This window comes from Canis lupus, chromosome 2 (assembly GCF_003254725.2).
Source record: "Canis lupus dingo isolate Sandy chromosome 2, ASM325472v2, whole genome shotgun sequence".
NCBI classification, from domain to species: Eukaryota; Metazoa; Chordata; class Mammalia; order Carnivora; family Canidae; genus Canis; species Canis lupus.
This window is the reverse complement of record NC_064244.1, coordinates 36,718,981-37,007,338: the sequence shown is the minus strand read 5'-3', so window position 1 is coordinate 37,007,338 and position 288,358 is coordinate 36,718,981. Positions and strand designations below refer to the sequence as shown.

The 288,358-nt window shown below is 40.2% G+C and overlaps 1 protein-coding gene and 1 long non-coding RNA gene across 9 annotated transcripts; one reads left to right on the top strand and one right to left on the bottom strand.

Moving 5' to 3' along the window:
• Positions 1 to 81,394: 81,394 nt before the first annotated feature.
• LOC112659052 (uncharacterized) lies at positions 81,395 to 141,690 on the bottom strand. The gene is made up of 2 exons (XR_003136142.3): positions 141,609 to 141,690; positions 81,395 to 82,181 (listed from the first exon to the last, which is right to left on the bottom strand). It is a non-coding gene; the product is annotated as an uncharacterized LOC112659052 (long non-coding RNA).
• A 12,869-nt stretch (positions 141,691 to 154,559) lies between these two features.
• Positions 154,560 to 274,295, top strand: NR3C1 (nuclear receptor subfamily 3 group C member 1). Of its 8 annotated transcripts, none has more exons than XM_025445537.3 (9): positions 154,560 to 154,706; positions 159,636 to 160,847; positions 245,788 to 245,954; positions 251,715 to 251,831; positions 256,790 to 257,068; positions 258,009 to 258,153; positions 261,041 to 261,171; positions 269,407 to 269,564; positions 270,119 to 274,295. In XM_025445537.3, exons 2-9 carry the CDS (start codon positions 159,652 to 159,654, stop codon positions 270,269 to 270,271), a joined length of 2,346 nt encoding a protein of 781 aa, XP_025301322.1. In that variant the 5' UTR covers positions 154,560 to 154,706; positions 159,636 to 159,651; the 3' UTR covers positions 270,272 to 274,295. The 8 variants fall into 8 exon arrangements, with proteins under 8 accessions (XP_025301322.1, XP_025301321.1, XP_048958192.1 ...); XM_025445536.3 differs by lacking the exon at positions 154,560 to 154,706 and adding an exon at positions 155,034 to 155,181; XM_049102235.1 differs by lacking the exon at positions 154,560 to 154,706 and adding an exon at positions 155,035 to 155,181 and having other exon boundaries at positions 245,788 to 245,951.
• Positions 274,296 to 288,358: the final 14,063 nt, after the last annotated feature.

Sequence of the window (288,358 nt, the reverse complement as noted above, 5' to 3'; positions counted from 1 at the left end):
TCCAGCCCTTGAGCTGGAAAGGAAGGGAAGGCAGGCGTGTTCCGGAGCACAGTGAAAGCTGGAGACGGGGACAGAGCTGCCTGGTGGGAGATGGGGTCGCAGACCCGTGTGGCTAGATGGCAGTGAGGAAACAAAGAAGGGGAAGGCATGAAATAGTCCAGCCTCTCTCCCTTTCTGCCTCTCGTTTCCTGCTTCTATTGGCCCAACCCAACCAGCAATGCTGGCCAGCTAGGGAGCCAGTGGTGGGTTGTCCGTCGATCAGGCTCCTGGGACAGAGAAGGTGGAGGAATGGATGGCATGAAAGAGATGTCTTCAAGTGAGCAGATGGAAAATAACCAGTCCTGGGGTTAAGAGTGAGCAGGTTTGAAATCTGCTCAAAACTGTCTTTTGTAAGGACAATCTGATTCAGTCTAGGAGACTTGGGTTGCAGATGGCTTAATTTATTGTGAAGAAACACTGCAGTCTTCTGAGTGATCTGGCCCTGCTGAGACATAGGAGCTAAGAATCAGCCATCAGAATTCTACTGACCTGCCAGAGTGATAGCGTTTGAGCTAGAAGGGACCCTTCAGAAAGCATCTAAGTCAACCACTGCTCTTTAGAAATAGAAATAAAAATGAAGTTTTAATGTTCCTCCCTTCATTCTTTCCTTCCTTCTTAACAAGACAAATATTTATTTGATCACCTGCTGTATACCGAGTACCGTTCACATGATAAGAATTCAACTGTGAACCGAACAAAATCTTGTTCTCATGGAGCTTATATTCTAATAGAGGGAGAGACACAATAAACAACAATAAGCAGAAAATATAAGATGGGTCAAAAGGGGTATGTGCCATGAAGAAAAATAAGGCCAGATAAAGGGTAGGAGAGCCAAGGAGGACAAGAGAGGGGGTTTCTCCTTTGTGATGTGGAAGACCTTGTAGGTTGGCATTATTTGAGCTGGGATCTGAAGAAGGTGGTGGTGGTGGTGGGGGGTGTTGGCGAGCCATGTGGACATCCAGGGCAAGAGCATTCCAGGCAGGCAGGAGGAACAAGAAGTGTCAGGGCCCTGAGTGGGGCCTGGTTGTCGCAGAGCTCAGCCGGAGCAGGGAGCTGATGGGTGAGCCAGCCCTGAGCCAGGGCTAAGGAGCCATGCAGGCTGTGTGGAACTCGATTTCATTCCCAGGGTGATGTGAAGCCATTGGAGGGTATCAAACAGAGCAGTGATGTGCCTTATGTTTTACTAAGCTCCCTCTGGCTACTGGGTGGACCCTGGCGGGCAAGGACAGAAGCAGGGCGGCCAGGGAGGAGGCCATAGGAGTCCTCTGTGGGGGAGGGAAGGATGGCTGGGAGTAGAGTCGATGTGGGGGAGGTGGTGAAAAGTGGTGGGACTCTGAATGTGTTTGAACAGAGAGTCAACAGGATTTGCTGCTGGAGGAGCCAGAGGGTAGTGGGACACAGTCATCAGGGATGACTCCAAGCATTCTGGCTTGAGCATCGGGAAAGGCAGAGCTGACATTGCTGAGCTGGGAGACGAGAAGCTTCGGTGGAGCGCCCGGAAGAGACGAGTCAGGTGAGGGGCTTGTTTAGATGTCTGTGGGAAAACAATATGTATACTCATATAGATGTATATGTGTGTGTGTGTGAATATGAAGCTCAGGACACGGGTGAGGCTTGTATAAATTTGGAGACAGTATTTATTTTTTTAAAAAGATTTTATTTAGGGCAGCCTGGGTGGCTCAGCGGTTTAGCGCCGCCTTCAGCCCAGGGCCTGATGCTGGAGACCCGGGATCGAGTCCCACGTCGGGCTCCCTGCATGGAGCCTGCTTCTCCCTCTGCCTGTGTCTCTGCCTCTCTCTCTGTGTGTGACTATCATAAATTAAAAAAAAAAAAAAAGATTTTTAAAAAATAAATAAATAAATAAATAAATAAATAAAATCTTTTTTAAAAAAAGATTTTATTTATTTCTTTGGGACAGAGAAAGCGTGAGAGAGTAAGCACAAGGGAGGAGGAGGTTCCGAGGGAAGGGAGAAGCAGACTCCTTGCTGAGCAGGGAGCCGATGGGGGGCTCGATCACAGGACCCCAGGATCATGGCCTGAACCAAAGTAGACACTTAACTGACTGAGCCACCCGGGTGCCCCTGGAGATAGTATTTATAGTCACGAGAAGCTGAGGTCATCTACAGAGTAACAGCCCTGAGCCTGGAACACACTAATAATAATATTAATTATTATGATGATGATTAAATAGCACTAGGTGCCAGGCAGGGCATCAAGCATCCCACACATACTATTTTATTTAATTCTCGTAACGACTCTGAGAGATTTACTATCATCCCCATTTTCCGAATAAGGGAAGCGAGGCGCCAGGCCTTCGTGAGTCCGCCGAAGTCGCGCAGCCGCGGGGGCAAAGCTGGGACGCGGGCAGACGGGCGGACTCCAGGGAGCGAGCCGGCGCCGACGCGGCCCGACAAGCTGCTCTCCGGGCCCGCGGCCTCTGCTCACGAGGTTCTTTCGTTTCCGGGCATTTACTCAAAATGCAGACTTCCTCCGGCGCAAGAGCAGCCGGACGGCAAGCACCCCGGCAAGCACCCCGGGCCGCCACGGCTACGGTTCCGGTTCCGGTTCACGGTCACGGTTCTGGTCATGGTTCCGGTTACGGTTCCGGTCACGGTTACGGTCACGGTCACGGTTCCGGTTCCGGTCACGGTTCCGGTCACGGTCAGGGTTCCGGTTCCGGTTCCGGTTACGGCGCTGACGCCGTCGCTCCCTCCTGTGAGGAAGCGCCCGGCTTCGCTCGGAGGCCGAGGTTCACAACCCCGGACGCTCAGCGCGTGGCGGCTGCACCCTGGCCGCGCAGCTGCTCTGGCACCGCAAGTGCCCCGGATCCCGGGGCTTGTCCCGGCGGCGAGGCGGAGAAGGAGGAAGGAAGCCCCAGCCTCGGGGCCGGGGCCGTGAGGTAGGGCCCAGGGGAAACCCACACTTTAGAAGGCGCGCAAGACACAGGACTTCCCAGGTGTGTCTGCGGCACAGTGGCTTGTCGAGGAGAATTCACCACCAATGAGGACGTGAGCTGGCAGGTGGTCGGCATCTTTGCTAGAGGCTCTGGTGTCGGCCTCCCCTGGGGCCCCAGGGGCTCTCGCTGCCCCTGTCAGGGCTCCTCTCAGAGGACGGGGTTTGCTGTGTTCTGTACCTAGGTGGGCAGCAGGGATAGCATCACTTTGATCCTCTACCTTCTCTAGCCTTCAGGATGTAGTGGAACCATAACTGGACCCTTTCAAAGATATATTTGGGTGAAAAGACGGCCGGTGCCTGGTTGCAAGTTAGCCACCATGAGCCATCTGAGAAAGACCAAATGATCGGCAGTCTACCACAATGCAGAGATGCGCACCTCAGACTCCGGTTCGTCTAACTCCAGTTGTATAATCTGTAACTTCCTCGACCTGCATTTCCTCAGTAATCAGGAGCATGGTGCAGGGGCAACAGCTCAGACTCCAGAACCAGGCAGGTTCAGGACCAACCAGTCTGAATTTAGCCCTGATGTTCCCCGGTGGTGACCTTGGACTAGGTCTTTAATTCCTTAGCGCCTTGTCATTCTCCTTCATAAAGAAGAGAAAGAGGGAGAATAATTCTTAGTTCTTAGAGTTGCTGTGAGAACAGAAACAGAACCGAGCAGACATGGAAAGCGCCGTTACAGAGACTGGGCCATCTTGGTAGCTCTAGTGATGACAGAGACGACGTTGATGGTAGTAGTTATGGTGATGATGGTGAGGTTGGTGGCAGGGGTGGTGGTAAACATCATCCAGCACAGGAGAGGCCTGGCTGGCCCCACGGCTCTGTGGGATATAAATTGGAAGCCTGTGAGAGAAAGTCTTCTCTAAAGCACAAAGTTTAGTGAGGTTTCACTAGAATCCTTGAAAACCCACCACTCAATAAACTACTGTTTATTCTTAAGAATGAGAATATGTAACATTTGTTCAATGTCCACTTCTGTGCCAGGCACGGCATCAAGTCATTTATATGTATTTCATGTAATGCTCATGCTAGCCCTTGGAAGAACAAAGTACACTTAGCCCCCTGATAGAAGAGAAGCCCGAGGCTCCAATGTTAAGTGTCTCATCCGAGGTCACACAGAAGAGCTAAAGGTCTGGGAAGGGCTAAAGCAGGAATGAATTCCAGCCCAGGGCTATCTAATTCCATTTCCCCAGCTCCTAACCCCTGCGCCGTATTTCCTGGGTTCTCACCAGATCTACAGTAGCTATTCTAAGAGGTCAGGGCGCTCTGAAATAGTAGAGGGCACGTAGAGCTTGTGCTGAGGGTTCTTATGAGGAATTTCACACACATCAACAGAACTGTGTTTGAGGTACCCATGAGGGTTTAAGCTAGAGATTGCAAACAAGCAGATTGGAGAGATCCCTTGTTGGCCATGCCTAATATTTCTGCATTTAAGAGCAGGAGATTTCCCTTTGAAAATCCAGATGTTTTGCTTCTCTATGAAAATGGGATGGCCTGGAAAAACTGGATCATTTTTCAGAATGCCTTCAATTAACTGGATGGCTCCTACCTATATTTTCTTCCATTTGCCCAGCGCCCAGAGCTCCTTATTTCTTTCGCCTGTGGATTGTGTTTGTTTGTACACTTGGCCTGACCCTGCAGCTGTTTGAAGAGTGCCCTGTTGTTGAAGCTCACATGTGGACCAGGGCACAGTTCAGGCTGCTTAACAGAGCAGAGATCCTTGCCCAGTAGATGCCAACAGTGGGGAGAGTTTGGGGCACCCAGCCTTCCTGTGGATCACCTCCTTCAGGAGGCCATCTCCACCCAAGGAAGATCATTCTATTTGCTCTGACCAGTTCCACCACCAGCCTGGGCATCCTGTTCCCCCAGTCCTGGTTCTACCTGCCCTCCTTCTGCCTATTGACCATTAGTTCCTTCCCTACCCTTTTACAATAGTCCTAATATTTTTTTTTTTTTTTTTTTTTTACTGTAGGCTTCATCCTAAAACTATTTGGGAAGGCCATTTGTTTCTTGTTTAAGATATCTTGTTTTCAACTTTCCACAGTTAGTTTCCAAGTTCATAAGTGAGCAGGACCCTAGGAAGCCAACAAGATACTATAAAATCTCTTTTTGAACCTTTCATTGAAAAGAGGCAGGTGCAAATAGAAGTAGAAATAAGACCTCATCAGGTCTTTGTGATTTTCAAGACTCAGTCACATCGCTCTTATTTGATCCTCAAAATAGTCCAGTGAGGTGAGTAGAGTGAGAGTCATGTGTGCATTTTTCAGAGACTACACCTCAGAAGTGATGTGCTCTGAAAGCTTAGTGGTTAGTAGGAGAGAGAATGTGGACTGGTGCCCAGGCCTGACCTGGGGTGAATCTCCATGACATAACTCAGCTCTTGTCTCACCAGCTAGTTGACCACCTTATCATGGACCTTTGCTCTGAGGCAGCTAAAGCTGAAATGCGGAGGCCAAGGATCTACTCATTCTGCCCTTCCTCCTATCTTTCCTTCTTCCCCTCCTTCTACAAACCGCTCTGGAGCATCCACTCTGTGCCAGGCATTGTGTTCATCCCAGGCCATGCAATGAAGTTTGTGTGAATAATGCCAAGGGAAGATGGCTCCAATGCTACAAGGATGCTATTTTGTAATTTTATGGCTTTTTATGATTTTCAAAGCCATTTCACAGCAACCCTATGTGCTGGATGTGTTTATTTTACAGATGGGACTTGAGCTCTGGAAAGCCACTTGACATAAAGCAAGTCAGCCACAGAGCAGAAACTCATACCAAGGTCTTAATACTTTGGGCTCAATGGTCTTTCCACAACCAATTCTACTAATACCTAATAGGCCCTGGCACATAGTAGGTATTTTAAAAATATTTGCAAAACATAAATTAACACCACAGTGTTTCTCAAAATGACTAAGATCATCTAATGCTGGCATTTCTCCTTTAATGCCAAGAAAACAAAGCCTCTCAGGAATCTTAGAAACCTACTGCTTAATAAAAGCCAACAATGCCTGAAATTAATCACTACTATTTTCACCTAAAGCAACATATGAAGCTAGAGAGATAGAAAAACAAACACCTCAGCTGTGGCAGATAACTGCAGATAAAGCTTTTTCTTAGGTTTGTTGACATTCTTCTTTGCCCAAGGACAATCTGTTAAGAAGAAAATATTTTTCCCTATCTACTTCAAACTACATTCCAGACTCGAAGTCCAATATTGGATAGCAAGTAGTAAAGCAAATTGCTTAAACTTCTCAGGCTCCTTTTCCCTACGCGAGTTTCTATGGGGAGAGTCCCAAGAGTCTTCTCTCTGGGTTTTGTTCTCTTTCACAACATGGTGGGATACACATGGAGAGCAGTTTGATAGGAAAACTTGGGCTTGGCTTGGTTCATACATCAGTACAGAAGCTTGAGTGAGAAATTCAAGAGCCAGTTCTGTGATGTGAACCTTTCCTGTTGTAAGCTTGGCTGTCCACACGCTTCATCTGGGATGATCCAAGCAGCTCTGGGGGCCCAGCACCAATCTCTAAACTGGTCTACCTTTCCTTGCAGAGGATGAGGCCAAAGTCAGTTGCCCTCTGGAAAGGGCAACCTAGATGCTGGCAGGTAATAGAGCTGCTATCTCATTCGCCAAGCTAACAGCCTCCTTTTCCTTCTCCATCAGTTGGCCCATCTTGCTTTTATTGCATTCAGCCATCTCTCCCCCACTCCCAGAATTAATAGCTACCACATTGGACTGCCCACTGGAAATGACAGCAAGATGTGGACCCTGGAAAACAAAGGATATGGGGCTGTAGGGAATAAAAGTCTTACTTTATACTTAGCCCTTTGGCCTAGTGTCTTTTCCATTCTCATTTAAATTAGCCTGTGTGTCTCAAAGTGAAATCACTAAAACAGAGGCAGCAACATCACCTGCGAATTCATCAGAAATGCAAATTCTCAGGTCCTACACCAGACCCCCTGAATCTCTCTGAGTGGGGCCAACAACTTATATTTCGTCCAGTCCTTCGGTGAGTCTGATGCACTCAAGTCAGAGAATCACTAGTTTAAGTCATTTCTTCCTCCCACCGAGGATCAGCCTCCCACATGGTGTGATTCATCCTCACAGCTCTATCTTCTAATATTTATATAAATGGACAGAAATTTTGTGATCACACCAACTGATATGGAGTCTTTAGACTGTAACATTGTAACTTTGATGTCAGAAGAAATGTCAACTTCTGAAAATCCAGCAAAAAGTAGTCAGTAAGATGTGGTGGAAAGAGCATGGACTATGATATCAAACAGCTATAAGTTTAAGTCCACCAGATGTTCAAATGCACCTGCTGGCCCTGGAGTTTTAGTGTAATTATTCACACCTTCTGTACATTGTACATAAAATGTGGATAAAAGACTGAAGATTAAGCACATGTGAAGTGACTGTAATATACACCAATGACTCAGGAAACATTCCCTTCTTCCTCTCCCCCCACCTCCAGGATAATCACAGTAGAAATGCACACACCTGCACATTGATGTTCATCTTTGTCTCTCCCAAGACTTTATCAAGGAGGGCAAGGCATCTCCTAAAGCCAGGCAAAAACCAAAACATGCCTCAGCCTATTGTCTAATCGAGATGGCCAGCCTCTTTCCTCAGAGTTAAAATGTGACCAACAGAAAAAAATTATAACCTAGTCTTTTTATCTGATCTAATCTTATGGTGACTGCCATCAGAAGAGGGTATAAGTAGGCATGAAATCTAGAGAATGAAGATTCAATGTTTAAGCATTTATCAGTATTGGGGCACCTGGGTGGCTCAGTCAGTTAAGCATGCGACTCTTGATTTCGGCTGAGGTCATGATCTCAGGCTTGTGAGATCCAGCCCAGTGTCGGCTTCCACGCTCAGTGGGGAGTCGGCTTGGGATTCTCTCTCTCCCTCTCCCTCTGCCCTTCCCTCCCTAAAGGAAAAAAGAAGAAGAAGAAGAAGAAGAAGAAGAAGGAGAAGAAGGAGAAGAAGGAGAAAGGATTTATTAGTGTTCATTCTAAAGTATCTAATAAAAAAGTAACAGATACTTTACCAGAGGAATCCTAAAAATTTGGGCTCCTTATAAGGAGAAAGGGCAGTTCAAAACTTTTCCACAGTCTGGGCATAACAGTCCTTAAAAATATCTACTTCCCTTTGTGCTAATTCTGCATTAATAATTCATTGTGTATTGAGTTTTTTCTATGTGACCTATTCTAAACTATGAAATGATACATGTGCATCAGTGCATTGAACCCTCAGAAGTAATTACTATTACTTCCCCCACCCCCAATAACCAGATAAGAAAACTGAGATTTAGAAATTAAACCTAGTTTTTCTGACATCACCAAGACCTCACTTCAAACTTGGAATCCACCCCCTCCCCCGCCCCCAGAAACTGAGTTCTTAACCACTAAACCTCAAATTCCTAATATAATTTTCCAGGTAGCTCAATATAAAGGAGTGAATCTCTCCAAGTAAGCATTCAACTCATTGGAAAGTTTTGCACTTCTACTCTGAATCAGTCAGCCAACATTCTCATTTATAAATCTGTCTCCACTTAGTATCCTTCTGAGTCAGTGCCTGGGAGCTTGATAAACTCAGGGACAGCTGATTGAATAAGGTTTCTAAAAATACAAAGGTGAGGGTTAGGGCCTGTCCTGAGATTACCCCTCCAAGAATTGCCTACCTGAGCAGACCTGCTAGAGGCAGCTAGCCAGCCAGCCAGTTATCTTCTTTCATACCACCTTAAATGCAGTACAATTCAATCATAGCTATGTAATATTAGACAATTAAGAGAAAAGTTTAGGATGATTATGTTTGAAGGAGTAAGCTTCTAGGAGCTTTAAGGCTATAGAGTTAAGTGCTGCCAGAAATTCTAAAGATGGCAAATGGCTTTTATTTTAAGTAACAGATCCAGTCAACTGGTGATAGTAATTGCCTGGAACCCTGCATCAAGAAGGATTCCGAGACCACTTCTGAATTAAATGGTAGAGAATGTCATGTTTGATTAGCAATGTCTGTCATGATCACAGAAGGTTGATGTGGGAGACCATGTGTCTTATATTTCATCATCCCTTCCCTAAGTGCTAGAGTCTCAGTTGATATCGACAATTATATTGAATTCAGTGTCCACTTACAGGTAGGTAGAAAATGGTATATCTTGAAAAATATTTAGATTGTATGACATCATACAGGAGGACACTTACCTGTGTACATGCAAACTTGAATTTACTTTTCAGTATTTTTTGTCCCCAGAAATTAAGTTCCACCTTAGCATGGAAAGTACAAAAGGAAAACTTTATTTCATTGTGAGAAATGTGGGGGTTTATTTAGGTGCTGAATTTTCTTGTGGACTGAAGTAGATGTTGCTTTTAAAACATGGGTTTGTTTATCTCACATAATCGCAAAATTGTAAGTTAAACATTTTAAGGGTATAAAAAGCAGTTAATATTTTATTTTAAATGTGTCTGCTCTGTAGATTGGAAACACAAGTAATTTAAGGCCTCCCAAAATGCACTTTAGCTGTCATTATTTACAGATGATAAGATTGTGCACGCAGAATTTTTTTAATTTACAGATTGATTCAATCATTTATAGGTTTACAGATTTGACTTGATAATGGATTTAGCAAAATTGGTGAATACAAAGTGTAGCAAAAAACCAATTGTATTTCTATATATATATATCCCAGCAATTATTAGGAAATGAAATTTTTAAAATACCACATATAATAGCATCAAACAAGTATGCTATAAGTTAGGAAAAATCTAATGAACGTTGTATAAGACTTCTACACTGAAAACAAGACATTATTGAAAGAAATGAAAGAAAATCTAAATAAATCAAGGGTTCTTCCCTGTTCACTGACTGAAGAAATCAATAAACATAAACATATCCCCAAATTGGTCTATATATTTAATGTAATTTAAAACAAAATTACAGATTTGTCTCTCAGTGTGTGTGTGATGCATGTGCACACACACACACAAACATCAGCAAATTGTTTTAAGCTTTAAGAAGAAGAAAACAGGAAGACTGGTATTATCAGATCTTAAGATTTATTAGAAAGCTAGAGTAATTAAGAAAGTGCAATAATGACATAAGAGCAGACAAATCAATGGAATAAAATCCAGATATGTCCACACAGAAGGTTATATCTGACAATAGTGTCATTACTCTGCAATGAGGAAAGGATAGCTTTTACAACAAATGAGGCTGAGTCACTTCAGTTTCTAGATGAGGCAGAGGGGGATAAATGAAACATGATCCCTACCTCACACTATTCACAAAAATCACCTCCAGATACAAAGGGAAAAACACTCATCTTCTAGAAGATAACAAAGGAAAAGATTTTCATCATATTAGGATGAGCAATGATTTCTTTTTTTTTTTTCTTTTTTTAAGTGAGAGAGAAGAGAGAGCACAAGTGATGGGGAAGGAACAGAGGGAGGGGGAGAGAGAGAGAATCTTGCACAGCTCCACACCCAGAGTGTCAGACACTTAACAGATGGAGCCACCCGGGCATCCCAAGCGATGATTTCTTAAACAGGACATGAAATGTACCAACTATGAGGAAATAATTGATAAGTTGGACTACAGTAAAATAAAAACTCCTGGGCAGCCCAGGTGGCTCAACGGTTTAGCACCGCCTTCAGCGCAGGGCGTGATCCTGGAGACCCGGGATCGAGTCCCATGTCAGGCACCCTACATGGAGCCTGCTTCTCCCTCTGTCTGTGTCTCTACCTCTCTGTATGTGTGTGTGTGTGTGTCCCTCATGAATAAATAAATAAAATCTTTTAAAAAATAAAATAAAATAAAATAAATAAAAACTTCTGCTCATCAAAAGGCATTGTCAAGAAAATGAAAAGGCAAGCTGCAGAATGGGAATAGATATTTGCATAATCAACAAAGGATTATGTGTTTATAATGTGTTTTTTAACTCTCATAAATCAGAAAAAGATAATACAAGAGAAAAATGGACAAAAAGATTTAAGTAGGTAGTTCATAAAAGAGGATATGAAAATGGCTAATATAAGGACTCAACATCTTATTTATCAGGGAAATGCAAATTAAAACCTTAGTGAGATAATACTATAGACCCACCAGAATCACTAATTAAAAAAAAAAAAAAAAAAAAAAAAAACAACCTGTAATTACAAGTGTTGGTGAGAATATAGAGCAACCAGAGCTTTCCTGTACTGCTGGCATGTAAATTGATACAACATTGAAAATTGTTTGGCATTGTCTACTAAAAACACATTAGCACTCTATGACGTTGCCAATTTCCTTCTTGGATATATAAAAAACAGAAATGGGTGTATATAAGAGCACTGAAAGACATGTACAAGAACAGCAGCATTATTTGTAATAGCAAAAAACTGGGACCCACACAAATACTCATCAACATAAAATGGACAATTACATTATGGAATATTCATATAATGCAGTACAATAGAGCAATGAAAAGAAATGAATGTCTGCTCCATGAGCCAACATGGGCAAATCTCACAAGTAAGCATGTGGTCGAGTATAAGCAGCCAGATACAGAACAGCACACACTGCAAAATCTGTCTAATTCCATTCACATAAAGCCAAAATAAAATTTATTGTAATAGAAATCAAAAGAGTAGTTCTCTTTTGGTGGAATAGAGATACATTGGGCTTGTTGAAAACGTTCTGTATCTTTATTTGGGTGGTGGGAAGGACAATGATTTCACTTTAAAAACTAATCTCTTGGGGATCCCTGGGTGGCACAGCGGTTTAGCGCCTGCCTCCGGCACAGGGTGTGATCCTGGAATCCCGGGATCAAGTCCCACATCAGGCTCCCTGCATGGAGCCTGCTTCTCCCTCTGCCTGTGTCTCTACCTCTGTGTGTGTGTGTGTGTGTGTGTGTGTGTGTGTGTGTGTGTCTCATAAATAAATAAAATCTAAAAAAAAAAAAACTAATTCTAGTGCTAAAAGTCTGGAATAGCGGGAATAGTGAGTTTGAAAGGGCACACGGATAATTCTGAGAGCTAATGATGATAAAAGAAGCTATGTATCTTGATAGGTAATGGTTACCTGGGTGCCTTCATTTTGCAAACATTCATCAAGCCCCTTGCAGTGTGAATTTTTTACCTCAGTAAATCTTAGCTTTAAAAAAAGAATTCTGTATTTGAGGGAGAGAAGACAGTAAAAACCCTACATCCTCACTGGTGTTACTGAGCATGTAACACACACCAGACACTGTGCTAAGTGCATTACGTGGAGGCTCTCATTTATTCTCACACTTCCTATGAGTATTGGTCCTATTATTATCCTCCCCATTTCACAGATGAAGAGTCTGGGTTTAGCAAGATCAGGGGACGTGCCCAAGGTCTTACAGTTAGTAAGCAGCAGAGCTTACTAACTTAGCTTACTCCAGCCCTCGGAGTCTGTCAAATGGAGAGACGGAATACAAATAATGTTTCTTTAAAAGGAAAGAAAGAGAAAGACAAGACTATTGTCACTGACGTCTGGTCGTATGGGCCCTCAGAAAACTACGCACCATCCACCTGCCCAGCGAATTCACCCTCCGCCTCTCAGGTCCCAACAGAAGGGTGTTGTGAATTGGCTTTTCCTTCACATGTCGTCAGCCTCCAGGACTGAGGAGGGGCAGCGTGTTTGAGTTGGATCTCAGGGAATTGCTGTGGCAGGCACTTGCTGGATTTCCTGGAACTGGAGAGCTGATGTAATGGTATTTGACCAGGCTGGAAAACAGGCCTCACCAGGAGCGGTGTGTGAACCACCCCTCATCATGCCAGGTCTCAGACGGGCCCTCAGCCCATGCCACCATGCATCTCTGGCACTCATACCCTTCACACGCCTCTCCTAGCACCCCCCTTCTCTTCTTAGAACCCCATGACTGAAAATATTAATGTGTAGGCCATCTCCAGCACTGCCTTTTGCTGAGAACTTGGAGTTGTTCATCAGCTGCAAGCATCTCCCTGGTCTGAGTTGGAAGGTAAGATGGGGCACTTGGCTTAAAGAAATTCTGTAGAAGTTTTTCACAGACCAAGTGGTGAGTGACCAATGCCTATCATTTCTTCAAGACTATAAATAAATCCAAGTAGCAGAAGGCAATGCAGTGCCTAGTGTTTGCAGATCAGAAGCCAGACCTTCCACTCCTCTCAGAACAATGAGCATGATATTTGAGCAGCAGGAGATCCCAATGGCCACTGGAAGTTACTGACCTGGTTAAACTGATCCCTCTTCCTCCCCCTGCCACCTTCCAGGCTGATTCCATGAGATTCTACTTTTCCCAAGGCTTTAAGTGCCTACTGTAAGTTTTATCAATATTCCTAGAAAAATCACCAGCATCCAAAGGTTCTCCTCAACCAGTGATTTTCATTGAGTTCCATTCACCCTGACCCATTCTCATTGTTTATCCACTCGTTTTTGTTTGTTTTTTTTTTTTGCTAACATTTCAATTCATTGCAACTCTTCTTATTTTTTTTTATTTGAGTATAATTGACACACACAACGTTACCTTTGTTCCAGGCATATCCACTCATGTATTTCTTATTAATTCATGAACTGGCTTAATCCATCATTCATTTAACAAATGTTTATTGACCACCTACTACATGTTCTGGGATATCGGCTATGAGCAAGGGACGTGGTTCTTCTCTTCTTCAAGTTACACAGTTATACATTCCCAATTCAATTTTTATATGTAATTATACATCTAAATAGCATGTATTGAGCACCTACTATGTGCCAGGCACTATTCTAACCATTTTTGCATTTATGATCTCACTAATCCTCACAGTACCCCAGGCTAAATTTCTCTTTTGTAGATGAGGAAATGGACACAGAGGAGCTAAAAGTACTTGCCCTGAGGCTCCGAGCTAAGAACAGACACAGCCGGAATCTAAGTCAGGCAGTCTTATTCCATAATCCATGTACTCACCCAAGTATTTACAGATGAATAGAGAACTTTTGGCTATAACCAAAGTCAGTCGAAGCCATATGTTCTTTGGAGAGGGGGGAGAATAGAATGCCTGGTGATTTGTTTGTTATTCTTGACTATAGTCTCTATCATCATGCGTGTGCGCCCTCACTCTTCTCTCTCTCCCTCTCCCTCATTCTCCCACCTCTCCCTCCCCTGATCTTGTTTTACTTGTACAATGAGAAAGAGCTACTAGGGTTATAAAAGCATCTGAAGAGTGGGTCTGTAGGAATGAGGTGGTGGAGGAAGCAAGTGGGGGGCAGGAGCTTGCCTTAGGTTGAGGTTCCAGCACATGAAGACACCTTTCCCTCACGAAGTAGTACACAGGAAGAAGACATGGGTTCACCTGACAATCCTTTCAGCTCCCCTGCCGGGGCTAGAAGCTTTTTTTGGTGACATTGCCTGGGATTTGCAAATAGGAATATTCTAAAGTAGGTAGGATTTTTAGTGACCATGCCAGCCACCTGAGAACAATGTGTTCTCAGGGAACAAACACATTGCATAATCACCGGCCTAGAGAAGGTTAACTGCACAAAAATACCTGCTCTGGAGTATGGCTTGGTGTCAGCTCAGTCACTATGACAAGCCACCAGTGACCCAGGCTGCAGATGCTCCTGGCCCCAACCGCTGCCCTGCTGGAGTAAACAATTACGTGATCCTTGTTTCAGAGACATTCTCTTATTGCCATATCAGTTTTTCTCTCTTCAACAACAAAGGATGCATGCTGCTTCATTTGCTCACAGGGAGAAAGACAGAATGCAGTGTTCATATGCTGGCAGGTATTTTCCCCTTTTTTGGTCACTTAATCTCCAAAGCAAATGTATAAAATAGAATAGAGACATCCCCATTTGACAGATGAGGAACTGACATTTGGGGAGGCAAAATCGCTCATCATATAGCAGTTTTCCAGGAGAAAATCTGATAATCAAAAGAAAACCAATCTAAGAAAGAAAAAAAAGAAAGAAAGAAAGAAAGAAAGAAAGAAAGAAAGAAAGAAAGAAAAGAAAGAAAGAAAAAAAGAAAGAAAAAAAGAAAAAAGAAAAGAAAAGAAAAGAAAGAAAAGAAAAGAAAAAAGAAAAGAAACTAAGAAAACTTGGTACAAAACAAAAAGCATCGCCAGCTCATTCATGTGGATGTTGAAAATAAAGGGCTTAGTGGGGCGGGGGGGGGGGGGGGGGGGGGGGGAGGGAGACCCATTCTTCTAAGAACTCATTTGCTTTTCATAAAGTAGCCCTGAAACCCTATTGGCTCACCTAATGATATATTCAGACCAAAATGCTATGTTCTGTGGCTCAACATAGGTTATATTGGGAAGTTGTGTTTTATTCTAGGTGCCACCAAAAGCCATGGAAAGGATTTTGTGATGGAACTGACCTAGTCCGATCTGTGTTTAATGCTCATGCTGGGACAATGGATATGGAAGTCTGTCTTCCCAACTGGACAGGAGGCACCATTCTGATTCACTTTCTATTCCCTTATATCTGTCTGTACCCACTCGGGTGTCAGCTCCATGAAGAGTAGAGACCGTGTCTGTTTTTTCACAACTGTGTCACTGGTGGTTGGTACAGTATCTGATCCAGATTAGGCTCCTGATAAATACTGGTTGAGTGAATGAATGAATACAAGAATAAGAAAATGAACAAAGTGCCACATGAGTGATCATCAAGTTGGTTGAGCGCTATGAAAGAAAAGCATAGGGACGCCTGGGTGGCTCAGTGGTTGAGCGCCTGCCCTATGCCTGGGGGTGATCCTGGGGACCCGGGATCAAGTCCCACATCGGGCTCCCTGCATGGAGCCTGCTTCTCCCTCTGCCTGTGTCTCTGCCTCTCTCTGTGTGTCTCTCATGAATAAATAAATTAAATATTTTTTTTAAAAAGAAAAGCATAGAGTGGGAGGAAAGCACATAAAAGGGGAATTTGGGGATGGGAGGGTGATGATATAGTCTGTTGCTCTATTAACTTGGCAGTGAGAGTGAAGACAGGTGGATTCAAGGCATATTGGTGACCAAAAAAAATAACAGGACTTACTGGAGTAGCTGAAGTGAAGGCTGGGGGAGCGCCCCAGGCACGGAGGTGAGCTTCGTGGGCTCAGCCCTACCAACTGGACATCCAGCTCAATTCGAGAAGAGTGACTATTTTCCAAGTTGTTCATTAGCTATTTGTACAGAAAAGCTGTGGAATAACAAGCTTGATTTTCCCAATGGTGAGATTCTGTCCCTGGAAATAGGATGATAAGAGTAGTTACTTCTATAGTATTTACAGGAATCAGCTGGCAGCCGTCTGTCTCTGATGCTTTCTTCAATTCTCCCTCCCTTAATCCCCTGATATTTCTATAAGGTTTCCATGGCTAGGTTTCCATGACACCACAAGAGTCAGTTTCATCCATTCTGTCAAAAGCAAATAAATAAATAACCAGTCAAGAGAAAAAGAGAAAAGCCTTTCCGCGCACCTGAATGTATGCACGCACTCTCCATCCCACAAAACACAGGCACACGCACACACACACCGTTGCTCCTAGCACACAGCTAGGTACACAGATATTTACAACAATCAATTGCCTTGCCTACTTAGGTTAAAATAGCTTTCGTATCTTAAAGACTTTTGTAAGCCATCTGATTAATATTTATAAAGAGCAATTTCCAAGTTAAGTGTTCTTCCGCTTTGAACTAGGAAAGCAATTCTCTTGAGATTAGTTGCTAAAGGCAGATGCTATTGTTTTACAAATTACAAATATAATTCCCTCATCTTAGCAACTTCCAAGACTTGCTGTTATTTTATCTTGATTTCAAGAGCTAGGAGCACAGGAGATTATTTTCATAGATGTATATGAAGCGTAGATTTTCCTTTACCTCTCAACTTCCTCGTTCAGAACTTGTTGGCTGGACAGCCCTCCTGAGCTTGCCCTGTGCTGGGTTTTAAGATTTCCTTTTTTTTTTTTTTTAACTTTGACTCCCTTCACCCATTTCTCCCACCCCTACTTCTACCTTCACCCCTCCTCACACCTCTGGCAACCACCAATCTCTGTTTCTCTCTGCCTGTTTTTGTTTTTGTTTTTTAAGATTTTATTTATTTATTCATGGGAGACACAAAGAAAGAGAGGCAGAGACATAGGCAGAGGGAGAAGCAGGCTCCTTCCCGGGACCCCGGGATCACACCCTGAGACCCCAGGCATCCTATTGCTTTAGATTCCATACAGAAGTGAGATCATATTGTCCTGACTTATTTCATTTAGCATACTGCCCTTTAGGATGATTCATGTTGTCACAAATGACAAAATTTCCTTCTTTTTATGACTGAATAATATTCCACTGTGGGATGTGTGTGTGTGTGTGTGTGTGTGTGTACATATATCCAACAATTCCTTTATCCATTTGTCCATTGGTCTATTTCTCTGATGTGAATATTTTGGCTGAGCTTACAGAGAGTTCTTTCACAAGTTTCAGATTGACTTTCCAGATTTGAGATGTGTCCTTCTGCAACACAGTGGGTTTTTGAATCCGTGCCATGGTGATTGGTGGGTGCATGTCTATGTCGCTATTTCCAGGTTATAAAGCTTGGATGACTAAACAAACAGCATGTAAACTCAATCACTTCCCACTTCCTCCTTTGACTGTAGCATGTTGGTTTTTCTTGGGTGGGTGCATCTGTAGATGGTGCACAATTCTTGAGGAAACAGTTGAGAGGCTGTGCTATCTTCTCGGGCCAAATGCTCTCCAAGGCAGTAGCCACATAAAATACCTCTTAACCATCAAATTTTGGGGGATTTAAATAACAGAGTGAGAGTGCAGCAGCCTCTCTAATACCAAAGGTGTTGTTCAGAAGTCTCAGAAATGTCCACGCTTATTGCCATTGTTCTCAGTTTGCGAAGCAGCCAATTTCTATTGGTTTTTCTCATCTGTTTTCTTAAGCGTGAAGTTCTATTAGCTCTATACACGATGAAAGCCCAAACCAGGCACTTCACTAGGAGAGCCTTATGGGTCCAGCTGGGAATTTGGTAGCTTCTTGATGTCTACAGAGGGGCCATATACTTTTATGTGTCTAAGTTTCTCTCTCTTTTTTTTTTAAGATTCTATTTATTTATTCATGAGAGACACAGAGACATAGGTAGAGGAAGAAGCAAGCTCCTTGCGGGAAGCGCGATGCAGGCCTTGATCCCACGACCTGAGCCAAAGGCAGATGCCCAACCACTGAGCTACTCAGGTGTCCCATGTGTCTTGGTTTCAGAAAGGTCTTGACAAAGGAGTTCTGTGATGGACAGATCACAAAAGTAAACAAACAAGTAATTTTTAAAGACCTCTGGGAATTGTTCCACCATGGTTATGCTCAGATCCCTGAACAAAGATGCAAGACAATTTTAATAGGTATGTAAAACATAACACATCGCCCCAATGGCTTTTGGACATATGTTTCCTTTTTGGTTTCTTTGTGTATAATGTGTATTGGGTAAGGGGAACATGTTTGATCTTCCTGAGACCTCTCCCAAGTTTGCCCCTTGCATATCTACCTCTTGCCATAGCTTACATATGTGTGCCATAGCTTGCCACACATATTATGTGCCCTGCTTTTCCTTATTTCATGCTCAGTTACTTGACCTTGTCCCTTTGTGGTTTGGCCACCTATCATCCTTATACTTCCTCGACACCTTTGTCTTCCCTCCCACTCCGAAGCCTTTATACATTCAGTTGCAGTGCTGGACAACTCACCTCACAAACACACACACGCACACACATAAACACTCACCAACCACACTCACTCATCAATCACACACCCTCTTCTACCCAGTTAACACCTAGTCATCCTTCATATCTTCATTCAAGCACTACTTTTGCAGCAAAGTCAACCCTGACCCTCCCAGGTTAGATTAGGTTCTTATCTTACACATTGTCATAGAACCTATTCTTCCTTCAGAGCACTTGACTCAGCTGGCAATTATATAACCATTTGGGTAATTCATTATCAATGGCATTCTCCACCCTAGATTTTATAAATCCTGTGCAAACATAGACTGGATCTTTTTGTTGTTGTTGTTCACCATTGTATCCTCAGCCTTGTGCATAGAGCCTGGTGCATAGTTGACTTACAGTAAATATCAGATGGATGGAAGGATGGATGGATATGCGTGATTGCATTTGTGTGTCTGTCAGGTAATGGGGATATTGCTACTGTAACTTATGTAGGTTTTCAGTTTTCTTTAGACTATTCTGATCAACAAAAAGTACAAGTGACACTATTCTTCATATGAATCAGCTTCTTTGCTAATTCTCCTTATGGAATCAGCATTCATTTGGTCACATAAACACCACGAATGATTCTGGTTAGCATTCAAGGAAGAAAAATCTATTTACAGGACTTATGAAAATGATATAAATACCATGTCTTATTAACTATGCATCTTTGTTCATTTCAACTTAATTACAAAACAGCAATCACTTCTCTTTAACACCATTAACAGACTGTAATGTGCCAGATAAATCACTCAATAAACACATGTTTAAGTACATTAGCAGTGACCAACTGAGTGTTCTGTTACACACCCTGTACACTCAGCAGCAGTGCCTTACCTCTCCACCTCCCTGGTGGAACAGCCTGTGGAATTTGGGTTAGTTCCAAACAGGGTGAAGAGTACAAATACGTATGCTGATGCTTACGGAGAAATGATATGGGAAGGTCCCGTCACCCACTACTGACTGGTACAATACAGCTGGGAATGCATTTTTTATTGTGTACCAGATAATTCAAATAGTTGCAGAATGGAGAAAGGTTGATAAAAAGCACATAGGGAATCAGAGAGCTTAAAATAGTCAAGATTGCATACCAAGGCCGGGTTGAATTCTGGCTACTAACTAACTGCTCATGCTCATCCAAAAGCTGGCTTAAGGAGAAATGGTCATGGTAGCATTCTGCTAGTAAAATTACATTTAAATACAGAAACCACGGCATTTTAGAATTATCTTACACTTTGGTTTCCAAGTATGTAGTCTAGTCTTGCCTATAGGATCTAACGGTCCATGGAATCATGGAAAATTTGTTGTGTGATTCATGATAAATGTTCTTTATAGGATATATTCCATGAAGACTGTAGTGATGAATTCTAGTGCAATAGGCATTAAGCATCCATAATGCAAGTCTGGAGTATAGTTTCCATTTCTTTTGAAATTTTCAAACTTAGAAAACCTAATATCTTAAAACTTAAAGTAATCTGCATGGATTTGCCATTATAGAAATCATTCACCTAAATGCATTGGTTTGGGTGTTTTTAAAAATAAAAGCAAATACATGTTCATTGAAATATGTATCTATATTTACATATAGATGTGGGGACATCTATAATGATATATAGATATAGGTATCTACAATAAGTAGTACAGATATTTATAAATTAAAAGTACCCTTCATTCACTCCTTCTCCTACTGCGTATCATATCCCGTTCCCCAGAGAAACCCACACTAACAATCTGACGTTTATTTTTATTTTTATACAAATAGAATCCTACTCTGTATGTGATTCTGCAATGTACTTTGTTTACCTTGAGAATGCATTTTTTTTTAAGATTTTATTTATTTATTCATGAGAGACAGAGAAAGAGAGGCAGAGACATAGGCAGAGGGAGAAGCAGGCTCCCTGCGGGGAGCCCAATGTGGGACTCGATCCCTGGACTCTGGGATCATGACCTGAGCAGAAGGCAGACACTCAATCACTAAGCCACCCAGGCTCCCAAGGACGCATTTTAAATTTCCTATTGAAGGAAGCTGACTGAAGGGTACACAAGACTTTTTGTACCTATTGTACTATTTTGCAACTTCTTGTGAGCCCACTAATATTTCAGAATAAAATGTTTTTTTTAAAAAAACTTTCATTTTTAAAAAAATGTACCTTAGTTTTGGTGCCACTTTGGTACATTATAACTCCCTCACTCTGTTGACTGGGTTAGTAATATTTTATTGTTCCAATATATGATAATTCAACTAGTCTCCTCTTGATGGGTATGTATTTTGTTATCCAGTTCTCTGTTGTTATAATAATGATGCTAGTGGACTGTAATACACTTTGACAGGCTGAGCACCTCCCTTGTTTGAATTGTTCTTCTGTATGAGACATGTGTCTAAACTTCACAAATTCAGATAATCACGTCTAGGAAAGTTTTGTGTTAACATATTCACATTTTTATAAGAAACGCCTAGTCAGAGCGGACATAAACAAATTATGGAAAGGTTTGTGTATATGCTAGCCTAAAGGTGTCTTTGTTTTTTGGCTGGGGCTTCTCCTGGAGGGAGTACACATTCACCAGATCTTTCCTCTGTGTTCAGAGGACAATCTTTAGGAAGCCTGTGTGACTGAGCAGCCTTCAACCTTGACACACTCAAACAAACATCTACAAGTTCAACAAAGAGAGAAGGAGTTTCCCCAAGTTGGTTGAAAACACAAGCAAAGAAATAATGAACTTCTCAAAACCAGCTGCTTAAAACTGTGCATTTGCCAGGCCTTCTAAATTTGGCACCAATTCCTGTTTGACAGCCAGTGACAGACTTCATCAAAATTCAATACTTCATCCCTAGCATGAAGTCAGTATTATTTTGAATGTTAATATTTGCCACCACAACACTTCATCCATTTTGACATGCACTAATGTAACCAGTTTAGGAACCCATACTATTACTGGGCATTGTAACATAGGGATTGGAATGTAAAGATAACTAAGGGACCTTCTGCACCCTCAAAAAACACTCCATCCAGACCAGCAGTTCTTAACCATTTTTGTGGCCATGGTCCCCTTTGAGGAACTGATAAGACCATGGAATTAGGACAATGTGCATGTGCATATATACCCAATATGCTACAAATGGAATGCTCTAGCATTCCAAGCTAGGGAGCTAACCATTAACCTTTGGACCTAAGTTAAGCTCTCTTGGTCCACTGGAAGTGCAAGATGGACAACTAGAAAAATTATAAATCATTCAGCTGGATGGATGTCCTGTAGTAATGAATATAGTCACCACCTTATCATACTTCTCAGTTGCAAAGTGCTTTCTCCTACCAGTGTTCTCCTGTAGGAAGCTGACTCCATTTCTAGCAAATAAGGCAATACGCTCAGAGAAATGATGGAACTAGCCCAAGGACACTCAGCTATAAGTTGGAAGAATTCCAACCAGAATCCAGGTCTATAACAAAACATAAACCTATTTTGCCAAATAGAATATATTACTAATAGAAAATGCCACGAGCATAATTTTAAAAAAATCCTAGTGTCCATCATGATAAGTTGAAAAGTTCTGATTAGTCATCAGGATTACCTCTGCATATGGACATTATTAAGCTTTGAATAGTATTTCTCCACACACCCTCAATCTCTTTCAATCTCTCTTTCTTACTTAGTGCTTATTCATTATACAATTAGCTCCCCCCCCCCATTAAATTATGTATTCCTTGAAGACAGGGGCTATAGTTGGTTTATTTCCATTTCCTCAGCACTTAGTGAAGTGCCTGCCATAGTGAGGACTCATTGTCTGTTGAGTTAATGAAATTTCACTACACAGAGATTAAAGAGACTAGTTTCTACCAAATGTGTTCCTTGGTTCATGTAGCACTGTCAAAGATTATCTCTAGGAAATAAAATGTGTCATCAGTTCATTGACATATTACACCATTTTTCCAGCATTTTTTATTCTCTTTCCTCCTCACACCCCTTTTCTTAGCTATCTGTGATATTTGATAAGTGGAACCAAGCTGGGTTGAGTCTAATTTAAACATTCAACACTAAGCAGCCTTTCACTTCACATAATCAAAAACTTTCCATACTCTATGCCAAAATACAAGAAACCTTAAGCAATAATTTAATTATTTAAATTAGTTGCAGGGTTTGGAATATTTTTTTTTTTTTTTTTTTTTTTTTTTTCTGAAAGCATACTGGAAAAAAAAAAAAAGGAAAAAGCCAACTGTGACTTACCACCCGACCCAAGCCAAATGACAACTTTGGAAGCATTGTGGTTGCTGAAACAATGAGTGAATGGTTTAACCCCTCTTGGGTCTTAGAAACGATACCCAGCTTTGCCAGGAAGGAATGAGGGAATAAGTCTATGTTAGTTAACCACCCTGAACTCCTTGAGGGCAGAGTCTATTTTTTATCTATCTTTGTATTCTAAAACAATTGTTTGGCAAATAGTGAGCACTCAGTAACTTTTTGGTAAATTAGATCGGATTTTCTCAAAACCTATATGTATCTACAATACATGTTTACATGTGTCTACACATTGTGTAAATATCCTATGTGGATGGATATCCTAAAAGGGCAGGCTGTGCCCCATATCTTTCCATACACAAACTATGTAAAGCCCATAGTATCTTCTTGTGTGTGATGATAGCTGAAGTCAGTTATGTTACAGAATTCTGTATAGCATATGCATACTCTGGTTAAAACCACTCTGTATAGAATCAATTCTTTTTAATAATGTCCCTGATACAGTTTTCTGAGTGAATAGATGAAATGACCCTTTATGGCCTGTAGTTTATATATACTTTTAAACTCAAGCCAAGATTGGAGGCAGTACCACCCAGCTTCAGCCCCTCATGCTATACCAGGCAGACCAGGTGCTCAGACCCAGGGGACCCCACAGCACCATCCTGAGCTGAGTGTGGATCAACCTAGTGGGTTGTGACCCTGCATGACTGGCCTCTTCCTGTCATTCATTTTGGCCTTGCCGTACAGTCCTGATCACAGTGGCTGGTGAAAGTGGACTGGTAGTGGAGCTGGACTCACAGCCAAGAAGCTAAGGAAGGGTAAAAAATAAATTAAAATAAAATAATTTTTAAAAGTGTTGCAAAAATGGCAGTTCTATGAAGGCTCAATGCATTCTTTAGGAGATGATTGACAAAACAGAGGGCTAAAATCAGCAGGTAACCAGGGACTTGGGGGAGCTGGGCAACAGGATCAAGAGTCTGGGAAACACTACTGTAGACTAGTAGGGTCACCTGCAGCTGGAAACATGGAGAGCCCAAGATGAGTCCCGAATCAGAGGAGCAGAAGGAACCGGGAAAGCGCAGCCCCAGGAACACAACTTCGACAAGTCCCATTTTCAGAAATACCTACATTCTCATGCTATGACGTTGCTGAGGTTCCTGCTACTTGGAAGCACCTAGTCATTCCAGGAACAACAAGGTGGCCCAGGAGAAGGGCTCAACCCACCTTCCTGTCTAAGTGACTTCTGCAACAAGAAACACCAATCCGGTGGGAAACATTGGAGATCACTAATACTCAGCACACAATGATTCCACTTTCTCTACAACTACCTCTCCCCTTCCAGGGAGTGAAACCTGAAGTCCAAGGCCAGCTTCACACCCCTCTTCTGTGTGCTCTCCCAACCCACACTGGTTGGATTTCGATGTGGTCACTCTCCACCATCACCTAATTTAGCACCCTGGCACTTAATAAATATTTAACACTATCACACGTGCTTGCAGGAAACAGCTTGGAAATGAATTGCCCCGTTTTTAAGCAGCTGCTTGGGAATTGTGCATTTTACAAAAACCAAATTGACTTGTTAATAAAAACAAATGAATCCATGTGTTACTCGATATTTTTTTTGAGTGTTAGTTTCAAAGCCACATGCCCCAGAAAATATCTCCCTTACTAAGAAGGAATGACTCAATTTTTTTATTAAGATGATGGTGTTATTCATCTGTTCATTCGGTAAATATTTGAGCATCTATTATGTGTCCAGTTCTATTCTTGGCACTGAGAATGCAGTGGTGAACAAGGCAGACCAACTTTCATGGTGATTACATTTTAAGAAACAAAAGTAAATACAAATAGATGACTTTATGATGTAATGTACTGAGGGAAAAAAAAAAGAAAGTAGGGAAAGGGGATAAAGTGATAAGAGAGGCCATTTTACAGAGTAAAAGGCATCTCAGAAGAGGTGACACTCAAGTCGGAGACTGAAATGGAATGAGAGTCCAGGGCATACGAATATCTGGAGAGAGTTTCAGGGAGATAGGAGAGTGAGGGTGAAGGCCATGTGATAGGGACATTCTTGGCAATTCTCAAGGAATAGTAAGAAACCCAGGATGTTTGGATGAGTGAGGAGGAAATGAAAGATGAGGTTGAAGAGATAGCAGGAAGTCACATTTTGCCAGAGTTTACAGGCTATGCTGAGGACTCTGGCTATCATTCCAAGTGTGATGGAAAGTTACTGGAAGACTTTGGGTAAGGCATGATCAGATGAAACTCTAGATTAATCCCCCCAAACAACATTCAAACCATCCAAGTAAAATTTTCTATTTCCAGTCAAGGTGGACTAGATATTTAGGGAATTCCTCTTATAATAGCACATCAAAAAGTGTTGGACATACACTCCAAATGTACGTTGACCTGTCCTAACTGTAAGGCAGTTCATTGGAAGCTAAAAATATAAGTGAAGAAAGTTAAGTGAGTACTGGAGGTGGCATTGCCACTGGTTTGTCAGCTAATTCCTGTGACTTACTATCTGTATTTTAAAAGGCTTTTCATGGGGGATCCCTGGGTGGCTCAGTGGTTTGGTGCCTGCCTTTGGCCCAGGGCATGATCCTGGAGTCCCAGAATCAAGTCCCACATCAGGCTTCCTGCATGGAGCCTGCTTCTCCTTCTGTCTGTATCTCTGCCTCTCTCTCTCTCTCTCTCTCTCTCTCTCTCTGGGTATTTCATGAATAAATAAATAAAATATTTTTTTAAAAAATTAAGTAAAAGGATTTTCATGTAGAGAATGAAGGCAAATCTTGAGATACAAGCAGAGCAGTACACTAGATCATGAAACTCATAGTTGACACCTCAGTGGTTAAAAAAGAAAAGAACCAGGGCACCTGATTGGCTCAGTTGGTTAAGCATCTGCCTTCGACTTAGGTCATGATCCTGAGGTTCTGGGTTTCGAGCCCTGCAGGAGGCTCCCTGCTCAGCACCAGGATTTGCTTCTCCCTATCCCTCTGCCTACGGCTCCCCCTGCTTGTGCTCACACTCTCTCAAATAAATAAATAAAATCTTTTAAAAGAAAAAAGAACCATCCTACAATAGGAGATGGTGGTGATAGATGCCTTTGATTTTTAAGGCCTTAGGTGGCATGTAAAAAAAATTTAATAAGTCCCTCTGAAAGTTCCTAAATATAATGCTTCAGTCACATAGATTTGGGACTATAATTTATAAAACTTTTGTGGCAAAAAAAAAAAAGAAAAGAAAAGAAAAAGAAAATTTAAATTGGTATGAGGTTAGGAGTTTCCCCAGAACCCTGCTTCCTTCCACCAACACACATCCTTTTGGGAATAAGACACACAAATAAGGTTTGCAAAAAATATGAGATCATCATCAAAAATCAAAAGAATGCATGAGGAAATAAGACACAATGAATGAGAGATGATAAAACTACAAAGCATAGAATCAGACAAACGAAAGTCTGGTTATAAACAATGTATCAGCTACAAAACAGAAAGATGCTTGAATAAATGTCTAAATGGTACTGAAGTTGTAAGAAAGAAATAAGAAACTATCAAAACTGATGAAGCAGATATGAAAAAAAAACAAACATATTTCCCAGAAATGAAAACATAAAAATTAAAATTAGAAATTCAGTGGAGTGGAGCGCCTGAGTGGCTCAGTCCGCGAAGCATCCAATTCTTGGTTTCAGCTCAGGTCATGATCTCATGGGTCATGAGATCCAGCCCCAAGTCTGTTCAGAGATTCTCTCCTCTGCCCACCCCCCCTACATATGCAAGTGTGAAGGCTCTCTCTCTCTCTCTCTCAAATAAATAAATCTTCAAAAAAAAGAAAGAAATTTAGTGGGGTGATTAAAAAGCAAATTAGACATACATAAGGAGAAAATTAATAAACTGGGAGATAGAAGAAAATATCCAGAAAAAAAAGCACAAAGAGAAAAAAGAGGATATAAAAATAAAAGGAGAAAAATAAGATAGCATAAGTGACAGAGAAAAGAGTGATAAAGCCTAGATATACACTCATTAGAGTTACAGAAAGCATAAGATAGAAATATTTGAAGAGGAAAGTAACTTAGAATTTTCCAGAATTGATTAAATAAACACTCAAATTCAAAGATCTCAAGCAAGGAGGAAAAAGAAGAAGGTGAGGGAAGAGAAAGGTCTGAACAAACGAAAAGAGATAACACATGCTTAGACATGTAATGGATTCCACATAACTGAAAGTGAAAGGAAAAGGTCTAATTGTACAGTTTTTAAAAGTCAAGATGAACTAAAATCCTTTATAATAATAATAAAAGTGCCACTACTTCTAAAGCAGCAGTTAAAGGAAAATGTAATGCTTATATTAGGAAATATGAAATACTATAAATTACTTAGCTAATTATCTACTTTAAACATCAGGGAAATTTTTTAAAGGATAGAAGAAGGAAATAAATAATAAATACAGAGTAGAAGTTAATAAAATAAAAAAACATACACTAGAAATGATAAAAAAAAAAAAAAGCAAAATTTGGCTCTTTGGAAGAACTAACAAAATTTAAAATACAGCCGATAATTGGCAAGACAGAACAATGTAAGAATGAAAGAAGGCACACATAATATTATAGATGCAAACCAGAACATAAACAACATATGGTGTAGGTACTAAAAATGTAAGAGAGTCTGACAAAGGATTTGTGTCCTAAATATATAAAGAATTCTTACAACTCAATAATAAAAAAAACCACACTCCACAAAAATTAAAATGGGCATATGCATAAAATACAGAAAAATGATTTTAAGACACTTTGTCAGGGCAGCCCAGTGGCTCAGCGGTTTAGCGCCGCCTTCAGCCCAGGGCGTGATCCTGGAGACCCAGAATCGAATCCCATGTCAGGCTCCCTGCATGGAGCCTGCTTCTCCCTCTGCCTGTGTCTCTGCCTCTCTCTCTCCCTCTGTGTGTGTGTGTGTGTGTGTCTCATGAATAAATAGAATCTTTAAAAAAAAAAGAACACTTTGTCAAAGAAAAAATATAGGATATGATATCCAATATCATTGATCATGAAAACCACAGTAAGATACATATATATTAGAATGGCTAAAATTCTTTAAATGGGGGATGAATGAATGAATGGAAGGAAGGAAGACAGAAAGGAAGAAAAAAAGAAATCTGAGGATCTCAAGTGTGCCAAGTATGTGCAGCAACTGGAATTTCATATATCACTAATGGGGATACAAAATGGTACAGCTACTTTGAAGAACACTTTATTAGTTTCTCAAAAAGGGTAAGCATATACTTCCTATGTGACCTCTGAGTTTCACTCCTCAGTATCTACCCAAGGAAAATGAAATAATATTTTCACACAAAGATTTGTACACAATGTTCAGAGTAGCCATTATACAAAATAACCAAAAAGTAGAAACAACTCAAATGTGCCTCAACAGGAGAATGGATTTAATAAGATGTAGTATAGCCATGCAATGGAATATTACTCAATAATAAAGAGAAAGAAACTACCAACACAACAGCATGGATCAATTTCAAAAACATCATGCTAAATGAAAGAAGCAGTGTACGAATGACTAAATACCATCTGATTCAATTTATATTAAATCCTGGAAAACATAAAACCATAGGAAGCAGAAAAGAAATATATGGTTGCCTAGGGGCAGGGATTGAACAAAAAAAAATTATTTTTGAGGTGACTAGAATATTCTAAAGCATACCTAGTGTTATTTACATGACTAAACACACCTACCAAAACCCTTTGGAACTTATACTTAAAATGGATTAATTTATTGCACTTCAATTACACATAAAAGCTTGAAAGATGCTAAAAATAAAACAAGATGAAAAGATATTATAAATAACACTACGTCAAAAAATTTGAAAATGCATATAAAATGGACTGAAAATTACCAAAACCTCCTAGAAAAAATAGAATATTGGATTGGTACTATGACCTTTAATAAAAATCACACAGTAGTTACAAATCTTCCTTGAATATTACATAGGCTCCAGACAGTTTTACAGGTGAGTTTTATCAAATATTCAAAAAACAGATCATTTTGGTCTTAAACTATCTAGAAAATGGGGGGGGGGGGGCAGAAAGGGTGGAAAGAGAAACACTTTCCAATTACTTTTAAAAACTTATATAACCTTGATAGAGAAACCAACAAGAAAAATTGGAGAAAGGAAAATTAACCTCCAATTTCATTCATGAACATAGACACAAAAAACTCTAAGCAAACCAAATAAAGCAATGTATAAGAAGCATAACTCATAACTCAGGTTTTGGGCTTATTCCCAAAATGCAAATTTAGTTCAAATTCATAAAAATCTATTAATGTAGTTCACCATATCATCTAGTAAAAAGGGAAAAAATATGATCATCACAATAGATTAGAAAAGGGAGTCAACAAAATTTAACAACCATCATGCTCAAACCTCTTAGTAAACTAGAAATGGAAAGGAGCAGTCTTCACCTGATAAATGGTAACTGCAGAAAACCTGGAGCCACCATCGTATTCAGTGGAGAAACATTGCAAGCACCCCTATTAAAATCAAGATCAAAGCAATGATGGCCACCATCATCACTTGTATTCAATGATTTCTTGGAGATTCTAGGCAGAATAGCAAGCAGAGAAAAAAATATATATATAAGCATTGGAAAATAAATAAAACACACAATTGATATGATTTTATATATATAGCACAAAAATATTGACAGACAGGGGTGCCTGGTTGGCTCAATCACTTAAGTGTCCAACTCTTGATTTTGGCTTATGATCTCAGGATGATAGAATCGAGCCCTGGGTCAGGCTCCATGCTCAGTGGGAAGTCTGCTTGGGATTCTCTCCCTTCTCTCTGTCCCTTTGTCCTCCCACCCCACTTGCACACATACACCCTCTCTCTTTCTCTCTCTCTCTCTGAGATAAATACAATCTTTTTAAAAAATTTACAAATTCTTAAAGTTAACCATAGGGTTTAGCAATATTACTAGATATAAGATCAATATACCAAAATCAGTTGCAAATCTCCTTACCAGCCATAAGCAGGTAGAAATCTATATTTTTAAAAGATGCCACTATAATAGCTAACAAAATACAAGTTATTGAAGAACAAATCATACAAAAGAGGTGTAAAACTTTGTGTAGGAAATTATAAGCCTATTTAGAGGACATTTATTAAGTACTGGCAGTGTGCCAGGCACTGCTAGGTAGTAGAAACACAAAGTAAGATGTATTGTTCCAAAAAAAAAAAAAAAAAAAAAAGATGTATTGTTCCCACTCTCCAGTGCCAACAGGCTGGTGAGAGAAACTGCGCCCAAGCAAATGGATGCCACACCTAGGAACCAGTGCAATGGATGTGTGTTTAGATAAGATAACAGGGATGAGTCACATTTAGGAGGGTGAGAAAAAGGACATTCAAAGTTGGAGACATTTATGCTTACTCTTGAAGATGAGTAGGGATTTTCCAGGAGAGCAAGGAGAGACGAGTAAGCAATGCTTGCAAAATAGAGGAAACAGGATGGGAATAGAAAAAGGTAGGGGACAAAGAACTCTGTTCTCCACAACCTTTCCAGCTCAACAGAGACTTGCTGAAAATGGTACCAGTTGCCCCACCTTTGACCTCTTAAGCTGTCATTCCCATCTTATCCTGTCTCTTCCTTCTATCTCTGCCTATTAAACCATTTCCTGGATCCAAAGACCCGATTCACATTGCTTTTCCTTCTCTCCACCCCACCCCAGTGCAATCCATCTCCCCCTCTATTCTGATAGTAGCTTGTATCTCCAGTTTTAATGGAACACCAGCTGTGTTCTTCTGTTTACCAAATAGCAATGGTTGTATTTCTACTGCCTCTGCAAAATATTAAGGTGATAATTGGGTGGGCACCCAACTTACGTGTTTTAAATAGACTGTCATTGCTCACTTCTATAGAGTTGCTTTTTGCAGAAGATTGTGATCTGAAGGAAATCTTTGTTGTTGATGGTTTTCTTTTATTATCTGACATCACAGTGAATGACCTCTGTCTCACAGGGAGACCAAAACACAAAATATGTAACATCTTGGCTTCTCAGATAAACTCCACCCTCTGTGCTTTAAAGCAGTATGGATTTCCTACCCTCTCACTGCTCATTCCTCCCTCACTAAAATCTCAGGTGGGAATGCAGACAAGGTATTGACTTGAGCTGCATTCTGCTGCTTAAAATGGTGATTTGCATATCAGCTCGCTTACACCTGTTCACCACAAAGCAAACTCATCTAGACACACACAGAAATCATTTGATATTTCCTGCTGCTATGCAATCTCCAAATCATTTTTTTTAGGTTCATAATTTTGCACGATTCATAAGTAATGCTGTTCTCTTTTAGGGTCAGAGGAGATATGGAGGTATGCAGCAGTAGGAAGAGCATCAGATTTACAGTTCCAGGAAAACACTACTGTGAACCTGGGGAAATCTCTCAAATCTTTAAATCTCTTAAATCTCTTAAATTTTTAGGGCTTACAGTTTCCTCATCTTCAAAGAGGTGGCACTGTCACTCCCTGACCTATCTCATTTGGCCGCTGTGAGGATCAAATGGGCCAGGTGCCTGTGCTGGTAGTTTGAGAAGTGTAAAGCTCCTTCCCAATGCCATGTGCTATGATGATTATGAAGAGTAACCAACACAAGCTGATAAACATTCCCCTTCTCATGAACTTAAACCCTTTGGAGCTAGTGTCACCTACTTGAGAAGAATCAGCTCCGATGAGGCTTGCCCGGCAAGTTCATTGAGGATATCACCGTTTTTAAGACTGCTAAAATTGTAATACACTTGAGTGAAGTTTATCATCTACCTTCAGCATCTTTCAGCATCACCCAGAGTCTACTTTTTTTTATTAAGATATAACTGGCATATAACATGGTATAAGTTTAAGGCATATAACATACTGATTTGACACATATATATTGCAACATGATTAACACAGTAGCATTAGCTACTTCCATCACTTCACATAGTTATCACTTCTTTTTGGAATGAGAACATTTAAGATGGAGTCTCTTAGTAACTTTGAAGTATATAATACAGGATTATTAACTATAATCACAATGTTGTGCATTATATCTCCAGAACTTCTTCGTCTTCTAGCTGCAAGTTTATACCCTTTGACATTTCCTTCCATCACCTCCAAGCCTCTGGCAACCATCTCTGTTGCTATAAGTTCAGCTTTTGTAGATTGCACATGTAAGTGATATCATACAGCATTTGTCTTTCTCTGTCCGACTTCTCTCACTTAGCATAATGCCCTCAAGTTCCTTCCATGTTGTCACAAATGGCCGGATTTCCTTCTTTCTTGTGATTGAATAATATTCCATTTTGTGTGTGTGTGTGTGTGTGTGCATGTCTACATATATACCACATCATCTTTATTCATTTATCCATTGATGGACATGCAGGTAATTTTCATATCTTGGCTATTATGAATAATGCTTCAATGTACATGAGAGTTCTATACCCTATTTTCATTTCATTTGGATATATAGTCAGAGTTAGAATTGCTGGATCATATTGTATTTTACTTTGTTGAGGAATCTCCGTATTATTTTCCATAGTGACTACATCAGCTTACATTCCTCCCAAGAGCGCACAAGGATTCCTTTTTCTCCACACCTTCACCAACACTGTAATTGCTTGTCTTTTTGATGACAACCATTCTAACAGGTATGAGGTGATATCTCATTGTGGTTTTGATTTTCATTTCCTGGGGATGAGTGATGTTAGGCACTTTTCATGCACCTGCTGGCCATCTGTATATCTTCTCTGGAATAATGCCTTTTTGGTTCCTCTGCCCATTTCTTTAATCAAGTTGTTTATTTTTCTGTTACTTATTGTATGAATTCTTTCTATATTTTGCATATCAATCCCTGTATCAAATACATGGCTTGCAGGTATTTTCTCCCATTCTTTAAGTTGCCTATTCATTTTGTTGATTTTTTCTCTTGCTGTGCAGAAGCATTTTGGTTTGATGTAGTCCTTCTTATTGACTTTTGCTTTTGTTGCCTGTGCTTTTCATATCATATCCAAAAAATCATTGCCAAATTCAATGTCAAGGAGTTTTTACCCTGTGTTTTCTTCAAGAAGTTTTACAGTTTCTGGTCTTATGTTTAAGACTTTAATCCATTTTAAGTTAATTTTTGTGAGTATGTGGGATAGGGGTCCAATTTCCTTTTTTTTTTTTTTTTTTTTTTTTTTTTTTTGCATGTGGTTATCCAGTTAGTTTCCCAACACCATTTATTGAGGAGACTCTCCTTTCCCCATTGAGTGTTCTTGGCTCCGTTGTCAAATATATGTGAGGATTTATTTCTGGGCTCTCTAGTCTGTTCTTTTGGTCTGTGTATCTATTTTTCTGCCAGTACCATACTGTTTTGATTACTATAGATTTGTAATATGTTTTGAAATCAGGAAGTGTGATGCATCCAGCTTTGTTCTCTTCCACAAATTTAGCATTGGAGGAACACACCTCAACATCATAAAGGCTATATACTGCAAACCCACAGCTAACATTATACTCAATGATGAAAGGTTGAAGCTTTTCCTCTGAGATCAAGAACAAGATGAGGGTGACTACTATTAACACTCTTATTCAACATATTACTGGAAGTCCTGCCAGAGCAATAAGTAAAAAAAAAAAAAGAAAGAAAGAAAGAAAGAAAGAAAGAAAGAAAGAAAGAAAGAAAGAAAAAGTATTCAAATCAGAGAAGAAGGTAAAGTGTCTTTATTTGCAGATGATATGACCTTAAATGTAGAAAATCCTAAAGACTCAACAACAACAACAACAACAACAAAAACCCTGTTGTAACTATAAACAAATTCAGTAAGGTTGTGGGACATAAAACCAACATGTAGAAATCAGTTACATTGCTGTACAGTAACAATGAAATACCTGAAAAAGAAATAAAGAAAATAATCCCATTCGCAATAGCATCAAAATCAATAAAAGACTTAAGAATAAATTTAACCAAGGGAGTGGAGTGAAAGATTTATACAATTAAAACCACAAGATTTTGATGAAAGAAACTGAAGAAGAGACAAATGGGAAAATAGTCCATGTCCATGGATCAGAAGAATTAATATTGTTAAAATGCCTATACTACCCAAAGTCACTTATAGACTCAGTGCAATCCCTATCTAAATTCCAATAACATTTTTCACAGAAATAGAAAAAACAATCTCAAAACTGGAACCACAAAAGACTCCTAAATAGCCAAACCAATCTTGAGAAAGAAGAAATAAAGTCTATTTTTTAAAAGATAACCTTCGCCTTAAATTTTTTTTAAATTATATTACTACTAGTTCCATTACTTGGTGTCATTATTTTCAGTGTAACAAACCACCAGAATTACATCTTATTCATATTTCCAGGGTTCAATTACACTGAAAGATTATATAGTAGTAGCTCTAGATTTCCTATCTCCTAATTGTTGTCAAGAATCCCTCCTCAATCGACACATGTCTGACATAGTGGAGTCTTTCATTGCCTGTTAAATATGTAGCATCTGAAGCTAGAAATCATCCCTCTCTCCCTACTATTATGTTCCTCCATCATGCATTCAGACAGTGAAATACTAAGATTTAAGATCTATATTTATTTAGGTGAGGAGATTCAATATACAGTTAAATACTAAATGAAAAAATAACATGTGATGAAGCAATACTACAGCATGATCTCATTCTTGTAATAGAAGATGTGAACTTGTATTATCACTTACCTAAAGGGCTGGATGGAAGCACACTCAGGTCACAATTAAGTACCTAGACTTTAGAGTCAGATTGACATGAGTTCAAATCCATTCTCTGCTTGACTGCATGACCTTGGGCAGATTGTTTATACTTTCTCAGTCTCGTTTTTTTTTTTTTTCTTCTTTAAAGGAAAAATAGTGAAATTTACTTCCTGAGGTTATTAGAAAGATTAAGTGCACGATGTGTGTAAAACATTTAGCATAGTGTCTGGCCCACAATTAGTAGTCTATAATTGATACCCATGATTACAGTGAAGTAAAAAGATACAAAGATGTCAACAGCTACTATCTCTGGATATAGACTTAGGAATGATTTTTATGTATTCTTTAGATCCCATCCCTACTTTAGTCAGCCATTCTAATGTGTTAATATGTACTTTTTATATATGATTACAAAATTGGCAGTTTTTTAATGTGATTTTTAATTATGTGAAACCATAATGTGTCTCACTGATAGCAATTTTTTCACTAAGCACTATGTCTTTAAGATCTGTCCATGCTTCTATGCACACCTCTAATTCATTCTTTCTAAATGCTGTTTAGTACTGCAGAGTGGGTGTCCTCAACATTTTATCCAACAGCTCTGAGCAGTTGGACTCAGCTCGCTTCTGACTCTTCACCACTACAAATAACATGGCAATAAATCTCCTCGAGCACATCCCCTTAAGGATCCATGTGAGATGTTCTTTGACATACATACCTAGGGATAGAATTGCTGGGATTGGCATACGTGTATTCTTAGTTAGACTAAGTGGTGCCAGATGCTCTCCAGAAATTCTGCAGTAGTCCTTCTGGAATGATGATGTACCTTGTATCCCCAACTTCTCCACCGACACTCGACCCTATCCATCTTTATAAACCTCACCAGTCTAATAAAGAGTTAACTCATTGTTTTAATTTCTTTTTCTTAGATTACTAATGATTTGAGGGAAATAACTTCATGTGTTGAGTTAGTCACCGAAGTTTGCTCTTCTATAAATTGCCAGTTTATATCCTTCGCCTGCTTTTCTGTTGCTGCCTTTCTCTTGTTGATTTATAGAAGGTCCTTGTGTGATTCATTTAATGAGGTCTAGACATTTTAAATATTTTTCCAATAATGCCTTCTGTGTGGTGAATGTGTGCAGGGGGTCTTATGTGAACCGAAAGGCTTAATGTGGACAGACTCGAAATCACCAGTACTTTGCTTTATGATTTGTGGCTTTGAAATCTTGTTTGAAAAGGATTTCCTTGCCCTTGGGTCACTGAGATATTTTCTTACATGATGCTCCATTAACCTTTATGGTGGCACCTTTCCCCCTTAGGTTTTTAATCCATGTGGAGTCCACATTTGTGTGGTATGTGAGGCAAGGCTCCAGTTTTATTTCCGTCTCATGGTGAGTCAGTTTTCCCAATGTAAGCTGCTAGGTACTAACTCATGATATTTTTTTCATCATATTTAAATTCCCACGTATACATACAGGTCAGTGCTTGAGCTCTATCCTTTTTTATCGGCCCAATCATGTGCTTTTTGTACCAGTGCGCCATTATTTTTGCTACTGTGGCTTTGTGTGTTTTCATAGAGATGACAAGCTCCCTCTCTATTCGTGCTTTTTAAGCTTGACTTAGCTATTCACAAACTGTGAACTTTTCTCTGTTGGTCTGATAACATACTAACAGATTTATCCAAATAAATGTTAAAGTAAGTTGCTACCAGGTTCCTCAAAAAACACCTAAGTAGAATTTCTGTTAGGGTTATATTAAATATATAAATTAAAGAATTGGTGCCTTTATCGTATAATATGAAGTAGTGTCATCAAAAACCATAGGATTTTCTTTATTTATTCAGATCATCTGTTACATCCATTATTCATATTTTGAAGTTTTCTGTTTTCTCTGAGGATACCTTGTATACTATTTTATTAATATAATTAATTCTTAGATATTTAATACATTTCTTGAGAGTGGAAATGATGTATTATTCTTTATCCCATTTTCTGATTGGCTGTTGCTAATGCTAAACAAAAAAGATTTACCTTCTATTCAGTGATCTTACTTACTTCTCTCACTGGTTCTAAGAGGCTGTCTCTGGAATCTGTTGGTTTTTCTAGATAAAAGATTCTATCGTATGTGAACAAATACAGCGCTATCTCTTACCATCTCTGTTAGTCAGTTCTTACTCAGTTATGCTACAATAATAAATAATCCCCAAATCTCAGTGATTTATAACAACAACAACAACAAAAACCTTATTTCTCACTCACGTAACACATTGAATACATGTTGGCTGCAACTCTGTTCTATACGTTTTTTAATCCGGGATCCAACCTGAAGACGCAGCTCTAATCAGGACCATCTCATTCTTGTAGCAGGGGAAAAGCTCAAGGGTGTCAATCCACACAATGCTTGTTAAGCTTCTGCTCAAAACTGGCACACTGTCAAATCCAATCCACTTATCATCACTGGACAAAACAAGTCTCATGGTCAAACCTGATGATGAGAGGGCTAAAAGTTTCCTCCTCCCAGAAGAGGGCCTGGCATATTACACAGCACTGGGCAATCAGTGGGCTTTCTTTTGTAGGGGAAGGGAGTAATAAATAATTGGGAACAAGAATATAATCTACCCCCCCTCCAACTCTCATTCTTATTTCTTTGTCTATTCTTTAGCCTCAGCCAAGACCTCTAGTGGTAAGAGTGAGCATCCTTGTCTTACTTTCATCTTGAAGAGGATCAATCTTAAATTCTTCTATCAAGTGTAACACTTAATATAAAGAAACTTCATCAATTTAAGGAAATTCCCTGCTACTCCTAGTGCTAGGAGTTTTGATCATAAATTCATGTTGAGTCTTATCAAATGTATTTTTCTTGATTGATTTCATCACACATTTTTTCCCTCATTAGTTTGCTAGTACACTAGCATATGTAATAAATTTTCTCCATTGAGCCATCCTATACGTCTGAGATAAACTCTGAATCCTTATGTCTTATTTCCAAATCTACAGTTAGGTTAGCTAATATATTATTTACAATGTTTTAATCCGTGTTAACAAGTGAAAATGGCCAATTACTTTCTTTTGTGTATTGTCCTCACCTAACTTTGAATTAGGCAATGCTAGCCTTGCAAAATGATGTGCATAGATTTTGCCCTTTTTCTATTTTCAAAAAAAAAAAAATGTGTGTGAGATAGAGATTAATATTCCTTAAAAAATTGGTAGAATTTTCCAAAAAACCATCTGGGTCTGGAATTCATTGAGAAAAATAGATCTTTATCACTTCAGGTTTCTTAATATACACTGATATAGTCAAATTCTATATTTCTTCTCTATCAGTGTAGCATTTCAGCTTTTTTTTCTAGGAATTTCTTCATTTTAACTAGGTCTTCAAGTATACTAAGCTATTACTGATCATAAAAATTCTCTATTATGATAAATAGAAATATACCAGAATGTTAGGGAGTATCATGAAGAGTAGGATTAAAAATAATTTCTGTTTTAATATGTTCTATGTTCTTTTTGTTATAGTCTGAATGCTTTACACTGAGATTTTGCTTTTATATAATCAAAAACAACTCAAGTTGTTTCTCTTGAGTTGAAATTAATCCATAAAACTTACCTAATTTCAGGAATTATTTTCTAACACCCATGCCCCATGAGAAGGAGGTATTTGGTGAATCCTTGGGCAGACTTCTTTCTCAGGCACTGAATTCATCTTTAAACAAGGAGAAAGCAGTTCCAGGGGGAAATCATAACCTGTACATGGCCCTGAATCTCCCTGTGCACTCCCAATGTTTTCTAAGTAATAATAATTAATAGGCACTATCTGGCCCTTTTGGGTTTATACCAATTTGTTTTATATAAAAAGGACATTTTAACATAGCCAGCCATGGGTACATTTTTTTTTTCTTGTTTGCAACTGACCTCTTAGAACATCAGTTGTTTGTTCTGCTTGCCTTTTTACAGCCTTTACTCTCTACTCAAGTATGGGTTTTATTAAGCAGTGTAGATTTCACTAAAGGCTTCAAAAATGTACTTTTTGAGGAAAAAGCTTTTCTTGGTATTTTGCGGTGAGTGGTGACTTATTTCTGTTTGGTCTTTAATATGTGTTGTGTGTGGGTCCTGAGGATTCAATGAAGCTATTTTCTTTTGATAAGCTGTCAGAAAACACAAATTAAATCCAGTAATTGAACAGACACAGCCAAACAGTTTCAGCAGGTTCACATACATTTTAAAACAAATGAAAAAGAGGTAGAGAGAGTATGTGTAGGGAAGGATTTTTACTATCCTCTCCTTTCAGTTAAATGTCTTCAGTTCTCTAGGGAAATGTCTAAGATATATATATATATTATATATATAGATTATATATATATATATACACACACAGGATGATATATTTTTCATCCTGTCTTTGTCTTTCAATCATACTGAAATAATTCTAGGGGCAACAGTACTTTTGCTTGACATCAATAAAGGAGACCACAGGATCCTACAGTGAATTAATTTGAGAGAGACTAGAAATCACACACAAAAACAATGTTTTCATTCACACAATTCTCTGCCCTCATCTTCAAAAAGAGGAGAACATAGTTTGAGAACATGGCACATGGCACATAGGCCCCTCTCATCATTAGATGGATGCATAAAAATATTAAGGGAGAAAGAGACTGAAGACATAGACCTTGGCTCTGCCAACTTTAAGTGGGGTGATCTTGGGTAAGGTTCTCCACCTCTCCAGCTTGGGTTTCCTAATATAAAAAGTGGGACTGATAACAGCACTTAATTTATGCAGTTGCCATAAGGATTAAGGGAGATGACACAGTAAATCACCGTATTTTATATAGTTATGTATGTAACTTTTATGTTTACCCACTAAGCTGTTAGCTTCATCAGGGCAAGGAGCTTTGTTGGCTCTGTTTACCATAATAATGTCCAGCAGCTACAATAGTGCTAATATTTTAGTAGGTCCTCAAAAAAAGTAACATTTGTTGGTTGAATGTCGATTAAAAAGAAATTTTTAATTTTTTTTTAGCAATTAGAACTAGGTATGTTCTAGTTATATTCTAGATATGTCCTAGTAGGTGTTTAATGAATAGTACTACTATAATGACAGTGGTTATAGGCAGTAGAAATGGTGGTGGTGATGTGGCTGTGGTGGTGGTGATGATAGAAGACTGGTAGTAAAGTGCAATGGTTAATTGTAAAGGCTCTGAGAAATGGGCTGCATGCGTTTACTTCTGGAACATTAGTACGGACTAGGACTTGGATCTCACTTCCCTCATCTGTAATGGGTATAATATTAGTATTTACTTTGTAGGGTTATTGGAGGAGTAAATTAGTTAATTTTTTAAGCACATTTAGAAGAGTGCTAGCTATTACTCTCACATCGACTACTTACATAATTAGTCAGTAACTGCTGTTAGAGACTTAATTTTAAAGGCAAGTATTTAAGGAAACTGCCTCATCAGTAAGGTACTGTGTGAGGAAAGAAAAACCATCAAAAGAATGGAGGATACAATTTTAAATGACCTATAAGTAAATATAAGAAATTGTTGGGGATCCCTGGGTGGCTCAGCGGTTTGGCACCTGCCTTCAGCCCAGGGCGTCATCCTGCAGTCCCGGGATTGGGTCCCACGTCGGGCTCCCTACATGGAGCCTGCTTCTCCCTCTGCCTGTGTCTCTGCCTCTCTCTCTCTCTCTCTCTCTCTGTCTTTCATGAATAAATAAAATCTTTAAAAAAAAAAAAAAAGAAATTGTCTATAACAAGTAATCAAAGAATGGTGACAAAAACAATGAAATACACATATGACCCATTAGTTTGGCAAAAATGAAAACACTGATAACATCCAGTATTACCAAGGGGTTGGAGCAACAGGCACCTTTGTACATAACTAGAAAGAGTATATATTGGGTCAATTCTGGGGGCCAATTTAGCAATATGTGTCAATATTCCTTAAAGCCCCTTGTCTAACAAACACCAGTTTTAATAATTTAGACTACAGAAGTAATCAGACTGGTATTTTCTATAATACATGTACTTGAATTTAAATCATATGTTGTAATATTAAGCATTAGAATCTGTATGGTAACTAATTAAATGTAATATTTTTATCCAAATAATGGAGTATTCTTGTGGTCTTCACAAATGATCCCTATTTGTTGGCACGGAAAGATGATTGTTGGCATGTTGTGCTGTAATGTGAAAAAAAATCCTATTATAGAATAATGTGTGATTATATTTTATTTTAAAAGTGTGTGTGTGTGTGTGTGTGTGTGTGTGTGTATGCATTGATAAAAGCCTATGAAGATATATCTCCAATGCTTAGAGTTTTTAACAGTGGTTACTTCTGGATTATAAAACTACAGATGACTTTCATTTTCTTCTTTATATTGTAGCTTCTAAAATTTTTACACTAAGCCTCTACTAGTTCCATATTGGGAGAGAGAAAGTAGTCAAAAGGCTATACCCACATGGGAGAAAAAAGAAACTGATCAAGTGTCGGATTAATTTGATCACCGAGGTAAACCAAATTTAAAAATTTTAACTCCAGAGTCAGTTCTATGATCTAAAAGCAGCATCAGCTAACAACTGGTAACCACTTAGTTACCATCTTTGTGACCATTATTTAATGGCCACTAGTCTTTACTCTGACCCAGTTAGGGCTGTGGTGAAATATCCCAGGGCATTTGGTGGCACGAGTCACCTAACACAATGGTGGAACCATGCACGGTTAAAGGCTGGACTGAGCCAAAATGATTTGCGCATCTTCAGAGAGGATCCCACAAAAAATCAAATACATCCTTCTATGGGGATGAACTATCAATAAGGTGCACTGTCTTTTCTGCAGGCTCCACTTTCATTAACATTTCCTCTCCCTTGGAACGTTTGTTCATTTGTTTATTTAATCCAGTGGTTTCCAAACTTTGGTGCATCAGAATCACCTGGAAGGCTTGTTAAAACAGATTGCTGGGCCCCTCCTGAAGTTTCTGATAGATCTGGGGTGAATCTGCATTTCCAACAAGTTTCCAGTTGCTGCTGATGCTGACATCCAGATGCTACACTTTGAGAACAGCGGGAATGACCAGTCTGCATATCACTAATACAACCATATGGATTATTCCCTTTTATAAAAATCACTTCAGGGCAGCCCTGGTGGCTCAGCGGTTTAGCACCGCCTTCAGCTCAGGGCATGATCCTGGAGACCTGGCATCCAGTCGCACGTCGGGCTCCCTGCATGGAGCCTGCTTCTCCCTCTGCCTGTGCCTATGCCTCTCTCTCTCTCTCTCTCTCATAAAGTCTTAAAAAAATTTTTTTTAAATCACTTTATTGCTAGATCAAAACTAAAATCATTAATGAAAGTCATGGTTGATATTGACCAGACTCTCATTTCCTGTCAAATCAAAGTGTTCATTTTTTTCATTCCATTCTGAACTTTGTCCATCTACACATTCATTTTTTGTGTTGCAGCAGTAACAGATAAACATATGGAAAATCATAGTTTTCCCATATAATTGGAAGCTGTTCTCCTTATCTCCTCCAGCTAACCACTGACAACCAGGTTCTGATATAAATCTTACTACAGCTTTCTCTGTGCTTTTACAAACATATATGAGAAATGGTATAGAGAAGTGGTCAGGAGCGCAGGTTATGATCCAGATGAAAATTCTGGCTCAAGTCTTAGCAACAATATGTCCACATGCACCTCCAGGCCTTAGAATCTTCCTTCTGTAGGATCAGAATAATAATAATACCTACAATCAGGTTATGTGAGATTTAAATTATTTAACATAGAAACTCTGAGCACAGTCCTTGGCATACAATAATAATAAACATAAGCCAAAATTGAGCTCGTACTGAGTTTATTTTTACCTACATTTCTCTGAACCCTGTTGTCCTCACAGCACTGAATTCCTCCAGGTCAGATAGAGCTCTAGCTCTCAAAAAGCTAGAGACTTTTTTATGATAGCATGGATGCACCCCTCCTACTTAGTGAGCCATTACCTCTAGTGATGGGCATTCCCGTGGGTTCGAGAGTTCTACTACTACAAATGCTGCAAAAGCAGCAAGGACAAGCAGTCTTTGTCGCCGTCAGCCCTTCAGAGCAACCAGTTCTCCCTTCCCTTTTGTGCAGAAACCACCCCTTGCCCCTGATCCCTCCTCAGATAGGGATTTCCACCATGGGCCACCTTGACTGTTTAGTCTCGCTCCCAATCTTTCCTTTGTCAGTCTGGCCAAGCTGGAGTAGAAGCCCCTCTGAAAGCCAAAGAGGGCTGGCAAGCCGCTGAGACGCTCAAGCCAGAGTGCCTGAGGCACTGTCAACCCAAAGTCCTGCTGCTGCCATGATTCCCACAGTAGGAATTCAGGCAAGATTAGCAGGGGCATGCCAGGAAGCCATTTTGACTGTGATGTGGGAACAAAAAAACACCCAGGCCATTAAGTATGTGGATAGACCCTAGATGGTTTAATCCATGGCCCGAAGAACAACTCTGGCAGCCACAGATTTAGCCTGTTTTAGGAATTAGCCTCTAATAAAGACACCTTGTATTGGCAGAGTGACTTACATGTTCTCAAAAGATTCTCTTGGCTCTGTTCTCTTGTTAAGGGTTTTTCTGCTGAGTTAAGTGTCCCTCATGGCTCAGATCACCTTGGCTGTGATTTAGCTATGCTCTTGATGTTTGCTGAAACCCTAGACTGAGCCACCTGTGAGCCAGGTGTTTTGTATTCTGAGGCAGTTTAAAATGCTCCCTTGGAAGACCCATGAGCTCATCCAGTTACCCCCAGGCACGGGAAATAATAGTTACTGAGTCTGTATGTGCCTGGCACTGTTCAAATGTTATCTGACACTTAATCCTCCCTTAAATCCAGGAATGGTTATCCCCATTTTGCAGATAAGGCCACCAAGACTCAGAGAGATGGAGCACATTGCCTGCAGTCACTTACCTGGTCAATAGAGTTGGACTTCAAGCCCAAATCCACGTGACTAAAAAACCGTCTCCTCCCCACCACACACATGACTAAACCACCAAAGCCTAAGCTTTACCAAAACAAACAAAAAACTATTTCTAAAATTTAGTAAGGAAAAAGCCACTTTCCCGTAGTTGACAGGGATCGAATAGATGCATCTAACCTATTTAACAGTCCTCTCAGATCAGAAGCCAAATTATGTTTTACACTCCTATCCAAGCCATGAGTTGTAAATGAGATGATGACGTGAGGGTGGTGGTGGTGGTGATGCCTTCCATTTGTTGAGTGCTCAGCATGTGCCAAGCACTTTGCATTCTTGCGCTGACTCTTTCCATTCTTACTACAAGCCAGGTGTGTTGTGTTGTAAGGCACACAAAAATCCAGCCCAAGTGTATACAGCTAGGACACGGCAGGCCTGAGATTTGGCCTCAGGCCCCCGACTCCAAAGCCTGTGCTTGCAATCACGTCTCTGCACTTTGTCTTGACATGGGGCACTGGGACAAGAAAACAGGCCCTGGAATGACTCCATGAGCTTCCACTGTACTGATGGCCATTCTTAGATTTACATATTTCGTTCTGCAAGGCTCAGATGTGTTTAGACACTTGAAGTGAATCATTACCTGTCACCATTTATCTGAGCTGTTCAGTGTCAGCAAACACATGTAGACTTTAAGACCCATTCGCCCTCTGCTCTCCATCACCGTTTTTTATACACGGCCATAATGTGAATAGATGAGCTCTATTGCTAGCAGAAGGCCATTTTTGTGGACTTGAAGATAATAGAGGTAGGTGCTCAACCTAAATTAACAGGATAATTGCCTTCAGTCTTTTCAGCAATTTGTCATCATAGGCCCCCACACAATTCAGACTAAAGTCAGTTGTGGCTGAGATGCCTCTGTGTCCTGCAAGAAATTGAAAAAGAACAGAACTGAATTCTGCCCGAGGCCCACAGATTCCCAGAACCTGAATTTTAGATCTCCGCCCCTTCATCACCTCCCCTGACAGGAGCAGAGCTGCCCACTTGGTTACCCTACTCCTCACCTCACTCTCAAAGGTCATTGTTACAGCCATTTGTGCCTGCCGTGTGCCAGCCAACTTGGCGGCAGTAGCACATACCAATGGCATGGTGTTTCTGCTTGACTTGACAGCAAGCTTTTATGCAAGTGGAATTGTGAGTTCTTATTAGCAAAGTTACACACAGTCTCAACTCTTTTCCTGCTAGAATCAGTGGGAGAGCCAACTATTGAGTCTAGTAAAGCATCACTTTCATTTGGCAGTTTGTGGACTATACCTTCACCGAGGTGAGGTAGTTCTTCCTAATTCTGCCTTTTATCATCCTGTGCTCTGGAGGTGCTGTCTGCGGCAGGGGTAGGCAAGGCGAGGGAAGAAAAAGGTCAAGTATATGTAGATACTCACTGCATTTGCTACTCCCCTCTTGGAGAGACATGGCAGGGATTAGCCTTTATTAGAGGCTCTGATGGTCCTGCTGTATAGGCACATACTGACTTCCTTTTACCCAGTGCATCCCGGTGTCATTTGAGTACCCAACTCTTGGAGGATGAGAGTTCATATGGCCATAAAAAACACATTCTCCCAAGTGCCCATGGCCTCTGGATTCTGGGGTAATGAAAATGAAGAAGACAGCACGCAGAGATCAGTGGAATCGTAGGAATTCCGTTGACTTCATGGCACCTGACCGCCTTCTTGAGAGTCGTGGAACATCCTGACCCAGAATAGTTTTCACAAAGCTCCAAAATGAAAACTGCCCCAAATCTCTTCCACCAGTTCCAACCTATTCGTAATGTACCCCATGGCTTCCTGCACCATGATGAAGCTGGGGAGAAGGAAGAAGAGTTTATGCAGAGAGACTGCAACTACTAGCTTCTTGAGTCCCATCTCATTTGTTAATATTGCATATGGGCCATGGCCAGACTTCTCTGGATCTTCACTAGCTTTCAGAATCCTGAATTTACATAAAGATGGTATCATATATCCTCTATCTCCCTCACTCTTACAGGAACCTAAAAACAAAGTTCTGAAGTCTAAAGACATATTTGTGTCACAGAAGTAGCCTAACACAACTAAAAGAGAAGAAACCACTGGGATCATCCTGGAAGCAATTAAAGATGAAAAGAAAGATTCGGAGCTGTAGGCTTCTTCTAAGTTCACTACTAATTCTCTTTCCTTCTCTGACCTCTGCATGATTAATAACATTAGAACTCAACAAATACCCATTGATTCTCGATAGAGCACTAGTGTTCCACAGAACCCAGTTTGGGGTTAATGTTCTTACATGACTCAATTCTCCTTTTAAAAAATTAGGACATTGCAAATAAATCTAAGGTCCCCTTCATCCAATATCCTCAATTCCAGTCCCTTCCCCCTGTTCTCAGAAGTAATGAGAGTGATTTTGCCCCCTACTTGTACATATATGCTACAGCTCCACAAGTGGGCACACACACACACATTCATAACTTATATAAAATATATACTATGAGTTTTTTTACATTAATGGTGTACTATTTGCAACTTGTTTTTCTTTCGTTGCAAAATGTGTTTGGGATATCTACCATATTGATATATATATAGTCATTTTTTTTAAGTGCTGTATGGCATCTCCTTTTATGATTCCACCATAATTTACTTATTTCTATTCTATTGGACTTGTAGAGGTCACTTTCACTGTAGGGCTATTCTAAGCAATACAATGCTAAATGAACATCCTGGTCAATGGTCCCCTGAGCACAAGCAAGGAATCACTAGGGGAGATACATAGCAATGTTCCTGCTGCTTTCCAGGGCTCATTTTCATTTTCAAATGTGCTGCCAAGCCATAAGCAAAGAACACTCATCTGTAAGAGCACATAGGGAGGGTATCCCCCAATGACTCAAGAAAGTCAAAAAGGAAATGAAGGAGGTGGGTGCATTAACTGCTTTTAAAAAGCCTCTGATATTTGTGTACATGCCAACAGCCCCTAAGTCCCATCCACTGTCAAGATTAAAACTACGGAGGCTTTTTCTTAATCCAAAGGCTGCCTTCTGCCTTCCTGAGCTTTCTTTTTCCCTTTGTATTCTGCTGAAGTTACTATTCTAACTGTTCTAGAATGTGAGTGTGCCCACACGTGGGTGAGGAAGACAGACATATTATCATTGAATGTTTACCATTGAATGTTTTATCACCAAATTCTCTTTAATAGGAAAACCAAAGAACTCTTTTATTTAATAAGAAAGAAGTCAGTAAATGACAGCCAGTTGACAGACTGTTAAATAGAGTGTACATATCACAATGATGCATTTTCACAAAAGGTGACAGATTTGCACTAAACAGCAATAGGATATTCATAAGCAAGATAGTGACCAATTTTTAACCATTTAGTCCAAGCTCAAGAACATTTGAAACCTCAGACTTAGATGTAGACATAAAAATTATAAACACACTACTTCAGATGCATGTTTCCTTCAAAATCTAAGCTCAGGGGTCTTGTGATGATGTATTAAGTGGTGTAACTTTAAAGAATGGGAAGGCAAAAGACAGACATCTACAAGTGTTGAAAACCCAAGTAGACCCCAAAAGACTACTGTCTTCTTAAATAAAATGATGCTTCAGTCCACCCAATACCAGCCCTTAATGCCTCCAACACCCCCACATCTCTGATACCAAACTAAAATGAGAGAGTAGGATTAAGAGGTAAAAGTCCACCACTGAAATTAGAACAGAGAACTTTTGCAATTGCAGCCTGGAGTATAATTTCCTTGAGGGTGGAAACTTTAAGATTTGGTAATAGCAGTCAAAGAGACAGGAACAATGGTTTATGACTCACATCCAGCCAACAAGGAGGGCAAACAGTATAATTTGAGGGGCACCAAAGGGCCTAAAATATGACAACATATCAGCTTCTGAAATTCCCACCATTAACATTACTTCCTAAGGGCCTTCTAGACACACTCATAATGTTTTAGGTATTACCCTTTAATTTTAAAATTAATACATGCACAGGATTTTAAAGAGAAAACTGACCTTAAAGAAAGCATACAATGAAAACTAAACTCCACTTCCTTGAGACTAGAATTTCAGACTTCAAAACTACCATTAAAGTTTCATAAGCTATACATCCTTCCAGAAATTGAGAGTAATATATATTAGATAGATAGATAGATAGATAGATAGATAGATAGATAGATAGATAGATGATAGATAGATAGAAAGACATATATACTTAGATGATTGTGCATAAAAGTTCTTCAAATAATATCATCTTATATCTTTACTTACTTTTTTACTTAAAGCATTATTTTGGGCAACTTTCTAAATTAGTACTTTTTATCTTCCACATTCTTCTAAATAGCTGTATGGTAGATATTTCAAGGGTCCTTCCTCATCTAAATATGCTATAGTTTATAAATACAGTCGCTTAATGATGGGCATCTGAATAATTTTAACTTTTTGCTATTATAAATAATACAGAATTCAACATCCTCAAACATATCTCATTGCATATAGAAGTATATCCATAAGATTATTTTCAAACAGTGAAATTGCTAAAGCAAAGAAAATAAACATTTTAAACTCTGAAAATATTGCCAAATTCCTACTGCAGAAGTTTATGTCAATGGTGTACAAGAATGCCACTAATCTCCCACATCCTCACCAGCACTGAGTTTTATCAAAGTTTGTGATGTTAATTTCATTAAAAATGGTTTATTTTTACATTACTTTTTGTCATTTTAGTGATTTATATTGTTTTGCTTTGGGTTTCTTGTATTATGACGTGGTTGAGCATCTTTTCAGGATTATTAGTCACTTGGATTTTTTTCTACAAGTGTCCTCTTTGTAATCTTTGCTAATTTCTTTATTTTTCTCTTTTGCACAGTGAATGGTACAGTCTCTACAGATAGCCTTTGTCACATGTACAGCATGTACTTTTTCCTAGTTTATCATTTATCCTTTTACTTTGCCTTTGGCATTTCTTATAGAAGTTTTTGATTTATGTAGATAAATGTACAACGCTTTAATACGTGCAAGAATATATTCACTCTCGTAGACGTTTGATGATCTCTTCTTTTTCTAACTTCTGGAACACATGTGATTCTTACCATGTAACTGACACTTAAATTTTACTGAGTTGTATGTTAGCTAACATGTGTGTGTGGGGTGTGTGTGTGTATATATATATTAATCCCACCAACTAGATTAAAAGCATCTTGAAAGCCTGGAGGAATGAAACCCCACCCCACAGTGCCCAGTATCTAGAAATGAGAAACTTAGACCGAGAAGCGATTTCACATTAGAGCACCACTAAGAAGAGAACTATGAGAAGCTAGAGAGATCGAGGGCAAAAGTGACACAATGACACAAAGAAGGAGTAAGAGATTTCCCAAAGAAGGTATGAATGAGTCCCAAAACCAACCCAGTTTTCTTCCACCCTCTACCTGGAGTGAAGATAGCTCTTAGTTTTTCATGCTCTTGCCCCCACCCACATTCCCACCTTTATCTTGTCCCACTATTCTCCTTGTTCTCTGTATTTTGCACCCCAGCTTTCTTTCTGTGATTCAAACACGTACCAAGTTACCTTTTACGTATGGCCTTTGCCTGGAATGTTCTTTCCCTTGATTTTCACATTCTTAACTTCTCTTGTCATTCAGACCTATGGCAGACTGGATTTTCCAGACTTGGCCACATCAGTATGTATCCTACCACGTGCGTCTACAGGAGGCTGCACCTCCATCAAGAGGTGGGGTCTGTTTCTCCCGGTTGAAACTAAGCAAGGCTTTGTAATTATCTTCGCCAACAGAATACAGCAGAAGTGACACTATGTGACTTTAAGGCTACGTCCTAAAAAATAATACTGCCTCCTCTTGGCTTACTCTCACTGAGGACACCTGCCCTGGGAACCCAGCCACCACACAGTTAGACCAGGATACTTGGAGAGACCCCATGTAGGTGGGCCAGGAGCAGTCCCAGTTAGTACTCAGCCGACAGTGAGCATCAACCACCAGACATGTGCTTGAACAAACCATGAAATGCTTCTAAGCCCCACCTTTTGAATCTTCCAGCTAAGCTCCAGACATCGTGAGGCAGAGATAAGCTGTCTCCACTATGCCTTCTCAGAATTCCTGACCCAGATAATCCCAGGAGCATAACAAACTGCTTTAAGCCACTGAGTTCATGGGTAATTCATTATACAGCCATAGTAACTGGAATAAGACATCAGCTTCAGTGACCTCAGAGAGGTGTTCCCTAACCTCCCAACCTAAAGCTGTGATCTACTTATTGCGTCACCTTACTTAATTTTAGTCCTCTGTAGAGCACTCTTTTCTGGTTTCCTTATGTCTTTGGTTGATTGCTCATTGTCTGCCTCCCTCCACTAGAAAGCAAGCTCCAAGTACACAAAGGCCCTAACTCTCTTGTCTACCTTGGGTCTTCAGCACCTACAACAGGTAGGTGCTACAGCAGGTGCCTGGCACATATTAGGTGATCAACAATATTTGCTTAACTAATAAATGAATTAATCAAGTCTTCCTGGTCAGATTCTTTCATTAGACCTTATATTTGCTATTTAATTTAAGAAACTTTTACTGAGAATTTCCTCTGTTCTTAGGGCATGTGTTATAGTTTCCTTTCCTGTGGCTTTATGTGTACTTCAAAGAGTGGTTTAAGGCAAATAGAAATAAAAATAAATAATAACCAGGACATAACATAGATGGGATTTTTTAATTGGGCTTATAAATGACAGACAGGGGAAAAATAAAAGGGAAGTAAGGCAAACGCTTTGAAAATTAAAATAGAAAAAAGAAGAAAAAGAGCTTGGCAAAGAAAGTGATGGTTATCAGCCACAGACACAATGGAATTCTACCGTTCTGATATGGTAATTTCTGAAAAACAGTATTCTTTGTTTACTCAAAGAATACCAGCATGTTGGTCAGAGAATTCATTAGATGATGTGGGAAAACCCAGCTCTTTGAAATCTGATGTTTTTATGGCTGGATAGAATGTTAAACCAAAAACTCTCCTGTTTCCCCTCCTTATTTATCACTCTTTGCCCAAAAGGGGTGGGAATCAGTGACCAAACTAATGAAAGTACTAAAGAACCCATAGTGTATAAATAGAATTCACACTTTAACAAAAGCTTGAATCTAATTGCTTTTAGCAATTGATCATGAAGTAAGTCTGATTTAGCCAGTTATCTAGGAAGTTTCTTCCTGAGACAGTTGAGTTTTAGGGCATCTAAAAACGTCTGGTCTCCTCTCTTGGACAGCACACTTATATTTTTGTTTCAAAGTCAAAACCACTCTTGCTATTTTATAAAATGTGGAAGCCAATTTAACAGTTCCATTGGCCTTTAAAGAAAGTACTGGGATCTCAGAAAGGAGCACAGAACTAGAATATTATAAAGAGTTGCTAGGGTAATATGTATTTTTTATGACATCCTTGGGAAAATGAACACCTTAACAGCCATGAACTTGCAACTTGCTTATGCCTATTATAACTTACAGCTTACAGTGATGACTTCTTGTCACTAAAAAATGTTCAAAGCTTCTTGGCTAAAAAAAGCATAGGAGATGAGGCATGACCTGTTTGAAGCTAACTCTTCCTCTGGAATAATAATATAATAGATAACAAATAAGGCTTTCCAGAGGATGCAGGATTAAAATGAAAGATGTAAAATCCCCTCCTCTTCCCTACCATCCAATACTTAAATATTACTCTGTGGCCCTTCATTATGTACCCACTTAGAATGCCCAAGTTGATATTATTTTGCAACTGCCTACACCTTTTCTTCTTATTTGGCACCTATTCTGTAATTTTTATCATGAATCTCAATTTAGCTAAGATTCTTCATGGCCCTTTACTTAAATATAAGTTGAAAGAAATGAATTCAAAGACTATAAAGTAAAATTATTTACCCCTCTCAAGTCATCACCTATTAAGTCAAAAGAAAGCCAGGATACTGATTTGAAAAAAACAAGACTTGACCAGTCATTAAAGCATATCTTAATTAGACCTAAATAGTAGATTCAAGTCTGCCCATGAGTTAATTTACTTAACTACGCAGAATGCCTGAGAATGCTCCTCCAGCCTTTCTTCATGCCCTTGATGGGAAGGTAATTAAATGAGAAGAATATGAAAATTAGTCAAAAAACAGCAATATTCATTACACAGCCATTGGGAACTTCTGCTCCAACCTGCATTTAACTATATTAGTTTAGGCCAGGTCTCCATGTCCTCTTGGGAGTTGGATGTCAAATAGATGGCCACTGGATAGGAGCTACCAAACCACCTGTTGATTTCCTAACCCTGGAACTTGGCTTTCTACAGGTAGACTAAGTGGGAGCTAATTAGATGTCTTTTACTAAGACATCTAGCCACAAACTAAATTTTCTGCCTTCAAAGTTAATGTTCTTTAAATGATCCAATGCTTTTAGCACAACACTCCCTGACTATGTTCTAACTTTCTCTTCCAGTTCTTTGCCTGCTCTATTTTTTTTTAGATTATTTATTTATTTATTTATTTAAGAGAGAGAGAGAGAGAGAGAGAGAGAGAGAGTGAGAGGCAGAGACACAGGCAGAGGGAGAAGCAGGCTCCATGCAGGGAGCCTGACTTGGGACTCGATCCCAGACCTCTAGGATCACACCTCTGGCCAAAGGCAGTACTAAACCGTTGGGCCACCAGGGTTTCCCTGCCTGCTCTATTTTTATGCAATATTTATTAGGAAAAAGTTTGTTCCAGGAACAATCAGAAAATAACTCAAACCCAATCAGCCCGATAATGACAATCATCATCATCATCATCATCATCTTTCTAAGATGGTGGCAAAGGCCAGACTGGTTTTAAAAGAACAGATTCCAGCAAGCTGAAGATTCTTGAAAGTTCCCTCTGTGTTAAATTGAAACTGAAAAATGTACACTCTCCTTATTTCTTTTACCAAAGTCCATATCCCAGCTCAAGAAAATCAGCTTTCACGAGTTTTTTGGAACAACTTAAATGGCAAGTCGAAAATCAAATAGTTCTGACACAACAGTGATCTTGATGAGTTAACTGCCAATGTATATACCATATGGATGAAATTCCTCCTGAAGTGCATGTGGGTATGTTTTAAGGGTAGAGCAGTTGGGACAAAATGCATTTCAAGCTTTTCAAAAACCCATATATTTGCAAAAATCATTTGATGTACTTTTTTTTTTCAACTGATTCCAAATCTGGCCTATTTCAAAGGTAAAGAGTTCCTGCTCTAGGCCCCTTCCCTCTTTGTTTCTATATAAGCATATTCCTTCCTATTCTCAGAAGGAGAAAATGTTCAAGTCCAAAAACCCGGACTATATCCACACCCTCAAGTCTACAAGCAAAGCAGTAGACTTGAAAAAAGAGACACTGACATTCTGTCCCAGTGGAGTGGGTAATGATGAACAACTCTATCAGCCCACCATTGCTCTAGGATGTTCTGTAGGTACATCATCCTGTCGATTCATATGGAGCTTAGGATCCAGCCTTCTTTCATGGACTTCTGTTAAGCCAAGTTTGCTCAATCCCAAAATGTAACCCATTACCAAATTCTGAATTTAAGTGCACGAATATGTAGTTATCCTCACAAGCCTTCATCTTGTTGACTTTGATTTATGCTTTAGTATTGTAAGATTATTCTGAATCCTAATTCAGTCGAACACTCTAGTGGAGTTACATTATACAAGGGGATTTGGGTCTAACATCAGTGTATTTAGCGTTTAGCCTAAATGCTAAATGCTATCCATGGCATTCTAGATAAAGTTCAGAATCCTTCTCAAATAGTGTTTCAACTCCTGCTACCAATCAATCTAGTTGGCATTTGAGATTAAATCTATTCACTGTGCCTGCTTTAGATGTTCCCTTTTCTCTTCATTAGAATTATTCACAGTGGGCAGTCAGAATCACAGTCTTTAATATCTATGCGTCTCTTGAACTAGATCTATTTTAGAATTTCTGCCCATGACAAGCCTGCCCAAGTCATTTGAAAGCTATCTTCCCAAACCCTGAAACACATATATGAGTGCCTAGAATCCCCCACTTAATGGCAGGGTCACTTTTGTCAGGTTCTCATCCTTCCCACAACAACAATCCGTGGCCTGTTGCTTACAGGAAAAACAATGGAAGCCTCTTGTGGGGTTTTTCCCCCATATTTTGACTGGTAAAATCAAAATAAATCAATAATTTATCAAATTATACAGGGGAAAAGGGCAATAGAACATTAACTATGGCTGCTGTTGATACCAAACCAGATGGAAAATACTTTCCTAATGACAGATTATATAGACCAAAGGCAAAAGAGTACTGCTTCTACCGTTTCACATTCCAGCTAAGGGTCTCAACCAACCATGTATCAATAGTACCTGTGAAATAGTTCTGGCTTTCTTATGTTCCAATGTTAAATCAATTTCATTCATCACCCCTAAGTATTTGTATTCAGACCATAAACTTAGCAAAGGCAGGCGTTTTGACTTATTTACCTCTACAACCCCAGGACTGAGCATGGTGCCTAGCATATAGTAAGTATTTGAAGAATGAATGAATCTGAGATTTAAACAATTACTCCCTATTGTTTGTTCCTGAAAAGTATTAGTTCTTCCTCTACCATAGTTTTTACATAAAAGCAATTTGAGTAAGAACGAACAAGTTGCTGTATTTATTTAACTTGATTTTCTGAATTTGGTAAATCAAAAGAATTTACTTTGAAAGCAAAAAGTGCGAGTTACTGATTTACTATCTCCTTCGCTCCTCTCCCCCACTCTTTTTTCCAAGATTTTTTTTATTGAGAGAGTGAGAGCACAAGCCTCTACCCCTGAAGTAGACTCCCCACTGAGCAGGGAGCCCATTACAGGGCTTGATCCCAGGACCCTGGGTGAGCCGAAGGTAGACACTTAGCTGGGCCCCCCAGGCACCCTTCTCTCCCCACTCTTAATCTCAAAACACAGTCTACACACACACACACACACACACACACACACAGGGATGACGGAGGCAATATAGAGATCATACGAGCATATTTTTTTCAATAATAGAAGTGGGTTTACACACAGAACTTCACTGCCCCTTCCATTCCTCTTGTATCCAAGAATACTTTCTGCTAACTGGCTGGTGTGTGTTAGGCCTGCCAGTCAGCTCTGAAATCAAAGAGGAGCAAAGTGGCTCTCATAAAAACACAATCATCAGATTAATCTTGCTTGGCCAGGTACCAGTCCAGCTAACCATCCACTGACAATCTCATAACCTTCTGCATTCATCCAAAACAAACAAAATAGTGCCTGATTCCAAAAGGAAGAAGACAAGAAAAATGAAATATGTCTGTCCCATTTACTTTTCAAACAAAGACAAAATGCAAGCTAGGGTGTAATATGAAAAGCATGGGTTTAGTAAGATCACAGTAGCTAAGTCACTTTGGGTACAAAGTGTATATTTTTGAGTGTACCTGGTGCTTTCAAATCAGGACATCATAATAACTGAAAATTATAGGGCAGTGATGGAGCTTCGTGGCTAAGAGCACAGCCTTTGAAGTTATGCAGACCTGAGTTTCAGTTCCTGTTTGGTCACTTTCTTTCTGTGTGCCTTGAACTCATTATTTAATCTCTCTGTGCCTCAATTTCCTCAGCTGCAAAGGGAATGCTAAGTTTCTATTTCATGGGGTTGCTGTAAAAATTAAATGAGATAACCCATGTAAAGCACTCACCAAATGCCTGGCACAGAGAAACACTTAAAAAATGTTTATTATTAGACTATGATTCTTACATTAATCCAAGAGGAATTAATTTGGCAGGAAGGTTGATGGATAGAATAGAAATAGCACAGAAGTGTCTTATCACTGAGAACGTAGCCTTTCTGAGAAATAAGCTACCCAGCAAACCCAATCACTAATTATAATTCATTGGAATGAAAGGGGAGACAAATGTGCCATTGTGAGAACCAGGATCAAGAATTGCTAATAAGGATTGAGACAGGGGTTTGAGGAAGAGAAAAGGCAAATCAGTCCAGTGTGCTGTGGACAGAGCTTCTGGCCACAGCTCCCAGACAAGAGCCTACTGTGAAAATCCTCACCACTCCACCCAAATGCTGAATCAGAGTCCTGAGAAGTTACATGGGTCCCATCATACCGGTGCCTGCTCTCTGGTAGCCAACAACACGATACATGCGTAGGTAGACGTTTTACCTGGGAACTGACTAAACCCCTTTCCAGGACTAAGAGGGAGGATCACGAGGTATGGGGTGCTAGGGGGGTCTCCACTGTGCATGAGGTTGAGGCGTCCACATCAGAGGTCCCTGCGGTGCAAGCTCATGCCACGTACAGGTCCACATTTGATCGTCTTTCACTTGGGCTCCTGTAGAGACAAGGTGGATGGGCCTGGAGCTCGTGGAGCTCACAGCTTAATAAGAGGGTGAGGGATCCCTGGGTGGCGCAGCGGTTTGGCGCCTGCCTTTGGCCCAGGGCGCGATCCTGGAGACCCGGGATCGAATCCCACGTCGGGCTTCCGGTGCATGGAGCCTGCTTCTCTCTCTGCCTGTGTCTCTGCCCGCCCCCCGCCTCTCTCTCTCTATCATGAATAAATAAATAAAATCTTAAAAAAAAAAAAAAATAAGAGGGTGAGCCATCGGCGGGACAGCGCAGGGGGTTAGGTGCCTGCCCGGGATCCATGCATGGTATTCGTGGAGCTCCAGAAAGAAACAAGCAACTAGCCTTGGGATGATGAGTCTGCTTAGAGAAAATATCTAAGATGGGGTGTGAAGAATGAATAGGGTTAGAAAGGCAAGTAGGGGCCAGGGTAGGAGCGAGGGAGAGAGGGATGAGCATGGGCAGAGGTCCAGCAGAAAAGTGAGAGTGTGGCATATTTGAGGGATTAAAAATGGTCTGTGCAGCTGCAGGCAGGGAGCATGGCACACATTCATTTTCGTGATGGATATCCAACATTAATTTGCACTTATTCTGTGCCAGGCCCTGTGACAAGCGGACCCATTATGAGTATTAGCTCATTAAATCTGCACAGCAATCCTATGAGCTGGGGACTGTGGTTCACCTCATCTTACTAATGGGGAAATTGCAAATGAGAGAGGTTAGGATTCAGATATTAAGATCTGAGTCCAAGGCCTCACATCCTCTAAGTGACCTGGGTTTTCAACCCGGGCCAACCCGGCTTGAGCACTCACAGGCCAACCCCTGCTCCTCCCCAGAGCTTAAGGCTGTGCCACTGCTGGGCCGCTCACCGCAGAAGGTTTAAGACACTGGGCATTGGAAGGTGCTCTTGTGTAGAAGTTTATGTGTGTGGTTTGCCTAAAGTTAAATCAAAATAACCTATGTCCCCTCCTTCCCCCAAAAAGGTCCAAATAACGTTTCTCAGTGACAAAAAGTATGGCCACAGGTTTTTACTTCTATACAATTTTTAACAGGTTTGACCTCAATAGACTCCCAGTTTTTGCAAAGTCTTGATTGAGACTGTTTTAGAATCCTCTGGGTAGAAAAACTGCCTCATCTGAGAGGGCTGTTCAGTCTGGGACTCCAGCAAAGTTTCTGAGCATGCATGAGGCTGGATTGTATCTAAATACCAGAGAAGCTCCCAGGTCACCTTTTGAGAAAGAATAAAAGGCATGTAACTTTTCTACACACAATAGCAGATGGAATATTGGTCCCTGTCAAAGCCGGACAGCACCTGACCTAATGCCTTGCACATGGTAGATAGCTGAAGAAATATTGGGAATTAGTGAATAGATAAGGCATGGATAAATAAATGAAAGATGTTTCTGTTGCTTATTTGTTTCTTAGCTCTCTCCTTAACATGGGGTAGGATAGTATAAGGAGAAATATTTCTGACTAGGGCCAGAAGTTGTGAGAACATATACAGCTCTATGACCTCAGATGTAATAGCATCTTGAAGAGACTTTTGCACACCCACGGCCACAGAAGCATTATCCACAATGACCAAAAGGGGGAAACACCCCAAATGTCCATCCACATAGGAATGGATAAACAAAATGTGGTGTGTACATACAATAGGATATATTCAGCCTTAAAAATGAAGGAAATTCTGACACATGCTACAACATGGTTGAACCTTGAGGACATCATGCTAATTGGCATCCATCAGTCACCAAAAGACAAATACTCTGTGATTCCACTTATATGATGTACCTGCAGTAGACACACTCAGAGAGATAAAAGGAAGAATGGTGGTTGCCAGGCACTGGGGGAAGGAGAGAATGTGGAGATACTGATTAAAGTACACAGCGTTTTGGGGCACTTGGGTGGCTCAATAGAATAAGCAAATGACTCTTGGTTTTGGCTCAGGTTGTGATCTCAGGGTCATGAGATCCATCCCTGCATTGGGCTCAGTTTGGAATCTGCTTGAAATTCACTATCTCCCTCTCCTATCGTGTGTGTGTGTGTGTGTGTGTGTGTGCTCTTTCTCTCTCTCTCTCAAATAAAACTTTTTAAAATTTTTAAAATAAAAATAAGGAGTACAGAGTTTCAGTTTTGCAAGTGGAAAAGGGTTATGGAGGTGGATGGTAGTGATGCTGGCACAACAGTGTGAATGTACTTAGTACCACTGAACCATACCTGTAGAAATGGTTACAATGCAGGGCGCATCGGGGGCTCAGTTGGTTAAGCAGCTATCTGCCTTTGGCTCAGGTCATGATCCCAGAGTCCTGGGATGGAGCCCCGTGTTAGACTGCTTGCTCAGTGGGGAGCCTGCTTCTCCATCTCCCCCCTGCTCATGCTCTCTCTCACTATCTCTCAATCTCTCTCTCTCCCAAATAAATAATAAATAAAATAAATCTTTAATAAATGGTTACAATGCTAAATTTTATGCTATGTGCATTTATCACAGTTTTTAAATGTATAAAGGCATTTTCAGGGTAGCCCCGGTGGCGCAGCAGTTTAGCGCCGCCTACAGCCCAGGGTGTGATCCTGGGGACCCGAGGTCAAGTCCCACATCGGGCTCCTTGCATGGAGCCTGCTTCTCCCTCTGCCTGTGTCTCTGCCTCTCTCTCTCTCTCTGTGTCTCTCATGAATAAATAAAATCTTTTAAAAAAATAATAATAAAGGCATTTTCAGGCAAAAAAAGCATAATTACAAGCACTAGCATATGATATTAATTATTATATAACATGCATTTTATATAATATATAACTGCATCATAATACAGTGATTATCATAGCTGATGCCTGCTTTACATACCATATTGTAATGTAATGATAATCCAACAGTGATAGTAATTGCTATTATAACTAACATCCACTGAGCACTTACCACGTGCCAAACTTTGTTTTAATTATTCTTTGCCTTGTATGCTTACCATAATGCAGTGAGGCAGCTGCTATTATCTTCTTCTACTTACAGATTAGGAAACTGAGGTCCACAGATGGTAAATTTTTCTCCAAAGGCACACAGCTAATAAATGCCACTGTGATTATTCCAGAGGAATAGCTGAAGGGGGGTAGCTGCTTTGACATTTTATGGCTAGTCAAAGACATTTGATGCACCTGACCAACAGTTTGAATTAGCCAGGCCGGAGGTCCCAGGAATTCACAACCTCACACCCAAAATCTTCAACTACAGGTGATCAATAATAATAACATGAAAGGGGCTCACAGATGCCTGGTACCTGCGTGAGGAGTCTGGATGCATTATCTTGGCCAGTCTTCCCAGCACAGGAGGCAGGTGCCACTATTATGACCATTTCAGATGAGCAAACTGTGGCCCAGAGAGGTTAAGAAGTTTTCCCAAGGTCATGCAATTAATAAGTGGTGGTGCCAGGATGTGAACACATGCAGTGTCATGCTGGACTCTGTCCACTGACCATAATACCAAATGAAATGCCAATTTTCTGGCATAAGAAACAATGCCAATTTCTTAAATTATTACCTGAGATTTAAGTTCTTGGAATTACTCATAACAATTATAAGAAGAGTTCATTGTAATAGAAGACACACCATAAACGGCCAGGTTCTTCCCATGTGCCTTCTAAGTGCCCCCAAAGAACCCTCTGAGGAAGATCTTCTCATGTTTTGTAGGAAAAAAAGACCGCCTAGATCTCCCCACTAGCAACAGGTGGAAGCAGGATTCAAATTCAAGTGATCTGACCCCAGTTGCACTCAGAGATTCCACCTTGCCTCCCCAAAGTGCAACCTCCAGCACTGCCCTGGAGATAGGTATGCAGACTCTTGGACCATGCTCCAGACTGAATGAATGACAGTGGGCCTTTTAACAGGCTCAGCTGACTGGTGTACATATTGAAGCTTGAGAGGTGCTGGATTCAGTTCACTCCCTTTTCAAAAGCAGTCCACAAGGATATAGCAGTAAGCAGTGTAGACAAGGTCCTGCCTTCCAACAGCCTCCTCCCTGCTGGAGGGAGATCAAACAGACTACGAGCCAGGAAAGGATCACAGAAGTGCTAAACCCGAGGGGCTCCTCCAAGATCCAGTCTCTTGGTCTCCCCTCCGGCCTATTGAGTCTGAGTCTTGGGGGCAGGTCTTGGAACTCTGTATCTAACAAGGCCATTCATAATTCATATGCTCTCTGTAGTTTTAGGGGCCACTGTTCTCCCTGGTGAGGCTCGGGGCTGGAATCAGAAAAGGGAACATCTTTCCTACAGTTCCTATCACCCTCATCCTGAGGGACAGAGAGGCAGACAGCGAGAACCCTCTCCAGTAGGCTACACAACTGACGGGTGAGGAATTGAATTTGGCCTTTCCACGTGCATCAATTTAGAACATTGAACCTGAGAACCATGCAATGTTAGTTAATGTGATGCACAAAGCTGCAGGCACTCGCAATTGACCCCGGGGGTATTGACCCATCCCTATGGAAACATTTCTCCCTTCTGTGCCTGCCTTTGCCTGTCTGCGGCATGGTGAAGGCCATTGCCCCAGCACCCTTGGGACAGTTCTAACATGACAGTGGCAGCCAGGCCCCAAGCAGACACTAACCAATGCCTGGAGCACATCCCAGCTGGGAACCAATTCTAGTCTGAGATGCTGGCCTGATGCCTGACTCCCAAGGAGTTCATACACAAATCACTTATTAGCAATTCACTTCCATTGCCGAAAGCTGCTAGCCTCCCCTCATTGGAAAGAACTAAGGGAAGAAATACAGGCACGTTGTTCCCAAGGCATGGAGTCTGCAAAACAAAACTGGGAGAATCAAGAGGAAAGGAACAAGATAGGTAACTTGCTTTTTTCCCAATGGTAATAGGAATCAAGTCACACAGAGAGACACTTGTACACGCTGCACTAAGGAAGCCACGTGTCTCGTTGAGTTCTCCCGACAGCCCTATGAAGTCAATGTTGTCTCAGTTATCCCCATTTGACACTGAGAAGTAGTGCTGTCACTTTACAGAAATCAGAGAGAGAAGGAAGGAAAGGGGGGAAGAGAAGGAGGGAGGGAGAGAGAAGGATTGAGGGCAGGGCTCTTAGCTTCCTTCTGGGATAGCAAGAAAAATGACTGAGGAAGGCCTCATGCCCAAAGAAATTTCTCTGAGGATCAGAAATAGTATAAATGGAAACTGACTTTTTACCTTAATCTGGAACAATTGAAATCCTCCAGAGATTGACTTTTTTCATGTTCTGTAAACTCAGACAAAAAGAAGTTGGCTGAATTTAACCACCCCCAAGTAATACACACACACACACACACACACACAGTATTTGTTTTCCTAATTATGACTTCTTGGGAATGAATGGAAAATTTGGCAATCCGATTAACTGTCACTTACAATAAAATAGCACTAAATGGGTGTTTTATATGCTGTTTGTTTCTCATTTTCCTTGGAAGATTGTCAAGAGCTTAATGAAACTAATACTTTGGGATTTAGATCTCTCATAACCAGAAACCAGAGCCTTTCCAATGCTAACAACTGGAAGGAACTCAAGTTCTGGGAGCCTGTGGGATATGCCAGGCACTGAGCTAAGTACACCATCCTACTGAATCCTCTCAACAACCCTACAATCAAGGTATGATTAATGATTCCATTTTACAGATAGAGTAACTGAGGCTCAGTGGGGTTGTATAACTTGCCTAAATGCCAAGTGGAGGAGCTAGGGCGGGTACCCAGGCAATTGGACTCCAGAGCCTCCCTTCCTAAGCCATGTGTTGAACACTAAGCTATAATAATGTTGGCACAGAAAAAATCTTTCTTTAAATTAGCCAAATTGGTTGCTTGGTGTTCTGTGGAAATATAAAAAATATAGTTTGTCTGATTGCTTTTAATGATTCTACAGACGATGCCTCTGAAAGACATCATACCTTTCTTATCAGAGTGATTTGACCTCTACCCAGGACACTGAGGGAACGTGTGTTCCTCCAGAATATTAAGGAGTCATTGTGCCACTCAATCATTAAGCCTTCTCTCCCAACCTCCATTGAAGTGCTCATTTCCCACCCGGGTCCATCAAGGGTGACAGATTGCCCCACAGGGCTGTTGTATTCATTCACTCAATAGATTCCAAGCATCTGACTGCCATGTGCCAAGCACCGTGCCGGAAGCTCCATGAGTTATTCATTAATTCTCCCAAAGGCCCTGTGAGGTAGGTGCCATTATTACCTCCATGTTATAGACAGGGAAATAAAGATTCACAGTTTTTAACTATAGCTGAGCTTTTCACCACGTCTATCTGTTGACTCCGGAGCTTGCTCTCTCAAGCTCTATGTAACAGTAAGCATGAAAAGATAGACATAGTACCCACCCTGAATAAGCAATCACAACAATCGAGGAGATGGACATTAAGCCACTAAATACCTGACTAATTATTTCATTACCAATATGGAAAGTACTACACAGTTGAGGTAGAGAGCCCTGTGTTTGTGTTGAACAGGAGCAATAGACCTGGGGAATCAGGACATCTTTCCTGAGAAAATGATGATTCCCTTTAGAGCTGAAGTGAGTAGTTGCTAACCAGGAAAGGAGAAAAGGGAAAAGCATTTCAGGTAGAGTGAAACAGCCTTTTTGAAGGCCTTGATGTACCAATATTGGCATGTTGGAGAAGCATAGTAACAGGAGATACAAGAATCTATTAAAACAACCATCCACTGTACTCGTCTTTTCTCGCATACCTCTTTGTGTCATTCTCCCTACCCAAAGAGGAGCTAGCCTCAGGTTAAACCCACCCACTATCAAATTCCTCACTGTATTGCCCAATAGACATTCAATACATGACTGATAAATGAATAAAACAAGTGGACAAAGGCATGAAAACTGCTTGGTCCAAAGTCAAACAGTATACTAGGGAGGGGGGAAAAAAACCTATCAAATCTATTTTTCTTCCAGATATAATATGAACAGATAGGTTTTATAGCTGTTTTTCTAATATTTGGCTATAATTTTTTAAAGTATATGAACTAATGAGGAAAGACTAGTCTTTTCAACAAATTATGCTAGAAAAACTGGATATCCACATGCAGAAGAATGAAGTTGGACCCCTCCTTGACATTATACACAAAATTAACTCAAAATGGATCATAGACTTAAATGTGAGAGCTAAAACTATAAAACTCTTAGAAGAAAATCTAAGGGTGAATCTTTGTGATGTTATAATAGACAACAGTCTCTTACAGCTGGTGCCTGAAGCACAAGCAGTCAAGAAGATAAACAAATGGAACCTCAGCAAATTTAAAAACAGTTATTAAAAAGAGTTTATTAAAAATGATTTGAGTTACCTCAAGGGATACTTTTGAGAAATTGAAAAGCCATCTCTCAGAATGGAAGAAAATATTATAAATCATATATATCTGATGAGGGACATCCGGGATATAAAAAGAACTCTTACAATTCAGTGGTAGACAAATAGCCAAATTTTTAAATGAGAAAAGATTTTTTTAACACTTTTTTTAAGATTTATTTATTTTGTTTTTTTAAAATATTTTATTTATTTATTCATGAGAGACACAGAGCGAGAGAGAGGCAGAGACACAGGCAGATGGAGAAGCAGGCTCCATGCTGGGAGCCTGATGTGGGACTCGATCCTGGGTCCCCAGGGTCACGCCCTTGGCTGAAGGCGGCACCAAACCACTGAGCCACCCGGGCTGCCCATATTTATTTATTTTGGAAAAAGAGAGCATATGCAGGAGGAGCAGAAGGAGAGGGATCGAGAGGACCTGAAGCAGACTCCATACTGATCACTGAGCCTGACATGGAGCTCGATCTCAGGACCCTGAGATCAGGACCTGAGCTGAAACCAAGAGTTGAAAGCTTAACCAACTACACTACCCAGGCACCCCGGGGAAAGGATTTAAATAGATCTATCTCCAAAGAAGGTATACAAATGGCCAAAAAGCACAGGAAAAAATGCTTAGTCAATATCATCAATCATTAGGGACTAGAAAATCAAAATCCCCATTAGATACCATTTCCCTCTCATTCAGTGGCCATAATAATAAATATTGGACAAAGATGTGGAGATCGAAATGTACATTGCTGATGGAAATGTAAAAATGGTGCAAGTACTTTGGAAAATGGTTTGGTGGCTCCTCAAAATGGTACACAGAGAGCTACCAGATGACCCAGCAATTCTACTGGGTACAGATTCTAAGGTATCTATCTATGAGAAATAAAAGCATGTCTACATAAAAACTCATACACAAATGTTCACATATGTGTTATCAGTAATAACTGAGGAGTGGAAACAATCTAAATGTTCATCAACTGATGAACTGATAAATAAAATATATCATATCTATATGAAGACATATTATACATCAGCAGAAGTAGTAAAGTACTGACACGTCCTTTAATAATATCCATGAATCTTAAAAACATTATGCCAAGTGAGAAAGGCAAATCACTGATAACCACATTTTGTATGATTCTATTTATGTGAACAGTCCAGAATAGGCAAGTGTATAGAGATAGAAAGTGGATTAGTGGTTTCCTGAGGTTGGGAGAGGGATGGGGTATAGGGATGGGAAGTGGCTGCTAATAAGTATGGGGTTTCTTTTTGGAGTGATGAGAATGTTCTAAAATTGATTGTGGTAATGGTTGTGAGTATATTAAACTGTGAGTATATTAAAAAATTGAATTGTATGATTTAAATAGGGAAATTTATGGTATATGTTATATTTCAGATATATTTTTTAAAATTTAGGGGCACCTGAGTGGCTCAGTCAGTTAAGCATCAGGCTCCTGATTTCAGCTCAGGTCAGGATCTCAGGGTCCTGGGATTGAGCTCTGTAGGCCAGCTCTGCGCTCAGCAGGAAGTCTGCTTAGGATTCACTTTCTCTCCCTCTCATAAAAAAAAAAAAAAATCATATGAACTAGAAGTAGTGTCACAACCCTCAAGTTTACTGGAACAGCGTTTTTTCTTTTCCCTTTTTACTCTCAGCTCCAAGGAAAGGCTCTGATACTGTCTTTCCACTCCTCCCCCTCCCATAAAATGCACTACTTCCAAGATTGCCGAGTCCCAAGGAAGGTTAGGTCAGGTCTTCACAACTCTCTGCATCTACAGGCCTGCCCGGTCATAATCATCTTCCTCCTAAGGAACCCTAAAGCCTGTAGATTCCTGAATTCTTCAGAGAAGGTTGAGACCAAGGCTTCTACCTACCCCGCCCTCCAGAAGTCTAGGAGCAGAAAGCTTGAAATAAATTTTCTTCATAGGCCACGCTAAGCAGAACAGCAAAAACAGCAACAATAAACCCAACCCATTCCGAAGAATTCTAGTTATGTGAGGTCTTTTTTTTTTCTATAGTCACAGCAGCAACTTTAAGGCAGACTTTGGCTGCCGTGTGAGGAATTCAGGTTACACAAAAGTCATTTTCTTAGAAGCATTTCTGAACAATGTGCTATTGAGCAAATGTGTAAATTCTCCATCTCTGACCGTTTGTTTGTTTGTTTGTTTGTTTGTTTCTCTGAAGATTGCTGTCTGTGAATCCAGGCTACAATCTTTCCTTGAAGTAAGCAGGCAACTGTGATTTCTTAAAATCCCCCTCCATCCCCTATCACCTGCATTTAATGGTTTCCCTTCAACTCTTTCAGGGCTTTCGATCTGTCCTCTGTTTTACTGTTGTTCATTTTTAGCTTAATAACCACCTCATTCCATGCATCATCTCTCTGAAATTTTCGGGGAATAGCCATGTAAGAGAAATGCACTTTTTGAATTTAGAACAGTACATTATGTGTACACTTTTATATTACATTCCATTTGTGCTGCTCCAACGGCATTGGCCGAGCTCAGTGGCAAAATGAAATGACTGATGTTTTCCATTTGGAAAGGATGGCTTATTTAGCAAATACATAATAGCATTTATTTTCTTTACCATTAAACATAGTTTGGTGTCTGCCTCCCAGAGCAGTTCTAGGCTTCAGCCTTCCAAGCGTGAGGGGCTTGCCATGGCCAAGAAGATTATAACTTCAGTGATTTTGTTTTATTTTAAAAAAGGAAAGAAAGAAAAGCCTCTTCTTAACCCTGAAGAACTGATGAGCTCATCAGAAAAGCTCTGTCTTTAAATTTTACAAGGACGATTATTTTTAATACCAATGCAGTCTCTAGCAGAGAATAATAATAACAGATGATACTTGTTGAATGCTTGCAATGGCCCAGCTACCGTTGAAAGATACAGAGATAGATATAGAGAAAATTAATTTACTTAACCCCAGTGGTTGACCCTATGAAACAAGTACTGCTATTATCCCTATTTTACAGATAAGCCCATTGAGATACGGAGAAGTTAAAACTTTGCCTTAGATCACACACCTGCTCAGTGGCAGAACTGGGATTTAAACCCAGGAGTCTGGCTCCCAAGGCCCTATGCCCGATAGCAGGAGCTTAATGAACCTCTTCGAGTGAACAAGTGAAGGATACAGAGCAACAAAAGCAATCTCTGACAGCAGCATTCCATGGGCTCACCCCACCCATCTTTTCCAGGCATATGCCCTCCAGGAAGCCTCCCCAGATGATGAGAATAGAAAGGACATTGTTCTGTCCTCCCTCCTCCCTGCTCTTTCACCTCCTCCTTAGTCATGGAGAGACCTTTACAGATGTGTTTATAGGGAGAAAAGTGTGCTCGCAAAGCCAGCCAGTTCCCAGGAACCCAGACATCAGTGTGCGATGGACAAAGCAAATCTATTCTTTGACTCATTATGACCATAAGAATAGAACAGAAGGATTTCTGGTGAAGCAGATATGGAGAGCAAGAATTCTGTAGGAACCCAGAGTTCTGATACTGGGTTTTAATTTTATCTGTTCCTAGCATTTGCAGGAGACTAAGATTGCCTGACTAACATTGGACTTTAGGAAGTCATGCGAAACCCTCTCTTTGGTGCCTTGCTAAAGTAATTAGACAAAGGAACAAGGCTGCTCTTTCTCAGTTTCCAAACCAGAAGGCTACTTGCAGGTCAAAAGAATTCAGGACCTTTAAAACTTCATGATAGTGGCAGCATTCTTTGCTTCTCTGAACAAACCTTAGTCATTTTGGAGAAAGTGTCAGTAGATATTATGAGAGCTGAAGGTCCTGACAGAAATCCTGCACTCACACTTGAAAAAACAAAAAAAAATGAAAGGGAGTTAAATTGAGATAGCTTGAGATCATGTGAGTGGAACAAAAGCCCAGCAACCTTGCCTCACCTATTGGGAAATATCCACAAAGCCTGGTTTTGAGCCACTCACTGAAGAGCTGAGTGCACTGCTTTACATACGTAAGCCCATTTCATCTCCTCTGCAGTCCTACAAGATTATGTATCCTCCTGATTAAAGAAAAATAGAGTCAATATTTGAACCCATGTCTTTTGCATTCTAAAACCCATATTTTAACCATTCCACCTCTCTAACTTCAACATACACGTGTACTGGGAATCCCTGGGTGGCTCAGCAGTCTAGCACCTGACATCAGCCCAGGCCGTGATCCTGGAGTCCCGGGATCGAGTCCCACATCAGGCTCCCTGCAAGGAGCCTGCTTCTCCCTCTGCCTGTGTCTCTGCCTCTGTGTGTGGGGGGGGGGGGCGGTGGGGGGAGGTCTCTCTCTGTCTCTCATGAATAAAGAAATAAAATCTTAAAAAAAAAAAATACCCGTGTACCTGAGCATGAAGACACGATCTTTGCAACAAATATCTTTCTGGAACCACCTTGACTTGGTAAGATGTTATGGACAGTGGAAACCCACAGATCCAAACAGATATCTCTACAGATCCAAACAGATATCTCTCAAGAGTCTGATTTTCCCCCAGTCTGTTTCTTTGGAGTAAGATATTTCTAGAATACCCCACTCAATGTAGATAGAGGATGATAAATTGTAGAGGATAACAAATTTAAGTATAGGAAATAATAAATTATTTCATATTCTTGTAATGTTTTATTTTAACTCTTTTTTTAAAGATTTTATTTATTTATTCATGAGAGACAGAAAGAGAGAGAGAGAGAGGCAGAGACACAGGCAGAGGGAGAAGCAGACTCCATGCAGGGAGCCCGATGTGGGACTAGATCCCCATCCCAGGATCATGCCCTGCACCGAAGGCAGACACTCAACCGCTGAGTCACCCAGGCATCCCTTATTTTAACTCCTTTGCCATATTTCACCTAATGAAACTTGGTTGCTGATATTCCAATGTCGTCTAATACATCAGGCTTCCAAAATCTTTTCAGCAACATTATTTCATTTGATCACTGTAACCACCTTATGAGATAGGTAGATGGGAGGGAGACTCTTATTCCATTTCTACAGAATGAAAGCTGAGGCTTTGTATTTCCGGTGCAACCTAGCTGCCAGCCAGTTGAGTGGGTGATGGAATCTACCTCAGCTTGACTTGTTCTTGTCACTATTCCACGTGGCTTCTCTGAGGAGAAGCCTATCAGTCTGTCATGGATAGACATTTCACACAGACATTCACTGGGTCATCCAGGTCCCTGCCTCTTGTACAGCTTTCGGAGACCAAGTACAGGGTAGTTTCAACAGATGAACAACGAAAACTCCCACTGTACTGGAGACCACAGTGTTATCCAAGAGAAAACAAAAAACAAAAAAACAAAACACTGCAAGTACAAGGACATTTGTGGCATTTTGTAATAGCAAAAATTTAGAAAATACTCCATGCACGAGTGAACAGATTATTAGCAGGGTAGTCATGCGATGGAGTAGTACACAGTAGCAAAAATAAATGACCTCCAGCCAAATGCAATGGTAGAAATGAATCACAAAAAGTTGAAAAAAAGTGCCATTTCCAGAACGATAAGTAGACTGCAATAAAGTATGAAAACGCAAAATAATAAAGTTTGTATATATGTCTAGGGAAAGTATTAAGAAATGTTCAAGAATAGTAGCCACCGAATCCACAATTCATCGCCTCTAGAGAGCGGAGTGTGGTCAGGGAGCGCTAAGCAGGGATTTCAACTTGTATCTTCAGTCAGGACCTGGGGGTTGTGATATTTTTTTATGCGTTGAGGCATGTCTTAAATATCTTATAATATCTTTTTCAAAATGAAAATGAAGAAAGCCACTGTTCACCAGGCACTGTGCCACTGCTGGAATATGGTGGGGACGGGGTGGGCACGGCACCTGCCCTCAGACCCTCCAGTCCCGCGGGGGAGATGGAAGCGTGGGCACTGCTGGGAAGCGCACGAGCCATGGGAGCTTGTGAGTAGGAGACGAACAGAGTTCAGATGACCTGGGAAAGCTTCCCAGAGAAAATGAAGCTTAAACTGAAAATGAAGAATGAAAAGTTTGGGGTATTAGGGAAGGGAAGAACAGCTCAGATAAATTCTACTCAAAATGCCCATGTCTAAAGCGAAGTGTCAGGTCAAGCAAGGGAGGAGGAGGCATGAGCTAAGGCCAAACCAGAAGTAGAAGCCAGACCAGACAGGACCTCACCTTCACTCCTTACTAACATTTTTTTTTATTATTATCACTATTTTAGTATGTGCTGAATATCTTATGAATTCACAAGTCTTTTCCAGTGCTACCTAGAGGGTCTTTTTTGGCACAGTTGACACACCATGACACACATACATTGGTTTCAGGTGTACACAGTGATTTGGCAACTCTGTATGTTATTCTGTGCTCACCTCCAGCATAGCTGCCATCTGTCACCATCCAATGCTATTACAGCCCCCCTGACCATATTCCCTGTATTGTGCCTTTCATTCCTGTGAATCGTTCATTCCGTGATGGAATGAAAGCCTGTCTCTCCCACGCCCCTTCCCCATTTTGCCCACCCCCACCCCATTCCCCTCTGGAGACCATCAGTGTGCTCTCTGTGCACATAGGTCTATCCTCACTAACATTGCATCTTGTTGGAGCACCAGTGATGATGTGCCGGGTCCGGGGCTACATGTTAGCCCCGGAGCAAAAAGCAGGGAAGCAGAGCATCCTAAAATGTTTCAGTGACTTCACTCTCTGTCTAGATCTAGAACTGTTCCCATGTTCCAGCCTATCACAGAAGCAATTACAGCAAGTGAGGGCCGGAAGCAAGGGACATGGAGGCAGCAGGTGCATGTGAGCCACCAAGGGCTTCCCCTCCCATTCCTATGAAGGATTGCTCTGGCAGGTTTCCACATTGTAGGTATTTTACCATTTTGTCATAGGCAAGTTACACAACTCGGTTAGTGATTAAATAGCCAACAGAGCTGTTATTTGAGGAAGGGAGGTTCAAGGTTGCTTTTTTGCTCCTGCGCTTTGGTTTAAAGGGAACTGAATTAATTCTTCCTTAATCTCCTTGGTTAGAGAAAGGAAACACAAAAATCAGGTCTGGTCTTCAGTAGACAGTCCAAAAGGCAGCATCCAAGCTCATTCATCAACCACTAGGTCTCTGTGTCTAACCTTGGTCCCATGTTTAAATTTATAAAGTGTGAGATCATTGCCAGTTTCATTTATTTCCTTAAATTTACTGGGCCTCCTTCAAATGACACTATATCTTCTTATCTAATTCAAATAAATGTCTTACTCATGGCTAGAATGCAGATGGTGAAATCTCATTGTTAACTCAGTATTCGAGATAATCTCATTGTTTTGCTTTCCCAATGGAATCTTGAATTCATTGCTCATGCCTGGGATTCCACTCATTTTCACTGATCTTTTCTTAAAATTACTTCTCCTAAGCATTCTCTGTGTCTCAGTGTTTCAACAAGGATGGAGCATTCTTGCTCTGATCTCTAGCATTTATCTTGATCTGTTTGCCTTATTTAAAATAATCTTTCAATTTGACATTTGTGTTTATGTTCATTAATTATGATTAAACATGCTGGTGGTGCTAAAAGCACAGGCTTTGGAATAAATCCTAGGTTTGAATCCAAAGCTCTGTGACTCTATGGTGGCTCAACCTCACTTTCCTCATCTGTAAAAGGGGGATAATCATAGCTGCCTCTTAAGAGTGTTGTAAAAATTAGATGAGATTATTTTCAATGCATTGCCTGGGCTGGGTGGCTCACAATAACCATTGAGATTTTAGCCAAATAGAATAAGAAAGATACTGTATTCTGCATTTATCTTGACTAGATATGTAGTTTGTCATTTAAAGGTTTCAACCAACCTGCTGAATTCTGATTTGTGAAAGGGATTTTCTTTCTGCTTTACATCATCCTGTACTTAGAGCATTTGCTTCTGAATTATTGGTGTTTGCTGTATCATGTATACAAACCAGTATCTAAAGTCATCTTGTTTGGTCTGGTTCCATTTTCCTGGTGACTTTTTCAGCTGCCACAGGTGGGCCTCTCCATGTGGAGAAGGCAGCAGAGTGCCCTGGTATGACTGTCCCAAAACAGAGCGTCTGAGGTTTCTCACCCACAGCAGCCTGTGCTGACTGGTAACCAAGAGCAACAACCTGCGGGGGTGAGGACAGCCAAGGCATGGACTGGGGTTACCTCCCACAATCCACCTGAAACAACCACAGCTGCCAACCCACACCCCCAACGCTGTCTTACTTGGGAGGCTTTATACATATTCTAACCTCTGCCTGGAACAATCTTCCCTACACTCTTCCATCATTAGACCAATTCCTATTCGTTTATCAAGTCTCAGCTTGCATATCACCTTCTTCAAGAAGGCTTCTTGACTCCACAGACTGGGAGGGAATCTCCAAGACATTCTCTTGTTCTCCCCATTATGTGGGGCAGTCCTTATTTTGCAGAGCGCCAGTAAACATGAACTTCGCTTACTACCATATTTAGTTATATAACACCAGTCCACCAAAGACACGGTTTAAACTTTAGTTTCCACAGTATGTAAACTGTAACTGCATAAAATATACATTTCACTGCTTGCTTTTGGTTTATCATGTCACTTCATTAAAAAAAAAACAGATTTTACATCACGATCCATGACATTTTATGTCACTCCTTCCCCAGGGCCTTGGTGATGGGTCACTACACGTTTGTTACTGAGTTCATGTGAAGACATTAAAGACAGTAGTCGTGTTGCCTCCTTGTCTCCCAGTGATGAACCCATGTGACATTTTACAAATATGGGTAATCAAAAGGGAGAATTAGCCAAAAAAGATAAAAGTGTAGCAAAGAACTGAAAAGTGATTACACTGGAAATCAAATTCAAATCAGACGTCAATCGGGTTACAAAAGACATAGCTGACCGTGGAATGTTAACATCACTCTCATTGGATATAATCTATGTATGCGGCCAGAGGGACATAGTGAAGACAAATTTTCAACATAAATAAGCACAGTGGTGATGACCAAAAACATGATGATGTCCCAGAAGAAGTGGTGCTAGCAAACCAATTCACATTAAAGGAACTTTTGGCAACGCTTCACATTGACATACAAAGAATGAAGGATAAAATGGTAGAAACTGATCAAAATTGAGAAAAAGTTTGATACTTTGCCCAGACATAGAAAGGATGTCTGCTCTGTATTGTTATATGATGAGAAGACAAGCCCTTGACTCTTGATATGAGTTTTTTACGTTAATTCTCAATGTTTCTAACATCTTAAATTTACAGCATACTAGACAAATATCAGTTTTACTATCTTTTTCATTTCCCTGTACATTTATAACTGGTAGATTTCTTAAAGGTCATGGAACAACCATAATTTTCCCCTTCAATAGTGGTGATCACTTTGCACCCTTTCAGCTTGCATGATAGTTTTCATGGTCCTGCAATACTGGGCAAAGTGAGAAGTGCTACACTGCAGTTAGTTACCACACACATTCACAGTTACAGTTTTGAGTTGGGATGAATGAGTGAATGAGTGAGTGAATGACTGAATGAATGAATTCTAATTGGGCTTCGCTTATATAAAAACTACGATGAAAGAGAATATTCTTTTCCTCCCTTGCCAGTGTGATTTGCCATAGTTTCTCCCCTATATGGATGCTTGGCCATATTCCAAGGAGTAGATTTGCTTTCTGTGCTCAAATTATTCTGTAGCCCTAATAATAGCCCTGAAGCTTAGGGTAAGGTCCCCAGCCAGCAGGTCAGTGAAGCAACTTGCAATGGACTCCACCAGGTCCAGGCCTCATCCCAGCCAATCATAGCTACAAGTACCATTGTGTCAATCTGGAGCTGAGTTTTCTGATTCAGATATTCTATGGTTGTGGGGCATAGGGATATCTTAAATAAATGAAATTTAGTGTTGTAAAATAAATCCTAGTCTGGCCAATAACTTTTTTTTTATTGAGGTAAAATTGGTATGTAACATTGGCCAATAACTTTTACAACCTCTCCTCTCACATCTTTACTAGAATGGTTAATAAATAACCAGATTTTTTACTCTTTTTTTTTTCCTCATGCTGAGAAGTAGCAAAGTGGCCAAGATGTGAACATTGCCATGACAGTCCTTCCAAAGCCATAAATGTAATTTCAGGATAATTGAAAACCAAACTCTTCTGATATTTTAGTACTTTTGTCATTATAATCCTGTTGGAAATGGAGATCATAAGAGACAGCATATAAAAGACACAGCATTCCCACAGCTCTTGTATGTCAGATGGATGCTCTCATTAAGATATTTCCAGGAAATTCCACAAACCAACTTATTTATGTTTCTTTTTCTCCTGGGATTCTTCTACCAGAATGTTTTAAAAATCGAATTAACCTCTTTCAAAAGGCTTTTAATAATTCTTTGCTCCATGGGTATATTGAAATTTTCTTCCAAATCTGTTGCCCAAGGGGTGGCTGGGCATTTCATTCCTTCCTTTATTTATTTGGCAAACATGTATTGAACACCTACTCTGTTCTCAGCTCTGTGCTTGGCCCTGGAATCAGCACTTGAATGGTCAGACATGCCCTTCTGGAATTTACAGACTGATGGCAGAAACAGGCACCAAACAGATGAACAAATAAAAGGAGTTGGAATTAAGCTCACACCATGCACTATTAAGGGAACAAAGAGTGAAGGAGGGATATCAGGAAAGCTTTCCCTCAGCCAAGGTGGTCAGGGAAAAGGTCTAGAGAGTTCCAGAAATAGGAGCTGAGGGAAGAAATTTCCTTACAGGGAAATCAATAGGTCATGAGTTCTGACACAGGAAGCTTGTGAGGGTGCTCAAGGAAATGTAAGAGAGGAACTGGAAGTTATGTACAAAGCTGTTCATGATGGAAGCCCATTTAAGGCCAGAATAACGGGCACCACAGTGAGCCAGCCTAGCACCCTCTCCGCAGCCTGGTGCTCTCAGGCGGAAGAAGGGTTCCCAGCAGAGACTTCCTCAGGGAGCCTCAGCTTCACGCCTTCTGTTTCCTATTTGCTGCCGGGCTGTCCCAATGTAAGAGTCACACTCGAGGCTCCATCCACACCCACTTCTGTGAAACTTGCTGACCCTGACTTGGGGATCACACTAAGCTTCTTCATTTCAAGCCAATCTTCCCCTAAGTTTTTCTCTTTTAACAACTTCGACAAAGCCTTTTTCCTCATCATTACAGCAGGAGGGGAGGGCAAGGGAGCCCTCCTGAAAGAGTCTCCATCAGGTTGTGGGAGGGGAGGATGGCCTTGGGCCAACCCTGCAACGTAGGGAACCTCCTCGGTAGGGGTCCAGGAAGTCAGGAAATCTATTTTCCCCATCCTTTTTCCTCAGGATTTCAAAAATAAGCATGGCACTACATTTTTGAAGCTCATTATAGCACATAATTGAGAAAGTCTGTGATTTGAACTAGGCCAGGAAACTACTTACCACATGTCATCATGTCATACAATAAAACTATATGTAGAGCGATTTTTAAATAATCCATTACAGAAGTTTTTTTGGCTGTGTAGTCCAGCTAGTCACAGGAACTTCCCAATACTCATACCCCTTTTTAACAAGGTTTGGGGGAAGACAGATAACAAAGAAGGTGATAAGTCCAACAAGTCACTTCTCCCTGAGATTCTTAGTTTCTTTTTTAATTAAAAGGAGATAAATATATCTGTGGACCTCAGAGGACCACTGTGAGGACTGGCCATGCTGATACGTATCAGCCTCGTGGCCCAGGCTAAGTCACAGTTGGAGCTGATAAGCAGTGACAATTATCATTATATTATGATGAAAGACCATTTCTCTTTTAAAAAAAAAAAAGTCTGTACCTGACTTTTTACCATTAAGACAAGTTCTTCTATCAATTAAGACCAAGCAAGGGTTTATTCTTTATGCTAGGGTGACTATTTTATGAATTTCCCTTAGATTTCTCAGTCTTGTTAATAATTTACAGATTACAGCTGGATCCTGACTCCATGGATGGCATAGTTGAGTCCCACAGAGGGCAAGTCTGAAGCCACATGGAGTCTGGCAAGTTGCTGGTAAAAATAATCCATAACAGGAGTCTTGGCTTCATTAGAAGTCTTGACATATGGTCTACACTGTATTTATTCCACTTTTAAGCAAGACAAACTTTGATACTCTAGGAAATAGTTACAATCTAGATATAAAGGGCCTAATTTTAAACAATGTGATTTTTGACAGTAGTAAAATAATAACAATAAATCTGGATTTCTTGATTCCTTTTTAATGTTTTTTAAGATCTTATTTATTTGACAGAGAGAAGGAGAGAGAGAGAGAGAAAGAGCACAAGCAGGGAGAGTGGCAGGCAGAGGGAGAAGCAGGGAGCCCGACACAAAGCTAAATCCCAGGACCCTAGGATCGTGGCCTGAGCTGAAGGCAGATGCTTAATTGACTGAGCCACTCAGGTGCCCTTCTTGACTCTTTTTTAAAGAATTATTTTATTTATTTATTTTTTTAATTCCAATATAATTAACATGCAGTGTTAAATTAGTTTCAGATGTACAAGACCATGATTCAATAATTCTATACATTACTCAGTGTTCATGTCCTGATTCTTAATGTAGTTCTCATTAAGTGGCTGGCATGGGCCAGCCACTCTGCTCAGTGTTCTATATGAATTGCCCCATCTACTCCACCATCTGTAAGTGAGAACACAGAGATTTGGAGTTACCAAATATGCTGTTCAAGGTCACTCACCTAGTTAGTGGCAGACACAGGACACAAACCATGATCTCTGCCATCTTGACTGTGCTCTGTGGGAGGAATTTCTACATTCTCTTCAAGCTAACTGTGAGGGATAAAAGCACAGACTCCTAGGGAAGTCATATCACCCCTTTGTGTTTCAGCTTCTTTATTGGTCAGACAAGAACAACCATCCTGCTTATCTCAGACAGCTACTATGAGGCCTAAATGAGATGATGCATGAAAAGCACTTAACCAGGGACAACTGACCTTATCCTTTGGGAACCCCATCGAACCCTCTGTAATATCGCAGTTTACCAGACTGGAAAAAAATTTGCCAAATGGTCTGGCCTGACAGACAATTGTTCTGTGCCAGGGTCACACTCCTAACTAGCTTCATCCCCTTGTTTTAGCTTGTGCAGATGAAAAGCTAATTTTTCATAGTTATTACAACTTTCTTAATGCCATTTGATTCTCAGTCTAAGAAATATTCAGGGGATCCCTGGGTGGCGCAGCGGTTTAGCGCCTGCCTTTGGCCCAGGGTGCGATCCTGGAGACTCGGGATCGAATCCCACTTCGGGCTCCCTGCATGGAGCCTGCTTCTCCCTCTGCCTGTGTCTCTGCCTCTCTCTCTCTCTGTGTGTGACTATCGTGAATAAATAAATAAAATCTTTAAAAAAAATGAAAAGAAATATTCATATTCCCATGGTTCTGTTGATTTCTGGGCTAAAAGATTTAACTCTAAAAGTTCTCAGAATCACACGATTCTTGGTTCCCACCCCTCCTCTTCATAGAAATGAAATCTTAAAGAAATCTGTCAGGCCAGCTTGTCCATTCTTTGAGGATGTGCCTTGCACAATGAAGGATTAGTATTGTATCTCTGCTGTAGCCAAGCCACATGAATTCACTGAAGGCCACACACCATGCTAAATTCATTCTCTGTCTCTCTCTCTCTCTCTCTCTCTCTCTCCCTTCTTCCTTTCCTACCTCCCTCCCCCTGCTCTCTCCATTGCCTATCCACACACTTACATCTACCTGTCTTTTCATAATCAGTTCTCATTATCATGTGGAAGTCCCTTATGAAAAAGTGTTTAAAAGATGGGCTCTATAGCCAGACTTCCTGGGAATAAATCCTGGCCCCACTACTTACTACCTGTGTGACCTTGGGTAAAATATGTAACCTCTCTGTTCCTAGTTTCCTCAGCTCTAAAAGGAGATACTAATGGTATCTGTCTTATAAGGTTGTCTGAGAAGTAAATGAGTCTAGTGCTTAAAACATTACCTGGCATATAGGTACTTTAATATGTCACCATTTATTGCTCCATTTCACAGGTGGTAAACTCTGGTTTTGAAAGATCAAGTAACTTACTCAAGGTCACACAAGCTGCAAGTTGCAGAGCTGGGCTTGGCTGATTGCAGAGCTAGTACCTCAGCCCTGAAGCTATACCGCCTTTTGTTTGGCATATACCATGTGTTCATTACTCAGTGAGCATGGTTGGGCACCATGAGATACTCAAAAGAAACAAAAGCAGGAAAAAAAAAAAAAAAAAAAAAAAAGCAGGGGCACCTGGGTGGCTCAATGGTTGAGCATCTGCCTTCAGCTCAGGTCATGATCCTGGTCCTGGGATCAAGTCCCGAATCGGGCTCCTCACAGGGAGCCTGCTTCTCCCTCTGCTTCTCTCTGTGTGTCTCTCATGAATAAATAAAATCTTTAAAAAGGGATCCCTGGGTGGCGCAGCGGTTTGGCGCCTGCCTTTGGCCCAGGGCGCGATCCTGGAGACCCGGGATCGAGTCCCACGTCGGGCTCCCGATGCATGGAGCCTGCTTCTCCCTCTGCCTGTGTCTCTGCCTCTCTCTCTCTCTGTGACTATCATGAATAAATAAATAAAATCTTTAAAAAAATAAAATAAAATAAAATAAAATCTTTAAAAAAAAAGAAAAAGAAAGAAAGAAAAAGAAAGAAACCAATTAAAATACCACTTGACAGCAGTTGCACTTCTAAGAACTTGACCAAAACTGGAACAAATATATGAAGGCATAGGTAGAAGGATCCTCATTGCAACATTATTTGTGTTATATTTCAGCGAACAAACTAGAATATAAAAAGGCTGTGAAATTGCACTGCTGGGGATTTACCCCAAAGATACAGATGCAGTGAAACGCCGCGACACCTGCACCCTGATGTTTCTAGCAGCAATGTCCAGAATAGCCAAACTGCGGAAGGAGCCTCAGTGTCCATCGAAAGATGACTGGATAAAGAAGCTGTGGTTTATGTATACAATGGAATATTACTCAGCCATTAGAAACGACAAATACCCACCATTTGCTTCAACGTGGATGGAACTGGAGGGTATTATGCTGAGTGAAATAAGTCAGTCGGAGAAGGACAAACATTATATGGTCTCATTCATTTGGGAAATATAAATAATAGTGAAAGGGAATAAAGGAGAAAAGAGAGAAAATGAGTGGGAAGTATCGGTGAGGGTGACAGCACATGAGAGACTCCTAACTCTGGGAAATGAACAAGGGGTGGTGGAAAGGGAGGTGGGCGGGGGGGCACGGGGTGACTGGGTGATGGGCACTGAGGGGGGCACTTGATGAGATGAGCACTGGGCGTTACGCTATATGTTGGCAAATCAAACTCCAATAAATATACAAACATTTAAATAAATAAATAAATAAATAAATAAATAAATAAATAAATAAATAGGCTGTGACATTTGGGGTCTCCCATCCAAGTACTAACCAGGCCCGACCCTGCTTAGCTTCCGAGATCAGACGAGATCGGGCGCGTTCAGGGTGGTATGGCCGTAGACATTTGGTACAAAATAAGTAAATGAATGTTTTTCCATATATGATCTTTTGAGCACAGATTTTCATGGAAAATGTCAAATAGACTTTTGAAATATTGCTGGGGAAGAAGCAGGCTGTGGGAATAGTTGCAGACTGGCAGAGGGAGAACTGGGTGTCATGTATCCTGTGGCGCTCACTTTCTTGCACTCTCTGCCTCACTATGGAGATTTGCAACTCAAACCACAGAAATGCCCCTCTGGTCAGGGTCCACCAGATCTAGAAACTCAACACTGTTTCCAAGAGGACAGAGTTTTTCACTCTGAGGCTCAGACGACCAAGTCCTGGGGGTGGTCTCTAGCCCAGCCTAGAAGGAAGGGTGGTGGATGTGGAGCTGGGTAGCACCTTCAAGACTTAGGGAAGAAATGGCTCTCATTCCAATTTGGATCCACCACCTGGAAAACAAGTACCTGGATAGTCAGGCAAAGGTTTAACTCCTTTTTTTTTTTTTCTTTAATTAAAAAAAAAAATTGTTGAACTGCTTAAATTAATGCAGCGCACTGTGCACTTCCCTTCGCATGTATGGACAAAACCCTTTTTAAATCTGTATTAAAAAATAGAATTGGCAGTGGTTTTTGCTCCCACTCAAGCTTGCCAAAAAGGTTGGAAATGAACATGCTTCTTCCTGCCTTTCTTGGCTGGAGTCCCTTTCAGAAGTTGGTGGAGACGGGAATCCTTCTCTTCCTCTACTTTCCCTTGAGCAGTGAGCAGACTAAGGGGTGGGATCCAGGCAAAGGGCCCCTGCCTTTCACAATCAAGGAGGAGGTGATATACAAATATCAGATGCTGCCAACAGGATTTTGGAGCTTCTGATCAAGTTCCCGTGTTGTTGTTTAATCCTTAATCATCTCTCTTGGCATATTTCCCATTGCTACTGGTTGCATAAAATTGGAAAGGACTAATTGCCTCAATCTGTATTTTCGATAAAGCTATGCTTCATGCAAAACCCACAGGGACTCCCTGTATGATCGTTTTGACCTAATAGGCTGTTTTATTTGCTTCCAAGGAGTGTCTTCTATCTTCCCCTCAGATTCTAAAATTTTCTTAGTCCCAAGTGACAGTCGGCAATATGGTAGATATTTAAACATTTCCTGCAGAGGAACAATTTGTTAGTTGAATTTCATACCCATCTCTCTGAATGGGTTCAATTATCAATGGGGGTTGTGACCCTGAGCAGCGGTCTTTATAGAAATTACCTTAACTGTTTTATTCTCCCTGAAGACTACTCATCAGGAGTAATCATTATTCTTCAAAGCTTCTATACCAAAAGAAAAGAGAGAAGGAGGGAGGAAGGGAGGGAAGAAGAGAGGGAGGAAGGAAAGAAGGAAAGAAGAAAATAGATTGTTTCAGCTAATTAAAGTTGAGATTTGAGGGCTCTTGTGTGATCTAAAACACGTCACTCAACTGTAAACTTTCTCAGCAGAAAAAGCTTGCTGCACTCTTAAGGAATGAAAATACAAGATCCATCCAAGTTATTGCATAAACCAAAAATGCTCAAGGACAATCCTGTGCATGTGAAGAAGGCCAAACCCTAGGTGCTGTCCCTTAGATGCATAAGAGGCCTTTGCACTAACAGTACTTTCCTTCTAATCTTTGAATTTTGACTTTCATGAAAACTGCCTTAAAACCCTCAGTAAGCACAGGAAGAAGATCATCAATTCCTAATAGCTTGTAGTCCATTCGTTCTTTAAATCTTTCTGTACATTGGAATGAAGAGTGTTTTTGTAGATCTTGCTATAGATAGATACATAGACAGGATGAATGACGACAAGAAAATGTTCACTTCCTAGTCTGTGATAAGAGACGTGATAGCACATAATTCTTTCAAGGGAAGAAGGAAGAACATTAGGTTGCATGTGGAGAGAGAAATAAGCCTAAGAATCTAAGCCACGGTGGTATTGGGGCTGGATGCCAGGGCTCATTAGGGCTGGGCCAGGGAAGGGGTGAGCACAGTATCAGGGGAACACCAGTCCCTGCAGAAGGCATTTTTCACTCTCATCTCTGATAACCTCTGCATGGCCGCTCTGTCGGATTAGCAGTTTCCTGAAATACTGGAGCTTCGAGTTCCTCACCACATCCATTGCACTGAATTCTTAGAAATTAGAGCAGTTTCTAATCCTGAAAGCATCGCAAAGAGATAATTCAATTGGTCCAGATTCATCCAGGTACCTACCCTTGAGCCAACCACCTAGGACCAAGATTGCTTTATTTGCCCATTTTCTCACAGATTTATTATCTTTTTTTTAGCTATGTCAATGACTATAAGCCTCTCAAACTAGACTGTGAACATTTCTAGTTAAGAGTCATGACTTCCACCATTCATTCAGTTAATATCCACTGAATGCTGGAGCAGACTGAGAAGTACTCAGAGGAAGGAAGGATCACGGCAATTCTGTGACTCGTGTGGCTTTGGGGAAAGTGAGTGGGCCCCTGTGATCCTCTGCTTATCAGTGAAATGAGTTCTACCTCCTACTGTAAGGATCACTGCTCTGTAAACCTTAAACTAACTAGTAGTCAAAGATTCTGGAACCTGAGTTGACTGTGAGTTTAGGATGAATCTCCAGTGTTATGAGGCTACCAAAAAAGTGAGCTTGGTCTTAGAGAATAATAATATAAATAGATATACATTAAAATGAGACAGGTGACAGTCTTCCTTTATTGGAAAAAAAAAAAGTGACTCCCCTGGAATATAGCCTTCAGTTTGAGCTGCCTCACTTAAAGAGATATTAGCCAAGTGGAACAAGATATGATGGGACTTAATAATATTTTGCTATAGCATAGCATCATAACAATTAGAAAGGATTTAAAACACACCGATCTCTAGGGTCTATAGAATCTTGAACAGCCTTCGTTGGTTTGTTGGTTGCTTGGTTGGTCTTTACATAGCAAGATGTGGAGAGACAGGTAATTTTTGGCATTGGATCAGTGGTTCAATGATGTTAAAGCTAGTGTCTCTGTGATTCTCTTGAACTTTCCTCGTGGTTGCAAGATGGCCATCAGAGCTCCAGACATCTTATCCATGTTCGAAACAGGAGAAAGGAGAGGATAAGTGCTGCTAGCTAGATTTGACCATAGTATCAGAAAAGTAAAAGCTTTCCAAGAAGAGTCCAAGAAGTTTTGTCTATGTCTCATTCATTAGAACTCTGTCTTGTGGCCATCTTTACTGCGAGAGAGACTGGGAAGGTATTTGGCAAAAGACAGCAAGGGAAAAGGAAATTGATCAGTAGGTATAGCTCAGCCAAACACCACTATCTGTTACCATTGCCACTGTTTCCTTTTCCTTTTTTGAAAAAAAGAAATATTTCAAGTATATGTAAAATATCAAATATCGGATTAGTCCAGGGAAGTTAGGTATCCATCAGATCCAACCAGCTATGGCGAGGATTCAAACATGGCTGTAATGTGTTCATCTACAAAACAATAAAAATAAAAAATTAATGTTTACCCACACAACCACACCCAGCTAAACACACACACACAAGCACACATGCACAAATCCAGCTGAAAACTCATGTATACTCAGTTCCATTTCCTTACCCTGACCTCATAACCAAGTACTACACTGAATGTATTATCTATCACTCCCACACTGACTTCCAGCATATATGGTTATTTTTATAATATTGCTTTGTCTGTTTTAAAATTTTGTGCAAGGATACCTGGTTGGCTCAGTAGGTTGAGCATTCAGCTCCTAATATCAGCTCAGGTCATGATCTCAGAGTTGGGCAATCAAGCCCTACACCCAGCTCTTTGCTCAGTGGGAAGTCTGCCTGTGATTCTTGCTCTCTCCCTCTGTCTCTCTCGCTTGTGCTCTCCATCTCTTCCTCAAATAAATAAATAAATACATATTTTTAAAAATTGAAGTTCACTTTGCCTACATATAGTATAACACCCAGTGCTCATCCTGTCAAGTGCCCCCCTCACTGCCCGTCACCCAGTCACCCTAAACCCCTGCCCACCTCCTTTTCCACTACCCCTTATTTGTTTCCCAGAGTTAGGTGTCTCTCATGTTCTGTCACCCTCGTTGATATTTCCCACTCATTTTCTCTCCTTTCCCTTATAAACCCTTTCATTATTTCTTATATTCCCCATATGAGTGAAACCATATGATTGTCCTTCTCCAATTGACTTACTTCACTCAGCATAATATCCTCCAGTTCCATCCACATTGAAGCAAATGGTGGGTATTCGTCTTTTCTGAGGGCTGAGTAATATCCCATTGTCTATATAGACCACATCTTCTTTATCCATTCATCTGTCAAAGGACATTGTGGCTCCTTCCACAGTTTGGCTACTGGGGACATTTCTGCTATGAACATTGGGGTGCAGGCGTCCTATTGTTTCATGACATCTGTATCTTTGGGGTAAATCCCCAGCAGTGCAATTGCTAGGTCATAGGGTAGCTCTATTTTTAACTCTTTGAGGAACCTCCACACAGTTTTCCAGAGTGGCTGCACCAGTTCACATTCCCACCAACAGTGCAAAAGGGTTCCCCTTTCTCCACATCCTCTCCAACATTTGTTGTTTCCTGTCTTGTTAATTTTCACCATTCTCACTGGTGTGAGGTGGTATCTCATTGTGGTTTTGATTTGTAATTCCCTGATGGCCAGTGATGCGGAGCATTTTCTCACATGCTTGTTGTCCATGTGTAGGTCTTCTTTGGAGAAATGTCTGTTCATGCTTTTTTGCCCATTTCATGATTGGATTGTTTGTTTCTTGGGTGTTGAGTTTGATAAGTTCTTTATAGATCTTGGATACTAGCCCTTTATCTGATACGTTATCTGCAAATATCTTCTCCCATTCTATGGGTTATATTTTAGTTTTGTTGACTGTTTCTTTTGCTGTGCAGAAGCTTTTTATCTTAAGTCCCAATAGTTCATTTTTGCTTTTGTTTCCCTTGCCTTCATAGATATATCTTGCAAAAAGTTGCTGTGGCCAAGTTCAAAAATGGTGTTGCCTGTGTTCTCCTCCAGGATTTTGATGGATTCTTGTCTCACATTTAGATCTTTCATCCATTTTGAGTTTATCTTTGTGTATGGTGTAAGAGAGTGGTCTAGTTTCATTCTTCTGCACGTGGCTGTCCAATTTTCCCAGTACCATTTATTGAAGAGACTGTCCTTTTTCCAGTGGATATTCTTTCCTGCTTTGTCAAATATTAGTTGACCATAAAGTTCAGGGTCCACGTATGGGTTTTCTATTCTGTTCCATTGATCTATGTGTCTGTTTTTGTGCCAGTACCACACTGTCTTGATGATTACAGCTTTGCGATACATCTTGAAATCCGGCATTGTGATGCCCCCGGCATTGGTTTTCTTTTTCAATATTCCCCTGGCTATTCAGGGTCTTTTCTGGTTCCATACAAATCCTAAGATTATTTGCTCCAACTCTGTGAAGAAAGTCCATGGTATTTTTATAGGGATTGCAATGAACATGTAAATTGCTCTGGGTAGTATAGACATTTAAATCAATCTTTTTTAAAAAATTAACAATTAAAAATGATAAAATTTTGTGTGAATACTGTAACCCAGCCCTTTTCAACTTGCTTTTTTAGCTAATTGCAATATTTGAAAACTACTCATGTTTATACATTTAATCTAGTTTATTCAAGTTTACTGCTATCTGATAAGTAGTGCTTTGGTGGATACAGCACAATTTGTTTACCCATTCTGTCACTGATACACATTTCGATGATTTACAGTTCTCTGCTACTACAACAAAACTATAATGAACTTCTTATGCATGCCTCCTTCTGAATCCACGAAATCATTTCTCTAAGGAATATACCAGGTGATAAAATTTCTGTGTCAAAGTTCTGCACTTTTGATTTTACAAGAGAGTCTCAACTGGCTCTACAAGCTGGTTTATCCATTATGCAACCAACATAGGGTATTATTGTTCTAATTGCTCCACATTCTCACCAACACTTGGTGTTGTCAGACTTTTCCATTTGTGCCAGTCTCATGAGTTTTAAATGGTATGTTGTCACTTCAATTTACATTTTCCTGATTACTAGTGAGATTGAGCTTTATTATGTCAAATGTTTATTGGCCATTTGGCTTTCATCTCCCATTAATTTCCTGTTGATATCATTTGCCCATTTTCTCACAGATTTATTATCTTTTCTTTAGCTATGTCTATGACTATAAGCCTCTCAAACTAGACTGTGAACATTTCTAGTTAAGAGTCATGACTTCCACCATTCATTCAGTTAATATCCACTGAATGCCTAGCATGTGCTGGACACTGTGGAAGCAGTGGAGATACAGATCCTGGCCCTGGAGATAGTTCTGTGTCTTACAATTCTTCAGCTAGGTGTGGAACATGAAGAAATTTGTTGAATGAATGAACAACAAATAAGTAGAATTCTAAGGAATCTGGGAACTGTCCTCTGCTTCATGTAGACAAGTCCTCAAATTTACCCTGTACAGCTCTAAAGGGAAGACTGAGTAGAAACACATAAAAGCTACATGGAAATACTTTGGCCCAAACCAAACAAAAACGTTCTAATAGTCAGATGTATTCAAAGATAGGGTAGTGAACCCACCATCACTGGAGACATTCAAGTACAGCCTGATTAACTACTTAGCAAATCTATTGTATAAGGAGTTGAGCATTAATTAAGGAGTTGGACTAGATGGGTCCTCTTCTAGTTCTTGAAGTTTTAGAAAATTCAGTGTATCACTGTAGTTAACTCAAGATCCCACTTTAAAAATAATCTCTCAATTTTCATATTAAAACACCTATAATTGGGATGCCTGGATACCTCGGTGTGTTGGGATGCCTGGATAGCTCAGTGGTTGAGCGTCTGCTCAGGGTGTGGTCCCAGAGTCCCAGGATCAAGTCCCACATCAGGCTCCCTGCGAGGAGCCTGCTTCTCCCTCTGCCTATGTCTCTACCTCTCTGTGTCTCTCATGAATAAATAATAAAATCTTTAAAAATAAACTATAATTGGGGCATGTAGGTGGCTCAGTAGGTTAAGCATCTGCCTTGGGCTCAGGTCATGACTGACCTCAAGGTCATGGGATGGAGCCCATCTGTGTTGGGCTCCATTCTGAGTGCCGAGTCTGATTGTCCTCTCCCTCTGCCCCTCCCCCATTCTCATGCTGTCTCATGCTCTCTCTCCCTCTCTCAAATAAATAAATATTTTTAGTAAAATAAAATGCCTGTAATTTCTTACCAAATGCCATAAATCTGGCCCTTTCTTATGTCTGTGGTGAGTTTCATAAATCACTTCCCTTCTAGCCCTTTTACCTTACATAACCCTTCACATTATGACAGAATGGACTCAACCTTTCATTTCATGCCGATGACCTGATGCATTGCACCACAGAACTTGAAAAAACAAGGAAGAAACATTTGCTTCCTATCCCAACACTGCACTGTAAGGAACAAAACTATTGTTCGGAACACAGCCGTTCCATGGCCATGTGTGCATCTGAAAATTTAGAAGTTTAATGCTTGGAATTAGGCTCTCTATCAGTTTAAACACACACACTCAAGTGTTAACTAACTCAAATTCCAATAAAAATTTAGAAAACACACACACACTTCCCTGGAATCACAGATTTAGAAGCACGAAGAGACCTTAAAATCCTTTATGTTTTCTCAGATCAGACATCTGGTATTAGGCAGCACGGAAGAATCACCCAACAGTCCCCTTTTAGCCTCTGCATATCTATCTTGGTTGTGCATCATAGATTGCTCTATGGCTGCTTAAACAATTGGTAAACATTTACTGAGTGCCTGCTAGGAATATAGCAGTATGCTAAAGTTAGGGCCTGGCATGATGCATAAGAGAATCTCTTCTCTCCAGGAACTTGCAGTCTTAGTACAGAGAGAGGTCACATGTTCACAAAGAACGAAGACAGTATGACACACAGGAGCAAAAGCCAGGGTCCGACATAAATAAGTGTGTGTGTAACAAGAGGGCCCAGGATGACTCCCGGAGCTCTGACTTGCATGCCTGGATGGATGGTGATGCCACTTCCTGAGAAAGGGAACCCTAAAAAGGACAAGATTGAAGGCAGAGGAAATAGGGAGCAGATCCTGAGCTTGTCTTAGGCACCCTTAGTGGGAGATGCTGTGGAGAATCTGAGTTGGATAGAAGCGTTTAGAACCCAGAGGAAATATCTAAGATGGAGACAGAAATTTGTGAGTCAGTCGCACGTAGGTGGGAAATGAGAGGAGAGAGTCTGGAGCCATGGTTGGAGAAATGCCACCTTTAGTGTCTGGGTGGAAAAGCATGTATCCAGAGCAAAGGCAGACAAGGACGGGTGGGTATCACAGAGGCGAAGGGGACAGGCCAGCAGCAGAGGTGAATGCTGCCGAGAGTGAAGTGGATGAGGGCACAGGGGCCTGCTGGCTTTGGTTCGAGGGAGCTGGAAAAGACTTGGAGGGAGGAGAAGGCAAGGTTTGTGCTGATCCTGAAGGAACTGGTGGGGGTGGGGTCAGACGTGGGCAGGAGGAGGACAGGCATTCCGGGCAAGGAGCCGCAGGTGGGGAGCCATGTGTGTCCAAACAGAACTTGCCTGCACAGCAACTTTCCAGAAGGGTCAGAAGGGCCCTGCATGTGTGGCAGAGAACTTGGATTTTCCTGCCTAAGCAAAAAGAGCCATTGGTGGCTTCTGAGCCCAGAAGTAACTGCACACCTACCTCAGAAAGAGGCTCAGCAGTTGTGGGAGACACTCTCCTTCTTGGTCACGGGGTGGGGATGCACTTCAGAAATTCAAATTCAGGCTGAGATTCAGCAGCAAAGGACAAAAATGCACATTCAAGTGAGCAGATTCGTTGCACTGTCCTGGGGGCTCCGGGATGGGAAGGGTGTGATTATCACAGCAGTGGTCACCACCTCTCCAAAGGGGAGCAGAGCTCCAGACCAAAAACAGGAAAATAGTAACTATGATCCCCTCCAGTTTCTGACCTGACTGAGTTATGCAAGGATGGCCTGTGCTGGATTCGAGGCGTTGAGAGGACCTGGTTCCCACTGCAGAGCCTCCATCAATTCTGCCTCATGACCTTGGCTCATTTGACAAGTATGAGGTCTCTGCTTGCTCCAGGACACTCAGGGTTCTCTAGACAGTTTGGGGCCTCTCCATGTTGTAGAAACAAAACCCCATGGTCCCGACCCCTCTCCCTCCTGCTTCCTGTTTCTGGCAGGGAACTAGAGAAGGGAAGCAAGGTCAAGGGGTTTGGAGTCCTTCTGGGGGTTTTGCAGAGGAAAAGGGGTTGCTGGAAAAATCAACAGAGTTGGCAGGAGAAGAGAGGTGAGAAGAAAGAGGGGCGGCAACAAAGCCCATCTCTGGCTGTGTGCCTCCCTGCCTCTCCTCCCACCCCAATGACAATAATGACATCATTCCTTCCTTCCTCCACTGATTTCTTGAGACCTTACTGTATGCTCAGTGCTGACCCAGGCACTAAGGATGAGTCGGTGAGCAGCACAGACACCATCCTTGCAGACCAGCAGGAGACACAGAGATTCAAGCAAGCAAGCACATAGGTTGATATGCACTTGCAAGTGCAAGTGCAGTGAATGCAGTGAGTGCAGTGAAGGGCAGATGCACAGAACCAAATCAGGACACCCATCCTAAGGGCACCTTTCCTGAAGGAATGTTGCTGGAGCTGGGGCTGATGGTTACATAGGAATTTAGTCATCCAGGATTAGGAAGAGAGAGAGGCAGAGAAGAGCCCCTTAGGCCTGCAAGCAACTCACAGTGCTAGGAAAGAGGAATAAAGTCCAGGTCACCAGGGCAGACAGAGGAGATGGTGCCAGGGAGGTCCCCAGGGGCCAGGCCACTCAGGGTCCCCCAGTGGTAAGGATTTAGGTAGCTGTCCTAAAAACGATGGGCAGCCACAGAGCATTTTTAAGCAGGCAGCAGAGAGTGAGATCAGATCTGCATTTGAATCTTCATCAACAATGATATGAATGGTACCGCTACTAGCTCTCCATACATGTTTGGACTTAGCAAGGCACTTCCTTGTCCTCCTGTCCCTAGGGCTTGTCCCTGATCCTGGCCCAGGGCTTTTTCTTGGGGTCAATAAAACACTTGGCTGCTGCAGAAGGAGGAGAAAGAGGCAGCTGGCAGATGTTCCCCTGAAATAGTGGCCAAGAGAAAACTGCTTTCGGGCAGCTGGCACATACTTAGAAACGTGGGAGTCAGATAAGGGCATCTTGGAACTGTTTGGAGGTTAATCCAGCAGGCTTAAGAATACTTTGCTTATGAGGGAAATGCCCAGGATACCCTGTGCAGCAGGAAAAGCCAGGGATAAGGCAGCAGAAGCAGTACCCAGCGACCTGTGTGTCTCTGTGTATTCAGGCACTTACAGGTGCACCTGAGTGTATTTACATGGGAAGGAAACCTAGAAGTCAATACACACAAAATTGTTAACAAACATTAGCTCTGCATAGTGGGACTCTGGCAACGTTTCTATTCTTCCTTAGGTCTTCCCAAGTTTTCCAAATGTTTCTTTAGTGGAAGTTAGCGAATGGTTCCAATGGTTCACAGTTTCCAGTGCCATCCTGGAGGTCTCAGCTGGTACTGGCTCCTATCCCACCCTCCCCTTGTCTTCACATCCCCAACCCCCTTGCTCAGCATCACCACTGCCCTGGGTAATCTGAGAAGGAAAGCTCAGCCTCTCCTGACCCATTTTCTCTCAGGACAACCACTCTGCTCCTTAAGAACTCAAACAGCAATATAGACGGAACAAGGACAGGGCTCGCTCAGTCATTCTCCACTCAACCAGTAATCACTTGAGTGGCATTCTCAGTACCAAGGACTGCGATTCAGATAAGAAGAGAGAAATGGGTCACCATCCACAGGAGACCCCCCCCAAGCCTCACCCTTATATGTTTTACCACCCATCCCACCCGACAAGGAAGCCAGTAATTTCACAAGACTAATCTTTTAATAAGTTTATGTTGCCATGGTCAGTTGGTTCTAGAGGTCAGAGCTCGCTTTCAGGATTGGCCAGAATAGACCATAGCCATCCATGAGATCTAAGCTCCCAAATGTCCTGGTCTATGCCCGTCCCATAGCATTTGGAATCTGCATGTAATTTCTATCCTAAAACAATGCCTGTGACATAGAAAGCTTTCAGAGATGATGTGCTGGTTAGGAACCTCCCAAGAGCTGATGAAAGAGTCTCAAGCCAAAAAAAAGATTCACAAAACTGAAAAAACTGAATCCATGGTAGAACTAAGTCTCATTGGCCTGACCTGGTTCATATGCACATTGCTGAGCTGGTCGCTTTCCTAGGAGGAAATGTATTGATCAGCTAGATGATTGAGAATGATTGAGAAATGTATTGATCAGCTAGAGCCAGGTCAGGGACTAACCCCTGAAATCCTGGGGCAGGGGTCAGCGTCCCTTGAAAACTTGAATGGAGAGGGGGATAGAGAAGGCTCCTCAAAAAAGAAACTGAAGTGTTGTTATCATCAGGAATGGATACCCATCAGGTAACAATAGAAGATGTCCACAAAATCAAGGAAATCACTTAGGACCTTCTCCAGGCATTTGCTTCCAGTGAGTCCATGGAGGCAATGTGGGGTGGTCAGTGGTCAACATTGAACTGTGTGAGCTATATGATTCCTTCCAGCTCTGGAAGATCATGGATCAAACTAGCTTGTCACTAGAGAGCAAAATCAGGAGAGAATGAGACCTAGGGAAGGTCAGTTTTTATTTGGGGGATAGAAATTCAGAATAAATCCTAAACAAGAGGACATATGCCTGCCCCAGTTGGGCAGCCCATGAATTTTATATCCTGAAAAGGAAACAAGGTTAGTGTGTATGTCCAAAAAAAAAAAAAAAAGGAAGAAAAAGTGATGTGAAATAGAGCTATTGGATCTCCAGATTGTAAGCTCACCATGTAGAACATGTGGGCACTCATAGACACAGCATCTGGCATGGCTGGTCACAGAGTAAGCCCTCAACATTTTTGTTGAACTGAATGCCAAAAATCAACTTTATCTACTTCTCCACCCAGAGAATGGACTGGTATTTACCTAGTAAGGGAAGAGCCATGGAACCATCTGTCTGTATCATACAAACAGCCATAGATGATCCTGAATGATCTCACCATGCCAGCAATTCAGCCTGAACAAACTCTACAAAGGTTTCTGCCAACCAAGAGGGAAGGCGAAGGATGTAAAGAATAAAAGCTTAAGTCCCTTAAATGCCAAAAGCTTAATAGCAATGAAATGGTCCCACCAGACCGTGAGCTACTTCAATATCTGCGGGGAACACTCACAGAAGTGTTATCACCGCCTTCCTCAGATTCCTTGCTGTTCTTTCAACATCTGGTAGAGATTGAATTAGAGGCAGATTGAATTTATGGTTAGTGGAAAACCCACTCTGAAAGTAGGACGAGAAAGTTAGTATTTCATCATTGTTGGGCAGAATGATGTTCCCAAGAGCTTTTCCATTTTTCAAAAATTGTATATCAGTTACTTGAGAAGAGGGAATAGAAGCCACATTTTTATGAAAATCTCATATTCTCGGATGAACTCTAATTAAAAGCTTTAAGGATACATTTGCATCAAAATAAAATTAATTCTGTTTGATCTCGTGCTGATCCTCTAATACTCAAGAGAGAGTTTATTTTCAGGGGCATTACCTCATCATTTGTGTTGATGGTTTGTTTTTTAAGCCCCTAGGAGTTTGTGCCAAAAGATGTGTTTTGTCTCATGACCAGAGTTTTGGTAATATAAATGTACTTTGCTTCATTTAATTTATTCATTTAATTTCTGCCTGGGTGATAGTCATCTGTCTTTTCCCCTCTTCTAACCCAGACTTCCTGACAATTTTATGTAGAAAATTAAAGTAATATTCTTTCTGAAGCCGAATTGATTTCGCCCAGGTCTTGTTTCAGAAATAATAGCAAAGAGAAATAATAGACTCAAGGACCTTGAATTTCACAGATTCCTTCTTTGCAGTCTGGCCTGAAGCCATAATATGAAGTCAGAGCTTTTTTTTTTTTCCCCCTTTCTCTCTCCTTTTCAACTCTCACATTTAAACAATAATCACTTGACTTGTGTCACTGGTTTGTAGGACTTTGCTGTTGCTGCTGAAAATAAATTGGGTCAAGAGTTGGTAATTAAATCATCTGCTTCTAGTTTTCCCTTTAAAAATCGCTCAGAACCCAATATCTTCCCTCCTGCCCCTAGTTCTGGGAGGCAGTGTCAAACAGATCTTAGATTCCTGGGCTCTTGAGGTTCAAGGAACTCCTCAAGGTCGTGAATTCCAGCAAAATGGGTGGGTGGGAAGGGCAGCCATGAGGCTGTCAGCCCCAGCCTTCACGTGACAGTTTTATTTGGCCTCCTTTACCCAAAGATTGGCCATTACTCCTTCTTTTGCTTTCTCTGTGTATCTCTCTCTCTCTCTCTCTCTCTCTCTCTCTCTTTCCTCCATAGCGCAGAGCAAAGTAACTGTTGCGTGGTAGATTGACCAGGATAAAAATAAACACATTTGAGGAAGAAAACCATTACCTACCTCCACCCCACCCTCCAAAAAAAAAAAAAAAAAAAATTATGGTAAGAATGTATTTGTTCCCAGAGATAAGGTTGGCCACGTGACATCCAAGTCTCCACTCACTCTCTAAGGATACAGCCGTAAAATTAGTTGTATATTCCTCCGATGTTGTTGCATTCCTAATGCTGTGTCACTGCATGATAAAGGACCAAGGCATCACTATTAGGGTCAGGATTTGGGAGAACCACAGCTCACCTCCTCCCTTCATCTCGTCTCCTCGTCCTTAGAGCAGTTGCGTTTTCTTAGTTTGATACCCCTGTGTCTGTGTGCGTGTGGCGAGGGGGGGTGGGGGGCAGCCGGAAGACTGCGGGGAGGGGAGGGGGGGTGGACAGGGAGGCAGCTTGTGAATTTTTGTTTTATTGTTTAACTTTATTAAAAAAGAAAAAAAAAAAAAAAAAGCCAGGTCTTAAACCTGGCATTGCCTCTACCCGGCTGCTGGCTGGTAAAGCCCATGAAATTCTGCAGGTCTTAATTTCCAAACATGTAAACATGGCCTTCCTCAAAATTTCATCCGGTTCTGATATTCTGGAATCTTTGATTTCTTCTAAAAGCTTCTCTAAGTGCCAGTATTCTGTTCAGAGCACGCTTGTGATCTCCAACTTTATTCTTTTTTTTAAGATTTTTTTTTAATTTTTTATTTATTTATGATAGTCACAGAGAGAGAGAGAGAGAGAGAGGCAGAGACACAGGCAGAGGGAGAAGCAGGCTCCATGCACCGGGAGCCCGATGTGGGATTCGATCCCGGGTCTCCAGGATCGCGCCCTGGGCCAAAGGCAGGCGCCAAACCTCTGCGCCACCCAGGGATCCCTCCAACTTTATTCTTAAAGCAAGAGCTGCATTAAAAGAATGTTTTTCACTCCGATCATAATGCTCATAAGAAATGTGTGATAATTTTTATTGGTTCTGTCAATTGCCAACTGACAAACATTGCCACTTTGTAAAGGCAATTCTTGCTGCCCAAGGACATGCTCTATAGGAACCAGCCTAAAAATGGGCTTTCTCTAATCTCTCTCTGACTCAGCCCCCTCTAGCACCTAAGGAGTTTGGCCATCAAAGGGAGAAAAATATTTCTGGGCCATGGGGTAAAGTCTAGAACCAGGCTGTCTGATACAGTAGCTACTGTCACCATGTGGCTCCTAAACACTTGAAATGTGCAAAATAAGATGTGCTTTAAGTATAAAACTGCACACCAGTTTTAGAAGACTTACTATGAAAATATGAATATAAAATACCTTATTAATGTTTTCATAGTGCTTCCCTTCTGAAATGATAGTATTTTGGAATATTTCTGGTTAGGTAAAATATATTATTAATTTCCCCTACCCCTTTTTACTTTTTTAGTGCACATACTGGAAAATTCTAAATTATATTTGAGGGCTCACATTCAGACACAAGTAGCACACAGGTTGCTGCTCCTACTGATATGTAATGGCTGCCAAGATCCTTCCAGGAGCTTATCTGGACACACTGAGAAAGAGTCCCACTAGCAGTGAGAAAAATCGACTGACATAGGTGTGAGGCCCATTCTGGGCTGGATTCAGATAGGCACATTTCTTTGGGCAGAGAGGAGAGGTATAATACCCGCCCACACACACACACACACACACACACACACACAAAAGCAGGAAAAAATGATTCTCAAAGCCAAGTTACATAATTTCTGATGTTTTTAAATTTCTTTGCAAAAAGTTCAACAAATTTACACCAATTTCAGCACCAGGAAAGCTGCCAGTTTGGCAGCCCCACACTGGATTTTTTTCTCTGATCTGAGGTACAAAGTTGCTGGACTCTGTAAGTTTTCCTTCCTGCTATAGTACTTCTGACCCGCTTGGAGAGGTTACAGTGAAGAACAGAAAACTATAGCAGTGAGATTGCATTATGATGGAGGAGAAAGTCTGTCCAAGTGCAAGCAAAATAGAACCCAAACAGCCTGATACTGATACAAAGAGGAAAAAAAAATCAATTGGCTTTCATAAACTTCCTCCTCTCTGAGAGTCCTTTTAGACAACAGATAGCAAAACTCTTTAATCAGCTGTGTGCTGGAGGGCCCTCCGGACTTGCTACCCTCAGGAGATGATCTTACTCAGTGGTGTGTTCCTCTCTGGCTCCCCACCACCACTAATCTCCCCTCATCCACACTGTGCAGCGACCACCTAAGCCACTGTTTCTCAAGCACACCCTGCTATTTTCTCTGTCTAAAATGCTTTTCCTCGGGGCACCTGGGTGGCTCAGTCAGTTGGGCATCTGTCTTCTGCTCAGGTCATGATCTCAGGGTTCTGGGATCAAGTCCCACATCAGGCTCCCTGCTCAGCAGAGAGCCTGCTTCTCCCACTCCCTCTGTCCCTCCATTGCTCATGTTCAATCTCTCTCTCTCTCTCTCAAATAAATAAATATAATATTTAAATAAAATAACATAAAATGCTCTTCCTCAATGCCTCTCCCTCCACCTGGAAAAAAATCTACCAGTCTTTCAAAACTTGGTTACAACCCAGTTTTCTTTCCGAGGCCTGGCCCAAACCCCAGGGCCCTGCCCCACCTTCAGGTCCCATCCCCAGGGGGCCTGAGTTCCACACTCCCTCCACTTATGTGTCTGTCTCCCTCTCCAGTTTGCAAGATGCTTCAAACTGTGGACAAAATATCATCTGTGTCTCTGTCAGCCGTGCCTGCAGAGCTTGTGGCAGGTAAAAAAGGCTTATGGAAAGAACAAGTGAGTGAATGAATGAATGAATGAACAAATGGATCTTCAGTTCTATTGTTTTAGTATGAAAGACTGGAATTATTTTCATGACCAAATGACAATGTTCTATTATTCTCCATTGCTAAAGTAGAGTGTCTTTCTTTTTGAAATTTGAAGCCTCTTCATGAAACTTGTTTGACTCCAAAGGACGTACAGAGATTATCTATTTCTCTATGTTTAATTTGTGCTTAATTCTATCTTATTAGCAAGGGTTCAAGAGGCATGAAGAAGACAATTCAGGGGCTGCAGAAAATGCTATCTGATGCATTATGCCCTTTCACTTCTTGGCTTAGAATTAGGATTAGTGCCGATTCATCCATCCATCCTGTTAAGCAGGCCCTTTGTGATCAATAAAATGTATTTTGCAAAAGATTTGGTGGATGAGAGATCTTTTTCTCTGACCATGGCATAACAGTACAGTTAGCCCAAACTGAAATGGAGGCCATTCCATTCATGTAAAAGCCCAAAACAAAAACATCCATTCCCTTATTTCTTTAATTTTGGGCATATCATATGTCAGTAAAGAAAATCGAGTAACATTATTCTTCTCTTTTCATACCTTTTGTGGTAAACAGTGATCCTCATGCGGGTGAAGATCTAGTCTAGTTTATTTACCAAACAGTGACTACTACCTCAAGGAAGTACTCTGCAAACATTGTTGAACACCTGGATGAAAGAATGGCAGTTGCATGTGAGGCAGAAAGGGGTAAATTATCAAATTACTTCCATAACCACTTGATGTTGAGAACAGCATGGTTTTGGTAAACATGTTCGCTCTTCTGTAAAAAGAAGTTTTGTGCATTGATATTGTCAGACTATAGCTTTCTCCCCACATCCCCACATCATTCTTGAATGTGAAATTAAGAGACATGCTTTATGTCAAGAGGAAGCCAAATGAATGATGGAAACTATTTTCATTCCAGAAGCAATAATAAAACATGGGAAAACACGTTTCTGCAAAGTGACCCCAGGGAGTCTTCCAAGAGTTCATTAGATGAGAAAGGAGATGCTGGTACCAGGAGGGAGACAGCAATGAGTGGGTGCTTATATGTGACATGTTTCCTCTCTCTTCCCACTGAATCAACACACACTGGGAAAACTTTGTGCTAAATTTCTGAGTTTCTGAGTTATTTGAACCTTTCAAAAGCATGTTGAAACCAGTTCTTGTGTGTGGGGGGGGGGGGAATGCTTCACAGAATGAAAAGTTAAAATCCTAAAGGGACTTGGTGCCAGAATTATGAGTTAAAAATAGTGGGTTTGCAAAGAGCAGTTCTTGTCAAAATTAACTATACCCTATAACTATTACTCTACAGTTAGCCTAGTATGGAAGGAAAAAAATGGGTGAAATATGTTTTACTGAAGTATGAGTCCCCAAGCTAAAGTTTTTTTAGATTCCCTAAAGCAGCTTTGAAAGTTTGAAAACAACTTTATTTTTTAAGGTGTACACAGTGATGTCTTGATATACATATACATCGTGTAATGATTACCAGTGACAAACTAATTAACATACCCATCACCTCACATAGTTATCATTTGTGTGTGTGTGCATACACATGCCCTCAAGCACACACATTCATGTGCATGTGCATGGCTAGAACACTCTGCACCCACTCTCTTGGCAAATTTCAAGTATACAATAAGTTATTATTAACTATATTAACTATATCACCATCCTTGTATGTTAGATCTCCAGAACTTACCCATTTTATAACTGCAAGTTTATATCCCCTGACCTACATCTCCCCATTTCTCCCAATTCCCGCCTCCTCAGTCCCTGCTAACCACCAATAACTCTATGTCTTTGAGTTTGACATTTTTAGGTTCCATATACATGTGAGATCACGAGTATTTGTCTTCCTGCATCTGGCTTGCTTTACTTAGCCTAATGTCCTCCAGGTTTATCCATGTTGCTCCAAATGACAAGATTGACCATATTTGACTGAATAATACTCCATTGTGTATGCGGGTGTGAGTGTGTGTGTGTGTGTGTGTGTATATATATATATATACACACACTATTTTTATATATAATGTATATATACACACACAGAATATTCCATGATATATAATATTCCATTTTTATATTATGAAATATAAGATATAATCTATAAATAAAACATATACATATACCTAAAATAATACATACAGATTATAATAATAAAAATATATAAATTATGTGTGTATATATCAACATACAACTCATATTTTCTTTCTCCATTCATACATCAATAGACACAGACACAGATTGTTTCCATATCTTAGCTACTGTGAATAATGCCGCAATGAACATGGGGGTTCTGATATCTCTTCAAGGTAATGATTTTATTTCTCTTGGGTATATATATCTAGATGTGAGAGTGGTAGATCACATGGGAGTTGTTTTTTATTTTTTTTTTTGAGGAACTTCCATTGTGTTTTCTATCATAGCCATTCCAATTCTACTCCCATCATAGTGCACAAGCATTCCTCTTTCTCCATATATTCATTAATACTTGATTTCGATATCTTTTGACTTTTTGATAATAGCCTTTCTGATAAGTGTGAGGTGATAGTTCATGGTGCTTTTGATTTGCATCTCCCTTATTGTTAGTGATGCTGAGCATCTTTTCACATATCTGTTGACTATTTGTATATTTTCTTTTCTATTCAAGTTCTTTGCCCATTTTATAATTAGGTTAATTGCTTTTTTTTCTTTTTGCTATTGAGTTGTAGGAGTTCCTTATATATTTTGGATACTAACCTCTTATCAGATGTATGATTTGCAAGTATTTTCTCTCTTTGCACAGATTGCCTTTTCATTATTGATGAAAATAATGCTGTGCAGAACCTTTTTAGTTTTTATTGTAACTCCACTTTTTTTGTAATTTGGTGTCTTATTTTGTTTTGCTGCTTTTGTTGCCTTTGCTTTTGGTGTCATACCCAAAAAATCATTGCCAAGACCCATGCCAGGAGTCTCCCCTGTTTCTCCTAGCGTAGTGTCCTAATACGCTTAAATTGGTTTGCCCTCTCCCAGCCCCAGTGTTGAGCTGGCTTTCTGCATGTGGTTATGAGCTGTCTAGAAGCTTGCACTCACTACCAATGGGGGAGTCTGCACGTAGCCAGCCATTGCGCAGAGGAGGCAGAGAATTAGAGCTGTGTATGGGCCACTTAGGATACCCGCAAGCAAGACATCCCAAGTGCTGACCTCCCAATGGCATCTTTGAAGCAGTTAATAAGATTCATATCCCCTTGTTGATTTTGAATCCTGGTTCCCGTGAGTTCCCACCTCTCTTCCCACCTCCCAGCTCTTCAGACTCTGCCATACTGATCCCCCCCACACCACAGTATTCTGGATGAAAGAGAAGGAAGTGGGCTTTGGGGGTGGCATCTTTGGAAGCTGAGTACTTAATCACTACACTCTTGCTTTCCCCTATGAAAGAAATCAGGGCGTGGAGGTCTTCTCTGGCATCAAGCCCTGCCCCCTCAGGAGGGGGTTATGTGAATAAAGTGAAACTGCTGTCCTTTACCTCTTCAGTGTGTCTATCCCTGGGGTTTTTTTGCTGCATTGGTATGCTGGAACTTTCCCAATGAACTCCTGGATGCCTACTTTCGTCCTGGAGGTTGTCAAATCTATGTTCTATGGGGAGATGACAGCTGGAAATTCCTGAATAAGAATCATCATCCATCTTGATGATGCTACTCTTCAGTGAAAGTCTGGGAAAACTTTGGACATTTGGTGTATAGGATGCTTCTCCTACCTCCCTCTCATCAGCATGACTGTCATGCACCCATGTGTATAACTCTAGCACCTGTGAGGCACTGGAGATACTATGGTGTAATGGTCAAAAGCATACTGTGTCATGCTATATAGTCAAGCTAAATCTTTTTTGTTGGTTTGACTTTAGGCAGGTTGTTTGGCCTCTCTGGAATTGGGAATAATAACACCTACCTACCTCAGAGAGTTGATCTGAGGGCTGGATGAAATAATGCATGTGACGTGACTGGTATATTGAAAGCACTCAAAATCAGTGACTATCTTTATTGACATCATCGATTGATGATTACCATCATCATCATCACAAAAATTAGTATGATGTATGCTCATTTGGGGCAGCACTAAAATGTCTGCCTTTCCTGAGTATGAAAAAGAAATCATCCTATTAAGGAAAATAATACAATAAACAAGATTATGAGAGGAGGTACATATGTCCATAATTTTAAAAAATGTTAAGACATCAGCAACATTAATTTTTGTAGAAACAATTAACCAGAGACCATGCGTTCAAATTATTTACAAGCTTGCTGTTCTCTAATCCTTAACTTTGGAAAACCTCATTGTATCAATATTTCTGTCCATATGCTTTCAGCGTCGTTTGTGTCACTAAATAGACAGTAGTCGAAAGCTATAAACTACAATTCTTTTTAATACATTCTGAAACTCAGATTTTACCTTATTCAGTCAATACAGTTAGTTCAAGCAAATTAGTTTTGCAACTGTAGAAGGAGGGGAGGAGGAAAGGAAGGGAGAGGAGGGGAGAGAAGGAGAAGAAAGAGGAGGGGTAAGGAAGGGGTAAGGAAAAAGAGGAAGAAAAGGTCTCCATAAATTTATGTGAAAAGAAGACATTTGCTAGAAAACAGGTTTACTATAAAACAATCTCTGCTTATGGAAAATGAGCCAGACTTCATTAGTAAGCAACTTTGGAAAAGCTGTAATGACTGGCAGGTTATATACCCTGTTAACTCAGTTTTTTATTCTCGGTAGTCTCTTTCTCAGAATCACAGCACAAGATCAGGGAGCTTCAAATAAATCATAAGCAGTAAGACCAAACAGGCTGCCCCATTAGCAAACTGTAAACTGTCACTTTTAAACTTGGTTTGGCCCAGTTTAACCTTGTAAAGAGAATTTTAATGTTACAATACTGGGAAGTCGCCAAGAGGCTCCTCTGAAGCAATATCTTTCGCCTCACTTACGTGTAGATATTTTAGTTACCCCGTATGTCCACTGTGGGAGAAGATACAGATTCTGGTATAATTTTTTTTAACATTTCCAATATTACAGATTGGGTTGAAGAGGCTGTATGTCACAGGAGCGCCAAAATTATTAGATTGCAGACTGCCCGCTTTGGTTTTACTGACTTTCTCTTTTCAGAGGAAGGATGTTAAATACAGATCTCTGATCCCCGTTCCAGACTTTCTGAAATCACATTTCTGGAATGGAGGCTGCGGGGGTGGGGGGTGGGGGTGTCATAGAGTCACAGTCTACCAGGTGATTATAACGTGCAGTCACATTTAGGATCAACTGCTCTAAGACTAAGACCAAGAAAGCCTTCAGAGACCCTTATGACTCTGGCTTCTGCACATGATGCCATAAATCTTAACCAAGAGGAAAAACTCTAAACGGGAAGTGGGGAGGGCAGAGGTAAGGAGAGTTCAGGCATCCTCTTGCTATCTCTGCTCATTGTTTCTCTTCCAGTTCCAACACTGTCCATGTGTATAAAAACAGTTGAGGCAATATTTACTGAGCAGCTACAGATGCACTAGCTGGGTGACACAGGGCAGCAGAACAGGCACATGTTAACTAACTTTGACAGATGCTGTGCTGAGCCCCTCCTGATGGTGTTAACGAAGTGCAGTGGGAGCAGAGGAAGGTTAAGGCTGATGAGAGGAGGATAGAGCACTTGAAACTCACAAGATGGAGCACAGAAGCTACTTCTCTAGGCAGAGAAGCCAGGAAGAGGTGTTCAAAGGCAGCGGAGACTGTAGGAAGTCTCTGGCATCTTCAAGAAATGAGGAGAGGGACACCCGGATGCCTCAGCAGTTGAGCATCTGCCTTTGGCTCTGGGCATAATCCAAGATCATAGGATCGAGTGCCTCATCAGGCTCTCCTTGGGGAGCCTGCTGCTCCCTCTCCCTCTGTCTATGTCTCTCTCTCATGAATAAATAAATAAAATATTTAAAAAAAAAAAAAGGAAAGGAGGAGAATCTCCTGTTCTCCGTCACAAAGTAGGGGTAATTGGTTATGTCAACTGAGAGGGCCCAGGAGCCATTGTATCTCAATGCCTAGAACTTGGTTTCTAATATCTTTCTCCAAAAAAGGGAAGCAGGACTGCTTCAAGAAATGACAAATCCTAGAACTGGGGCAGGGAAGATACCAGATGAGCCTGTCAAACAGGAAGAGGAGCCAATTGAAAGAGCTCCCAGCCGCCAAAGCTGGCAACCTTTGAGGAACAAAATGAGTAAAGTAGTATTGAATTAGAACCCAAAGTATAAAATCAATATTCATGAAGTCCATACTGATATAGTAATGGAGTGAATAAATGAATGGAGAGAAAGAACCAAATCAAGTCCCCCATGCAGAAGCACCCCAGAATTTATGCAGATGTTCTCCAGAAGGAGGAGCCCACCTCCCCACCCCTTAAGTGGAAGCTGTGTGTAGTGACTACCTTCCAAAGAATACAGTATGGAAAGAAAGAAAAAGGGAATGAGAAACTCAGGATAATCATAAGAAAAACATTAGAAAAATCCGAATTGAGTGACATTCTACAAAATACCTCACCAGTACTCACCAAAACTGTAAAGGACAAAAAAATAAGGAAAAGTCTGAAAAACTGTCACCACCAAGAAAAGCCCAACAAGATGTGACAACTAATGTAATGTGGCTTCCTGGATGGGTTCATGGAACAGAAAAAGGACAAAAGTGGGTAAAAACTGAGGCGTTCCAGGGACAATATGGACTTGAGTGAATACTAATATATCAACAGTGGTTCATAAAGGTGTGAAATGCCCCCATACGAACACAGAACATAAGTAAGGGAGGAAACTGGATTTGGCACTTTGGGAACTCCCAAAATGAAGAACATTTTGAACATTTCAGCATATCTAAATCTATTCTAAAATCAAAAGTAGATTTTAAAAACTAAGGATGCTCAGGTGATTATGCTCACACCTACTTTCCTGCCTGGCTTGGGTGTTACAAACAGCAAGTGACATGAAGAATGTGAGTGTACTTTCTAAACTCTGATGTGCACCACAAATATAAATATTTAAGCATTATTTTATTTAAATTAAATTTCTTTCATTTTTAAAGTTCTTTGTAACTGAAATTATTATTTTAAAATATTTAAAATTATTCTTGGCAAGAGGTTTGGATAAAGGCTGATTATACAGGCTGTGACCAGACAAGAGAGCCTCAGAAGCTGCATGAAGGAGTTTGGATTTAATTCTGAAGATGGTGAAATGTTAAAGGTTTCTTAGCCGAATAGGAGTGTGATTATGTCTGAATGTCAGGACCAGGCAATGGAAAGAGGCTGGACTCATCTGGGCAGAGATGCTCAAGCAGGTGCAGAGCTGGTACCAGGAGAAGTCAAGGGGCAGGATCTGACCCCTGTGATAGGAATAATTGCCCCCTCTGTGCCTCAAGCCAGTAATCCTTCAAAGTGGACTTTCCAAGAATGTGTTGATTTGATACTATTTTAATATTTTCAATAAAAGGGATTCATTATTGAATAAGCGTGCGTGAATTCATATCTTCGATAAAATGCTTACAAATGCATAAATCACACAGAACTCTTTTGTCATCCCGTGTGTCTGATTTGGGTTTGAGAAGATTTTATCACCATCACGGCAGCATAGTCCATGCTAGTGCTTACATACTCGGCCTCAGTTTCCTCTATAGTGTGGCTAGATAAGCATTCTAATAGCATGTAGCTCCTTGTGTGGCACACTATAGGCATGTGGCCCGTGGTGGTTATTGTTAATGGTGGCAATAGAAGAGGTAACCTGCCTCCCTAACATGCACAGGAGACTTATTAAATAGAGTGAAATAAATAAATTCCTGCTGATATTCATCCTGGAGCAGTTCATCTATTTGTCTTCATGAGAAGCAACTGGATCATTGCTAATGAGTGTTGACAATTGGGAGCATCTACCCTCAGTGACTTTCCTCTTGAGGCTCATATATAAAACCACTGTTTTGTTCTCTGTCCATTTCATCTTAATATATACTAAGCACTTAACAAATATTAGCCTTTGTTAATAGTGTTATTATGCCATGCATTATGCTCCCATTTGCAGGCCTGTTCAGTTTCAAGCGCACCAGAGGGCAATTGCTCATCTGCTTGAAATGCCCTCCTAAGCCTCCTTCAAAGTTCATTGTTGTGCACTCTGTAGAGCCTACTTTTGATGTCAGACTCTCTCAGACATACCCTCCAGATTTCATAAAAATTCATCCAGCTGTTTCCTGGGGTGTGATGACAGGCAAGCTAACAGACATTTAATTTTATGAGAAATGTGACCTGGTACTGAGCTGTCAGCAGCTTGAGGGCAGGATCCTGTCTGTGCCACCTATCCACATGCAAGGCTTGGCCTCTAGCCAGTCTTCACTAAAAGGTGGGGTTATGGTGATACATCCAGGAGCAATCCTGAGAAAGTTCCAGCGCTCTTCCTAGGAGTGTCCAGGCAGAGAGGCAGAGAACCACCAAAGCAAACTTCCTGACAACACGGTCTTACCTGGGGTTAGCTCTCCCTGTGAAATTTGAATGTATTAGTCACCTCTAACAGTCCCATTTATTTAGTTTTAAATTAGGCTATTTTCTTCCCTACACCATCATTCCAAGAATCTAGCTGCATATTTTTAAGGCAAGAACTATCTACTAATGAGATTTTTCACTGGTCTATATTTAGCAGCAAGAAAGAGGTTTTTTGTTTGTTTTTGTTTTTTTGTTTGGTCATCACAGGGAACTCCCAGAAACTATGCAAGTTGGGAAGAGCCAACAGAAGGTAAAGGTCATCAATTCTTTTTCCTTTTCAGGACAGAGGGATTCACTACCAGGAACCATGTCTCAGAGAGTAGACAGACAGTAGGGACTCAGTTTCCTCATCAACAAGACGGGCATTATAGGACTAATCCTTCAGGGCCTCGGGGAGGAATAAAAAAGATGGGTGGAGTCTAACTCCAGCAGAGACAATGAAGCCAACACACAGAAGGACATCATGATCCATCTCCACCCATCCACCTCTCAGCCACCACTCTACTGCCCTCTCTGCTGTGGGACAGCCTCCAATGGCTATCTCCCATTAGGCTCCTCCCTCTGACCTCCCAATTTTCTCTTGCCTTCCAAAACCCCAGCTCTGAAGTGTCTCTTTCTACCCTGAAGTCTTCCTAGACTTCCTTCTGCCTTGGGCTAGTATTCTGGCCTCCATTAATCCACTACATCCCATAGTTCTGGAGCTGGTTCCCACTGGTTGCCTGTGCAGTGATGCCAAGTTCCCCAGTCATGCTGTGCGCCGTCCAATAGATAACTCACACATAGATTGAATGAGTTGGTTTATGTAAAGTCATTAGCTGAGTACCTAGGACACGGTAATAGTGCTGTATCAACAGGTATCATTGTTATGATCTTGAAATATTTTAACGATATAGGGAAGTTTAGTGTATAAAGTAACAAATACCCATGCCCCTGCCACAAAACCTCATCAAATATAATGAGGTGCCATACCTTTTTTGTACCTTTTTAAGGAGCAAAACAGGGCATCCCTGGTGGAGCAGCGGTTTAGCGCCGCCTGCAGCCCAGGGTATGATCCTGAAGACCCGGGATCGAATCCCGCATTGGGTTCCCTGCATGGGGCCTGCTTCTCCCTCTGCCTGTGTCTCTGCCTCTCTATAAATAAATAAATAAATAAATAAATAAATAAATAAATAAATAAATACATTACAGGTATTACAGAGTTGAAGCCCTCCTGTACTCTTCCCACCTCCTGTGCCCATCCCTCCCTTCACAGCAGTAGCTACCGTTCCAAACTGTGGGTGACTCATTCTCTTGTATTTTTAATCTGTGTCCTAAAATTTTATTTAAATGTATAACACTGGGCATAGTCTTTTTCAAGTTACTCTTTTGGTTAACCTTCTTTTTTTTTTTTTCCGATGTATTCATGTTGAAATAGGTAACTTTGGTTAATTCATTTTTGTGACTGTATTTCATTATATGCATATTCTTTAATTTATTCATTCCACTTTTGAAGGACAGATATACCACTTCTAATGTTAGAAATGGAAGATATCTAAGAGATCATTCTTAGTATGAGGAAATGAGCTAAATGAGGAAATGTAGCTAAACAAGGGAAATGATTTGGCTAAAGTCATACAGAAAATCCTGGAGACAGGACTCTAAAAGACATTCTAGTAACCTGCAGTAGACAGGATTTTTCTGGCCCATGAACTTTTTCATTTGTATTCTCCAGATTCTTTTGAGTATCTCATCCCTCGTTCCATGAGACCCTGTCAGGAATATCAATTATTCCCTGACCAACTATCAACAGAGCCCATGACTCAGTCTTTGTCAATCATAATACCACATTCCTTGGTATACAATGATTGGTTCAGGACAGATCCTGTGATTTAAGCTGAGCCAGTAAGAATCTTGTAACTTTGCTGAGCTGAAAAAAATACAGCCTGGGTTTCCAGAAATTATCTGTCCTGCTGAATGGGTGGAGTCTAACTCCAGCAGAGACAGTGAAGCCAACACACAGAAGGGAAGCAGAGGCAAACCGAGGTCAGAGAGCAGAGAGAGACATATAGGTAGGCTTAAGAATGTGTTGAGCCCCTGGATGCAGCATTCCTAAACTCAAATTTGAAAGCTGGTAAAAACCTGTTCTCGTTTTGTTTTTAGGTTAGCCACTTTGACTTGGGTTTCTGTCACTTGAAACAAAGAGCACTGACTGTAAGTTTACTGTTCTTTCTACTCTGTCACAACTGTACCTGCTAGATATTTAGTAGGCAATTAACTGAGAATGATGATCTCAGTGAATCCATAAAAGTACCACCAACCTTGGTCTCTAGAAACACAGCAAGACTAACTGTAGTCAAAGTTACAATGTGCCAAAAAAAAGTTACAATGTGCCACTTCCCTTCCCTTAGATATTTTATTCTGACCTGCAACCCGTGCATTCAGTGTATATTTCTCATGATTCTACTAGGTGCTAAATGGAAGACATATGACAAGAATAGTACAAAGGACATAGAGATAATGGAACACTTTTCTAAGTATTTTATATAAAGGGATACATATAGACTGCCTACTGTAATCCCTAGAGAAAAGACCGAAAAATCAATAAAGGAATTAAGTGAAAATTTTTTTTCATATTTGATTAGCCTAACAGGAAACAGGAAAGAACAAAGAGAGGCATGAAAGAACATAGACAAATTGAAAACAAATAGCAAGATAGTAAACTTAAAACCAACTTTACCAACAGTTACATTAGAAATAAATCGACTAAGACCACAGCTAAAAAGGAAGAGATTTTTACACTGGATACAAAGGCAAGACCAAACTATTTGTGGTCTGTAAGACATACACTTTATTTTTATTTTTTTTTTAAAGGAATTCTTTTTTTTTTTTAATTTTTATTTATTTATGATAGTCACAGAGAGAGAAAGAGAGAGAGGCGGAGACATAGGCAGAGGGAGAAGCAGGCTCCATGCACTGGGAGCCCGATGTGGGATTCGATCCCAGGTCTCCAGGATCGCGCCCTGGGCCAAAGGCAGGCGCCAAACCGCTGCACCACCCAGGAACATACACTTTAAATATGAAGTTAGGTTTAAAACAAAAGGATGGGAAAAAAGAGACCTGCAACTGTGAGCCTAAGAAAGCTAATGGGGCTATATAGTATCAAGGATGACTTAATAAGAACCACCAACACTTCATAATAACAGAAGGGCCATTTCATCAGGAAGACATAGCAGTTATAAGTGTGTATTAACTTAGACACAGAGATTCCAGGTATACACAGCAAAAGCCAACAGAAGTAAAGAGGGAATTAGATTTATAATTATAGTTGATCTTAACCTCCCTCTTCCAGTAATTGACAGGACAAGGAAACAAGTAGACAGTAGCAAGTGACGTGTATAGGATATCCAAACACTACTGATCACCTTAACCTAAGTGATATTTATAAACCATGTGAAATCACTGCAGAATATACATTATTTTTAAGTGCTTGGGAAACATTCACCAGGATACATCTTATCCGGGGCTCTATAAGACTCTGTCAATTTTAAAGGATTGAAATGAAGGTAGATTCTCTAACCACAATGAAATTAAGTTAGACCTTAATAATTACAAGATACCTAGAAAATCTCCAAATATTTTAGAACTAAACAATGCATTTTTAAATAACATGTGCATCAAGAATGAAATTACAAGAGAAGTTAGAAAATATTTCAAAGCGGTGCTAAAGAAAATACAGCCTGGCAAAATGTGTGTGATGTCGCTAGAGCAGCATATAGAAAGAAATGCATAAATTCACATGTTTATATTAGTAAAGAAAAAAGGGCAAAAATCAGTAGTCTCTGTTTCTACTTTAAGAAACTAGAAAGAGAAGAGCAAATTGCAAAGTAAATGGAAATAAATAATAAAGAGCAAAATTCAATGAAATGAAATCTGTAGAAAAACTTATCAAAAGCTTATACTTTGAAAATATTAATAAAATTGAGAAGCCCCTAGCAAGACTGATTAAGGAAGAAAGAATGAGAACACAAATTATGAGTATCAGGAACGGAAGAGGGCATGGTCATTACAGACCTCACAGACATTAAAAGGGTAATAAGGAAATATTATAAACAACTTTATGCCAATAAAACTTGACACCTTAGATTAATTAGACAAATTTCTTGAAAGTCATTTGTTTTTCCTTAAAAGGCATTCAAAACATTCTAGTAAGAAGCAAGTAGGATTATTTTGAGGAAAGTGATGTGATGATCTCAAAATATATAGAGAGAAATGCAAAGAACCTAGAACAGCTGAAACAATTTTGAACTGGAAGAGCAAATTGAGAAGACTCGACTACCTGATTGCAAGACTTACTGTGAAGCTACAGGAATCAAGATAGAGTGGCACTGGCAGGAGGATTAAACAAATAGATCTTTGAATCAGAATGCAGAGTCCAGAAACAGACCTATAGATATTTTTATATTTTTCAGATTGAAAAATAGATGTATTTCAATTGATTTATAACAAATCCAAGGCAATGTATTGGGACAAATAAAATCTTTTCAATGACTTGTCCTGGAAAACTAGATAAGCATATAGGAAAAAAGAAAGAACCTCAATATTTACCTCATCCCGTACACAGAAATTAATTCTAAATGGATCCTAGGACTAAGCACAAAAACCTAAACTATAGATATCAACATGAGAACCCATAAGGGAAAAAAGGATAATATATTCATGAGCTTGGGATATACAAAGACTTTTGTATAGGACACAAAAAACAGTAATCATGAATGATAAATTAGACTTTGTGAAAATTTGAAAGTTCTGATCATCCGAAGATAGGGATAAAATACTTGTAATACCTATATGTAATAAAAGATTTGTACCAAATATATAAAGAACTCTTGCAAATCAATAAAACAACAACAAAGAACCAATAAAAATGGGCAGAGTGGGGAACCCTGGGTGGCACAGCGGTTTGGCACCTGCCTTTGGCCCAGGGCGCGATCCTGGAGACCTGGGATCGAGTCCCACGTCGGGCTCCCGGTGCATGGAGCCTGCTTCTCCCTCTCCCTCTCCCTCTGCCTGTGTCTCTGCCTCTCTCTCTCTCTCTCTGTGTGACTGTCATAAATAAATAAAAAATTAAAAAAAAAATGGGCAGAGTGTTTGAATGTCCACTTTACAGAGAGGATGTCTGAGTGGCTAATAAAACATGAAAAAGTGTTTAATAAGAAATCTAAATCTGGCAATTCCTTTTTAAGGTTAAAGATATACTTCTATAATCTAGCAATTTTACTTCTGGGTCCTTACTCAAGAGACATAAAAACATACATCCGCACAAAGACTTGTACAAAGATATTCATACCAGCTGTATTCCTAATATCCAAATGTGGCCACAACTCAAATCTCCATCAGCAGAAGTGGATAAGCAAATTGTGGAATGTCATACAGTAGATTATATGGAATACTTAGCAATAAAAATGAACACAGTATTAATACGTTCAACAACATGAACAGAACTAATCTACTGTGATAGAAACCAGAGGAGGGGTTTTCTACAGCAGCTCGAAGATTGACTGGAAGGAGGCACCACAGAACTTGCTAGTGTGATGACCATGTTCTGCGTCTTGATTGGGGTATTGGTTGCAAAAGTACGCACATATGTCGGAATTCGCCAAAATGAACACATATTTGGGATTTTTGCCTTTCTCCGTATGTAAATTTTACCTCCGTAAAAACAATATTCTCTTTTTCAAAAAGAGGGTATGCAGTCAAAGGAAAATGTGGATGTGAATCCCAGCTCCACTACCTGCAAGCTAAGCACTCCCACCTCTGCAATGCTCATTTCCCATTAAGGGACGGAGATGATAATGCTTGTGGGGAAAATTAAAGAACGTGGCCCCCTGGAAAGGACTGGGCGGTGCCTGACTTGACCTATGTTTTCTCAAACCAGCTCAGTCTTCAAGACCTCATTCCTTTCTCTTCCTTGATCTCAGCGTCTTAAAACAGCCCTCCTGGCTTTGTTGTTAATCCTTCCCTGGCTCACCGCTTGGTTCCTTCACCTCACATTTGGATCGTCATTATCTTTCTGGTCCTCTCCCCAGTGTCCTGAGTTTCAATATAATCTCTGCCATAGGTTGCAAGTTCTTTGAGACAAGAGCTATCTTTGCTATCTCCGGCCCTGGCAGGGTGTGAGGTGCTTCTCTGTGGTATTATTTCATTTGTGAATACATAGTACCAATGTTTCACAAGGGAATATTCAGTGGTAAGTCTTAAATGGCTCAAAGTTAAAAATAATAAAAGAAATTCAGTGATGAAGCCCTCCCAAACTCTCTTCTACCAAATTCCCACCACCCCTCGCCACCATCAAAGAGGAAAAAAACTTCCTATTACTTCCATATTTCTCTAAGAAAATATGATCTACATTCTTATTTCTCCTGGTGTTACATACAAGGTAACTACCATAATACTTGTGCATTTTGTGGGTTGTTTTTTTTTTTTTAATACATCTTGCATCTCTTGACAGATCACCACTTAGAACTCAGTCCCACTGATTGATGTGCTATAGGTGACTTCTAATCTTTTGCTGTTACAAACACTGCTATAATGAGAACTGTTTACATAGACCCTTAGCATATGTACTGGTACAATTATAGGGAAAATTGCCAAAAGTGGAATTTCTGGGATGAAGGATATGTGCATTGCTAATTGATATTGCCAAATCAGCCTCCCTAGGAGTTTACCAATTTACACATCCGTGAGCAAGGAATGATGGCGCTTGCTTCCCAAACCCTTGCCAATGAATCAGCGATCACACACTTGGGGTTTTGCTAATGTCTTTAGTAGAAAATGGTGCCTCTTGTAGTGAAACAGAATCTTATTACATGTTTGGATGCCATTCGTTTTGCCTTCTTGGTGAATTATGTGTACTATCCCTTGCCCATTCTTCTACACAGTTGCTGGTCTTTTTCTTATCAGCTTCAAGTCATTCTGTATATATCAGAGAGATAAATGCTTTCTGATGTGAAGTGCAGTTACCTTTTATCAGTGTGACATTTGTACTGGTCTCTGCTTTATGAGCTTCCTGTCATGCAAAATGGTTTCAATGTTTATATACTTTATTAATCTTTTATTTTGTGGTTTCTAGAGGTTGAGTCATAGTTTAAAGGGCCTTCATATGTTCTTTGTTTTTAAGTTGGCTGTTTCACTGTAGCTCAGATCACATTCCGAAAAGATTAACAATTACAATATAAAAATGGAAACTTCAAGAACATTGAGAGAAAAGACAACGCTTCTTGACTTGAATTGAGTCTCACTTAATTGGCACACTACACATGTTTGGGGATGCACTTAAGTCCACAGTGGACACAGAAAAGGAATTTTGTTCCTCTCTCCCAAGGTTATGATGCTCTCATTACCCCATTGGCTGAAATGTTCACGAATCAACCTCAGCTGACTGCTGCCGTGACCAGGAGCTTGTGCTTCCCATTCTGGATGTGGTCCAGAGACTCTTTCTGTTTAAGATGCTGCTTTTGTTTCTCGTGTTGTTATTGCTTTGTTTTGTTTTATTTTGTTTTGTTTTCTCATGAGTAGGAAAAACGAGCTGTTGTCAGCCACAATTATTCAGAGGCCCCCATTCCTGCCTCTTTCTGCCTATCACACAGGGACAAGACAGCAGAATTAAATCGTTCCGTCATTCACTCATCCACCGAATCAATGCAGGAAGCATCCGTTGAATGAATGACAGTCTGCTCAGTACTAAATAGCAACGGTGAAAAAGCAGACAGAATCACTACCCTCCTGAAGCTTATATTCCGGCAGGAAAGCTAGCTTTCAAACACGTGTTAAGTGCTAAGTGCCAGGAAAACATACAGGGTGTTGTGGGAATTTATAAGCAGGATCCCTGCCATGGTCTGATGGATCAGAGATGAATTCCCTGAGGAAGTCCCTTTTGAACTGAACTATAAAGGGTTAAGTGGGAACTAAGCAGGTAAAGAGCAGAGAGGTATTTCCAGACAGGAGGAACACACAAGAAGAGCGAGGGCGCTGAGGCCAGGAGGATCAATGGGGCAGCATGGGAAATGGAAGAAATGGGAGATAACTGGGTTGGCGGAGGACCATGCCATGCAAGTTACATAGGGGCTACTGTCCATTGGGTTCCCTGGCCTCTTGCGATCACTGCCTAGGGGGAGAAGAGGAGGAAGGACGACTGGGCATAGGGGGCAGTTGGCCTGTGGTGCTGTCCCAAGAAAGTTCAGTCAACCCTGCAGGGAGCTCTGAACTGGATGGCCCTCCAGGGTTGGGAGAATGGGGACAGTCCTTCATGTCCCACTGTGAGCAGTCAGTGGACATGGGCTAGTCTCTGATGGCCAGGGCCAAGACATGAGGGCTGTCAGGCAGCTGCACTCCCGCCAGCTGAGAGGGTAAGTCCCTCTGCCCTGGAAGGGAACCTGGACATAAAGCACAGCCCCCACAATAAGATCACATCATTCTGGGCCTTTGAGTTTGTGGGAAGAAATTGGCATTTTATTCCAAGGCAGGAGGAAGCCAAAAGAGAGTTTCAAGCAAGCAAATGATCTGATGGACATTTTTTAAAAGACTGGTCTAGCTGCTTTATGCACATAGGTTAGATGGACAAGTGTGGAAGAAGAGAAGGCATATAAGGGGTGAGTGCCACGGTGGCTCGGGCTCCAGGGCCGCAGAGGAGGCGAGTAGAAGGTGGGAAGCAAGGTGGCTGGTTTGGCCGTAGGGTCAGCAGCATTTACTGTTGGATTGAATGTGGGCTGGTGGAGAGAAAGAGAGGAATCGTAAATGATGCCTAGGTTCTAGACTGAGCAATTCATAGATGGTGGCACCATCTATTAAGATGAGGAGGACCAGGAAAGGAGCGCCGTTCAAGGGTCTCTCATCACGGATCCCAGGAAGTCAGCTTTGTAATGCAGTGGTCAGCCATTCACTGTCTCTCTGCTATTCCCAAACCCACGGGCACAACACCTTGGGTACAGGCTATGGTTTCCACTTGAACCACAAGGCAAAATCCTTCCCTTCCTTCGTTGTCTAGGTGCAGTGCTATCTGTGAAGCTGTCCTTGGTCAGTAAGATGCAGGTGTACGTACAGATCCTAATATTTTATAATTGGGGAAACTAGAAACTAGGGAAATGAATTGACCTGCTCATGACTGTACCAGATACTAACTGGTACTATCTGTACCAGATACTATTAGTGCAGATACTAACAGAGCTGTGGCTAGACATCCAGTCTCCTGATTCACTGGCTGAACACTGCATTAAAACAAAGGAAGATGGGCAGCCTGGGTAGCTCAGTGGTTTAGCGGCACCTTCAGCCCAGGGCATGATCCTGGAGACCGGGGATCAAGTCCTGCATCAGGCTCCCTGCATGGAGCCTGCTTCTCCCTCTGCCTGTGTCTCTCTGCCATTCTCTTTCCCATTCTCTCTCTCTCTCTCTCTCTCTCTCTCTCTCTGTGTGTGTGTGTGTGTGTGTCTCATGAATAAAGAAATAACATATTTTTTAAAAAAATAAAACAAAGGAAGATAGTCAACAAGGGTGGGCATTGGATGCCAGATCAGTTTGGAATTTATTACAGAAAGCAAGAGATGATGGCAGCAAAGCCTAGGATGGGAGGGAGGGGTGAAGAAGTGAACATAGCTAAGAGATTTCTAGAGAGTGAAATGGTCAGGACATGGAGTTGGTTTGAGATAGAGGGAGTGAGGGTGATGGAGGTGTCAGGGATCACTCCTTGGATAACCTGATGTCATTCACTAAGCTTGAAAGCACTGGGAGATGACATAGTTTGGGAGAACAGATTATGACTTAGGTTATTATCTCATGAGGGGGACTGCATTGCCTGAACTCATATCTCTGGAGTCTCGGGTGAGTTCGCCAGTAGTCAGTACTTGAACCTCTCAACGGATACCACAAGGCTGGTGCTCTAATGCATGTTTGTCACTGACTTAGAATACTACAGGAAAACAGTGGGCTTGGAGCGGCGTGCTGCACCCTTTTCCTGCCTCCTGCCTTCCTTCTAGTTTTCCGCTGCTACCTCCCATCAACAGAACCAAATTTGAAGCTCAAGTGTCTGGGAAATGCAGCACCATAGAGCAGAACATGGAGCACTGGGGCTGAAAGACATGAGATGACAATCAGAAAAACAGGTTTAGGTAATGAGCTCTGGGTTAGGAATCAGAACATTGGGTTTTATTTCCAGCCCTGCCATCAGGCAACCTGACGTGACCAGTGTGATCAGTGTGACCTTGGACATGTCACTTCCCATCTCTGAGTCTCTTACCCCTCCCTCTGCTGTTGCACATACTTAGGTGCCTTTAAGAAACCTTCCCTAACTCCTGTCCTGCCCTGGGATCTGGTGCCCACACACTGTGTTGCTCATATAAACTCTCCTACCTCCTTTTCTGTTTTACCTTACTTTATGATTAAGAAATAACTAACATACAGTTAAAGGCACGATATTAAATGTTGAGTTTGATGAGTTTTGACATTTGTATACACTCATGTAGTCACCAACCCAGACAACATAAAACCTTTCTCTTCTTCCCAAAAAGTTTAGTTACCCCTTTCCGATAAAGATCCCACCATCTCAGATTTCCAGGGCTATAGGTTTTAGTTTGCCAGTCACTGGACTGCATGTGAGTTTAGTATGCAGCCTGTGCTTTTAAATATTTTTTATTTTGGTAAGATGTATACAACATAAAATTAGCTATTCTAACCATTACTAAGTATACAATTTGGTGGCATTAATTACACTCACAATGTTTTCAATCAACACCACTATCTACCTCTTTGTGTAACATTGCATTTTATTTGCCTGTCAATGGGGTTTCAATCCCCAAGGGCAAGGATCACTTCCTATTGCAGTGGTTGGCATGTAGTCAATACTGGTATTTGTTGGTTGGTTGAATGAATGAGTGAATGAATGTCTAAAGTTTCATTGAATGTGTCTTTCTAGCTAGTAATTCTAATAGAGTCACTGAACTCCTTTATTCTTCCTCCTTTTCTTCGACATTTTTTAAGGACCAATAGGATATCTACACCAGGCTCCGGAAATTAACAGATGACTTAGATAAAATTCTTGCCCGTAAATAAAATTCTTGCTCGTAAGTCCACAGCCTGGCTAGCTGTGGTTAGACAAGGAAGTAACATGTAATAAAACAATTAATCCTTAGTAAAAAAGTGAATAGGGTAGGAGTTATGGGTGCAGAAATGAGGTCATGTTTTATTCTCTCTTGGGACATCAAAGAGGGCTTCATAGAGAAGCAGAAGCAGATTTAGAGCTGTGGAGTGGTGGGCTGGGAGTGGGGACAGTGTAGGGGAACTGCAGGAAATGTTTTAGGCCAAAGTCATGGTCCCTTGTCCATCTGGACTCCCACTTGCTGCCTCGATGTCTGAGAATGTGCTTGGCAAAGAAGATAGCTACCATGATGTTTTTAAGCATGATGGGTTTTATTTGCCCCCCCTTCACACTCCACTTCCTCTTCATGAAGTTTCTTCCTTATTTCTCAGTCCTTCCCTATTTCTCAATGTTTCCCTTTAGTTAGTCTCTCCTCTCTCTGCAAGCTCTTTTTAAATAAGTGGCTTATATTATTTGTGGCTTCTCATGAAAGGTCTTTGTGTAAGACCTTTTATTTGGTCTTTTCAGAGGGAAAGCTGTATAATTCTCCAAAATTGTTTTAATATGTTTATTGGTCTCTTATTTCAAAAGTAGCTGCCACATGAATCTGTACATCCTCATGACTTCATCTACTCACATTCATGCACACCCAAACAACATACCCATTCCCTCACCTATTCCCCACTCCACCCTCTTCTCCAATTTGTATGTAGCTTAAGAACTCAGAGCACTAAGAAGTGGTTGTCTGTAGTCAAAAAGGTACTACTGAACTATCAATAACTTGGGGGTCATGACTCTCTTATTAAGAGGGCTGGATGTTTGAATGGACAGATAGACATTTGGATGACTGGGTGGATAATGGATGCAAGAATGGATGGATGGACAGATGGATGGCTGGGTGGACAGATAGATGGGTGGATAGACAATCAGTTAATGACCGAGACAATCAAGCTTCGATAGGTGTTTAGATGGATAGATGGACAGATATGTGGACAGATGAATGACCAAGACAATTAAGCTTCTAAAAGCCAGCCAGTGCCACCCTTGATAACAATGCTTAGTAGGGCAACCCAAAATGAGTGTTGGCAATGATGGTAACAGTACTAATAATTTGATGATGTAATATGATCAGTGTTATAACAGAAAATTAAAAAAAAAAAAAAAGTCCCAGGCAGGATGGTGATGAGATTCCAAAGAGTTAAGCAGTGCTAAGACTTCATGCTTTCCCTCCTTCACTGACTAAACAACCTTTAATAGAGTTATCTTACTAGGTATCACTTTCTGTTCACCTCTGCTATATCCTGTAGTAAGTATGGAAGGAATGTCAGGTGATATCCCTCTGTGCTCTAGGATAATTTATGGCCTAAACTAAAGGATCCCCTTCTCCTTGTTAATCATAAATTAAGTAATTAGTAATTAATTTAAAGTAATTATTTTAAAAGACGTGGTGGAAAAAATCTGAACTCTAAAAGACAGGAATCATCCAAAAGCGTTTTTCAACACAGTCCCTTTCATTTGCTACTAGAGATAATATTAAATAACAAGAAGATATTATCCCTATGATTTCTGGGCCTTCTGCTTACAAGACCGTACCTTATTTTAGGAAGCATAGAGAGAGAAATCTGTTTCCAGCCATGCTCAGTTCAGCAGAAATGGCAGGTGGGAGGGATAAGGGTGGGGGACAAAGTCGCATGTCTTCTCTTTTGTACCTAAAAATTTTTTTAACATTTTATTTTTAAATAATCTCTACACTCCACGTGGGGCTTGAACCCCCAACCCCGAGATCAAAAGTCACAGGCTCAACTGGCTGAGCCAGCCAGATGCCCCATACCCAAAATATTTTATATAAAAAACAAAATAAAAATGTCAAAGAATATCTTATGCCTTCCTTCCTGCCTCTCACTGTCTCTAGAGTAAATTATACAAGACAGTGGACCAGGCCAAGTGTTGCATCGCCACATGGTCCAAAACCCCATTTCTGTCCGTAAGAAAGAGGACTACCATGTGGCAACGGCCAGAACACTTCCAGAGCATGCAAAGCAAGGTTGTCTGAGGACCCTGGCTTCTACCCAAGAAGAAATGTGACTCTAGTTGCAGACATAGGAATAACTCAAAAGTCGCACAAGCCAGGGGTAAAAAGATGAACTAACCTAATCCCCTCCGCTCCCTTATGACTGTAAAGGCAGAACGATCAGAGAACCCTGCCGTAGGCAGAAGTAGCAGGAGTTCAAAAGTCACAAGGACTCATGTGCAAGGGAAATTTACCTTTGAGCCCAAGGTGTAAGCAAGCAGGGGCTGTGAGGCAGCAGATGCGCCTGGAACACGTTTTCCAAGGTCCAGTCACTAATCCTATGTATCTCAGGTTAAACACCTCCTTCCAGAAACCTACCCAACGAACCCTGTCCTGTCCTCCCTCTTGCAGGACGCTAAATGGTGAATTCTTGGTCACCCACATACATCCGCAAAGCAGACAGCAGAGGCAAAGAAGCACAGATGATGTGCCACATAAGGGGAGTCATTTCTAAATGGAATGCTCCTCGAAGCCTCAGAAGGGAGTCCGTGAAGCAGTTTATATTAACTCACAACTTCCTATTTCTTCTGGTTTACAGAAAACTGTTTTAATTTCCCGTTGTCCATCTCTTTGATGTCTGCTTCACTGACTTTATCAGGGTTTAGCTTCATCGTTCTCTTTTCTTCTAGTTATTAAGAAAGAAAAAGGACCCCAATCGATATTTTATTAGTTTTTTACGTAATAGCTTGTGTTCAAAATATTGGATTTTTTTTTTCATTTAGGGCGCTATGCATGTGTTTTGGGAGCAGGAAAAGTATTTTGAAGGATATCATGTTGAAATAAATAAGGAATATATCTTCGTTCTCTTCAGTGGTCCAACACATCATATTTTATATGGCTAATCTGGATATCCTTGCTGTTGAACTGTCCTGTCTGTCTATACTTTTTCAAAGAATGAGGATTTCTTTTTATGAGACAGGCAGAACATTGCCTCACAGCAGGATTTTTGTGGACCAGATAAGTCCTTTGTTGTTGGAGGCTGTCCTGTGCCTTATAGGATGGGAGGTGGGTCCCTGGCCTCTGCCCACTACACGCCAGTACCACCCACCCAGCCTCCATTATAGCAAATGAAACTGTCTCCAGGGGCGCCTGGGTGGAACCGTCAGCCTAGAGGCCAACTCCTGTTTTCTGTTCAGGTCATGGTCTCTGGATCCTGAGATGGAGCCCCACGTTGAGCTCCCACACTCAGCACAGCCTGTTTGTCCTTCTCCCTCTGCTCCTTCCCCAACTCTCTTTCATTCTCTCTTCATCAGTAAATAAATAAACAAAATCCTTTTTTAAAAAATGTCTCCAGACATGTCTAAATACAGGGAGGGGCAAAATTACCCCCTTAGAGAACCACTGGTTTATAGCATGGTAGAGACTAACATCCTTGGCCTTTTCGGTCAGATATTTTTCCAATCACCAATTTGGTCCACTTTGTGTCAGGTGCAACAATACTTCATGGTATCCCATCCTTTGATGAAAACACAGGACAGAAAATGTTTTTCTGAAATCCCAAGAGGCTTCTCTCCCCATCCAATGGAAAGAGCAGTATATGGTGATCTAGTCAGACCAGCAGTCTGCTGCTTATTACCTGTGTGACCTCTGGAGAGCCCCAAGTTCTGTATTTGTATGGTAGAAATGTGATACTGGGCTTCCAGATCAGAGACGGTTGGAAGAATCAAATCGGAAGCTACCCGATTATGTTTTGCATAAGTGACAGACAGACCAAGTAATGCCTTTCAATATATTGCCCTTTCTGGATAAAATTACTCTCCTTAATGAAGGAGTGGGAGGCAGAACAGAGCGTGGTGGATGGGTCTGGTCTTTGAAATCTGACAAGCCAGGGTTGGAAGCAACCGGGTGCGCCAACCAGCTGTGTAGGTGATTTACCAACTAGGACACATAACCTCTCTGAGCTGGTCTTCTGTGATCAATAAAATTATCCCAATGCCCACTGTGTAAGGGGGATTGCCAGAATTATAGAATACATGCAAGGTACTTTGTACAAGGGTCCAATGTAGCATAAGCTCCCATCAATTATGCTTGCCATTGTTGTCGTTATTAATAAGTACAGAAAATACCATGTGCTCTCTGCCTAATACATTGGAGAAACAACTAAGTGCACAGTTTCCTGAACCAGAGCTTTCATGGGAACATCCATTTAAATTGCTTCGCTTAAAGCCAACAGCATTGAAAGGCATGTTGGAGAGATTAGTCCATTTTTAGGCTGTGGTAACAAGAACTGTATCTTCTTTTTTTTTTTTTTAACACAGAGAGAGAGGCATAGACATAGGCAGAGAGAGAAGAAGGGTCCCTGCAGGGAACCCGATGAGGGACTCCATCCCAGGACACTGGGATCACGCCCTTGAGCCAAAGGCAGATGCTCAACTCCTGAGCCACCTAGGTGGCCCACAAAAAGTGTATCTTTTTTTTTAAGATTTTATTTATTTATTCAGAGAGAGAGAGAGAGAGAGAGGTAGAGACACAGGCAGAGGGAGAAGCAGACTCCATACAGAGAGCCTGACATGGGACTCAATCCCAGGTCTCCAGGATCACGCCCCGGGCTGCAGGCGGCGCTAAACCGCTGCACCACCGGGGCTGCCCCAAAAACTGTTATCTTATTCGTATCTATATTCAAAGCACCTAGCACAGTGCATGGCCAGAGTAAGTTCAATCATAACTATGCTTGACAAGTTCTTGAACATCTACAAGGTTCCAGCAACAGTTCTAGCGTATAGGAGAAGGAACAGGCCCTCATAGAGATTACAGTCCTACTGCAAAGACTGCAAATAAAAAACACAGGAAATAGGCAGATGTCAGAAAAGCCACACAATCTTCTTGGTCTCTTTAACTTTTTCACTTACGATCAACACTCAGTTATAGAGAAATCTTTCTCAACTTTAAGAAAACCAACATCGCAAGGATAATTATAAATGGAAGATGCAAAAGATGCCATGGTCTCAGTTTGAGACACTAGGGAATGATGGGAGTATGGTAAGATACAGAGGAGGATCTCCCTACTGAATGATAAAGGTGGCACATTCTCCATATGGTTTTGAGATTTCTGGCTCTGAGGAGAATGGATTTTTGACAGTGGGGTGTTTATAACGGACAGAGGATGGTGCACAGTAGCAAGAGATATAGGCAGGAGGGTATAGCATCAGCCTCAGGAGCCTGGGTTACAGGGGCCAAATTCCCTTCTCTGTGCCCCCAAAGTCTCAGCCAGTGCCTGGCAGCATAGGTGACATCACACAACTAGCAGGTAGATAATGAGTAGCCTATGTCCTTATGAAGACTTTTTTTTAAAATATTCACCCAAATTCTACAGATGAGAGGGAAAAAACTTTTTCATTCAATCACTTTGATAAAGCTTTCAGAAACCCCCCCTCTGGGTGATTTCAAGCATCTTATTCCTACAGGAAGAAGCAATGGAATTAAGCATCACTCTGCCTAGATCAGATCCTAATCCTTTTAGAATGGTTAATTGTCCATAGGATTTGTTCTGTAGCTGGGGACGGTCTTAACCTCTGGAAGTCTATGATTAGAATCTTGACAGGGTCACAAGGGATGCTCCAAGACAGATTAGAACCAGGCTGCACCCAACCTTTCTTTTTCCTTTTTTTCCCCCATGATTTTGCATTTTTAGACCGAATCGTCTATAAAGCTCTGGAAAAGACACAGAACAAAGTAGATTTTCAGAGAATGGCAAAAGGAGCTGAAGGACACCTTGAAAGGAGAAAAGAATTTAGGCCTGTTGTGGTCTTAAAATACATATAAAAAAATTCCAAAATGTGCATTATTTACTTCTATCTAGAACAACAGCTGGGACATTTCTGAGAACGGGTCCGCAACACTTTCCATCTAAGAAAAGGTAGGATGCTGTGGTGCATTGATCATACGGGTTTCAGAACTGTCTGTTTTTCCCTGGGCGCACTTATAAAAGTGAGCAAAATTGAATGCTTTTTTAATAACCCTGATGGTACAGTATTATACATTAGATACGATTCATTGTTTCCTACCCCATATTTATGTTCCACGGCCTACCACTGCTTTTCCATTAGACACTCTACCCTGTAGGGAGAAAAATGGGTCTAAACCATAAAGCGAGCCCTTTCTTTTGGCAGACATCCTGTAATTAGCTCAAGTTTTCATCTTTCATCAAGATCCTGCTGCACAAAACAGAAAAGTTTTCTCTTCTCGACATGTTTTTGCCAGATGTTTCCACAAAAGAAATGTAAAGGCAAAGTTTCTTGTGTGCGCTGGCGCGTATGACTTCATCCTTAATGACTGCCTCGAAATGCTCCTCCTCCTTAATTAAGCGAATTAGTTCTCCCCCAGTTCCTTTGTAAAGAACACCTATTGTCCCGGCCCCGGGCCTCGCAGGCCGCCCCGTCCCTGTCGCCCGTGCCCGCAGGAGGGGTCAGACGAGCAGCCCCAGCCCCACTCCTGTGCGGGCTCCGCCACCAACCCGAAATAAACCTTTGAACATTTGACAAAACTCGCTCGTTCGCTGCAAATGAACGCGTGAAACAGCTGCTGTCTCTCCGATTAACCTTACATTTTCTTCTGATTAAGGGATGATTCCGTGTGGAAATATTATGATGAATTTGCATCAGGGTCGGCGGCGAGGCGCTGTCTCTTTATTTTGTCTGAGATAACAGTGTTTTCAGCTTTGCTAGAGGATATTTTTATGTTTCTTTTAAATATTTTTTTTTCCTTCCTGGTGATCTTATCAATCTCTACCATCCACACACAGAATTTGGATGGCCAGGACCAGGAGCTGGCTTCAGGGGATCTGACTCAGCCCCTTTATTTGAGAGGTGGCAAAACAAAACAAAACAAAAAAACTGAATTGAAGGTAATTGCCCTCATCGTGTGTCTGATTAGATTAGTAAAGACATCAGAAGTCTTATTCTGTATCTTACATCTGCTGCTAACGGATGGCTCTGAGTTTTCCTGTGGAAACCCAAAAGAAAACGACAAAATACCGTCACTTATTATCAATGACATAAGCTTGAGACCATTGAGGATGATGCCTGTCTATACTTCCTAACAGTTGCAAGTCAGCAGTCTTGGCTCTGGCTGTCTCACGGAGGGGGGCCGGGGATGAGGTGGGGTGGGGGGGCTGATCTAGCCAAACTCTTCTTTAATAGATTTGGAAAGCAAAGTGAGTGTGAGTTCCCATGAGGCTGAGTGGCATCTATTGAAGACGTAGAGGAGGAAAGGCTTTGTTGCTAGCTAGGAGTCCAAATCTCAACTTGACCTCTTAAAACAATGACCTGGGGCATGGTTTTCAATCTCTCTAAGTCTATTCATTTAAGAACTGGATTAGTGGGGCACCTAAATGGCTCAGTCGGTGAAGCATACTACTTTTGGTTTCTGCTCAGGTCATGATCTCACGGTCATGGGATTGAGCCCTGAGTCAGGTTCTGTTCTCAGGACCCAGTCTGCTTCATATTCTCTCTCTCAAATAAATTAATTAAATTAAATTAAAATAAATTAAATTAAAACTGGATTAGTGATAGAAACTTCTTCATAGAACTGCTGTGAGTAATGGATAAGTATATTGATGAGAATAAGCATGCATAGTACAATGCATGACACATAGCAAGCAGCTGACAGGTTAGCACTTTGCTATATCTGGTTAAAATCCTGAGAGCTGGTGACTGCCTAGATCAGAAGGTGTGGGACAAAGGAACAAAGGCGGAGTCACAGATGAGGATGAGGTTTCAAGCCCAGGTAACTAGACATTCCTAGTACTCTCCAATGTTCTCCCCACCTCTCAGTCCTAAACACGAGAAATTTCCTAGCCCCTTACCCAGCCCCCTTTTGGTTAACAAGGGCCAGAATTAGGGCGAGACCAAAAGGGTACTTAAGGTGAAAAATCTGAGGAGCCACTGGCTCTCAGGGCCACACGAGTGCCAGCCCTCCACTTACATGACCCTGGGAGCCAGCACCTTCCTAGAATTCTCACCAGCCACTTCCTTCCTCTTACCTACTCCCAGCCCTGGGTAAGGCCATGACAAGGTCTGGCCCGTGAGTTGCCACTGGAAGTGACACTTGAGAGCCAGTACCCAGTGATTCTCTTTCTTTGCAGCTGAGAAGGTTGCTTGTTGCAGGTGGTGGAGCTCAGTGTCAACATGAAGCAGGGTCCCCTGCCAACCCACACACACATGTAGATTGTCAAGAAATAAAATTTTGTTGTGATGAACCACTGAAATTGGGAGATTGTTTGCTACGGCAGCAAAACCTAGCCTTATTCTTGTTCTCATTTGTGTTATCCTAATCAAAATCAATTACTCCATTTTTGTCGCTGTCAGCATGAGTAATGAACCCAGGCAGAGTGAAGTTTAAATATTAGCCATGGCCCTTTCTAGTTGTATTTTCTCTGAGCCTCCCTTTCCTTAGCCAAGAAAATGGCACCAATCTGCCAAAACTCGCAGGGTTATTGTTTGGGGTAAGTTGCATCCTGTTTGGCTAATAAAAGAGAATGTCTTTCTGGAGATGCTTCCTGTGAGCAGGAGATATTCCTACAGCCCCAATGCCTAACTTAGCGCCTTTGCGTATCACACATGTTTCTTTGATGTTTGCTGATTAAGTAAAAAAAGACTTTGGTGTATGAGTTACAGCAAATTTCTTTCCAAAGCTAGAGCTATGAGCCATCCATGAACCAAGAAAATGGCCCAGATTTTCTTCTGCGTCTCTCTGTGAATCTCTTATTCTTTTACTGCCTGCATCTGCTAAGTTGTCAAGGTTACCTCTCATCATCTTTGGAATATTATTAGATGTTGACCCATATTGTGTTAAAATTATACAGAGACCTGGATGTGTGTTTGCCTTCCCCACTGTTTCAACTATTATCACTCTTTTCTGATCTGCTTCCCTCATTCTACTGCATTTAGACATGCGAGAGATTTTACAGCTTGGCTCTTCACCAGAATGAGATATCCTTGTGCATTACACTGACTGGGTGAGATTTCAAGGGACTTAGCCTCAAACCATGAACAAGTTGCAAAGTTCTTTTGTTTGCATTTGGGTGAAATTCAGCCTTTTCCTTCTAAATGTGTAGATACCACGTGGAGTCCCCTGCATGGGTATGATCAGTCCTCTCACTCTCTTCATCTTTCCTCCTCCTCCTCACCATCCCCACTGTCCTCACCATATCCCTGCAGTGTATTTATTCGGTCCTGTGTTAGAGACTCCGCTAAGCACTTTATATGCATCACTTAAGCCATACCACAACATTATGAAAGAGGTGCTGGTGGTAGTCCTGTTTTACAGATGAGAAAATTGAGGCTCAAGGTAAGTTACTTACCCAAGGACACACAGTCCTAAATATCAGAGCTAAAGCCAGGTTGGGTTTGACTCCAAGTCCTGTGATTTTACCTTTCTGCTATACTAAGGAAGAGATAAAAGTGCAGGGGCTCTCAAAGATGCCCCAGTTTCTTTCCAACCTGTATTTGAAAAATGGCAGTGATAACTAATATTCTGAGTATTTCAGAAAGAGATGGGAAATGGAGAAAACTAACTGGTGATCTAGTGTGAAGAATGGGGCTTAAATAAAGCAACACTCAGAAAAACACATGCCCCCCACCCACCCACCCAAGTGGTTTTACAAGCTAGAATTTTAAGAAAATAATAAAGGGATATTATTTGGCAAAGCTATTTGTTGGGAGAGGGTATTGTTAGATTCACTTCTAAAGGTGTGCATGGTGAGATGAAAAGTTAAAGAAAAGCGATGTGAATATTAGTCTTCAGGCCAGTATAAAGCATTATACCTTGTTAAAGTGCATTTTCTTTTCTAAAATTACCTTTTATTTATTTTTTTAAGTTTCTTTTTTATTTATTTATTTTTTTAGTAATCTTTACACCCAATGAGGGGCTCAAACTCATGACCTTGAGATCAAGAGTCATTCTTGACCTCTTCTGAGCCAGGCACCCCTCAAAAAAATTACCTTTTAAAACTGAATTTCTTTAATGGTTGAGGTTGGCATCCTATGTTTGTTGGCCATTTTATCTCCTTCTCTGTGAATTAGCTATTCATAAAATTTGCAGTTTTCTAAGGAAATCTCCATGTATATACATAAATAATTTGCAAGAATGTTTGATATATTATGGGAATTAAGCCTTTGCTTGTCATTATATTGTAAATATTTCCCAAGTTTGACGTTTATACTTTCTTTGTTTATGGCATTTTCTTTGCTTATGGCATTTTATTATACTTTAATAAAAGTATATTAAAAGTATTAGGATACTTTTAATACTGAGGTTTAAAAGGTAGCTTTGGAGGCTTCCAGTGACAAGGAAAGGAATCTGGATTCAAACCCAGAGTCACAAATCAATTTCATGCCAGTAACGAGAAGGCAGGGAGCCACTGTATAATTTGTGAGGCAATTTGCCGAAAGCTTCCTGTTAGTTTCTGGGCATCATTAAATAATAGCCATGTGCTGATTTGGCTACTTTCCACGCAACGCCTTACAGCCACTCTATCAGCACTCCCATCAGTTTGCAATGCCTGGCTGGTCATAATAGGTGTTAACACCAGCCCATAAAACTACTGCTACTTTATGGATTTGTTGAAATGTCAAGTGATTTGCTGCTGAGAGAAAGAATGAAAGAAAGAGAACGAAAGAAAGCTGGAAAGGAGGCAGGGCACAAAGAGAAAAGGAAGGAATAAAAGAAAAGGAAGGAAATAGGACAAATAAAAAGATAAAAAAAAGGAAGGAAAGTTATTGAAAGGAAAGGCTTTTTAAAAGGAGAAAGAAGGAAAGAAAGTAGAGAATCAATGGATGGATGGATGGGAGGGAGGGAGAGAGAGGAGAAAATGAAAAAAAAAAAGTAAGGCCAAATCCATTTTAACTACACAAAGGATCATAAATCCTGGGGATGAAAGAGAATACACTGTTTTTTTTTTAGATCTAAAGCTCTTCTTTTACTGGAAGAAAAAACTCAAGCCCAGAAAGGCTGAGTAACTTGCCACCCACTCACACAGCAGATTCATAACAGAACAAGAGCCAGATTCCAACCAGGTCTTCCAATTTCCAATCTAGCTTGCCTTCCCTTAAACTCCTTTAAGTCACTGGAAGCTTGCTATTGACTTAAATTGACTCAAAGCAATATCTAATGTAAATAAGAGTAGAGCCCAAAATGGGCCTTCTGCTAAACTGGAAAATCTTACCCCCTGTGATTTTTTTTTAACTGCAGCACATTGCCATAACATAATTTGACCTTTAATGTAGTAAATTTTAAAAAGACAGTTGAGCTAGCAGTTCCTTCCTATTAAAAAAAATTAAAAAGAAAAGTTGTTCATAACCTATAATAGAAAAAGGTATTTCAGAGGAAATTGCTGACGTAAAGTTAGGAAAAAGCTACAGTCTTCAATACAGTTTGGTAGAATTTTTATTTTTTTAGCCATTGATACCTGAGGAACATTGTACTTTTTTCTATTGCTGTTTGAGGCCAGATAGACAAAGACAAATAAAAGCAAGAGGTTGATGTCATTACACTTGACTTTTCATTCAGTGAGTGGGATTTTAGGTAGAAATATGACATCCTCAGGAGAGAAGTGGAGAGTGAGTTGTTGAACATCAAAAGGAAAAATTGTGCATGACTGGAGAACCAAACTATTTCTCCAAATGCACTTACAGCACAGAAAATATCCCCTTCCATGTGGTGTAGATGTGCCCTCTCCTTGTAGGAGACAGGGCTGAGAGAGAGCTCACATTTCCTTTCAGTCCCATGATTCTATATGATCCTGTAAGAGTACACAATCCCTGTGCCCTAATTAACTGGTTATTGCTTTAATTTTCTATTTTACTTTGGCAACGGGGAACTTTTTCATTCTGTTAATTTATTCTGGATGACATTCTTCTGTATTAGCTTAGCTGTTTAGAATTTGTGCCAGTGAGGCCAGAGTATTTACTTTCATTCATTCATTCATTCATTCATTCATTCAACAATCATTTATTGCACTACTTACCAACCTGGCACTGTTTTAGGTGTTGGGCCTATGTCATAAACAACACAGATTAAAACAGCAACAACTGACAGAGGTTGCACTCTAATGTGTAGCTGAGGATAGATGATAAATAAATTGATGCAATCCTACGTGATATGTTAGAGAGGTAAAAATAGTGCTATGGAGAAAAATCAAACAAAGGGACAGAGAGGGGAGGGGTAGTAGAGGAGCCTTAATTTTAGATGGGATGATAAGGAATTCAGGTAAGATGGTCTCTAATAAGAAAACCCTTGAGCAAGGGCCTGAAAGAGATAACGAGTGAGACCTAAGAATAACTGAGGGATCTTTACAGGCAAAAGGAACATGCCTGAGGACACCCATTCAGGATGCATGGCCAAAGCACCATGAGGGATGGGGAGAGCTCAGAAAGGTTAGGGGTCCAGATCTTGTAGAGCCAACTAGCCATGGGAAGGACTTTGGCTCTAACTCTGAGTGAGATGAGAAGAAAAACCACTGGAGATGCTTGAGCAGGGAGACAAGATCCACATTTTCACATGATCACATTGCATTGGTTGCTGGGTCAAGAAGAATACATTCAAGGACAATGGTAGGGGCAGAGTGAGCACTAAAAGAGGCTGTGCCAACCCGGGCAAGAGATGATGATGACTAGCCTGGGACAGTAGCAATGGAGGAAGAAATATATGGCAGATGCCGCCTGGTATATGAAGACATATGCACATGTGTCTTGAGGCTAGGAATAACAGAACTTGTTATTCTTAGGGTTGGATGTGATGTATGAAAGAAAGAGAGGACTCAGGATGATTCCAAAATGGGTCCAGTTATTTTCATTCCATTAAATAAATCTCCAATAGTCACCCCAATTATCTCCTTCTCTACCTCCACCCACCCTAGGTCCAGTTGTACTGACAGCCAACATGTTAATACAAGTTGCCTGCCAGTAGAACTTACAGAATCGATCCTGGTTTTCCCCTTTATGTGGATTAGCAGAGTCCACATTGACTTTGAGACCAGAATCATTACCAGAATCATTTCAGCTGTACTCATTTATTCTTCCTTTTCTATGGTTTCTAGAATTTTATTTCTGTTTTAATGGCCTGATTATATATGAGGCTTTGTTGTTACTTTGAAACATCTGGAGAGGCAAACGGGGTAGAGGGGCGTGTGCGGGATGGACGGATGGACAGGAGAAAGAGATAAAGGGAAAGAGACAAAGAAAGAAGGTGTTGAGAGAGAGAATATGCAATGGCCAAAAATTAAATTGATTAGTTGAGTTCAAAAGTGAAGAAATAGTTGCAAGAACACACTCACTGAACAGAGTGAAAGAACGTGATGGATCAGAATAGAGCCATCACCCCCCACAACTATCAAAAAAAGATAAGATGCTCACTGGAAGTGTAGCAGTGGCATCTTCCCCAAGCTGATGACTAGTGGAAGCTACAGTCCTAGTTCATATTAATTTACTGAGGCAAAGGATAAAAAACAAGAAGCAAAATTTAAAAGAATAGGAAGAAAACCTAAGTTAGGTATATGCTAACTGAAAGAAACTGTCTTTGTAACCTCAAGGAGACAACATTCTAAATTTCTAATTCTAAAAAGACAGCAAGATAGGATAAATACTAGCACCAGGATGATGACTTTGGATGTGTTAAGTTTATCGCCTTAAGAGTAGATTTGTTTATATGTTTATGCTCCATCTCCTTGCATGACAGCTTTTAAGAATGTATATAATAGAGGGGCGCCTGGGTGGCTTAGTCATTTAAGCATCAGACTTCTGATTACCACTCAGGTCTTGATCTCAGGACACTGACATGGAGCCTTGCAGCAAGGCTCTGTGCTTGTGGGGAGTCCACCTGTTCCTCTCCCTCCCCCTCTGCTCCTTTCCCCTACTCATCCTCCCCCCATCACAAATAAATAAATAAACCTTTTTAAAAAAGAATGTGTATGATAGAAAAGTAGAAAAGAAAACAGTTGTAAAAATAAGAGTGAAGAGAAAATACTGGTAATAAAGGCAAGGATAAAATTAATGCACTCCCACTCGTCCCCCAGAAAAGAAAGGAAATGATATGCATATGTAAAGTTCTATGGAGTCACTAGAGTTAGTCTGTAAATTTGGTTTTGTGCCTCCTACCAACCAAAGCAAAGAAGAAAATATGATCTAAATAAAAACCTACAGTTTCTATAAGACTAAAACAAACCAGCAGTATTGTGAAAGCTATGACTAAAATCTAAAGAAACCAGGTTCTATGGAACCACGTCATATAGATAAAGACCTTGACAGTATTCTTTTAACAAATGCAATAACAGTGCATAAGAGTTTCCTTTTCTCCATACTTCTCCAAAACTGTTACTTCTTGTATTTGATATTAGCCGTTCTGACTGATGCAAGGTGGTATCTCACTGTGGTTTCGATATGCATTTCCCTGATCATTTGTGATGTTGACTATCTTTTCATGTGTCTGTTGACCATCTCGATATCTTTGGAAAAATGTCTACTCAGTCCTCCACCCATTTTTCAATTGGATTGTTTTGTTTTGTGGTATAGAGTTGTATATGTTTTTTATATTTTGGATAATAACCCCTTACTGGATCTAGCATTTGCAAGTATCTTCTCCCATTTCAGTAGGCTGTCTTTTCGTTTTGTTGATGGTTTCCTTTGCTGTACAAAAGGTTTTTTTGTTTGTTTGTTTTTTTGTTTTTGGTGTAGTCCCAATAGTGTATATTTGCTTTTGTTCCTCTTGCCCGAGGAGACACATCCATAATGGTATTGTCCAAGAGATAACTGCCCATCTTTTCTTTTAGCAGTTTTATGGTTTCCGGTCTCACTTTTAGGTCTTCTCATGTTGTTAATAAATTGTTCATCTCTTCCATGTCTTAAGTGAAACATCACTAGTTAATTCTGATAACTTTTTTTCATATTAATATGTTTTAGAACTATTACAAATGTACGATAAAATGATCCTTGCCACCGTGGTAACAATTTGACCTAGCTGTCACTTTCTTTATGCCAGCTAATAAGATAAAAAGGCAACAGTTTCTAGGTGTAATTTCCACAGATATTTTATGTAAAACAATGACATCCTTTGTAACTTCTGCCATTTGACCTGTGTCAAGCAAGCTTTCTGGAAACAAATCTATTTGAAAGATTCTGCTGCGATTAGAGCCAAATGCAGTAGATGAAAATCTTCTGATTGGGGCCAAGGAAGCCAAGATTATTGGTTCTGCTGTGGGTGTTCTTGGGGTTAGCAGAGTTCTGAAGGTCACCATCATTAGCATCAATGTGGCCACAGAATGCATCTCTCAACTTGCTCAACTGTAACAAAGGGGGTTAAAGCTGAGCTAATTTACAATCTAAATGCATGTGCAGGATAGCCATGGGGTACCACGCTGATTTAGCTGTTACTTTTTAGGGGAAGCAAAGGGCACGTTAATATTTTATTCACCTTCAAATTCACTATAAACTGTACATCCTTGTATAGCTAGCTCCTCCTCAGGCAAATGAGCTGTTAAAATTAATGTATAAAAATAAAAATGAAATTTTTCCCCCCTGGCACCTGTTTGATGACAGAATTGTCATCAATGGCCAAACTGCCCTTGAACGCAGGTTTTCATTTCCTCCCTCCGGTGGTCAGAAGGCTGGGAGGGTCGCCCCCGGCCCCTTCAGAAGTCCCCTCCTCCTGGTCCCCCGCGGGCGCTCACTCATTCTTAGCGGGTGCAGATGCTCGCGTAGATGCAGATCACTTTCACTTCTGCCGGGGAAATTACAACACACTTCTTTAACTGGCAGAGACCGGGAGAAAACTCAGATTCTTCACACACTAAATTATTGGACCTCAGAGGATCGGTAATCTTTCAAGCCCAGCAGCACCAGAATATGCCTGCGAGTCTGAGAATAGAACGTGGGCGGGATGGGGAAGGAATAAAAAGGAGTTAGAAAGGGTTTAGAGGGAAGTGGAAGCAAATAGTTTGGCGTGAATATTCCTGCACGCATCCAGCGAACAAATCCTCGTTGGGCATCGGAGAGCTCCCGGCGCCCGCACAGGGTCGCACACTTTAGTTTTCACTAGGGTCTGGGGGAGGGCGTGGGTGGGGAGTATCTGCTGACTCAGTAGCCCTCAGCGGGACCAGGAAATTGACCAAAATTAGGAGAGTCACTGTATTAATCAGGGACACTTCCAAACAAGTTATACCCAAGAGAAAGAATCCTCTGATCTGAATTTTTCTCTTGTGAAATTCCCTACTTTGTGTTCAAAGGCAAAAACACACCAGTGGTAGCTTTTGTCCACCAAATGTGGGGCAGTTGGCTTCTTCTAGAAAAAAGGAATCTGCGTCACTTCTAAGTTAGATTTTGTTCTGTTGCTGTCAGAGCATTGGCCCAGAAAGGGGGCCGGTTTCTGTGATGACTGCTACCAGAGCAGGTGCAGTTTACTGCCCACAGATATTAACTTTGGTAAGCACTTACTGAATGCCTCCTCCAGGGCAAGAATGGAGAGAAGCAAAGCTAGGCGCCTACCCTCCTGGGGCTTTAATTGTAACTTCATAATGAGAAGTTTCATCTGTGTGGTTCCTTCTCTAAAACACAAAGAAAGCTTTTCAGAGGCTGCCTCATTTAAGTGTCAGGAAAGGAAGGTAGGTGGTATTTTTATTCCCATTCTCCAGCTGGGTAAAGTGAGTTCTAATGAAGTAAGGCCTACTTGCTAAAGGTCACCCAGAGGTCAGAGCAGCAGGAAAAAAAAGAAAAGAAAAAAGAAATGATCACAGGACTGTGTCATACGCTCGGTAGTTTAAACTGAAAAGGAAGAAAACATTTTTTTTTGTGTGGGCTTATCTAAAAAGAAATGTGTTGCTCGTTTTCTCAGTTTCATTTATTCAGCAAGTAAGAGCGAGGCGCTATTCTAGGCAACAAGGATATAGCAGTGAACAAAACAAAACTCACATGGGGCTTGCATCTAGATGGGAAAGCCAGACAATGCATTTTTAAAATATGTAATGTGCCAGGAAGAAAAGAAAAATCTGGTGAGAGGGTAGTGAGTGGAGGTGCTGTTTGGGATGGAGTAGGGCAGGGGCTTCTCTGGGAGGTGGCATTTGAACTGGGGTCTGGATGAGGTGGAGGAGGTCATGTGGACATCTGAGGGGCTCCAGATGTGGGCACAGCAAGGAGGAAGGCTGTCATGGAGAAATGTGCCTGACATGTTTAAGAAACAGCAAAAAGACCAGTTTGGCTGGAGAAAGGACCTGGGGCAAAGGCACGGAGATTTGGCCACCAAGGCAGCCAGGGGCCGGGTGGCAATGCTGGCTCTCTGTGGGATGGGCAGCTGTCAGGGGTTAGAGCCAAGGACAGCCGGGACGTGGCTTGGTTTTCAGAGGATCTCTGGCCAGTGTGAGAACAGGCTGTAGAGGGACAAGTGTGGAAGTGGGAAGAGCAGTCAGGAAATTTGCCATCCTCTACTCTGAGACATGGTGAGGACTCGGGGAAACAGGCTGCAGTTGGAAGGGAGCGGTCATTTACAGCATGCATTCTAGATGTGAAGTCAATGGTATTTGCTGAAGGATTGGAAATGAGGAAAGAAAGAGAGGTTTGCAGATCCGATAATCTAGCTGACCTGTAAATCCTTCACAACTTAGCTTTGCAGGATAGCCATCAGAGCCCAGGAAAGTACTCTTGTCTTGGGCACTCGGTCTTTTGGCCTAAACGAGACGACACTGTGCTCAGTCCTGGTTCCACTTATTACCACCTGAAAGACTAGGGCAAATGAGTAGCAATCTCTACTCCCCGGGATCTTAGCAGTGAATTAGAGACAATCGTTTCTGCTGCTCCTACTTCAAAAGGATATTGAATAAAACTCCATAGAGTTGAGACAGCACAAACTTAGGGATTATTAGTTACATCATTAGCACCATCAGAGTTAACATTGTGAGTCAGTAGAGTTGCCTTTGGTGTATCACTAAGGGATTCTAGGAAGTTCCCCTGGCCAAAATTCTCTCACCAACGGCTTGTCATGATGAAAGGATTTCACAATGAGCCTGATTCCTTTCTATTAAGACACTGTGGATCTGAGACATCCTCCTTTAAAATAGGAATTTTAACCTGACCCGCTGTCAGTCATTTGTCATTTTGGGTGAATATACATATCAGATTGCTTTTCTGCCATCACAGCCAACTTAAGTTGCAATGGGAGAAAGGACAGAATAAACATGGGGTGGAGAATGCAACAGTTGGGGGGTTGCTGAGTATACTGTAGACAGATTGAGAAGATTCCTTGAGGGAGGAGCCTCCAAAAATAAACTCTGTTGATGGTGAAATATCCAGATTTGCCTGACATCATGGTGTTTCTCTCATCTAATAAAAATGAAGTCCTAGAAGCACACCTCCCTGAAATAATTTTTACAAGTAGCTACAGAAGCCAAATTGCTCCAGAAAGACATAGAGTTCATGGAGATTCATAAGTTCTAATGGCCCCTTTGGCTTGCTTTGTTTAAACAAACTGGTCCCCACTGCAAGTTTCTTCGATTATGGGTGTCCCTGCTTTGCCTGAGCCTTTAAAGAGTTCCTTTTCCCTAAATATTTCTGGAAATGTCCAGGGGTGGTAACATGTAATCAGAAATCATTCCATCCAGTGTCCCTACTGTGACGGAACCCATGGACCTGGGCTCTGATGGTTCTACAAAAATGTCCCTCAGGACTAGAGGTCTGTCCCCATCGCAGCGACCAGCACCTGGAGATCCTGTGGGCCCAATGTTGGTAAATTTGGAATACCTGCCAGCTAAGCTGGGAACTCAGCAAAGCGACAGCTAAAGACTTGCTGAGGAGTCCCACAGCAAATTTGTTCAACCTCGGATGTGCTGGTGGTTTGTGGCAGGGGCTCTCTCACTGGAAGTGTGGTGGCCACACGGCCACATGGTCATCACCCCACACCCTGACACTTCCCCAGAGGTACTGCCCCCCCCCAAGGTATAAAGCATGCTCCTGTCACCTTTACAAATACCATCCCCACTTCAGGCACAGTCACCTCCATGCCCAAGCTAACCAATGTAACTGTGATTCAAAGCAGGGTCATGGCCATAGGATGCTCGGAGTGGGGGGGTGGGAATGTGAAGCCATTTGAGCCCCATTGTGTTACTACTGTTACAGTTATCATTCTTCCACATCACAGCCACTGGGCCTTTCTCCAAGGCTGCTGACGGCTGGTGGCTGTCTGGGTGAGGGCAAGTTCTGATGTCAGCTGAGAAACTCTCTGTAACCCCACTCTACACTCCTGGCAACCTTTATCATGGGAAGCCATTTAGCTCTTCCCTGGTGGCACCTGCTCCACCCTGTCACTCTCCTCCATGAGGAGCACCCTCGTTTCTGCACATTGGGGGGAAAGATCTTGATCTTTCTCAGGAGGCTCCCAAGCCCTTGAAAATCAGTAGATAGAAATGAATGCATCGGCGTGGCCCTCTGCTGCCCCAGGAGCTCCTGGCACCATGCAGTCCTACATCAGGTCTGCATATACCTTTTCCCTCTTCTGCAGGGAAGGGACCCCAAACAGTACATCCCATGAAACCACAAAGATTCAAACCTCCCCCTGCTCCTCATATCTCTGCATAAGCAACAGTACCGATGATTAAATTCACAACACGCTTAGCTGGTACTGATGGTTAACTGGGGGTTTCTGAGGGCAATTCAGAATTGATTCAAAGCGGGGATATGTTTTTAGAGGTTGCATTTAAGCGCTCAGTGCTCCTGAATAGGGCAGGGCCTTGCTGAGGACTCGGTCTGTGAAACACAGGGCACCAGCATCTTTTCCTTAACATCACAAGCACTGTGACACTTTTCTCCTCATGAAAGTTTTTTTTAAGATTTCATTTATTTATTCACGAGAGACAGAGGCAGAGACACAAGCAGAAAGAGAAGCGGGCTCTGCCCGATGTGGGACTCCATCCTGGAACTCCAGGATCACACCCTGAGCAAAAGGCAGACACCCAACCACTGAGCCACCCAGGCATCCCACCTCATAAAAGTTAAATATCTTCATGGCATAAAGCTAGCAAAGTATGGAAAAATATGTTAAAGAAAATAGTAATCAACTGTCATCTACTTCCCACAGATAGCCATGGTTAAGATTTTATTTTTTTTAAGATTTTATTTATTTATTTATCCATGAGAGACACAGAGAGAGAGGCAGAGACACAGGTAGAGGGAGAAGCAGGCTCCATGCAGGGAGCCCAATGTGGGACTCAATCCAGGGTCTTTAGGATCACGCCCTGGGCTTAAGGCGGCACTAAACCGCTAAGCCACCTGGGTTGCCCCATGGTTAAGATTTTAATGCATTTCCTGTGAAATCACTTAGCATAAATTGGTATCATTTGGGAAACATCTAATACAAGGCATAAAATTTATAAAGATATGTCCAAAACAAAGATAGTCTTGTACACATACAATTTATACACACGTGTATATGTGTATATAAAATAAGTATATATTGTTTATTAAGCATAAATAGATACTAATGAGTTTAAATAAGAAATGTTTGTGAATGCAGATATTTTATTGTGAGCATTTTCCCAGATAATTAGAAGAACATGATCTTTGAGAGCAGCATTCTGTCTTATGAATGCAACGGAATTAAACATTCTCTGTTGGTTGGTATTAAGGTAGTTTCCAATTTTTTAAAAGATTTTATTTATCTATTTGACAAAGAGCACAAGCAGGGAGAGCGGCAGGTAGAGGGAGAGGGACAAACAGGCTCCAGCTGAGCAGGGAGCCCAATGTGGGGCTTGATCCCAGGACCCTGAGGTCATGACCTGAGCCGAAGGCAGGTCATTGCTGAACCAATGAGCAACCCAGGCGCCCAGTTTCCAATGTTTTAGTATCACTACACTGACTCTCTTAATCAGTGAGGGAGAACATATTCCTAGGAGAATTTCCTTCTCAAGGGATATATGTATTTGGCCTGTCCTACTACTATATGAAGCTGAAATGCATCCAGAGAGCTTGTTCTGACTTAGTGCCCGACAACTCCCAGCTGTGTGATGTGCCAGGAAGGAGGCAGTGGCTTACACTGCCCCTTCAGCTTTTGCTTCTGGTAAGAGGGACCTTGCCAGCAGTTTCTAATATTCCTCTGCCTGAAAGTAGATACATAACCATGTCAAGTCAGGTAACTTTGTCCTGCCTCTGCTTACTTAACCTGGAAAGTAAGGATAAGCTCCTTGATTTTGTAAACTGTAAAAGACTCTGCAAGGCTGAGGTATTAGTTTAACCGTATCATGTGGTTATAGAGCTGAAGTGAATGGATTGGTGTCCTGGCGTCAGACTGTGGGTTTTGAATCCTGCGTCCATCATTCATCATGTATTCTTATGTAACTTAGCCAAGTGACTTCTCTTTTCCTCATCTTTAAACTAGATGACAATAGCACTTGCCTCATAGGTAAGGATTGGGTACAATCATGCACTTAAGGCGTGCATCATGTGCTCATTACTATTATTGTTGTTACTTATTATTTAGACTCAATGTGAAACTGCCATTTGCTTCCTGTTAAATATTCTTGAAGCATGGGTAGTATGAGTAGTTAAAGTTTAACCAGGATACCAAAGCAACTTTATTCAAAGTGTCAAATCAAATTAGTAATGTCAGTGTTTTTCAAAATATGTGCCCCAGAAGTTCTGTAGGGTGCGCCCCAGGGAACCTTTGGTGGCGGATGCGATGGTAATTGGACTGGGAAGGGCAAGCGGGGTTTCAGGACCCCCATGGGTATAGGTTTGTTCTGATGGCAAGAATTGTTAGCTGACAAACAAAATAATTTCTTCATCTTGGATGCAAAACTAGACCTCATTTTCCCAAGTCCCCTGCAATTAGGACTCCATCCCATGACCCTGAGATTACCATGTCACATTGTAGGCCTTGTGGTCTCAGTCTCAACTACCCCCAACTCTACCACTGGAGCGTAAAAGCAGCCCTAGACAACATGTAAAAATGGGTGCGCTGTATGCCAATAAGACCTCACAAAACTTTGCTATGGTTTGTCAAGCCCTGGACTAGAGCATGGCATGCAAGGGAGAGTTACACCGAGTGACTGGAAGGGCAGAACTTGCAGATAGGAAGGACCTCATGAACCCTCACAAGAACCTTGGCTTTTAGCCTCAGAGTAGGAGGGAAGGCTTCAGAAGGTTTTAGAAAAGGGGATGACTTGATATATATAAACCCAGTCCTCAGTAGATCAGTGTTTCAGCTTTCAATCACCCTGTGAACCACTGGCCCCATTTACGTATTGCTCTGTGAATTTCCTAAGGAGATTCAAGGCAAGCTCCTGACCGAGATGGTATCTTCAAGGAAAGGCCCCCGGGCAGACCCCATGGGCCTTCACAAGGTGGCATTTATGACCTAGGTGAAGTTGCTGTGGCTTTATCACTGTCCTCAGGTAGGATCAGACCCTGAATCTCAGTCCCCCATCGCTCACTTCCTGTCACTGCATTCAGGTGATTAGCATATGAAGTCAGAAGCACAACTAAGTAAGCGGCCTTTCAAAACACAGTTGCCCCTGGAAGCAGCCTACTCACTGCTGGTAGACAGGACCGCACCTGGATAATAGAACAGTGATCACAATGGTTAGCGTTTATTAACAATGTGCAGGTTGCTGCAGAAAGTACTTTATACGATTACCTGATTTAATCCTCACAACGAGCCTGGCTAGTAGAAACCTTGGTTTAGCCCCCTTTGAATTAGTTGGAGGAAAGGAAGGCAGGGAAATCCAATTTTACGGTCGTCAGGCGAACAAAGCCAGAGGCATTCATCTCACTTAAGAAGAGCATTGCCAGCAGGTCCTCAGCTCCTAGTCTGGTGGTTATAACACTATCCACCTCCACACCACACCAGGCCCTGGCCTTCCTCCTGGGACACGGGAATTCCCAACCCCTCTTATCTCCTGGCTGGGGCTGGAGGAAGTACTGCTGAGGTTTGTTTTACCAACTCCTTTTTCCCACTATGTCTCATCTTATCTGCCCTTCTGTGCCTTTAGATGACTTTGCATCCATTTTACGTGAATTTCATAATTTAACTCTGAGGGTAAATCCCCCCCCACCGCCCCGGCCCATCATCAGGGAGTCCCCCACATGATTAATCTCCCCACTGAGTAAGACTGCAAAATACTTCAGAATCCTTATTTATAGCTTCATGGGGTTAGAAAAGAGGGGGGGTATATCTAGAGCACAATCAACAGTAAGAAGGGTTTGCCACATTAGGTAATGAAAATCCTAACCTCCTACTATGTAGACCAGGGCTCCTCCTTAATGATTAGAAATATTACACTTGCCTAGGTATGCTCAGGAGCTCACTGAAGAGAGTGAATTAGCATTTGAACTTCTTTTAAAAAGAATTTAAAAAATTATTTTAGAGAGTGTGTGTACAAGAGTAGGGGGAGGGGCAGAGGGTGGGGGAAAGCCGACTCCCTACTGAGTGCAGAGCCCCACTGAAGACTCCATCCCTGAGATCACAAGAACTGAGTTGAAAACCAAGATTTGGATGCTTAACTGACTGAGCCACCCAGGCGACCTTGAACTCTTCTAAAAGAGCAGAAATGAATGACAAGATCTGCTTGAACAGACAAGACTAAGTCTATACGATCTGTGAATTATATTCCCAAGAACAAGTCAAATCTTACATCTAGTCACATGGATGCTCTGCCCACAGAATAAGGTAGCAAAGGCACACGTAAGGCACAGACCATACACTGTTGGTGTTGTCATACAGAGAGACACATTGAGAGGAGGCAGTAGCGCACTAGAGCCCCTGGGTTAGCCCCAAACTAACAGCTGTTGAGGCACCACAAGAGCTAGTACATGTCCAAAAGTAACTAACTGATACCCATAAGACAAGGTTGGACCCACTAATTAGTCTACCATGAAGTTTTAATAAAAACTTTTTTCCAAGTGCTGCTTCGATAAACACATGAGTTAATATATGGGAGTTTAGAAGTTAGTCAAAGGAATCTTGACAGCCAGATCCTTTAATCTTGGCCTTCCCTTGGCCCCTGCCTACTCTTGGTCACAATCTGAATGAACTTTAACTTGTCACTTCAAATGAAGCATATATTTCTATACAACAAATATTAATGTCATAACTCTTGTGCTTTATTATTTTAGCTGATTTATATCGATGTATCAACATTCCAAAGAAAATAGAAAGTGTATGCTGGTTGTAATAACTTATTTCTTTCTTATTATTGCTATCGACATAAAATTCATACGATATAAACTTCACCATTTTAAAAAATAAAATTCACTGGGTTTTAATATCTTCTTAATTGCATACATCCCCTCTACCTAATCCCAGAGCTTTTCCATCACTCCAGCAATAAACTCTACCTGTAAGCAGTCACTCACCATTCCCTTCTTCCCAAACTTCCTAGCAACTACTAATCACCTTTCCATTTTTATGGATTTGACTATTCTGGACATTTAATATAAATGGAATTTTATGTGACCTTTTGTGTCTGTCTTCTTTCACTGAAATAATGTGATACAACACATATCAATCAGTACTTCATTTCTTTTCATGGCTGAATAGTGTTCTTTTATATGGATATATTTATGTTCATTCATTCATCAGTTGATGAATATTTAGGTCATTTTACTTTTTCACTATTAAGAATAATGTTGTTATGGACATCCATGTATTAGGTTTTCTGTAGATATATGTCTTTTTTTCTCCTGGGTTGATACTTGGGAGTGGCATTTCTGCATTAGATGGTAGCTCTGTGGTTAACTTTTTGAGAATTTTCATAGTGGCTGCATTATTTTACATCTCATCAGCGAAATTTGAGTTTCAATTTCTCTATATTCTTACCAACAATATTTTCCCATTTTTTATTATAGCTATCCTAGTGGGTATGAAGTGATATCTCTTGTGTTTTTTTATCTTCATTTCCTTAGTGACTAATGATGAGCATCTTTTCATGTGCTTATCGGCTATTTGTATGTCTTCTTTAGAAAACTGTCTATTTAAGTAATTTGCTATTTTTTAAAACATAAGGTTGTCTTTTTATTATTAAGTAGTAAAAGTTTATTATATATACTGGATCTAGAGCCTTATGATTTGCAACTATTTTTTTCCATTCTGTGGCTTGTCTTTTCATGTTCTTTATATCCTTTGAAGCAGAAAAGCTTTTGATTTTGATGCAGTCCAGGTTGTCCATTTTTTTCCTTGTTTGTGCTTTTGGTGTCATATCTAAGAAATCATTGCCTAATCTAAAGTTATAGAGATGTACCCCTGTGTTTTTTTCTTACTGTGTTATTGTTTTAACTCTTGCAGTTAAGCCTTTGCTCTATTTTGAGTTAATTTTTGTATATGGGATGAGGTAAGGGTCCCACTGCATTTTTCTGCATATGGCTATCCAGTTGTCACAGCACCATTTGTTGAAAAATTATTCTTTCTTCATTGAATAGTCCTGACATTCTTGGTAAAAATCAGTTGACAGCAGATGTGTGGGTTTCTGGACTCTCTTCCATTGATTTTTATGTCTATCCTTTTTTTTTTTTTAATTTTTTAAAAATTTTATTTATTTATGATAGTCACACAGAGAGAGAGAGAGAGGCAGAGACATAGGCAGATGGAGAAGCAGGCTCCATGCAGGAAGCCTGATGTGGGACTCGATCCTGGGTCTCCAGGATCGTACCCTGGGCCAAAGGCAGGCGCCAAACTGCTGCGCCACCCAGGGATCCCTTTATGTCTATCCTTATGCCAGTACCAGGCTATCTTGATTACCGAAGCTTTGTAGTAAGTTTTGAGATAAGGAATCATGAGTCCACCAAACTTACTCTTCTTTTTAAAGATTATTTTGCTATTCTTGGTTAATAACTTTTTAAATATCAAGTTAAAAATGAAGCTGCAGCTCTCTAAAGGAAGACAAATTTTCAAAAAGACACTATAACCTCTGCTTTGTATATAGTACACTTGAAAATGCTTGTAGCATGGAATAGATCAATGTCACCTCTAATTCAAACTCTGAATGCCAAAGTCATTTCTTTGGAGCCTATCTCCTTTCTAAGAAAATAACTCTTTCATTCCTATTCTGTAAATACATCTATTGGAGCACTTAGAACATTTTATTATATTTATTTGTTTATGTGTCTATTTCCCCCTATTAGTCTATAACCCCTAAAGGACTAGAATCACACCGAATTCATCTCTGGGTCCCCCTAGTCATGCCCTGAGTGGAGGACCAATATGTTTTTGTTGGAAGGAGAGAAGGCAATAATGAAGGAAGGGAAGATGGGTGAGAAGTTAAGAGGGAAAGGAAAGTAAAAGAGAAAAGGAAAGAAAGAGCTAACATTTACTACATGTTTATAATGTTCTACACATTGTTGTAAGACTCATCATCCCGTGTATTCTTATGAGTATCTTACAAGTTCGTAGCAGTATCATGAATACTCTTATAATGCCCATTTTACAGCTAAAGACAGTAAGACAAAGAGTTTAATAATTTACCCAAAGTTATACCACTAGCAAGTAGCCTAGGCAGCCAGGCTCCTTGGTCGTGGTCTTAAATAACACACCATGCTACCTGTCAAATAAAGACTCAAATAAAGACCCCTGAGCTCTACTCTTACAGGCTGGCTCAGTAGGTTTGAGGTGGTGCCCTGGTGTCTTTACTTCAAACAAATTACCAAACGATTTGCAAGACAACTCTGTTGGCAACTAACACTACAAAGGATGACCAAATAAAACACCCATGGGGGTCAAGGCAGGGAAGACTTTGGTGAGATGTCATTCTTGCAAGGAAAAGCCAGGGGAAAAAAGAGACACCTGGATACTAGTAAAGATAAGGAGGGGGAAGAAAAACAAGCTATTTGTGGTCTAACCCAGGAGACCAGACCAAGCAATGAGCACCCCTTCAGCCACCAGCCTCCCTTTGGCCCTGTCTGTGCCTGTGCTGTATACCCTGCAGGGCACATACCTTCTACCAAGTCCATATCACACTTGATGTCCACCGCAGAGTATCCTAGGAGCAAATGAATGAACCTCCAAAGCTCTAGAACCAAATTACATGTATTTATTGCTTGTCATCGCCAGGCTAAGTTCTAAGTGCTTTACATGGAAGAACTCAGTCTCCACAACATTCCCGAGGCAGATACTATTGTCATAACTCCGATGACAGGTAAGGACTCAGAGGCACACAGAGGGTAAGAAGCTTATCAAGGTCCCATGGGTAACAAAGGGAGAAGCCAGATTCCAACCCGAGCAGTTTTGCTCCAGAGTTGATCCCCTTCACCAAGATGCTGCTCCAAGAAGGAAGATAAAAGAATGAAGGATGAGGCCCATTAATGTTGCAATTTGGAAAAGCTACTTGAAGCAAACCCTCACTTGAGCAAAATGAAGGCACAAACCCTTCTGAACCCCCTGATGCTGGCCCAGGTCCAGTAGGAGTGGTGTTAGGAAAACTATGGGAATTCCAAGGTACTTAGCTCCCTTTCCCCAGTGGCCGCAGAAGCCAACCTCAGGGGACTAGCCATTTTGAATCCCTGAGAATCGAGGTGTGGAGCAGAAACGGGTCCCAAAGTCAAAACCAAAACCCAGTCTTCTGTTGCCTCACTCATTGCTTTTGTCTACTGTGTTATACAAACTTGGATGGTGAAGTGAAAGGGGTTTTGATGGCGTGGACTTAAGTAAACAAATGAATTTGTGGGTTGACACATCGCCAGCCATAAATTCATGGAAGGTAAATATTGACGTCTGAAGATTACATAATCACTGTGTTCAATGTGTAGAGAACTCAACCAGGAGTTAAGAGAGCTTGCATGTTCATTTTGGCTCCTTGGCAAATTGGTGAGGTTATGGACAAATCATTCCATTTCTTTATGCTTTTCTTTCTTTTGACTATAGAATTTTGCTGGTTGAAGAGCACGATGAGATCAAGCACTTTGCTTTTAAATGTCTTTCCCTATTTGGACATGCTCAGCTGGATGTGGGAGATCTATGGTTTTCCTGGGTTTCATAATGATCAGATCCCACAGGGCTATGTAACTTGTGTGGTTTATAGAATTATAGGACCCCAAAGCCGTGGGGATTCTGATAAATCGTAGGGTGAAAATGTCCAGCTAGTGGCAGAATTTCTTTTACAGAATCCCCAGCAGGTGCTCAGTGAGCCTCACACTGCAATCCATCATATGAGGAGGAAAATGGCTGAGTTTAAAGTTCAAAACCCCTTTCACTTCACCATCCAAGTTTGTATAACACAGTAGACAGACCTAGTGGTGTGTGTGTGTGCGTGTGTGTGTGTCCTCTCTGATTGGGGTATGCCTACGTTTCCTCTCACTTTCTGCAGTGATTGTAATTTGTTGGTTTCTTTATGTTGCCAGTCCTAGCCCAGGGGTTAATGATGACAATAATCATGTAATATAACAGCACTTATAAAATGTCAGAGATCATGGTTTATTTAGAGTAGCTTATTTAATCTGTATGTGATCGTGATAAAACAAGTACTAGTATTATCTTTATTTTTCAGATTAAAAAGAAACTAAGATTCAGAGAGGTTAAGTAACTTGCATGAAGACACATGTCTACTAAGAGCTAGAATCTCAGGTCTATTTCAGACTGAGCTGGAGCTATTAACTAAATAAATGTTTACTGAATCCAACTAATGATATCTCTATCTACCACCATGCCTTTTTCCCCTGCAACGGATGAAAGAGAAATGTAAAGTTTATATATGTAAAACATTAGCAATATGTGTTATAAGAATTGCAGATTTAATTCAAATAAAGGATGGATTTTTTTATATTAGGAGAGTTTTTTCTTCAGCTATCTGATTTAGGTTTCAAAAACAAATAACAAGATATTAAAATATTTTAATACATACTTCACTAGACCATAGGTATAGGTACTGTATTTAAGTTAATATAGAATCAAGTCTACAATAAACAAAGCAATAAAATATAAAGCTGGCTTGATATGGAAAGCAGAGTAATAATTTAGGCTATCCAAAAGGAAACTAGGTAAAATATTTTTCTTTTGGAGGATTTTTGGAGTTTTGTTTGTTTTTGTTTTTTTAAAGCACAGCCTAAGATAGAGAAGCAATTAATTAAAAATGGAAATTTGAGGCAGAATGAACTGAGGTTGATATTCTTGTTTATGTACATGTATTTTAAAAGAAACAGTTTGACCATCTCATTAACATTAATCTTTATCAGGAATTAATTAATTCCTGATTCATTATTAACAGGAAACTCTAGCCAAACTCTTAAAGCAGGTAAAGTTTATTTTTAGGCATCCAACTAGCTTCTCTCTCTGGTTTCCCCTTCTCTTTTAGGGCCACTCTAGATACCTAGTAACCTTAGCCTGTATTTTTCTTCCAGAAGGAGCAGCCATGTTTTAGATCCTGCATTTTTTTGCCAGGATCATTTCAGATGCAAATATTAAAGTCCAAACTCCAACTGGCAGAGGTCAAGAAGGAGAAGAAGGAGGAGGGGGGCAGGAGAAGAGAAAAGAAAAGCAAAGAGAAGGAGGAGGAGGAATTTTTCAGAGTCTGAAATAGTGAAGTCTAGGAGTAGCCCTAGCCTCAGGATCTAGACATTCAAATTATATAATTGGGAATCTATCTCCAGACCTCTTTGTTTTCTTCTTATTTATTTTTTAAGTAGGCTTCACATGAAGCATGGAGCCCAATGCGGGACTTAAATCTCTGACCCTGAGGATCAAGACCCAAACTGAGATCAGGAAACAGATAGTTAACTGACTGAGCCACAAAGGCACCCCTGTTTTTTAAATTATTTTTTAATCAGCTTCATTGCAATGGAGGTGCTAGGTGGTAGAATGGCACTCCTCCAACTTTGCATTAATTATCAGTTTGAAAATGGCAAGTTTCAAAAAAAAAAAAAAAAGAAAGAAAGAAAATGGCAAGTTTCTAAATAGTCCAGAAGGCCTAAAATGAAGGCTCATTTGTGCCTGTTATGGGCCTGTTTCATAACTAAGGCTCTGATAAGACAGGCCCTACCCATCTATAGAGTTTGGGATGGGGTTAATCTCACCACAAATACATGGACTGAAGTCGGGGAAAGGATAGTTTCCAAAGGAAAATTGAAGTTCTAGTACCATATGTGGATAGTGGACTAGTGGCAGACAAAAACAATATCTATCCACCACCTGGTCATGGTAGAGGACCAACCAGATACCCACAAAGGATGGAAGTTGATCCTCACAATCATTGTAGTATCCCTAAAGGATGCCTTACAGGTGACTTTTCCCACTTTATATGTAAACCGATACTCCTGAATTTATAATACAGGTAGTATAAGGATGGATTCAGCAAAATTGGGTCCACAAGCAACACATGAGCGATCTTCAGGTAGAAGCCTGTTCTGCACGGTCATCCATGACTCTTGCACTAATTGAATTTTTCTAGAATACCTAAAGGAAGATGAAAGTAGAAAACAAGCTGGTAATGGACAAGCATATTTTTAATAAGCCCACTAATATGGCACAGTAAGGTTCTTAATGATTGTTATGAATTACATTTGCCTGAATAATTCTAATTCTATACTACAGAAGAACTTTCACAGTTGTGCAAAGATAGAAATACAAGAATATTCATTCATTGTAGTGTGGCTTCCAGTAGTGAAAAATTGGAAACAGCTTAAATATTCGTCATCAAGGGAAAGGTGAAATTTATTACAATATAGTCAAACAATAGAAAAGTGTGTTACTATTACCTGAATATGTCAGATGTCCAAGAACATTTGATGAAGTTGGAAAATATGCATAGTAAAATCCCACTTAAAATAGTTAAGAGTGTGTAGGGTGCCTGGCTGGTGCAATCGGCACGTGACGCTTGATCTTGAGGTTGTGAGTTGGAGCTCATGTTGGGTGTAGAGATGACTTAAAAAATAAAATATTTTTTAAAAATTGTGTGTGTGTATACATGCATAGACTAAAAGGTTCTGAAAGAATGCACAGCAACTCAAAAATAGTTACATCTGTAAAATGGGATTGCATCGGGGAGAGAGTTTCTACTTTTTCCTTTATGCATTTCTGCCTTTTTTATGTTTGGGTTTTTGAAATAAGTATGTGTTTTTAAGCATGCATTATCTTAAAAGATTTTTTTAAAGACAGAAGTAGTATCTAAAAATATGTTTTGTTCTCCTACTGCTATTTACACACAGATAACCATTCTTCTTGGAAACCTCTGATCTTCCTTCTGTAAAATCTTTCCCTCACTCCTCACTGCTTTCCATTTGCTCTATCCAGTGATCTAGTCAGGACACAGAGCCTTATTAGGCATTATTTCTAATTTAAAAAACTGATTTATAAGGCATATGTGGAACGTACTACCAGAATATCCATTTAGTAACCCATTTTTTCCCCACAATTTATTCCCTCACTAGTTCCAGAGAGGACATTGACTATTTATAATAAAAATAAATTTAGACAGATAGGTACAGATATCTCATAGACAGAATACAATTAAGCAATTAGAGACTGATCAAGAGGCTCTGTTGGTGTGATGAACAGAAACAAATGGGATGAAATCACAGAGAGGTAAAATAGAAAATGAAAATCAGGACCAAGGAAAGAGGAATAAAAATATGCTGGACATCATTCAACAACTATTTGCTGATGGTAATTATAGGGATGGAAAACCCATCAGGCCTATGGAGCTAAAATTAATCAGCAAGTATTCACAGAGAGCCTCCTGCTTCTATTACTGGTTCTGGCTTCCTGCCTGCCCAGTGCCCAGGCTGGAGACATTTGCATGACATTCAGCTTGTCAAGACAGAAGTAGCAAAATAAGCAGGCAGAGGCTCACAACAGCCTTCTCTACCCCATCATGTTCCTTAGAATCATAGTCATGCAAGACAGTTCCTTCTGTGAAAGACAATGAAACTAGTTTAAAAGTTGTAGACATCACTGTATCATCTGAAAAGGGCCCAATTAAGTAGAAGTACTATTTCTGCAAAGCAGCAGTCAATCCATGTGTGTACTATTTAAAAATTTTAAAGTATAAATCCACGTTCTTTTTCTATTAAAGTCAGGAAGGGAAATCGGTAAGACCTCTAACAGCTATGCTTAATTTTCAGGGATCTTTCCATTGCTGACAAACATTTTAGGTCACGACTAATTCTCTCTCTTTTTTTTTTTTTTAATTTTTATTTATTTATGATAGTCACACAGAGAGAGAGAGAGAGAGGCAGAGACACAGGCAGAGGGAGAAGCAGGCTCCATGCACCGGGAGCCCGATGTGGGATTCGATCCTGGGTTCCCAGGATCACGCCCTGGGCCAAAGGCAGGCACTAAACAACTGCGCCACCCAGGGATCCCTGACTAATTCTCTTAAAATGTAAAATACAATGTTTATACATCAGTGGTAATATTTTGATAATAGCTATGGTAGTGAGCCTGTCATTCTCTCTCACTCTCTCTCCCTCTCATTTTACTCCACTCTTAGATGTCAATGGTGAGAACTACACCTAGGCTTTGCCGATCACACTATACACCCCTTACATCTTTGGCCATAGTCATCAGTTCGGGCTGGAGCATGTGGCCTAACTACAGCAATGAAGCCCCTCCCAGGGTCATGCACTAAAATTAGTAGAAAAGAAGAACTCTGCTGAAGTTACTAAGCCAATAGGATGTTTTAAATCCAGGTGCTGTAGGCCACAAAGTGGAGATAGCCTTCTCAGGAGAAAAGCCAAAACAAAGGAGAGTAAAGCTAAGAGATAGTCCAAACTCTTTAGACATCATTGAGCCTCTGAATCCAGACATGCCTGAAACTAACATCCTCTGGATTTTAAGTAAATCATAAACTTTCTTTTTGCATTAACAGTGGGCTTTCTTTTAAATGCATCAGAAACTCATCCTGCTAGAATATGAATTACAAGCTTTCTTTTTAAGTATTGCTTCCATTAGAAATAACCAAAAAACCTGGAGGTGGCCCTTTATAATTCAAATCAATCATGCTAAAAGCACTCCCTGATTATTATCATCTCCACATCCACACCTACCTTGCTACCTTTAAACATCCAGATGACTTCTTTTTTTAAAAAATTTTTTTATAAATTCAATTTGCCAACATCAGTATAACACCCAGTGCTCATCCCATCAAGTGCCCTCCTCAGTGCCCGTCACCCAGTTACCCCATTCCCCCACACACCTCCCCTTCAGCAACCCTTTGTTTCCCAGAGTTAGGAGTCTCTCGTGGTTTGCTTTCCTTTCTAATTTTTCCCCACTCAGTTTCATTCCTTTCCCTTAGAACCCCTTTCACTATTTCTTATATTCCATGTATGACTGAAATCACATGATGATTGTGCTTCTCTGATTGACTTATTTCACTCAGCATAATACCCTCCAATTCTATCCACGTTGAAGCAAATGGTGGGTATTCATCCTTTCTGATGGCTGAGTAATATTCCATTGTATATAGAGACCACATCTTCTTTATCGATTCATCTGTCCAAGGACATTGTGGCTCCTTCCACAGTTTGGCTATTGTGGACATTGCTGCTATGAACTTTGGGGTGCAAGTATGCCGGTGTTTCACTACATCACTATCTTTGGGCACCCAGATGATTTCTTGATGCATATGTAGTATCCTATGCATCTATCACGTAGTTCCACATTGTTCACACGAGTCTGCATTGTTCGATAATGACTTATTACTGTATCTGTCTCTATTGCCTCCAAAGTAGGTATTGTATCTTAATCATTTTTATATCCCTACTGCCTTATAGGGGGGCCTACCATGTATTAGTTGCTATTTTGTAGAAGGAATTGCATTTTGCTGAAGAAATGAATGAATAGGAGAGAAAATTATTTCAGAAAGTCTCTTCTATTAGTAATGATTCCATGATTAGTTGAAACCATCAATAAAATAGCTAATATCAGAAGAGCCAAAGTAAACCAAACTGCTGTACCCAAAACAAATCCTCAAAGTATCAATCATTGATAGCTGTTTCTTTGGGAATGTTTTATTTTTCCAGTCAGTAGAGTTGATGAATGGAGAGACGTGGTCCTTTCTTTTGCAAAACATTTACTATTTTAAAAATTCCATAAAATGTAATAACCTCTATTGTAAAAACTTACAGATATGTGATATGACATAAAACCCAAACGGTATGTAATATGATGTAAAACCAAAACATACAACCTTGTCATGTGGAGTATAGGTCGTAGGTTGCAAGGGAGGAAGCAGGGAGAGCAGTGGTACACCAGAAACGTATATGTGTTGCCTCATAGGCTATACAGTTGGGTAGTTTATGGTGTTGTCCTTGTTTATGACCTAGCAAAGAAAAACTGGGAACAGGTCATGAGAAGCATAAGAAAGGCAGCACTATCTGTGTAGCATAGGAAAAGTGCTTGAGAGTTCTGTCATTAAAATGGACAAACGCTAAAAATATCCACCAGACATGGCAATAGATCAAGGCATTGATCTATTGATGACCAAATAATCCTTCTATATAGACAAAAATCTTAATTTCTAGATGAGTAAGAAAACTTCTGACTATGTGAGTTCCAGTTATGACACATTACTGGTAATTGGGGTTTCCCCCTCCCCACTCCCACTGTAAGGCAATCAAGCCTAACTTTCTCTGTGTGCTTCAGAGATATTGACTTAAACTCTACAACTGCCTCTCTTTCCTTTCCTCTTCTACGTGCGGCTCCTGACTCCTTTTCTCAGGTCCAGCTTCCCATGCCCTCACTTTCTGCAACCACTGAGCCTTCTTAGTTTTTCCCGCATGGTCTTCCTTTAGCATAGAGTTTCATGGCTTCCCTAGAGCCATTGAATGGCTGGTTTGCCTGCCTTCGGCCTCCAAAATGCTCCCCCTGTCCAATCATAGCTCCCCACCACCACTGCCACTACCCAGTACAAATATCCATCTTTTTCTGGACTTATGTGCCTGCCTCCTCACTCTCTCCCATCTTCCTCTCTTAGTTCCTACCACCTAGGTTTCACATTACAGGTGGAATGATCTTTTCAAATTGTAAATTCAGCTATGTCCATTATCATGTTGATAAATGTTTAACAACTGCTGTCCAGGGAAGGAGGGAGGGAGTATCCATGTGTCTATAACATATTTTGCTGATATAAAAGATGTGTAGCACACATAAAAAAAAGTAACACTCTAAAGTAAATTTTGTACAGCCCATTGATTTTCACAGACTGGTTCCAGCAAACTTGTAGCCATTGTCAACCTACAGTTGGAATTTAACCATAAGTGGCAAAAGCAGACTCTGACAAAATATTTTATCAGAATTCAGTTCAGGAAAAAAAACCCGGTTCAGCAAAGAAGTCGCTCATGCCATTGAAATTTAGACATGAATGCTGGTTGATGTTTTTTACATTAACAAGCAAGACGAAAGTGAAACAACAAAGATGTATATTAGGACAATATTCATTTGTCAGTGATGCGAGCAACTTCTTTGCTGATCAGATAATAGTTTTCAATGATGAGAAAAAATTTCAATTTTTTGCATTATTCATGAACTACACAGCTTTAGATTTAAACTTCATTATTTAAGTATAGACAATCAACAAAATAAACCATGCTCTGATTTGTAGTTTTCCAGTTTCTGTAGTGTAAATACTCTACCACGGTTGATTTCATACTACCAAAATAGCATTTCTGAATACAGAGTTGGAAGAGATATGCTGTATCATATTACTATATAGTACATGCATTATAAAGAACAGATGGACAGAACTTTAAATCATAGTTAGCAGTAAAATGTAGTAAAATAATTATGAAGTGAAGTTTTGAGCATTTATTACCTTCATTTTTAGAATATTTAATTGTAATTTCGTAAATAGTTGTTTTTAGTATTGGCTGTGATTAACAAGTGACAGACAAAATTCCTGAAAATTTACCGGTCATCTCTTGCAAGCTGTACAGCTGGCTCCAACTCTCTACTGAATTGTCACTCCTCTACTTAAACTTTAAAGCTGCTCATTGTACAGATTATCTGGGGGAAGGAGCAAAGAGAGGCCATGCCAATTTTCAATGAAATTAGTAATCACTTTTGCTCTGGTGAATTGATGATGCAAAAATTCTATGAGTCCATCCCTGTTTTCTTAACTCCTTTTGCATGGATCATCCCATTTGAACCTTACAGATTTCCTAGGAGATGACAGGTTGGGTAGATATCATTATCCTTCCTTTACAAATAGAAAAACAAGCTATGAAAGGGTGAATAACTGGCCTCAGCTCATTCAGTTAGATGGCACAACAGTATTTCAAAACCAGGGCTTATATTGAAAAGTAAACAGGAGGTTAGAGAAAATTTAACTAATACTGATACCAAATTGTTTTAAATGTGACAAATATCTTTTATAACACTCCAGGGTCTGATATCAAGAATATTCATATCTTGTGAAGGGATCCTTATACAAAGGATGTTTTGATCTTTTAAACTCCACTGTTTCTGACTGAGCTTAAAAATGAAATACAACCCAGTGTGACCTAATAAATAAAGTGTAAGCACCAAAATGGAAACGTAGGTTTTCAAAAATTCGCTGACGGATTCCACCTAGAAATGGAGCAGATTGAAACAATCTCTACCAAAGGAACATGGGACAGAAAAAAAGGAGATTAAATCAGAAGAGGAAGAAAGCTAATGACATAATGGCCAGCCACAAATGCCACAAATGCAAAACAAAGTACATAATATTTGTTACAATTATTCAGTGTACTTGCTCTAATGTCTCCTAACTCTAAAAACATGAAGTTCCTGCTTATTTCAACATCTCCCTCATTTATTTGTTTATATTTACTTTATCCTTGAATCGGTACTGCTTAAACTAAGTTCTGCTAGCGTAAAGAATATAGATTTAACGGGATACCCGTAGAGCATTTCATGCCTATGAGCTCAAATTGTGATATTTTAGGTTGCATATGATGAAATCATTGAAAGCACTATGAGAAGCAACAAAACACCAGGGATGCTGGTAACAATTTAGCATTTCCCAGTTCATGTGGGAACGTTAATTCCAATTACAAAGAGAGGTACCAAAGTGGAATTCATTATAATTAAGAACTTGCTGTACTAAGTGTGAATTGTTTATAACAGGCATGTCTGCTGTCAAATGCAAATATTGAGGCAGAAAAAGATGGGACATTTAAAGCTTAGCTGGGTTCTCTTGAAACTTTTACCTTACAAAGTTAAACAAGAATAGTACTGTTTCCCAAAGTCAAGTTATTATTGTGAAGAGGCATCTAATAGCTATGATAACTGCAGAAATAATTTCTTAAGTAAGTTCTGATGAACCACAGAAGCTGTTTGAGTTGGCTTACTATATCATTAGCATATGCAATGAACCATAATATTCAAAATTATTATTATGTATATGTATATATACATGGTATTTATTTGATTCCAATTTACATTTACTGTCATAGATTTAAAGTGTGTGTGTTCGGGATAGGGGTGAGGTAATAGAACACCTGTAAGATAGAGCTGTGACAATTATGGGCTATAGGAAACTAAGTCACAAAGAGGTATTCTTTTGTAATAGGAAATATATGTGATAAACAATGGTAGAGGGGGGAATGGATGTTATATCTACTGTGCTCTTTCTTCAGCAGGACGGATTCCTCTTAAATGACACTACTCAATGCATTTACCTCAACTATTTCAAGTTTTCCATCCTCCCTGGAAAACATAACCGACTGATGCTTAGGGAATGCTGAACACTGGGGCCAAGATTAATTCTTGTACTCCACATATTTCTGCTCCCACCAATTGAGCTATATGTTTACCAAAGTTCCTTAGATTTTTCTCATCAAGAAACATGTTCATTCCATTTGTGCTTGTTATTGTAATTACTTAAATAATTAAACGATGAAATAGGATTTATTTATTTAAGATTATTTATTTATTCATGATAGTCACAGAGAGAGGAGAGAGAGGCAGAGACACAGGCAGAGGGAGAAGCAGGCTCCACGCCGGGAGCCGAACGTGGGACTCGATCCCGTGACTCCGGGATCATGCCCTGGGCCAAAGGCAGGCGCTAAACCGCTGAGCCACCCAGGGATCCCTGAAATAGGATTTAAAAAAAGGAATAGCTCTTCTATAAAATCTAAATGGAAAGATGCCATATAAACAATCACTGTCAAATCAGGTGGATGCAGGACAATTTTAACAGATGGGGGCAAGGTCAGTAGGTATAAATCAAACAAATTTAGAAACTTACACTCCTATGTAAGTGCTTTTAATTTTTTGCTCCAATTAAAAAACGGGGGAAGCACCAATACTACACATTAATAATAATTGGTGCTGCTGACTAAACACTTAATATGTCCCAGAAATTAGTCTAACCACTTCACATATATGGAACTCACTTAATCTTTCTAGTAACTTGGGTTAATACAGATATTATCCCCATTATACAGATGATGGAAACTGGGGCACAAAGAATTAGGTCACTCAAGGTTGTAGTCTTCAGAGTGGTAGAAGTCAGCCAGCCAGTCTGGCTCTTAACTGCTGTGATGTACTGATGCAATACGGGTACAATTTGTACACAAATGAAGAAATGAATTCATCAGTGGGCTCACAAAAACTTTCTCCAAAGAAGCAGGACATAAATGTTTGGTTTTAGGTTTAAAGCTTCACATTTCTAAGTGTGATTAAAAAAAAAAAAAATTATTCATGAAAGACACACACAGAGAGGCAGAGGCAGAGGCATAGGCAGAGGGAGAAGCAGGCTCCCCACATAGAGCCTGATTGGGACTTGATCCCTGGACCTAGGATCATGCCTTGAACTAAAGGCAGACGCCCAACCGCTGAGCCATTCAGCCGTCCAGTCCAAGTGTGATTTTTTTTTTTTAATTCTTTGCTTTAACTGACTTTTTAGTTTAATGAAATACTAGTCCGATTGCATCAGTAAAAAGGCTTTGCCTTCAAGAAATGGGCAAGTGAGAGATGATGGTCTTAAATGACAGAATGGGAGTTGGGATCTCTCTACAATGGAAGGGAATTATTGTAGGTACTTGAGTACAACACAATTTAATTGATGTTTTGGAGGAATCATCTGGCAATGAGCTTTGGATTATCGGAATAGGAATGATAAAACGGACCAACAGAATGGTCAATAAATGTTGGCCATGGGATGTAACAATTCTCTGAAAAAGACACTGGGTTAATCTGCAGTCTATTCATGCTTTCAGATGAACGTGACAGACTGAAGAGATTTTTTTTTTCCTATCAAATTAAAAAATGAACAGGCATATGTAAACCACTGAAAATTTCACACATTTGCCCAATTGAAAATGTTTTCCTTTATTTATTTTTTTTTTTTTTTTGCGTGTTTTCAATAGCGATTTTTAATTGAAAACAATGGGAGTCTTTTTGCACCAGGCGATCTGCTGGACTTGCAGACAAAATGAGCGGCAAGAAAGCTACGCGGAACTCCTGTAAAATCCGGTATTACTTTAAAACGCAATAGGCAACCCAAATTTAAAGAAGTAATTGATGAGGTGGGTCCTTTCCTTATGGCCGAGGTTCAATTAAGGGACTAGATTTATGGTATGAGGAGCAGGATTCTATTTGGTGACTGTTACTGTCCCTTTACATCTTATACAAATTTTACGTTTTTATAAGGTATTCCTACGTATAGTGATTCCTAGGATAACTTTTGAGCAGACATGGAAGGATGACCACACTGGCTTGCGTTATTTAAGGCACTTTTCGAAGATGCACACCATATTAAATTTGGGTCTTGATTCTTTTCCCCCCCTCCCCATGAGCGACCCAACGGAGCGAGGCATCTGGTTTTAGCGACTGAGGCGTCTACGCGGGAAAAACTGGCGGGGGCGAAGCAGCGTTCCTGAGGCGGGTCCTACGGCAAGGGCCTCCGTCCAGTTGGCTTGGGCCAAGGGAGAGAGGAAGGGGTCGTCTTAACAACTGGGCTGCCCAGCGCCCTTCGTGAAAATTCCACGGGCCGAGGGTTCGACGCTGGCAACGGTTTGGGTTCCCTTTTCTTTCCCGAGGCCGAGAGCGGGTCTTCCTTTGCCAAGATGGCGGCCCTCGACCCGTCTGGAGGCGGCCCGAGTAGATCGTCCCCGAGCAGGTCGGTAACTAACTAAGACGCTTAGTTCCCTCCTCCCACATCGGACGGCGCGCGGGGGCAGCGTCCACCCGCCAGCTCCCGGCGAGGGCTCCTCCGCGGGCCGCCACGGAGAACCTCTGGCAAGATGGTGGCCGCGAGGCTGGGCCGGCGTCAGCGTCCTTTACCAAGATGGCGGCGGGCGACTTCCGGCACGCGCCTCCCCAATCCTCTTGGAGATGTCAGAGCAGGGGCGGCCGCCGCCAGCGTCCGAACGCCGCCCGAGGAGCGAGTGGCTGAGGCGCAGCGCCGGGCGAGGACTAGGGTGGAGCTGCGGCAGCCTCCGCCCCCGTCCCCGTCCCCGTCCCCGTCCCCGTCCCCGTCAGGAGCTGGCAAGCGCTGTCACCTGTGGGGGCGCAAAAGTTACCGCCCCAAACCCTAAAGCAACACAGCACCACCTTTCCCCGAGTCACAAAAATCATACTAAGTGTCGCACAAGGTAGGAGGCTCGGTCCCGGCAAAGCCCCCAGCGCCCCCGGACGCGGCCGGCTGGGGACGGGGGCTGGGGCGGGCGTCTCCCGCGCGGACTCCCCTCGCCCCACGCCCCTCTCCTTGGGGACCGGCCACGTGTTTCCCTCGGACTGAGGGGGAGGCGCGTAACGGGAACAGCTGGAGGGAGTTAAATGCTGACATTTTAAAGCTGCGCGTGTTTTGTTTCGTCTGGAGGGGCAGGGGTCCGGTGCACGCCGAGGGGTGGGCGACGCGCTGCGCCGAGTGCGGCAAATGTCACGATCCGGGTGCGGGGCCCCCGCGGGAACTTGGACGCGGGCCCTGGAGGGGGCGGGGGAGAGGTCAGGAGTTTGCGGGGGAGGCAGGGCGGACTTTGCAGGCGACTTACTGTTTCGCCTGCAACTTGCTTGTAGGCCTGCCACCACCCCCACCCCGCCGCTTTCCTTGAAAATTAATAATAAAAAAGTGCAAAGAGATTCAGCTCGCCGGAGGTTTTTGCATTTGGCGTGCAACTTCCTTCAAGTGTGAGCGCCCTAGCAGGGAGGGAGGGAGGGAGGGAGGGAGGGTGGGGGTTGAACTTGGCAGGCGGCGCCTCCTTCTGCCGCCGCCGCCGCCGCCTCGCAGACTCGGGGAAAGGGTGGGGGCCGGTCGCAGCGCGGGGGGCGGGGGGCTCTGCTTTGTAACTTCTCTCCCGGTGGGAGAGCGCGGCGGCGGCGGCCGTGGGGACCCGCCCCCCGCGACTGCCCCCCGGGCCTAGAGTCTGTGTGCGCCGACCCCCTTCGCTGCCCCCCAGAGGGCGTGTCTGGCGGGCCGGCCCCGCAAGCGGCCGACACGCTGCGGCACCGTTTCCGTGCAACCCCAGTAGCCCCGCGCTAAGTGACACTTCGTGCAACTCGGGCCCGGGGCGGCGGCGCGGACCCCCTCGCGGCGCTGCTGCGGCTGCGGGCCGCGCCCCGGCCCCCGGCCCCCGCCCCCGCCCCGCACCCCGCCCCGCACCCCGGGCGGCGCGCTGTCACCGCAGGGGCGCCGCCGGCCGTGGCCGCCCAAGGACCGGGCCGGCTCCGGAGTGGGTCGGGAGTCGCGGAGCTGGGCGGGGGCGGGAACGAGGCAGCGAGAAGACAAACTAGAGAAACTCGGCTTCCCTCCCAAGCCCGCCCCGGAGAGACCAGGTCGGCCCCCGCCGCCGCTGCCTCTCCTGCTCGCGGGGGGTGGCGGGGCGGGCGCGCAGAAGCCCCGCGCGCTCTGGGGCGGCGGCCGGCAGCCCAGTCCCGGGCGATGCCGGGGGCGTGCGGGCGCCGTCGGGGCCGGGGTGGCGGGGCCCCCGCGGAGGGCGTGGGGCGGGGGCGGGGGCTGGGCCGCCCCTGCAGTTGCCGAGCGTCGCCAACAGGTTGCACCGTTCCCCGCCGCCGCGCGGCCCCTCGGGCGGGGAGCGGCCGGGGGTGGAGTGGGAGCGCGTGTGAGCGAGTGTGTGCGCGCCGTGGCGCCGCCTCCGCCCGCCCCCCGGTCGGTCCCGCTCGCTCGCCGCGGCCGGGCGGCCCTTTCGCGTGTCCGCGCTCCCTCCCCTCCTCCTCCTCCTCCTCCTCCTCCTCCTCCTCCTCCTCCTCTTCCTCCTCCTCCATTTTGCGAGCTCGAGTCTGTGACTGGAGCCCGAGGCACCACCCGCCCGTCGGGGACGGATTCTAGTGGGTGGAAGGAGACGCCGCACCCGGAGCGGCCGAAGCGGCGGGCGCCGGGACGGAGGACGCGCGCCGGAGAGCCCGGGCTCGCGGGGATCGGCGCGGGGCGCGGGGCGCGGGGCGCGGGGCGGGGGGCTGGCTTGTCAGCCGGGAAATGGAAGACTTTCTCAAATAGGGGCTCTCCCCTCCTCCCCCCCCCCTCCATGGAGAAGGGGGCGGCTGTTTACTTCCTTTTTTTAGAAGAAAAAAAAAATCTCTCCCTCCTGCTCCTCCTGCTTTCACACGTTAAGTTGTTTATCTCGGCTGCGGTGGGAGCTGCGGACGGTGGCGGGTGAGCGGCGCCCCTGCCCGAGGTAAGACGTGGGGAGGGCCGGGGCCGCGCGGGTGCTCGCTGCCCCGAGGTGCGGGCCGGGGCCGCCAGGCCGGCTCGGGGGCCGCGGCGGGAGCCTGCAAACTTTTATTAGCCTCGGGGACTGGGGGTGGGGGCTGGCGAGGGGCCGGGTGATGGTGACGAAAGGGCCGCGCGCGGGTGACAGCGCTGGTCGGCCGGCGTCCCCGGGTCGGGCCGAGGGGGAGGAACCCGAGCTCCCTGCGAGTGGAGCCTCCTGGAGCTGCCCCGGGGCTTTGGCTCCTCTGGCTCCCTGGCGAGGCACTCTGGCCTCTGCGCCCCCAGGCCCCCCGTCCCTGTGCTCGCAGGGGGCCGCCCAGACACCCGTTTTACGGTGAACGCCGAGCCGCGTTTGAATTCTAGCCGGCCGAGTATTTCCACTCCGCCCTAGTGCGCCCGGGCGCGAGCAGGGTTCCTGTCGGGGCTCCAGCGCGTCTCCTTTCTGGCGGGCGCGCGGGGTGCGCGTGTGCGTGCGTGCGTGTGTGTGTGTGTGTGTGTACACACGCAGGGGGCTGACAGCCTGCAACTTGGAGACCTCGGCCAGGGCTGGCGTTATCTGGTAGAAGTGGGCGTGTCGGAGAAAGAACTCAACAGGTCTGGACACGTTTCTCTTTTTACCCCTGCACTTTTTTCCTCCCCGGGGAGAGGGTTTGTTCTTGAGCGCTTGGCACCATTGCGCGCCTGACGCGCAGAAGTGGCCCCTCGTAGAAAGAGACCTTCCCCCGCCGGAATAGTTTCCTGGTGCGATTTTTGCCCGGCGCTGGTTTTGACGTGTGGGTCTGCGGGCCGGGCCACCGCCGCCTTGGGGAAAAAAAAAAAAAAAAACGCTTCTGACCCCCTGGCGTGGTCCCTGGAGGCTCATTAATGTGACAGCTATTTGCAGTTTAAACTGGGGGCTAAAGTCGTTGCAGGGCTCCTTCGGGGGAAGTATTGTTTTGGTTTCGGGTTTGAGGGCAGCTGTCAAAGCGGCGTGGAAATTCATTTGGGCTCCATTTGATACCTTGTGTTTAGAGATCGTTATCAGATCAACGCCGCGGAGGGGCGGGGCGGGGAGGTGAGCGGTCTCCCCTCCCGAGGTGCAGAAGCAGGCCCCCCAGCCCTCCCTCCACCTGGATCCCACGCCGCTCCCCGGGAGGGCAGGTGAAGTTTATGTCCGGGATGGTCTCCGTAGAGCAAAAGTTTCTTTTCATTAGGTAGGATCGGACTATGATGTCCTGGATGTGCTTCTCCGAGTCTTCACCTGCCTCTTAGAACATCCTGATGATAAACAATATACTACGGACCTAATACTCCTGAGCACAGCCTCCGAATGGGGATTGGTGAAGGTTTAGAATACAGAGAAAAGGATTCTGAGCATTTTATTGGCTGTCGTTTTACCTGGGGTTATATGAACGTGATTTTACAGTTGTGGGTTTTTTCTTTTTAACGCTTCGTTATTTGGAAAGGGGGAGAAAAAAAAAAAAACCCTCAATTTAGAGGTAGAATACCGTCACATCCTGAGGGTCTTAAGCGACTTAAAAAATAAATGTCGCTTTAGATTCTATTATGTTGTAAGGGTTGAGAGAGCTGTGTATTTGTTGTATTTACGCTAAAATTGTAGGGAGAAGCTACTGCACGTTGTATATTCCTTTATAAAATCCAAATTATAGTCGGCCTATATACAACATAATCCATTTGTTCTGTTCAAAATTTGAAGGCAGGCATTTGAAACAGACACGTTCAATAAGAAATATGGGTTAAAAATAAGAGCGTTTCTTAGTGTATTGGAAGATCATCATTGTTTATTTTTCAAATAAAATGTGCATGGTTTACCAGTAGATTGTACCAAAGGTTTGGATGTGTGACTAGCAGGTAGGAGGGCAGTTTGTGAGCAGTTTGAAAGAGAATTCTATCATAGTATTTATCAAATTTTATGTGTTTTGGTTCTCAGAAAAGCAAACAGCCTTGACTGATTGAAAGGAAGTAGGAATTTTAATGATAATACTCTTTTTTTATGAAATACTTTGACATCAATTTGAACCTTTAGAATAATCAGATGTAATGAATTATAATGTCTGTGATTAACAAAGTTACAGTTCTGTGAGTGGCAGGATGAATAGCCAAGCTTAGTTTGATACAATTTTGCCCTCAGCTGTGCAATTGAACTGCATTGTTCTTTTAAATGTGGCACGCTGAATAGGAGAAGGGGACGTGGCTTTTTTTTATTCCGGAAGACAGAAACTACTCTTTTGATAACAAGGAATTAGATTCAGAGTTAACTAAAAGGTTCATTTAACAGTCTGTTACTAATCAGATCACTGAGATAATGTGACTTTATAGCTTATTCTGTTCCCCCTCTTTTCTTTCCCTTTTTTTTTTTTTTTTTTTTTTGCCTGGTAGCTGATGATAATCACTGATGGACTCCAAGGAATCATTAAGTCCCCCCAGTAAAGAAGAAATCTCTAGCAGTGTGCTTGGTCGGGAGAGGGGAAATGTGATGGACTTCTATAAAACCCTGAGGGGAGGAGCTACTGTGAAGGTTTCTGCGTCTTCACCCTCACTGGCTGCTGCTTCTCAGTCAGACTCCAAGCAGCAAAGACTTTTGGTTGATTTTCCAAAAGGCTCAGGAAGCCATGCACAGCAGCCAGATCTGTCCAAGGCAGTTTCACTCTCAATGGGATTGTATATGGGCGAGACAGAAACCAAAGTGATGGGAAATGACCTGGGATTCCCACAACAGGGCCAAATCAGCCTTTCCTCTGGGGAAACAGACTTTCGGCTTCTGGAAGAAAGCATCGCAAACCTCAATAGGTCAACCAGTGTTCCAGAGAACCCCAAGAGCTCAGTGTCTGCTGTTTCTGCTGCCCCCACAGAGAAGGAGTTTGCACAAACTCTTTCTGATGTGTCTTCAGAACAGCAACATTTAAAAGGCCAGACGGGCACCAATGGGGGCAACGTGAAGTTGTATACCACAGACCAAAGCACCTTTGACGTTTGGAGGAAAAAACTCCAGGATTTGGACTTTACTTCTGGGTCCCCAGAGAAAGAGGCGAGTGAGAGCCCTTGGAGATCAGACCTCTTGATAGATGAAAACTGTTTGCTCTCTCCTTTGGCAGGAGAGGACGATCCATTCCTTCTGGAAGGAAACTCGAACGAGGACTGTAAACCTCTCGTTTTGCCGGACACAAAACCTAAAATTAAGGATAATGGAGATCTGATCTTAGCCAGCCCCAACAGTGTGCCACTGCCCCAAGTGAAAACAGAAAAAGAAGATTTCATTGAACTCTGCACCCCTGGGGTAATTAAGCAGGAGAAACTGGGCCCAGTTTACTGTCAGGCAAGCTTTTCTGGGGCAAATATAATTGGTAATAAAATGTCTGCCATTTCTGTTCATGGTGTGAGTACCTCTGGGGGACAGATGTACCACTATGACATGAATACAGCATCCCTTTCTCAACAGCAGGATCAGAAGCCTATTTTTAATGTCATTCCACCAATTCCTGTTGGTTCAGAAAATTGGAATAGGTGCCAAGGATCTGGCGATGATAACTTGGCTTCCTTGGGGACTTTGAACTTCCCTGGTCGGTCGGTGTTTTCTAATGGCTATTCAAGGTAAGATGAATGCTTTCTATTTCTTAAGAATGGATTTAAAATGGATTGATAGACTTAAATATTGAGTGATTTGTGTGTTTTCCAAAGACTCCTTTGATTTCTCATGTGACTGAGTTTAAGTGGTCCTTTGAAAGTAGGTACGGCTGAAAGACAGCCTAAGTGGTTTATCTGTACGTTAAGCATTTCTCTGAAATAACGACATTTGGTAGTTGAACACTTTATTTAAAAATTCAAAATAATGTTGCTCATTAAGTTATCTTGAGTAAAAAATTACATAAATTCAAGGGGGGTTGATACCTAATATTTTGATTGTGTTCATTGATGTGTTCTTAAAATACGCTTTTACTTTAGAGTGAAAAGTAAAAAGCTGTGTGCTCTATTCATTCACTTGTAAAATATTAGCTTGAGGAGGTCAAAGGGTTAAAAATCAGAAGGTCTAACAATGAGCCTTTTCTTCAAACTGAACCTTCTGTGGAAGAATTTGAATTTTGAGATTGCTAAAGCAACGCAGTGAGCAGTGTACCTGACCGTAGGCTTAGACGTGGGACTTGCCCAGTGGCGACTATGCTAAACTGACCTAAAAGTACACAGTTGTGTCTGCTGTTCAGTCTTGTTAAGAAAGGAATTGGTGACAACATGGTACAAAACAAAATCTGATTTTGAAAAGTTCCTACAAGTTCTCAGATAGATATGTGTTGGCCAACATTGTGAAGCTTCAATTCTCAGCTGTCATTTATTTGATTTGTTTCTCTGTATTCTTTTTTTCTCGGTCATTTCCGTTTGACCTCAAAAAGGTCTGTTAAAATGGAATTACCAGGAAAAGGTGCTAAATTTAGATAAATCTTTTGATTGGGGTTAAGTTCTCTACCCTGTACACCTGTTCCTAATTCAGATAAAATACTGAGTTGTGTATCACATTTTAGGTGTGAAGGAAATACAAAAATGTGATTGTAGAGACACAGGATTGATTAATAAGTGGGGTTTGTTTTTTGGGGTTTTTTTTTTTTTTTTTGAAAGGCATAGTAGTAGACAGTGATTTAATCTGTAGGTGAGCTTCTCAAGGTTTTTTTGTTGTTGTTGTTAGTGTTATTCATTGTTTCAGCAATTAGTCAATGAAGATTTTCTTTAAAACTCTCTAAGATGCTTTTTCTTTTAAACATATATCGGAACACTCACTTGTTTCTTATATTGTCTTTAAGGAGGAAGGTTTTCTTGTTGGGAGAAAAACTTTGAACTTAGATTTAGGCTATGTTCTATTCCTTTTAAAAGGCCTGTTTCTTATCAAAAGACTTTGGTTCTTGTGTAACTAGTAATCTATTATTTAATAATAATCTTTTATTTAGAATACTACAACTTTTTATTGTTGACATTCTGAATGAAATGTTTTCAGTAAGGAGAGTTGAGATGTTATTTTATAAATTGCTGTGTTTAAATGTTAAAAGACATGCTGTGTTTTAAATTTTTCAATCTCAAAATTTTGTTAGTGGAATTAATGATTCAGTTGCTTGGTTTTCTTAATGAGTATAGTTGAGGACATTCCGGGTGGCTCAGTGGTTTAGCGCCGCCTTCAGCCCAGGGCGTGATCCTGGAGACCCTGGATCGAGTCCCACATCCGGCTCCCTGCATGGACCCTGCTTCTCCCTCTGCCTGTGTTTCTGACACTCTCTCTCTCTCTCTCTGTCTCTCATGAATAAATAAATAAAATCTTAAAAAAAAGTGTAGTTGACTCGCCTAAGCTATCTGTAGGAAACTCACACTAATTTATAAAACATGCAATGGTACAAAGAAACATACCTCCTAGGAAACTTTTAGGAGATTATTAATGCATTTTCTTCTAATAATCACTATGGTACTGTTTTTATTTTTTTTTTTTTTACTGTAAAAAAAAGTATAGAACAGGACTTAACCATTTTTCATTCACAGTGAACTTTCATTAAGCCTTGTAAAATCTGGAATCTGGAGCATGAGTCTTAGATGAACATAATACCTTTAAATCATTAAAGATGATTTTAATGCTTTCCATAGGAACTTAAGGCATATAAAGTGTCTTCACTTTTAATTTGAGCCTCATAACAACCACATGGTGATAGGCAAAGCAGTGATGTGGCTCTTTCGAGAGTATTTAATATCCAATGAAATGATGATTTTAATACTGATGTGTGATTTGTAATTATAATCAGTTTGTGTCCTAATGAAAAGGTGTAATATCTTACACAGGATAATTTGCTCATGTTTGAAAATTTCATACCTTATGGCATTAACTTAACATGGAGAACTGTGATTACCCAGAACAAAGCTTCTTCCAAGTAAATTGAAACAATGTTCCTTTTCTAACCAGCATTGAATTAGTCTATTGTTTCCACACAACAGCCCTGATATAACTAAAATTGGTTGCTTTCTCTTCTGTATATGTTACATGGTTGTAGCTGAACAATAGCTGTTAGCAGTGACCCAAATGATCAACATGTTGAGACCACAACTATGGTGAATACTGACTTTCTGATTTTACATGTAAAAATATTATATACCATAATAACTTAACTTGCATTCCTTTTTTAATTAAAAAATAAATTGTAATTTGATTTTTTAAGCTGCCACCTAAAGTTGCTTTTTCTCAAAATGCTTAAAAAACAACACTTTGTTTTGATAGGAAAGGCACCTCCTACTGCTGTGTCAACATAGGTTAACATTCAGTTCATTTTTATTTGTAAAATTATGACTGTCATAATTGAGTATAGTCAAAAACCTTGTTTTTAAGGATTAGGTTAATTGACAGTAAAAGAAGAGAAAAATTAGTGATATCATACATTTTTTAAATAAAGCAAACTAGCCATACTAACTTTTTAAGTTATGCTTTTTAAGTACTGAAATTCAACAAATTTGACATAAACTTATAACATTGATGAAAACACATTTTTGCACTTAAGCATTAATGGTGAAGCTGCTGAAAAGAGGCAGAGGAGTAAGTGGTTTTAGGTAGAATTAGAGCTTTTATTGGGATTATGTTGAAACTTGAGTGTTAAAAGGTTGACCATTTTGTGAAGGGTAAGGTTATTGAAGAAAAGGAATGATGCAAGATGACTTTGTAAACTCAATCTTAGGAGAGTTTAGGGCTTTGATGTATAAAGCCCTGAAAATTTATGTACATTTTAAACATCTCTCAGTATTAATTGCATCCATGTCCAATTTTATTAACATAATGAAATTGAAGACCTGTGTGGTACAAACACAGGGTGAGGGAAGCAAATTCTTTTTCTTTCTTTTCTTTTCTTTTTTTTCTTTCTTTTCTTCTTTTTTTTCCTGTTAACACTGTGCTGAATGTTTTCTCTGAAAAAAAGGCATAAGGAAGAGATTTTGTTTTGGTCATGTTTACCCTCGTTTTTTAAAGGATACTATGGTTTATTTCCTACCTTTTGTTTTTCATCTCCTCCCAAAGGTTCTGAGAGTGAGTGTTCCATTGTCTTTTTTGGGTTTAATATTTCTGATACTTAAAGAATTTATGTTAAAGGAGATTTGCTTTAGGTTATTTACATATTTTTAGCTTTATGATGTCTTTTTCATTTTTAACACTTGTATTTTATTAAGGCTGTCTTAGTAAAAGAAAAAAAGATAAAATACACTGTGTATTCAGGTGTGTCAATTTAGTGTGGAATGACTCCAATATTAGAAATATGTGATTAGCATGGGTCCTATTTTATTAAAATTACTTCTTGAAATGTTTCTTTGGCTGTTCCATGATATTTGTATAATTGTGATGCTGTTTTGGTTTTGTCTCTTGGTGTTCCAGATACTTTAGTTGGATCATTTTAAATATATCATTGTATGTTTATAAATTTTATGAGTTAGTCTGAAACATACCTTATATAAATGTAGGTTAAGTGCAAATTGTATTAATAATGAAATTCATATGTGGGTGGAGATCACTGTAGGGGCCTTTTGAGATTTTAGTGAAGGAGAGATTGGATCAAAAGGGTTTATTTTAGTGTGAGTACCTAATGTGAAAGAGCATCTGTATTAATTGGTTGGTTATATAAGTCCTAATCCACTCTGGCCTGCAGGTGATTGAAATAGCCTAGTTGTTAGGAAATCTTAATTTACATTACATTTAAAGTAAGTCTGGGGCATGTTTCTTAAAACATTTTTCTCTTTAAAAGATCACACCTAGTTTTAATTAGCAGTAAATTCTCTTTATGTACTATGTACTGCTCATGTGAACAAATTAAATAAGCATTCTGATAATTGTATCAGGTAGTATTTACAGGTATTTGCCGTATTAACAGGCACCTGCTTCCACATTTCTGAATCATGGAGAGTACATATTGGTGAATTGTGTTGCACAAGAGTTCAATAAAATTTTTTTTTAGATTTTATTTATTTATTCATGAGAGACAGAGAGAGGCAGAGACACAGGCAGAGGGAGGAAGCGGCTCCATGCAGGGAGCCCGATGCAGGACTCGATCCCAGGCCTCCAGGATCATGCCCTGGACTGAAGGCGGCACTAAATCGCTGAGCCACCTGGGGCTGCTTGAATTTTTTTTTTTAATTAAGCTATTAGCTGGGGAAAAAAAATCAATTCCGGATTATTGGTCCTTCAGAAAGGTTTTAAAAGCCCATGCTCTTCTTATTTCTGTAGTTTCAGAGAGCCAACCACTCTCATTTTCTTCTGGCTTATTCTGCTTATGTTTTGTATTTCTCAAGTAAATAAAAATATTCCTAAGAATTTCCACTTAAAGGAAAGATCCATTAAGACTTATTTTCCTTTTCAGTTGATCATTTCTATGCTGAACTGGATTAGAATGTGACTTACTGGAGATTTATATCTTCATTTTATTCATTACAGTATACATTTTAGAAAATATGCAATTTTATAGCAGTTCAAAATGAGTTGTAGACAGTGATTTTCAACCTCCAAACACCTAATTTTGACAGGCTGTCATCTTGATCTTACTGTCATCCCTATGACCCTTAAATTCAGGATTTCCCATGGAGTTTGTGAATTAATGGGTGGTGGGGGCAGGGGAGTGAGAGAGGGAGGAGTGCTAGAAATGTGGAATGGTGAGGGATAAATTTGGAAATATGAAGAATGATTCCAAAAAACAGCAATTTGGATCAACAGTTAAGAAATTCAGAGAACTTTGAGAACTTTGGGATTGTGTTTATGTATGAGGGAGTGCACTAACCACGATTACAATTCAGCTGCTTTTATTTGAGGTGGAAACTTAAAGCTAATGGGTGGCAGTACAGCCCTAACTGTTATAGGGGGGTTATGTTATTGTCTTTTGCTATGCTTCATTCCCTCCAAAAAGGATGATTTTAATGCCATTTACATGATTCCAGCTAAGTTCAGGTTCATATTCGTTCCTTTTAACTTAATCTGCTCTTTAATCAATGAAAGTTGAGTTACTGCAATGAATTTGAAATAATGATCATCTTACATTGATAGAAGCACTTTATATTCACTATTACACTTTATATACACTCTCATCTGACTGTAGACTGCAGCCTTTTTCTTCAGTAATGTATTTCCAGAGGCTGTGTGTTTCTCTGCTGTAATATTGAAGAAATTAAATTCTTATTCAATGGTACATAGATGGAATAAATGAGGGGGTTCTGCAGTTGCTAGACAGTATTTAAACTATTTGTATTGCAATGTTGGTCTTCAAGCCAGTTATTTTGAATGAAAGTGCGTGTTTCCCTAATTTTATATCTGGCCCAATTTATTTTTTTTACTTTTATTTTTTTATATCTGGGCCAATTTAAATATTAATTGGTTATCTTGGTAGAGCTGTATGCTTAAACATACTTTTTCGGAGTATTCAAATATGAATTTTGAGTGCTTTAAAATACTTTTTGAGCCAGTTTCAAGATATTATAAGATTTGACAGTACCTAATAACGCAGTAAATTTAGTGGAAGTACTTCTTATTTTAAAATTTTTAAGATTTTATTTATTTATTCATGAGAGACAGAGAGAGGCAGAGACACAGGCAGAGGGAGAAGCAGGCTCCATGCAGGGAGCCCGATGTGGGACTCTATCCCAGGACCAGGATCATGCCCTGAGCCGAAGGCAGACGTTCAACTGCTGAGCCACACAGGCGTCCCTAGAATTTTTAAAATTCATTCTATGAGGCACCAAATACATACATGCATATGTACATGTATATATACAGGGAGAGAAAGGGTTAATGATTAATTGCAGCTGTTTAGCCCATGATCTTAGATGAATTTTTATTTTTTTGACTAATACTATGAGCATTCAACTTGAGTATGCTGTATGACATATAGTTTGCTGCAATAAATGTTAACTCTTACTCCTTTTTATAATAAAAAGAGCTTTTCTTCTAGTTGTTTTCGTAATCATCCATAATATTTAATGGTGGCTATTATGAAAGTGTGTTTGATAGCCAATTTTTTTAAAGCTATTTTGAAATGATATCTAATTTAGTTCCTGATTTATTATTTCATGCTGTTGGGGCAACACAGTGACTTGTGACCTTATGATTGTCACATGTCGAACATTAAAGCTTTACCAGTTTGTTATGGACAGATTTTGTTGTTGTTTTAATGTTGTTTTATAATTATTGAGGGAAAGGTCTTCTTTAATTTTATGATTTAAATTGCAATTTAGTTACCTAAAAAAAAAACCCTCAAATTCCTTCCAATTTGATTTAGTTACTCAGTAATAGAAATAGCAGAAAAGAACTGTTTAAAAAGATTTTATTTATTCATGAGAGACAGAGAGAGAGAGAGAGAGAGAGAGAAAACCAGAGACACAGGCAGAGGGAGAAGCAGGCTCCATGCAGGAAGCGTGATGCTGAACTTGATCCTGGGACTCCAGGATCATGACCTAAGCTGAAAGCAGATGCTCAACTGCTCAGCCACCCAGGTGTCGCAGTAGAAAAGAACTAGACTCAAAATCAGAAAGTTCTAAAGCTGAGCAGAGCCAGTCTTTAACCTTGAATGATTAGAGATTATGGAATGAAAGTACTTTCTTGACAATTATAGATGTATTATTTTCTTAACACGTGTGTGTGTTTCTCTTTCTAAAATTTTACGGTCCTCTTAACCTGTCCTTAGTGAAGGAGGCAGTGGGGTGTAGGGAATGACATAGTTAGGTTGGCTATTTGACTTCTTTTGTTTATTATGAAGTACAAGACCAAAAACAAACTGGGATTTGGTATTTTTATAAGAATTAGTGTAGTTGGTGGCAGAAAAGGATAGGTAAACACCATTGTTGGTAGAGCTGGAAAGGTGGAGCACTTGGGTTCTCGGAACTTGTTTTATATGCTAGGTACAATGATTTTAGATTAGAGCACAAAGGCTCTTGAGAGCTCATCTCCCACATTCTCATTTTTCCAGATGAGGAAGTGAGACCCATACAAAATGCCTAGAGGAACACTGCAGAATTAGTTTGTGGTGTTGCTGAGTGTTGTAATTCTTTGTTGTCTAAATTTCTCTATCAGGTTTCTCTTAACTAATATGCTCTCTAGTTCTAGAGACTTGAAAGGTAATACAGATTACCAGGTATTTTTATAAAAGTTGCTATAAAATCAACAACTTTGGATTTTGAAAATGTACCATATCCATATTCTTTCTTATATTTTTTTTAACCCTTTCCTCCTCCACTAATGTTGAGTGTGCATTAAGTGGCAGCACCATGCTAAGGGCTTTCTTTGTATGCATTCATCTCATTTAAACTCCTTTGTAACCTGTGAAGGTTTGTAATTCTAGTTTCTGTATTAAGTTATTGATTCTGCTATTATCTATGTGGAAGAGGAGACAGCTGTTATTAACTTTACAGGTGGAAAAACAAGACATTTTTTCCATTTCAAGGAAAAAGAATAGTCAGAAAAACTGAATACTGATCTGAAGGGGAGTATTTATATAAATACTGTGTTAGAAATTTCCAATGGGTCTTTACAAGTTTTTATTTGTCATCCGTGAATCTTTAAACAATATATATAGGAGAAATGGGATCAAGCCTATGCTGTCCTGTGTATGTTGGTAGAGTCACAGCTTTCTATGACATTTTCAGATTCTGTAAAACAGCGTGCCTGGCATTTTTGCCTCACAGGATTTGTGCATGTATGTTTACTTTGAAAATTAAAAACTGGGATCCCTGGGTGGCGCAGCTGTTTAGCGCCTGCCTTTGGCCCAGGGCACGATCCTGGAGACCTGGGATCGAATCCCACGTCGGGCTCCTGGTGCACGGAGCCTGCTTCTCCCTCTGCCTATGTCTCTGCCTCTCTCTCTCTCTCTCTCTCTCTGTGTGTGTGACTATCATAAATAGAAAAAAAGAAAAGAAAAAGAAAATTAAAAATATAAAAAAATTTAAGGTGGAAGTTTTCAAGCTCTGCCAAGTTCTCCTGAGTTCAAACCAGCATGACTCTCATTGGCCAAATACATTAGGACATCTGTGCCTGTGTTAGGTGTATCCTGTTCCTCGGTCACTAAGACTTTTGCAGCAACTACTGTGTGCAATCTTCGAAGGGTCATGGATGCCAGTGCCATAAGGAAAGTTATATTGAAAGTTTTCAGGCACCAAGGTAATTGTATTTAGGTTAATTTTGTTTCACTTTTGTTTTTTTGTTAGTTTTTCAGTGCATTCTGTTTATTAGGTCTGTCATCTTAAATTTAATAGCATATCGATAACGTCAGCTACATTCTTAGGTTTTTATTAATAAATGCTAGAAGGTCCCCTTGATGTTTTACTGTCAGTGTTCTTAAATGACGTATGCAAAGATTCATTAAAGTTTCATTAAAAAACTTTAATTTGTCTGAAAATGAGAATTAAATTCTTTAAATTTTTTTCATGTTTATTTAGCAAAGCTGGGCGAAAGGAGTTTCTGACTCTATTGAATACCAAAATTTATCTTAAGTGTATAAATTTTGGGAGGATTATGTAACCTTTTTCTTTATTGATCAAATGGTAAAAACAAAAAAACAAACATTTGACAGATTAAACCAAAGTTATAAATATTTTTTATATCACAAAGAACCAAGTACAGAAACAAGTTAAATGGCAGTTTAAAATGGTAAACATGCCAATGTCAAATATAACTTAAGTTTGTAAGCAGCTTTTTAAAAAGGGAAACAATAAAAAATTTAATTAGAACTTTATGTGAAATTTGTCATCTGGAATCCAGCTGAGTTTATTAAGGAGAAAGTGTGACTATAAAATAGATAGATTTTTTTAAAACAGAAACCCAAAACGAATGTTGTATTTCTAAGCCTCCACCTTGAAATGGTATATATATTATCCCTCTTTTGAAATTGCCTTCAGACCCATCATGTAAGCCATAAAAGAAACTGGACTCATTACACTATAGTTAACACTTGAATGTTCTTGCTTAATCAGAAAATTTATTTATTCCTTAGCTTCATGGTTTATCTTTCACCTTTTTTATGTGATTCCAGGTGATTTCAACATTTCCAAAAATTTAGAAATTTAATCCTCTCACACATTATAACATTTGTTTTCATTGAAGTTATTTAAAAGAACCCATGTAGGTATTTCTTTAGATGTTTAAAACTGTTAAATTTCCCTGGAATAAAAGCCTAGCTTCCCAGGGTGACCAGTCTGAAATAGATGGTGCTCAGTGGTTAAGGTGTGATCTGTTTGCTTTAGGCTACCCAGGAGCTTTATGTTAACAGCTTATATATTCCCTTTTGACATAGTACAGAACAAATAGTATTTGCCTGAGGCCTGATTTTTTTCATGTTTATGTTCAAATAAAGTGCCTATTTTTCCCTTAGATTTGAAGGAAATTTGACTATAGGTAATATAAAGTAAAGGTAAATACCTACGTGTAATTCCTCATCTCCCAGAATTTAATTTCTCATTTTAATCCTCAATATTTGGAGGAATTAACGAAGTGACAATCGATGTGTCAAGAACTCAAAGTACACTTAAACTATTATTTTTTTTACTTAAATTATTTATGCCCATAAAATAGTTTGAGTTAAAGCTACAATATAAAATTCACATATTCACACATTTTCTTTTATTCTTTATAGCCTGAAATGTCCTGCTCATAGTGAAAGTACTTTAAAAGAAAAAAAAAAACACCAAAAAAATTAAGCAAATTTTGGTTGTCACTATTTTCTAAATTTAGTCATGTTTATTATTTACAAAATGCTAAAGTTGAAGTAGATCCCAGACTTTGAAGTCATAAAGATGCATGCAGTGGCATTTGTAATAGGATATTCCTTTTGTAACCATTCTGTTACATTCTGTTTTCCTATTAGGTAGAAAATGTTCCTTATCAGTAAGCACTTACAGTGGTCTGGTGTTGGTGCAGTCTACTAGATTTTAAATATAAGAAGAAATGTTCTTTAAAAACATAGGTGAAGCAGTTTCTAATTCAGTGTATTAGGGACGAGTGACCCTTTGATTCATAATGTCATTTAATAGAACTGCACAGTGCTTTGGAGCTACCACAGACCTATTTGAAAGAGAAAACAGTAAATGAAGCTGGAGGGAAAAGCTAGAACTCAGAGGCCCATGGAAAAGGAAAATGAAAGTTCTAAATTCCAATTCCAGCATCCGGTTAAATTTGATATTTCTGTGCCTAACTGCTTCTGTATGAGCACTGGGAAATATATAAGCAGCCTAGCTACACGGTGTTAATAGGAGGAAGAGCTACAAAGGCATGTTCTGAGAAAGGAATTCTTGAAATGGGTGGAGTGGGAGGTTAACTTACATGGTCTCTAAGAGCCTTCCGACTGCAGTAGTGGCAGCAGACGTTTATGGAGCTAGGCACTGGGCATACAGAGACGAAGAAGACAAAAATCTCCAGCCTCACACAGCAGTCTGGTGATGTTCTGTCCATTACCAGATCCCTGTACCTCTTTCATTGTCCCTTTCCCCAACCCCTGTGCAATTGGCTTTTCGAAATGTACACTTGGAGGAGGTTAAATTTTGCCCCAGAGAGGCATGACTGAGACTTCATAGAGGAAAGTGTGGATGAATGGGAAACAGTTGATTCTGTTGTTTAGGGGGGAAAAAGGGTGGGTGGGTGAGTGGGGGTGATAACAAGGAGTCTGAGACAGAAGAAGGAAAAGATAGAACAAATGAGCTCATCAGATGAGGACTGTGTAGTTAGGAATGAGCCAGCAGATTTCAGTCACTTGTGGAGGAAACTGGTATGTACAGTCTGTCGTTCTGTGATACAAGATAGGGAGAAAACAGGATTTTCACCCTTAACACATGGCCTATGGTTATGCACCCTTGGTGTTAGACACCTTTTTTCTAGTCACTTCAGAATATTGCCTTATGCTCTAGAAGCATAGTCCTCTTTGGGGATCTCCCATGAGCCCACACTTGAGGAATTTTTGCCTGGAATCTTCTTTCCCCAGATACCCACACTAATTCTCTCTCTTTATTTAGGTCTCCACTTAAATGTCAACTCCCTAAGAGAGACCTATTCAGATGGCTCTGTGTAAAATAGTAGCATCTTTCATATGCTGTTCCCTTGCCTTCCACGTTTGAGTGATTGTGTGTGTCTTGGCTGTTCACCTGCTAGACTGTAAGCTCCATGAGAGCAGTGATACTGTCTTCCAGTATCCTGTACTCCTGTACCCCAGCAAGTAGAAGAATGTCTAGCACATAGCAAGACCCCTGCAGATACATGTCGAATATATGAATAAAGAAAATTGATACAAATACCAAGAAGATGAGTAGGGATGGACACACTTCTGTCTTCCCTGAGGAAGAGAAATTGTCAGTATCACTAACAGGAATTACAGCACAGATTATCTCCTCCACAGTTTTGGTTTCAAGATGCACAAGCGCTTCTGTATACATAGACTACATAAAGCAAATGTGTTTTTTAATTGTTGTCATTCTTTAACTTTGCTTTATGACTTTGAAATGGACTACTTTTCATAGTTTCTTACGACATCTCTGGTACATTCACCATTGAACAAATCAGGGTAACCAAACTTGTAAATGAAGTTTGAGGTTTAGTTTTTTTTTTTCTTTATCTTGTTCAAGATAGTAACCTTTCATAGCAGAAGCTGTCTCATCTTTCTGTTTTCTGTTTAAGATTTGGGATGATTCTAGCAGATACCTACCATATGTGTTTGTGTTGACTTGAAAGTCCAGCAAGAATTTGATTTGCCCATTTTTCATGTAAGTGTGTGAATAATTATACCGAATACTCTGAGAGGTAGATTATTTTTGCCTGAATTCTAAATTACCTTTCTCTAACTTCGTTACATTTTAGATTTACCTTCTTCTGTGTATGGTTTTGACTTGTTGCACCTATAGTATATAACTGCAATCAAAAAGGTCAGTAAGAGAAGTTATCTCTCCTACTAAGAGTTGTAGGAGAGTTAAGCTTCATTTGGTCAGGACAGTCACAGAAAAGAGAAAATGCAGGGTAAGTAGGTAATAGCTAAAGCAAGAGAAGTGGATGAGGTCATTTAAGAATGAACTACTTTAGTGTTTAGGGGAAAAAAGAAGGGAGGACCAAGGACAGGGCTCTGGAAGGCATCCAAAGAAAACAGCCACAAAAGATACTGAACGAATAGCTGGAGAATTAGAAGGCAGCAGGTTTAAATCAGGGTGGAGACAGAGTAGTTCATGCTATCATGGCAGTGGAGGTAGGAGAGACAGAACAGAGTTTTCTAAGAAGAAGAAATCCTTGCTGAAGCCGGTCCTTCAAATGTGTAAACATTCTCAGAAGTCAAAGTAAGAGAAGTCAGTAAAACCCTCAATGGAACAACATACTAGTGATTAGTGTATACTTTTCCTTTTTTAAAAGAGCTTAATCAGTCTCTGAAATTTAGATTAAACTATTAAAGTGTATAATAAGAAACACACTCCTGAGACCACAGAGACCCTGATCCTGGGTTAAGAGTAAGGGGCAAAGGCTGGAAATCGGGAGGAAATAAGTGTCTGTTACCTAAGAAGTCAGTGCAACAGGAAAAAAAAAATCTGGCCATCCCTTAGTTTGAACTCTTAGAACCTCAGTAGTTTCTTAATCATTTTCTTAGTTTCCCCCATCTCCTTTCTCAATCCATTCCATGCAGTACTGCCAAATTGATCTTCTACAACACTGCTTTCAATATAATTGGCCTAATCAAAAAACGTCTGTGGTTCTGTTGCTCCTGGCCTAGTGGTTCTCCAGTGTTCTTTCCACTACGACCCATGTGCCAAATGTGGCACATGGCAAGGAGCCATGTGCCAGAACCCTTGGAGGATTTGGTTTTTACACAATTTCCTACAACTCTGTGCTCTTCTGTCTTATCCAGGAAAGAATATCTGCATGTGAGTGAATGTATAGGGATAGTCTGGGAACTGGTTCTATTCAAATGGTTTTTACTCATTATTATTTTTCCAAATGCCTTTTCAAAATTGGCAAAAATGTCTTTCTTCCCTTCAGTAACATTATACCAAGAAAACACTAATAAACTTACATTGCCTGTCTTTTCCTTCTTTATTCCACCCATTCCTGCCTGTCTTCCCCTTATCACCTGCCTGCCTGTTCCAGCATGTAAGTGTATACACACACATAGAAGGCATTCTGGGTTATTTGCTTGGAAATAAGAATAGCACCATCACATACCAGTTTCTCTGCAGCTTGCTTTTCTCACCCAACAGGACATCCTGAACATCCTTCCAGATCAACAGATGTGTTTCCCATTCTTTTTAATAGTTGTATTCTGTTCAGTTGTTGATTTTTTTTTTTTTTTGCCACTACAAACAGGGCTTCAGTAAATACCCTTTTCTGTGAATACTTAACATGTAGTACCTTTGTTTCTAAGGATAGATTCCTCCCAAAGTAGGGTTGCTGAGTCATCGGTATGTGTATTTACATCTTTAATGTGTATTTCCAAATGATTTTTCACAGGGATTACAGCAAACCACAGTCTGATCTTGCAGTGTTTATATTCTTTTTTACAATGAAAATAAAAAATGATTATTGACATTTTTTCCGCAAATCCTAAAATTGATCACAGCACACCAGCATATACCATATGATGGAACTGAGGTTTGTTGTGGTCTGGAATTCAGGCTCCTCCTCTGCTTTTCACATTGTGTAGCCTTCTTTACACTTGAATGCCCACTTAGTTTCTGCAGTTTCCTTTATGTGTCCCTGCCAGTCCCTCTCAGTCTTGGTATCCTCTCTGATGGTATCTGTAGCAGCTGCTCACCATACAGTTCTTTATACCTAACTCCATGATTATCACATGGTAGATATCCAATACATATTTGTTGAATTAATACTGATTTCTTTATATATTTCCTTTCCCCCTCCCTTTTGCCTTATATGTTTCTGACTTATCTTTTCTGCTAGATCCATTCTTAAGGATGAGGACTGTTTTCACTACAGAACCTCGCACTTGAGAAGCCCGATTCAGGCTGGCTATTTGAACAAAGAATCATATAGGAGAGGAAGCAAATAGCATGGCCTGGCCTTTAATCATAGTTTTTACCCATTTTAGGGCGGTTAGGAACTATAAAAATCCAGTTACAACAGTAAGAACACTTGTATTAAGCTGTTAGAATATCTGAGGCACAACACAAGTTACAAAGGATGGAGCAGGGAGCGAGGCCACATTGTCTCTGTCCTTGTGGAGCTTATGGTCTATGGATGTTACATTTAAAAGATTTGTAGGAAATCTTAAAGCAGTGGTAACCAATTTCAGGTTCTTTCCAACAGAGGCTGTGGAGTATTAATCCATTCATTCAATGCCTACCCTGCTAGGCACTTAATGGAAGGCCCAGGGGTAGCCAGGCCTTTGCTGAGAGGTAGCCAGTAGACCAGAGTGACTGCTTGTGGACTTGTTTCCCAAACCAGCTTCACCATTTCTGTATCTGTGTGTAGAAGCAAAAGTGTAGATAGGGTGGTGAATGTTAGCATATACCGCAAGGAGAAGGTTCCAAGCCCACTCACTATTCAAAGCATGGACCGCAAAGAGTATGCTCCTGTTGCTGTCCCAGAATCCTAGAATTCCAACTGGAGGCAGTCCTGATACCTAGTTTTTTTTTCACATGAGGAAACTAAGGCCTAGTACGATTAGTAGTATTGTGGGTCAGAATTAGGACTGTATCACACTCTGTGGATGTGAGTCTATTTAATAGTTCTGTGACCTTGAGCAAGTTTATAACCCTATAAACCCTCCTACCCTTCACCTTTAAAATGAACACAATGAGATAATGCACATATACTGCACAGCATAGTGTCTGGCATTTACAAAGCACTCATGAAATGTCACTATTATTTCTGGTGAGGTGGCTAAGAGGAGACGACTCCTTAATGCCAAAGGTTCATGCTTGGCAGCACTGTCCATTGTACCATACCACCCTCTTCTTAAGCTTCCACCCTGCCCCCATAAATTGATAGTTAAGATCACAATGAAGCCAGTTTAAAAACTTTCTTACTGGGATCCCTGGGTGGCGCAGCGGTTTGGCGCCTGCCTTTGGCCCAGGGCGCGATCCTGGAGACCCAGGATCGAATCCCACGTCGGGCTCCCGGTGCATGGAGCCTGCTTCTCCCTCTGCCTGTGTCTCTGCCTCTCTCTCTCTCTCTCTCTCTGTGTGACTATCATAAATAAATAAAAATTAAAAAAAACAAAAAAAACTTTCTAAGTATTTATAGTTATGTAATGGAGACTTGAACCTCTGGGATCATTTATCAGATTTTTTTTTTTTTTTTTTTTGACCATAAGTTTGAAGAGGAACTGAAAAATGCATATGTGATAGATGTTTCGTTAAAATGAGTGCTGAGTGCTTCCTGTCTGGCTTTCTCCCATTCCTGCCTGCCCCCCATCCCCACCACTGTTCCTCTAGAGTTGCTCTCTTACTACTTTTAGAAACTTGACTAAGGTAAATCAGAATAACTGAGGAAGAGCAATCTTCTCATTTCTTGACAGATTCTTGGGGTATGATAATTCCATTGCTCCTGTTTGATTTCTTAGTATGTCTTTGGCTTTTTTTAAATTTTATTTTAAAGATTTTATTTATTCATGAGAGACACAGAGGAGAGGGGCAGAGACACAGGTAGAGGGAGAAGCAGACTCCACGTAGGGAGCCTGACGTGGGACTTGATCCCGGAACTCCAGGATCACACCCTGGCCTGAAGGCAGGTGCCAAATCACTGAGCCACCCAGGGATCCCCATCTTTGGCTTTTTTTTTTTTAAAAGAGAATATTAACTGTCCAAGAGTCACATTACAATGCAAAGGTTCTGCCTCTTTAGAGAAAAACTTAAAAATTAGTTTTTATGATTCAGTATGAATTAAATCCTTCAATGAAAAGGACTTCACTTTCTGGATGTCAGTTTTCAAATATACCATTGTTCGTGTCCATGTCTAAAGTTATTAATTACCTGGGGCATCTAGGTGGCTCAGTTGGTTAAGCATCTGCCTTTTTGGCTGAGGTCATGATCTTGGGGTCCTGGGATCAGCCTCACATTGGGCTCCCTGTTCAGTGTGAGGTCTGCTCCCCTCCTGCCCTTCCCCCCACTCATGCTCACTTGCTCATTCTCTGAAATAAAATCTTAAAAAAAAGTTATTACCTATACTGAAGCACCTTGCAAGTTCCTGAATTAATCAAGTCACATGCTTCAACCTTATTTTGTAAATAAAAGAAATTGCTTTCATTCCTATTTCCCACACTCCAGTCACTTCCTTGGAATAAAAAAAAAAGGGAAAGTATGTTAGGAAAGAGGAATAATTGACTGGTTGTGGCCTCAAAATGAAGTGACTACTCATTAGGGTATTTTCCTATAAGAAAAGAGTAGCTGAGACCCATAGTTAAGTAAAAAGCCAAGGGGGTCCTTGGGTAGGATTCACTATGATTCATGGGATGAGATGCAAATCTGGATTTTATTCATTTTTTAAGAATTCTGGCTCCTTTTAGACATGTTGGGTACCTTAACACTAGATAGATTTGTCACATCTAGAAATCACTTTATTTTCTCCATCCTACTAATAGGAAATGGGAAAGGTCACATACACAGAATTCACAAAAAGAGCCAGATAGTTCAGAATCCAGATATTCAGAAATATTAACTGGAGTTTTCATTGTGTCTCTCAGGAGAGGTCCAGAACTGAAAACTGACCGAACCACCTCTGGCATTTGCTAATCACATGAATGCAAGCAAGTCTGTTGCTATTTGTACCATAACTATGTTTCATGTTTCTGATGACCTTTATTCTAAGAAAGGTTGGCTATACTTTTTTGATGAATGATGGATTAAATATTTTAGTATGGACAGTGAAAGTCCTTGGCTTAGAAGCCCTGGTTGGTTGGTTGGTTGGTTGGTTGGTTGGTTTTTAAGACTACTGGTCTTTATGGACTTTAGACACTACTTTTTTTTTATTTTGCATGAGTAAAAGTCATTACTTAAGTACCTAGCAAATACCTAGCCCTTTCTTTTTAATAAATTACATATGAAGAATCTGAAGTTCAGGTGCATCAATCATTACTGAGTGCCTACCAGGGCGATTAAGTGGCTAGTGCAGGATTTCAGAAATAAGTGCAAGAGCTGGAATTTGAATCCCAGTTAGTGTCTAAACTCCATACTTGTATCCTTTTGGTCACACTGACTCTGCTTTTCCACCCTGGGCAAGTTTCATAAGCAATTAGAGTATCACCAACTGAAGGACCAGAAACTTCAAATGTACTCAATTCCTTTAACTACTACCGTTCAGCGTGGCACTCTGTGCTCTGGAGAAGGAAGAGAGCTCAGAACTTCTGATCTCAGAAGAGCCTGCATCTGGCTGGGAGGACATGGTGCCAAATACAAATTGTGAGAAACAATTCGCTGTAACAGGTGCTGAAGCGTGTTGAGGTCAGAGGATGGTCACGTGAGTGTGGGAGAAGGGACCACCTAATTCATCCTCAGGTGCTTCTTTTTTAAGCAGATGCACACTTCCTGTGGGTAGAGTCTTGTCCCAGACAGGCAGCTGCTGCCAGCCCTGAGGCTGGCCTGAGGCAGTGGCCAGATCACTCACCTCCCCGGGCTCCCAGGACAAGGGATACGTTCCTCCCTACCAACCTCCTTTGTGTTTAGGGGCTTATGAAAAAGAAGTGAATGAATTTTAGCTACCTCAGTGAAAATAACAATTTAATACCGAGGGCTGTTTTTGTTTTAATGAGTGACACAACTTTAAGGAAGGAGTGAAATCCTAATGGTGGAATTTCAGACATTTCCCCTTTTCTAGTGAAAAGCTAGTGAGGTACCAGAGCCTTCCCAGTGTACCCCAGTCACGGTGCCTACCTGACATGTATGTGAAGCCAGCACCGCCGCCCCTTGCCCACGGAGCACACTGCCACGTTGTTGGCTCTCCTTTGTCCCTGGTCATTTTTCGTGTCTAGTGTCTCACCAGAGCCCCTCCAGACCCTGGTATCCTCGAGTTGGAGAACGTGAATCCATCAGTACTGCTGTTAAGAGCTGGTGGTACCAAGCTCTTCCAAGAGCTTCCAAGCTTCCTGCCATACTATAAGAAAAATACTGATTTCTATACAGGGCCTCTCTCCTTCCTGCCTTCACTCTATTTTAAGAGTTCTGGCAGGCGGGGTGGAGCACCGGGATTCCGAATGTTTTCAGATACTCCACAAAACCCCAGGGGGATGACTCACGTTTGAAGTCCCTGCTCCAAGAAGGACAACAGAGGTGCCAGTAAACTCCCTTGGCAAGGAGCAGAGGGTAGGATTTGGACCCCCGCTGAGATGAGGGGAAGCCCGTGACAGCCTGGGAGTCAGCACCCCCAGTTACACCCCCAGGAGGAATGCCACTGGCTCCCTGTGCCTGCTCATCTGACCTGACCTTTCTCCCGGGATGTCACCATCTGTGGGGGGCGGCGGCACAGCCCCAGGAGTAGCTGTAGATGGATGAGGTGCGGTAGCCCCGTGAGGACCTCCCCATCCCAATGTGAGAACTTCTCTGTGCTCCTGGACACTCTCTAACCATCCGCTGCTCCTGCGGTGCTCTAACTCTCCCCTGGTTCCTAACCTTTCAGTTTATTTTCTCCCGTGGCCCTTGTGTGTCAAATAGGAGAACGTTTTCAGCTTCCTTTAATTATCCACATACACTGGCTTTGTCCCCCCCCCCACACACACACACCTTTCAAACAGGTAATGATTTTTTCCCATTTTGCCTTAGAAAACTTCTAATGGGCACAGACCTAATTTCAGGGAGCCTCCCATGAAAGCCAAATAACAGTGAGGGTTTATGAAAATAGAGTAGAGCACTGTGCCCACTTTAACAGGGAAGAAATAGCAAAAAGTTGCAAAATACCAAACCATCCCCTGTGTTTCACATTGTCCCAAATATTCATCCAGAGACGATTAAGAAATTACCATGATGATTTTGAAATAAAGACTTTTTTCTTAGTTTTTTTTAAGCCCTTTATACTTTCCTCTTTCATTAATCAATTCAGCACGTAGTGCAAACTGATACAGTAGTCAGTTCTCAGAGACGTAGATTCCCGTCAGAATTGTCGAGTGGCAGCGTGTTGTGTATTTTTTATAGTCTCCAGAAGTTGGACAATCTACTTGTAAATAAAAGTGCCCATTTTTTAATACTTTAAAATATTTAAAAATTTTGAGTAATTTATAAAATATGTATGTTTGTATATAAATTCTCTTAAAAGTGTATCCTATTTCCTTGTCAAATATACTTCATTTTTTTTATAACTAAGTAGATATGCTGTTATATGTCTAACTAGACATCCACTGAAGGGAATTTAGAATAACAATTTTTTTTTGTTATTACAATGTTGTAGTGTATGTGTGTGTACATATTTTCCCCCCTTTTGAGGTATTTCTTTAGGTTAAAGTTCTTAAAGGTAAAGTTTGAAATTTGCTTTAAGGTAACATCAGAAGTGTTAAATAGCTTTCTTATAGGTTTCTTTTAAAATTATGTGTCATCCACAGGACTGGCTTTCACTGCTTTGTTTTGTGCAAAATTCCTGAAATCTTCCATGTAAGCATAGGTGGGATGGCTAGACTTTCTTACATTGAAAGAGTGAGGGCCTGGGAAGGATTTTGGAGAAGGTGTGCAAATATAGCTGCTGACGTGATGATGTTGGCCTGCAGTCTGGCATGGCGGTGTGTTCAATCTAGCAACTGTCTGCATGCCAGCATCCCATGGCTGAGATTTGTGGTTTTCCTCACTTCATGCTGACTGCCCCAAGTTATAAGATGGCACTTCTGAAAATAGGTAGAATATGAAGGCCCAAGGGACTTGGGAGAAGAGGCATAATGTAGATACTCAATAAAACATGACTCAAGAATTCAAGTCTCAGGCCCTAAATTCAGCTCTTTTCTTTCTTTGTGGTTCATCGTAAGTGTTTAATCTTTTGCTTCCATTTACTGCTCTGCAAAATAATCCCCAAGTTGGTGAGACTCAGGCCAATTACAAACAATTTAGAATATGGGAAGTTAATATAAACAGTGAATAGGGAACATCTTCTAAAGGCAGTCGCACATTTTATATGTTAATAGAGTGGCAAAAAGAGACCTTTGCAGGAGCTGAAAGACCAGAAAGAGAAACTAAATTTATGAACTCTCTTGAAAACACATTTTCTAATTTTACCATAGGCAGCATGTTTTTTTGGCAAGTTATTTCATACCTATAGAAAACATCTATAACGTATAGGTATGATTTACAGAATAGTAGAGCAAGTACTCCTTTGTACTCGCCACCTAAAGTAATGAAGATATTGTTACCATTATGTTAGCAGCTCACCGTCAGCCTCCTCTCGGTCGCATCTCCTCCCTTCCCACCTGTGGGAACTGTACTACTGAATTTTTTATTTTTATTCTGTTTTATGACTTGACTACCTATTTACATATTCCTAAATAATGCATCACTTAGTTTTAGATGTTTTATAAATTCACATAACGGTTCATGTTGAATGTAGTCTTTTACAGCCTGTTCTTTTTTCTCTTTAACTTGACATCATAGGATTCATCTGTGTAACCTGACTTTTATTAATAGCGATGTATGTAATGCCTCTGAATGAATAGAGAAGTACACGTTTATCTGTTCTCCTGTTAATGGACATTTGGGTTGTTTCTAGGGTTTTGTTTTTTTTTTTTCTCTTTTGAACAGTGCTTCTCTGAAACTGTATGTATTGTTAAGAGTGTTTTCCTAGGGAATTCTATCTAGAAGTGATTCCAGGTCATAAGGTATATGCAGCTACAATTTGTTAGGAGCGTTCTTTTTGCCCCACATCCTCACCAACATGTGGTAGTGCTCTTAGTTTTGTGCCAGAGTAGTGGGTGTAAAGTATTTACATTTTGGTTTTTCACAGTACCTTCTAAGTAGATTTTTAAAAAATACTTAAAAATGAAAGCAAGGTTGTTTTTCCTTTTTTTTTTTTTTTTTTTTTTGGTTTTATTTGAATGCAGAAATTGAGATTAGGATTTAGAGTAAACATTGGTTACAAAAGTGCCTAGAAGAAAAACTTTCTGTATATTCTGGAGCTGCTCTGCTTCAGCAAATGAAACTAGTATGTTAAATTACGCATGTGTGGTTTAAAAGTCAGACCAGTAGTCATGCTTGCTTGTTGAACAGAATAGTAGTAAGCTGTTGCTGCAAGGTTGCATGGAGGATACTTTGGGTCAGTTTCAGTCTCCCCAACTTTTGTATGCCAACAGTTGTACCAAAGTTTAAAGATTCATGTTAGGTGAGCATGATGCTGAATCAGGAAAGAATAGAAAAGAATATCCAGCTGTGATAGAACATAAATTGTGTAAGAAATTTTGAGATTTACTACCAAGTGCTAAGTAAAGGCTGAGGAAGAGAGGTGGGTTGATCAGTTCAGCACTTTGTGGGTAGGCAAAAAATTATTTGGGAAAGGACAAAGAACTAGGGTTGATATTTCACCCTTGGAACAGTGGCATGGGTAATAGTAAGTTATAGTCACCTAGAACTCTTAACATTTGCAGAATGTTCCCATTTGTGATCTTGTTTAATGATAATGCTAAAAGAAGAGTATCACTTATCACTGCTTTATTGATAAAGAGACAAAAGGTAGGAGAGGTGAAGCAAGTTGACCAAAGACACGCATCTGGTAAGTGACACATGGAGTGTGTCCTCAGCACTCTTCTTGCCAAGCCGACAGTTCTGTTGCTTCACTTCTCTGCCTCCTGAGCGCCACAGCCGCAGTCTGCCCTGACTCATGTCCGTCAACAAGCACTGATCCTTTGCCTTCGGAGCGCTTGAAGGTCTTGCTAAGGACTAAAAAGAGAAAGCCACAGTTCTGCCCACGAGCGTACAGTCTTATGGAACAATGGAAAAGACTGATGGGAAATAAGAAAGATCAAAGTGGTTTCTAATGGAATGCTAGACGATGTAGTAAAAACCTTGCTTTAGTTGTCAGCTGAAAGCAAGGGCACTTTTCATAGTGGAATAAAAATGTGAGAACTGAAATTACAAGTTATTTTCAAAATTCTAATTGAGTTTTCTTTAAAAAAAATTTGCCTTTTCATTCTGGTATGTAAGGTATTACTAATTTGTCTGGTTACTTAAGGTATATCTGCTTACATTTGCCTTTCCGTGTAATGGAGGATGTCCACGTAATGAAAAAAAAAAAAAAACAACCAACCATTCTATTTTTAAAGACTACTACAGAATCTAAAGATTTTCCTCTTTTTTGGCCTTCAGTCAATTAGAGACTCATTTAGTGATCAGAGTAGGACTCTTAGAAAAATTTAGAATCTTCTGTTTCTCTATTTTTATTAATAGCCTACCATGCCTTGCACTTGACTTTTGGTTCAGCTGTGCTCTATAGAATCCGTGGACAAACTCTAATAGCTTTATTCTGAATGGTTACTCCTCTAGCATCATATGGCCTTCACTATCACATACTAAGCTTCCGAGCATTTATAGATTCCTATTGATTTGCTTTTGTATAGACCTAATTTCACTTTCTTTAAACTTTAGATTTCCTTTCCTTCCTACTCTTTTATTGAATTCTTGAGAGTCAGTAAGAACTTCCAATTGGGAATTTTTGAGCTTCTGCATTGTCATGAAACTGTTGAGATAATTAGGTGTTTGAGTAGGGGTGCGTCCAGTAACAGCCTAAAGCCAGACCAGTACAGCCTCAGCTAAATGCCAGTCATTGCTAAAGCCTGGGAGAACTCCTGTGTTATAATACACGGATCTGTAGCCAGTGTTCTTCATATATTGGCTTCATGTCTCAAGACTCCCTTCCCTAAATATACAGCTGAGGAAATTCAAGTTATCATCCTGCCCCAGAACAGAGACTCTCAAAAATAATTTATCCTCTCACGTTAAGTAAAGTTGGCCAAATAATAATGGCATATTTATAATTAGTGGATTTTGAGAAGAAAGATGATAGTGCACATTTTTCCTGAGTTAACATTTTCAGGCCTTTAAGAGACAAAAATTCAGTAGGCTCCTGCCAGTGGCTGTGCAAGGGGTACCATCTTTGGCACCTGGCTGCCAGCCCAAGGTGACAACAAGTCAGCTAAAAAGAGTAAGCTTAGTAAGTTGACAACATTCTTCTTTTTTTTAAATTTTATTTAATTTTATTCATGACACACACACACACACACACACACACACACACACACAAACAGAAGCAGGCTCCATGCAGGGGGGAGCCCAATGTGGAACTCCATCCCGAGACCGCAGGATTACAACCCGAGCCAATGGCAGATGCTCAACCACTGAGCCACCCAGGCGTCCCAAGTTGACAGCATTATCAACGTGTTTCAGAGCTACTTGGGAATCTTACTTTTAAATAGATACCAGAAACGATCTTTTTAGGGGTTGGGGAAAGAAGGATTTGAGGGACTACTGTTAGGAAGATCCATTGAACTGCTTCAGTATTGTAATAAACTGTAGAGCCAGGTTCCATCTCCGTGTTATCTTCCATGAATTTTTAATTTTGATCATTAAAAAAAAATTAAAATGCATCCTTTATTAGGTAAATATAAATTGTATTACAAATTATTTTTTGATCCTCTAATCTGGTGAAATACTTACAGCAAATATAAAATTATCCCTATTTTTGGGATGAGAAAACAAGTCCAGAGAGATTAAGTGACTTGGATGTTAATTCAGTAGAAACAGGATTTGAAACTAGGTCATGACTTCTGAGTCTGCTTTTTCCCCCACTAAGGTGCTTTTCTGCTTTACAGAATTATACACATGAATATTCTCCTGTTTTTCAGAAGTGCATCTGTTCTGTAAATTAACGCATTTCTGCCCATGTTCATGGTTTACAAACACCTTCATCCATGAACAGCTGCCTTAGAAAGCTTTTGTGAACACATTTTAATCACATCTTTCAAAGAAGAATAAAAGAACTAGTAATTAGTCAGGTTCCAGTTCTAGGGAAAAGATTAGAAAAGACGCACAAGTACCAGTATGCTCACAGCTTTCTTACTGTTACACATACATTGTGTAGAGCATCTCCAGCAAGCAACACACATGACCTTATATTTCCAAGCCACTTCTGAAGTCTTTTATCTCCAGTGACTGGATGTAAAGGTACAACAGGAAGGAGATCTCTACAAAAGAAACATCCTTAAAACAGGTTCTGAAAACACTGTGATGACATTTGAATTTCCCGAAACCCTCATCTCCAATATGGCTAAGTCTTTTCAGAAAAGAAATTTATTTGAATTGCAAGGTCTTAAAGATGTCTTAAAATTGGCGACGTTAAAGGTACACTCTAAACTTGAGACTGATTCTTGAAACACACCTTCATCATCTTATTTCATATTGTCAAAATGCAGGAGGAATTACAGCTTTAATAAGTTTAGAGTATTTATGATTTTATATGATGGGTTATTTTTTCCCATTTAATAGATAAACTTCACTTTAGAACAGGGTTTTTCAACCTCAGCACTATTGACATTTTGAACAGAGCAATTCTGGGATGTTCTGTTCATCGTGGGATTGTTTAGCAACATCCTTGGCAATCATTAATCTTTCTGTCTCTATGGATTTGTTTATTCTGGATATTTCATATAAATGGTATACAATTTGTGGCCTTTGTGTCTGGCTCCTTTCAGTTTACACGTCTTCAAGGTTCTTCTATGTTGTTGCATTTATCAGTGCCTTATTCCTTTTTTGACTCAATGATATTCCATTGTATGAATATACCACATTTTTTTAAGCCACTCATCAGTTGATGAACAATTAGATCGTTTCCCCTTCCTAGCTATTGTGAGTAATGCTGTTATGAACGTTCGTGTACCATCTTTTATGCAGGTATACCTAGGAGGGAAACTGCTGGGTCAGACGGTAAACCCTCTGCTTAACCTTTTGAGAAACTGCCAAACTGTTTTACATAGTGGTTGAACCATTTGTCAGTCCCATCAACAATGTGTGAGAATTTCAGTTTTTCCATGTCCTTGCCCATACTTGATATTGTCTGTCTTTTTTTATAACAGCCATGTGAGTGTGGATATCTCATGGTTTTGATTTGCATTTCCCAAATGACTGCTAATATTGAGCATCTTTTCATGGGCTTCCTGGCCATTGGTATATCTTTGAAGAAATGTCTTTTCAAACCCTTTGCTCATTTTTTAATTGGGCTTCTCTTTTTCATTATTGTTTGTAGGAGTTCTTTATATGTCCTGGATACTAGACCCTTACCAGAGAAGATTTACAGATGCTTTGTCCCATTCTGAGGGTTGTATTCTCACTTTCTAGTGTCATGTGACTCACAAAGGTTTTTAATTTTAATGAAGTCCCATTTATCTTCTTTGATTGCTTATGGTTTTGGTGTCATAGCCCTAGCAATATCTAAAAAGCTGCCTAATCCCTTGTCACAGATTTTTACCTATTTTTCCATATAAGAATTTTTTTAAAAGATTTATTTTTTAGAGAGTAAGAACACAAGCAGGGGGAAGGGCAGAAGGAGAGAGAGACAAACCAACTCTGCCCTGAGCACAGAGCCCAATACAGGGCTCCATCCCAGGACCCTGGGATCATGACCTTAGCCAAAGTCAAGAGTTGGACTCTTAACCAACAAAGCCATCCCAGCGCCCCTTCTGTCTGAGAATTTTCAAGTTTAAGTTCTTATGTTTCAGTTGTTGATCCATTTTGAGTTAATTTTTGTATGCAGTGAGAGGCAAAGGTCAAACTTTATTCTTTTGCTTGTATATAGCTGGTTGTCCTAGCCCCATTTGCTAAAAAGATAATTCTGTTGAATGATTTCAGTACCGTCATTGAAATCAATTGCTCATAATGGATGAGTTTGTTTCTGGGCTTTCACTTTTGTTCCATTGGTATATATGTCTAATCTTAGGCCATTAACCACACTGTTTTGATTACTGTATTTTTGTACTATATTTTGAAATTGGGAAGTGTCAGTCTTTCCAACTTTGTTGTTTTTTTCCCAATTATTTCAGCTATTCTGTGTTCCTTGCAAATCCATATGAATGTTAGGTTCGGCTTGTCTTTTTCTGGAAAATGGCAGTTGGAGTTTTGTTATGGATTGGATCAAATCTGTAGATCATTTTGGGAAGTATTGCAGTCTTAACACTAAGTCTTCCAGTTTATAGAAACAGGATTTTTTTCCATTTGTGTACATCTTTGATTTCATTCAACAATGTTTTGTAGTTTCCAGTATACAAGTTTTGTACTTCTTTGGTTAAATTTATTCCTAAATAGTTATTTTAATAAATTTTATTGTGTTCTTTTTGAAGCTATTAAGAATTTTTCTTAATTTCATTTTCAGTTTGTTCACTACAACTGCACAATAGTACAACTTTTTTTTTTTTGAAACTGGTTTTTGTGTTTTTATTTTGTATTCTTCAACTGCTGAACTCATTTGTTAGCCTAAATAAAGGTTTTTGTTTGTTTGTTTGTTTTGTTAGATGCCTCAGAATTTTCCATTTATAAGATCTTTTCATCTGCAAATACAGTTTTGCTTTTTTGTTTTTAATCTGGATTTTTTTTTACTTCTATTTCCTGTCTGATTGTCCTAGCTAGAACCCCCCAGTATAATGTTGAATAGAAGTGATAAGAGTGAGCATCCTTGTATTGGTCCTGATCTTAGGGGAAAAGCTTTGAGTTTAAGTATGTTGTTAGCTGTGGGTTTTTATAGACGTCCATATTTTTCACAGATGTCCTTATTAGATTGAAAATGTTCCCTTGTTGGTTAGTGTTTTTATTGTGAAAATATATTGGATTTTGTCAAATGCTTTTTCTTCATCACTGACATGGTCATGTCATTTTTTACTTTCATTCTATTGATATAGTTTATTACATTAATTGATTTTCATGCCTCGAACAAACCTTATATTCCTGGGATTAGTCTCACTTGCTCAGGGTTTATAATCATTTGTGTATACTTTCAAGATTGTTTGCCAGTATTTTGTTGAGGATTTTTGCATTTATCCTCCTAAGGGATATTGGCCAGTAGTTTTGTGATACTTTTGTCTGGCTTTGATATCAGAATAATCCTGGCTTCAGACTGAGTTAGAAAGTGTTAAAAGTGTTGCCTCCTCTCCTGGTTTTTTTTTGGAAGAGTTTGTAAAGGATTATTGTTAATTCTTCTTAAATATTTGGTAGAATTCACCAGCTAAGCCATCTGGGTTTTGTTGGAACGTTTTTGGTCATTAAATTAATGTCTTTACTTTTTATAGGTCTCTTAAATTTTTTAATTTTTTTGAGACTGTTTTGGTAGTTTGTGTATTTTCTAGTAATGTATCCATTTCATCAGTGTTATCTAATTGGTTTGTTCATTATTTTTCTTTGTAATATTTTTTATTCCTATAGGATTAGTAATGATGTTCAGACTTTCATTTCTGATTTTGTTAATTTAAGTCTGCTTTCTGTTTTTTTTACCAATGTAGCTAAAGTTGTGTTGATTTCTAATGAAGCATGTTTGGACTTTCTCAATCTTCTCTATTTTTCTCTTATCTATTTTATTTATTTCTACTCTAGTCTTTATTATTTCCTTCCTTACTCTTGTTTTGGATTTGGCTTGCTCTTCTTCTGGTTTTTTAAGGTGCAAGATAAAGTTACTGATTTGAATTAGACATCTACAACTATAAATCTTCCTCTATAAATGCCCTGCTTTCACTGCATCCTATAATGTTCGGTATGTGGTAATTTTATTTTCATTTGTCTCATGGCATTTGCTAATTTACCTGTGATAATTTTTCTTTAATCCATTGGTTATTTTGTAGTGTTAATTTTGGTTTGTTGGTAAATTTTCCAAATATCCTTCTGTTATTAATTTCTAACTTTATTCCATTGTGTCACAGAACATACTTTATATGATTTAAGCCTTTAAAATTCTTTCTGATCTGTTTTATGGCCTACTATATTGTCCTATGACATGTTCAATGTGCACTTGAGAAGAATGAATATTCATATTTTGTTAGGCAGAGTGTTTGATAGATGTGTCTTAGATCTATTTGGTATATGGTGGTGGTCATGTTTTTCTGTGTCCTTGCTGATTATCTAGTTATATTATTGAAAATGGAGTATTAAAATCTCCAACTAATATTATTGGGTTATTTCTCTTTAATTCTCTTAGTTTTTGCTTCATATATTTTGGGGTTTTATTGTTAGGTGCATATATGTTTATATCTGTTATTCACATCTTTATTGTTATATGGTGTCTTTTTTTTCCTCTGGGAACAATTTTTATGTAGCCTATTTTATCTGTTATTAATATGGCTACTCTAGCCCTCTTTTGTGTACTGTTCTTTTCCCATCATTTAACTTTCAATCTATTTGTGTCTCAATCTAAGATAAGTCTCTATAGATTGCATGTGGTTGGATCATGTTTTCTTTAATCCGTTCTGCCAATCTCTGCCTTTTTTTTTTTTTAAAGATTTATTTATCTTTTAGAGCATGTATGTAAATGAGCTGGGGAAGGGACAGAAGGAAGAGAGAAAATCTCAAGCAGATCCCCACTAAGCACAGAGTCTGACTGGCCTCAGTACCACAACTGTGAGCTGAAACCAAGATGGTCAACTGAGTGAGCCACCCAGGCACCCCTAATCTCTGCCTTTTTTAATTGGAGAGTTTAATCCATTGATATGTAATTATTGATAAGGTAGACTTGTGACATTTTGCTGTTTGTTTTCTTTATGTTGTATCTTTTTTGTTGTTAAATTCCTCCATTACTACCTTCTTTTGTGTTAAGTAGATGTTATCTGTGTAACAATTATAATTCCCTTGTCATTTCTTTTAACATATTTCTTGAATTATTTTTTTACTGTTTGCCCTGAAGATTACATTACCATATTAACTAATAAGGATACTCTAGTTTGCATTAATACCAACTTAATTTCAGTAGTTTACAGAAACATCCCTCTACATCTCCTTTTCCTCCCTTTTATGCTATTATTGTTTCAGATTTCCTTTATATACGTTGTACCCTAGCCATCTAGATTTATAATTATTGCTCACAAATTGTTTTATGAATCACATGGGGAAAAAGCTGAAAACAAAGGATACATTTATACTGTCTCACAAGTTTACTTAAGTAGTAACCTCTCCTGGTGTTATTTTTTCATGTGAAGTTGTTACCATCTAGTATAATTTCATTTCAGCCTGGAAGACTCCCATTAGCATCTGTTGGAGGGTGGGTTTGATAGAAATGAACTGCCTCAGTTGGTTTTTTTTTTTTTTAAAGTGGTAATGTTCACTACTTACTATAGAGCTTGAACTCACAACCCTGAGATAAGATACGAGCTGAGTTCAGCTGTTGGCTGCTTAACCAGCTGAGCCACCCAGGCACTCCCGGCCTCAGTTTTTGTCATCTGGAAATGCATTACTTTTTCCTTCATCTTTAAAGGATTGTGTTGCCAGGTATAGAATTCTTGGTTGACATTTAGTTCTTTAGGCACTCTGAATATGTCATTCTAGTTTGATAATGGTATATCTAGGCTTGGAATTTTTTGAGTCTCTCCCATTGAGGTTTGTGGGTTTCCTGGATTTTTTTAAATTAAATTGGGCATATTTTTGGCCATTATTTGTTGACATATTTTTGCTGCCTCCTTCTCTCCTTCTCCTGTGACTACCATTATGCGCATGTTGGTATATTTGATGGTATTCCATAGGTATCTGTTACTCTGTTTGGCTTTTTGTTCCTGGTCGTTTTTCTTTCAGGTCTTTCAACTAAATAATTGACTTCTCTTAAGGTTTGCTGCCTGCTTACCTCTCATGTTGAGCCTCTTGAGTGAGTTTTTCATTTACAAAGTTTTTGTACTTTTCCATCTTTGTGGTTCAATTTTAGACTATCTTTATTAATCTCAACCTGATGAGACTTTATTTTTGACTTTGCTTTAATTGTTTAGATGTAGTTTACTATATGTCACTGTGAACAACACATTTATAATACCTGATTTTAAGTCTGTCAAGAAAGTCCAACATCTAGGCTTCCTCTAGGAGTTCCTATTCTTTTTTCCTGTGGATATGCCGTACTTTTTTAAAAAAATTTCTTTGCGTATCTTATACATTCTTTGTTGAAAACTGAACATTTGAAATACTAAGACTGAAGCAACTCTGGGAATCAGATTTTCTCCTATGAAGTGTGTGTTGTTGGGTGTTACAGAATGTTGTTTGTTTTGTGACTTTTCTGAACTGATTCTATAAAGCTTGTATTCTTTGTCCATGTGGACTGTGAAGCTCTGTTGTATTGGCTTAGTGGTCAGCTAAGGATTACACAGAGATTTTTATTAAATAGCTGGAAGCAAAAAAAATCATCCCACCTTTGCTCGGGCTCCGTGTGCAGGTCTTCAGCTCTCATCCCTGCAGTTGGCAGCTTTGCCTAAGGCTTTACTTTTCAACTTAGTAGAACTTTAGTGTCAATAGGAGGTGAAAACCTCATGCCTTATCAGATCTTTCCAGAGCGTATGTGCAGCTCTAGTCAGGCCTGTGACCTTCCAAGTTCCCAGGAATATGTGAGACTTTTTCAAACCTCCAGCCTTTCTTCCTAACCATTTTGATTAGTCTGCTGTTTGCCCCCAACTGTACTAATATCCATCACCTCAGGCTGCAACACACTAAGGTATTATCATGAATGTTTTCAACAAATTACTTCCTCCCCCTCAATCCCCTAACTCCAAAAGTATAACATTTTTAGCACTAGGCCAGTTTTGAGTTAGGCAGAGGAAAGGCAGTCTTTCTGAGGTAGTCTTCCAGGGACCCGTAGTTAATTATGGTTGTTTGTAAGTGAGTTTCATTCTGCTAGCTCTGGTATTAGGAATGGGGGCAATTATTTTCATAGCCACTGCAGAGCCTGGAGAGCAGGGGTTGGGACTGGGTAAGTTAAAACACTACAAAGTTCACTATTCTTACCAAGAATCAATGTATGTGTGGGGGGTGAAGGATGGAATAACACTCTGGGTTGCTGCAAGCCTTTGGTTAATTTTTAGAGTTCAGAAAAAGTTGGTTCTGACAGTTTTTACCTTTCTCTTTGCTCTTATGGAGGCATGGAGTCTAGAGTTGCTTACTCCACCATTTTTGCTGACTTTACTCTCTTATGTTAAAAGCATTTTTGTAAAATCCAAATGTTTTCTTTTTAAAGTCTCTCCAGCTCTGAATAATGAAAAAGACTACTATGGCCCTTTAGTTTGGAAAATGAATTCATATTGGCCAAAATCCAGCACTAGAGCTCTGGCAAACTATCTGAACTTCAGAATTCATTCAGTCTTATGTATTGTCTAATTACAGGTGGTCTTGAATTGTCATACATTCAACTTTGGAACAAAGGAGGGTTTTTCTTTAGAGAAGTTGTGCTTGTTTGAGAAGTGTATATTGATGCCCTAGCCACAAAAAAAATTTTTTAATGGGAAATCTAGAACTTTCTTACAGCAGCTGACAGACATTTCAAGTCACTGCGTGGTGGTACTTAACTGCCAGCCAACATTTTGAGTCATAGTAGTACATCATTATCTGGATGCTGGCATTTGAGCAGCTCATTATTTTATTACAGTGTATTTCAGACAACTCTGAAGAGCCGTTAGGAACTTCAGTGGTTAACGTAGGGAGGTGGAGTCAAGCATAGAGAAATCTTCCCAGCTCTTAGTATATACCTGATTTCCCATGATGTTTTTCTATGAAGAAAGAGTTCTATGGTTGAAAAAATACTTCAAATGCTACTTATTATATTGTGTTGCATTTTTATGTTTTTCTTTTGGGAAATGGATTGAAAGTAAAAAAATTATGGTACTGATAGAGGGATAACAATCTTGGGTTTCTATATTTAATAAGATTAGGACATCAATAGAAATGTGAGTATGCACCAATCAATTTTGGCCTCACCTTTATGCTCCCGTACACTTAGGTGGAATGTTTGTTCATTAATAAAGGGGAAAAAAATCAGAGAATCTCTGTGAAGTACAGAAATATATCGCTAAATATTGAGTCTTGAGAATTAAATACAAATAGGGATTCTGTAATATATTTTAACTTTCTTAGGATAGAACATTCCACCATTCCCCTTGTAAAATGTAAGTCTTCTCACTCACCAAAGATGATGTTTAAGAATATGTCTTGTAGAGCAGTAGGGAATGCCTATATTTATCACTAAATCAAGAACTCTCTATCGTCTAGGAAATAATTTATAGAAAAGTTCTGCTAATTAACCTATCTTTCATTTCCTTTCCTTTTATTATGCTATTAAAATTTAACACCTTTTAGTTATGCTGTAATCCAGAGCAAGGTTTTAATCCAGCGAAGTTAATTCCTGTATTGCTGCTCCCTGTTTGGTCTTCTGTCATTCAGCAATGCTTCCTAATTAGATTTATTAAAACTAGCTTAATCTAACAATCAAAAAGGAAATTGCTTAAGTTTAGAAAAACAGCCTTGAATTATTTTCAAACTAATATCTAGTAGACGCTCCGGTTGCTGTAATTCTGCTCAGTGCAGAAGTGTCCTGTAACATGATTATTTTTCCTCATCCCTGTTCTTTCTTCTGTGGGACATTTTTATTCATTTTAAATTGTACTCAGCATGCAGTAAGTCTTGTGTGCTCTACTTGTTTTTTTTTTCCACTGGATAGAATCAAAACAAAACTTTTAAGGTTTCCTTACAACAGTAGCTGTCAATTTATAGTGGAGACAACAGAACAGAGCTAGGCTGTGTGCTTACGTGTATTTAACTGGGAAGTCATTCTGCTTACTATTTATCAGTTGCTTTACAGGAGTCCCTTAATGAGAGAACAAACCATAGTAACGTCAGTAGGTGGAGCAATGTCATTAATGTTTCATTAAATGATATAGGTGAGACAAAGCCTCATTATCAGTTTTGGCATCTGTGTGATAAAACATCCATATTCCTTTTTCTTATATTGATGTTCCTTTTATGTGGCAGTAGAAAATTATAAATTAGGCTTATGTTAACTAGTAAAGATAAAAATCTTTGGATATCCCAAATATTTTGTGTTTTTAAATAATTTAACAGTTGTCTAGTAATATATTCCTTTAGTAATGTAATTGATAAGCTTGAAAATTTCTTTCTCTTCTAAATTACCATCTCAAATTTTATAGGTCTTTTAAAGCTGATTCAAGTCCTTCCTGAAACATAACAGGCATCGCTTATGAATTTGTTTATAGATATATTTATTTGAGACAGAGAAAGAGCGTGCTTGTGCACCTGGGGGGAGGGGCAGAGGGAGAGAGAAACCTAAGCTGACTCTGCACTGAGCTCTGAGCTTGAGGTCAGGCTCAATCTCACCACCCTGAGATTCCGACCTGAGCCGAAACCAAGAGTCAGATGCTTAACCAACTGTGCCACTCAGTCACCCCATGAACTTTTTTTTTTTTAAAAGCTTAATAGTACATAAACTTTCAGAGAATATCTCTTAAATATCTCTCAAAACTGAATCATATACAAGAAACTAGAAGTAGTTTTACTAAATTTATAGATCGTGGTAGAGATTAGAAGTCATGCATTTAGTGTATCTTAAAATTTTGATCAAATATTATGATGTGAAAAACAGTTTAGATGATTATTTTTTAATCATGTCTATGGATAGATGTGCTTTTTCCCCCTCAATGTAGGAACTTTTCTTTATGCCAAAGTATGGCTTTTAAATTTTTAATTATCATACAGGGTAAGGTGAAAACACAAAATGTAAATCAAACTATACATTCATTTATGCTTTTTCTATAGAATATTTAGGACTCAAATCTTTAGTTTTGAAAGTTAGAAATGGGTTTGTTTTCTTCAAAAGAAATAAAAGCTTGATTTTTTTAAAAGATTATATTTATTATTTGAGAGAGAGAGAGAGAAGCAGACTCTCCACTGAACAAGGAGCCTGACACAGGGCTCAATCCCAGGCCTATGGGATCATGACCTGAGCTGAAGGCAGCCACTTAACTGACTGAGCCACTCAGGTGCCCCAAAAGCTTGATTTTTTAAAAATCCAAATGGAGGAAGCAATTGTGTATTTTAGAACATTTCTCCTTTAGCAGTCTTGACTCTGTACCCTGTGGCATATTCCTTATGAAAGACACTCAATTCAGGATTTCTAAGTGGCAAGAATCATTGAATACTTTGGGAAGTAAAAGGAGAAAGCTATTGTTGAGGAAGGTGAAGAAAATTCTCAGGCAGTAATGGACAGAATAAGCAAAAATCTAGATAGAGGCCCACTGTAGGTAGGTACAGAGAACATACTTGTTAATGAATGAATGAACTTGGCATATTGAGGGACACTAGGAAAACATACTTTTACAAGAAAGCCAGTTGCTGTAAGAAATTGGTGAGAGCTAATGTTAGGGTCCAGATTTCGATGGGCCTTATTAAAGTTTGGGCTTTATTTTTAGGAGAAGATTTGACAGAAGTTTGGAAATGAAGCTTGGGACTGATAATGGGGATGAAGTGAGGGTTTAGGGCAGTGGTTCCAATTTCAGTTTTACTGATTTCATCAAAACTTTACTGATTTCACTGATTGCTTCCTATACAGATTAATATTGTAAATATGAATTTATAAGATACACTTTCTTAGTATAATATCACTTCTACCTGTTTTATAGAAGGCCAGGTGGTTCTCCATAAGCCCTAATCCTTCACAAGAAAAGATTTTGCTGGTAAGGGCTTAAAAACACCTGGAAGAAATGGAATAGAGTAGACTAAAACTTGAGGTGAAGAGAACTGTTAGGCGACCCTTGTGGTCATAATTCTTTGCCAACATTTACACAATAGAATTCCTTCCATAAACATTTAATGGTATCAGATATTAGAGGATTGTAATGGCTGAAGTGTTCACAGGATGGCATCATATTCATGACTCATGATCAAAATGACATTAAGGCTCTTCCTCTTCAGAATTAAATGATTTACTTATATGGAATGCTTGATGTTAAAGTCAATGTCCCCAAACCTTTGTTTCTTTCTCTTTTCTTTTACTTAAAATTCAATTAGCCAACATAAAGTACATTAGTTTCAGATGTAGAGTTCAGTGATTCATCATTCACCCAGGGCTCATCACATCACCCAGTTACCCCATCCCCCCACCCACTACCCCTCCAGCAACCCTCAGTTTGTTTCCTATAGTTAAGAGTCTCTTATGGTTTGTTTCCTTCTCTGATTTCTTCCCATTCAGTTTTCCCTCCCTTTCCCTCTGGTCTTCTGTGCTGTTTCTTATATTCCACATATGAGTGAAACCATATGATAATTGTCTTTCTCTGATTTATTTCTCTCAGCATAATACTCTCCAGTTCCAGTCATGTCGATGCAAATGGTAGGTATTCATTCTTTCTGATGGCTGAATTGTGTATCTATCTATCTATATAGATAGATACACAGTGGAATATTTTATACATATATCACATCTTCTTTATCCATTCATAGTCAGTGTTAAATAATGATGACTTTTGGAAAATGGCAGCAAAAGTTTTGAAAGGATGTGTAAATATGAAAGAACAAAACAACGCTTATAAATATGTTTTGTTTATTGGGGTAGGGAATGGAAAGAGTTGCTGGTAAAAGAGGATATCACAGAGAAGAGATGACTACCTTGTAGCCCCATGTAGCCAAATCCCAACATCCTTTACTGAAAATAAATATCCTATTCAGTAGCATGCAATAACCTAAAGATCAAGACATCTTAACTGTTTTCAGATGAAATAACTGTTCATTTTGCTTGAGCAAATATTTTTTCAGGAAAATAATCTGCTTGGGGCACCTGGGTGGCTTGGTTGGTTAAGCATCCCACTCTTGATTTGGGCTCAGATAATAGTCTTGAGGTCATGAGAGGGAGCTCAGTGTGGAGTCAACCTAAGATTCTCTTTCTTTCGCCCTCTTCCCCTTACCCACCGGCTTGCATGCTCTCTCTTAAAAAAGAAAGAAAAGAAAAGAAAAGAAAGTATCTGCTTTTTTCTTGTTTACCTCAGGTTTTTTGGTTAACTATTAACCAAAATTTCAGAGCTAGTTTGAGTTCTAGAAGTCTAACAACTATATAAGGGATGGTCAGGAATGGGAGAAAGATGAGAGGATTTCTTTAGGAATAGAAATACCAAATTAAAGTGAGACAGTGAAATTATAAAGATGTATATTTTTCAGTGAGAGCAACTGACATATTACCATAGAATTTTCTTTTTTATTGAGTGCTCAAAATGCCATTTTGAAGTTATTTCTCAGAAAACTTAAAATACTTGAGGTGAAAAAAGAGGGGAAAAGAGTGCATGGCATTCCCTTATTTGTAGTTCATGATATCTGCTTACATTGCCTTTCCTCAGTTCACCTACAAGCTGAAGATTACAGAATGCTTAAATTTTTTCTTTCTTTCTTTTTTTTCTTGGAGGTATAGTTGACATACAATATGCAGTTAGTTTCAGGTGTATATCATACTAATTCAGTATTTTTAGGCATTATAAAATGATCCCCATAATAAGTCTAGTTACTGTCACTACATAACATTACAATATTATTGACTATATTCCCTCTGCCGTACCTTTCATCCCTGTGATTTATTTATGAAGCCTGTATTTCCCATTCCCCTTCATGCATTCTGCCCATCTCCTGTCCCATGCCTCTGCCAGACATCAGTTGTCTGTATTTGTGCATATTTTCCTACTTTTTGTTTGTTTTGTTTTTTAGATTCCCCATATTAGTGAAATCATACAGTATATTTTTGCTTCCTTTTTCATAAATTAATTTACCATATTTGTGTGAGTTTATTTCTGGGCTCTCTATTCTGCTTTATAGATTTATGTCTGTTTTTTATGCTATTACCATACTATTTGAATTACTACAGCTGTGTAGTATAGTTTGAAATCAGGAGCATTATTCTTCCACATTGTTTTGTTATTGTTGAAGTTTCAGAGACAAAGAGAGTGTGTGGGGGCAAAAGGGGCAGGGGCAGAGAACATCTCAAGCAGACACCCCAGTGAGTATGGAGCCTGTTGCAGGGCTCAATCTCATAACCCTGAGATCATGCATGACCTGAGCCAAAATCAAGAGTGGGATGCTTAACCTCCTGAGCCACCTAGGTGCCCCTTCACCTTGTTCTTCCTAAAATTGTTTACACTATTTAGGGTCTTTGTGGTTCCATATAAGTTTTAGGATTCTTTGTTGCAGTTAATGTGAAACATGCCATTGGTATTTTGATGGTGATTGTATTGAATCTGTAGGTTGCTTTGACTGTATGGACATTTTAATAGTATTCTTCCGATCCATGAGTATAGTAAATTATTTATTTGTGTTGTCTTCAATTTTTTCATCACTCTCTTATTAGAGTTTTCAGTGTACAGGTCTTTCACCTTCTTGGTTAAGTTTATTCCTATGTATTTTATTCTTTTTAACGTAATTATAAATAGGGTTTTCTTAATCTCTTTTTCCAAAAGCTTCTTTTTGGTGTTTAGAAACACAACCAATTCCTCTTTGTTAATTTTGTATGCTGGGACTTTATTGAATTCATTTATTAGTTCTGATGGTTCTTTAGAGTTATCTCTATATAGTATCATGTTATCTGCAAATATTGACAGTTTTACTTCTTCCTTTTCAATTTGGATGCCTTTTCTTTTTATTGCCTACTTGCTATAACTAGGACTTCCATTAGTATACTGAATAAAATTGGAGAGAGTGGGCATCTTTGCCTTTTCTTGATCTTAGAGGGAAAACTTTCCGCTTTTCATTAAGATGTTAGCTGATAGACAAATACCTTTATTATGGTGAGGTATGTTGTTTCTATACTCACCTTCATGAGCTTTTAATCTAAATGGATGTTGAATTTTTTCAGGTGCATTTTGTCCATCTATTGAGATGACCATATGATTTTTCTTAGTTTTATTAATGTGGTGGATCACACTGTTTGATTTGCAGATGTTGAATCTGTATCCCTGGAATAAATCCCACTTTATTATCTTGTATGATCCTTTTAATGTATTGTTGAATTTGGTTTATAATATTGTGCTGACCATTTAAATATTTTAATTGAAGAATTTTCATTTAATAAGTAGAATGAGCATCTTTTGATTTTCTTCAGGTTCAGACTTCTCATGCTTTGATGCTCTATTTTGTATAGAATAGTTTTATTAAACTAATGAAATGGTGTTTTTCATTTTTGTATTTTTCATTGGTTAAAATCAAAATAAATTAGAAAAAGTTAGAAATTTGAGAAATGGAACTATTCCTATAATAATTATTAAAGAGTAATAGTTAAAATTTGACAATAATTATTATGAACCTGTTAAATTTGAATATCCTTTGTCAGTGGTATGCATAATCTTACTCTCAAGCTGTCATTGTGTTCACGAATCAACCTACTTTCCCATAGCAAATGCTCTAGGAATCCATTACACATATAAAATAAAACTTTCAACTTATTTCATGCATAGTTGATTATTTTTTCCCTTTGGATTCAGAAGTGACTGAGAAAGTGAGGAAGTACTACTGCTGCTTCAGCATTATTTTGAAATCCTGTTTACAAACCATATAATTGCCAAGGCCATGAGTCTGGCACCTCTCCAGCTATTAACTATTGTAACAAAGATATAATTTTACTTTTGTTGCTTACTGAATGAAGTCTAAACCTCAGACCCTAGTATGATCTTAGAAACAACATGCCCTTTGACCTGTGCCTACTCCCAGTACTTTCTGTGTATATTCTTTTTTGTTTGAGCCTCCTATAAAAGAAGACTAAGTATGTCATACTGAACTTGTTACCTGCCCCCCCAACCAGAAAATATTTGGAATGTAGTATATGATAATTTATTATTTTATTTTGATAGAATTTGCACATGATCTTTTTTGAAGAAATAGGAATTATGAGAAATACACAAAAGTAAAATACATAGCAGTAGTAGTATTATAGGACCAAACATTGCAGCCACTGGACATAGTATACTTAAAACGGGGTTTGGGGGTGAGGGAAACAATCCAGATGTGTGGCTTAAAAAGTAGTTCTCATTTGTAGGGCCCTTTGAGCTGAGGTCTGTTGAAAATTCATGTTAGCAAAGGAAGACAGATTCTGTTTTAAAAGTAAAAAATAGGGCTGATTTCATTTTGGGGACTTGTCACCAGGTGGTTTGCAGGCAGGTTCCCCCCCCCCCTCCCCTCCCCGGCTACAGAGACATGTCATAGCTGTGGGGACTTCGCACAGCCAGGCTAGAACTCAAGGTGTCCACTTCATACTTGAGGATTTCTTTATTAGCTCTTAAGTAATGCCATACAGTTTTATAAGGTTAGATTGCTTGAAATCATCTGTTTGCGTTCCAGATTCCAATAAAATCAGTATTGTTATTGGTAAAATATAATGCTGCTTGTTTTGTTTCTAGGATCAAGCTGATGTTGCTGAGAAAATCTGAGATGATCTCTTTTTATGTCTTTTACTCATTTGAACCCTCCTTGAACACACCGATGGGAGATAGGCTCTGAACTTTCCCAAGCAACTGATGCCAGCAATGGCATGTCACTTAGAAAGACATTTAGGGAACAGCTATAGGAGACAAGTTTGGCCATGAGAAAAAAGTTTCTTACTAGTTTTCCTTGAGCTGGTCCATGTGGGTGGGAAGAGGCTCCCCAAGGGCAAATCAGCAAACGGTGACTTCTGGGGCCAGTCCTGGAATCACTTACTTGAATTGTCATTTCTCATACCTGTTTCTCTCTTGATACTCAGAGTTCACTTTTTCTGTTTTCTATTCCTCTGGACATTCTGTTTCTTTTACCATTCTCAGTTTTTATGCTAAATATTGTTCTTTTAAAGGTTTCAGTCTAATTTAAAGTTAAAATCCATTTTAAGGCAGACATTGTGGCCTTTAAAAGTTACATTAAGAAGGCACTTAAAATGATCAGAAGACACTACCCATGCCACTGATGAATTATTATTTTTCAGATTGGCTGTTGAAAGATAATTATGTGGAGTTAAAAATGCTGAGGTTATGGAAACTGGATTGGGATATTTGGGAGCAGAATTAAAAATAATACCTCTAAGAATTTAATAAAGCTTATAAACTTCTCTTTCTCTGTTGCTCTGTCTTGAAAAGACCCCCTGACTCTGGCTGAAGGCACTTTTTCTCTGTGGTGTGATTGGTGGACAGGGAGTAAACAACTTACTGTAAATGGGCGTTGTGCCAGCTGGCGTCAAGTAAGTTTAGGCTTGTGATTCGCAGTCAGGGTTCGGAAAATGCCTTTTAACTTGTTCATTTCCGTTTCTTTTAAACATGAAGAAAAGGCACAACTGTACTCACTTATTAAGTGCTGCAGAAGATCTTTTCAGGCTTACAGAATCTTGTCGCTACCCTCAGAAGTTACTAGTACTGTTACATTGGCTCTGCTGTCCCTCTCCTGTAATAATGACAGTTTTTAAAAGACAGTTTTAATAAAAGGAGTCTTTCAAACTGGGCTGCTGTCACCTTGTCTGATTTATTTGGCATTATATTTGGGATTTCCGCTGACATACTTCCACAGTATTTACTCGGTCCGATACTATTTGCAGGGGGAATGTTATATAATATAAAAACTTAATTATTTTTATTTTTTTACTTCTATAAGATAAACAGAAATCTTAGAAAATATCTTGTCTCTAAAAGTGTATTTTGTCCAAAGCATTTGTTTGGAGCTGGTGACTCATTGAACCACCTAACCCAGCTGAATGTCATCCCTGCATGAAAAGTGGACGCTGCCAAACTCTGTACAACTTTTTATTGAAAAACTGGCCAAGACCTAATGGTGGTTTTGAGTATTCTGTTATATTGTATTCACAACTCGAATGCCTGTGCTTATTTTTTTATTAAGATTAGAACAGTTAAGTGGAATCCAGTTGCTAATTGGAAGGTTGCTAAAAGATTTTTGAGGATTTTTTTATTTGTAAATTTTATGAAGAAGGGAATTTTGTTCAAATTAAAATTCATCTGATAAATTAAAACACTAGGGTTTGTCTGAGTGGCTCATTCAGTTAAGTATCCCAGTCTTGAATTCGGCTCAGGTCATAATTTCAGAGTTGTGAGATTGAGCCCCACTTGGGCTCCACGCTGGCCTGGGCATGGAGCCTGCTTAGGATTCTTTCTCTTTCCTTCTGCTCCTCCCCTCCCCCCCCATGCATGCACATGCTTGCACACGTTCTCCCTTTAAAAAAACAACACAGAACACTAAAAGGTTAGAAAAATATTTTGTTTTTTAACAGTAAAACTATATACTATGACTTGAGAATACAGTAATATAGTAGTTTATGTCTTTGACCTTTATATGCCTTTTCATATCTGAAAGTCTCTCAGGGCAAGGTTTACCTGCATGATGTAAAAATCTGATTTTTATTAAGACAAAGTAGTAAGTTTTCTTTAGACGAAAAAGACATTTGTTGAGTTGACATATATTTCCCTTTATAAGATGACTTAAATCCTGGTCTGTCCTTTCGGTGAATTTAAAGCTAAAACCGCAAGTCCAAAACAGAAAGACGTTTGATTTTCGATAGCCCATGCTTCTTTCATTGTTAAAATATGAAAATAATTTTTGTGTGTACAGTATATTTTAGTGACCCTTTCCATTTTGATCCCTGGATCAGTGTTTTTAAGCTTTCTTGGGCCATGAAAGTAGTTGAATTTCTCCTCAAGAAAAAAACCTCACAAAGCACACATACTTGCAGTATTTTAATGTTATTATTGAGGAACTCCTTGGACCTATTTCAAGTTCATACATCCTATGGTTCTGTCTACATTGCAGACAGAATAAATCCTAGAAAGTTTAGGTTTGAACATCTCTATTTTTGCCAGTGTTGAAGGAACTAAAATAATGCGAAACTCCTTTCTTCTTGAAAGCTAGAAAAGCAAGTCAAACCTGGGATTAGCGTTTGCCATTTCAGACAATGATACTTTACCTAATTTAAAATATAGCAATGGGTTAAAAATTGGGGCAGGTGATGATGTAAACAGTACTAAGAAATTGGCTTTTATCTCCAAAAATCATCCATGGCAGTTTACCAAAAACAAAACAAAACAAAAACATGTATCTTTGAATTAAACTAAACAATTAGCAACAACAGAGGCTCCAAACAGAAATTATGTTATATTCCCCAAGTATGTAACATGTAGATTATATGTTCTGTCCCCTTGGATTGCTGCAAAGACTATGATGAGTGAAAAATGGATCCTATAAGCTAATCAACACATCAGAATATCTGGGAAGTTCTATTAATTGTAAGCACCACTGCACTCGGACCAGCCTATCTGGGAAGTTCTATGGCTTCTTCTAGGCTTACGAATCAGAATTTGGAGAGCTGGAATTGGTTATCTGTATTTTGATAAAGACCTCCAAATACTTCATGTCTTCTGAGAACAATTGGTAATATTATAGCTGTGAACATTATAGAAGTACTCTGTCACATTTAGATATGAATAATATTTTGTGGCTGAAAATTAAACACAGCACATAAAAAAAGATAAATACCTATTATAGGGCCAGGGGTCAGTCACTTTGGCATCTGACCCCTGGTTTCAGTTTGTTCATGATCTCAGGAGTTGTGAGGTCTCCCTGTATTGGGCTCCATGCTCAGTGAGGAGTCTGCTAGAGATTCTCTCCCTCCCCCTCTGCCCCTCCTCCCAACTTGTGCACATGTGCATGTGGGCACTCTCTCTAAAAGTGAATAAATCTTTAAAAAAATACATATTATAGAAGATGTTGAGATTTCAGCAATATGAATGAAAATGGTTTTTTTCTAATTAAGAAAATTCTTTTTTTTTTTTTTTATAATTGAAGTATAGTTGATGCAATGTTACATTAATTTCAGGTAGTTATACTATGCTCACCACAACTGCAGCTACCAGTTGTCACCACTATTACAATATTATCAACTACATTCCCTGTGCTATACTTTTCATCCCCATGGTTTATCCATTTCATAGCTGGAAATCTCTACCTCCTGCTCCCCCTTCACCCATTTTGCCCATCCCCAACTCTTCTGGGAACCATCTGTTGTCTATTCATGGGTCTATCTCTGCTTTTTTGTTTATTGCTCTTGTTTTTTAGATGCCACATGTAAGTGAAATCATATATTTGCCCTCTATCTGATGTATTTCACTTAGCATAATACTCTCTAGGTCTTGCCATGTAGTTGCAAATGGCAAGACCTCATTCTTTTTCAAGGCTGAGTTTTATTCCGGGGTGCATGTTTGTGTATACACATCTTCCCTATTCATCTATTGATGGGTGCATAGGTTACTTCCATATTTAGCTATTGTAAATAATGCTGTAGTAAACATAGAGCTGCATATATCTTATCAAATTAGTGTTTTTGTTTTCTTTGGGTAAATAGCCAGTAGTGGAATTACTGGACCATATGATAATTCTGTTTTTAGTGTTTTGAAGAAAATGGTTGTACCAATTTACATTCCGCCAACAGTGCATAAGGGTTCTCTTTCTCTGCATCCTCACCAGTACTTGTTTCTTTTTGATGCTAGCTAGCCATTCTGACTGGTGTATCCTACCACCTCATTTGGTTTGGATATGTATTTCCCTGATGATTAGTGATGCTGAGCACTTTCGTGTTTCTTTTGGCAATTTGTATGTCATCTTTGGAAGAACGTCTATTCAGGTTCTCTGCCCATTTTTTAAACAAAATTTAAAAAAAATTTTTTTAAGTAGGTTCCATATCCAAAGTGGGGCTTAAACTCCTGACCCTGAGATCAAGAGTCACATGCTCTACCCACTGAGCCAGCTATTTGGTTTTGGGGTGTGTGTGTGTGTGCGTGTGTGCGCGAAGTTGTGGAGGTTATTTATATATTTTGGATATAAACCCCTTACTAGGTATATCATTTGTGAATATCTTCTCCCACTCAATAGGTTGCCTCTTCTTTTTGTTGACTGTTTCTTTCTCTGTGCAAAAGCATTTTATTTTGGTTTAGTCCCAATAGTTTATTTTTTGCTTTTGTTTCCCTTGCGTATGGAGACCTACATAGAAAAATGTTCCTAAGGCCTATGTCAGAGAGATTATTGCCTTGTTTTCTTCTAGGAGTTTTATGGTTTCAGGTCTTACATTAGGTCTTTAATCTGTTTTGAGTTTATTTTTTTATATATGGTGTGAGAAAGTGGTCCAGCTTCATTCTTTTGCATGTAGCTCTCCAGCTTTCCCAGCACCATTAATTGTACACTCTTGCCTCACTCGTCATAGGTTAATTAACCATGTAAATATGGGTTTATTTCTGGTCTCTTTGTACTGTTCCATTGAGCCCACTGATTTTTGAAGTATCCAGAGTTTAAGTCCTAATGATTTTAAAAGCTCCTGAAGTTAAGCCTCACCTCACTGGTTTTGAAAGCCAGATATTATAGGGACTCTTCTTTCAGTGGAAGGTCCCTGGTACTGGGGGTGCCTGGTATGGGGTTTGAACCTCGTGCTTCTCCATGATATGCTATTCCTCCCAGTTGTGGTTAGTCTTGCCAGGGCTTTGGTTCCCAACCATATCCCAGCTCTCCTACTTTTTTCTGCATGGCCTCTTCTCTTAACTGTGGGAGGTCGGTTCTGGCAGTCACAGGTCGTTTTCAGAGTTGGCTGCATATATGTAGCTGTTACCTGGTATGTCTGTGGGATAAGGTGAGCTCAGGAGTCTCTCCTCTGCCATTTTCCTTGAACACACTCTATGTCTTTGGATTGGAGCATTCAGACCTTTTACATTTAAAGTACATATTGATAGCCATGTACTTTACTGCCTGGTTGTTTTTGTAGATGTTCTCTGTTCTTTCCTCTTCTCTTGCTCTCTTATGATTGGTGAGTTTCTTCAATGTTATACTTGGCTTCCTTTCTCCTTATTTTTTGTGTATCTATTATAGGTTTTTGGTTTCTGTTTACCACAAAGTTCATATATAACATCCTAAGTACAGAGCAGTCTATGTTCAGATGATGGTCATTTAGGTTTGAACACATTCTAAAAGAAATTCATTTTTGCTCATACATTTTATGTATATTTTGTCATATTTTATAACTTTTTATTTTGAGTATCCTTGACTACTTTTTTCTAGATACAGTTGATTTTACTATTGTCTTTTAACCCTCGTACTAGCATTATAAGTCATTACTGTACTATCTTTACTGTATGTTCACTTTTACTTAGGAAGTTTCTTCCTTTCATCATTTTTCCCTAATTTTTGTCTTTTGTTTCCCACTTAAAGAAGTACCCTTTGGGGCACCTAGGTGGCTCAGCGGTTGAGCATCTGCCTTTGTCTCAGGTTGTGATCCCGGGGTCCTGGGATCAAGGTTCCCCACAGGAAGCCTGCTTCTCCCTCTATGTCTCTGCCTCTCTTTGTTTCTCAAAGATAAATAAAATCTTTAAAAAAAAAAAAAAATCCCCTCTGTTACAAGGCATTTGTTTGGGGTCAGTGCTAAATTACAACTACAGAAGAGGAACAAGGACAGCCCAGGTGGCTCAGCGGTTTAGCACCGCCTTCAGCCCAGGGCCTGATTCTGGAGACCCGGGATTGAGTCCTGCATCAGGCTCCCTGCATGGAGCCTGCTTCTCCGTCTGCCTGTGTTTCGCCTCTCTCACTCTCTCTGTCTCTCATGAATAAATAAAGTCTCAAAAAAAAAAAAAAAAAAAAAGGAACAGACTTCATGGCATTCCTCTACAAACAATGAAGATATGTCCAGAATAATCAATTCATGCTACTATAGCTGACCCTTGAACAACCAAGTTTGAACTGGGCAGGTAACTTATATGTAAATTTCTTTTTTTTTTTTTTTTTACAAATGCAGTACAGTACTCAAATGTTTTTTCTCATCCTTATGATTTTCTTAATAGTATCTTCTCTCTAGCTTTATTCTACAAATACAGCATATAATACATACAACATACAGAATATGTGTTAATTGACTTTGTTTTTAGTAAGGCTTCTGGTCAACAGTAGGCTATTGGTTTTGGGGGAGTCAGAAGTTAACAAGGATTAACTAATTGAAATTTTAAGTTCACAATGGTAAATTTTTCTTTATCAGTCTCAGTAAGATTCTTCATAAATATTACTTATTTTGGGTGTAGGGTTTATAAAGTGCACTTTAATCTTTTGATGATTGATCCTAGGATAATTGCATTTATACATCATTTATATAGCCTTACATAATAAACATATATATTTATATATAATTAATTTCATTCACCAAGCCAAGCATAGTAAATCATAAAAGGGCAACATCTTTGGTAAGCATATTTTATCATCACTGCACACTGCATTAAGCATTTGGGTCTTTGTCCATGTGTATGATTGTGCAAAATCTTAGAATAGTTAAAAAAAAAAAAAAAAAGATTGTTGTGAGGGATACAGCTCTGCCTAAAATGACATAATCTGCTCGATGTGTTAGGTCATCTTCAACACATTGCTCAGATGTGTCACATTTCTCTTTGATCTGTGTGGATTAAAATTGATCTGAAAGTCTTAAATGGCCTTTGACTCATATAATTATTTCCTAATAAACACATGTATAACTGGAAAGCTCTGACACTTGCTGGTTTAGTGTAGTCCTGTAGTGCCTCCTTATCCCCAGTGTATATGTTCTAGGAGTGGATGCCTGAAACTGGATAGCACCCAACTATAACTAAACTTTTTTCCTATAAAATACTTACCTATAATAAACTCTAATTTATAAGTTAGGCACAGTAAGAAATGAACAACAGCAACTAATAATATAGAACAATTTTTTAAAGATTTTATTTATTTATTCATGAGAAACACAGAGAGAAAGAGGCAGAGGGAGAAGCAGGTTCCCTGCAGGGAGCCCAATGTGTGGGACTCGATCCCAGGACTCCAGCCAGGATCACGCCCTGAGCCAATGGCAGACACTGAGCCACCCAGGCATCCCAATATAGAACAATTATAACATTAAATTGTAATAAAAGTTATGTGAATGTGGTTTCTTTCTCTCCCCAAACAACTTAACTGTATTGTACTCACCCTCCTTGTGATCATATGAGATGATAACATGCCTATGAGATGAAGTGAGGTGAATGACACAAGTGTCATGATGTAGCTAGGCTACTGGTGACCTGAAGATGATACCTCAGAAGGAGGATCATCTGCTTATGGACTGTGGTTGGACCATAGGTAACTGAATAGTGGATATGAGCAGCAGGGGGGGAGTTGCATGTACAAACTGCCCTTTCCAGTTAGATGTCACTGGACAGCTTCTTCAGGGTTGGTAAGGGGAATCCTTTTTTTTTTTTTTTTTAAAGCCATTATCTCTTTTTGTTCTTTTTCTTATCATTTTACTTAGCTGAGAATCTAATTGAAGAAGTGAGCTGATAATAGGGTGGCGTGTTTTCTGTAACAGATTAGTATTTATAAAGTGCATTATTGAATGTTAAAAACTCCAGTTTTGGGGCGCCTGGTTGGCTCAGTGATTGAAAATCTGCCTTCGGCTCAGGTTGTGATCCCGAGGACCTGAGATCCCCGCATCAGTCTCCCTGTAGGGAGCCTGCTTCTCCTCTGCCTATGTCTCTGCCCCTTTCTGTGTGTGTCTCATGAATAAATAAACAAAAATCTTTAAAATAAATAAATAAAAATGAAAACTCCATTTTTGCCTTCTTAAGCCACGTGTTTCACACTGTAGCACATAAGGGAGTTTCTGTGTTATGTGACAATTCTTTATCAAGTGTTACTTGTTTTGCTGTGGTGGAATAAAGAAAGTAGAGCCCTGGACCTTTTTTTAATAGAAAAATAATAATTACTCTCACCTGCATGCCCATAATTAAAATGTTGACTTTTTAAGTGTTTTTTTTTTTTAAGATTTTATTTATTTATTCATGAGACACACAGGGAGAGAGAGAGAAGCAGAGACACAGGCAGAAGGAGAAGCAGGCTCTGTGCAGAGAGCCAGATGCGGGACTTGATCCCGGGTCTCCAGGATCACGCCCTGGGCTGAAGGCGTCGCCAAACCACTGAGCCACCCGGGCTGCCCTTAGTGTTTAAAAAAAAAAATAGAGGGCAGCCCGGATGGCTCAACAGTTTAGCGCCGCCTTCAGCCCAGGGCGATTTCCTGGAGTCCCAGGATTGAGGCCCAGTTCAGGCTCCCTGCACGGAGCCTGCTTCCCCCTCTGCCTGTGTCTCTGCCCCCCCCCCCTCTCTCTCCCCCTCTCTGTCTCTCATGAATAAATAAAATCTTAAAAAAAAAAAAAAAACTTTTTTTAATATTAGCTTTTTTTTTTTTTAATATTTTTTATTTATTTATTTATGATAGTCACACAGAGAGAGAGAGAGAGAGAGGCAGAGGGAGAAGCAGGCTCCATGCACCGGGAGCCCGACGTGGGATTCGATCCCGGGTCTCCAGGATCGCGCCCTGGGCCAAAGGCAGGCGCCAAACCGCTGCGCCACCCAGGTGTGGAGTGTGGGCTATTAGGAGTGGGAGCAAAATGGCTAGACACACAGATTAGGACAAAGTAATAAGACTTTGTCATGCTAAGGAGTTCAGATTTTCTCTTAAAGGCAGTAGAGAACCATTATGTTTCTGAGCCAGGATTGCTTTGCTCTAAGCTATATCTTAGAAAAACTACTCGGCATCATGTGTAGGACAGGTTAAATATTGCTTTGCTTTATTTAAGGGAGAAGAGTTGCAGAAAAAGATTACGTGGAAAGGTAGTCAAATAAGCCATTGACAAAGGTGAAGGCAAGTAGTAGCACAAGCATGGACTGGAATGGTGGCAGTGGAGAAGGAAGTACAGAGATAGGTGTGAGAGCCATTTAGAAGATATGATGAGGCAACTCTTGGACCTTGGAGAATCCCTGGTTTCTTACTACACTCCACTGACATCTTTTCAAGGTTACCAATTACCTTCTTGTTAAATTAAGTGGACACTTCTGGTGAGTGACCTGTACAGAGCCCTGTGCTGGATACCACGATCCTGTTTGTAACAGCATCGACCTACGGTTTTCATAACACAGTACAATTTTTTTTTTTAAGATTTATTTAGAGAAAGGAAAGCATGTGCAGGAATTGGGGGAAGGGCAGAGAGAGCATCTTAAGCAGACTGTATGCTGAGCAGGGAGCCTGATGTGGGGCTTGATCCCAGGACCCCAAGATCATAACCTGAGCTGATGCCAAGAGTCAGAAGCATAGCCGACTGTGCCACCCAGGTGCCTGTAACATAGTACTCTTGAGATTTCTTCCAGCAAGTTCTCTGGCCTCTCATTTGCACGTTCTTCCTTTTAGAGTTTTGGGAACTCTAGCCTCCGCCCTCTTTTCACTTTCCCCCTTTTCCTGAGTAATCTTGTCCTTCTCTGCTGCTCTAATTACAGCCTGTCCATATGCAGCAGACACTCATATTTTCTGTATCTCCAGGTCAGACACATTCCTTTGGCCTCCTGACCCTTACTTCCAACGAGCTACTGAGTATCTTCCAAAATCTTCCATGTCCAGAATGATTCATCAGCTTATTCCAAGTCATGCTTCCTGGGTACAGTACTTCATAAGTCCTATTCCCCAGGGTAGAAGTCTTGACATGAACACTCACTTACCCCTTTTTTGCTCTAACCCCATATTTCAGTTGTCAAGCCTCAGAGACTTGATTGAGCAGTACTTCACAAACCCATCTACTTCCTTCCTTCCCTTCTCTTACCTTAGCTCAGGCTGTGGTAACCTTATAGTTGGCTAAGTGCAGCATCATCTTGACTGCCTCTCTCGTTGTCCCCTTCTATCTATACGCTCTCATGCAGCTAGAGCTTTCAGACACACAGATAATGATCACAAGAGTCTGTGTATAACACCACAGATTCCTCACTGCCTCTGGACAGTCTCATGGCTTACTGTGTGGCTTTTATGATGACCTGGTAAGCTCTTTATTGTGTTACCTTTCCAAACTGCTTTTCCTTCCCTCTTTCTTGCCTCTGTGTCTTTGCATGATGCTATTCCCTATATTTCACCCCACCTCTAACCCCCATAACTTTTCCACTTGTAGAGCCAGCTCCTCTGCCTAGGTAGCCAAAACTCTGCTAAAACATCATATCCCCAAGCAGGCCCATCCTGGACACCCCCCACCCCCGCATCTGGGTTAGAGGCCCTTCCTTGGCACCAGGCATTTCCCCTATCCTAGCATTTATCTCCTTATATTGCAACTCTCTGTTTATTTGTGTCTGTCCCCCTCTAGTCTCAAAGTTCTGTGAGAGTAGAGGACCATGGCTACCTTTCTCACTGAGGTAAACCCAGAACCTCGTACATGATAGACACTCTGTAAATATTTGTTAAATGTAGGAAGAGACAAAATGGTGAGGGATGACGTTTGAAGACAAGGAAACAAGACAAAGACAAGGAAACAAGACTGTGCAGGAAGGGAACAGGTTACGAGATGGAAAAGACATTTAGTCTGTTTTAGGAAATATTGTGTTTTTAGACCATGATATCTGAAGCAAAAAACTGAGGCCTTGGGTGTAAACAGAATCATCAAAGAATGGAGAGTCATGGGTGACTGGAGGGGAGTAGGAGACAGCCAGGCTCCAGAGTTCTTTAAAGTGATGGCAGCTGGAAGGATTCGGGGATAGAAAGATGAGCCTACTGCACATGTAGACCCCATATCTACAGGGTGATGGAGCCAATGGGAAGAGCGTAACAGCAATGGTAGCATGCAGGACGAGATATCTGCTTCCTCTTCCTGGCTTTGAATCTCTCAGACTGAAACAGAGGAGGAGCAGCCATCATCAGATAGGGTTGCAAGGAAAATGGTATCAGTGGGGAAATGGGTTTTTGTAAAGTGAACCAGCTAAAGAAAACTACCATTTTTGAACCACCACCACAAAAGGATAGTATGACCATCCTCTCCCCAACATTTCTCAACTAGGAGAGCTAAGAAGAGTAAACCTTTACATAAAAGGCTTCTCACCCCCACCCCTACCCCCACTTAGCAATAATTAAGAATTTGTATAAAATTTCACTAGGATGGCATGTATGGAGAGAAAAGTAATTATCTGTATTTTTTCCAAGGACCATTTGTGGGAAAATATTTACAAATCTAGGAAAACCCATTCTCTTTCTATATTTATATAAAAATTTTAAATTGAGCCCTTAGATTTTTTTAAAAGGAAAAGTGATTAATATTCTGACAAAAATATATGCATGTAATATTTATGAATAGAGGCACTATATACATAATGGATATGGATAATGGATGGACATGGATAGTGCATCTAAATAGACATCAGGGTTTGGCAAGCTATAGCCCACAAGCCAGATCTAGCCCTTCAAAAGCCATGAGCTAAGTAATGGCTTTTACATTTTTAAAGGGTGGTAAAAACAAACAAATATGTAACACATAGTCTACAAAGCCTTAAATATTACCTAACCCTTTACAGAAAAAATTTACTGGCCCCCAATTTATACCATTGTTTTTAATGGATGTATACTATTTGTCATATGGGTATATAGTCAGTTCTCATATTCACTCTAGTTACGTTCTGAAATCATCTCAGCAAATGTTGAATTAGTAAACACCGAGCTGTTGTTCCTAAAGGAAATAGGAAGTCGGGTTCCTTTAAGCTTTTGGTCACAATATTTTTGCCAACCCATCATTAAATAATCTTATGTGTTTCTGTTTAATGACACCTTATTTAATAAATAGCCTTGATTCATTAACATTGAACGCACAGCCAACAGCACTATAAATCATGCCTGATCAAACCTTCTCTGATACACATCCCCTCCCTAAAGACCTCCTCACATAGAAGTTCAGAGAATGTGGTTGGAGGACAGAGACATTGGAGTGTGTCCTTAGAGGAGAAAGAGCTCAATGAGGAAAGGCATATTGGGCACAGCCCGTGGGGAGCTGTATTTCCCAAGAGAAGAAATTCAGACTTTATCCTTTACAAAATAAAGCTCTTGGTTTTTCAAGGGTTGCAAAACTCCATTTTTGTACCATATGTTTGATAGAGCAGTGACCTGTCCAAATGTATCAGTGTCATTTCACCAAATGGTATTCCTCTGTGTCTAGTTTGGCTTGAGTCTCAACACTGGGAATGTTTTACACATTCTTTGTTTTTTGTTTTGTTTTGTCTTTTAAGATTTCAGAGAGAGAGGGCACATAAGCAAGAGGGGGAGAGGGGAGAAAATCTCAGGCAGACTCATGCTGAGCACAGAGCCCTCCACAGGCAGGCTTCAGTTTCAGGACCCTAAGATCACTACCTGAGCCAAAGCCAAGAGTCAGGCGCTCAAACAACTGTGCCACCCAGGAGGCCCTTACCTATTCTTGATTAGAGGAAGTAGGTGGCCTTTTTAGGCCAAAATTCTTAGCAAAAAATTCGTGTCTAATAAAGCTAGTGAAACGGATTTCCCAAAAAGTCAGTGTCTGTGCCTTCTGATGTCTATAACAGATACAAGAAATATCATGTAATCTAAATGAGGTTTACAAGTGAAGAAGAGGCCTTTAGTTCTTTAAAAAAGTGATAAATGTTAAAAAAATAATTGATAATAGACTTGAGGCCTAGAAGTAGTGACAATGGCTTAAGATAGAAGTTTTCAGGTGTAAGTTTTTGCTCTGTTTTGTAATAGGAATGAGGGGGGTGCCAGTAATAGTTTCAGTTTTTACAAATGGTAATAGCTCAAATTCATAAACATTGTATCCCCTTTTGTAACAAATGAGAAAATTTTGAACATTAGTCTCTACATTCTTACTACTCCAATAAAAGACAATCAGAATAAATTGCAGTAAGGAACGCTGAAAAAAGATTTTTGGCTATTTATGGATAGGTGGACATTTGACATTTTCTTTAGCTAATGACCTAATATACTGGTATGTTTAAGTATCAAGAAAGGAGTGAAGGAAGACACTTCTCATTAAGAAGAGCTCCTTCTTCTCCTAAAAGGGACTTTTCTTTTTCAGACTTTTCTATTTCTTAAAGCCTATATTATTGTAAAGCAGACATAAGGTCACCCTCTTAATTGCTTCTTGAGTAGTATTAGAAGTCATTTTCAATAACCTTGTAACATTTATTGTTTCTGCCAGTCTTTAAGAGTTACTTATTTTAGAGAGAGAGCGGGCGCACACACATGTACACAGTGGGGACAGGCAGAGGGAGAGAGAATGTTAAGCAAACTCCACACTGAGCGCAGAGCCTGATGCAGGGACTCTATCTCATGACCCTGAGGTCATGACCTGAGCCAAAACCAAGAGTCAGGGCAGCCCCGGGTGGCTCAGTGGTTTAACGCCACCTTCGGCCCAGGGTGTGGTCCTGGAGACCCGGGATTGAGTCCCACGTTGGGCTCCCGGCATGGAGCCTGCTTCTCCCTCTGCCTGTGTCTCTGCCTCTCTCTCTCTCTCTCTCCCCCCCCCCCGTCTGTCTCTCTCTCTCTCATGAATAAATAAATACAATTAAAAAAAAAAAGTCAGTCACTTAACCAACTGTGCCACCTAGGTGCCCCAATCTTGAATTATGAAAGAATTTTGTTTGATTTTCTTATTGCCCCAATAGTTTTCTGCCTAAATTGAAAAACTGCTTGCTATGTTTTTAGTTTTTAAAGGTATAGTTAAGTTTTGAAGTCTCTGGTCATTTCCATTTTGCTGCTCCAGTTTCTTAACATAAGGATGTTTCATTTTAGCTTCACATTGGATCTGAAAATTATTTTGGTGGTGATCTTTTCCTTGTAATCCAGAGATTGTTCAAATTTGGGAAATTTTAATTTCCTAGGTTTGTAACTTTCTTACAAAAGCACAAAACTTTTTCCTGTATATTCTTCAGGGCCCTAGGCCTCTTATCAAATTATCTATGAGTACTGATGGCATGACAGATGGGAAAATCATGAACTACGATAAGGTGAAAACTATGACTTTCACTAAGTAGCTGGGTAGAGGCCTCTTTTCCACTCCTGTCTCATCTTTTCTTCTGTACAGGTCTGTGGGACCTAGGCAGGAATGCATTAGAAGGCTGTGTCATGTCTGAAACCATAGATGCCGTGGAATTGTAAGCCTCTTGTAAGGGAGGCTAAAGGAGAGAGCGAAGCAATGACCCTGACCCAGCCCCTTGGTTGAGCACAGCGTATAAGTCATCTAACCAAGTGGATATAGCTCAGTCACTTACCAATTCTCTGTAGCTTTGCAGTAACTTAGTTTGATAATGTAGACTCCGGATTCTGACAGCATGCAGTGCATGCATCTTAATCCAGCTTTCATTAGAGGCCTCATTGTGGCATAGCAATTAAGAGTTTGGCATCCAGGGATCCCTGGGTGGCGCTGCGGTTTGGCGCCTGCCTTTGGCCCAGGGCGCGATCCTGGAGACCCGGGATCGAATCCCACGTCGGGCTCCCGGTGCATGGAGCCTGCTTCTCCCTCTGCCTGTGTCTCTGCCTCTCTCTCTCTCTCTCTCTCTGTGTGACTATCATAAATAAATAAAAAAATTAAAAAAAAAAAAAAAAAGAGTTTGGCATCCAGAGTGATCTACCCTGTCTGGGATCCAGATACAGCTGTTTCCTACTTGTGTGACTTCCTTTCATAAGATTACCTGACCTTTCTGAGCCTAAATTTCTTTATCCATAAAATGGAGCCTAATACATAGGAGAATAAGAATGCAAACTCTAGGTGTGCCTGGGTGGCTCAGTAAAAGTTAAGGGTCTGCCTTTGGCTCAGGTCATGATCCCAGCATCCTTGGATGGAGCCCCACATCGGGTACCCTGCTCAGTGGGGAGCCTGCTTCTCCTTCTCCCTCTGCCCCTCCCCTCCGCTCATGCTCTTGCTCTCTCAAATAAATAATTTTTTTTTAAAGAATGCTAACTCTGCTAATTGTTAGTTATAGGATCTTGAGTAGGTAATTTCTCTGAGTTTGCAGTTTCCTTTATTATTTAGGGAAAATAATATCTATTTCAAATGGTTGTGGTGAAAATTGAATAAGACAGGGTTTTTAAGGATTAGAATGAACTAATATTTATAAAATACTTATACCAGTGTATAACACATAGTGCGTACTTAGTATTCATTGTCGTTTCTATTATTTAATGTGGTTCTTGTTTGGTTTGCTTGTGCATTAACAGGATATACTGTAATGAAGTTTGAAACTGACTTCATCTTAGAGAAAAGCAAACTTTTATACAAGTATAGAAGACTGTGTCAGGAAGTCTGTTTTTCACTTCCATATCTAATTTATCTTTGTTTAAAGCCTAGATTCCTCAAATGAAAAGTAGCAAAATGTACTTAAATGGTAAGTTTTATACCAGAGTAAAGTAACATAAAGTTTGCTCAGAAAAAATGCTAGCCTAAAATTACTGATTGATTAAAGCCAAATAAAATATTTTATTAGTCACCCTTTATAAAGTAATACAAAACTGGGAGTGAAAACATTTGCAACTTCTCTCTATGATGTTAACATTTTTAAACCTGTGTGTAATGTGCTATATTTGAAAGAGTATGGAGAAAAAAAAAAAAAAAAAAGAGTATGGAAACGGAAGTCACGAAACCTGGATTCTAGTCCTAGCACCATTCCTAATTCCCTGCAGGACCTTTGAGAACTTCAGCTATTTCATCTCCAAGTTGGAATAATAATAGTCTACCTTCCAAGAATATTATGAAAATAAGATAAATTGCTAACTGTGAAAATACTTTGAAAAAGCTAAGTATTATCCCTGCACACAAACTAGCAGTACTACTGTTGGCTCCTGACAGTGCACAAAATAGAGGCTGCATAGGGCACACATTGCTAGTTAAGGGCTTGGACTCTGTAGCTGGAACGCCTGAGAGAGAAATGGCTCCATTAATTGCTAGTCACATGACCTGGGAGTCTGCATTTTCCTTGTCTGTGTAGGAGTAATAATATACCTACCTCATATGGTTGTGGTGAAGATTAAGGTAAGGGATGTTAGTGATAGCACACTGCTCAGTCTTGAAAGTACATTTGGCCCTTGAACAACGCAGGGATTAGGGGTGCTGACCTTCCATATATGTTTTGACACCTCAATAACTGAACTATGTACTAATTAATTAGCCTACTACTGACTTCAGGCCTTCCCAATAACTTCAGTTATTTTGTTTATGTGTTATATTCTGTATTCTTATAATAAAGTAAGCCAGAGAAAAGTAGTATTAAGAAAACCGTAAGAGAAAATATATTTAGGGGTGCTGGGCTGGCTCACTGGTACAGTGTATGAGTCTTGATCTTGGGGTTGTAGGTTCAAGCCCCACATTGTGTGTAGAGATGACTTAAAAATAAATAAAAATGTTTTTATAATTCTGTACTGTATTTATCAGTACCGTAAGTGTACATCATCTGTTTACAAGATGAATCATTTACTACCTGTATCAATAGTCTTATATATGAAACAATGTAGATGTTTTATGAATTAGTAACGCTATACATCAAAAATGAAAATATGATATGAAAAAGAAATTCATACTTTATAAGGATTCATGCATTGATAATGAAGAAGCAACAGTCCAGTTGCTTTAGGGTAGCCTAGTGTAATTGATAATATTGCTTCATGGTAGCCTAGCCTACACATTAATGAATGACTTGTTAAACAATTTTAATGGCATTCAGTATTATAGTCATATTCATAACATAGTATTGGAAACATGGTTACATCTTTAAAACATGATAATGGGCTCATGTGCTGTTTCTCTAATGATGAGACAAACTATATGGTAATGTTAGTAATGTTCTTTGAAAGCAAAGTTATAAAACAGTAATGAAATTAACACATTATTAATTTTATATTGAATATTGCTCACCTTATGCCTATGTAAGGGTAGGCTATCTGCTTCCATATACGTGTCTTGCACATGATGTTCTAGACACTGAGTACTTAGGTGGTGGTGTCCTACAGTTGTTGCTGTAGAGTTAGATTTCCACACGAAGACACACAGAGACACAGCAGGTAAGTTTATTAACCGTACAGCACCATGATTATTTACTATTCATTAAGTGGAATGAAATGGGTCATCATAAGAGTCTTCGTCCTTGTCGTTGTTACGTTCAGAAGGCTGAGGAGGAGGAAGAGGAGAAAGAAGACGGGTTGGGGTTGGTGACTCAGGGTGGCAGAGGTGAAAGATGTGGAAGGGGAGCCGGGAGGTGCAGCACACTCAGGGTCACTTCATAGAAATAACCTCGTCACTTCTGCCTTTTTTGCTTTTTCCTTGCTCCAAAGGTGCTTCTGTGTGATACCAATCCATCTTCCATTGTTTACTTTAGTGTCTGTGATTATATCATAGAAAGGTCCTTGTTGTAAAAGAGGTTAAAAGCAGCCCTGAATAATCAGAACCTTACTGCCAGATTGTCTCTGTCAGTTTGTTTTCTGGCACTGCTGCTTCTGTGTCGTCTTCTTGATTGTCTGGCATCATCTCCCCCAAGTCACCATCTATTAATTCCTCTGGTGTGGTTGGTATCTATTATCTCTTGAACCTCTATATGAGCCATATCTTGAAACCCTTCATCGCTACCTTTTTCTTTTTAATTTTTTTTGGGGGGGTGCATATCTACCATCTCTTGCATGAATTTGTCTTTGATGGGCTCTTTTGTAAATACTGTGGGGTCCTGCACAGCAACATCTGGACACAGTTGTCTCCAGCAGGAATTTATTGTTTCAAGCTTTTGATGGCTTTCACAGCTTTTTCTGGCAGGATGATGCTAGAAAAACGCTACCCCCATTCAGTGGGGTAATGTGGATGTTCATGGTGCTCTGTCAGCGTTCTCTTCCATAGCGTTGATGATTCTTCCCACAGAGTACCTTGTGTAACCAGTTGCAGAAGTCCTTATGAATAACCCCCTGGTCTGGAGTCTGAATTAGAGACACTGTGTCTGCGGTAGGTGCACTACTTTGGCATCCTTGGGGTTGTCCGTGAGCAGGGGCATTGTCCATTATCGAAAGAACTTTAGAAGGCTGTTGCTTACTGGCCTGGGACAAAGCAGCAATGGAACCAATCCAGAAAAAGGGCTGTTGTTGTTCAGGCTGCCTTAATGTACAACCAAAAGACTGGTGGCTGATGTTTATCTTCTCCCTTCAAAGGCTGGGGGCTTAGCAGTTTTACAGATAAGGGCAGCTCTGATCATAAACCCCACTGCATTTGTACCCAATGGCAGAGTTGGCCTATCCCTTCCTGCCTTTAAATCCTGTGTTCACTTCTCTTCCTAATAAATTTCCTTTTTAGCATTCTTTTATCCAGAATAGGCCACTTTTGTCTGCAATAAAAACATGTTTAGGCACATACCCTTTCTTCTCATTGATTTTCTTAATTATTGGTGTCTGGGAACATGTGTGCTGCCTCTTGAATGGCAGAAGCTGCTTCTCCTGTTATCTTGATAATTTTAGAAAGAGGTTTGGCTTAAAAAATATCAAACCATCCTTTGCTGGTATTAAATTCCCTAGTTTTAAATCCTTCACTTTTGTTGTGAAGTTGTCTTATAATGACTTTGCTTTTTTGGAACCATATTTAGGTTTATAGGTATGCCTTTCTCATAGCAATCCTGCATCCACATAAAAGCTGCATTTCGACACAAAATAAAAAGGTACTTCACAAAAAGCATAAGGTTTTTGTGCCTGCTGAAGTAGTTGCAGTGATACTAACATGAATTTCCTTTCCTTTATTTCTAAATTTTTTAAATTATTTTTTACTGTGTTCCTTGCACTGAACTCCTGTGTATTGAAAATGGTGGGCAACCACAGCTGCTGACCTCAATCTACGCTACCCATCAAGCATTCAACTTTTTCCTATAGTGTCATGACTTCTGATTCCTAGGAGCACTTCCAGCATTGCTAGTGGCACTCTGTATGTCTTCCATGATGTTAAGGTGTAGGGGGTATTGCACAACACACCATGATATCATGTTCTACCGTGATACGCAGTTTACCAGAGAGACGAACTACTTGCACCTGGAAGGTTACTGTCACACGGTGTTTAGGCGGGTAATAATAGGACGTGGCTGTGAGATCATTACAGTAATACAGTGTGTACTACAGTTAATTGTATGCAGTTATGATTTAATACTGTATCTTTACATTTGTTTACTTTTCTCTTGACTGTTAATGGCACCACGTAAGGTCTGTGAGTGCATAAATTTTGATAAGTTTGAACTTTTTACAATTTGTATATTTTATTGTAGCAAACGATAAAACAGACTAATATCTATGTATATTTTCTGCATTCAGGACATGCATTTTTCTTAATTGTTTTGATATTTCTAAGATAAGCAGTCCATCTCCAAGTTTCTCCAAATTGTCCCAAATCTCTAGAAACTTTTCCACACACTTACTGAAAAAAATAGGCATCTCAATAACCCTGTGCAGTTCAAGCCCATATTCATGTTGTATTTGCTGCTATTCCTGGTTCTCATTAAGATTATGTTGTTGTTGCCATCCTCCCTGGTTCTTTGCCATCATGTATCTGAGAGAATCATGGATGTTAGAACTGAAAGAATCCTGAAGAAATTACCAGGTTGAACATCCTGCTCCCTGCAGTGTGAGTGTCTTTATCTGTGAGTAACAGAAGAGGGAGCTTGAAGTCCAGGGACATTAAATGGCTTTTTGATGGCTACCCAGGGAGTTGGTGGTAGGACGTCTGAAATCTCTGGTTGCCCATTTCTAGTTGGGGCGGGGTATGGTCTGCTTGGCACTAGAATGCTGTGCTATTCTAAATAGCACTAGGACCACCATGTTATTAAAATTTCTATCTTACCCTCTTCCCTAGATGCTATCTTGCATTTGCACCTTATGAAAGGTAATGTATGACTTAGAGGTCACTTTGGAATCTTGGTTGGACATAATTTTCTAATGTTCTTTAATATTTTTGTCAGTCATCTTCTATTGCCTTTGAGTTTCCCAGAAGAGCTTACTCTGTGCTATGTACCGAAAGACCTCTGTATCTTGTCTCCTTCAGTCTCCATCTCATGCTTACCTTTCCAGGTCTTAGCATTGATGCCATCTCCTCCAGGTAGACTCCCTGATTCCCCCACCTCTAGGCCCTTCCATTCTGTATTCTCCCATGGTAGCGTGAATCACACAGAGTGTATGGTAATTGCCCATTTCATTTTATGTCTCCTACAACGGACCACAGAAGCCTTATGAAAACATAATTTGTGTCTGTCTTACAATCCTAAGTACACAATGCATTTCCTAGGTCCTGGCTAAGAACTCCATCTTCCCTTCTTAATCAGGATTTTCAGATTCTACCTGCAAACATTTTGGAGCATCTCCTTCTCATGGTTTTTGCTAACATTTTCTCTTACTGCCATGAAGCCTTTTGATGGCTTTTCCAGCTTTTGAAAGTTGGTTCTTCAAATGTGTATCCATTGGAAATATTACTCGTATGTCATCAAAGTGAAAAGCAGCAGTAGAATCGAGTGAAGAAAGTCCTCAGCAAGAGGTCATTCTCACAGAGCTGCCACCCAAGTGGCCTTGGACACCTGACCATCTGAGCCTGTTTTCTTATCCTTAAAGCAGGTATAATAACAGAACCCATTATCCAAGATGTCACAAAGATGAAAATCACCAAAATAATTCCTATACAGTATTTGGTTCAGTGTCTGACACATAGCAAGTGAAAGTCAGCAACAATTAATTGTAAATTCAATTAGGTACATTAATTAACAGATTAAGTGAGGCAATGAAAAGGAAAGAAATTGTGTTATTCTTGAAACATTATGTTTCAGGACTTCTTCCCCCTGCCCCCCTTGAAACACCTGCATGGCACCTTTTTGTTATTCATATTCTTCTTGACTGTGGCTGTTCTGGATTCCTGTTGAGGGCCTGAGAGACCAGTTTGTCACTTTGAACACAGCGTCAGTGGAACAGTCTATGACTCAACAATCGCGTCATCCTGGACAGGCATCAGATGGGTGTGAGCCAGGACACGATGTGATGAAAGGCATTCGTTTCTCCCCTTTTCCTGCTCTGTATTTTCTTTGCCACAAACTATTCACGTCAAGCCCACAGAAGTAACATTTTAGTTCAATTCATAATAAAAATTGAAGGCATTTGCATATATTATCTGTTGTACACACTGAACAATTCTGTATTCAGTCACAGTGTATTTGAAATGGATCTGTTTTTTCTACTTTAATAATGAAAGAATAATTGTCTAAGAATATTTAAGAACGGGCTTTATACTAAGTATTTAATGTCCTTTTACTATGAACATTCTGATGGCACAACAAAACAAAGAGAGGCAAAAACTAAGGGATGAGAGGACTGTGTTCTGTTAAGAGAGTTTTGGCAGTTAGAAGACTTATCTGCTCACACCTGGAAGGCATGATCCTTAGGGCAGTTGTGAGCCGTGTATACAGAGGACTCGGAAAGGACCCACGGTGCATGCAGTTCTTTTGACTTTGGTCTTTTTTTCCTGCCATTCTCATTGGTCAGTGATTGACTTCTCTTTTCACCTGAGACTCACTGTTGTTGTAATGACTTTTGCTTAAGTAAAGCATCTCCTTTTGCTATAAGCTATCAGAACATTTACCTTTAATTTTTAAAAGTACTCAAAAGAGAACCTCGTAAATCAAAGAACACCTGTAATCCTGAGTTAACACATCCCACCAAGCCTTGCTAAAAGAAGTTTCCTTTAAGTTGGTTGGCTTTCCTTTAACATTCCATTATTCACTTGCTGATACTCTGGAACAGTGACTTGTTTAATATAGGCTTTTGGGGCACCTGGGTGGCTCAGTCAATTAAGCATCCAACTCTTGGTTTCAGCCCAGGTCATGATCTCCGGGTCCTGGGATTGAGCCTGCATCGGCCTCTGTGCTCAGCATGGAGTCTGCTGGAGATTGTCTCTCTCTCTCAAATAACTAAGTAAAATCTTCAAAATACATGTTTTTTAGGCTTTTAATTAAACCAAGTAATACACGTTATTATTTTGAAACTGCAGGAACTTATAAAAACATTCAGAAGAGTTTGTGTATGCCCACAGATTGAAGAATTTTTTCCATTTTAATGGATGAGCTGCATTCATTATATATTCAGTGCCTGGTACTCAAAAATATTTGGTAACAGAATGATAGCATCTTTCAAGATATTTAGCCCTCTGCCACAGGGCAGAGCCAAAGTCTAGGATATTCTCTGTCTTTGCAATTTCGTGTGAATTTTAGACTCAGCTTGACAGTTTCTGTACACAGAAAAAAGCCTGGTGAGATTATGATTGGTCATGCATAGAATTTGCAAATAGGCCAATCAGACTGTCGGTCTCTTCATTTAGTTAGATCTTCTGTACTTACTTTCAATAATGTCTTCTGATTTTCCCTTTGAGCTCTTACATAGCTTCTCCCATGTCTCACACCATTTATTCCTGTTTTATTTGTTGTTTGGTGGTGTTTTTTTTTTTTTTAAGATTTTACTTATTTATTCAAGAGAGAGAGTCAGAGAGATCATGAGCAGACCAGAGAGGGGCAGAGGGAGAGGGAGAAGCAGACTCCCCACTGAGCAGGGAGCCAGACTCAGGATTGGATCCCAGGACCCTGGGATCCTGATCTGAGCCAAAGGCAGATGCTTAACAGATAGACTGAGCCACCCAGGTGCCCCTATTCTTGTTTTATTTGTAAATGTGTTGTTGGTGTTTTGCTGCTATCATGAATGACATTAAATTTCATTTTTGAATTGTTTGTGGCAGTATATAGAAAGAAGGCAGATTTTTGAATATTGTGCCCTGTGACCATGCTAAATTAATTGATTTTTTTTTTTTTTTTTTTTTTTGTAATATTTGTCTGCTCCTTTCTCATGGTCTTCTCCTTTTGGGACTTCATTTATGTGTATCTTAGGCCATTTGATACTGTCTCTTAAGTCCCTGAGGCACTCTTAATTTTCCTTCAATCTTTTCTTCCTCTCTGTTCTTCAGACCATGGGAATTCCACTGATAAATGATATATAACAGCTTACTTCATCTTTCTGTTTTTTTTAAGATACCTCTACCTTCAACTGTGTCTGGAATCCTTGTCCAGAGCCTTTCTGTTTTGCTCTTCACAGAGAAAAGTCTCCAATCTTCTGCCTAGAAGGAGGGGACAGAGGGTGAAAGGAAGGACAGCTTTTACTTTTAAAAAACAGAGATCAAAACAAACAACAGAAGAATCCACCTTGGAAGAAGTAGAAAATAGAAAGGAACTTCCCAAAACCTAGTGTTTTTATATGCTTGGAGAAAAAAAAAATACTGCGTTCATCAAATAAGAGTAAGGTGTTAAAAAAGGGAATTTTCAGAGAACAAAACCAAACTTTAAAAGGTCACAGCATAAATGAAAAACTCAGTAGAAGGGTTGGAAGATAAAAGGAAGAAAAAAAAAACAGAAATCAGAGCAGAAAGACAGAGCTGGAAAATAAGAGAGAAAATAAGAAAGAGGACCAGTCTAGGAGTTTGAGGAAAAAATGTCACAAGAAACCATCAGTGACTGGAGGAGAGGAGGTAACAGAGTGCTTATTAAGTTACCTGCTTTTCCTATTGGTTTCTTCGGAATTAAGAAATTTTTTTTTTTTTTACTGTGAAACGAAGCATGCATAAGAAGAAACACAAACACAATTGAATGAATAACTGCAAAGCTAGCACTCAGATAAGCAGAAGAGGGCCCTTGCCCCTTGGGCGCCTCCAGGGTGACCTTCCAAGATGACGGGTGCATTTCGCTCCCACTCCTCAGAGGTGAGCACTATCTTGACAGAATAATTATGTTCTTGCTTTCCTCACCACCTCAATACATGTCCGTCAGCATCGCAGCTTACTTCACATGTTCGAGGTTTAATAAATAGAATGGAAATAGATAAGATAGTATTTATTATTTTGAGTCTGTGTTGCTTCCACTGCACCAGGTTTATAATACGTAACTGAATACTGTGCTGTATCCAGTTGTACCGCTGTGATGATACATCCTTCCGTTGCATTGAGCCCCTGACCAGTTTCTCGCTGGGGTCCACTACAAAAGCTGCTGTCCTCTTACACGCTTCGCTGTATACATACTACACACACGAGGTTCCTAAGAGTATAAATTTCTGGAAGCCTATGTACTGCGGTGGAGTGGCCGGATCACAAGGGTTCTTGCCTTTCCTCCTACTGCCATGCTGTCTTCCAAGCCATGTGCGCTTCAAACACAGGCCCTACTTAGTATGATATGTTTAATTTTTGCCAGTCTGGTGGGTGGGTGTGATGGTTTTAATTTGCATATCCCTGAAATACTGATGAAGCTGAAAAACTTGTCATATGTTTATTGGCTGTGTGGAGTTCCTAGTTGGTAAAGTATCTGTATAATTTGTTGTCCATTGTGCTTGTGGGTTTTCTGTCCTTTTGTTTGAAACCTACATTTGCCTAAAGGTGTAAAAATTGTCAGATGCACAGTTGGCTAGGCTGCTTTCCCTTCAATTTTAACCTAAATCCTGATCATTTTGTCAGCGCATTGGTGCTTTTAAGAAGGTTTTCCGGTTCCATTTTTGAGCTAACATTTAAATTTTGACAGTCACGTTGGCCCCCATAACCTGGCCTGTCATATCCCTTAAAAGAAACCTGTATATGTTCTGAAACAGACTTCAAACCAGTCTACCTGATTCTGACCCCTGCCTTTGTCCCCAGTTTCTGAGCCTTTTGAAAATTGTCATATTAGGTTGCTTCGTAGCTTTCCCCCTGTAATTTAACAGAACCTGGAATGCCCATTCTTGTGTAAAATGTTGCTGCTGTCATCCCCCCCCCCCATTATTGTGGTATAATTGACAAAAAAAATATCAGTTTTTTGGTTGCCTTTAGTCTTAGAGGTTTGAACCTTTTAAAAAAACCTTTACTCTCATTTTCCCGGGTCCCAGAAGAAGCTGAAATTAAAGCATGTCATAGGGATAGCACCTTTAACCAAAACTACATGTGGCCGGTCGATTTATTTTCAAGCTCACGTAACACTGGAAGCGGTAACATGGCTAAAAGAAGTATCATGTGAGCAACAACAAAGACTCTGAACTAGCTATTCCATTAGACTTTGAATTACTGTAAAATTTTATTTAAAATTTAGGATTTTGTAGGTATGTCCTCAGTGGATTAAGTGTTAAAATACTTACTGTCCAAAATGTTCTTATAAATCAAGAGAAGACCAACACCCCAGCAGGGAAATAGGGAGTGTTCATTAATGGCTAGTTGACCAGATAGGTTTTCTATTAGGAGCAAATGTAGGGAAATGCATGTGTCTGCTTTCCTGAAACAAGAGAGGGTGGGCAGTTTAATAGCATGTATGAAAATGCATGTATGTAAAACTCTCCATTGGCTTTTCTTGCCCTTCTGGGATTTTAACTAAAGTACATAGTCAAAGATGTTTACAAAAGTTTATGCATTGGTGTTTATTATAATGGAAAAACAGAAACAAAGAAGGACCAGTAATGAGAGAAGAGCTAAGTTATGCTGAGTACCTTGCAACCATCAAAGAGTCCCGTAATAAGAAATAATCTATTGACATTTTCTCAAAATGTTAAGTAATGAACAATGAATGAACAGTGCCTCAAATAGAAAAAGGTAGATACAAAGCAGTCATCTATAGTACTATCCCCAAAATAAATGCGTACAAATTTTTTTAAGGATAAAAAATGGGACACCTGGGTGGCCCAGAGGTTTAAGCGTCTGCCTTTGGCTTAGGTCATGATCGCAGGGTCCTGGGATTGAGCCTCACGGTGGGCTCCCTGTGCCTTTGGGAGCCTGCTTCTCCCTCTCCTTCGGACTGCAACTCCTCCTACTTGTGCACACACTGTCAAATAAATAAAATCTTTAAAAAAAAAAAAGATAAAATATGTATAAAAGTGTTTGCTGGTTTTCTCTGACAAAAGTAGGATAGCTTTATTTTCTCATTTAAACTAATGGTGCTTTCTAAATTTTCTAACTAAATATTTACTTAATAATTTAAAAAACACCTTGTAATTCAGTTTTATTTGCCAAATTATTATATCTAGTGGTGTATTTCTAAATGACTGTAAAGCAATAATCTTGGAGTTGATGGTGGATCCTATGTAAAGAAGTAAACTATGACAAAACGAGGTGGGGTTTTATGGACATGTAATGAGCTTTCCTCAGTGTGGTGGTAAGAGTTAGAGTTTCTTTAGGTTTCTTTTCCCTGTGATTGAAAAACAGGGCGGCCCACACCTAGAGCTGCTGTAGCGTGGAACATTCTAGCAGGGAGAGAAGCACATAGCATCCTATCCAACTGAGAGCCTCAGGCCCACACACAGAGCCAGCAAGGAGTGTCGGCTACCTGGTCCAGTGGCAGCAAAGTGTGAACCCATGGTCTCTGTCTCGGAAGTTCCCCTTAGTCACTGTTTCTCATTCTTTTCAGGTTTAGGGTTTCAACAACATTTTAGAAATCACAGAAGATTTTACTCTTTTATTTCGTTCTTTTGAAGCATTGTGAGAAAAATTAAAATTTTAAATGGGGAGGGGGCACCTGGGGGCTCAGTAGGGTAAGTGGATGACTCTTGATTTCAGCTCAGGTCATGACCTTGGGGTCCTGGGATCTAGCGCCATGTAGGGCTCTGTGCTCAGGGGAGAGTCTGCTTTAGGATTCTGTCTCTCCCTCTGCTCTTTCTCTCTCTGTTCCTCCAATAAATCTTTGGAAAATTTTTTTCAACAGCGATGTTTTCAGCTGCTATTTGTGTGCGGCCATTTGTCTCCCTTTTTTGGGAGGGGCACACATTTCCTTCTCTCTCTAACTAGGCAGACTCTGGCCAACCACCTCTATTTAATTTTTAAGCGATTGGCTCTACCATCTTGCTCTCAGTACTGTTAATTCTTATGGCTTGGGTGTTATGGTTCAGTCTGTGGTTCTTCTAGAAAGTACAGAAACCAAAATGAACAGTCAGGGTGCCCAAGCTGTCTTAAAATAAGCCTGGTACAGCCCAGCACATGCATTGATTATCCACTTAGCAGTCCACATTGTGATGTGTTGTTTACTGCTCTAAAACACATGGTCAGCTTTCAGTATTCAGGTGAGAGAATCATTTATCACCAATGAAACACTCAGTCCAGAGTTGTCAGATATTCACGCTATAAATTAATGACTTGTCCTTACAGTATCAATGTTGTAATTAATGTTTTGGCAGATGAATGTTTCATGTTTTAAACTATGGGTGAAAATTTTGTCCAATTTATTGTTGCATTGGTTCCCTTCCTCCTTTACTGTGCTCAACACCCTACAATTTCTTTGTTGCTTTATTTGTTTAACTGTGTTGAATGGGGAAGTTGGAGTGATGATTTTGTTGAAAGTAACAAGTCTGAAAACTCCTTTGATATTTTAAATTGAAGACTTTAATTTCAAAAGCCTAATTTCTCTTAGACTTTGGAGCTGTCCTTTGACAGAATGTCAGATCTGCGCTGGTCTTAGGCAGGTCCTATTTCCTGCATACACAACCAATCGCTTACATTAGAATTAAACTTTAAAATGCTTTCTTAATGAATGACTATTCACATTCTTATTCTTTTAAGTAAGAGATCTGGTTTAGTTAAAATAACAATTTTTGTTAACACTTCTGTGAAAATAGAAACTTTGGGAGCATTTAAGACAAGTTAGAAAGTACAGTATTGGTTTTATTTTTCAGTCTGCAATTTATTTTATAAATTGATTTAGTATTATTTGATCATAAACACTGTTTTCAATTTCAGAGCTTCCAGCTTGCAGATTCTCCACTGCAGCAATAGTTACCATTTATCTGATCTCCAAAAAGTGCTGCTTAGGCCCTTGAAATTTTTACATTCCAACTATCCCCAAAACTTTAAAACAAAAATCACATCATGACTTGCTTTCAGAGTTTCTTCTCCATTCCCATATAGTTTCTAAAATGTTAGCAGATACTACTTTAGAAAAAATAGAAGTACTTTTGTAATGAATATTCTAGAATGAACTACAGTTATCTACACTTAGATGGACTATGAAAAACAAACCAAAGCTAAATTTAGCAGATGTAGAACTACATGATAGCTTATGTTTGTTGCCTATCATTGTTTTTATAAAACTTTGTTGAGCAAATGTATGCGGACAAATATGTTTAAGTCAGTGTACATATATATTACATATGACACCACAGTAATTATATTTTCTAGTATGTTTTCACTGATTTGATTATGTAATTTACTAAGAGATCTTCCCAAAGGAAGGAAAATAACCAATTTAAACAATTTACATATATTTTTAAAAAATGTAGTCAGCTTTTCTATCTATCTGTAGATTGCAAGATAAATAGATAACAAAATACTGGTGAAAAGTACTAATTGTAGATCTAGGATGACTGTTATTTTGGGCCTCACTGGACCTTACATTCTGTGAAATTGGAGCTCTAACATACTCCTATTCTAATTTAATCTACTATGTAATGAGATAGCGAAAACTTTAAAAAGTCGTAGAACTTGCAAACTTGATTGAAACTTAGACTTTGCCCTTCAGTAATATTTTATAGGACCCTGGGACTTGTTCTCTACATTTCTGAGTCTTAATTTCTGCATCTGTAAAATAAGGATTAATGAGATCTTTCAGGATAGTGATGAAGATAATAGACCATGTATATCAAAAGTATCTAGCACCTAAGAATGTTAAATAAGAGGTAGCTATTAACTCTAGTTGAACTTATAATTACAGTACCTTAATGCTCTTCAATTGAATATGTACGTTTTTTTCCCCTTTATCAGTGTTTTCAATACCAGATGACATGGTAATTTACACCTATAATTTTTTTTTCTAGTCAACAGGTATAAACCTTCCATCTGTAAAACTAGTAGTGTGGCTAGATAGCACCTTTCTAGTTAAGGCTGTGTAATATAAAGTGTTAAATGCATTTGTCAAAAAAGTAGAATAATTACTATTCATATCATGTATCTCCAGCAGGATACTAACATGGAGCAATGTATTCTGACAAATGTATCTCAAGAAAGTCTAAGGTCTACTATGTTAGTAAAACATAATTTCCTCAAAACTCCTCTAAGGGCAAGAATGGTATTATAAATATACAACACATTCATGTTTGTTTTTTGACATTTTTGATCCATGGTTGCCATGTATTTTACTATTTAATGGCTACTTAATGGCCATTGAATGACATCATCTTAATGATTTAGAATATGAATATACTAATTTAAGTCAATGCAACTAGAATTTTAAAAAATGGAGGTGATGTGGATACTCTGGTACCTTTTTTAAAAAATTGAATTATAGTTAGAATACAATATTTTAGTTTCAAGTATACAAATAGTGATATAATGTTTATATACATTACAAACTGATGACCCAGATAAATCTAGCTACCATCTGGCACCACACAGTTATTACAATAATATTAAATATACTGCCTATGCTGTACATTGCATTCCCCTATCTTATTTATAACTTGACTCTTGTATCTTTTAGTCTCCTTTCCATATTTTGTTCATCTGCCCAACTTCCTTCCCTTGGCAGGCATCAGATTGTTCTCTGTATATATGAATCTGTTTCTGTTTGTTCACTCTGGTTTTTAGATTTCCATATATGAGTAAAATCATATAGTATTTATCTTTGTTTTTTCTTTTTTCACTTAGCATAATATCCTGTAGGTTCATAAGTGCTGTCACCAATGGCAAGATTCCATTTTTATAGCTGAGTAATACTCCATCATTTATACATAAGCTACAGCTTCTTATCCATTCATCTATCAGTGGACACTTGGGTTGCTCCTATATCTTAGCTATTAAGAATAATACTGCAGTGGATGTGGGGGTATATATGTATCTTTTTGAATTAGTGTTTTCATTTTTTTGTAGAAAAATACTCAGAAGGGAAATTGCTTGATCGTATAGTAGTTCTAGTTTTAAATCTTTTTATTAATATCCATGCTGTTTTCCACAGTGGCTGCACCATTTTGCATTCCTGCCAATAGTGCACAGTGGTTCTCTCTTCTCCACATTCTTGCCAAAATTTATTTTTTGTCTTTTTAATAACAGCCAAACTGACAGGTATAAGGCAATATCTTGTGGTTATGACCTGTTTCCCTGATGACGAGTGATATTGAGCATCTTTTCATGTGTCTATGGGACATCTAGTTGTGTTCTTTGGAAAAATGCCTATTTGCATCCTCTGAATCCATTTTATTTTTTTTTTATTTTATTTTTTTTTAATTTTTTTAATTTTTATTTATTTATGATAGTCACAGAGAGGGGGGGGGGGGGGGCGCAGAGACACAGGCAGAGGGAGAAGCAGGCTCCATGCACCGGGAGCCCGACGTGGGATTCGATCCCGGGTCTCCAGGACCGCGCCCTGGGCCAAAGGCAGGCGCTAAACCGCTGCGCCACCCAGGGATCCCCTGAATCCATTTTAAATTGAATTGTTTGGTTTTTGTGGAGTGATGTCAGTTCTTTATATATTTTGAATATTAACCCCTTATTAGGGGTATCGTTTACAGATACTTTCTCTTAGTCGATTGTCCTTTTGTTTTGCCTTTTTGTTTCCTTCACTGTGCAAAAGCTTTTTAATTTCACGTATTCTCATTTGTTTATATTTGCTTTGGTTTGCATATCAAGGAGACAAATCCAAAGATATATTGCCCAGACCAATGCCCAAGAGCTTACTGCTTATGTTTTCTTCTATGATTTTTATGGTTTCTGGTCTTACATTTAAGTCTTTAATTCATTTGAGTTTATTTTGTGTATAATTTAAGAAAATGATCCAGTTTCATTGTTTTGCCTGTTGTTCAGTATTCCCAGTACCATTTATTGAAGAGATTGTCTTTTTCCCTTGCCTTTGTCATGAATGCATTGACTGTATAAGCATGGGCTTATTTCTGGGCGCTCTTTTCTGTTCCATTAATCTGTGTGTCGGGTTTTTTGGCAGGATCATACTGTTTTCATCGCTCCAGCCTGGTAGTGTACTTTGAAATCAGGCAGCAGGACACCTCCTGCTCTGTTCTTTCTCAGGGTTGCTTTAGCTATTTGGGGTCTTTTGTGGTTCTATACAAATTTTAGGACTATTTATTTCTAGTTCTGTGAAAAATGCTATTGGTATTTTGATAGGGATTGCACTGCATCTGTCAATTCCTTGGGGTTGTATGTACATTTTAACAATATTAATTTTTCCAATCCATAAGCATGATATATTTTCCCATTTGTGTCATTGTCAGTTTCTTACATTAATATCTTAAGTTTTTGGCACAGAGGTACTTCACCTCTTTGGTTAAATGTATTCCTAGATAATCTCATATTGATGTAATTATCAGTGGGATTATTTTCTTAATTTCTCCTCTGAGAAGTGTATTAGAAATGCAACAAGTGTGTATTCTGTATCCTGCAGCTTTACTGAATTCATTTTTTATAAGTTCTCATTAGCTTTTTTGGTGTACCCTTTAGGGTTTTCTATATATAGTATGTTGTCTGCAAATAGTTTTACAGTTTTACTTCTTTTCCATTTTGGATCCCTTTTATTTTCTTCTTTTTCATCTGACTTCTGTGCTAGAATCTGCAATACTACATTGAGTAACAGTGGCAAGTGGGCACCCTTATCTTGTTCTGATCTTAGAGGAAAAGCTTTTAGCCTTTCATCATTAAGTATGATGTTAGCTGTAGGTTTGTCATGCGTGGCCTTCTATGTCAAGGTATGTTTTCTCTCTGCCCACTTTCTTGAATGTTTTTATCAGAAATGGATGTTGAATTTTATCAAATGCTTTTTCTGTACCTATTGAGATTATCAAATAATTTTTATCCTTTTGTTGTTGATGGGGTGTATTATATTGATTGATTGGCAGATACTGAAACCATCCTTGCTTCTCAGAGTAAATAAATCCCACTTGGTCATGGTGTAAGATCCTCTTGGTGTGAGATCCTTTTAATGTTTTCTTGAATTTGGTTTGTTAAAATTTCGGGGATTTTTGCATCAGTATTCATCTGGGATACTTTTTTTGGTGGTTTCTCTGGTTTTGATATTAGCATAATGCTAGGCCTCAGAGAATGAGTATGGAAGCATTTCTTCCTTTCAATTTTGTGTATGAGTTTGAGAATAGGTATGAACTCTATCTAGTAGAACTCACCTGGGTCACCATCTGTTCCTGGACTTTTTTGACTACTGATTCAGACAAAACTCCCAACAATTTTGTTGCTAATAATTGGTCCATTCAGGTTTTTTATTTCTTCTTGATTCAGCCTTGGAAGATTGTTGGTTTCTAGGAAGTTACCATTTCTTCTAGGTTGTCCCATTTGTTGGCAAGTAATTGTAGAAGTCTCATATGATCCTTTGCATTTTTGTGGTATTGGTTGTAACTTCTTTCATTTCTAATTTTTGTTTACTTGGGCCTTTCTCTCTCTCTCTCTCTCTCTCTCTTTGTTTTTTTTAATGACTGGCTATTTTGTTCATCTTTTCAAACAACCAACAGTTTCACTGATCTTTTCAATTGCTTTTTTTTGTTCCTATTTTATGGATTTCCACTCTGATCTTTATTATTTTCTTCCTTCTACTAATGTGGACTTCATTTTTTTTTAAGTTCTTTTATGTGTAAAGTTAGATTGTTTATTTCTTGAGGTGGGCTTATCTTGCTATAAACTTTTTAGATCTGCCTTTGCTGTGACCATAGATTTTGCACTCTTCTGTTTCCATTTTCATGTGTCTCAAGTTATTTTTCTATGCTTATTTTTTTAATTTAAATTCAATTTGCCAACAGTATAACACCCAGTGCTCATTCCATCTCTCAAGGTAGTTTTTATTTCCTCTTTGATTTCTTCACTGACCCATTGGTTGTTGAATAGCATGTTGTTCAGCCTTCATGGGTTTGGCTGAACAACAATTTTCTTATAATTCTAGTTTCATACAACTATGATCACCTAGACAGAAATGATCCACTACCTTTACCAGAGGGTTTTTTTTTCCATAATTGCCTTATTTCTAAATAAAGACTTTTTTTCCATTTAAGGAAGGCCCTTTAACATTTCTTGTAAGGCCGGTTTTGTGTTGATGAATATGTCTTCAGCTTTTGTTTGTCTGGGAAACTCCTTATTTCCCTTTCAATTTGGAAGGAAAGTCTTGCCAGGTAGAAAGAGTATCCTTGGTTGTGTGTTTTTTCCTTTTAGTACTTTGAATATATCAATACCACTCCCTTCCAGCCTGTAAAGTTTCTGCTGAAAAATCTGTTAGTCTTATACGGGTTCCTTTGTGTGGAACAAGTTCTCTCTTGCTGCTTTGAAGATCCTCTATCATGTATGTGGATGGGTCTCTTTGGGCCCACCTTACCTGGGATTCTCTGTTTCCTGGACTTCGATATTTCTTTCACCAGGTTAAGGAAGTTTTCAGCCATTATTTCCTCAAATGGGTTTCCTGTCTTTCTCTTCTCCTTCTAGGACCCCCTACAATGCAAATGTTAGCATGCTTGACATTGTCCCAGAGGATAGTCTTAAACTTTGCTCGGGTTTTAATTTTTTTTTTTCTCTGCTGTTTCGATTGGGTGATTTCCACTAACCTTTCTTCCAGGTTCACTGATCCCTTCTTGTGCATCATTTCATCTGCTGTTGATTCCTTCTAGTATATTTTTCACCCCTCGTATTCTTCAGCTCTGGTTTTTCGTATTTCTTTGTTGAAATTCTCACTGTGTTTATCCATTTTTCTCCTGAGTTCAGTTAACATTTTCATAAGCATACTTAGAATTCCTTATCTGGTAGGTTGCCTATCTTTGTTTCACTTAGGTGGGTTTTTTTCCCCCCCTGAGTTTCTGTCTTATTCTTTCACCTGCATCATACTTTTGCCTCCTCATTTTGCCTAGCTCTCTGTTTCTATGTGGTAGTAGATCAGGTACATCTATTAGTCTTGAAGGAGTGGCTTTATGCAGGAGGTGTCATATGGGGTGCAGTAATGTAAAATGCCCTCATCACCCCATCAGGTGCCCAAGGAGTGACCCCTGGGTGGGCTGTACACCCCCCCCCCCCCCGTTGTGGTAGGTCTTGATTCATATGGACTCCCACTAATGTGTGTAGGGCTGGCTGCAGGAGCTGACTTCAATGCCCAATTGCAACTGTATGGCCCATCTGGGGTGGGGGGGAGGGAGCAGGGCGGGCCTCCTGCATAACTGGCTGCATCTGTTGTAGGTGTTTTAGTTTGCTGGGCTGGCATCCCATGGCAGGGTGCTTAGCAGGGGCTGTGGTACCTGTGGGACAGATGAGGTGGTAAGCCACTCGGGAGGGGCTCCAGGTTGGTTGGTTGGGGCGAATTCATGGGGAAACACTTGGGCCAGATACAGCGCTAACACAAGAGAGAGAAAACGTTAGAAATGGTGCCCACCAGTGCTAGTGCAGCTAGCTAGAAGCGGCAAGTACAGAATGCTGCCGCCGGGGCCGCTGTCCCCGGGGAATGCCCCAAGTGATCCCTGCCCCTCTGGCACACACCCCTACAGCAGTGAGTGTACTTCCTTCACGTTTAGCCCAGGTGCTTTTCAAACTGCTGCCTCTGCACCAGGCCTCCACAGGAGGGAGAGGGCATGCATGCCCTGGAAGAGTACAGTCCCCACTTCCTGCTGCCTCTGGCTCTCTTGGCTATAAGCCCCTGTTGCTTTTTAAAACCTGTCATTATTGATGCCATTGACCTGGGCAGTGGAGCCCAATGTGAGGTTCAGAGCCTTCCTTCCTTCCTCAGTGAGGGCCTCTGGGGTTATGATATTGTATCCCTCCCACTTGTGGGCCTCCCTCTCCAGGCGTGTGGGTTGTGACCAGACTGTCTCTGCCCTTCCTGCACAGCTCAGTTGGGCTCTCTAATATCCTTCAGAGTATATGAGTTTTACTGCTAGTCCTTGGTTCATTGTGAGATGATTGCTCCACTTGTAGTTGCAGATCTTGGTGTGTCCATGGGAGGGAGTAAGCCCGGGATCCCCCTATTCCTCCCACCTCTCAAGGCTCTTAATTATGGGCAGTTTCCATTCTATTGTGATACTAATGATAGAAGAGAGAAAAGCAGAAATTATTTTTAATGTCTAACTTTACCTCAAGACTGCCTACTTAGTGACTCACACAAGATTTTAAAAACCACTCTCCAGCTTGAATGGATATTACCCTGCAGGTCCCTGCCAGGCAACACAGTTTGGAAGGTGAGGAGCATAGATTTTGGAATAAGGCAGTCCTGAATTCAGATCCAAGCTGTGCTCATGCTCTGGGCAAACAGGTGGCTTAACTGCCATCAGTAAACTGGACTAGTAGGAGCGATTATTTGAGGAAATATATTTATTAAAGTACCTTGATATCCATCAACTAGTTTATGATAGGATTATGACTATGATGGGAGTGTTTTGTCTCACCTCCTAAAAACCTTGGTCTTCCAGTTCTTCATCTGCCTGCCTGGATTGCAGATGTCCACTAAGTAACTTTTATATCTTAAAGGCTTCTTTCTTCTTCCTTTCATCCTCGAGGGACAGGTTTCCCATTCTTTTCACTATTGATTCAGTCCTTAAAATTCTTCCTTTAAATTGTTCCAGGGGATATTTAAAAACTAGGGCGTGTGGCTCAGTGGTTAAGCATTTGCCTTCAGCTCAGGGCATGATCCCAGGGTCCTGGGATCAAGTCTCACATCAGGCTCCCCACAGGGAGCCTGCTTCTCCCTCTGCCTGTGTCTCTCTTTCTCTGTGTCTCTCATGAATAAATAAAATCTCTTAAAAAGAGAAACCAGGATGTGAAATAAAATATCCCTCATCACAAGAACCTGAGGGGTAGTGGGGCAGCCCGGTGGCTCCACGATTTAGTGCTGCCTTCAGCCCAGGGCGTGATCCTGGAGACCCAGGATCGAGTACCATGTCGAGCTCCCTGCATGGAGCCTGCCTCTCCCTCTGCCTGTGTCTCTGCCTGTGTCTCACGAATAAATAAATAAAAATTTTTAAAAAAAGAACCTGAGGGGTATGTATATAGCAAAAATCAGAAACAAACGAACCACACAACAAAACAAAAAAAAATCCTCTCATCTGGTAGATTGGCATGATAGAGAAACCAGGAAGTTTTCACACTAATTTAAAGATCTGAGAAATGAAGAATCTATCCTTGCCTTTGGACTACGGTAAGGGAGGAAGCATGTGGCCATAGATCAAGCTGGGGATGGTTCTGAGGGTTTTGTTCCTTCCTTTATACTAGTATAAATATGAATAAGAACACAGCTGCTCTGAATTTGTTTGATTTTACAAACACGTCTTTGTAGGGATTCAGGAATTGTGGTAATTGTGTAGGATGAGATGAGCATTAGTTAGTGTGGGTCATTTGAAAATTTAGCCCAACGTACAGACTGTTGCGCAATTTTAAGGCAACGGTTTCTACCCGTCTGACCTGTTTGGGCAACTGTTACTTGGGCAGAAATGTTGATTTGCAGACCCTGGCTGGAAGCACGCACAGGGAATTTGCTACCTTGTGTTGGGTATCAGGGAGCTGTCAGACCTCAGCCTCCAAAGTAGGCAGCCTTGGTACCTCACAGAGAAGACCGAGATCTACCGCAGCTTCTCAGTTTTGCTGTTTTATCTTTGTGAGAGAAGTGGAATATCAGATAAGAACACTGTTTTTGTTGGCAAGAAAGACCTGGGTTTGAAACCTGCCTTTGCTACTTACGATGTTACCTTAGGCACGCCACCTTCTCTAAATCTCAAAAACAGCACAGGATTCTCCTCATAGGTTCATGGAATAGATTACAGGGGATGATGTATATAAAGAAAGAGCTTCCACAGTAGCTCCTAGTAGTACTCAGGTGATTGATACCTCCAGCCCGGGTATAATCTCAAACATCTACCATGTTTGAGATTACCATGAATGTAGCTGCCTTACATTCTTTTGCAGAATGGATAAGGATGTAATGTATAAATAAACTAAATACAGTAACATCTGTTGGACACCGTACGAGCTGCTGCAAATAAAAACAGGCCTAAGCCATGGACCTTATGTAAAAGGAATTACTGACAGAAACCTCCATCTGAAGGTATCCTAGGATCACCTATGTAAAGTGCTACATGACAATACTTAATGGGGTCTAGAGGTGGTCATGGAACCAAAAAGCCATGGTGGACACTCCAGGCTGGGAGAACAGATCTTAGCATAATACTCCTGGAAACATGTAGCACACAGTAGTCACTTCATAAATATTTATAGAAAGCAGGATCCCTAAGTGATGAACTACACGGTTTGTGTAGAGAAGTAGGGAAGAACTACAATTGGAGAAAGAAACAAGAGCCAGAATGTGGACCCTCGTGGGCTTGAACTATATATAGTGAATTATATATAGTGGAGGATTCCCAGAGAGTTTATTAAAAGACTCGTGCTGGACAGAAGCAGTTTTAGCAGTGTGTGGGGAGGAATGGAAGGAGCAGCCAGGAGAGTCAGGAGGCCTACTAAGTATATACACCACCATCGTGGTGAAGGCAAGAGTGAAGGCATGCATTAGGATGGTTGCAGTCACAGTGGACAAGAAGGAAAAGGTAACGTGACCAAGTTCCAGGAAGTGGAAAAAGGGTCGAAATTGGCATAATGTCTGCCTTTAAGCACAAGTTACTAAGCACAGAGCAAGGAGTTCATGTCCTTCTAAGTATGGAATATTTAGAAATGCATTCCTTTTGTAGATGGGAAGTGAGCAGTATTTGGTTTTCTTAGCGTCTCTATTCAAGTATTTCACAGCAGTTCTATTACAAATTATAGTAAATGTTCAAAATTCTGGAATTCAAAAATAGTTCACTTCAGACTAATGTAAAATGAAGTCCAATACAAACCACTGATTTAACACAATTCTAAATTAAACTACAAACCCAACTTAAACCATAGCTGATAAAGTCTACTTAATCTTGCAAACTGGACATATGTGACTGAAACCCAGAATGACTCCCAAAGATGCTGGTACGGGCCTAAACTCAAGCTTACAGTTCGACCACAGATAATTATAAAAACAGTGGCCTTCAGTTGTGGACCTGACAATGAAGGTCCCTACTGAATACCACTGTAGCTTAACCAACCTGAGTGGCACCCAACTCCCAAAAAATAAAATCCAAACTGCATATACATTGGTATGTTAGAAAACCCAAATCATGAAAAGATGGAAAACATGACAAGTGAGATTCGAGCTCAAAAACACAGGTCCACAGCCATCAGCTTCAACCTTGGATATACAGTATGATATGCACAGCATACCACTGTGTCACACCTGTTCTGGAATTCTTTGAAGATGTCACAGTCCTAATTCCATATGTACCAGACCATCATTATCCCTGTGTGCTCTTTAAGAAGTGAGAAACACATATCCTTACTCCATCACATCATTAGTAGTTAAAATTCATGTACTCCCATTGCAGGGAACAGAGTCGAGAACATGCAGCCTATGGTTTCAAGTTACCTAACACAGTGACCAGACAGAGGACTGATCCAAAGAGAAATACATTTCTTCTGTGAAACATGTTAGATCAGACTTAAAGAAGCAGCATAGATAAGGTGACCATATTCTCTCTTCATATAAATAAATACACAGGGCCAAAGAAACTTTTTGCAGACCCACTGTATTCTTCCCTACCATACACCCACAGCCCCCCTGGGGAAATCTGGGCAAGCTCTTGGAGTTTACTGATGGAAGACCTTCATTTTACAGACTGCAGCTAAGCCCAGAAACACTAAGTGACAGGCCATTGGTGTCTCAAAGGTGTGAAAAAGGCATTTTCTCCTTCAAGCATCCTTTACTGAAAATGGTCCTGCCTTATTACAGTATAATTTTGTTGCTCTAACCTTCTCTCCAGCATGAGTGTGCATAAATGATGTTTGGAGGAACTGTCTTAGTACACACCTGAAGTTAAAACCAGTAGAACCCTCTCAGCAAACGCAAAGGGAATCATCAGTGTTTCTTCAGATCATAAGAAAACAAAATGTGTCGCTCAAAACTGTTTCACAGAAAGATCATGAAAGCCTTCCTGCAGACAGTTTTTCTTTTTGATTTGAAAACTATTCCATAGCTCATTATTAGACAAATCAGTAATCCTTTAGCTAATGCAGGGATAAATGGGCAGTCAGAAAATGTCATCACCTGGTGTGTGTTCAGTGGAGTATTTACATTCTTCCTAATGAAAAAAGATAAGAAAAATGCAGGAGACTTTGGTGTGTAAAAACCACCTTTTAGGACTAGCGCTAGAGGGACAAATAAACTAATCACTAGGCCTGTATAGTCTCTGGTGTTAGCTCTGTTTTGAATACCTTTTCGGACTTGTTTTGAATCAAAGAATAAGGCTGCTTCTGTAGGGCATTTGTTCCACTTAAAGATAATTAAAATGTTTTAAAATGTTTCTGGTCCTTGGTGAAAATTTCTTTTCTCTATGTTGCTGAAAGCTTTATGGCAGAGGATTCTTAACCTCAGCATTATTGACATTTGAAGTTGGGTAATTCTTTGTTGTGAAGGATTGTCCTGCACACTGTGGGATGCTGAGCAGCACTCTGATCTCTTCTCACTAGATGTCAGTAGCATTTCCCCAGTAGTGACAATCAAAAATGTCTCCACCCATTGCCAAGTGTCTCCCCTCCCCCCTGCCTTCCTTTCCCTTCCCCAGGGAGCAAAACTGCTCCCAAACGAGAACCACTGGTTCATAGTATTTTGACAAAAACTGGTAAGCCCATGAGAAGACACCTGTTCCGTGTGTAGTTGGTAAAAATCCAGTTGGAATAGCTTTATTTTCGGGATTTTTTTCCCATGGTAATTGGGGAAAAAATGTTTTCTGAGGTCATACTATTTTTGCTTTTTTTTTTTTCTCTAAATAAAAAAAATGTTGATTTAATTCACTTAAATTGAAGGCTAAACCAACCAACACCACCATTTGGGTTTGTAATGTTTATCATTCCTGTTCCGTTGTCTTTGGGGAGAAAGGCACTAAGTCAGTAAGCAAGACTGGATCATTCTGCCAGGTGCATTACAGTCCCCATTTAGAAGTTGGGCAGTTGAGATTGTCAGAGATGAAAAGGTCACCAAGCTACTACATTGCAGTTAGGATATGAATTCTAGCCTGCCTTGGAGTCCTCACTATTCTCTGTGACAGCAGTTCTCCCTGTGTAGTCCACAGACCCCTGGGAGTCCCCAAGATCTTTTCAGAAATACATTCATGATAATACACAGTCTTTATTTGCCTTTTTCACTGTGTTGACACTTGTATTGGTGGTACAAAAGCAACGATGAGTAATACTACTGGCATCCTAGGGTACAGTGGTCACTGTATTCACTGCCATGTGCTCACAGTTAAAGCCAATTCCACTTAAGAATATCCTTGAGGAAGCAAAATATTACTAAATCTCTTAAATCTCCATTTTGGACAATGTCCCTTTATGATCTATTTGTGACAAAGCAGAAATATTACCACGCACGTAGGCTGCACAGAGCACGTAGGCTTGTGTCAGAGGAGGAGGTGTAAGATTGTTTATGTTGTACAATGAACAGTCACCTTTTTCATGACATACCATGAATAAACTATGGTTTTTAGCCTTGAGTGTTTGCAGAGGTTTTCTAAAAGATGACTGAAGTGAGGCTATCACTTCAAGAAAGACAACTGATAGGAATTGTTGCCAGTCTAAAACTGTGAGCTTTCAAACAAAATTTAGGACTTTGAAAGATTTCTATCTGCCACTGTGAGCTTGACAGATGTGACTCTTATATTGTTTAATGAACTGTGTCAACATTTGGAAAATCTGCCTAACTCAGTGAACCAATATTTTCCAAATGACTAACGCATGACAGTACAAAATCATGCATGGGGAAAAGATCCGTTCAAAGTGCAAGACAGACCAGTGGATTATTTAATGTAACCATGTTACAAAAAGTTCATAGATAGGGTTTCAGATTCCACACGGCAGCACTAACCTTTAAAAAACCAAAATGTCGGGCAGCCCGGGTGGCTCAGCGGTTTAGCGCCACCTTCAGCCAGGGGCGTGATCCTGGAGACCCAGGATCGAGTCCCACGTCGGGCTCCCCACATGGAGCCTGCTCCTCCCTCTGCCTGTGTCTCTGCCTCTTTCTCTCTCTGTCTCTGTCTCTCATCAATCAATAAATAAAATCTTTAAAAATAAATAAATAAAAAATAAAAAGCCAAAATGTTGTATTTTGGGGTAGAATCACATCGTATTTTGGGGTTAAATCACAAAGAATATCTACCATTCCCTGAACTTACTAAGCTCCTGGAGGACCATTAACTGTCCCCTGGCTCACAGGGAAAGGCGTTTATAGTATTTGCCCTTACCTGAGGTCTTCCAGGTAGTCCCATGACAGAGGGGGCAGATTAAAAAAAACATTTACCAAGTTTCAAGGTTCATAATTTCAGGGACATGTTTCACCCACAGCACCACTTACGTGTGTGACGTGACCTCTGTATGGTCACAGTGCCTGCTGGTCAGGTTTTGTGAGCATGGGCTAAATGAAAGGTGCACCTTAAGATGTGATTAGTTCTCACCATCCGTCCATGCACCTCCTCTCATCACTTGTTTTTCCTGCAGGAGAACACAAGAGGAAAAATCCAGCTTTGTGTGTGTGTGCTCGCTCGCTCTCTCTCTCTCTCTCTCTCCCAAGTCTAATGTACACCCTGGGGCCTCAGGACTGAGCTGGTGTTGAGCATACTCTCCACCGTAAATGGGCAACAGCACTCGAGTATCCACTTGGAATAAGGCATTTTGTTCCTAGGAGTTTTCACCCAAACGGAAGCCCCATGGACATAGTCTATCAGAGAACCCGTCAGGATCTGCAGGATGTCTGGCATAGCTGTCAGCGCAAAGAGTCACCCATCAAAGACCCAGGATGTGTTCGCTTTCCTGTTCAGAAGGGAGTCATGCACACTCGAGTTCTTATATGCATTTTCATTTTCGTGTCATGTATTTGCCACGTACCCTTATCCAAAGATGGTGATTCCAAGAGGTTTGTTTGTAGTCCTAGACTCTTAGGTGGGCCCCAGCCCTGGAGCAGTATCATCGGGTCACACCTGGAGTTGCATCCCATGGGCCTCGTGGCCCATGTTTCCTAGTGGTGTTCATCACGGGCCATGCCCGTCCTCCTGTCTGTGTGACAGAAACGCATTTCTTCCACTAATATCTGTGCTGTACGTGGCAGTTTTCCACATACTCTGCCCTTAAATGCTGTAGCGGAACAGGACTGAGGGGACGCCAAGGCTGGCCAGAATGACCCATTCCTAGCTCCACTTGCATCAGGGCCTTTGTTATCTCATTTTCCCTTTCCCCGGTGCCGTCGGAAGCTCGGGGCTCAGTGGCCCATTGTGCACGTGCTCTAATTTATAAGCTAGAATTTGAGAACAGCATCCTGGGGTTTAAGCTTAATACTGTTTTCCACTACATAATACTTACATAATGCTTTTTCATAAAATCTCCAGTTTTCATGAAACAGCAAAGAAGGAACATCTGTGGTGTGCTTGCTTAGTGCAGAAATGATGTGCCAGGGCAGCCCGGGTGGCTCAGTGGTTTAGTGCTGCCTTCAGCCCAGGGAGTAATGCTGGAGACTCAGGATCAAGTCCCACGTCGGGCTCCCTGCATGCAGCCTGCTTCTCCCTCTGCCTGTGTCTCTGCCTCTCTCTCTCATGAATAAATAAAATCTTAAAAAAGAAAAAGAAGAAGAAGAAATGATGTGCCAGATTTTCTGTGTATTCACATGGGCTTTTCAGTAGGTAGGGCACGGATATGAAGCATGTCGGTATGACTGCAAATAGGCCCTGTAACCCTCCTCCTTCTAGCTTGTGGCCTCTTAAGGTGGTGCATCCTTCCACAGGGCTCGCGAGAGGCTAGACGAGATTTTTTCATGAGAGTGTTTCACAGCTACAAAGTACAGGTATACCTTGTTCTATGGTGCTCTGCTTTATTGCACCTAGGTTTGGGACAAATGTATGGTTTGTGTAAAAAAAAAAAAAAAAAAGAAAGAAACCATGAAGTCAAGCAAGCCTATCAGTGCCATTTTTCCAACAGCATCTGCTCATTATGTAACTCTTTGTCACACTTTGGTAATTCTCAGTATTTCAGATTTTTTTCTTTATTATGGTTGTTATGGTGAGCTGTGATTATGATGCGCTGAAAAAACTCAGATGATTAGCATTTTTTTAGCAATGAAGTATTTTTAAATTAAGGTATACACAGTACATTTTTAGACATAAAGCTCTTGCACACTTTAATAGACTAGAAGATAGTACACATATGACTTTAATATGCCCTAGGAAGCCAACTAAGTCATTTGACTTGCTGCTGTATTGCAATACATTTTTGCTGTCTGATGGTCTGGATTTGAACCTGCTTGTTCACTCTGGTATGTCTCTATTACAAAGCACTATTGTAAAAAAATTTAATTGTATAATATACATATACAGTTTGTGTGTAAGGTATACAAATGTATACAATGGGTTGAGGAAACAGTACAGAAGCAACCATTCAGATCTTTAAATATTACATTCCTTTTCCATAAACAACTCGTTGGTCCCTAAAAATAGATGTCAGATGACAGAGATGGGCTGAGCAGGAATAGGAGCATCTTCAGGACTTAAGCCAAGGAAGTTTTGCTTCCCTGACACATTGCTCTCTTCACTCGTTCTGAGACCTTCCTCCTTCTCTGTGAAAGCCTGGCCCGAGCAGCTCCTCTACATTAGTCACGAGTTTCCATTCATCACAGGCCGCTTACGCCAGGCCTAGAACAGTCATTTCGGGTTACTCTCTCCCCTTGTGGGCTGTCAGTGGGTGCTCCATCCGCTCCCCCAGACCAGCAGGGAGACGACAGCTTGTGATAGAGAAGTCTCTAGAAGTTGTGGACAGTGTCCAGAGGCCTGTGTGGAACCCTGAGGCCTATCCCCAGAAGGGGAGTGGTGGGAACCCCGTCCGTTTGACAGAAGCCTCTTAGACCAACAGAACAGGACTGGCAGTGGCTTCTTTTGAGGATAGAATTGAGGGGTGCTTTGGGGCTTGTTGCAGATCTCCAGAACAAATTAGGAACAGAGGATCTTTCAACACCAGGACAGCAGTCAGTGTGCTGAGCAGTCCTCAAAAGGGAAAACGAGAACTGGGAGAAGCAGATGCCCCCTTTGGCTCCTTTTTCTTGAGGCTGTGCCTTCCACGAGTGGGGAGGGCAGAAACACAGTCCTCCCCGCCCAGAGCCTGGCTGAGGGTGGGAGGTGGTAATGTCTCCCGTCAGCCCTCCGTAGGCCTCAAGGCCCGGCCCAGACCCAGACCTGCACCGTGGAAGAGGCCAGGACTTGAGGGGAGCCCGCAGGTACAGCTGTCCTGACTCCACTAGATTTAGGAAGATGCCTGCACGAGATCTGAAAAACCAAAAATTAATGTCCTAAGCAGTGGCAGCGGTAGGGGGTGTCCTTCTGAGCAGATGGGTGCACACTGCGTCTTGGTCGCAGCGGTAGATGTGGGGCTGACGGGGAGCCGGACTTGCCAGCTGCACGCCTACAAGGGGCGAAGGATCCTGCACATACAGGACACTTTCCTGAAGGGCATTAGGGACACGAACCCGCCCTTAGCCACTGAAAATTAGCATTTCTAGGTGAAGCTCATTTTTGCCCTTCTTTTTAGGGAATACTTAGGAGTGAGGTCATTTCTTTTTCATGTTGTCTTAAAGAATAACACATTATTTGAAAGTATTCAGGCTGGCGGTTGTGGGCCTGCTAGGACGCCAAGCCCATGCTCACTGGCCAGTGGGAAGGTAAGAGAAGAGTATTTTGCTCTTTTCGGCGGACAGTCACAACAGTTAAATCCTAATCCTGCTTGTCTTCCTCCTCCAGCCCTGGAATGAGACCAGATGTCAGCTCTCCTCCATCCAGCTCCTCAGCGGCAACGGGACCACCTCCCAAACTCTGCCTCGTGTGTTCTGACGAGGCCTCGGGGTGTCATTACGGGGTCTTGACTTGTGGAAGCTGCAAAGTGTTCTTCAAGAGAGCGGTGGAAGGTAGTGTGTGTTTTGAAGAGTTTTATTTTTGAAGTTTCTGTTATATGCAAACCCCCTTAATGGGTGCACAGCCAGAAAGGCAGGTGGCTTGGGGGGTGGCTCCTAGGCCTTCCAGCGGGAAGGAGGTTTTAAAAAGCATCACCAGTAGAACTAGAATAAATTATGAAAGTATACATTCAGGGGAGGGAGTTTGATCAGAGAACAGAAGGTAGAACGTAAGAGACGGCTGTCCTGTGAAACGGTGGTGTTAGGTTCGGGGGGTGGGGGTGGGGGTGGGGGTAACATCATGTTCATTGTCCCAGAATCATGAACTTTAACTCCCATCAAGTAATTGGAGGTGGGTGGGGTAGCTGGGTGATGGGCACTGAGGAGGGCACTTGATGGGATGATCACTGGGTGTTATACTAGATGTTGGCAAATTGAATTTAAATTTTAAAAAGTAAAAAACAAAACCCCCAACTCTTCCAGTGTGACGGAAATGAGTGATAGAACTATCCAGAACTATCTGGATGGGGTTTTTTTGTTTTTTGGTTTTTTTTTTCCCTATTGAGCCAGGCATCTTATTCAGCATTAAGAGCTGGTCCCTGCCCTCTGGGTGGTCACGGTCTACTTGAAGTGAAGGATGAGTTAACAGTTTACAGGTACGGAGGTTAAAATACGGAGAACTGCCTCAGGAGGTCAAGAAGGTATTTCAGAGGAGCTGATTTCACTATATGAATATTATATTAAAATGAACTTTACCCTTGTTACAGATTCAGCCCGCTGACAAGGGCAGTAACATCAACTCCTTCAAGAAAGAGAAATTCATTCCATAGCAAACTATTATTGGAAGTTACTCTAAAATTTTCCTCATCTTACCAGCAAATCATCTTGGGAGAAAAAATCATGTGCTTTATTTAGTTCTTTGTAAAGCAGGTTGAAGGCAGTGTGGCCTGAATGCATTACCTAAAGCTCTGATTAGATTAATTTTTAAAGAAGTGCAATTATCTATCCATTCACAGTATGAGAAGGATTATTATTTGCCTAGAGTTCTGTTTGCATATCCTTAAGAATTAGATGAGTCATTTTCTTTTGTCTGGATTAGTTTGTAATACATGAGCAAACTATAAAATTACTCCTGTTTACCCCACATGGAGCGCAGGGATGCAGGCTCTGATCAGTCAGGAGCTGCCTGGTCCTATGGAGGAGTCACAGGGAAAGCCCACCCCTCCCTGGTACAATGTCTCTGACAAAAGCAGACATTATCCACCACAGACCCAAGACAGTGAAGCCTGTTTTTCTCCTCACTTTATTTACTTCAGCACTTTATTAACTCAGGAGTTATTTCCATGATACAAATGCAGTGATAGCAGTAATACAGTATTACAGTAAAATTGACAAATTGATGTCGGAAATTCAGAATAAGACCATGGATAGAAGAAAGAATGAATATTTCAAAAAAAATATTAGTTAAAATGGAGGAGAATGAAAAATTCTTTAAAACAGGACTAAAAATTCAAATGCTTACAGGGACCAAGTCTGTGTCATTCTGGCAAAGAGAAGACATTTGGGGCAAGGCAGGCACGCATTGATGTCACTGCAAGCTTACCTAAAAGCATCCAGTGCCCTTTAAAAATTAGGGGGAAAAAAAGTTAAACATATAACTCCCCAGTAAAATACCACAGCAGGCCATATGGCCCTCTGGGCTTAACCCCTGTTTTAGAATTAAATTCTTATACTTGCTTTTCGGTAAAAAAAATTTCCTAGAATATTAGCTGTACCATTCAAAATGTTTATTTGGCGTTTAAGTCTGATGGCTCCATTACATAATTAGTAGGAAAAGGTTTAACTGCGGACTCTGTTAACTAAATCCTATTTGGATTTTCATTTTCTCCAATGTCCTTTCCAGCTCTAAAAATCTGTAATCTTTCAATGACCTAACCCACAGCAGTTTTACTTTTCCTTTGTAGACATGATGGAAATGTTCTAAAGTCCAGGTACATATTTTGGAGCACTGTCTGAGCTAATTACAGAGATGTGGTTTGCAAGATCTGTATTACATTTGGCACTCCCATTTTTAGCACCTGCTGGAAATAATAGTTACCCGCCCCCCTCAAATTTGTATAGTATAAATCCCTAAACATTCAACTGTTCTTGCACCAGTTTTACTTATGTATTACTTACCCTACAACCCAGATCAAGGATAGGTATTTTGAGGTTTTAAACTCAATATTCTAGGAGTCGGTTTTCCAGCATCCTTTAGGTCTCCTTTGCACAGAAGTACACGTAATCTCTGCTGGTAGATCACAATGGCGACAGGCATCCACTTACCCTCAATTTACCATGAACCTAGTACTATGTTTTATGTCCATCCTACCACTGAATTAAGGGCTATGTGAGCTCTTAGAGGCTGTTGTGCTCTTAGTTGATAGACTAGGAAACTGAGGCCGAGGCTGTACGTGGCAGCTGGGATTCCAGCACAGCTAGCTGTCTGCAAACAGGCTTTTCACCTCAGAGCTACACTGACCCCCTGAGAGTAGACGACAAAAGTTTTGTCATCTGGGAGTTCCTATAATCGAGTTAAGATACAGACATGAAAGCCTTCTCACAGGAGTTACCAGTGAGCATTTGTTGAGTGCTCACGTGTGGCGCTGTGTGTAGCCTTCTACCCAACTGCCTTCAACCCTTGCAGCTCTGCAGATGGGGAAATATTTAAGGGCTCAGAAGGGGTAATAAACATTACTGAGACCACACAGCTGGGAAACAGAGCTGCGATTCCCATCAAGGGCTTCTTGGTGCTCACGAGTGCTCTCTCTACCACACCACACGGTTTCTGAGAACAGGTAAAGAAGGCAGCTCAGGCTCAGAGTTCATGTTTAGAACTTAGGTATTTCAAATAGGATAGACAAAGTGCAGAAACCCCCAGAACATGCCCTCTTCTTGGACCACTGTTGTTTTTTAGAAGATCTTATTTATTTGAGAGAGAGAAAAAACAAGTGGGGGGGCAAGGAGCAGAGGGAGCAGCAGACTCCCCACTGACCAGGTGCCTGATGTAGGGCTCGATCCCACGATCCTGAGATAATGACCTGAGCAAAGGCAGACACTTAGTGAATTGAGCCACCCAGGTGCCCCTGGACCACGGTTTCTTTTCTTTTTTTTTTTTTTTTTAATAGATTTTATTTATTTATTCATTAGGGACACAGAGAGAGAGAGGCAGAGACACAGGCAGAGGGAGAAGCAGGCTCCATGCAGGGAGCCTGACGTGGGACTCGATCCCGGGTCTCCAGGATCACGCTCTGGGCCAGAGGCAGGCGCTAAACCGCTGAGCCACCCAGGGATCCCCCACAGTTTCTTTAAACTTAAAAACAACTACTTTACTGAGCCTACTGTTAGTTATTTATTGCTGTGGAACAAATTAGGCCAAAATTAGTGGCTTATAACAGCAGGCACTGATTATGTCCTGCAGTTTCTGAGTCAGGAATTTGGAAGGAGCTCATGAGCAGGGCCATCCTGGGCCCCTCATCTTCAGACTGTAGGTTTGGGGGTGCAGACATCCAGCCTGGGGCTGGAGGATCCACTTCCAAACTTGTTAACACTGCTTTTGGCAGGGAGCTTCAGTTCCTCACTGTGTGGGACTCTACTAGGGCTGCTCTCAACATAGCAGCTGGCCTCCCCCAGAACAAATGATCCACAGAACAGAGTTAGAAATATGGAAGCAATCATGTCCCTATGACTTCATCTCAGAGATGACATACTGTGACTTCTGCCACATTTTATTGGTCACACAGATTTGGCTGAGGGTGTGGCAAGGGACTACACAAGAGGGTGAATACAAGGAGGCAGGGACCATTGGGGGCCATCTTGGAGGCTGGCTACCACACCAACCACAAATAGAAAACAGACTCTCTTGCCAAAAAATAGGTTTTAACCATAAAAATAAATACAATGCAAACAAAACAATGTTAAAAAGTTCCACCTGTCTCCAAGTCTTTTCTCAGCCATCTCCTATTAGGTAGAAGACACAGGAACTCCCAACTAAGATGATTCACTGTTATCAAAAGGGACTGACCAGGAGTGACGGTTAATGGTCCAGGTCCATGTCTTGTAAGATAGTGACCACTAGTCAAAACTTCTCACTTTATAGATATGACACAAACAGATTTGCCCAACTTCACATGCCCCCCCAGATCCAATAGCTCAGATTCTGTAGAACAATGATTTGGGGAGATGCTTACGGAGCAGAACTTCTTTATATTTTTAACTGCTCCAACTATGGATGCATCCACTGTTCCTACTTTTGCTTTAAAGAGTTGTTAGAATGCTGGGTTAGTGCTTCCATTTTAGGTCACACAGAAAAGCTACAAAACCTATACGACATAGAAAGGAATTAAAACAGCTGGCACAGACATTTGGCATTGGAGAGCAGCGCTAGAAGAAAGCTCAACTGTAGGCCATTAGTCAACTCAGTGGCCTACTCCTCACAAAGAATGGAACTTGATAGTTAGCCATGTACCCAAAACACATGCTTAACAGCACTGTGATTTATCTTGTTCTAAAGAAGTGAACAGAGTATGTTTCCATCCAAGTCTGAGAGTGTCCTGTGCAGAAAGAATCCTTACCCAGAATCAGAATGATTCTGATTCATGAGAATGAGAATCTTCAATCTCATAAATTGATACTGGTGATTTTTCTCTTTCCCCTGAAGGAGATGTCTTTTTGAGAAGAGAGATGTCCTATAGTCCTGTAAATACTATCCCCTCTGGGGTAAGGTTCATAGACTCTGAGTTATCTACCCGGTGTCCATTTAGCTGTACTGATCCTTTGCAGGAGGATCGTTTCAGAGTTTTTGCCAGGCCAACAGATCCTCAGAGTTTTCTTCAACATTCAATAACCAGATTAAAAGAAAATTACCAGAATGTGCATTTTGGGGTGGGTTAGGGTACAGAGACTTTGAGTCTTTTTCCTGTTAAATTTTTTTGCCTGGTGAAAACTGCACTTCTGCCTCTTACACCACATTATTATATCCAAGGTGCCAGAAGATTTTAGACAGCAACAGTTGTAAATATTTGGGGTCAATGGTGAATTCAGACATTCTTACATCCTAGAAGCATGTGGAATAATGAACAAGTAACCGTCGGATCCATGTATGGTAGTGAGTTTACCAGGTGTGTGGTTCCCCTCGCTAGTAGCTGGCAGCCTTCATGTTCAGGAGGAGTAAGTGCGCTGTCACCTGGAATTGAAGACGGGGCACACTGGATTTGCATATGGTGGCATGATGTTGAATCAAAGTCCTTTTCTGGGTGGGACTCTGGGAGCATTTCAAAAGCCATTTCCTCTTTGTTTTAACCCTCCTTAGCATTAAATGAGAACTCCTAATGAGGGAGTGGAGTGATGATAGGCCTCCTCCATCGCTGTGAAACTCTGCTTGATGGAATGAGGTGGCTGTGGAGGGTGGTATCTGGAAAGGGGCAGGGGGACAATGGGTGGGGAAGTGTTCTGCTTCTCCATCAGGAGGTGTTCAGTTTAGGAAAGTGTCTCTGATGCTACACTTACCATTTGTGTGCTTTTCTCTACATATACCTACATTTATTTGTTGAACAGAACAAGAAAGAGACTTTTTTGTAAGCTGAGCTCGCAGCTCTGTAAGGGCCATGTCAGCAAGGGCACTATACCTTCCTTCATTGGTGTCTGTGGTCTGAGGCTGTGCAAATGCAGCAAGTCTCCACGTTAAAAATATCCTTAAAAACCTGGGAAATTTTGATAGCACCTTTGTTTTCCATCTAGGACAACACAATTATCTTTGTGCTGGAAGAAATGATTGTATCATTGATAAGATTCGAAGAAAAAACTGTCCAGCATGCCGCTATCGGAAATGTCTTCAAGCTGGGATGAACTTGGAAGGTAATGTAAATGCCTGAAAGGAATGGTCTTGGCATTCATTTAAAAATGCATTCTTTTCCTTTCTAAAATATAAGTAAGCCAAAGTAATAATTTAGTCATTACAATATATATGCTTAACTAACATAATTTTATATGACTGCTTTGTTAACTAGGAATTTTTTATGAGTATTTCCTATTCTGCTTAAGTCTTTTTACCAGCTCGTATAGCACACACAGCCTTCATTAGGGCCAGACTACATACTAAGAAAGTCAACAAGATAATAATGACTTGAAGCAACATTACTCGTAGCTTTTTCTCCTCCCTTTCTGCAGCCTCCAAACTCTTCCATAGAGTTGAAAATGTTTATCTGTCAAAAGTGTTTACCTGTCCATGTTCCTATCATTTACCTTTTCCCTGGCTCTGTAGCTGGAGAGATGCAAATGGATAATCAGTTTGCCTGGGGAAGTAACTCCTCAAGGAGGTACTGGCTGGGTTTGATTTTCTTTCTCAAGTGAAGAAGAAACTTGCAATTAGTTAGAAATTTTAAGTTTTATATCCCTGTTTATGTAACAAGTTGTATAATTAACATTGATCTCATTATTTAAAAACTTTGCTATGAAAAGAGTTTGGAATTCTGCTTTCATTGAAAATACAAGGTCCATGAAGTTAGTGGTGGTGCTGGAGTAACCCCCACGCTTAGTACTTGTGACGCTAGCACTTTGCTTCTCCAGAAGCCACCAAGGAGGCAGGCCAGAGACGTGCACCAAGTGAAATAGTGCCTGCATTTAAAGTTGCAGAGTCCCTCACAAAATGGCATGGCACAGGACAGAAGAGACTAGAGCCTCAGGAGCACAAGCAGGGTCACCTAGTTCTGTCCTGGAAAGCTGGCAAAGCTCCCTTGGCAGAAGGAACACTGAATTGGAAGTCTAGAAAAGCTGAGTAGGAGGAGTTAGGTAAAAAAAAAAAAAAAAAAAAAAGGCAGGGGTATTACCAGATATATACGTCAAAAAAGCTCATTTCGCATGGAGAGACCAATGGAACGACTATAGAAGTAATCCAGAGGACACAGCATGATGTTAGAGGGAGAAGAGTGAGTGTGTGGTTCTTCCAGTAGAAGAGACACTGACGCTGTGCCCTCTAGAACACATTGTATGTGTGTACCTGTTATTAAATAGATTTATGGTTCTGACTGTGAAGAGTCTAATTCCCCAACCCATGTTCATAGTTATCTTCACTCCTTCACAGCACTGCAGTAACAGATGAAATGCACCATGTTAAAGACAGTCATGGGACACCTGGGTGGCTCAGCGGTTGGGCGTCTGCCTTTGGCTCAGGGCATGATCCCTGGGTCCCGGGATGGAGTCCCCACATCGGACTCCCTGCATGGAGCCTGCTTCTCTCTCTGCCCCTCTCTCTCTCTGTCTCTCATGAGTAAATAAATAAAATCTTAAAAAAAAAAAAAAAAAAAGTCGTGGCACACCACTTAACCCAATATTTTCTAAGTGTGACTAGGTTGCTTCAACTTTACTGCAAAGTGCCAGCATATTTAAGCACTGATTTAAAGAAAGTGCTAGCAGCCCATCTTCTTGTAGGTGTTCCAGAAGCTCAGAGATGAATCACGTGTTCCTATAGTTCATTTTCACGTGCCACAAGGATGGGGTTTTTTTGTTATCTTTATTTCATTCCCAATTTTACTCAGTTTCTTTTTGCTGCTCTCTATTTTCTTTATATATATAAACTCTATGACCACTTTGCTGACCACTATTTTATATATATCTATATCTATATCTATATCTATATATATATATATAATATAAAACTTCTCTCTCCAGTAACAACTGCACTGCCTTCCCTCACTAGAAGACAACCAGGGCAGCTAGAGACATCGGAGTTTCTGTGTTCGCAAAATACCATCACTGCCCTTTCCAATCAGATCTTGAAATTTAAGCATACAGTTTAGATGGAGCTGCAGTTTTCCAAAACACTATTTAAAAAAAAATACATTGTATGCTTTTATAAAATGTCAATATAAGCTATGAGAATAGTGGAGAAACTAGCATTTGTTAAGAGCCACTACATGCTTGTCTCTCTATATAATATATATACTTTCTCTTCTGCTCAGAGAGGTTGAGATCCTTACATTATGAAAAACACTTTGGGACTTAGCCAGATTCAGCTGTGTCCACTTCTGTACTACCCAGTTCTGGTTTGTCCCTTAAGAATGTATTAGAGGGATCCCTGGGTGGCGCCTGCGGTTTGGCCCAGGGCGCGATCCTGAAGACCCGGGATCGAATCCCACGTCGGGCTCCCAGTGCATGGAGCCTGCTTCTCCCTCTGCCTGTGTCTCTGCCTCTCTCTCTCTCTCTCTCTGTGACTATCATAAATAAATAAAAATTTTAAAAAAAGAATGTATTAGATACTAGGTAGCACATATCATACATGATAAATGAATTTTAATTGTAGAAAAACTGAAAGGCTTTTTAAAAATCGAATAAGTTTATAGAGATTTTCTTGTGAAGTTTTAATGGGAAAGCCCCATTTTTGTTCTTAATTATTTCTGTATAGATAAAAACCTTTATTTGGAGTAGATATGTGTCTGTCCATAGAGTTGACTCTCCCCTTTCAGGACTGCCCCAAAATGAAGTCGCAAAACAACTCAGCTCTTCTCAAAGCCTGATTCTCTCCATAAATGTAGCTTAGGATCAGAAGTGGTCTATTTCCACCATACTGTTGCCCCCATACCAGTGATTCTCCAGAGTCATTTTAAGAGAGCCTTTCTCAGTGCTTCGAAAGCCTGGCATTTGAGTACACATCAGTTTTTTAAGGGTAATCCTCAAAGTTTTACTTCATTTTAAGGTGTATTTTAATCATTCCAAATTATAGCTTTATTTTTGGTGTAAAGAGTCAAATGGAACTTAACAAGGAGGTTTTTGACATTATCAGATTTCATACCTAATACTTTTAAGCTAAGTTTTAAATTAAGACTTTTTTTTTTTTTAAGAAAGGAAGGGAACTATTGCAGACTCAGGAACACTTCTATAGAATTCAGATACTATAATCTCTGTGCTCCAAGGAGTCAGGAACTTTCTATCAAGTAAAAATCTTAAAGTGCTTACAAACAGTGATTGCTTAACTAATTCAGTTAACAACTTCTTAAGTTATATGAAAGCATATTAGTACACATTCTTACATTCTTGCTCTAGTCAGTATTTTGAGCTTTATTCAAAATCATTCACTGTCTCACTTCACACCATAGAAAAAATAGTAAGAAATTACTTATTTACCAAGTATAGAAGATTCTTGTAAATCCACCAGCTCATCACCGTCCTTTCCCCTGTTTTCATATGGAGCGTTAAGTCATGGTTAGCTGAGGTCCTTACTATTCCAGGATATTGATTTGGGTCATGCATGTTCTCGTCTACCTTCTCCATAAAGTACTTGCCATCATGTTGAAATCTGGGTTTCCGTGCAGTACCTCTGGTGTCTCAAGTGTTCCCTTATGTTACGTGCAGTAGCGTTTCCTTTTTTAAAGTTGATCACACCTCTATCTACCTGTACCATCTACATTCAAAATATTCTAATGCTGTAGTCTGCCACCAGTGGAGGTAATGATAGCTCTGTAGCACTTAATATTTGCCACCAACTGTTTTAAGCCTTTTACATATTCTAAATGGTTTCATTCCCAACCACCCTCTGAGTGAGGTACGAATATTATCATCATTTTACAGAAGAGGGCAACTAAGTCCCAGGGAATAACGGGGAGATCCCACCGACTGTGTGACAGAGCCAGGGTTTAAATTCAAACATGCTGGCTTCAGATTTATGCTCATTACTGCTACACCATACTGTGTTTTCAGTAGAGCATGGTACAATATAAATAGCTCTGCCATGATCCTTTTTCTGTGTTTTGAAATGTTACATGACAATTCTTCAACTTCTCACTACCATATTCAACACAGAGTACAATAATGGGACCATTCCATCATTTGAAGGACAAAGAATCTATTAATTATTTTAAAAGGTGATTAGTATTTACTTTCTTAGCAAAATGGGTTGTATCATAAGTGAGGCAGGTGCAGGTCTTCTTTCGTATAAATTTTAGTATAAATTCTACTCGCTGTACTTCCTTGGATCTCTCAGAACTTTCTCTTTAATAATACTCTGTTCCTTTTAGCAGCACATAGAGTACGAAAGAAACATTCCCATTTGTTACTAAAACATGTAACTTCAAGAGTGTGAATCCCTATTGTAATCTGATTACACCATTCCAGCCTAAATCAGAGTTAGAAGATAGCTTTACTTTGTATATGAGAAAGGATGCTTTTGGTTTGTGGAGTCATCAATATAAATCCCTTTAGAAAAGGAAATTCCCCACTGCTAATTTATGTCAAGAAATGCAAAGTTTTCTATCTCCTCAAATGTTTTTAGAACCAAGTAATATCCCCTCATATAAATGTAAAAATTGGACTTTTCTGCTGTCGGAGTTAATATTGCTTCTAGCAGATGATCTGCAATGTCATGTTAATATTTTCCTGAGAAGGGGACTTTGTGTGAGGTTATCACTAGTATAGCTCTCTTCCTTACATACCATAATTAAGATTAACCCTAAACCCCATTTCTAGTCTGCTGTTACAACCTTAGATTCTTTCTCTCAAATGCTAGTAAAAGTATTACCTTATTTAACCAATGAAAATTTCAACTTTGGCGTGAAATGTAAATTAATTTATGCAAGAATCTATGTAAGTGCTTTGTTTAGATTGCTTTAGCATAATATTGAAAGACAATTTTATGTACAGTGTAACTGATGAAGAATTACCTGGCTTCGTATACAAATGGGTTCCTCTTGACTCTGCTTTCTCTTCTTCTGTGTCACTTTATAATTGCTAAGTAGTTTCAGAAATTAAAGTACTTCCTGAATAAACTGCCACCCAGACCTTCCCATTAAATCTCACTTCTGTGTATTTTTTAACACCCACAGCTCGAAAAACAAAGAAAAAGATAAAAGGAATTCAGCAGGCCACTCCAGGAGCATCACAAGAAACTTCTGAAAATCCTGCTAACAAAACAATAGTTCCTGCAACATTACCACAGCTCACCCCTACCCTGGTGTCCCTGCTGGAGGTCATTGAACCCGAGGTGTTATACGCAGGGTATGACAGCTCTGTCCCAGATTCGACTTGGCGGATCATGACCACACTCAACATGTTAGGTGGGCGGCAAGTGATCGCAGCAGTGAAATGGGCCAAGGCAATACCAGGTAAGATGCGGAAGACGACACTGCGAAAGCACAAAGCTTCGTATTGTCTTAAACAGAGGCTCTCTCATCCAAGTCTCATGACCTGTCCTGTTTTCTCTTCCTCATTGCTAGGGCCTAGCCAGGGGCGAGGCCAGAAAGCATAGGAGTGGAGGGTTTATAATAAAACTGGTACACTGCTCCCTGCTTTTCAGATTGTTGCTCAGAGCAGAGTGATTTCAGGTAGGACGAGGTCCTGTCAGAAGTAGAGTCACGGGACTTAAAATTCCTTTCACACCCAAAGCCAGGGCAAGGATACGGATAATACTTCTCAGAATTCCACTAGATTTCCGTCAGCGTATTGCTTTTAAGACTCAGGAGTACAATTGGTAAAATATCAGGTATAGTGACACTTGGTCAGGATGTACTAAAACAGAATGACTTTAACTCTTAAGTAGATAAAATGATACAAGATGATATAAAAGTCCCCCTATTGGAAAGAACTTGATGTGAAACAGCAGAGGTTACCATTCATGTCAACCCAGACTTTACAGCTGCAGAGATGTGACAACCTCATGTTCTCACTGATAGAGAAGGGACAGAGCAAGATGGAAGTAACCTGACCTCCTGTCATTCCTACTCTGTCAAGAGGGACAGAGGTGTAACTGTCAGAGGACACTTTTAAAACTAAATTCAGTGACTGAGTAAACAGGAAAAAAGTAACAATAACTTTTATTACATTGGATGCCATTAGAAAGCACTTGAGGGCTTTGATCTTAACATGTCAGATGACAAAAGAGAACCATGCCCCCTGGTGCTTCACTTACTCTGTCATGGGTCCATCCCCCAACCCTCCCCAACCAGGCTAAAGTCATCACTGGTCTGTGGCAGTTCCCAGAGAGATGATCTTCTCTTGGACGAGTAGAGTGTTGTTTCCTCATAGCTTTACTTCTTCTTAATTCAGGATTCAGGAACTTACACCTGGATGACCAAATGACCCTACTGCAGTATTCATGGATGTTCCTCATGGCATTTGCCCTGGGGTGGAGATCATATAGACAATCAAGTGGAAGCATGCTGTGTTTTGCTCCTGATCTGATTATTAATGAGTAAGTTATTTATGAGTCATTTTCCCTGTATTCATAGGGTATTTTTAACCAGCTGATGTCTTCCTGATGGATTGCTATTGTGATTATTCAGGACTCAATCAATTCTATCAGGTTTCTTAAAACTGGGCAGACTTGAAAAAACTTGAAATAAAGTTGTCTATCAATGCTTAATGGCTGGCCAAACGTACATGGAACATTATTATTACTGTCCCAGGACACACTGAAGGGTACTTTTTTTTTTTTTTTTTTTTAAGATTTATTTATCCATTTTAGAGAGTTAAGAGAGTAAGAGGGGAAGCATCTCAAGCAGACTCCCCGCCTAGTGCGGAACCCATGTTGGGGCTTGGTCCCATGACCTGAGATCATGACCTGAGCCCAAATCAAGAGTTGAAGCTTAACCTACTGAGCCACCAGACACCTCGAAGGGTACTTTAGTTTTTTTGTTTGTTTAAAGATTTTATTTATTCATTCATGAGAGACAGAGAGAGAGAGGGAGAAGCAGGCTCCATGTAGGGAGCCTGACACAGGACTCAGTCCCGGGTCTCCAGGATCACATCCCTGGCCAAAAGCAGCACTAAACTGCTGAGCCACCTGGGCTGCCCTCAAAGGGTACTTTGTAATACAGTGAGCATCTCTGGGGTCAATTGATCTCACTTTCAATAGAGACAACTATAGATGAGGACATCTTGGCCTACCCTAGGAGGGACAGGCCCAGAGACAGAAGGACCCTCATAGCATGACAAGGCCCACTCAGTGTTTATGACTTGCAAAGTTTTTTTTTTTTTTTAAGGAGAGAGAACCAATCCAATTTTCAGATTTTGTAGAGGAGCTATTCTTGTGTCTTCTAGACCTTTGCTTTCATCTGTGAAATATTTGAGGCATCCCTTCCCCTGACTTCATTGCACTTGTTTCCTGAGTAGTTTTCTGCCTCCAGTGTGTCCTTCATCATGTTGACAATTTTTTCCTTCCAAATACAGTCTGATCCCATCACGTACCTCCCCAACATACAGATGTCCTCATTCTCTCCGCCCTGCTTATTCAGTGCATCCTCAGCATGGCTTCTGGCTTCCAGAACCTGGCCTCTTTTTCTTTCTCACTGTTATCTTTTATTCTTTTATAGATGGAGCATTCTCACTCTGATGATCTGTTATTCCTCAAGTATTTTGACTCATGATGTTTTTAGCACCTTGTAGGACCTCTCTGTTGTATATCCCTAGCTCTTATCACTTTTCTACCCTATATTGCAATTTTTGGTGCCTACAACTTATCTCCTTTATGAGAGTGAAAACAAGGAGTTCTCACTCTCACACAGACATACCCAAGATCAGAATAAGAAACGATTTCTTTATGAGCTCTGGGGTTAAATCCATTAGAATAGTCCCACTGCACCCTATATGAGTCAATCCATCATCAGTAGTTTGTTATTAAAATTAAGAGTGACAACTTTAGTTATGTCCAGAATGGCACAGAGTATGGAAACATACATCAGCTGACAAACAGGATGTTTGGAGGAAAGAGAAAGGTAGAGTTGGGAGCGAGGAGGACAGCCCACAGAGACACTCATATCTGTTGGGTGTGCCAGGCCCAAAGTAATGGGTAGAAGTTCCAGAAAAACATCTATTTGAGCAGTGTTAAAGGGAAGGGCCTGCCTTACCATGTGATAAGCTCGCATTATTTTAAGTGTTTTATAGTAGAAACTGGATGATACTAGCTCCAGATATTTTTAAAGACATTCTTAGGCATTGTGAAAGAAACTGCAAGGACTAGGGTAATTCTAGATTTAGAACACAACTTTATACTGCTCCTAGGTTATTCCAAGGCCACTTATCTGGCAGGATAAATAGGAACTACCTAAAGTAGACGTTTCTCCTTTCTGCTGTCAGGCTAGCTAGCTGCATAAAAAACTAGTCCAAAGGCCATGGCTAAGCCCAATCCTGAGTTAAGGTTGGTATCCTTTCTCTATTGGTGATATTTATTTTCTGGCACAGTATTCTCTTGGTGATACAGGAGTCCTTACCAAGTGCTAGCCACTATTTTAGGAGCTTGAGCTGTAATCGTGAGCATGAAAGATGAGGCCCCTTCTAACATTCCACTGGGGAAATTAAATAAATAACCGAAATTCTTGTGGAGAGCCATGATACAAGAGTGTGACTGGGGGGTCAGGGGGCGGGGAGAAGGGAAAGAAGGAGTATATGCTATTTAAATTTGGGGACCACAGAAGACCTATCTAGGGAGCTGAACACCAAACAGTACAGAAGAACAAGCCATGCGAAAGGTGGGGGCCCTGCAAGCAAAAGAAACTAGGGCAAAGGCTGGAATTCCCATACCAGCTCAGAGAAGAGGACAGGGGCCACGTCAAGCAGAAGCTTGGAGGTCAGGGAATAGAGTTCAGTTGTATTCTAGGAGCAAGAAGAAGCCATTGGAGGCTTTCAAACAGCATAACATGCTGGAGAATGGATCAGAGGGCACACCACATACTCCTCACATTCCTAGTCAGCCTGGTACAGAGTAGCAGAGAACAAGCCAGACAAGCTTCCTGGCCCGGATGGCTTCCGGTCTACCCCATCACTACCAGATTCAAATGCTGCCAGGAAACCTTGGTTTAAATGCTTCCAACCAATCCCTGCAGAAAGTAAGTGAATAAAACGATCTACAGCATGCACAACAGAACACTTCTGCAGTGTACACTCAGTTTATTCAGTAGTCTCTGTAGATGCTGTGAACCCAGGAACAAGTTTAGTCTTCCATAGTTCTCACCTATAGGGGATTAGCATTAATAGCAATATAGTTCCATTTTCCTTTGTAAGTTCAGAGTTCTATAAAATAAAACCAAGGAGTATACTTTTGGGGGGAAACTAACTCAAATGCCGGTGTTTGTCTTTTACAGGCAGAGAATGACCCTCCCCTGCATGTATGACCAATGTAAACACATGCTGTTTGTTTCCTCCGAGTTACAGAGGCTTCAGGTCTCTTATGAAGAGTATCTCTGTATGAAAACCTTACTGCTTCTCTCTTCAGGTTGGTAGAGCACAACACTCTTTGCTTCTAAAATTCACTTCTAAGTACATCAAGAGCATGAAATGTAAACGTGCAGAAACAAAGGTTTTTTTTTTTTTTTTATACGTGGCCCCAAGTCTACCATTATTATTTCCTTCTAGTCAGATATTTAGATTTTTCGTGAATGTCAAGTGTTATAAAGGCACAGCTAGTGGTACCAAGATTAGTAAGACAGGTGCCATAGAAAAAGAGAGGAACATGAGCTCTGCAGGAGCCTCTGACGATCTGGAGTGAAAACATGCTTCTTCCTCCCTGGGACCTTTGGTAATAGCACCAGGGGAAAACTGGAGAAATGGGGCCAACCAGAATGGCCTCTGTTTCTCTACTACATTGTAACTTGGTCAAAAATTAGTTCCCCAAGTATTATTACCATGTCCAGAAATGATGTGAGAAAAACAGGTCGTACGGAAGATCTACGTGATTACTACTAGAGACCTGGCTGATGCAGCATTGCTGCTGCCATGGTGGATAGAGGTGTTTACCTAAAAACAGCAACAATCTTAAAAGTTTAGATAAAGCTACGGGTATATTAACTCCAGGGAGGTACGTTGTGGCTAGCAAAGGCATTCCTTACTAAACCTAGAAAGCTTTTTGAAAAATACAAAGTCTCTTGGCAGTAAAAAGGAGGCACCTTCAACAACCAGTACAAGAAGGTCTGTGAACAGTTGTTATACACATATAGGCTATTCCAATAAAAATGACGTATCAGGTTAATGTTCATAAAATACTAAGCTGATGACTGAATATTTCTTTCATATGCAAATCAATAAATTTGCAGTGTTTTAAAGTCTTCTTTCCCTGAATAACTCTGGTTTCAGAACTGCTAGATAACTTTAAGCAACTGGATCTATTTCAGCTTTCCTAAGGCACACGTATCATTAAGCTTTCATATTACCTTTGTTCTACAGAAACCCTAAAGGAAAAGATCACTGCTAGAGACTTTAAGGTTACCTAAGGCAGCACACTTGGTAAAGAAGCGAGCTCAATGTGATTTAACAGTTAAAATTCTGATAATGCCCAGATACAGATCAGTGCAAAATACTAACCTATCTTACTTGTCAAAAATGGTAATTTAAGTTGTATACATACCAGACTCACTAGCTATATGTACTTTTTTCATTGCATAGGATATAAAAAAGTAAACTGAACTACTATGTATCACTGGGTCCTTTACAAAAAAAAAAAAAAAAAAAAGGATAGAATTAACAAGAAATAAATATATACCATAAGATATAATCAGACTTCTACTCTGATGGAATATTAGAATAGATACCCTAACCTCCCACTAAAAATGCTATAGGAAGCAGGCAAAAAAACCAAAGAGGTTAGCTATACTAAGAGGGTATATTTAATAAGTTCAAAGACAGGAAACATACATGAAATTTTTAGTCAGAATGCAGTTTTTTTAAATGCATATATAGGTACATGTGTGTACCATGTACATAAATGAACAGAATAAGAGATACGAGTGAGGGAAGAGGGCTGAAACCGTGCTTTAAAAAAGTGATCCCATTTGTGACCACCATCACAAATGATTATCCTAACCCATTAGTTAGGATAACTATTAGTAACTACATTCATACATACTAACTGCTATTAGTAACTACATTCACAGTATACCAGTTGAAAAAAAAGGCTTTGGTCTAACGTGATCATCAGAGATCCACAATGAAAGGTGGACAAGAATAGGGAAAGGAATTATACAAAGAGTGGCTGAGAATTTTCTGGAATTGTGTAAAGACACCAACCCCCCTACCTTACTAGGCAGGCTCAGTGAGTTCCATATAACAACACAAGTAAAATCCAAATGACTGGAAAAAAAATCTTCAAAGGAGAAGCAATTTAATAACCACAATAGCAAAGAAGAAAATGGAATGCTATATAACGCTAAGGAAAAATATACTGGAAAATAAAGGTGAACTTCCAGTTTTAGCTCTGACAAACTGCTTGGACAGTGCCATTCCCATTCTCCACAAGCAGCAGCTCAAATGAAAATCTGTAACTTTCCTCGGATCTATCAGAGAATTGAGGTCACGAGGCAAATGACATCAGAATCTGGAGAAATAGGCAAACACAGAGACACACAGCCATGATCAGTTTATTAGGGACAGAAGAATCTGGAGCCAGGAACTACTAGAAATGCTTACCGTAATTTTGATTAACTACTGAACAGGGAGGAAGAGCTTGAAAATTCAAAACTGAGGGTTGTCTCCTCACACTTTCTTGGGGTTTACTCCAAGGCATAAGCCACAACAGGTTCTCACCAGGAAGATCAGAGAAAAAGCCCCTGTTTTTTGCTCTCTGAGGGAAGCTGCTGTGAGAGCTTCATCTGACCTGAGGGCAAGGGCAAAAAGATCATTGTGGCCACCTCTCCCCTCCTCTCTCATGTAAGGGAAGCAGGAGTGTGAGGTGGGGGAGGAGGTTCAGAAACACTTCTGAAGGTCATGACAAAACAGGTTTTATCATAAAAGGTAAGACACCCCACATCCCCAGCACCTTACCACTGTATCAGTAGGGCTCCAGGATAGGAACTGGATTACACCTGCCAGAACTACAGAGCATGGCCTTTTGAGAAGTTCTCAGGGAAACCCAAAAACAACAGGGGAAAAACAAAACAGGGAAACAGGTTTCAGTTATGAAACACAGCCCAGCTCTAGCCAGTTTAACATAAGACCTTATACCAAAAGCATCATTATCTCAGCTCTGCTCTATCACTATGCAGCTTTCAGGGAGAAAAAAAAAAAAAAAAGTAACGTATGCAGTAAGACTCTGAAGAGACAGTCAAGCATCGGACCCAGCTCATCTATGACACAGATGTTTATCAGATAGGGAAGTGAACACAACCATGATGACTATGTTAAGGGCCCTAATGGAAAAAGTAAACAACATGCAAGAACACATGAGTAATGTAAGCAGAGAGGTGGAAACTCTTAAGAATCAAAAGGAAATGCTAGAGACTAAAAATACTGTAATGAAAATGGAGGATGGCCATCAGTAGACCAGTCCTGGTGGAAACCCAAACTCAAGTGCAAAGAGAAGGATAAAAACAACATGGAACCGAGCATTCAAGAATGGTGAGGGCTATTATACAATGTGTCCCGTGCAAGTAACGGGGACAGAAGTGGAAAAAAAAAAGAATGGAAGAAATATATGAAGTAATAATGGCTGAGGGTTTTCCAAAATTAATGACGGATGCCAAAACATAGACCTAAACAGCTCAAAAAACTCCAAGAAAGATAAAAATATCTACATCTAGGCATATTTTACTCAAACTGCAGAAAACCAAAGACAAGCAATCCTCAAAGAAACCAGATGGAAAAAGAATCAGCTTTCTCATAGAGGAACAAAGATAAAAATGACATCAGAATGTTCTCCACATGTAGGAAGGGAGTCAGGTGAAGCATTTAACGTTAAAAAAATATATATATCAATCTACAATTGGGTATTCAGTGAAATTGTCCTTCAAAAGTGAGGGTAAAATAAACAGTCTCAAACAAAAACAGAATTAGTCACTAGAAGACCTGTCTTGCATGAAATGTTTAAGGAAGTTCAGAGGAAATGAAAATGATGCAGTTCAGAAATGTGGATCTACATAAAGGAGAACATGAGAGGAGGAAGCGATGAAAATGAAAATTGACTTTTCTTCTTACTTGATCTACCACACAACTGTGGAAGGTGATTACAGCACCAGTACATCATAACAACAGGAGAGCGGACCCGGGCATACTGTTAGCGGGTACCTGCACTATATGGATCAAGTAGAATGGTCATATTTAAAGGAGCTGTAGATCCAGTGTCTATGTATATGTGGAACTCCAGGGCAAGCACTGAAACCACTTTAAATACACGTAATAATTGATATCCTGAGAACAGAGAATATAGAATCATATGAAATGCTCATCAAAAACTGGAGAAGTAGAAAAGAGGGAAGGATTACAAAAGGAAGCATCAGTGCAAAGAGTGCAAAACGGTTACAAACATAGTACCTATTAACCCAAATATATCGAATGGTCACCTGACATGTGTATAGTCAAAAAGTCTTTATTTTTATTTTTAATTTTTTTTTAATGAAGGTGAAAGGAAAAGTTTGCCACCACCGATCCTCAATATAATACAAGACTAAAGGGTCTACTTAGGCTAAGGGTAAGGAATCCCATGTCTAAGAAGTAAAGAGGAACAGAGAGAATGGTAATATGTAAATATGTTTAAGCTGACATCTATTATATAAAGTAACAGCAGTAGCGTTTTGGAAGATCTAAAACCAGAACGCTAGAAGGATAGTTCAATAAGGAAGGTTCAAATTTCAATGACAATGGCTAAAGATAGGAAAGGTACGCAGAGTACCAAAGCACCGCAGAGTACCAAAGCACCGAGGTGGGGGGGTGGAGCCCTTACGGAAAACACTGTAAGGAAAAGGTGGGGGGGTGGAGCCCTTAAGGAAAACACTGTAAGGAAAAGCAACCCAAACACATGAAATGAAGGGAAGGGGGTAAACAAGCACACAGGAAGGGAAAAAAACAAATGGTGAACAAATAAATTTGTCTGCAATTTCATTAAATAGAGAGGAGATAAAAGTTTCAACGTCAAAAGATACACAAAGAAATCCAAGACTGGATAAAAAAATAAAAAATAAAAAAAAAGCTCCTTCCATGATACTGAATGATTGACATTAAAGGCCCTCCAGTAACCCAGTGGCGGTGGACTTGTGCTGTAGAGCAGCATGTGGTAAATGTTCTCAGTGTTGCAAGCAAGACTGTCACAGCTGCTCAACTCTGCTCCTTGCAGCATGAACACAGTCATCACCCAAAGAAAGAACAGGCATGGTTATGTTCCAATAAAACTTTATTTACAAACACAGGCTGCTGGTGTGACCAGGCCACCAGTCGTGTTTTGCTGAGTGTTCTTTGAAACCAGAAGAAAGCTGTGGCAGCTTTCTTCAGTTATGATCAGCACAGATGTTAAAGAGCTGGGGTTTTTTTTTTCTCACTTTATTTAAAGTTACTCCTTACATAAAGCATTCTACTTACCAGAAAAGTAATTCTAAGTATGTCGCTTAAACGCATAGAGCAAAAATTAATGAAGCTCCAAAGATAATTAGGGGTAATTTGGGATAGATGGAATTCTTTTAAATATAAGCACTGATAGGACTTTGCCAATCATTATTTTTAGAGTTCAGGTAATAAGCAGGAAAAAAATACAGCTCAACAATCGATGAAAGTATTAAATTTTAGTATTTAAGAAATTAGCAATAATTAGGTTATCTGTAACATATTAATGTACTTTTAACATGGTAAGCTCTTAGCACTTCTGATGAAGTAGACTTCATTTTCACAGTTAATACTGACATCTTAGAAGTGCCAAGTGTTGCTTTATAGAATCTGAACGTTTTCATGTGTGTTCCTTGGTCTAACCCTATTCAAAATCCAGGGAGAGTGGTACACCACATTAAGAAAATGAAAGGTAAAAGTCATACAATCATCTCAACAACAGGTGCAGAAAAAGCATCTAACAAAATTCAGTGTCTGTTCATGATGAAAACATTCAACAAAATGAGTACAGAGGGACATACCTCAGCATAATAGCCATATATGACAACCCACAGCTAACATCATACTCCATGGTGAAAAGCTGAAAGCTTTCTGTCTACAATCAGGAATAAAACAAGGCTATCCACTGTCATCACTTTTATTCACCACAGTATTAAGGTTCTAGCCAGAGCAATTAGACAAGAAATATAAAAGGCATTCAAATCTAAAAGTACTAAATAAAACTCTCTCGGCAGATGCCATGATATTATATATAGAAAAATTTAAAGACTCCACAAAGAGACTGTAAAAACAAGTAAGTTCATAAGGATGCAGGATACAATATCGATATGCAAAAATCTGCGGCAGTTCGAGACACTAATAATAAGAACTATCAGAGAAACTAAAAAATATAACTCCATTTACATTTGCCTCAAAAATAATATCTAGGAATAAAATGTTTTTAAGGAGGTGAAAGACCCATGCACTGAAAACAGTAAGACACTAATGAGAGAAATTGAAGATGACAGAAATAAACGCAAAGATGTTCCATACTCATGGATTAGAAGAATATTCTTAAAATGTTGACATTTCCAAAAGCAACCCACAAATTAAGTGCAATCCCTGTTACAATTCCAGTGGCATTTTTCACAAAAGAAATCCTAAATTCTGTATAGAACTCTAAAAGACCCAGAATAGCCTAAGATACCGCAACATTACAGTACCACGTCTAACTATAAAGCTTTCTCACCGCAAAGAAAATGATCAGCAAAATGAAAAAGCAGCCTACAGCATGGGAGAAAATCCTGGCAAATCCTAATTGGCCAAAGGGCACATGAAAAGATGCTCATCATTACTAGTCATTAACAAGGAAATGCAAATCAAAACCACATGAGATCCCACCTGACCTCTATTAGAATGTCTGTTACCAAAAGACAAGGAATAAGTGCTGGCGAAGGTGTGGAGAAGAGGGAAGCTGTACTCACTGCAGGTGGGAATACAAATTGATGCAGCCACTGTGGAAACCATATGGGTGTTCCTCAACAAAGTGAAACAGGACTACTGCACGACCCTGCAGTTCCACTTCTGGGTATGTGTCCACAGAAAATGAAAATACTCGAAAAATATATGTAGCCTCATACTCATGGCATAATTACTGATAGTAGCTAAGATACAGAAGCAGCTGAAGAGTCCACCTATGCAAGAGTCCACCTATGGTTTGTTTAGTAAATATATCCAATAGACCATTATTCCACCATAGAAAGGAGTGGAATCTTGCCACTTGCAGCAGTTTGGATGGACCTTGAAGGCACTGCGCTAAGTGAAATAAGCCAGTCAGAGAAAACTGAGCACAAACGAATATATATAGGGACGCCTGGGTGGCTCAGTGGTTGAGCATCAGCCTTTGGCTTAGATTGTGATCCCGGGGTCCTGGGATCGAGTCTCACATCTGGCTCCCTGTGAGGAACCTGCTTCTCCCTCTGCCTCTCTCTCGGTGTCTCTCATGAATAAATAAAATCTTAAAAAAAAAAAAAAAGTATATAATCTCACTTATACGTGAACTCTAAAAATAAATAGGGACACGGGCTCTTGTATGCAGAGAACAGACTGGCAGTCTCCAGAGGAGGGTGTTTTGGAGGGTGGGAGAAATGAGGGAAGGAGAGGGTTAAAAAGTGCAAACTTCCCGGTATAAAATAAGTCACATGGATGTCATGTGCAGCTTGGTGACTATAGTTATTAATAATATATATTATATATATGAAAGTTGCTCAGTAAATATTAAATGTCATCATGAGAAAAAAATGTATACTATCTGATGATGGATGTTAACTATAGATGTATTGTGATCGTTTTGCAATATATACAAATATTTGGTCATTCTGTTGTACAACCTGAAACTAATGTCAATTTTATCTAAATTTTTAGAACTTAAAACTCCATGAGAAAGATTAGGACATGCAGCTAAGGCAGGTTATACTCAAATCCACTGGACAAGTAAGAATTAAATCTTCCTGCTCCTAAAACCACTGCTTTTCCTTACCTTAATTCCAGCATTTTCTAAGATGTCATCAACAATGAACTTAAGTTTGGGGAAACATCATGTTCCCTTCCCTAATTCTGGCTCTGATAAATCCTGAAAACCAATAGTCTACCTAACTTTGTATTAACCTTTAATTTTGCTTACATTTTGACCAAATCCTTTTTTCCCTAACCATTAACACAGAACCAAAGTTCTGAGGAGTACACTTGGAGAAATTTGGCCATGTACAAAAATCAGTCAGTCTTTGCAGGATTCATGAACATGATTAACCTTCTGTTCACAGTCCTTCTTACTGGTATCAGTTTTTGAAGAGTAATAAATGATTCATTTTTATACCGATTTTACAATCTGGAATCCATAAGTTTTTTTCTAAGTGCGTAAGGGAAGGCTGATACATGCTCCCCAGCAAGGCAAGACTCCAGGTTAAATCCTCTGATTTTCTATTATCCCCTCATCTCTCTTGCCTGTACTTTCAGGATCCTGTGAGATGCTTGTATTTTCATGGAATGTATCTAGAGTGTATATACAATACATGTCATGAAGCATGCTATTGTTAATAAATGCCCTACAGGCACATAGGCAGAGTTACCTTAAGAAAATTCTTTCCTTGACCACATCTTAACCTTTTAGTTCCTAAGGAAGGTTTGAAGAGCCAAGAACTGTTTGATGAAATTAGAATGACCTACATCAAAGAGCTAGGAAAAGCCATTGTCAAGAGGGAAGGGAACTCCAGCCAGAACTGGCAACGCTTTTATCAACTGACAAAACTCTTGGACTCCATGCATGATGTAAGTGTCACACATGAATCCAGGTGTCCGCAGTGTTGTTTGGGACGTTTGATTTGTGTATATGATGATATACCAATAGTTTTGGCTTGGTTTGGTTTTCTTCCTTTTGATCGATTTTGGTGGTGGTTGAGGCTCAGGTTGTCAGCCTCGGTTTGGTACACATTTCTCCTAAGGCCAGTTATGAAATATCTAGTTACATGCTTAGAACATCATGGTGCCAGGACAAAATTTAATAGCACTATTAAAAACAAAAATGCCAAATTCCCTATTTTTATGTGACTAATTAAATTAGCATATGGCCTTCACATATTGTCGTACTATGTACTACAGTTCATCATGATACACTTAAGGCCGTATAATTCTCTACAATTCTACGGAATCCAAAATGTGCCTGGTACCTGAATGCCCACTTTAACTTCTTTTTTAGCTGGTGGATTCCAGCCAAGATTGGTATATTCTAGGTCAGATATATTTTTAAAAATTAAAGGCCAAAAAGCATGAGATGTTTCTACTAGAAAGTTTTCAACAATCGTTTGTATTATTTTCTCTTGCAGGTGGTTGAAAATCTCCTTAACTTTTGCTTCCAAACATTTTTGGATAAGACCATGAGTATTGAATTCCCAGAGATGTTAGCTGAAATCATCACCAATCAGATACCAAAATATTCAAGTGGAAATATCAAAAAACTTCTGTTTCATCAAAAGTGACTGCCTTAATAAGAAAGGTTGCCTTAAAGAAAGTTGAATTTATAGCTTTTATTGTACAAACTATCAATCTGTCCTGTAGCGGTTTTGCTGTTTTATTTTTTCCTTTCTGTTTTTGTCTGGTCTTTGTTTTTGTTTTGTTTTAAATACGCACTACATGTGGTTTATAGAGGGCCAAGACTTGGCAACAGAAGCAGGTGAGCCATCACTTCTCTGTGGTGGGCAGAGTAGAGAGTGCTAGTTGGTGGAGCCCAGAAATTAGCAGCAGTCATGGGGGTGATCTCCACTGCCAGGGAAGGATGGCACCTAAGCCACCAGTGCCCAAACTCTGCGTGTAAACTTTCCACTCATACTTTTCACAGTTGGCTGGACAAAATTTTCTAGACTTTATGTGGGTGTATTTTCCCCTGTATAGTTAGGATAGCATTTTTTGATTTTTTGCATGGAAACCCGAAAAAAAGTTTACAAGTGTATATCAGAAAAGGGAAGTTGTGCCTTTTATAGCTCTTACTGTCCGGTTTTAACAATTTCCTTTATATTCGGTGAACTACGCTTGCTCATTTTTTCTTACATAATTTTTGTATTCAAGTCATTGTACAGCTGTTTGAGATGGGCAGCTAGTTCATAGCTTTCCTAAATAAACTCTAAACATTAATCTTCTGTGTGAAAATGGGTTGGTGCTTCTAACCTGATGGCATTTAGCTATCAGAAGACCACAAAAATTGACTCCTATCTCCAGTATTCTCATCAAAAAAGCTCATATTTTGTATATATCTGCTTCAGTGGAGAATTCTCTAGGTTGTGCAAATTAACCGTCCTAACTGGTATAGAGCACCTAGTCCAGTGACCTGCTGGGTAAACTGTGGATGATGGTTGCAAACAACTAATTTAAAAACAAACATACAAAACACAAAAAAACTACCAAGAGGCCCTGTTTGTACTTAATGCCCTATTGTTGCTATGACTGGATGGCAAGAAAGTTGGTCAACCGTCTTTCAGGACCTTTTGTTGTAGTTTGTATAACTTCTTGAAAGTCAGGATTCCAGATAACCAGCTAAGACACAGCTGAGAGATTTGAATCAGACCAAGTATCTCCTCTCACTCAACTTCACCCCCCAAATCAATCTTCAATATGGCAAATGTAGCCAGACACCCATTTTCACATTCCCATCTGTCACCAATTGGTCTACCTTTCCTGGCGATGCAGGAAAGCTCAGCTACTGATTTTTGTGATTTAGAACTGTCAGACTTCCATGTTTGTAAGACTACACATGCCTCACATCCCTCCGTGTGCCATAGTTTAACAAAAGTCTTGTGAATTTTTCCTCCTCACTATTGAGAATGATCATTTTAAACAAAATAGAAGCTGTAGTAGCCCTTTCTGTGTGCACCTTACCAACTTTCTGTAAACTCGAAACTTGTATTTACTAAGCCACAAGAAATCTGATTTCTATTCAAGGTGGCCAAATTATTTGTGTAATAGAAAACTGAAAATCTAATATTAAAAATATGAAACTTCTAATATATTTTTATATTTAGTTATAGTTTTCAGATATATATCATATTGGTATTCACTAATCTAGGAAGGGAAGGGCTACTGCAGCTTTACATGCAATTTATTAAAATGATTGTAAAATAGCTTGTATAGTGTAAAATAAGAATGATTTTTAGACGAGATTGTTTTATCACGACATGTTATATATTTTTTGTAGGGGTCAAAGAAATGTCGATGGATAACCCATATGATTTATAGTGTGTGTAAGCATTCATACAGGCAGTGGTCTCAGAAATGCAACAGGTTTGCTCCAGGGGAAGAGGGAGACAGAGATTGGCCCCGTGTGCGATGAAGGCCGCGAGGCTCCGTCCCATTCAGATCACAGAGTGAGTCATCCCCTGTCACCCACAGTGACCGCCCCCCTCATTCCAGTGAGTCTGTCCCCGCAGGTCCGCTGGCCGCTGGCCGGGTCTCCCCCAGCGCTCGCATGTGCAAACGAACCGGGGGAGGGCAGAGAGGTGGCGCTCATAAGCACGCGCCTGCAAGCACACCTGCCGTCAGGGTCACTTTCACACGGAGCCCCCCCTGGCGGTGTGGCCCAACGCAGAGCCTGGAGGCATTAGGCAGTAAGATGCACAGAGGTACCTGCAGCATGTAAATAGCGCAGAGTCCCACAGGTTGCCAGATAACACACTAACTCCTTTCTATCCTGCGAGAGTTCATTTCCAAATAAAACGAGTACATGTTTGTTTTCCTTAAGTGCTTTTTTTGAATGTTGTTTGTTATTTTTCAGTATCTGGAGAAATTAATAAAAAGTGTAATTTGCTTTTCGAATGCTCTCTAAAAAGGTAATGCGCCTTTTTTAATGGTTTAAATTGATCTCAAAAGTATTTTAGGATGGTTTGTAACCCAGCTGGATGTGAAACTTTTGGTGCCTCAGAAATACCGCTTGAATATTATCAATGACAGGGTTAAGTTTCAAAAAGAGCTTCTGGAAGGTAAATTATTGTTCATTTATGGAAAGTTACATGGTTAGAACCAGAAAGCACATCACATGTTAATCTTGTTTTAGTCCCAACCTCGGTTCTCAAGAAACAGAGCTCAGTGGGAAAAAAAAAAAAAAAAAAAAAAGATACGTGCCATTTGTCAAAAGAAAATCAGCTGACATTCGTGAAACTAGGAAACTGTCCCCTAAATGGAAAAGAACCCATGCCCTTGTAAAATAAGCAGGAAGAAAGTTATCTTAATTACATTTGAGTAGAATTACAATTTCAGTGAGAAAAGATCCGGTGCTTTTTTCTACCTGTGTGGTGTCTTGCCATCCCAAACTAAGTTTGTAGCCACTTCAGGGAGAGTTGGCAACATGCCTCAGTAACTTACAGCAAATCCTGAAAAGTATTTTGAATTAGTGGTGGAGAAATGTGACCTTCTCAGTGTTTTTAGGCCTTGCTGGGGATTCTATAGAAGTGCTTGTCCAAACCTATAGCAGGGGAACCTGAAGGATCATCTACCTTCTCCTAGAGAGAGAGAAAAGACACCCCAAAAGGAAAGCCAACACACCTCACGTCTGAAGAGCTTGAAAGTTAGCGTAAGGGGAGCTCTGGATGTGCGTACAGAGGGAAGCCAATGTCACTTCAGGACTGGGGGGCGGGAGGGGAAGGGCACTTCTAGTTTCACTTACCTAGAGCACCTCTTATCCATCAGTCTTAGTTTTATGTTAAATACCCTAAAACTACATCACTGTGGAATGAACAATAGGATTATATGCTGATCTGTCCAAATTCAAGAACCCTGGCAGCCCTCAGTGAGATTTCCGTGTTGGCCCGTCACCCTCAAGACTGCAGCTGTAAATGAATGTGTTTTAACGTGCCTGGTTTGAGAGTTGGATGGGAGAACAGGAGTGTGAGGAGAGGACACTTGAACCACTTTGAATGGAAGTTGTCTCGTTTCCCAGACTGCTCAGTCAGCCTGGTCCACCAGGGATTAGTGACCAGGTTTTCAGGAAAGGATTAGCTTCTCTCTAGAAAATGCCTGAAAGAAGGATTTTATTTTGTGACGAAAGGCTGTATGAAAATACCCTCCTCAAATAACTTGCTTAACTACATATAGATTCAAGTGTGTCAATATTCTATTTTGTATATTAAACAAATGCTATATAATGGGGACAAATCTATATTATACTGTGTATGGCATTATTAAGAAGCTTTTTCATTATTTTTTATCACAGTAATTTTAAAAATGTGTAAAAATTAAAACCAGTGACTCCTGTTTAAAAATAAAAGTTGTAGTTTTTTATTCATGCTGAATAATAATCTGTAGTAAAAAAAAAAAAAATGTCTTTTTACCTACACAGTGAAATGTCAGACTGTAAAATCTTGTGTGGAAATGTTTAACTTTTATTTTTCATTTAAATTTGCTGTTCTGGTATTACCAAACCACACATTTGTATTGAATTGGCAGTAAATGTTAGTTAGCCATTTACAGCAATGCCAAATATGGAGAAACATCATAATAAAAAAATCTGCTTTTTCATTATGTGACTCCAACATGCCTTTGTCAAACTCACACAGTTCAAATTTTCCTACTTTTTTTCTCCTCCTTCTACTGAAGGCAGAATCATCACTTCAGGAGACCTTAAGACCCTGAAGTGGACACGGACACATCAGTGTGGCCGCAGTGGCAGGTTCATAGGGCAGAAATCCAAAGTGGGCTTCACCCCAGTGCCAAAGACACAGACTGTCCCATCCATGCCTCCGAGGGGCCTATGCCAGGCACTACGCAGGGGACAAAGGGAAGAAGAACCCACTCCCGAGCAGTTGCCCACTCTATCCATCTTTTTATCATGAAAAGTGACGTTTTTTGTAAACAGATGTTAGATGTTAACTAGCCAAAATTGTTGCATTCTTTTAAAATCAATCCATTCTCTCAGAAAAGAACATACCTAGTGCATCTGGCAGCACTGTGCTCGGCACAGACAATAGAGACAGGAGGGGCGCACACGGCAAAGCAGTCCTATACGATCTCTTTGGTATTTCCCCAAAATATCTTGTGTTCAAGGTCAGATCCATGGCCTGGATGATGTCACAGACAAACTTTCCTATAAATACCCTCTTCTCCACCACCGACTTCCTTTACTAAGAAAAAGGCATCATGATTTCACAACCGAGCTTGCCTTAGCCATCCTAAGCATCCCAAGCATTTGCTAAATACCTGCTTTACTAAGGGACAAATACTGCAGAAAGAGTCCGAGTGTGCAAATCCTATCCTGACTCTCCGTCGCTCAGAGTAGGGAACTGCAGTGTGTCTGGGAGCCCCCAGTTCTGCCGCACACACGTCACTGCCTCTGCAGGCCCCGCGAGCAGCACAGCTGCCGACACCTTCATCATGTCACACCACTGAGTCCTCGGCCAGTGGAAGCAAGGAAGGAGCACCAATGCGGAGGAAGATCCCAACTCCATTTATAAAAAAGGAAACAGGCTCAGAGTTCAGGCGAACTGGTCCGTAGCTGCCGACGCCTGTCCTATTGAGGTTTGAACGGCAAGTCTCTGGAATGAGGCCATTCATCCCGTGGCAGAGAACGTGCCTTCTGTCCACAAACCTCCCAGGAAACTGGTTTTGTTCTCTGTTCTTAATGTCTCACATTTACTGAGCCCTTAACCCAGTGCCAGGCCTCATGTTTCGATACATTATCTCACTTAAGTTTGCAGGCCTATTTGTAGCGCTCTGAAATGCTGCTGGCAAGTCCTGCCAACTACTACAATGGCCTTCCATGCATTTATACGAGGACACGGGGGCTCACAAACACTGCGTTACTTGCCTAGAGTCACAAAGCTTTGAAGTGGTTAAATAGAACCTTTAATTAAAAAAAAAAAAACACACACACACACACACACTGGGCATCTGGCTCCAGAGTTCATGCTCTTAAGCACTACTCAGAAATTATGAGTATGAAGCTCCTAACTAGATTAGAAGGACCCATACTGAGCATTCTGTGTCAGGCCTTGTGACATGATCTCGTTTTAATTTAATCCCTTCTGCTACCCTATCAATTCTGCCTTAGACACTGAACAATGATATTTTCCTTCTAAACGCCCGTGTCCTAGCCTCTGGGGATGGTGCTGGTCAAAAACACTAACTGCCCAGAGACGACAACATGCTTGACTTTGTCAAATATCCAACAAGGAACCTGTCTCATCAACAGCCACAGGAAAATCAACCAACATTGCTTCAAGGGTCGTGGGGCATACTGGCTACACTGACACTGAAGACCAAAGTTGTTTATTAAGAAAACCGATGCAGGTCAACAGAGGAATCAGGTGTATACACTCTAAATTAGCCATAGGCTTTTCTAGGATCCTTCATGGGTCACTGTCTTCTAGACACTTGTCTCAGTACACGTGCAGCTGTGCTGGAAAAAAGAATCGAGGCCATCTGAGACTGTGAGGATTGTCTGCTAGAATTGCAAGGAACTGAGATGATAATAAAACTCCCCAAAATGGAGAGATGAGGAGAGTGTGCAAAAAAAGCCAAACAAAGGTTCATACAAGATTAAGCTGGGCCATAATTCTCTCCTGATGAGTTTCATGGCCCACAGTGTGGCCGGCATGCTAGACGAGCTAACTTAAAGTCCACAAAAGCAACAGTAAAATTCCAAGGTAATAAGGCCTCTTCCCCCAAGGAATCGAAGATGACAGCCACATGGCTCATCAATCCCACTCCTCCGTATCTATTCAAAGGGAATGAAAATGTGCACATGCAAATGTTCATAGCAGCAGCATTCATAATAGCCAAGAAGTGCAAAGACCCCAGTGTCCATCAACTGATGAATAAACAAAATGTGACAAACCCACAGCACACATTATCCAGCAGTAGGAAAGTGACATAATGCTTGTTCTAATATGGATGATCTTCAAAACCAGTATGCAGAGTACAAGAAGTCAGACCCAAAAGACCACATATGACTTGACATCACTTACGTGAGATGTCCAGAAGAGATGTAGCTACAGATACCAAAGCAGATCAAAGGTTGCCTGTGGCTGGGGATGGCAACAGGGCCAATTTAATGGGTGTCACCAATTAAAATGGGTGACAGTAGGCATGAGGGAACTTCATGGGGAGATAAAAATTTTAAAACTGGATTATACGGATGATTGCACAACTTAGTGAATTTAATAAAAATTATTCAATTGTACACTCACGGTGAGTAAACTTTGTGGTATGTATGTTATCTCTGTATATATTGTTAAAGAAATGTATTTTTTTAAATATATAAGAGGCAGATGAGCAAATGCGTAGCTGCCATTTGCCTGCATCAGAAGCCAGGACAAAGTACTTTGAATACATGAAAACAGATGCAGCTGTTTTTCCAAAAAGCCTATGGAAGAGAGAACGTTCTCACTGTGCTGGATGTTAAAGGATCAATTACAGTTAGCAGCACAAACACGGGCTTACTCCGTAGTAACAGATTTTACCCTAATTTTTTTTCCCCACAGTATGTCATTTTATTTATGGTCAAGTATAGATTCCCCCCTCAACCCGCCCTGGTATTTAATTTATCATGTGCCATAGCCGTGCTCACCCTGAGACAGCCACCATGTGCAAAGAGACCGCAAACGTGACAAGTAAAAGCCAAACTCGCACACACAGGCCCATTTTAAATACAAAGGGATGTGTGTAACTAAGACCTTAGTAGCTACAACTTCATAATGAGGCAAATCTGGGATCAAGTCTTGCTTCTGCCTTTTAACTAAATCTGTGACCTTGGGAAAGTTCTATAGCCACTCCAGTTCCACATGAAAAATGGAATAACATCATCTTAAAGGAATGAGAGAAGTAAATGAGATACAGGATTTAATCTGCTCAGCTCAGTGCCTACCACCCAAGAAGCACTCAAGACATGTGAACTGTTCTTTAAATCCTCAAGGAAATCTAAAAGGGGGATTTTTTTAATGCTTTCCCCAAAATTCACAGGAAAAATGTGAATGATCACGAACACTGTGAACACCAGGAAGGCATACAAACTTTCAATCTCACATATCCTAATAAAGACAGGTCACACACAGGGTTAGGGGAGACTGTTAGGATACTGGCCTGCACTCTCATCACATCATACGTTCCCAACTATCACACCTTGGCAGGGGTTACCCAGAAGTGACTACTCTTTCAGAAGGGTCTTCCATTTCCAACAAGTATTTCACAGTGCGAATAGAGCAGTGGCAAGGCCATTAAGATCAAAGGAGAAGTGGTAAAGTTACAGAATTGACTGAGTCCTTTATACTGAATTCATCCTGGTTAATAAGGAGACTGACCAAAAAAGCAACCACCCTGTTACTCTTTTATCCCACATGGACAGTTCCCCCGGGCTATCCCTGTAACTGATGCATAGAAATACGAACTAAATTGCATTAATTGGCATTAATGAGAGGGAGAACAATCTGAAAAATCACTATTATAAATTTTTTTAAATACACCCAACAGAATTGAAAACATGTCCACATAAAAACGTATCCACAAATATTTAGAACAGCATTACTTACGAAAAACGAAAAAGTGGACACCATCTAAATGTGCATCAACTAATAAATGCATAAATAAAATGTGGTACATCCATACAATGAAATATTATTTGGCAATAGAAAGGAATGAAGTATGGGTGCATACATACAACACAGATGAACTTCGACAACGTTATGCTAAGTGAAAGAAGCCAATCACAAAAGACCACATATTTTCCATTTATAGTAAATGTCTGAAGTAGGCAAGTCTATAGAGACAGAAGGTAGATATGTGGCTTCGGGGGCAGGGGAAAAGGAGGGGATAGTGAAGAGTGACTGCTTAATGGGGACTGGGCTTCTTTTGGGGGTTAATGAAAATACTCAAAAATTGTACTGATGGGATCCCTGGGTGGCGCAGAGGTTTGGCGCCTGCCTTTGGCCCAGGGCGCGATCCTGGAGACCCGGGATCGAATCCCACATCGGGCTCCCGGTGCATGGAGCCTGCTTCTCCCTCTGCCTGTGTCTCTGCCTCTCTCTCTCTCACTGTGTGCCTATCATAAATTAAAAAAAAAAAAAAATTGTACTGATGATTGCACAACTCTGAGGAAGCCTTTGAATTGTACATTTCAAATGCGTAAATTTTATGGTATCTGGATTATAGCCCAAAATAGATGTTCAAAAGAAGAAATATATAACCCAAACAGCTCTATATCCATTAGTTAAACTGAATTTGTACTTGAAAACCTTTCCATCAAGAAAATCCAAGGCTCACATGGTTTCACTGGTCAATTCTACTCAACATTTAAGGAAGAAACAATAGCAATTCTACAGGAACTCTTTCTTTTTTTTTTTTTAATTTTTATTAATTTATGATATTCACACAGAGAGAGAGAGAGGCAGAGACACAGGCAGAGGGAGAAGCAGGCTCCATACACCGGGAGCCCGACGTGGGATTCGATCCCGGGTCTCCAGGATCGCGCCCTAGGCCAAAGGCAGGTGCCAAACTGCTGCGCCACCCAGGGATCCCTATAGGAACTCTTTCAAAACAAAACCAAAACAGAAGAGGAGTGAATAATTCTCAATCCATCCTATAAGGCCAGCATTACCCTGATACCAAAATTAGCCAGTAATTACAAGAAAACTACAGACTAGTGCAGCCCAGGTGGCTTAGCGGTTTAGTGACACCTTTGGCCCAGAGCGTGATCCTGGAGACCCAGGATCGAGTCCTGTGTCGGGCTCCCTGCATGGAGCCTGCTTCTCCCTCTGCCTGTGTCTCTGCCTCTCTCTGTCTCTCTCTGTGTCTCTCATGAATAAATAAAATCTTAAAAAAAAAAAAAAATTACAGACTATATCCCGCATGAACATAGATACAAAAATTCTAAACAAAACTTTAGCAAATAGAATCTAACTATATTAAAAGGTCACACCATGACCGAGGGGTTACCCCAGGAATACAGATTGGATTCGTGTTTCAAGATCAACTAATATAACTGTCAATAGTGAAAAACTAAAAAAGAAAAATCCATGATTATCCAACAGATGCAGACAAAGCAGGTGATAAAACCCAAGAGACCCTCCTAATTAAAAGCTAACAAACTCTCAGCAAAGTAGGAATAAAAGGGAACTTCCGTAATCAACATAATAAAGGGCATCTAGAAAACACCTTCCAATAGCACCATACTGAATGTGAAAAGACTATTTCCCTTCTCATTTCAGTAACAAGACAAGGATGTCCATGCTTATTATTTCCATTTAACACTGCACTGGAAGTTCAACCCAAAACCGTCACACAAGAAAGAAACAAAAAAAGCATTTAGATTAGAAAGAAATAAAACCAACAATCTTTATTCATAGACCAAATGATCATCTATGCAAAAATTCTGTGGAATCTACAAAAATTTCACCTAGACTTCAAAAAAGTTCAACACAGTATTATCATGGGACCCTGAAATTCCACTCCTAGATATATACAGAAAGCAACTGAAAACAAGTCCTCAAGCAATTCACGCATGTTCCTAATAGAATTATCCAGCAACAGACAAAAGGTGGAAACAGCCCACGTGTGTTCATCAATGGATGATGAATGGATAAGCAAATGTTGATACACATAAGCACTGAAACCTAATTCAGCCATAAAAAGGTTAATGAAGTACTAATTCACACTACAACTTGGATGAACCTCGAAAACATTATGCTAAGTGAAAAAAAAAAAGAGACACAAAATGTCACATGCTGTAGGATTCTATTTATATGAACCACATATACACCTATCATAAATAAATCTATACATACGGAAAGTAAACCGATGGTTTCCAGGGGCTGAGGAAAAGGGATAATAAATTACTTTATGGATAAGAGTTTCGCTTTGTTGTTGTAGAAGTGTTTTGGAACTGGTGGTTGCACATTATAACTAATACTCGATGCCACTGAATTATTTACTTTTAAATGGTTAATTTTATGTTATATTAATTTCATCTCAAGAAATTAGTTTTTAAAAAGCTACTCAAGGAGAGTGTCCACAGTGGTGACATAGAAAGGCCCCAAACCCACCTCCTCCACAAACACACCAAATCTACATCTATTTATAGAACAATTCTTCCTGAAAAACTGAGGGTTGACTAGCTTCTATACCTAAAAGACAGGGAGACTACAGAGAGAGAGGCGAGAGGCACACAGTGACGGAGACACAATCATGAAGGGAACCCCACCCACTGTGGCTCTATGAACTGCAGTGGGGAGGAATAGTACAGAGGGACCAGGAGTATATTCGTACACCCCGGGGCACAGACAAAAAGCCATGGCTTAGAAGAGCAACTAGAATATAAAAGATCCAGCCTTGGAACCCTACAAAATGTCAGGGGAGTTGCATGAACTCTCTCTGAGTGGGAGGGGCTTGTAAACACCATGGTTTATGCTCCCCCTGCACCTCACCAGTGCAGATCAGACCACAGACCTGACACCACAGCTGACCAGTCACCTCAGTGAGACCCAGGTCACTAGCCTACACCAGCCTATGCTATCCCAAGGCAGCCCCAGCATGATGTATACCAGGACCCTTCTGGTCAGCACTCATTATAGATTTAGCTATCTCACTAAGGTGATACAGGCACAGAGCACCTGGAACACTCCAGGCCTACAACACTTCAGCTCCAGATCACTTACTAAAGATCCCAGAACCTCCCAGCTCATGCCAGCCTCAGCTCTGCATAACTCACCAGAAGTACCCCTGCATGGAACATGCCTTGCACAGAGTACCTCCTACATAGAGCACCCCAGCCTGCACCTGCCTGGGCTCCAACCACCAGGATGCCACCTACAGAAAGAACTGCAGGACCTCTGCTTGCATCCATTTCAGCTTCAACTGCCCTGCCAGGGTGCCTCCTGCATGGAGAACGCTGGAACCACATCAACCCATACCACGTCAGCCATCCCAACCATTTGTCCCCATGCAGAGTACCCCAGAAAGCCCAGCCCATGCCAGCCAAGCTCCAGTCAGCCAAAGTCACCAGACACACAGTCTACACAGGGGATAAACATACATGAGACCATTCCTCCAACTTTAGGAGAACTAGTTTTTCCACCTAATTCACTGAAACCAACAGAAAGAGTCAAGCAAAATAAGGAGACAGAGGAACAGGCTCCAAATGAAAGAACAAGACAAAACCTCAGAAAAAGAACTAAGTGAAATGAAACAGAGATAACTAACCTACCTGATAAAGGTTCAAAGTAATAGTCAGAAAGATGCTCAATGGATTGGAGAGAAGAGCAGACAACCTCGGAATTTTGACAAAGAGGTAGAAAATATAAAAAAGAACCAATCTGAGTTGAAGAACACTATAACCGAAATGAAAGTATACCAGAGAGAATCAACAGTAAATTAGAGAATGCAGAAAAACAAATCAGCAATCTGGAAGACAGGGTTAATGGAAAGCATCCAAGCTGAAAGGCAAAAAGTAAAAAGATTTTAAAAAGTAAGAATAGGTTAAGGGATCTCTTGGACAACATCAAGCAAAGAAACAATTACATTATAGGGGTCCCAGAAGGAGAAGACAGAAAAAAAGGAGAAGAAAACTTACTTGAAGAAACAATTGCTGAAAACTTCTCTAACCTGGGAAAGCAAACAGACACTCAAGTTAAGGAAGTAGAGAGAGTTCCAAACAAGGGGACCCCAAGGAGATCCACACCGCAACATATAAAGATTAAAATGTTAAAGACTAAAGATCGGGCTTTTCTTGTGTGTTACTATTGCTGCTTTTAAAATTATCCATCTGCTCTATCCACTGACTTTTCAGCAGATACGGATTTTTATCAGTACTAGAAGCCAGTACTCTCTACCAGGCAAGGTTATCATTCAGAATTAAAAGGAGATAAAGAATTCTCCAGACAAACATCGGCTAACCAAACAAGATTTCACAGCATGTTAAAGAGACTTCTTTAAGTGAAAAGAAAAGGCCATCATTAAAAGAAATGATGAAAATTAAAAACTTTATAAGTAAAGGCAAACTTCCAATAGAGGTAGTAGAGAAATCACTTATAAAGCTAATATGAAGGTTAAAAGACAAAAGTAGCAAAATAATTACATCTAAAACATAGTAAAGGGGACTCACAAAAAGATGTAAAACGGGATAAGATATATGTAAAACATGGAGAAGGAAGTAAAAATAGACTTTCAGAATGTGTTCAAACTTAGGTGACCATCAACTTAATACAGAGGTGCCAACCAAATATTAGGATCGTGTTATATATGAACCCCACAGTATCCACAAATCACAAACCTCTAACACATACACAATAAATTTTAAAAATGTCAAGCATAACATTAAAAAAAGTCAGAAAACAGAAATAAAGTGCAAAAAAAAAAAGAAAAACTACAAAAACAATAAAAAACAATTTTTTAGTGGCAGCAAGTAACTACCTATCAATAATAACTCTAAATGTGGGCAGTCCCAGTGGCCCAGAGGTTTAGTGTTGCCTTCGGTCCAGGGCGTAATCCTGGAGACCCAGGATTAAGTCCCACATGGGGCTCCCCGCATGGAGTCTGCTTCTCCCTCTGCCTGTGTCTCTGACTCTCTCTCTCTCTCTGTGTCTCTCATGAATAAATAAATAAAATCTTTTAAAAAATTACTCTAAATGTAAAGGGTCTAAGTGCTCCAATCAAAAGACAGTAGGTTTCATTTATTTTGATGCCTGAAAAATATTCCATTGTGTGTGTATATATATATACCATTTCTTTATCCATTCATCAGTCGATGGACATTTGGGCTCTGTTCATAGTTTGGCTATGGTTAATAACGCTGCTATAAATATCGGGGTGCATGTACCCCTCTGAATCTGTATTTCTGTATCCTATGGGTAAATACCTAGTAGTGCAATTGCTGAATTATAGGACAGTTCTATTTTTAACTTTTTGAGGAAACTCATGGGTGATGAGTATTAAAGAGGGCACTTGTTGTGATGAGCACTGGGTGTTGTATGTAAGTGATGAATCACTGAATTCTACTCCAGAAACCAATATTGCACTATATGATAACTAATGAAATTTAAATTAAAAAAAAAAAAAAAAAGACCTAAAGGGGCACCTGGGTGGCTTAGTTGGTTAAGCATCTGCCTTTAGTTCAGGTCATGATCCCCGGGTCCTGGGATGGAGCCCCTGTTCATCCCCTGATGAACTGCTTCTCCCTCTCCCTCTGCCTCTCCCCCTGCCTATACTCTCTGTCAAATAAATAAATAATATCTAAAAAAAAAAAAATCTAAAAACTAAAAAACACAAACAACATGGAGGCTAAACAACATGCTACTAAGCAACCAATGGGTCAGTGTAGAAATAAAAGAGGAAATAAAAAAAATACACGAATACACAAAAAAAATCATAATGATCCAAAATATTTGAGATGCAGCAAAAGCAGTTCTAAGAAGGAAATTTATAGTAATATAGGCCTACCTCAAGAAACAAACAAAACTCTCAAACATTGTACCCTTATACCGGAAGGAAATAGAAAAATAAGAACGAAGCCCAAAGTTGGTAGAATGCAGGAAATAATAAAGGTCAGAGTGGAAATAAATGAAATAGAGGCTACAAAAAATAAAAGTAAAAAGATCAATAAAACCAGGAGAACTCATACTTTGAAAAGACCAACAAAATTTATAAACCTTAAGCCAGATTTGTCAAGAAAAAAAGAGGACCCAAATCAAAAAAATCAGAAATAAAAGAGAAGTAACAACCAACAACACAGAAAAAAAAAAATGGCTTACAAAAGATTACTATGGGGCAGCCCAGGTGGCTCAGCGGTTTAGTGCCTCCTTCAGCCCAGGGTGTGATCCTGGAAACCTGGGATCGAGTCCCATGTCAGGCTCCCTGCGTGGAGCCTGCTCCTCCTCCCTCTGCCTGTGTCTCTGCCTCTCTCTCTCTCTATTTCTCATTAATAAATTAGTTTTTTTAAAAAAAAGACTACTATGAAAAATTATATGCCAACAAATTGGGCAACCCAGAAGAAATCAATAAATTCCTAGAAACATACAATCTTCCAAAAGTAAATAAGGAGAAACAGCAAATTTGGACAGACTCATTACCAGTAACAAAATTGAATCAGTAATCCAAAATCTCCCAACAAACAAAAGTCCAAGACCAGATGGATCTACAGGGTAATTCTACCGAACATTTAAGGAAAAGTTATTATCTATTCTCCTCAAACTATTCCTATAGTGGGTCACTATCCACACATCATTCACATGAAACACCACATTAACAAAATGAAGGATAAAAGTCATATGATCGTTTCAACAGCTGCAGAAAAAGCATTTGACAAAATTCATATCCATTCATAAAAAAAAAAAAACTAAACAAAGTGGGGTGGGAGGGAGCATACCTCAACATAATAAAGTCCATATATGACAAACCCACAGCTAACATCCTAAACAGTGGTGAAAAACAGAGCTTTCCTTCTCAGATGAGGAAGAAATGGATATCCAGTCCTGCTGCTTATACTCAACACTGTACTGAAAGTCCAAGCCACAGCCATCAGACAAGAAACAGAAATGAAAGGTAACCAAATTGGTAAGGAAGAAGAACAACTGTCACTATTTGCATGATTGGTATTATGCACAGAAAATCCTAAAGACTCTACAGAAATACTATGAAAAGTAATAAATGAATTTAGTAAAAATTTCAGGATACAAAATGAATACACAGAAATCTGTTGAATTTCTATGCATTAATAACAAAGTAGCAGAAATAAAAAAAAATTCCATTTACAATTCTAATCCAAAAATAAAATACTTAGGAATAAACTTAACGAAGTAGGTGAAAGACCTTTACTCTGAAAACTATAAAACACTGATGAAAAAAATTTAAGATGACACAAATGGAAAGATATCCCATGCACATGGACCAGAAGAATATTTTTTTAAATGTTTATCCTATACAAAGAAATCTACAGATTCAATTCAATCCTTATCAAAATATAAATAATATATTTTACAGAACTAGAACAATCCTAAAATTTGTATGGAACCACAAAAAGACCCTGAATAGCCAAAGCACTTGAGAAAGAAGCACAAAGCTCAAATTATCACAATCCCAGAATTCAAGATATACTACAAAGATACAGTAATCAAAACAGTATGTATGGTACTGGCACAAAAAAAAACAGACACAGAGATAAGTGGAACAGAATAAAGCCCAATTGTAATCCCAAGTTTATATGATCAATTAATTTACAACAAAGGAGGCAAGAATCTAAAATAGGGAAAAGACAGTCTCTTCAGTAAATGGTGCTGGGAAAACTGGACTTACACACAAATTAGACCACTTTCTTGCACCATACACAAAAATAAACTCAATATGGATTAAACTCCTACATGTGAGACTTGAAACCATAAAACTCCTAGAAGAAAACATAGGTGGTAATGTCTTTGATAATGGTATTAGCAACATTTGCTGTGTATGCATGCTTCTGCAGGCAAGGGAAACAAGCAAAATAAACTACTAGGACTGTGTAAAAATAGAAAGTTTTTGCATAGTGAAGGGAAACCATCAACTAAACAAAAGGCCAATCTGCTGAATAGGAGGACGTATTTGCAAATCATATATGCAAAAAGAGGTTCATATCCAAAGTATATAAAGAACTTATACAACTCAACACCCAAAGAAATCTAATTAAAAATGTGCAGATCTAAAAAGAATTTTTATTATATTTTATTTTATTTATTCATGATAGACAGAGAGAGAGAGAGAGGGGCAGAGACACAGGCAGAGGGAGAAGCAGGCTCCATGCAGAGAGCCCGACATGGGACTCGACCCTGGGTCTCCAGGACCAGGCCCTCGGCTGAAGGCGGCGCTAAACCACTGAGTCACCAGAACTGCCCCTTAAAAGAAATTTTTTCCAGAGAAGACATATAGATGGCCACACACATGAAAAGATGCTCAACATCACTTATCAAGAAAATGCAAATCTAAACTACAATAAGATCCCACCCTAAATCTGTCACAATGTCTATTATCAAAAAGACGAGAAGTGCTGGCTTGGATGTGGAGAAAAAGAAACTCTCCTTCACTGTTGGTGAAAATGTAAGTTGGTGCAGCCAACTTTTTTTTGGAGGCTCCTCAAAAACTTAAAACTAGAAATACCATATGATCCAGTAATTCCACTACTGGCTACCCAAAGAAAAACAAAACACTAATCCAATGTGATATATGCACCCTTATGAGGACTATTGCAGAATTCTCTACAAAAGCCAAGATCTAGAAGCAGCCTATTTGTCCTTCGATAGATGAATGGATAAAGGGGTGGTACACATATACAGTGAAATACTACTCAGCCATAAAAAAGAATGAAACGTTGCCATTTGCAATGACATTCATGAATCTAGAGGATATAATGCTAAGTGAAATAAGACAAAGACAAACACTATATAATTTCACTCATATGTGGAATTTTAAAAAGAAAACAAACAAAAAGAAACACCCTCCCCCTCTCCCTTCTCGTGCGCTCTCTCTCTTGCTCACTCACTCTCACACAAATAAATCTTTTTTTTAAAAAAGGTAGAGGGACGTCTGGGTGATTCAGCAGTTGAGCATCTGCCTTTGGCTCAGGGCGTGATCCCAGGGTCCTGGGATCAAGTCCTGCATTGGGCTCCCTGCATGGAGCCTGCTTCTTCCTCTGCCTCTGCCTCTGTCTCTCTCTCTCTCTGTCTCTCATGAATAAATTTTTTTAAAAAATCTTTTAAAATTTTAAATAAAAATTAAAAAGTTAGAAATAAACCCATAAATATAGAGAATAAACTAGTGGTTGCCAGAGGGAAAGACAGTGGGAGGATACACAAAATGAGTTAAGGGGGGAATAGGAAGTACAGGCTTCCAGCTGGGGGAACGTATATCTCACAGGGATGAAAGGCACAGCATAGCAAATAACAGTCAATGGTACTGTAGTATTGTTGTATGGAGACAGATAGGAGCTAATAAGCTTGTAGTGAAAACAGCATAACACGTAAACTGGGGAATCACTATGTCATAGACCTCTAACTAATATAACATTGACCATCAACTATACTTCAATTAAAAAATAAACATAAAAGTAAAAATAAGCAAAAAGTCCTAAGAACTAATAACTAAACTTAGCAAGGTTGCAGAATGTGATGGGGGCCAGCAAATCATGACTTACAGCCAAACCCAGCCACTGCCTGTCCTTGTAAATATTTTTGAAATACATGCACTTACTTATTCATTTTATATGTCATCTATGTTACTTTCATACTGCAATGGCAGACTTAAGTACTTGCAACAGAGACACATAGCCTGCAAAGCCTAAAATATTTACTACCTGGTCCTCTTCAGAAAAAGTTTTCTGATGCCTGAGTTAATAGATCAACATGCAAAAATTAATTTTATTTCAATGTACTATCAACAATTAGAAACTGATGTTTCTCAAGATACTATTTTCAGTAGATTCCAAAAATTAAATACTTCAAATTTAGAGGTCTAAGCGTACCTAATTCCAAAAATTACAGACTAGAGAGTCCAATAAACCCAGATTTATATGGAGACCAATTCTTCACAAAGGTACAGAGCCATGCAAGTGACTAGAAAAACTGGCAGCTTTTCAA

Coding starts and splice junctions, on each gene's coding strand:
- NR3C1 (XM_025445537.3), top strand. CDS start 159,652: ATGGACTCCAAGGAATCATTAAGTCCCCCCAGTAAAGAAGAAATCTCT. Junction 257,069..258,008: donor ATGGGCCAAGGCAATACCAG/GTAAGATGCGGA, acceptor TTCTTAATTCAG/GATTCAGGAACTTACACCTG. Junction 261,172..269,406: donor CTTACTGCTTCTCTCTTCAG/GTTGGTAGAGCA, acceptor TTAACCTTTTAG/TTCCTAAGGAAGGTTTGAAG.